The sequence below is a fragment of the Tyto alba genome, unplaced genomic scaffold (genome assembly GCF_018691265.1).
Source record: "Tyto alba isolate M040663 unplaced genomic scaffold, T.alba_DEE_v4.0 Super-Scaffold_2, whole genome shotgun sequence".
Lineage (NCBI taxonomy): Eukaryota > Metazoa > Chordata > Aves > Strigiformes > Tytonidae > Tyto > Tyto alba.
Window position 1 is genome coordinate 19,886,638 of NW_024881282.1, and position 288,358 is coordinate 20,174,995.

General features: G+C 40.0%; 2 protein-coding genes and 2 long non-coding RNA genes across 5 annotated transcripts; 3 read left to right on the forward strand and 1 right to left on the reverse strand.

Annotated features, from left to right (window-relative positions):
- Positions 1 to 1,493: 1,493 nt before the first annotated feature.
- On the reverse strand, positions 1,494 to 154,206 carry MICU2 (mitochondrial calcium uptake 2). The gene is made up of 12 exons (XM_042793258.1): positions 153,800 to 154,206; positions 71,091 to 71,238; positions 45,035 to 45,066; positions 44,845 to 44,920; positions 40,172 to 40,219; positions 35,890 to 35,972; positions 30,394 to 30,456; positions 21,508 to 21,605; positions 12,414 to 12,585; positions 12,020 to 12,128; positions 8,161 to 8,318; positions 1,494 to 7,865 (listed from the first exon to the last, which is right to left on the reverse strand). Exons 1-12 carry the CDS (start codon positions 153,992 to 153,994, stop codon positions 7,761 to 7,763), a joined length of 1,287 nt encoding a protein of 428 aa, XP_042649192.1. The 5' UTR covers positions 153,995 to 154,206; the 3' UTR covers positions 1,494 to 7,760.
- On the forward strand, positions 154,025 to 210,257 carry FGF9 (fibroblast growth factor 9). 2 transcript variants are annotated; one of them, XM_042793259.1, is made up of 3 exons: positions 154,025 to 154,220; positions 190,029 to 190,132; positions 208,835 to 210,257. In XM_042793259.1, the coding sequence occupies exons 1-3, from the start codon at positions 154,025 to 154,027 to the stop codon at positions 209,078 to 209,080; spliced, it is 546 nt and encodes a 181-aa protein (XP_042649193.1). In that variant the 3' UTR covers positions 209,081 to 210,257. The 2 variants fall into 2 exon arrangements, with proteins under 2 accessions (XP_042649193.1, XP_032847014.1); XM_032991123.2 differs by lacking the exon at positions 154,025 to 154,220 and adding an exon at positions 182,178 to 183,463.
- Positions 155,517 to 157,107, forward strand: LOC122153473. Its single transcript, XR_006165373.1, has 3 exons — positions 155,517 to 155,599; positions 156,195 to 156,312; positions 156,401 to 157,107. It is a non-coding gene; the product is annotated as an uncharacterized LOC122153473 (long non-coding RNA).
- LOC122153474 lies at positions 176,360 to 177,779 on the forward strand. The gene is made up of 2 exons (XR_006165374.1): positions 176,360 to 176,857; positions 177,039 to 177,779. It is a non-coding gene; the product is annotated as an uncharacterized LOC122153474 (long non-coding RNA).
- Positions 210,258 to 288,358: the final 78,101 nt, after the last annotated feature.

The following is a 288,358-nucleotide window of genomic DNA, read 5'->3' on the forward strand; positions in this document are numbered from 1 at the left end:
ACAGAAAGCCAGAGACAGCTGCATAAACCTGGGACAGAATGGATGGGTTTCGACCAGCTATTGTCCGGTAATTTTTCTGTGCGATGCTTCCATCCTGACAGGAACTGAAGTGAAACTGAATTAAACAAGGACAGCATCAAGGTTGTGAGGTGGCAGAGAGGAACTGTTCATCCCCAGTTGGCCCCCCCACTGAGGAGTTATGCTGCACGAGGAGCCCCTTGGCTCAGCTGGCAGGAACGAACATCTTCCACTTCTCAAAGCCACCTGGGGTGTCCCTACAAGGACCCCTTGAGAAGAAACCTGCTCCTTGAATAGAAGCCAAGCAGGATGAAAGGAAGCTCTGCTGAAAATCACCGAGCGGCTGTTCGACTTGTTTGTGCAAACTCTGCTGCCTCAGATGTGGGGAGGGACGAGTGATGACACTCGGAGCAGTCAGGGAAGCCAAATAGCACCTGAGGATGCTGTGTGGTGGGAGTGGCGGCTCACCTCACTCGCGTCTGATCCCCTAACTCTCAAATAGCAAAAAAAAAAAAAAGGATCCCCTGTCCATTTCCACATCTCACACCTCCATTTCTGGCTGCCCACGTGCTTTAGCCACAAGAAGAGCTGCATGAGAGAAGTGAAACATTTGCCCTTGCAGCCTCAGCACTGGTTAAGGTCTGTTGCACAGTCTTCCAGATGTTTGTCGGTTTGTTTGCAATAAATAGTTTGTGCAGGTTGGCAGGAACAGGTGGCAAAATTTACTGCACTGTAAATTACTGTATCATCCCCTTGAACTTTTTTTTTTTTTTTTTTTTAATCAGAAATACAGCTATCAACATTTGTCATGCTTCTGGAAAGGTGTCGTAGAGCAAGTCTCTGCAAACACTCCAGTTGTTCAGAGTTTTTGTCTGTACTGTTTAGAACTCAACATCCAAAGCAATTTAATCTCCATTTTCCTTCTGTATTTTTTTTCTTCTCAGAGTGGCTTATCTTAAATTCTGGGAACATGCAATCCCCAGGCAGAAGCATCCCAACAGTTTCTTAGGTGGAGACTGATGCAAAATGATAATTTGTCTCATGAGAAATCTTATTATTTGTTCCTGGTAATATCAGACACATCAATTTTTTGGAGCCTTCATGTTTCTGCTATACACATAAAACCAACTGAAATTTTGTAAGTACTTGCACTTTACATTCCAGTACAGCTCATGTAATCTTGTACACACCAGCTGTGAGTGATTAGTTGCCCTTGTTTGTGTTAGGTCAAATTTCTAAACTGTGAAGATGTGCTTTTGCTCAAACAGCACCCTGAAAAATTTAATTTCAGCCATATCGATTTATTCATTGCTTTCCTAGTGTCCTTTTGTTTAGTGATATTCATGTCTCCTAAATTATAATTTCTTCCAATAGCATTTCAAATAGCTTTGTTTCTTTTAACTTTAGGACCTATTGTTTGCTTAGTCTCATTGTCTTTTGAAATACCCCTTTTTAAAGATAAGTGGCAAAGCATCGCATTTTGATATCCTTTATTTTCAACACTGAATGTAATTGTCTGTCCTGTGACTCAACTACCATTGCTCCAGGAATTACCTTCTGTGCATTATTTAAGAGATGCACACAATGTTTTTAGTAATGTTCATCTATTCTATCAATTTCAAAGCAGATTAAAGCACAGTAAGATGGCACATAATTTTAAAAAATGTGTATCCTGAAAAAAGAAGAAAATTTTAAAACATTTTATTGACAAGTCTTAAACCCAATCATTTTTCTTGGGGGTGATTTAGAGCTACCAGTTGCTCCATGGCATAGTATTAAAACTGACAAATTTCCCCTAATTTGCTCCTTGGATGGTTCCAATTCCAGAGTCTACTTCCTTTAGGTCCAAATTCATAGAAGTTTTAAACCAGCTCCTCTCCGAAAGTTTTCACCCTTCACATAAAACAGCACATCAATTTACCAAAAAATGTCCAAATGCAAGTACTTGTATTTAGGGGCCATTAAAGACGATGAAGAAAGGTGGCATTCACAAAGCACAAGTTTAGTCCAGTGAAGCTCATGTGCCGTGCACCTTTTTGCAGTTCATGGAGAAAGGCCAGGTCCCCCAGAGGATATTTCAGAGCAACAAGCTGGTTTCTGAGATCACGTGAGAAAAAACCCCACACATTTCTCTGTTTTAATTACAACATACCCCTCCCAGCTTTTCAAATCCACGTGTCTGAAATGGGAACAACACAAACTCTGCCTTGTGCTCCTGCAGCCCGCTGCCTTCTGCGTTCCTTCCACCACCTCTGTGGAAAGGCAGGCAGAAGACGAAAGGATGAGCTTCACGTTGGGTACGCGGGTGTGGAAGAACGTGGGTTTTTGCTTTCCAGAGCAGGAGGTGTTCTCTCTAAAACCACAGAGGTGGGCGCGCTGTTAGGCCGCTCGCCGGGGCGGCGGGCGTGCAGGAGCCGCAGCGCGGCTCCCGAGGGTGGCGAGCAGAGCTCTGCGCTAGGGCACTCTGGTTAACGAGCTGAAAACATTATTAACCGTGCCAATACCAGCCTAACGGGAAATCTGTCTCTGCATATGTTGCATAATTTTAATATTATTGAATCAACGAGGAATTGTTTAATCAACAAACCCAGCAGGAAACCTTCAAATAGCAAGAGAAGAGACATGCACTTGTTTGCCCATTGATTTTGTGCATGCTCAAGCCTCTCAGGTTTCCTGTCCTGAATAGGGATTTCCAATTCTTGTTGGGCGACATCTTCAGTTTCTATCAGAGGAGTTTCTGTGGTCAGCTGGGGGGTAACAGTGTGTGTCTACATCCACCAATTCCACCTTCATGCTTCCCTTGTCACCAGCTGCATTACAGAAGCTGTTGCTTGGTCAACTTCAATCTCACTAATAATGACCACAACATCATTTGGACATGTATTTTCTGTCCAGGACTGAAGATTTTTTTCTGCATTGGAGTAGTTTCCTGACCCAGCTGTAACTGTTTTATAGGAAAGATTAAATCTGAAGGCATGAGACATGCTTGCATTCTCGCATGAGAAGAAAACTGTATTTTTAAATTCCTATAGACATTTATTGATTTATTTCTATGCTTAATGGTCCTGGCTTCAGCTGGGATGGAGTTGATTTTCTTCCTGGTAGTACAGTGCTGTGTTTTGGATTTAGTGTGAGAATAAAGTTGGTAACACACTGATGTTTTAGTTGTTGCTGAGTAGCGCTTATCGTAAGTCAAGGACTCTTCAGCTCCCCACGCTCTGCTGGTGAGGAGGTGCACCAGAAGCTGGGAGGGAGCATGGCCAGGACAGCTGACCCGAACTAGCCAAAGAAATATCCCTACCATATTCCGTACCATACAACATCATTCTTAGTATGTAAATGCTGGGGGTGGATTTGGCTGGGCAGTGGATTGCTGATGGGGCATTAGTCAGCCGGTGGCGAGCAACTGCATTGTGCATCATTTGTCTTTTCATGGGTTTTACGTCTCTCTCTTAAGAATTATTTTTAAATTACAATTTCAAATTAATTTTAAAATTACAATTATTATTATTTAAAAATTATTATTATATTTTATTTATTGAACTGTTCTTAACTCATGAGTTTTACTTTCTTGCTGATTCTCTTCCCCATCCCACTGGGAGAGGGGAGGAGTGAGTGAGCAGCTGTGTGGTGCTTAGTTGCTGGCTGGGGCTAAACCACAACATTAAGTCAAAGTATGGTCCGTACCCCTGAATGTTAAAATACTTCCTTTAAATACCTGGGTTTGTCCCCATTCTATCCCTTTATTGGGCAGTGATCCTTTTTTGTTATATGCACTGGACACGTGAAGTGCCCTGAAACCGCAGTCAATGGCCTGGCTTGTGTATCTTATTGTCTCATCTTTGCTTTCTAGAAAGTCAAGTGTAATCTGTAAACTCTTCACAGCCAAGACATGGTCTGACATCTACACCCAGAATCCCATGAGCTTTGAGACACCTTGGAGTCCAGAGACAAAACATTTATAATTCATAAAATTACAAAAACCTTACACGTTCTCCACCAAAAGCTTGAAATTAGGAATGAACATGTTGTTCACCCTTTTAATAATACCTGGTTCAACAGACAAGGCAACACATCCGGATGACACCCGAGTTCAGATCAGGTGCTGGCACGTTTCCAGGACGATCAGTAGCAACCTGTCTGAACCCTGAAAGGAGACAATACACTGTAGGAGATGGACTAAATCAGAGATTTGCTTTTGATACAGCCATATAACATCATGATAAGACTTTTCTTTCTCAGTTCTTATATGCAGGATTATGTACTCCTCATTGCTGCATATTTTGTTAAAACCCACCAACTTGGTTTGACTCCAGAGGGAGTTTTGCTTTTAGAAAGAGGCTTGCACAAATTGAGACACCAAAATTAATTTCTAGGAACAACCAATGAGTTTCTATTAGTTCTAGTATGTCACACTGCCTTTTTGCCTCTGCTTCTTTTAAGAATGAAGAATAAATGTTCTTAAACAATTATCTTAAACTAAACAAATGGAAAGAAATGTAGAAAGTGTTGTTATGGGGACACGACTAAAATTCTGTAAATGAGTTGTATGCTGTAACTGACTTGTACTCACCCTTGTATATTCTTCTGAAATATGCTAAATCAGTTTTTGAGACTTCTGCAGTGTGCAATGTATTCATCTTTATTCCACATAACATTCAGATGCAATGTTGGAGATTTAAAAAAAAAATTAATTTTATTTAGTTTTTCTGTATATCTCTGTTCAGAGGAGAGTTCCTAACATTAAAAAAAGTAATAATTGATAAGTTTAACTGATTGGCAGCTGGCATAAACTTTGAACTAAGTTACATTGAGTAATGCTGATAGACAGGTTGCAAATACCATATAGTTACTAAAAGGAACTAAAACTTCTAATGCTAAAATTATGATGGATTCCTTAAAAGACAAGGTCCATCTACACACTTATGTAAACAGCTCTTTCAATCTATTAAATATGAGAAATTATTTTAAGACTGTTTTGTAAATCCTTTTAGTTAAGACAAATAAAAATAGAGTACAAATTAAACACACAGTCTGATTCTTCAAACCTGATGGACAAGTCCTCCTTGGCCTTCAGAGGAGTTCCTTCCTGGCTGTACTTTCTGGATAACTTCCGCAAATGTTTCGTAACTTTATTTTAATTCCTAGTCAGTCGTTGAATTTGATTTTTTTTACTACAGACACAAAGATCATTTAAAAATAAGCGTATCTGTTTTCTTTTTTCCTCTGAACTTGACACCAAAGCTTTTGCTAAAAAAAAAAAATTTGAAATCCCATTTTTAGTAACTTGCTGCCAAAAGAAGACACTGCTGATTGCACGGACCCAGACACAAATGAGCAATGAGGAATTAAACTTCTAGATACATTAAAGCTAAATGGATTAATTTTTCCAAAAGAAAACCAAACAGCTTGTCGGAAGCAAGTAATTAGTAAACAAAAGAAACCACAAAAGCAATAAAAACCATCATAAGCCTATTAACATTACACAGAATAAAAAGTTAAAGAATAATCTCCATTCCAAAGTAAACATAAAATATCAACAGCAAGTAAAAGGCACCCTTGCATTAAAGCCAGAGCTGCAACAAAGCACACTTTGGGTAAACACACACACACTTCTGTGACTCAGAAGTGCTTTGCTCGTTAGTGTCCTTTTTCTTTTATTATTTGGTGATGCGAAGCTGGCTGCCATGCTTTGATGCCAGCCCCACTGTTCCACTTTTGCTCCCATTAGCTACATCCTAGTCATAGCTCCCATTACCAGAAGCAGCAAGCAACTTCCAAACGCACAAAATAAGCCAGCTATCTAATTTCTTGTTGCCCGCAGAGCAGTGCATGAGTTCAGTTTGAGGGAGGGAGGCTGAGGCATTTACTGCATTGTATTTCATTTGGATTGTTTCCTGGGGGGAAAGGAATCCTTGATGGTCACTGGTGCCTGATCTAGACAGTCTCAGGTCATCCACACAGGCATGCTCTTGTTCTGGTGGGTGACCCTGGGTGCCTGTCCACAGATGACAGGAATACAAGCATTTTCTCTTTAACACAATTTAAATTAAAGCTCTGAGTAAAGGCTGTGAAGGGAAGAGCTGCTTTGCTAGCTTCCCACTCTATCTTCCTAGGAGAGACCACTGCACCGAGGCTCTGTGTGGTAGGACTCTTCAGCACAAGCCTGCCTGATGGCTACCAACATACCAAATACTTTCTCTGTAGTTTCAGTACTCTTTAGGTGGGATCTTTATGGTTTCCTAATGCAGTCTCTCCTGTCCCTCCTCTGAGTGAGGGCTGCTCTGATGTCTATCTATCATGGAAGGCTCTGCTCTTCTCAAGACTCCCTCCCAACAAAACCCAAAGAAATTACAACAAAACACCTCCTGTTGAGCTTATATAGAACTTTGAAAATAATATACCTAATGTCATGCTTAAAAGGGATGGATACTTCCCTCACAGAGTGGTGAGATTTCTTGGTTTTCTTGAGACATTTCCCTAGTCCACCTTCTGAGTCTGTTTTCAGAAACCTGTCTTGAAAGGTTAAGCTTTCACCCCAGCCAAGCCAAGTCAGAGACATCTGAGAGGGGGAAAGAGGAAGAATCTAGAGAGCTTGACAGATAAGTCTATCTCCTATATAGAGTGGCCAACCAGGAAGACTGATCTGGACCTGGACTGCTGGCTCCTAAGGTCGTAAGAAAGAAAAAAAGTGTAACGTGTGCACCTGTGTATACATAGATGCACACTGTGTTATAGCTAAAAAATGTTCATCTATAATTGCTAAATGGCTCTTTTTGATCTGTTCCTTGTTTTACTGTTTAAGATCCTATGTCCAACTTTGCATTTTGGAGTAATAAACATTTATATTTACTTTTTCATCGTACTTACTAATCCTCCAACACTTGCTTATTATAACCTTGAATTCCTGAGATACTGCAGCATTCCCTGTCACAACCTTTAGAAAGATAAAACAACTATTTGTTACACATTCACCTTTTGCAATACAATTAAAGCAAAATAGTTATGACTCAAATTGTAGCCACTATTGTTTATAACAGAATGAGGAATATTGCTTCTCATTTATAATATTTGTTAAAGAGGTCTGAGAGACTCAATGCACATTCATTGATCAATGTACAACTTTTAAGGCCTGTATAAACAGTCTGGTATTTCCAGTTTACTATTATCATCAGGAAGGTAGACAAACCAGACATCCACACAGGATCTGGTGGAATCATCCACCAGGAACTAGCACATGAGCAGTTCACAGTAACGAGGGTATGAACCATATGAATTTTCCTTTTTGATTTAGGATAACTTGATTTGCATGGATTGTGCTAGTGATTTTGCCTTTCGGACCTCTGTCCTTGCCAGAGAAAGAGAACTGCTGTGTTAGTGGCTAACTGAGATGATGTCCACTCTTCCAACAGGATATGATGTTCCCGTGATGTTGCTGCCAGTGGCCACTATTAAATCCTGCGTATCCGGTATGCTACAGCACAGGGTCAGTCCCCACAGAGGAGTAAACAACAGTATTCTCTGGAACAAGAGTACTTCCGTGTGGAAGTCGAAAGTGGTAACAGTTCTGTAAACCAAACTGATTGCACTAGAACAATATAAAATTATTGCATTAGAAACGGGGTCAATTACATTTTAACTATAGTAAAAAAAAAAGGCATTTTTGATTCAGTTGTTATGTAAACAGGACAGACAAACTCCCCTAAATAACAGCATTTATAGTAAAAGAACAATAGACTGCTTTAAAAAGGACTTTTCCCAGCTTGCTTCCACACTTCTTTGGCTCCTTTAATGCTTTCTCTTTTCACACACTTCCAGTAACCTTGAATGCCTTGCTGTTGTGGTACCTGTTAATAAAGTTAAATTATGTTTAGCATTTACACAAAAAAGACTCTTATTCACAGACGATGTAAATGTAATATGTAATATATAATGCAGTGCTGCTGCTTCCATAGTTCACATGCATAATAACAAGTTCTTGGTGGCAGCACTCTTCCTAGATTCATAAACATTAAGGAATATTCAGTTTAAAATATAACTTATTTCTGTTCACTATCTCTACGTGTGTTTCTACAAGCATTAACAAGATAGTTGTAAGCAGTCATCTGTGGTATTTTTAAAAAAATGATGCCAGCTTGTTACCCTCAAACCTCGATGAATTCGGTTCCTCAGGACTCCAAGAAACTCGCCGTGACTGAGGCAGTCATCTCCATCTAGATCAAAAATCTTGAAGATGGTATCCAAAACATTATCCGAGAGCTCTTGTCCTGTTGCTACCTTCACTGCTCTCTTGAACTCAGCTAGTAAAGACATAATGTTACATTATAGGTGACTCTGAACTTGTAAAGAAATTGGAAAGCACATAAATAGCAGGATTCTGTACAATTTCCAATGTCTCATGGATATCCTAACAAGAATTTGGGATGTATGAACCAGTTAACTGTTAGGAGGCCTCAGTTCATGTGTTCTTGAGCTTGCTTCTTCTTTCATAACACTATTAATTGTATGATAAGCTTCTGAAATGCACTACTTAGCAGTAAAAGGGATAATTTTTGCTAGAAATAGTTGCATGCTGAAAAATTATGTACTTTTGGCTGACACCTGTGCATATGGATGATAAGTGTTTGCCTTGCTGTGGTCTCATAAAAAATACTACTATTTTATCTCAAACCAGTTTCGTGCCAATTCATTCTGCAAGAAAACTCTTCTTATCAGAGAACAGTATTTTATGATATGCTACACGTCAACCAACAATCCCCTCAGCAACTCTACAGAAACACAGACCACCATATACTCAACACATTGTTTACAGCACATGGATTTATATACCTGTAGTTCTGTTTTTTAAAGAAGTAGGCTGCCTTCTTTTAAATGATGACTGAAGAGTTTATGAAGATTTATGGCAGAAAAAGCTGTCATACCTCTCTGGAGACCTACTTTCCTCTTCAGCTTTTTGGCTTTCTCTCTTTACACTACCATGGGCATTACAGTAATACCTACTACCCCCACTTTTGGTCTTGTGGTGTAAAGAAGTTGGAGTTTTGACTCAAGGAAGATGAGGAAATGTGGGGTTGCCATAAAACAGCAGATACTAAGAGTGAAATGATTATTGTCTATTATAGCAAGCACAATCACAACACATGAATTGGATGCATTTTTGAAGGCATTGTGGAAATGTGAATTTCAAGCAGGGACTGGAGGTTATTAAAGTATAGCAATACTGTAGATTATTACAGCAAGTTGTCCAACTATATATAGTATATATTACTATATAAATACAGTAATAACATGGCTCTGCTTTCATAAACAAGTGCTGTTTATAAATAGTGCTATAAATATGATTAGTCCTGAAGATTACAAGAGGAAAGGGCACTCCTGACTTAGTTCTCACCTTTGAATAATTCCTGTATAAATCCACTTGATTAATTTATAGTTGGTTTAAATATAATTAAGTTGAAAATCCTTCTGTAAAAGGATATAGCATGATTTGAAAAGGACATGAAATACGGGATGCTTACAATAGAGTCTTAAGTTTGTCTTTAAAAAGGTGTTAACTGTTTCAGCTCTTGAAGCTAAATATAAATCTAGAGATGGCACCGCACTTTTTTGAACAGAACATGAAAGAAAAGGAAAAAGATCTTCCAAAATGGTGGAGCATAATATTCTTAAAGTGCCACCTCATCATAGAGAAAAGATGAGCTGCTAATTTAGAAGGAAAAAAAGTCTAGAATAAAAGGAAGGACTAAAGGACTGTCTTATTTTTAGATAAATATTCATATGCGTGTGAATACACACATGTAGACAAATGCAAACAGCAAGACAAAGAACTTAGTGAGATTCAGGAAAGGACTGGACATGTAACATCTGGAAGTGACCTCAGGAGCTGACTGTTCTTGATCACAGTGTGGTTCAGTGCATAAACAGAGTCACAACTGCCTGTTGGTTAGGAATGAGTTCTTACAAGGAAACACTACCAGAGTCAACACCAACTGCTGGCCTCATCATCCTTTGGCACTTAAAAATGGGATACTTAATAGAGAAGTGAGCTAAACTCTCATATCTTGCTTATGACTACTATTTCACCATTAATTCATCCTCTTTCGTCTCTACTCTTTGTACACCTTGTGCAAATAAAATCTGTCTCCCCCCCAGAAGAAAGATGTTGTCAAACCAGACAGAGGAGGGCCACGAACCCAGCTGGGAACTAGAGCACATGATGGAAGAAGAGAAGCTGAGGGAGCTGGGGGGAACAGAAGTAAAGGGGGGGATCTTTCTGCAGCCTTCAACTGCATTAGAGAAGAGAGCACCATATTTTTCTCAAAGACGCATAGTGGTAAGACACGATCATTGTAAGTTGCAGCAAGGGTTTGACACAGAAAAGTCTTTATGATCAGAGCGGTTAAGCACTAGAACAGCTGCCCAGAGAGGCTGGGGAAACGAAACTCTTCCTGAAGGCTGGACTAACTAGTGATGAAAGTCACAAGTTGTAACTCCTCTGGTTTTGACCTTCTTTGGTTCAAACCCCATCCAAATATTTCTTTCTCAAGAATATTGAATTATCTTCCTGTCTTGTCAGATCTCTCTCACCTTTTTCACATGAGCCCATCAAATATTTATTTCAATCAATGTTAATATCTCATCAAATTTCCTTAGGAACTTCTTACGTTGCTATTTTCAAATGACTTATGAGAGCTGTTCTTTAAGTATAACAAGTAACAACCCCAGGATTATAACAAAAAGCATTTGTATGTCCATGAAACTTTTGTTGCATTACTCCTCTTTCTACTATATGGGAAGGAAACAAATTCCCTCCTCCAAATCTTTATTTTAAAAAACACTTCACTACATGGCTTGTTTTTCATAGCCATGACTGTATAACACTACATAAGCACATGGAGAAGGCAGTATGGGGGGATTAAAACAGAGGAAGATGCTGCAGACCTTACAGAAGAAGAGATTTCTATTGTTTAATTTCCTCAGAAAACTAGTTTCACTATGAGGAAAAAGCATTATTATCACGAACTTCTATTAAAGCATGTATTGTTTCAATAAATTCTTCCTAATCTAGAATTTAGATTGGACTGAGAGCAGCTCTGTAGAGAAGGACTTGGGGGTACTGGTGGATGAAAAACAGGGTATGAGCCAGCAACGTGTGCTCGCAGCCCAGAAAGCCAACCATATCCTGGGCTGTATCAAAAGAAGTTTGGCCAGCAGGTCGAGGTGGGGGATTCTCCCCCTCTGCTCCACTCTGGTGAGACCCAACCTGGAGTACTGCATCCAGCTCTGGGGCCCCCAGCATAAGGAGGACATGGACGCATTAGAACGGGCCTAGAGGAGGGCCACAAAAATTATCTGAGGGATGGAACACTTCTCCAGTGAAGAAAGGCTAGGATAGTTGGAGTTGTTCAGCTAGGAGAGGAGAAGGCTCCGGGCAGACCTTATTGCAGCCTTTCAATATATAAAGGGGGCTTGTAAGAAAGATAGAGACTTTTTACCAAAGACTGTAGTGACAGGACAAGGCAAAATGGTTTCAAACTGGAAGAGAGCAGAGGAGTTAGACTGGACATAAGACAGAAACTTTTTACAATGAGGGTAGTGAGGCACTGGAACAGGTTGCCCAGAGAAGCTGTGGATGCCCCATCATTAGAAGTATTCAAGATCAGGTTGGATGGGGCTTTGAGCGACCTGATCCAGTGAAAGATTTCCCTGCCCATGGAAGCAGGCTTGGAACTAGATGATCTTTAAAGGTCCCTTCCAACCCAAACCATTCTATGATTCCATGGTTTAGTCTGCTGTGAGCAGTCCAGCATATATCGAAGCATTTTGGGAACTTTATATTATTATTTTGTCATTAAATATAATTAATTCAGAATACAGAGCAGTATATTATTTTTGTACTTCACAGTGCTACTTTGGGATACCTTATTTATATTAATTCTGTTAAAAAAAATGCATTTTTTCTTTTGTAAAAAGATACATACAAAAGGTGTGCAGCACTTACCCCGTTTAACAGGACGATTTGCTACAGTAAACATCTGCATGGCAATCGAAAAGTCTTCCAGGTTATTTGTAAACTTGCAAAAAGTCTTGAATTCTTCCAAACTGATATTCTAGAGTATCACAGAGTTCAGATGATATATAATGATTAATACGTTCAAACCCCAGTAAATCTATTTCATTAAATCTGGTGGGACCTAGTGTTTAGGTGCGACTGCCTACTCATTGTCAATATTTGCATTTCTCAGTTGGTAAATTGTTACTGTTCTTATCTGCATAAATTTCAAGGGCTGCAATAAGTCACTTGGAAAGTATTTAAGTTATTAGGTACTTGTATTCAAATGAAAACCTGTACGTACAACTGAGGAAGTGAAACAAAGCATGTTCTGTGTACCAACCTCTCCTGCCTCAATTCTGTCTTTCACATTCTGCCAGTAAATTTCATTGTTTTCCTCATCAGTGAAGTACAGTAACCATTCTGCAAAGTCTTCTTTCCTCATGACGTTCAAACCCTTTGAAAACTTTATGAATTCCATCTCTTGGACTTCTGTTTGCAGATTTTCCATGAATCTAAGTGTAAACAGATATTATCTGACAGTTGATATTTGCATCACTGTATCGCTACTACTACCTTAGCTACTAAATGCAGTAGATACTAACTTTTAATCACAGATACTATCAACATCATTGTTTATAATGTCACTGGTTTAATTTTACCTGTGCATGCCCATTTGTTCCCACGGCTGCATTTCAGTAATGACACCAGTAGGGTGCTCCCTAAGTCTGCATAGATGGCGGCTGCTAAAATAATTTACAGATACACTTGGCATCTAGATTTTACTAATGTTAAAAATGTGCAGATAGTGAGATAAAATAATTGGTAAGGCAGTATTGTGATGAATGAAAAGGAGATGGTAACTAAAGGCCTGACACATGATTTATGAAATTTCATGTTAATAAGAGAGGAATGACAAGGTTGGAAAGTGCCTAGAAAGATGAGGTCCTAATAATCACGAAGGTGAAACAGAAGAGGAAACCTGAAATCATCACTGCAGAAAAAGATGACTGAAAGCCTCAAAGATTCTAACTGCAAAGAGAGGTCTGGCAAATCAGTTCTGCGCTCACTAGAGGGTGGATTAGAGAGGATTACAACTGACACGTACAGAGTTCGGAAGAGCACAGAAAATGATGTTGCAGCTGTTTGGGAAGGTAAGAAGAGCTGTTTGAAAAAGGAAGGGGTGAACATCAAGGGGTTTAGGAGACACCCATTCCTTTAGGAAGAAAAAAATAAAATGGCACAAAATGCAAGCAACTGCCTGCAGGTACAGTGGTAGAACGGTAAGGAGAGTTGTAGCTTTGTTTCCCCAGTTTGGTCTACGTTGCCATTATAATTTCTTTTGGCTAACATTAATTTTGAGAAAGCTAAAGACAATACTGTGTGATCCATTAGGTAATCTCCACTTCAGAAATGAGGCAATCAAAAAACAAGTGATAATTTCAAAATATAAATGAAGACTAAAACCACAGCGATGCTTGCCAAAATGCCTTTAGTACTTTGAAAGAACCCTGCTTTATTAAGTTGCAAAGATTACTGACAGGAGAGAATGAAATACTCCTATATTAGGACAAAGCAATTAGTTGGAGAAGAGGACAGCTAAGGGTCTATGTAGCAAATATCAGCAGAGGCTCATTTGCTCATCAGTGTTTGCATGGCCTCAGTGGGTTTGAATACTTTCCCCTGAAATTACAGCAGTTTAGTCCGCACAGCTATCTTTAGTTCTTTAATGAGATCACTTGGACAATTAGTAGCTCGAAGCTCTGTGAAGTCTATAAGGGGTTAGCTGAAGACTGCTGTTAGAGCATAAGTGCTCTCTTGTATTTTTTCCTCTAATAATTAGAGCTGCACATGCAAATAAAAGGCCAACAAATGCTTCGTGGCTCAAGACATGCAGGTAAATGAAAGCCTGACGGTGGAGGTGATTTTAGGTTTCAGGCTAGAGTTTTATTAGGGTAATATTGAGGAGGGGTATGATATGCTCTCACATTTTATATGGGCATTTTTCTGGCCCAGTAAAGGGGGTTACAAGGCTTCCACAGTATAGTCAAACACTGAGGTATATTCCTCCATAGTCTACCTTAAGACCTGGCTCATTTTCAAGTCCCCCGACTCCCCCTCTCACAAGGGGATGAAACACCAAAGGATCTGTTTGTGCCACCAGCGTGAAGGAGGGGCCCCTTGTCTTACAGACCAGCGAGAGCTGACTTGCACAGCTTGCAAACCACTCTTCAGTTTTCAGACGCAGTTCCTGTCATGGTAACGTGAGGGGCGACTGCTGGCTCTGGCCAGCCCGGCAGCCAGCGTGGGCTGGCAGAAGCAGCCCTGCCACAACCCCGCCAGAGTCCCCTCACATCCAGGGCAGGGAGGCCGAGCTGTGGGGGGGGGAGGATGTCGTGGTCCAGGCACGTTCACCAGGCACGGAGTCTGTCCAGCAGAGGCTGACTAGGGCCATCTGTCTGCGTTTTGGGAGTGGCCATCAAAAGCAAGGAGGAGATGGTATCTGGGATGTGTGGCTTGCGCCTGGCTGGAAGTCACAGCAGAGACCATAAGGGACAGTAACTGCACCTCTAACTGTCATTTCCAACCCATATAATGTCTGGTCTGGGGGAGGACAAGCTGCTGAAAATGAGCTCACTTACAGAAATATACCTAAACCAAGGATGTAGGGAAACAAGACACCATGTGTTTTATCCTCTTGGCTTTTATTCTATGAAAGGTGGACGCATTTTGCAACAGACTTGAGGTCTGTTATTGAAAGTATGAGTTATTTACCTTGGGGAGCTAACTCTCAGTCATTTGCTTCACTGGTCAGTAGCCACAGGTGATGACAAACTACATATTCATCCATCTTTTCTAAACATCGTACTTTCTTAAGCAGAAAACCCTTAGCGATCTGCCTTCTAGCCATACCCAATAAAGGCAGGACAGCTGAAAGACCAAGCATTTCTGTGTACTGAGGAGAGAGTGCATGCCCCATCTAGCCACACACATCAGCCAGCTGAAAGGTGCAGCAAAGCCAAAGAAGAAGGTGAAGGGTTTGTCTGTGGCATTTTTGATGTGTTCTTGCTTCTGCACCCTCTTCTAGTCAGACACCTTATAAAGTGAAATTCCTCCAGACTCATTTTTTTTATTGGTTTTCCCATGGGTTTTCCACTGCCTTTTCTCAGGCCTGGGTTTTTGCCCTCTCCAGTTCTGGGGCAAGGACACTGCACCCTTCCTGTGGCACAAGAGCCATGCATCTTGCTGCACTATGCAGATTAGGAAGGGTTGTGGGAATCACTTATTTAGGTACAAAACCCCCAGATATTTAATTTCAACCTGTAGGCTTGCTCCTGGCAAGCCAGAGTGGGAAGATTTCCTGCCATACCAAATGCTACTTGGAGCAGCAGTTGAATTGTGCAATTTAAAATGTATATGTGATAGTCCCCCATATTATAAAAATTAAAATACTATGAATCATCGCATCAGCATTCTAGGTCACTCTTATTCCCAGATGTGAGAGTTAAAAATCCTAATGAGTTTTTTTTTAAACGAAAGTTATTAAAAGTTATTAAAAATAACTTTCTGGGTAAGAAGTAAAACTTGATACTTAAGTGCCAAGACACCGCTAGGGATACTTGCTTTAGAATCTTCTGGATCACGGTGCGATGAGTTTCAGCTGCAAATTCCTTAAAAATTTCTCCAGATATTAGGAAAAACAAGCATAGGAATGAAATTCCTGCTCTCTCAAAGTCTGTGGGAGTTTGGCTGGGGACTTTGAAGGGAGCCAGAATTCAACTGCGGGAACAGGACTCTGATTGCAGATGTGCTCTACAATTCAAAAATAATTAGACTGGGAATACTCTTATGCTGTAGTAGCTTGAAAATAAAAACAAGCCTTAATTTTCCAAATAACAAAAAGGAAAGGTAAATCATAAATTTATAAGATGGAGAAAAGGCTGGGAACAGACCGTACCTTCTTTAAGATAGTCTGTTTTATCCACAGTCTCTAAAACACCCACGTTGAAGGCCAATGGCCAAATTTGTTATCGTGTTACAACAGCATCCAGAAACCTTATCAGGATTTATCCTTCATTTTGTAATGTGCTCTACTATAGAAAGAGGGAGTCTCTCATGACTTTTTGGCAACTCAGTTTTAATAGAAGTGAAAATGTAATAAAATTAGGGAGACCTCAGGAATGCAGCTATTCCCCCTCTGACCTGAAATGTTGCAATGAAGTGCTTGCGTTGTATTCCTTATGGCACACAAAGTAGCAGAATGAAACACAGTTAGTTAGGCAAAGTTTTCCTTCCTTTAACTCTTGACCTGAACTGAAAGTCTGTGCAGAGCTTTAACACTCTAATACAGAACTGACCAGTTCTTGTTGCACTCATTTATAGGAAGAAAAATTAACAACAAAGATAGTGGTGAATATACGACCCCAGAATTTGTCCTCTGCTTTGGCTCCCCTTTGGACACTGAAGTCCTTTAGAAGACTTAATAACCCTCTCTGCACCAAAAGACTGCAAATCAGCTGCAAGGTTGCCTTTTTGCAATCAAAACAGAATACAGAAAATCTAATAAAGGCTTGACCATTAACCTTTAGAGAACATTTAGATCTATGCTTGTAAGTTCAGTTTTGCAAGCAGTAAGACAGTTAATCAATCTCACCATTTTCAGAACTACAGGCAAACCCTCTTTGATTTACCGTCCTCAGTGTTTCCAAACCAAACAAAAAAATCTTACTCACTCTCATTTATAAGCATTAACCAAGCTATTCCTTTGTTAAGTATATAAAGAAACAGAGATTCTTCTCAACATCATTACTAAACATTTGGGAACTACTCAGATTCAGTTATGATAGGAATATACAAACATGAAGTCAGATTTTGTTTCCGTCTCCACTTCCTCACTGTCTGATCCTGCTTGCACGAGATGTAATCTCTACGTGTGTTAGGGCTCTGTATACATATACGCACACATAGGTACAAGTGTAGGTAGAGAGGCAAATATTCTATTTCTGCAAAGCACTTCCAAATCCCTAGATGAAAATCACTGTAAATGTACAAGCTACAGTCACAGCAAAAGCACTACCGGCTGACGGTGGTACCTGAAAGAGATTCTGCATCCAGGCATTGGCACAAGCACAGAACAGCACCAGACAAATGTCAGCGCTAGCAGGGTGGTTCAGCCTGGATCATTCTGGTTTCTTAAATGAAAGGCTTCAAAGGAAAGGTACCATGGAATTCAAAATACTGAAGGAAAGAAACAGGACAGGTAGGGAAAAGGCATGTTTTGTGTGCGGTTATACAATTTGTGACCTTTAAGCTAAAGCAGAATATAAAAAAGAAACCAAGATTAAAGAATATTTCTGGTGCAAAATTCTATTAACTGATGAGAAGTTTGTTTAGCCATACTGGGAAGTACTTTTTTTGTAAGCCATCCCAGGAAAAAAATACAATAATCGGAAAGTTTTTTGAATATTCTTTCCATACTCCCTGTACTTTTTTTTTTTTTTTTCCTTCAAGGAGATTGTGAGAGATTTAAGCTTGCTTAGGGACAGATTACAGAAAAAAAAAAATCATAGCAGTTGTAAACCGTTTAGGGAGTGAATTACTGTCTCCTCTTTATTTGGGATTAGACATACTTAAACAAGATCAGTAATGGACTTTTTTCAGGGAAAAAAAACAGTGGCTGTCAAGAAGAAATATTTTCTACACCTAGAAAACTGAATAGTTTTCTACTTAGAATAAAAAATAGAACATACAATGTAGCTGAAAATTAAAGCATAAGTGAAACAGTTTTTTGAAGGAAAAGACCAAAAATTATTTATGTCTCAAAAAAGAGAAGAAACTCATGCAAAAGACTAAAAAGCCTGGAATCCCACAGAACTTCTGGTTTCATATGGGTCCTGGTATTAGAAGATGGTATTGTTGTGGAGCTGTAAAACTGAGTGGTGGTTATCTGAAACAGAAAGTTGTTCAGGTCTTCTGAGAAGAAAGTCTTACCTGGTTACAGCTTCTTGTATTAAATCTACCGTTCTTTGTTACATAATTTTAGCTTGCTGCACACTGTTTCATATTTTCTTAAAATGATACAGGAGAATAATGATTCCAGCTGTATTGGACTAGGAGGCAACACCTTTACTAGTGATGTACAGAAACACACTCCAGAATAATTTAAATTTCCAAACTTTCACCAGGGAAACAAGCTGTTGCTTTTGAAGTTGTGAAATATTAAAAATAATTACCATATTGTCCTTAAGTTAAGGACAATACAACTGGCAAGAAATCATGTAGCAGTCTGGGGCTGAACATGTGTTCCTCGAGTCCTACCTTAACATCTCTGAAACCACTTTGTTACTATGGGAAAGACACAGGGTGGTGTGCTTCCTGGGTTGCCTCCACTACTTCCAAGCAGTCCCTGGAGAAGCTGCAGAATGAAGCAGGAGTCTCACCACTGCTGCTCAGCAGAGAATGAGAAGGAGCAGCTTTGGCTGCTGTTTTCACTATGTTCTGTATGAGAGTGAGAAAAGAGCTTGACTGGTGTCACAAAATACGTATGAAAAGTTTACTTCTTTACTTCCACGCTCCCAGCAGCCCAAGAAAGGTTGAGAAGTGATCTGATCCTCTGTTTCATGGTCTCCTATCTTTACGTCTGCTAAAAACAACCCTGAGGATTGTCCTTGTGTGTATCACCTACCTATGATTTCCCAAGAACCATGCACCAGCTGGAGACAGATGGAGCACAGCATGCTTAACCGTTTTCCCTCCCTTTATCAGTGTGCCTCCTGTGCTCGGGGCAGTGGGAAGGCAGGCAGAAGAGCTGGCTTACATCAGCTCCACACTTCCTGAGGAGATGTAGACAGTTTCCATCTTCTGTGCGCCATTTGAATGCAAAGAAAGGAGAGCAGGGCAAATTAATTGCCCTGATATATTGACTGTGGCTGTCTGACAATTTTTAAAAGTTTGGACTGTGGGCTAAACGGGTTGGACATTGCTGGTGTACAGGTAGGTACAGATGGTTGCACACTTAGAAAAAGATTTTTAATGTCAGCCAAACTGAAAAGGAGGAAGCGTGAGGAAAATATATGTAAGTAATGAGGTGAGAACACTCGTCTCAGCTTTTTGAATTCCCATGTAAATACAGTGTGATTTCACAAAGAAAGCATTCCTGCATCTTTTTTTTTTTTCAGTTTCAAGGACTCTACAGCACAGCAATATCTGTGTATTTAACTAATGTGACAAGTTTTAGTGTGTCCTAATCAAACCTAATCATCCCTACTTTCTACTAAGTACTACACTGATCAATGGAAAAGCTTTCTAGGCAAGAACTTGGAAAATGATAAAAGCATTTACCACCATTATTTTCTGCTTTTGACAATGATCTATGTCTGTACAGCTCATCAGTCATCTCTTGTAAAAACAGCGTGGCACTTTGATCAAACAGTCAACAATAGCTTCCTGCATAAGGTAAAATGTTATGAGGGGCCATCAGATAGAAATCACATTTTCTCTGAACAATAGGAACCCAGAAATGATGTGCTTGATTTACTTGCAAATAAAATCATGTGAAAGGTGATATCTTCACAGAGGTTAAAAAGACAGTGATCCTTTTATTCACCTTTCTGTGTGTTAAACAAACTTCACTGTCACATTGCAACTGAGATGGAGTGTCTACGTAGTGATAAAGAGGCACATTCCAGCTCTACGAAACATAACTGCCACTGTTGAAAAATTACCTGCATTAAACCTTACACTTATCCCACAAATTTTAAGAGCAAGATGTGGGAGTTTGATTTTGATTACAGGCCTCTATCTGTGTGGTAGGCAAAGGTCTTTAACCTACGCGTTCTGAATGTACTAGGTACATAGTTTCATCAATGTCATGCCTCATTGGGTCAATGTAGGATTTTATCTAAAACCTGAGGCTTTTCAGTTTATACTTGTATATGCAAACACAACCTTTTACTGGTGCTCTCTGCCTTTTGTTTCATTGAGAGGATCTATGGTATTTATAGATAAAGGAGCGGGAGGCATCTTAAACTTATGTTAGTCACTTAGATTCCAACTGAGGCAAGGTCTTCAAAAGAGAAAGGTTGTTTATTTGAAGACTGGTGTGTGGCAGATCCAATGCAGCTGAACACTTTTTTGTGTTGGAACAATTGCCACTCCTCTTTTCCTACTCTGGCTTTCCCCAGACTTCTACTGATTGCAACAACATTCATTTTTAAGAGGGCTGACACAGATTCTCTGCTTCTGAACATAAACCAAAGTAAAACACATTACCCTAATTTATTTTTGCAGTCTGTAAATGACTGAATATTTTTGTAGAAAAGGTAATATTGATGTAGATAATCTTCTCTTGATGTTGTGCTGCAAGACGTGTGTCAAGACTCACACAGGTGCTTTAGGCACTTAACTTCCATTTATCTCAAAGAAAGACTGTGCATTTGGATTCTGGGCCCAAGTTCACATAGCAAGATGTGTCTGGAGTTCATACTAACAGAAGAAATTTTTCTCCCAAGTAACAGAGTTTTAACTAGTTAAGTTGTGATGCTGTGTAGGTGGTGGTCATCACTACTGATTGAAATAAATGTTGGAAGAAAGAATCTCATCCAATTAAAACGCTAACAGCTGATACCTGGTCAGGTTTTCAAGTCAAAAGCAACCACAGCAGAACTTCATACTCATACATATAGACAAGGATTACATCTTTCTGACATGTACATGATGTATAAACTGAGTAATTCCCTACATCAGTCTTAGAACTTTCTATTAACTTCTGATTTTGCAAAGCTTACAGTGAAGTAGATGGGTATACTGTGCTATGTTTCCAGGAGTAATGGCCACTTGGTATTTCACTGTAATTTCAGTCTGATGTGGTGTTTATCATATGGCTCAATTCTCAGTTCTGACACAAATGCCACGAAGGATCTGCCTAGTCCCATTGCAAAAGTCGTTCAAAGGGTAAAGGAAAAGGCACAGGTAAAGTTTCAACAGAAGCTGGAATTTGAAGCAAGCAGAGAAGTTGCCTGTAGCCTACCAAGACAGCTGTAATGGGGAGGGGGGTGTCTCAGCTCAGAAAAACTTTTTTAATTGATTAGCAGTCACATTTTTGGTGATATGATCAAGAAAAATACTTTTTAATCATATTGTCTTAAGGTATGCCATCACACAGATGCCAAGAGTGGTCGTCTCAACTCTCATGGCCTCCAGGCCCACATCTGGTTTGGAGTTATCATGGTGCTCAACTCTTCCTGGAGCTAAACTAGACTCCAGGAGCTAAACTAGAAATTTAATAATGCAAAATCAGGAATCATGTCCTGCTTCATTACCTGCTTAACTTTCTGAATCAGCTCAGTGTGAGGTCAGATTAATGCCAGTGTTCGTGCAAAGTAGAAGGGGTAGAAACAGGATTGGTTGCTGTTAGGCTTGTCTAGCTGAAAAAATACCTGAAGAACTCAGAATAGTGAAGTTTTTCCTTTCCTTCTTTTCCAAAGAAATGTACCAGCAACATGGTATTAACACCACAGCTTTCCAGTTCTGCTCCCTAAAAAACAAAAAACTGTATGATTAATTATTATTGTATGATTATTAATATATATTCACCACAAATATATAAATATTTATAATTTCACAAGAGACACTTGCAATTTAATTACTGTTCCCAAAACTACCACACAGGACAGCAGAGCTGAATAATTCTTCCACATCAACTGGTAACAGTGCATTATACATTCTGCTTCTAAATAGTCTGTATGAAAGGTAATTACAATTTACAACCACCTTCAGTGTATTTTATTACTAGAACTGAGAAAGCTGCTGGCTAAATCTTTAAAAATCTTTATGAATAGAGGCTTTAAATAAAGTTAACATATTCGTAAAAAAGTTTTTAGTCAGATATTTCTGATTTGTTACAGCCATTTAAAGACATTCATGATAGTCTCAGAAATGAAACTACAAAAATACAAACATTCCTAGTGCTCTATTATAATATGGTCTTCCAGGCTTCTTGCAAATTTTCACTGTTATTGACTTCTATATAATTTTTAAATTTGATGAAGAGATTTATACAGAAAAAGGATGCACATTATTTCAACTCGACAGCATCTCTAACAAGCCTAAAACCACACATAATGCTGGATTTCTGTTCTATTCTTCTTTCAGCACTAGCATACACTGGCATTTCTTTGAACGCAACAAAACACTAAGCAACATGAAGAGAAATTTTTTTTGTAAGTCCAGAGGGATTTCAACAAACTATTCTTATGACATCTAAATAGCCTCTGTGTCTTTTATCTGGTTGAAGAGGTAAGATGAAAGACAAGAGTCTATTCATAAGATTTAATACTAATGGTTATTTAGCTTTCAGCATCATCAATAACAAGTCCCATTAGTCCACTGTGTGTTTCATGCTTACTGCATATGTGACACAGTTATTTTATAGTTAAAGAGGTAACAAGCCTCATTTCTGCTGCAAGCTACAATTCACTAAATGCCACTGATAGGAGTTATGTATGAGTGAACCTGGAAAAAAACTTCTCAAGCCATATGCAAACTGTACTTATTGAACTTTTATCATTTAACTGCAGGCAAAGAATATTTAAATACCCACAAGGTCCATCCTTCTGAAGTTTAAACACTTCAGATTACTGTGAAGACTGATGCATAAACATTGGTATATGCTTTTTTGAAAGCCAAAGTCAAACATTCATGTGTGGTTATTTGAAATTCAAACCCAAACTATTTATGACAGAATGCACAGTTTTAAAAGAAGAAACAGAAAAATCCACATATTTCTTACTGCAGTGAGATTCTAACCTGCTTTTTGTGCTTTTTTTTTTGCTTACATGTTTAAAGAAGACTTGAAAAATGCAAGAAATAAACTTGCTGATGTAATTTTAAAAACTGAACTCATGACTACACAATTTAATGCTTCCAATTCAATTACTCCATATTATCAGCATTGTATTGAAAACAAACTGAAAAATAAGGTTTAAAATAACCTCTTAAAAACTAAGTCTGCAACAGAAAAAGTTTTTTTCTTCTATTCGTGTTTCTCTAGTTATGAGCAAGAAGACATACAAATAATACCTTTCTCATCTTATCTAAGATGACAAAGCCTATTCCTGGATTTATAACAAATATGCACCTACTTGTTGGCTACCCTCTTTATCAGTTGAAATTCCAAAGTGGAATTGGCAGATGTCCAAACACTATGTTAGTGAGAGCTAAATGTATTTTAAAACTACAAACCAGTACATTTTGTTAAAACAGAATATGCAATAGGAGACCACAGAGACTACAGCTTAAGGGTAAAATAAAAAAAAAAATTGCTTTTCCTAGAGTTAATGCTATTAAATTAAAGTACATGTTAGTACATAATTCCTTTTTGTCCACAGAATCATTAGAAGCTTTTGCTGTTGAACTGTATAAATTAGTACCGACATGACAAATCTTTGTTAGAAGATAATGAGAGCTCTATTAATATTTCCAACACCTCACCCTCCTGAGCTTAGGTAAAAGAATAACTTATATTTGGAATGTATGTCTTGGCAACAAGAATGAAATGGTAACGTAATCCTGAGGCTGTAAAAAGGACCAGACTTTTGTATCTTTGAGTCACGGAGCTACTATCTAAATTGAGTGAAAGTTTGTATTCTGGTGTATCTGGTAGCTTCAGCCCTGGGAGGGTGCACCACAGCACCCTTTTGGGCTGTGCACTTTACAGAAAGCTGAGGCACAGAGCAGAGAAAGGATGGTGATGTTCTGAGTCTCATCTTGATACAAGCATGGGATGGGGCAGGCACATATATCTCAACCAGGGAACTCAGACACGTTCCAGGTTCCACTGATTCAAAGAATTCCAAAGACAAAGTTCTGATGCCACACAAGTCTACATGAACTAATGAACATGTGTATACATATTACAAACACGGGCTTATTTCCCTAGAGTAATGTTAACACCTCATACACTTTTCAAAAGCACCATGAACTGCTGAATTATGCAACTATTCCTTTTTAAGCAAGATCAGATAACACAACATTTATTTCCTTATTACATTACGCAGGCTGTTAACATAGAAGTTGATGCTGCACTGAGTCACGGGTACAGACCTACCTAATCCTGTAGCTCCCTATGAAGCTTCTGACATTTAGGACCTGATACTACAACAAGTAGCAACAAGTGCCACTGAGAAGAAACTTATCACACAGTGAGACAGGATTTTCAGAATAATGTACCTAACCAATTTTCAAAACTCATCTGAAATGTTAATAGACTTACTGTCTCTAGATTCTCACCACCTTTCCCTGCAGAGTTTGCCTGAGGCATGACTGGAAAGCATTCATCGTGATTAAAATCTGTAATACGTTCCTTGTTCTCTTACTTGCTTCCTGGGAGATGGTATTTGCTGTGCAATGTCTTCTTTCAATAGAAATTGTAAAAATAATACATATTTTGGATTTAAAATTTTTTTTGGAGTAGAAGGAGAGTGAATAGATGAAGAGTGGGGGCAGAAAAGAGAGGAGGGTCAATGGGAACAGTATCTTAGTTTCTGTTTGCTAGTGATGTCCCAAATCTTTCTGAAGGTAAGACTAAATCTTTGCAAATTTTTATGAGTCCTCTTCTCTGAAATGCTCTTCATTTTTCAGTTGCTGTGTCAGTCAATTCATCATGCCAGGCTTCGATCCCTAAAGGCAATCTGGACTTCAATCTAAGCAGCCTAGCCTCAAACATTGCTCAAGAGCATCAAGCCTTCTGTTATTTTGAGAGTCTCCAAGATGACAGGATATATCCTACAACTCAGTTCTGGGAAGAAGGTTTAAAAGATGTATCCATTATGAAATCAATTCTATCAGGTACAGCCAGTCAAAAGAATTGTAAACAGGCAAGCTAGTGGGACTGGGAGATCCAGATATCCAAAAGCAGTCTCTTTTTTTGTAAAGCCCACACAGCCTCAAGTGGGCTCCAGACTGAAACAACATATCATTTTATAATGAATCTGCTTTAACCATGATGTAAATCCACACTAAAGTTTTTAATGCTTTGCAAGGCATTTTCTTACTAGGTAGGATTCAAGAATACATCAGGTCTGATACAGAAAGGCTAAAATGTGTGTAATTTTTTTCTACAGAGGGTATAACAGAAAATATCTGAGAAGTCATCCAATGGAGCATTTCCTAAACAATAAACAGCTTATAACCAGCATTCTACAACATCCATAATTCCCATTACCAGGGGATTATTTGTTTTTTAATGACAACTAAAGCCATGGAATCATTATGCTGTACCATTAGTGCATTTAGCAAGGAAGAAAAACCCACAATTCTGCATCGGTTCACGAGGAAATACAGAATAAACGGTTTCCAGCCAAGTGGGCTAAAGCTAATTTAGCAGAAGACATTGCAGGAAATACTTTATGTCAGAAATAGGAACAGGTTGAAACTAGTCTTGTGGCCAGTAGGTTGACTGCATCAAGAAGACAGGGAGCGGCACTGTTGCACTGCAAAGCCAGAGGCTGCACGACCACTGCACTGCTGGCTGCTGGGGAAAGCAGCTTCTATGCACAGTTGGGGATGGCCCCTCACAAGAATTCAGGCCCTGCCTCCCTGCTACGCCATACTTTAAAAATATTAATTTCCACCAAAAGTAGAGAATCTGTGACGAGGACCTCCCTCAGGCGGTGTGACGTTCTTTAAAGCACACTCTCTTGATTAATGTGGACTTGGCCTCCAAGGCCGAGCACACCCTTTCTCAGCATGCATAAACCTCCTTGCTCTCGGCGCTCAAACAGACTCAGATGGTGTGTGACCAATTCCCCCAGCCCGGTGACTGAACGCATCTCCTCGGGTAGTCCATGTTCAGGCTGCCATCCCAAGTTTCAGTTATCACAAAATGACAGCTGAGCGTTCTTACGTGCACTATTTCCAGTTTATTCCAATGAATTTTACAAGCAAATGCACTAGATAGCCTTCAGAGATTGTGACCAGATTCTTACTGTTTTGAATCTGATTAGAGCTGTTAGTGCAAGGCCACAGTTGTGTGTCTTCCCTGGCCTGTCAGGATCCCACACTGCTGCCTGGCTTCTCTACGTAACTTAAACTGCTTCAGGGTAGGTTAAACAGCAGAGACTAAAGGGGTAGCCTTGCCTCACACATCTGTGCAATGGAAAGCAATGCTACTTTGACCACAATGGGCTTCCAGATAAATTCCTCATGGTAGAGACTTTCATTATCCAAGCCAAATTTCAACGTACTTGCAGAATAGGTATCTAGAAAGATGTCAGAAAGCATGTTTCTTTGTCTCTCTTGAGATTATAATGTCATCAGATCACATGGAAATATAAAATCATTTCCTTATCCATGAGGTAAACAATGATCCAGCAGTTTTTTAATAACCTAATATTTTGATGCCACATGGCTTGGTTCTTTATGGAGTTTACCCATCTGGAGAGCTTCCTTTAAAGCATGCAGGAACATTGCAGTGCTCCTTGGTTTAAAGTATCTGAAAGCTTTTCAACAGAATTCAACTTTAATCTGCTGATACAAAACATACACATTTATATTGGAGAAGATAGGTCAAGAAAAAATGTGCATTCCGTCTGAAATGAGAGGTGATAAGAATAATGACACACTCTTTTGGAGAGGGTATTAATTTTAGTCTTGGACCAGATTCTTGCAAAATTTGGTGTGCTGCATCCCTGTCACAGAGTATTACTGCACTAGAAGACCACAGATCTCAACCACCATCTTCCTCCCTTCAGTTTAGGCAGTCTTTAGTTATTCTGGGCCCAGGGCTTTGCAGACTTTGAAGCTATGGGTAGAAAACTCTGAACAAATTAGCAATTCTAGGGAGCAGATGAGCAGGTTACGATGGCATGCACAGTCTCTGTGGCTGAGGAGATCCACTACAATGCTGCAATGTTTGAAGGCCCAGCCTTGTGCTGACCAGCTAACTGGTGACGTGTGAATGACTCGTTTCATTCACCCTTCTTAGGACCAAAAAAAACCCCCCAAAATAAAAGAGGTAGACAGGTTAAAACAACCGATACACAATTATTAGGAAAGTTTCCATGTGTGGGTCTAAAAGTATATTGCTTATAGTCAGGCTGAATTTTAGTTCAAAAGTTTTCTGTTTAAAAGAGATTAATAGCTGTGGCCCCAAGTACTAGTTAAATGTTTTAAAAAAACCCCATGTAAATGAGATACTTTGTATGAAAATGTGTTCATTATGGAATCCAGAAGCATATGTTTAATCATTTGGACACGAGACAATGCACGTATTTCCCAACATGAATTCAATTTTAAGAACAAATGTAGAACATTTTGTATTGTCATTCCTTTCCTAACAATAGCTAAAATTAATTTCTCAGTTTAGCTATTACACAAAGCATATTAAATTAGAGATATTGAAACTACTCAATAACTTATTAATCTAAATTGAAGAGCCCAAGAGCAAAGTCCCTGATGTAGACAACTGGGCTGTACAGTAGATGTCTGCAACCATTAGCATTGTTTTCATTACCAGAACACTAATTATCCTTTTCAGGAATTCAGGGCAGTAACACAAAAGCAACTCGTGCTGTTCACTGGGCAACACCTTTTTCAAAATACACCAAATTCTTCTAGCTCATGCACTTTCCTATAACACTCTACACCACTTCCAGGTAAGGGGTTTGCCTCTCCTCTTCCGTGAAGCATGGTCAAATGCTCAGCTGGATGTCTCTCATGAAGCAGAACAGTTCTGCTAGGAAGCCAGATGCAGTATTTCCTTTGGCCTATGAGAAGGTGGGTGAGGTGAAACAGTCACTGCCTCTGTTGACTTCTGCGCCATTTTCTCCAGTCTAGTTAGAAAGAACTAGGTTGCCAATCTTGTAAGTCTCCTTACATCTCTCCTCCACTGTGTGCACACCTGGGCTATGAGCAAAACAGATTACCTGCTCTGCAAAAGCCAGCAAGGAACTTCCCAAACGACTGGTCTGGATAAGGCTAGGCAGTTTTTTTTTTTTATTTTCTTCCACCATCAGTTATAATATTAGAAAAAGAAAATCCCTCTATTGAAATATATTTGTCTGGATAACCATGTCCACTGCAATCCCATTCAAGGTTCATTACTAAGTGGCAAAATTTTGAATTTTAGACGCGTAAGTCAAAGTCTCAGTAAAAAGAGGCAAAGATACAAGCACCCCGGGAACACAGCAAACAAACTGCTTTATCTTTTCTTAATGCAGTATTTCAGTATGTATTAAGTGGTATCTCTGCACAGTAAATGAATGACTGGGACCTCCGTCTACACACTGTACAGGGCACATACCTGGGTATACCTGCTGGTTAAGTAAGGTTGAAGCCTACCATTTAAATCTTATTTTCATAAGTCAGTGACATTTTCCACCTGGTATCAGAGACTGGGATTACTTTGAAAAATCAGCAAACTCTTCTCCAAATTGTGAAAGTGTTGTGGAAATTAAGAACTATCCCAAACTCCAAACTTCTGGTTTTATGCTTTATCTACTTTGCTTGAAAGACATACTATGACTGCCACAATTATTAAAAATAAAGGGTAAAAACATATACAGTGACAACACTGTATAGTCAGATTCACTTCTTATAAAGATAACTTCTTTTGTGAGGGACTGAGACAGGAAAGAAAATAAAAATGAAAAGTGATAATTTGGACTTTGCCAAGTAGAAATATAGAGACCACAAGAATTTCAAGATAGTTGTACTCCCCAAAGCTATTTAATTCTTCTTTTTGAACATACTATAAATCCATTTGTAATCTGCTAAAAAAATTGTATTAAATAATATTTTCTAGTTACAGTAATTTCAGATTTTTCTCAATGAAGAATTCTGAAGACAAAATTTGAAGCAAGACAAAAAATAATATAAAGGCATTCTGGCTGAGGTATTTAATTAGCTCCCAATAAGCTTATGTGTTTATAACTAAATCTGTCCAATTGTATCAAAGTTTCTCTGGAAATTTTATACTACAGCTGTGCATTCATGCAGAATAAAGATCCTTTTTCTTTCACTGTCATAGCAGTTAAGTCTCAATTAAAATAGGTTCTGAGGAGCAGGCAACTGTATTAACCCTAGCTATTTTAATCTGGTGACTGATGAAAAGATTCAAGAAAGGAGACAGTTGTTAGTGAAACAATTTTTAACTGAGCTTTGGGTGCATACTGAGGGAGCAAAACCTTTACACATCAGAAGATAATTTTTGTTTATGCCTAGTAAATATTAAAGGTGTTAGCAATACCGACGCTTCCATTTTTTTCCCAGGCAGGTGAAAAAGAACGTGAGCTGGAACAACTCTTTGTAGAAACTGCTGATGCATGACAGGTTTATAAGGCAGAGCCCTGTATAAATTTCTAATTGAATGCTTCCAACATGAGCAGTTACTGCCTCATGCTAGTTACCCATTTTCAGTTTACAACTGAAAGCAAGTTTGTGGTGAGAAAAATATCCTTCAACTACACCATCCATTTTAAGCACGCAACAAAAGTAGTGCTGCTGATGTATGCAGCACCTTATAGTAATAGATGGAGATGATCCATCTGTACTCTCCCCCCTCCTTCGCCCTGGTTCATCAGCTTCTGAAGTGATGCTCAGGACTTCCCCCTCTCTGTTTTCAGTCTCACTCAATCTCATCCAGGCTACAGAATATCTTGTCTCTGTGCTGACTACAGACTGAAGAAGAGATGGCAAAGACTCAACTTGGGAAGAAGGTATGTTACACTGGCAGGATTCAGAGGAAAACATCCAGAAGAGAGCAGGAATTTACCTGCCCCCTTCGTTGGCAAGATGTATTTGCCATTTGCTAATGGTCTGCAATCCTGTGAAACTTCTAACCCAGTTGGAAGACCATACTCTAAGATTGTTTCCTCTGGTCTGCATTTACATAATTTCTTTCTGGAAGTGGACCTAACCAAAGTAATATTTGCCTTTTTCACCTCAGTGATAGTAATTACATTTCAAACAAACTCAGAATAAGCTGGTTATTACTGCAACAGCAGCATTTAGGTAAGTTTAAGATATCAATTTCTGTTTGGAAAGCCATCTTTTCTCATACAGCAATACAGAGTTTTTTCTGAGTTTTTCATAAATAGAAGAGTTACTCTGAAACAGACGTTACAGAAACTACATAATAGAGTGACTAGAAGTCACAAACATTTTTGTCTCCCCATTAGAAAGTAGTTGACAAATCATGTACTTTTATTTAATTAAAGCACTAATACTGATGCTTATATACTCATCTAAAAACTCTGAAAAATGACAAAGTTAAACGGGAAATATGACGATGTTTTTGCAAAGAAAAATGTATCTCTATTTCATACCCGAAATACTGTTTCTTCTCCAGCTGTTTTCAAATCATCTTCCTTCCCAATGATTCTCTGTAGCTGTATTTGTTAAACCATGAAAAAAACACAGGAAAATTATAAGTTTGGTCTTACAAGAATCTCCTTTTTCAGAAACTTGCATTAATTTCACCTTTTCTTACTTATAAAGTCATTACATTTCTGCAAGTTTTTCTAGTCATGACAAAATATTTGCATACTTAAGGATATTTTGCTATTCACACACTTTTTCCCAGGAATGTCTTATCTACTGTGGTTAATATAGCCAAGCAGAGCATATGAATCTATCTCTTGCAGCCCAGTGCTTACTCTATTTTTAGAAGAGATTTTCTTGCACTAGAAGCTTAGCATTCACTCTGTAAGATGTTGAAACTCAGCGATATAACATCAAGAGTCATTTGGGAAATAAAAATTATCCTGTGATTTTCATGCTGTTCTAGACAGCCTTACATAGTTCTGCTACAGACATGAAAAACATACTTGTTCAAATGAAGTACTATACAACTAACAAAGAAAAATTTAATTAAATAAGCAAATGTATTTTCAGAACTGGCATTAAGCATAATGTGATTTGAGTTTCACCTCCAGCCCACAAATAAATGAATATTGAATGTGTTAGCAAAGAAGATTTTTAGAAGTACAGAAACTTGCATTTAAAAACATAACTTCCACTGTCCCAAGCAGAGTTTTAAGGTAATATAGAAAGCACATTAATTTGCAGCACCTCAGGTGCTCAGGATTGCTCAACTGCAGGGTTTCTTGGGAGGTCAACACTGTCACAAGAGTGAGTGATTTAACATAGCACAGAGTATACCTACCTTTCACAGACATTTGCATGAATCCTCAAAGGGACAGCAAAAATGAAAGAACAAGGGACTTACTACATTTCAGGTAGAGATATGGACTTAGACCAATCACTCTGAATTTGGAGACTTTAGGAAAGATGCTTTTAAAGATCAGGGTTTTTGAAGCTGATGGTTTGCTTCTCAAACATTTCTGAGTGATTCCTCACACTGCCCATTAAAAGGGGGGGAAAAACTCCATGATCAAATTTAATAGCCATTGTTTTGTGGGATTTTCATATCTCCTCCTAGAGCTTTATTTTTTTCTTTTTTTTTTTTGTTATGTTGCTCAGAAGAACAATATGGGCTCATAAGCAGGAAGTTGGAAAAAACCCACTAACTGTTCATATTGCCAAAGGTCTTCCCTCAGCCTTCAAATTTTGACTAATTTACCTATTGTTTTTTTTTACAGCCTCAGTTTTTGAGTTCCTCAGGATATTTACTATTATTATTTTTCAACAGCACGCCTTGATAGTATTTACCAAAATAAATACTGTAAAACAAGGCAATTAAACAGTACTAGTTCTTCCAAGTTTCTCCAAATTCTTTCTATTTTTGATCACTTACAAAACAACTAACTAGTACAGTAAAAGCATTATTAATTTCTTCATAGTGAAACAACAATACAGAGCTCTGGATAAAAACCACAACTGTTCGACCATATTCTCACTGAAAAATTACATTTTTTCTTACCTGATAAATCCATCTTTTGCTCACACACAGGAAACACAACTGGAAATACTTTCCAAACAACAGAAAATACGATTTTTTTTTTCTTTTGGATTTTATTTTTAAATGACTCTTAAAAAAATCTGCAGAGACTACTAAAGAGCACAGACACACAGTATAACTTTTTTTCACAAGTGTTCTGGAAGATTTAGTTTATTGTTTTCATACACTGTATGTAAATCCTTATAGTGCTTGAAACTATTTCCAGTAGTTTGCAATTTTTTCCAGCACAATGCAGAAACTACTCACAGAGGGAGAAGAATTCTGCCCTTGAGAAATGGACTCTAATACTCAATTGCTCCATGTAACATTTATCTGTATTTAATATTTATATCTGCTCATCACTGGAAGATACTAATGGCTAATTCAAAGATAATGAGACCTATTATGCACAACTGATGCCTCCTTACTAAAGACACACTAAGAAGTAATCTTTTCTGAAGAAGACATGAGCTGGCAGAAAGTCTGTCAGTCCTAAAGAAAAAAAAAAAAAGGTGATTTTGCATTCTTCCAGTTGTTTGAGAGAGATTAGTACTTGTGGATGCTCCAGAACTGCAGAGTTCTGTACCAAACCACCACAAATGCTGACAGTGTTGGGTGCTGGTTCATTCAGCCCTAGATGAACCTCTTCAAGACTTCTGTGGTATCTGATGTCCAGGACAAGTGCATAAAGACAATCTATTTAGAAAGTCTAAATCATGAAATCTCTTGCATGTGCCATCAGTCACCCTACCTCCATTCCCAATAGTTTTGAGCTGTCATTAATTTTACTTAGAAATCTTTAATCAGGATGGAGTTAGGGAAATTCCTCACTTGCTGGGATTTTGGGGTCTTTGGTAGCCTCATTCTTAATGGGAGCTCTCAGATTAATATGCATGGGTTATTATGTGCACATGTCTGGAAATCCACCTCACCAAGTCTCATGTGAATCTCTTGGAAGTGTGGAGTTCACAGAAGTATCTTACAGTCCTCACAATGATGCAAATCATATGGCCCTGAGAAACAATTCTTTGCACTCTGGCAGGGACTGACTAAAGTATGGCAACTAATGTCTGTGAACATGCCATTTCTACCACGTCTTCTTCACCCTGGAGTTGAAGGGCAAAGTAACAACTCCTTGCAGATGCCCACCTCAAAATACAGATTGCTGTGATTCTGGGCCCTAATATTTAAATGTCTCCTGTATTGTGAATGTTTACCACTGAAACATGGATGAAACAGAAATTAAAAATAGACTGGCTTGACTACAAAGAGGTAGGGAAGAGAGAGAACAAGGAGGAAAATGTGCACAGAAATAAAAAGGCTATGGAGGACAAGATAAACTATCTTGTTGAAAACATGGAATTGAATTCAACATCTCCTTTTCTGAACATTCATTTATGTTATGACTGATCCATACAGGTCTGATCTATACAGGTCTGAACAGCTTATCTCCATCATGTGCTGAAAGCATTAAGGACTTGGGTTGTACAGTCTGCTTGTCACTCTTCTTTTACTGAATGATTCACTTGACACATCTTGTACTTGTTTATCCAGTAGCATGTGAGAGTTGAGATAAACACAATTCAAAGAATGATGGACACTTTGCAAACAAAAAGGGAAAGTTCTTACCTCAAAGAATTTACAGTCAAGATCAAGAGATAACGTAGACATACATAGATGTCTCATCAGCAGATAACGGATGGGAAGCAGGGAGAAGTGACAAAGCAGGAGAATGAAGTAGCACTGAAATTTCTTTTCCCATCACATCCTGCTTACAGTAACTGCCTCTTAATTACTGTTACTTTGCTATGCTTTTCCACTGCCCTTTTGTTATATATATTTCCTGATATTACTGTCAAATATAGTGTGTAAATAACCATAGAATAGTTCAGATGTAATTTTCTAAGATGCCAGCTGGGACAAAACAAATGACAGATTAGCCACATAACTTACTAATTTATTAGATATACAGCTTTCTATGGTGCACGCAGAACTAGAGTAGAGATTAATGCACACGCATTTTTCCAGATTCTTACAATCCAACAATTTTATTTTTAAAACTAACCTATAAAAATTAAGTTTTACTTCAAAATAGTCACTGCTTGTAAGTGTTAAGTAAACAGTTATGTGAGAAAACTCACCTTTTTATTAGCTTGCGTTCTGTGGGACTTCTTTGAATTTAATGATTCTTGTGAATTGATATAGAAATTTATGTGGTTTTTTTTTTTACCACTTCATATTAATTTATCAATACAGACCATAAAGGAAATGCAAAGTAACAATCTATCTAACTAGAATAATTTTCATTTCATTTGATTGCCTCTACGGTAATCAAACTATTTTTAATGATTTGTATGTTTTCAACTCTACTTTTGATGACTTTCTGTTGTTCATAATGGCTGAGTCAATTAGAATTACCTGAAATGTGCAATGGATATTAAATATATGACATACTGTACATCTCCCCTAGAAAGTTGTGCTGTATTTCTACAAGAATCTTATTTGCTTAAGTGACACAGTATCTGTTTAAAGGAACTACTGCTAACACGTAATTTTTGTGCAGTCATTACAGGCTGAACATGCTCATTTGTGTTCATGGACTTACTTTCCTCTATAACAGACTGGTTTGTAGATGAACAATACAGCCATAACAGATACATTTCAGTAATCAGGGCACTGCTATTCTGATAGTAATTCACTAGGATTGTGCCACTTTTAGTAGGTTAAAAATAAAGGCTTCAGTTAGAATTCAATTTCTTTTAAATCAGCAGAATAATCAACATTTTAACAGAGCAAATTCTTCGAGCTTAAAAGATTTTGTGTAGCAACAAGTGAGTGTAGGGTATCTGCAGGCTCAGTTAGGGGCTTCTGGGAACACTGTCTTGGGAAATGGCCTAATTTCAAGTATTATTTTCAAATACTACCAAGTCTAAAATTATTTTTACAATATTTAAAAATATATTGAAGTACAACTCAACAATTGTAATCTTGCTAAGAGACAATTCACTGAAAAAATGGCTGCCAGTGCAAAACACATGCTAACAGCTACTGTATCATTAATTCAGAGTTTAAGGCCATGAAAGTACACTTAAATACATTTTTGGTCATTTCTCTACTGACAGGTGTATCTTTATAAGTTTTAGATTCTATGGTTCTCTAGAGTTGTTTCATTAATGATCACCTTTAACTTTATCCTAGTGACAGAAAATAATTTGCATTGTAGCAGCCATTTCAGCTTCTTATAAAGTTGTCTTTCTAGTCACCTCCAATACGAATGAAGGATCTGAATTAAGCTGAGGAGCCTAATAAAAATTATATTTGTTAAAGTTGCATTTGACTTTTGACAAGAAGTATGTAGTTAACAGTCTCCTGTTAAATACTTAGAAGTAGAATAATGTATATATTTATGCCTATTCTTCCTTAAAACATCAGAGCATGATTTTCTTAATTTTTTAAGCATCTCTCTCTCTCCCTCATATTTTATACAAAATATGGGAAAGACTGCTATTACTCTCCAAAGTGTGGACTGGTAAAAAACCTGTGAAACAGCAAATAAAATTAATAAAAACCAAGAGAGGGTGGTGAATAAAAAAAGAAAATTCAAAATATTTAGAAAATAAAAGATTTTTCCATATGATTATTTAAATTAGCTCATGGGATTAAGGGACGTACACCAACTCCTACCTTCCCAGTAACAGATTTTTACATACAAGTTAAAGGTAACATTTCTAAAAGTGGATTCAATTAACATAAGTACTTCTATAGTCATGCTTTGGTATTTGCTCCTTTCATATAAAGCATTTTAGTAAGTACGTCATCATAGATTGGACTGAAAAACAGGCCTGAAGATTTTAATGAATCTTCATTTAGCAAATATAACCCATGGAACTACTGAAATGCTTTAAAATTAATATGCACATACCTTAAAGAATTCTTTCTTCTCAACTTGTTCATTGCCATCTGTATCCAACATTTTAAAGGCAATCTGAAATCCAGTCTGGGGTTCTGTAACAAATTGCAAAAGAACTTACGCTAGTCCTTAAATATTTAATGCAAAAGGAATATTGCCTATGGTTCAGTTCTCCATTGTTATGCATGTACATGATATTTCCAGTAAACCATATGTACCTCCTCCAATATAAGCAAACTTTAAAACACCTTTTTACTGTCATTTCAAGGGATAATTAATGCAATGGCAAAGCAAGAAATAACAGCAGTGCCTAAGTACAGCCACCAATGTCCATCTGATTGCAATGACTGTGAAAACATTTTATGTCTTACTGTCCTGGTCTTAGATATTCTCTATAGACGTCTCTGTAATCCCACGTCACTTCTGAAGTCTAGCTCTGCCTTGTCTATTAGAGCTACTTTTCAGGAGAGAAGACTGGAAAGTGCCTTGAGAAACCAATAGTTATTCCCAAACTGTGTGAAAGAGCTATTGTTCTCCCTGCAGGTACTTCTTGCATGCATTACTGTACACCAGTATTTGCAGTCTTCCCTAGCAAACAGACCGATCTTGTAACCGTGGCCAGCTCTCGGCTCCTGCTCCCGCTGTGTTAGCCCCAGGCCTTCTTTTTCTTCCCTTCTCCTTCCTCCCTAAACAATGTACTCAAATGTTACCGAGATGTAATAAACCACTCTTTCTGGCCTTTTTGGACAAAAGCATGTTTTGTATGACTCCCCATCAAGCTGATTTTTTCAGGAATTTTATACAATTTTGCCCTGCATTTCCTTCACCAAGTGGATGTTTCTTTTCAACACAAAAATGTAATGGGTTCTGAATCTTGCAGGCGCTATAAAAACACGGTGTGTTTTGAGCTCCTTCCCACAATTTCCTGATCTTACTTTGCTTACAGGAGGTGGCCTCGCTCATTAGCAAGCCCACACAGGAGCAGCATGCTGCTGAAATGTAGTTACAGTTCACTGCAGTAGCAAGCAGTTATCCCAGCAATTTCTAGAGCAGGTGAATTAACTCCACAACCCAGTCAAGTCAGGCATTAATATGAAAGCCATGGACTTATCGTCTGTAGAATGTATTCATGTTTCCAAGAACAATGTTGGACACACGAGGCTAGTGAAGGAGTATCTCTAAAAAACTCTAATACCATCAGAGTTTTTCCTTTGGAAATATATTCTTCCAGCTCCATCCTGTAAAGTTTTAAGTCTTGCTTTTTTTTTAGAGAATCTTTCTGCAAAGCGAACAAGTTAAAGAAATATCCTGTTCCTTTTAAGTGATAACAAGATGGTTAAAGAAAGTGCTATTTTTACATTTTAGAAATAACTACATCTTCAGCAGCCAGCAAACTTTCTCTGTGGACATCTTCAGTAGCCAGCAAACTTTCTCTGTGGAGCAACCTTGTGATGCAGGGGTATTTAATAAATACCATCGCAATCTGCATAGCAGAGTCTTTCCCCAGCAACTGGGTTGTGATAATCAAAACTGGCTTCCTTTCCATGGAAATGCCACATGCTAAATTTGTAACTAGTACAAAAGCAAGAAGAGCCTATCCTGTAACATATTTAGAGAATAAAAGTAATTGATGTATTTAATAGTAATTCATACCATCTGTGTTGCAATTTTCAGATAAGAGAGCTGTTACTGAAAATATAGGACCTAAAGCTGCTTATACTGTTCAGAGATGACATACTTATCTGATATGATGTAACCCCAAAGGTATGTGTTCGTAAAATAAGCATAGTTCAAAGACTACCTCAGATATATTTGTATTTAATTAGAATCAGGCAAAATTCCAAAATCTGAACAGAAGAGCTTCATCTTGTCTGTGAGTGCAGGTTAGACTTAGGTGCTTCCCCTACAACTATTCCTATGTTGACCAAGCTGTCAACTTGTGTGACTGGCTAATTGAAATGAAGCTTTGAGTAAAGGTGACAACTTCAGTTCCAACACTCCTTCACCAGGTAGGGCTTACCAGAAGCTCCATTAACAAATTGCTGGAAATGAAATTCAATACAGCACTGGAAGAAAAAAGATAGTGAAGATACAAGACACACAGAAAAGGGATGACAGGGCAAAATAAAACCTTTGTTTGCTGCAAAACTGTATTTTCAAGTTCAGTGTTGCTACAGACAGTGCCTTTGTATGACAGGCAGCACGGTCTGGTCAGGAGTGTCCTGGATCCGGGACTCTGGAAATTCAGGTGACTCTTTTCCTGCTTCCCTATTGCTCTGCTGGTGACTCCAAAGAAGTAATTTAGATATTAATGGCTGCTTTAAGAGATCTCACATTAATTCTCACTAGCAAGAGAGTCAGGTTGTGTAACTGGGGGCTGACATGGGATACCTGTTAGGCAAAGATAGAGGCACTAACAGTTGTTGACGCTTGCTTTCAAACTGATCAGCCCTCTGTGTAACCAGAGCAGCAACATTAGCACTGCATTTTTATCCTGCATCAGAAGGTGTCTTTGTTTTTGCAGTTCAATACATTCCTATATAAATTCTGTGAAAAATCATGTCACTTGATTGTCTGGAGAAGTAGAACAACTTGCTCTGATACTGATTCAATTTTCTAATTGTTTCAGCCAATAAATCAGCATGAATTTACTTTCATCTGCCATAGATTTTTAAAGAAATAGAATCTTTGGCATTTATTTCTGCAACTTTAATTAAGGTATTCTCCTGAAGATATAATGTGGCTGTCATTGTTGCCTTTTTTTTAGAGAAAATCTCTCATTTATGTGTTGCAACAAATATTTTAAAATCAGCTTTTTAACAGGGCTAGACTCATATTATTTCTGATTTTAAAAAAACAGTTGAACACATGGTATAACTCATGTTCAAGTCGTGTGTTGCACTAGTCACTACCGGTGAAACAGTTTATTTGTATGTTAAATAGGTTATCTTAATGCATACATACTATTTAATACTGTGTACTAGCTGAAGTTTCCTAAGAGATCACCCTTCATGCCACGTAGTAGGAACTAATGCAGTTCTGCTGAGAAATGATGTAAGTTGAAATAAGTTACCCATACTGTGCGAGAGGTGGGTACCGATGGTCATTATCTGTGAAGGCCGGACAAACTCTCTCCACTCTCTGGAGACCAATGTTATTTTTTTGTACTATACCGTGAGAGGGTGGGATTCTAGAGCAAGGAAAATTTGTCAATTTGTTTAAGCCCCTGCCATGGACCTCACAGCCACAGAAGTGACAAGGCTCAAGCATCTATAATCCATCAGGTAAGAATGACCATTTCCTTCCCTCCTTTCCCCATGCGCTAATACCATGCGATCTAGTATGGCTGGTTTTGTCCCTTGCTTAAAATATGTAAGTCAGTCAAACAAGACTGCATGTGGACTATTTCATGGTCATGCATGTGGACTACTTCACTACTGGTCTATGGGTCTCACTGCATAACGCTCATCGCACACCTCTTATCTCAAATCCTGGTATTTTCCAGCATCACCTACACTTCATCAGAACAGCACAGGGAGGTGGCAAGCATGGCATGGATGAGGAATATGAGTATGGGTGAGGAAACCCGGAATGTCCAAGATCACTTCCATGTGCAATAAAAAATGTCTGCTGTTTTCAAATAAAGCAAGAACCAAACAAAAATTTTTTAAAAAAATGTGTTGGATAGAGAAGGAAGGAGACAAAGAAAGGGGCAGAAATACCTGCTAAATACTTAGAGGAAATAAAAGGAAGAGAGGAAAAAAAAAAAAGATTAAAAAGTCAAACAAAAAGACACTGTGGAATTCTGCTGTTTATGTATATCATCCATTGCATATCTGAAAATATGAATAATAGGCAACAACTTTTCAGACACCACAACAGTTTTTTACACCACTGCATAAGCTAGAATGTTAATGTCACATTGTCCAGAATGACTAAAACTACTATCCAGAAGACAAATTATTTATCTTCCCCCCACTATTCTTCCCCTTACTATGTGGTGCTGTAACCAATGTCTCCCCTCTCTCAAAGTCTCTTGAAAGACTTTTCTGATCCCATGGTGGAAGGATTATCACGATTTTTGAAGTCCTGTTATGGACCAATGATGACACTAGTTGCAATCAATTAAAGTTATATCCATTTATATTAATGCCTTATCACTCCATATACAATAGTTATTTAGATTTTACTATAATGTAGAAATTTAGAAGCTAAAAAATATCAGGAAAAGTTCCTGGAAAGCTGTTAGTAGCTGAGTATTCGCTCACATGTATTTTAAATATATAATACTTACTTGTAAGGATTGTCAGCAAAAATAGGTACTCTGCATAAGATATCAACCCTGAAATGAAAGAGTTAAAAAATGACTTGCAAAAACCCCCCCAAACTTACAGCAAGACTTGAAAGATCAGATCTTATAAATATAAAAAATGTAGTTTAACATAATATTAAATAAGTTATGAAAGTAAGCCATGTTACTATTTAATAAAGTTTTTACTTCTGTTTTTAGTGCTCTGAAGGTAAAATTCCCTATCCAGAGACTCATCAATGTTCATGTCTAATCAAGAAAGTAAGGTTTATTTGGTATTAATAAAAGGCCTACACTAAATCTTTGGATTCTCACTGAAAACATTCAATGTTTATATAAAAGGCAAATAAATTAAATGCGCTTTGTCACATTTAGTACCTGGGAGGAGAACTACTCTAACGTTACCCTGAAGGATCAAAGTCCTCCATCCTTTGGCAGGCTCGTGAAGGCGGAGAATAGCTTCCCTCTAATTCTCAAGGGGAACATGGCAACACGCAAAGCTGCCAAGCTGCTAGATTGTGCTGATAGTTCTGCTGGGCCGCGTGCCAAGAAGAGGCTTCTTTTTTTTCCATTTAAATAGGAACATGTCCTTTCTACAAGGTGAAAGTATTTTCCCCCCCTTTTGAAGGAAAATTCCAGTGTTTTCCTTTGAAATACCACCTTAAGTGAAAAGCCTGAACAAACAAAAAGATGTGATAGTGTCAAAATAGAGCATAGGAGCTAAAGATAGAGAGCACCTAACGAGGGTGGTTAAACAACAGAATCTGAACCATCTGCCCTGCAATAATGTTTGGAAAAAAAAATGTAAAGGGCTTTTTTGTAAATCACTTTTCAAAATAACTGAGCTACTTTCAACTTGTGAACTAAACATTGTATAATGCTGAAGCTGCTTAAAATAATGAAATTCAAACATGCCTATCTATGCAAAGATAAACTGTTTTTTATAATTTATATTTAGTTAATTGATAGATGAAGAATCCACTTAAGCTTCAGTGATAAACAATTAACTTCTGATAAATTACTATGCAGAGCCAACAGCATTTGTATTTGACCTCAGTTACTTAACACTAATTTTTAAGTACCAGAGTTTAGAAATACTAAATCGCTGAACGAGAGTCTGCAAATCTGAGAACAAGTCTTAGCTAAAGACAGGTCTAATGCTGATCTAATGCCAACTCACTCTGGTTCCGTATCTCAGCTTTCCTCTCCACCAAAATAGGGCTATTCACCCTCTTATCCTGCATCTATCATGTATAAATCAGTGTGGAAATAAAAAATACTTTCATCTCAAAGATTTAGTTTTGCTTACAAGTTTTAGGGTTACTGCCATTGCAAAAATGTAAGTTATTAATTGCACTGCTGTAAAACTTGGAATTGTGTTCACAGACAAAGTGTCCAGGATTTCTACAATTTCAAAACCAAATGAACACAGAAAGAACTCTTACCCCATTTTTTAAGCTTACATGCTTAAGTAGAAGACAAGATTAAAAATTGATAGAAGCAAATAGGAGGGGAAAAGAAATCAAGCAAATAGTGTGATGGGCAGTGAAGAAGATTCCTGCTCCCTAATTTTATTTTGTGTGTGACAGCAAAAAAATGTTTAAAGGAAGAATATAAAGGAAGACAAGGACATAACTTTTCAAGTCTACATAGAAAACGCTTCCCAGCCATGGACTGCAATGGTATCAGCATAAAGATCCCTGCCTGAAAATTTAACCAGCAAGTGATGAAGGCGAGCATCGTTGGCTAAAGAGAAGTGGGAGTCTGCCTCTCAGCTGTCTTGAGATGTGCTGCCCAGGGATAGTCTAAGGAAGACCTGAAAGGTGAAGACAAGCAGCTTATGCTACGTAAAATAGAACAATGAGAGCCCAGTGTTGGGATACAAAAGAAGAGATGACACACTCAAAGGAGTCATGTCAGAAAAACATATCTAACAAAGTATTTGAAAGGATATTATTGTAGCAGATTATGCTTGTTAAAGTCAGAGAAAAAAAATAGTTACAATAATTGAGATAAAATGCGAAGTGCCTGGAGAGTTTTAGCTATATGGGTAGACAGAGAACATTGTACCTTATAAAATTTTGCAGAAAGACTCTGCAAAATTTACATAGAGATGGTAGGATGTAAAGCAAAGATCAGTTTAAAGCCAACACCTTGCTTATTGGCTCAACGGAGAAGCATGATGGCTCTATTCACTCAAAATGCAGAGGGCTGGAAAGAAAAGCCTTGTAATAAATGGCAGGGGTGAGATGCAGACTCTGTTTTCATCATCTTATCATAAACTGATTGAAAAATTGCTATATTGAAATAGGTAGAAAGGTAAATATAATAAAAATATGTAAAAAACCTGTCTTGGTGCCTTAAAGCAAACCCACAGCCTGTCTGACATTTTCTGGCAGACTGATTAAACTAAAATAATTTAAGATAAGATTTTTTTAACTTGTGGACTCATTTCCATAAAAATTATACTTCTAATTTTACTGTCCTTTTACTACCTATAGTGAGTGGTGATTTACTTTATCTATAAAGTAAATGAAGTATTATGGTAATTTTACTTTTATTCTACAGCAATCATTACAGTTACTCAAATTGAAAGATGCAATGCAACAAATTTAAAAAAAAAAACAACCTAACAAACAACAAACCCATAGAAAATTATGTTCATGTCTAAGCAAAATTTAAAAGACAAAAGCCTCACATACCGTGGAATGACTCAGCATACTTGCAGCCAAGTATTTGCAATTAGCATTGTCAAAATCTGTCATTTTCTAACACTAAATGAACCTTTCCTATCCCTCCCTGGAAATCTCTACCCTCAAACTTTACAGTAAATGCTGACAGTACAATATTCTTATTGCTGAATAAATCATAAGCATACCCTCAAAATATGTCATGAATTTTAAAAATGCCCACTAGAAGGCAGAATTCCCTAGCGTTACATTTTACAAACTGGACTGATGAGAGTTTTCCTTCTACTTGATATTTAAATAACAATTTGAAGGTAGTTCAAATAATCTCGGTTAAACAGCAGATCAGGTGTAAATTCATTATTGTGGTACTTGTAAAAGCAGTATTTAATACACAAATATTTACATAGTAAAAATTTAGTAATAACACATCTCAAAGCAAAAGCATCAAAGTCACTAAAGAGGCATCACGACCAAAAACTGTAAAAACTCCATGTGTTGTGGAGACATATGGATGACTGCACTGAATGTTCGTGCGTCATCTCAAACTTCAAAGGACAGAATATATGGACCCAGAGTCCTCAGCAAGGGGAGATCAATGCAAAAGATGTCAGGCTGAGCTTATCGCTGAGCCCACTTTTGCCAAGTAGTCAGCTGGGAGAAGTGCAATAAAAGGAGACTGCACTGATTTGCTATGTTTTCACTTTCTGTTGGTGGATTCCCCGTTTCCCAGGAAGAGTGCTTTGGGGATTTGCAGTGTCAACCGCTAGAAAAAGGCTCTAAAAGAGCAGGGATAGAGAAAGAATATCCAAGAATTAAAGACTGGAAATCCTTTAAACCCAATCCCGGGAAAGCACATGATGACTAGTATTTTGAAAAGGTGGAGAATTACTATACTATATCTAGCCTTCCCTAAGATAGGAAAAAATTGTTAAACTTGTTCAGAGATGTTTCAGGGCTGCTGGGGTATGCTGGGTCTTGCAGGAGTGGACTGACAAGCAAGGCACCCAGCCGAAGACCCCTCCATGTCTGCACAAGGATGGAAGAATGAACCGCCCAAAGAAGATGCCATGAGGCTGAAGGGCAGGCGAAACGCTGCAGGCTGAGATTGAGGGCTGCTCTTTTGGCACAAGCTGCCAGCCATACCCCGGGATCTGCTGTGCCTGGAGAGAATGTGGCTTATGCCTGCCAAGGAACTGCAGCAGTGCAAAGGCAGCTTTATTTTCCAGAAACATCCATGGGATAAGAGATTCAGGCTGAACTCTACAATACAGTATGTTTGTCAATAGATGCTGTCAGTCCTCATTAGTTTGGGGACTTCAGTCTTTGTTACTGGTGAAATGGTTAATTACTCATCTATTTGGTTTCCTTGATCCTCTTGTTTGTTTTCTCTCTTCAGTTAATTTATGCTAATGATGTGTTTATTTGGTGTTCTTTAATTTTCTGTTGTTATACAAACAATATCCCAGCTCTCAGAGTTTTCTCTTTATGTAGTCCAATATAAGGTGGAAATGATGGGTGAAAAGAAACCTAAGCACACAGGTGCTGTCAAGAGCCACAGAGGCTGAAATAAGTTCAACTGAACTTGGAATCAGGGATACCACTTTACAAAACTAGATACAAATTTTATTTTTAGTTTTAGTTTCTGTGCATTTAAGTTACAGTGAAACAGCAGCTTATTAACAAGTCTTAAAAGTCCACTTTGTGCTGAAGTCACCCCTTTAGTCCTTTTCTCCAAGTAGCCTTTCTGATTTATTTTATGTCTCCTCCTGCACCTCAGAAGGCTTTCAATTGCCAGCCCTACCTCTTTACTCTCTCTTGCATAACTCAGAGATTTACCATGGAGGCAGCTACCAGCTAGATGGGGATGAAGTCAAATCCATGAAACCTTCTTTAAAAATACATTCAATTAATACCATAGAATAAGATAAAAAGCAAGATGTATTTTTCAGCATCAAAAGTGCTTGTTACCTCTATCACCAAGCTCTCTAAAAAAGGTCGGTCCTGGTTTAGCTTTGGCAACACACAGCAGTGCAGCATCTACCTCCTTTAAAGATACAAACAAGAAAATATAAAGGCAGTTTTCAAAGAGAAGTCTATTTGGTTGGGTAACAGAAAGAATACAAGTTCTTTTGAAGAAGGAAAGGAACATTTTGCTTACCTTTTTTGTCAGTTTCTTGGCTAAGGCTTTACCTATAATAAAAAAAATCATCATCATTCAATAACAAACTGACTTTAAACTTTGATCAGGTTCTGTGGCATTTCTTTAGATTTTTATGGGAAAATGCTAAGTAATATGAAACAGAATATTTTGGAACAGGCAGTTTGTTTCTAATTCCCACAACGACCAAGAAAGGACAACTTTTAAAAATAATATGAGCAGTCTGTTCAAATGTTCTTGCAACCTAGATGAAACCACAGACCACTTTGGTATCTATGACTGACTGACTGGTGTGATTTTGCATACTGTGAGCTACAAATGTAGTACAGACTCCAAAGCAAGATTATACAGTAACAAACAAAGGGGTCTGCATGCACATGTAATAACCCTTCAAGTGCAGACTGAGTACACTGAAGCTAAGAAATACTAGAAAAGAGAAAAAAGAATGAAAATGTTGATGTTCCTATAAAGTAAAATTAACAACTCTGCCTCCTGAAACAGCATCAGATGAAACCTTACAAACTTCTAAGTGCTTATTTGGTTCAAGTCTATACATTCGAATAGGGGAGCCACTGGCAGCAGTACAATAGGTTGCATTCCTGTGTAAATTACCCATTTGAGGAGCTGCGCTGTGTTATCATCAACAGGACCACGGAAATCCTGGGGCCATGGACTGGCAGGAGCTGTGCTCTATCCCTTCTCAGTCTCTCTCCTCAGAATTTCTCCTCCAGGGTTCTTAAAACCCTGTGCCCTTCATTCTTACCACTCTCAGCCCATCGCTCCCTTTCTTCATCACCAGTTCCTCTGGATTACAGCCAGCCATTCCCTCCTATTTATTCACACTCTTTAAGCACAAGCAGAGCTGCTTGCATTTGCTCTGAGGACTGGTGCCCCTGTGTGCAGCAGCCTGCTTTGTTCCATGCTCAGACTCCAAGGCTTGCTCTGCCACTTCGCAGGCATCTTGCATCCAAAGAGTCACCAGCTCGGCACTGCTATTTGGAAATGGACACGATGGAGGCAGCCTGGTGGGCAGCTGTCAACAAACTTCTACCAAGCATTTTCACAGGCCCCTAATTTGGCCAGACAGAGGTGCATTCTCAGAAGAACACTGAATTTCCATAATGCTGGCAAAAGACATGCCCAGCTGCAGGGGGTCTCCACTGGCAGCTTTTGTCTTTGGAGGAGGGAAGCTGCTGGAACATCTCAACCAGCAATAGTTCATTTTTCAGCACAGGCAAAACAGTGCCCTGGCCTCTGCTCCCTGAACTGGCAGTAACAGTTTTGCTGATAAATTCCTCTCTCCATCCCCCTCCCTCAAATCAGCCTAAGGCAGACACCTGGCACATAACATTGCAACCCAAATGTTTAAGTTTGACAAAAGTTATAAGCAACTAAAATTAGGGGTTTAATACTGGAGTGTTGAGTGACCCCAGCAACAGGTGTTGCCTGCACCACCTGTTACTTTGGATGAATACATTTTTGTGCAGTGCATGTACATATATTTACACACATACATAAACCTAGCCAGATAGATACCTTCTAGCTCAAAGGAAGTATGAAATCTTCTACTTTGTCTCATTTGAGATAAAAGAAGACACACTAATAATGCTCTGGGAGAAGAAGCAAAAATCACTACATCCAGCAAGGCTGAGTCCTGAGCAGTGCGACGTAACACCACCGTTTAACACTGTTCACTGACGCAGAGCATTTTAATGAATGGCTATTTAGCAAATTAAGTGATTCAGATCTCGGCTTTGAAATGTCACCACTTCTGTATAGCACATTTCAATGTGGAATTAAACTACAGCAGCTCTTTCGGTTCTGGGAGATCCACATAGTGAGAAACCTTATAGGAGGGAATGAGTCAGGCTGTAGGTCCGTGAAAAAATTAAAGAAAAAAAGGAAAAACCACCCTGCAATGTTTTTCACTTTCAATGATCTTTGTACTGGTTGCCTGAATTGAAGCTAGCCAGAGAGCCTTATCTGGTTAACAGCAGCTCCACTCATTCCATTCTCTAGGTGGCCCCAAGGGCATCACATCTGGGACAGGACCTGCCACCGCAGCAGTGTACCGGGCAGAAGCCTTTTGCCAGCATCCAGCAGTATGATGAAGGGAGATGAGCTGAACTCTGTGAGCTGGAACAGCAAAGACATGAACAATAGATGCAAGGTAAGGAGCAAGCACCAGGAGCTACAGCTGAGACACTAGTTGGCCAAGTCTGTGAGGCTCTACACTTAGTTAAGTCCATGTTTCTCTTCTTCATGTTGTATTCAGCACAGTAACTCTGAAACATTTCAGCTACCCGGTTTTAGGGAACATAATGTCAATGAGAATTACTCTACCTTGATAAAAACTAAGAAAGAGAATGAAAATCTGTTGTAGACATAGATGAGCTGAACTCTGTGAGCTGGAACAGCAAAGACATGAACAATAGATGCAAGGTAAGGAGCAAGCACCAGGAGCTACAGCTGAGACACTAGTTGGCCAAGTCTGTGAGGCTCTACACTTAGTTAAGTCCATGTTTCTCTTCTTCATGTTGTATTCAGCACAGTAACTCTGAAACATTTCAGCTACCCGGTTTTAGGGAACATGTCAATGAGAATTACTCTACCTTGATAAAAACTAAGAAAGAGAATGAAAATCTGTTGTAGACATAGGGACTCTCTTTTCACCAATCAGCAGTCACAACTGCAACTGCCTAGAGCTCACACAAATGGCTGTGGCAGCTGTCAACATCTGCCCTCCTGCATTCAGCTGTGGCCACCCTCCAGAGGATGTTTAAGATGTCCACATGCTGACTGACCTCTTTCAGAGATGAAAAGACCATAACAACAATGATACGGAGGTGCTCGTGCTACCCTTGACTGGGAAATCTTGGCATGGGTGATGGGACTAGGGGAGGAGAGGAAGCCTTTCCTGAGTGGCAGAAGAGGCAGAGAACAGCCACATCACTCCAGGACGTGTCGAGGGACAGAATGAGGTGGGTGAGAGTCGGTCCCTGCCATGACTGACTGCACAACGAAAGAGGAAAAAAGGCAGGAGGGAAAGGGACAGCTTGAGAAATAAGCAATGACATTTCTACTTTTCTATGTAGTAAATACAGCAGAGTAATAAATATGGAGCCTTTTAATAGTGCTCTTTTCAAATAGGCTTCGAAATTAAGATTTAATAACCCAGTCAAATGAAAATGGCATACAGATGTCAGCAAGCATGTGTACCGGTAGGCCAGGAATTTTTTTGAAAAAAAACCCAACAAACTGACATTTGGGACACTACTGTTATTTTTCATATTGCCATTTCTGTAAAGTATTAGAATATGATCTTATAATAATTTAATAATTTAAACTGTAAAATGAGTTTCCTCCAATTATTATTTGAATATTTTCTAAGAATTAAATCCAGTTATATTCTATTGGTACTGTCACCATACAAAATCATCTGTGAAGACTTAAATCTCAGTTTTCACTTAGAAACATTAGCTATTTTTATTGTAGCACTCATAATATTCCTTGAATACTAATTCAGCTCTTGGTACTTATTCTCTCCATTTATTCACTTCCTAACAATGAGATCCCTTTAAACAGCAACAAAGAAAGCTCTGTTAATACCGCACACTACCGTAACAAACGTGCAGCCCTCTGAGGAACTAGGTCTTTTAAGGCCTTGTCTACAATAATTAGGAAAAGAAGGTTAACTCCTCTTTGCAGAAAATGCACTGCAAAGGTATATACAGTTTTCTTAGCCAGCTCAGACACTGAAAAAAAAAAAAAAGCCTCTTCCTTTCTATCAATTAAATCTTGCTGCTGTCATTCCTGACACACAACTACAAATATATCTGGATCTAAGTCTCCCTCTGAGGAATACAGGCAATGGTTATAATTATTAGATCTAATAAGTAAAAGATGCACTCTTCTACAGTTTTATACTTTTATCTTGATAGAGTCTTACTAATGGGCAAATTAATGACATATTAGAAAACTTGTCTGTAGTAGTAACAGTCCTACTTTGGTATCAGAAAAAGAAATTTGGAATTTTTATTGGTTTGAACTTGAATGAATGAGAAGAAAAACAACTTTTTTTTTTTTTCTTCTTCTACAGACCTGCCAAGAATGTGATAGAATTCTGGCTTAAAGGACAGTGAGGATTTTCAAGGGTCTCTACATATTTTATAGATGCTGTCACCTAATTTTCACCATTTATAGTGGATCCATGAAACAACAATGAAGTACAGACACACCTTTCACAGACAAAAAGCCATTTTAGCTTTTTAAGTTGAATGAATACCAAGTCTACTTAGAAGCACGCAAATTCTGTGCTGTTAGCCAAGAAAGTTAGATGACAACTGTAATTAAGAAAACACTGCCAACGTCAGCCTTAATTTGCCCTCGGCAAACCTGGGTATTTTGTCACATACATTTCTAACAACAGAAATGTTTCCATCATCTATCAGTTTTTTTACATTAAGATGTAGAATAGACCCTACATCAATGTTAGGATTAACATTAGGAAAGGGCTGAATTAAACAAGTACTCACTTGCACTCGGTAACACCCATTTACACCTGTACAGCTAAGTAAGGCTTAGGTCTGATAAAAAGATGTTTAGAGCCAAAGAATGAACAAAATCTCTAAGATCAACCATTATAACAACAAAAACCAAATGCCAAAGCAAAAGTAGGGAAGTTATTACTATTTGCAAGAAAACATAATTTTACATTTCTACAAGATTGCTCTATTTTTGCAATATGGAAATGAAAATTAATTTTTGACTCAATCTTTCTTGACAGCCTTAACTTCAAATGAGAACAGTATAAAATAGGTATCTTTTGCTGGGAGGACAACAAACTCCTTTCCCTTTTACCAGCAAGATCACTGAGATGATTTGACCAGGATCTCTTCTTAGCTCCATTTCAGATAGACACTGTGATACACAACTTAAAAAAAAAAAAAAAAAATTCTTCCAGTTGTGTAATATTAGATGGCAATCATTGCTATCTTTGCTGAAGTTTGGCAAGTTCAAAGTCATATTGGAGCACTAAGAAACCATTTGTTTTTTCATTAAAAATTAAGACGAGAATAGCATTAAATGTGTCACAATTCAAACTCTGATTCTGCAAAACGAAGAGTGAAACGAATCTTTTAAGTTGGATAGAATTTCAATGCAGTTGTAATTTGAGGACTAGGGCATTTTAAAAACCAAACCCACTGTGTGCAGCTCATGCTGTGGCCTTTACAGCAAAGCCCACCCTGCAAGCCTTGCCTGCCATGGGAACAAGAATTTGTATTTCTGTTTTACCTGGCTTCCAGCTTTCACACAAGCTGAACTCTGAGAATCCTGCCCCTGTGACCCAGCAAGCTGGGTTAGATAAGAATCATGCATGTTAATTTCCTTGCGGAGATCTCGTTAAAATTTTTGTTTGAATTATCCTAAAATAAAAGATAATTGAGAATCAATAACTTGTATTTCATTCCCAGCTGTCAGATATTTTTTATGATACTTGACAAGTATGTATCTCAACAAGGTGTCCTTTGTTTAATCGCCTTATTTACGTTCCCAGCTCTTTAAAGCTCTTCTATGCATTTATAAAGTACTTACTGCTAATTAAACTAATAATGTAAAAAGCAAAAACTCAAGCCAGTAATTAGTTCTTTAAGGCCTCCTTTTGAAATATCGGTGATACTGGAGATAAATCAAGGATAGCCAAAAAAAATTAAAGCTTTTTGAAAGCATGACAAACCAAGTGGTCAGATTCCTATGATAGCTCCTGGCAAACCAGTATCTGAATAATAAATGAGCATGCTATTTAAATGAATTAAGAATCCACTTCAGCTAGAAAGCTTTTACTGAACTAGTGCACTGCTCCATTGAAAGATAATTGATAAAAGTCATTTCAATCACATGAATTAGTGCACTGAACCACCTGAATTAAAATCCAAGTATGCCCAGTGGAAAAGGCAATTTGCAATAATAGAAGCTTCTGATGTGCTTTACAAAACAAGCTTTGCATCTGTCCTTCTTTATTTAGAGCAATCGTTCCTCTGAGGAAACGTGAAATATACAGTGCTGGGCTGAGGCCAGTGCTGGCAAATCTCCATTTCAGAAGAGCAGTTGCATCAGAGCCACTCAATACCAGAAGGTTTCTCTGTGAGTAAGGCAGCCTGGGGTAAAAAGGGTGGGATGCTGATGCAGGGGGAAAACATCAAAGGATGACACAATCTTTTAGGAAACAAACAGACTGAAAAATTAAGATAAGCCAGTTTTCAAAACCTGTTAAAGAGACCGTGGCACCAAGCCATCAGCAGTGCCAGGACTTCCAAAATAACCACAGGCATCAGGGTAAAAACAGATTTTGTGGTGCTCACTACAAAGCACATGAGCAGCTCAGTCCTCACTGGGACTGTAGCAGGAGTTTGTGGGGATGGCAGGGAGACCAGGGGAACAACTCTTCCTCAGACATTACCCAGGAAAAGTGACTTGCTCCCTGATCTACTCTCTAGTAACATGTCCAAACTGCAGATAGGAAAAGCTGAGAAGAGGTTCAAGCTTCCAAGCTTACCACAAGACCTGCACTGCAATGACATATGGCATACAGAAAGTTATTTCTTGCAAAACAGCAGAAGAGTCTAATAGGCATGTAACAGCAGTCCTTGGTTGTAGAAGGAGCATGTGATGAGAATTAAGACTTCATGTGTAACACACCAGCAGCACGAACCTAAGCAGGGAGCGCCATCGCAGATGAGCTTCTCCCCAGCAGGAGAGGCTGCCAGCCCTCCGGGCTGGTTCTGAGCTCAGGACTAGAGGGAGCATCCAGAGGAAAAACGCGCCATGTGAAATGCAGGTCCTCAAACTTCCAAATAAGCACTTCATGCTTGGTTCCTCTGGCTTCATTTAGATGTCTAAAAATTAGATGCCTATATCTGAGTTAGTGATCTCTGTCATGCTTTGCTGTAACTATGATGGTGTAAGGACGTACGTAGAAAAGGGTTTATAATTAACTTTGAAATCTGCTGCTCCTATTTCAGATCTGAAGAAGAGCTCATATGCCCAAAAGCTTGCCTAATTTTTCCAACTTACAGCAGCTGATCTAATAAAAGGTATTATCCCTGCCGACAAACGTCAACCTGACTAATGACCCTAGGCTCCCTTTATAGTCAAGGGAGAGAAACAGACACAGCAAAAGAGAAATTTATTCCAGGTTGGAATAGGTGTCTGATACAGGCCTTGGACTTACCTGTTTCCTTCCATTAACTTTAAAGAGATGGTACAATTACTTGCTCTGACCTGACATTCAGCTTTTATATATAAAAACTGAGTACATGAATCCTTCCGTATGCAACCAGATAATTCACACCATAACTGCTTTTTGCATTTGTTATATTTGTAATCTGTTCTTTCCAACTTCCTATCTACCAGCCTGATGTTAACAGTGCTAAGGGCAGGTATTCTCTGTGTTATTAAGAACTTAATCAGATACAAGGGCAAAGTGTACTATGGTTCAAGTGGTAGAGCGGCTGCATAATTGAAGCAATAAAATATTATAAAGGACAATTAAGATTACCTGGAAGGAGCTGTATCCATAATACATGTTTCTGAGACCAGAAGGGTGGAGAGTGGCTCCTGCCAACCTACAGAGAACATTATGCAGTTCAGACTTTTTGGATGGATGGCATTTCCTGAATCTGCACAAAACCATGGACCTTCCACAAAGAACAGGCAAGCAAAGCCTGAACTCAAGAAAAATTCATAGTATTAGGCTTGAAATGGTAGTCAGTCTCATCTAGCAAAGAGAACAGCATAAGCTAGACTAAGCCTTCAAGAAGACTCAATTAATGAATGCTGACACTACCCTGAAATAAAAAAGAGATGATTTCTGTAGCATCGCTATGCTTTATGTCATCTCCTCTTGCTAACAAAGACTAGTTTTTTAAACACTTTAGCGTTGGAGCACATGCTAGGTTAAGGTACTAACAACAGATGAAGATAAACTATTATGATAGCCTTGTAGCACTGGAAGTTTAATTCTCTTCCTCTACTAGACAGAGTTAGAAGTTATGATCCATGGCGTAAGGGCTCTGTAATCTACTTTACAGTTAGAGAAGATAACAGAAATAAGAAGAATAAATAAAAGTAGTATAAGAACAACAGTGAAATGACACAGTTAAAAATCTAACTGCATGCACAACGTGAGCAAATTGCATCTTGATTGTAAGCAGAGATAAATTTGGAAATGAATCATCCCACAATCAGAATGAAAGGTCAGCACCTTAACAGCACTAGAAATTGATTCTTACCTCACTGTGTAAGACTTGATTTAAGCTTATGTGATCAATATAAAGCCACCATCATCACTGTAGCAACTATCCCTATGGTACCTCATTAAACCACTTCCTTTACAATTTATATCCTTCTATATATCTGAAGATCTTCCCTACCACGACAAACTGTTACTCTTCACATGTATCTTACAAAATGTAAAAAAAAAAAAAAAAAAAAAAAAAAAAAAAAAATCAGTTAAAGAAAGAATAAGAATATTAAAGGCCATTAATTATTACAAATGGGATTAATCTGCTGGCAAACATAACTGAAGTGCCAGATGAAGAATTCATCCTTTGTGTGGAAATTTATCACTACCATAAAACTACCTTACTAACCCTGGAATATGGAAAAAGAGGGCATGTTTCAGAAAGAACAGTATTTTTCACCTTCTTGCTTTGATGCAATCTGTCTTCTAAGCAGGGACTGCTAATCATATCAAACTGTGTCAAACTATATGAAGTAACTGTATGGTTTATTTATTGCATTTTGATATGTAATGAACACACCAACATGCAAGAGTTACAGACAGCGAGGCCAGAAACAACCATGTGGGTCACCTACCTTGTCCTATTGCTCCCAACAGACTTTTGCTCATGCATTATCTCATCAGTTTGTGTGCACACAAATACATGTTTACACATTCAAAAACCAGTATTAATACTAAGCTGTAGTTTGGGGTTCAAAAGATAATAGCCACATTAACTCAACTGCTTTTTTTATGAAATAGTTTGCTTTTTCTTAAACTTACTCATCCATCTACGAACTTCAGGGTACTGTTGCTATTGTTTATTCCTAGTGGAACTGAACAAGTAAAATGTAATGATATAATTTAAAAATTAAAACTGGAAATACTTTGTGAACAAATTGAAGTTATCAGCATGAAAAATGAAGTGCTGTTACCATAATTCTGTTCAGATGTAGGGCATTTATAGCACTTGTGTCCAAGCAATAAATAGCTGACATATTAGTGCATCAAGACAATTTAAATTACTGCAGTGGGTGAGTAACCAGGAGCACTGACATTTCACATAAATTGAGTGGGTTCTCAAGAGTCCTGTAAATATAAAAAGCTATTTAGATCTAGTTTATATAGTAGCTCACTTTTTTTCCCTGTTTCACCCTATCGCATATCAAAATTATTTACACCATCATTAATGTTTTCTTTTTTGTTAAAACAGTATTTTTCTTTTGAAGATTAATTTACTTGTACTATAGCAACATGCAGTAAAAGTTCTTAGAAATATTGCAAAAAATATTCCAAGAGATGACAGCTGATTGGAAAAGTACAATGGAATTTTGCTAGAAGTATCAATTTGGGAAAGTTTTGTTCATCGTAAACCCAGAAAACCCCAGTCAGACCTTTGGAAGCGGGGAAAGAAGATTAAAAAAAAAAAAAAAAAAAAGAGATGGCTGCTGTCCTGCATTGCTATTGTGAAGTCTGGAAATCTCATCAGTAGGATGCTCAATTTTTATTGCTGCACTATTCTAATGATGGTGGTAATCGTTGTCCCTGTTTTATTCTCCTTCCATCAAATGTCTAGAGTTTCACTCCTTTAGGGCCACTGCCCTACATCCTCCAAAGACTAAACACTTCCTTTCAAACATCTTATTGTTCTTATTTCCTTCCCAGTAGTAAACAATTCTAGAGAATATAGCACAAACAACACCTTTTTGGTGATTGTGAAAGATGGTCTTCAGAGAAGCCTGTGGGAAGTCCGATGAAGTGGGGCTCCCTTGTGGTTAAGGGAAATTGCCTCATCCACAGAAAGTTGGGAGGCAGCTCTTGGAGATCATCATGGTAATTAGAATGTCCTTATCTTCTCATGGTGATAACTGGAAAAAGCTCAAAGCAAGGTCAGTCAGGGCAGGTTGCCCAAGAACATGTCCAGTTGGGTTTTGAATATACTTGCCGATTTTTGTTTCTAGAAGGGCTATGAATACAAGACATCTCTCTAATTTAACACAGTCATCTTACCATCTTCACAATAGCAAAGTATCAGTATAGGTGCTTTTGTAACATGCAGTAACACCAAATGCAAGCTATAGTTGATAGGTTTCATCTGGAGTTTTAGGATTTTCCCCCCTTGCTAGTATCAAAGGCAACAACATTCTTATGCAGTTGAAGACTGTATCCCCAGCATAAGAAAGACACTGACCTACTCAAGCAGATCCAGAGGAGGGCCACAGAGATGATCAGGGGGCTGGAGCACCTCCCTTATGAGGACAGGCTGAGAGACTTGGGGTTGTTCACCCTGGAGAAGAGAAGACTCTGGGGAGATCTTATAGCGGCCTTCCAGTACTTAAAGAGGAATACAGAAAAGATGGGGAGGGACTCTTTATCAGGAAGTGTAATGATAGCACAAGGGGTAATGGTTTTAAACTGAAAGAGGGTAGATTCAGATCAGATATAAGGAAGAAATTCTTTACTGTGAGGGTGGTGAGACACTGGCCCAGGGTGCCCAGAGCAGCTGTGGCTGCCCCCTCCCTGGAAGGGTTCAAGGCCAGGTTGGACGGGGCTTGAGCAACCTGGTCTGGTGGAAGGGGTCCCTGCCCATGGCAGGGGGTTGGAACTGGATGATCTTTAAGGTCCCTTCCAATCCAAACCATTCTATGATTCTGTTACAGAAGAGACAGCATTTTTGTCTTATTTGTCAAGACATGAAAGCACTATGTACTGGTTTTAACAGTGAATTTGGTCATTTTATTCAAAGGAAGCAATTCTGTGTTGGTAATTGCATTAATGAGAGCTCTGTGTTTAAGCTCAATGCCTGTGACGTTTTGTCTTGCTGTCCAGAGCATGGTAAACAACAAAAAAAATCAGAACCTTATTTTGCTTATCTTCCAGAACACAAGCCCCATTCATGAACATGCAATTTACAGTGGCTAGATGTTTGAGGACACTGCTATTGAGTTTACAGAACAGTTAATTTGTAAATTATAACCAGTATAAATTCTGCTTAGGAATGAAAGGATTAGGTGAACACCCACTAGACGGTGTTCAGTAACTGCATGGGGTGACCTGGGCTAGTTACAGCTCTAGCTGCTATTCACCTCTGCTTTGCAGGAGACTTTTTTTTAAACAACAGAAATTTTTGTATGCGAGGACAAAAAGGGATGAAATCACCCTCTTTACTAGAAATTTGGAAATGCTTTAGTAAATTAATTACCACCTGTGTTGAATGTGGATAAGTGGAACTTCCAAAACATATGTTGAATCTAAACAAAAGAAAGTACATGAGACTGCTTTGGATCCACTTGCTAATATTGTATCATTTTACTCAAGATACTTGTAGTTTTGCAGTTGGTGATATCCATCTGCTCCTCATCCTCACAAACTCTCCTGACATCATCCATTGAAAGAAAAGGGTGAATAAACACTCAATAGAGAAATATATCCATTTCGCAATTAGTTTTATTAAAAGGATGAACTGAATTACCAGATGTCTATTCTAGTAAAAGCTAATGCATCACTTTCTTCTTCAGCAGAATTGTATTAATTGCAACTGATCCCCATTAGTGATTAGTGAATCAGCATAAGGTAAAAAAAAAAAAAAGATACGAGTGCTATTTTAGGGGAAGAGACTTTTGGCATAGGTGCAGCACTGTAGCACTTAACTTCAGATATCATAGATTCCTAGAGATTACAAGGATGACTAGTGATAAAGGGAATTGCTATTCAGAGCTGAATTAAGCTGATCCTGTAATGTCAGAATTTCCAGAAGGAACCTTTTCCCTTTATAAGGCTCTGAAGCACCACCTTACATGAAAATTTTAGGAAGGCCATTTTAATGCAGATGAGCCCAGTGATGACATTACTTCTTCCAGCTGCCACCATGAGAAGATAAGGACACTCTAATGACCATGTTTGGGGATCTTCCTACAGAAGACTGCCGACTGCTTTGGGTATTTTACTGATCCTGCACAGACCTACTTCGTTATTTCCGTAACTCTCCAGGTTCAGGCATTATTGCAATCTCTAGCTTTTCTTTCTTCCTTCCTTCTCAGGTTTAATCAGAGTTACTTACAGTGGCTGACTTGCTTTCCTTCAGTTAATGGTCTATGTCATTCTTGCTTTTACTTTTAAATTAACCAGGAGTTTCTTTCTACCTCTAAGATTAGCTCATTCTGTTATTAGCACATACAGAATCTCTGAGCAAACCAGTAACAGCCCCTGCTGAGTCTGACTTGTTTATACATCATTAACATCTGTCATACAGCAATTAACAGATGTTTGGGATGTTTTCCTACAGCAGGGGCTCCAAGAGTATGTAAGTGATAACAGAATGCTCATGTATTTTAAGCTGAGAAAGATTTGTCCTATTTTTGCCACACAAAAAGACTACTGAAGCAACCTAGTATTGGCTAGTTTCTGAGAGTACCAGAGTTGATAAAGTTACATAAACCTAATTTGAAATGCTGTCTTTATTCAGAAGATAAGGTGGTAATGGAAAGAAGAACAGGATCATGAAAAGTCTTTGAACTCCAGTAAGTTCTCAGTGAAAACTAAAGCAATGAGAAATCACAGAAGAGCTTAAAAACAGATGTTAATTGTGCCTTATTGCAGTGGCCAAAATAGTTTGGCTAATTTGCAAGTTAGAAAAAAAATAAATGCTGCCAATATTATGTTTAATAATAAATTACTGACATGTTGTCCATCAACCTTCCCTATTAGTAGAAAAGAAAGTCTTGTTTATCAACTAGAGCGGAGGAGACGTTCTAAGGGGTGAACTTCAGAGACTGAATAAGAGAAGCAAAGGTAAGCTGCCTCTTGCCCCTGTGACTTGAAACTCCCCACCTTCTAAAGAAACAAGTTTGACAGAAGGAAAAAAATATCTCGACAAAGAAGATCAATAGTCTTAAAAACCGGAAGTTATTCTTTTCTAGAATTGCTTTATTTCCCCAGGGAAAAAAGCTTTCTCCTGTGAATTCAAATCATCTGATGAAGCAAACCTCAAAAAGACATTTGGCTTTACTCTGGCTTTAATTTTATATTAAGATCTAAAGAATTCTGATCTTATTAAGCACCAGAGGAAACACTGTGTTAGGTCTGTCAAAACAGAAATAGAACAGAAAGATTAGTTCAGCAAAGATAATGGAGGAGAAAAATCTAAAAGCATAAATACACTTTACATCAAAATTCCCACTAACATTATCTCATTTAACTTGTAGCAGCCTTCAGTATACTGGGCTTCTCTGTCCAGTGCCTCTAAATATCCTTGCATTGTCTCCTTCCTGATGTACTCAGCTTCTCTGACAAAACTAATTGCTCCTCCAAGAGCAAACTTGGTCTGAAAAAATGAACAATTTTTACTGTTCCTGTGCAAAGGCGTACATTACCTGGGGGCATCAAGCCCTTAACCTCCCAAAAGGATGTTCTTTGCCAGATCTCTTTGTCTTAATCACGATTCCATGATTACATTAACACTTTCTTCACCTAAGAACACAGATGATAATTTGCTCTACTGTACTACCCTCAGTCTAGCAGACACATGGAGCTACAAATGAGGACCAAAGAACCTAAGGCGCTGCCAGCTCTTCTGCATGTAGCAACTGTGAGTAAAGCACAGGCTAAACGAGTGTTTTGCTCTAGTGAGCATTGCTTTGTACCATTTTTCTCCTTGACTGAAGCTGCAGTTTGAAAATCCAGATGTTTCAGCAACAGTATTAATTTTAAAAGTTCATGACTTCAACCGTTGTTCCATCCTTTAGGTCACAGTGATTGCTAGTGGATTGTGCTGTGAGGCAGGGAATGAAGCTGGCTTTATAAAAAGAAATCAAATTCAGAAAAGCTTGAAATAAAGCTATCTACGTGAAGCCATGGAACGGACAGCCACACCCAGCCAGAGGAGATAAAAATAAGCCTGGGTTTGCTTAACCTAACATGACCAGTGCTATGTGGTAATATAATTATCTATAATGCATCATGGGGTTAAGATTCAAAAGTAAAAAACCCTGTTTTAGGTAATGGGAAATGCTGGCACAAGAGCAAGTGGGTTTAAACAGTGATTAATTTTAGGTTGGATATCAGAACAGTTTTCAAGCAGCAGAGGAGATGCTGTGTCACTGTTTTCCACTATAAGCAGTGGTTATAAATGATTTTCAATTAAGCATGAAAAATGTATAAAAGATCTGTATTTTAAGTTTTTAAACTGCTAAAATAGGAGCTGACTTTTAGAATACATACGATAAATTTTGACATACTTAGCCATGAAACGCTAGAAACAAGTGATAAGCCATTATGTATCACCCTAATAGAGAATACAAATCCTTAAAAACACATTACAAGATATTACATGTTAACTTAGGTGAGCTGTGGTAATAAATACAAGTGTTCTCACAATGGTATAACTAAGCAGATATCCTTTTTACTCCTTACAACAGTACTGTACATAAAAAATAGGGACTGTCCTCCTGAAATAAGCATTTATTTTAGCTGCACAGAAAAAAGATTGAAATGAAATTTGAATAAAATTTTGAGTAGGCTTTTTACAATTCTCAAAGTGGGTGCAAATGAAAAGCAAACAATAGATGGCTTTCTTTTAGTGAAAGAGTAAAGTAATTTTATGTTGCCCACTGTACTTCTAAATTGAACATACTGGTTTAAAAGCCTCTCTTTTTCAACAGCAGAGACTGCCTTTACCACTGAACACATCACAAAAAACTCTGCTCTTTTCTGCTAAATAGTTGCTCTCTCTCGTCAATTCAAACAAAGCCAGAGAAGCAGATGAAATTTTTGAACATCAGGTTTTATATTTTCTCTCAATAAAGTGACAGCAAAACAGAAGCGAGCTCTCACATTCTCTATCACCAAAAAATCCACAGAGAAGAAATAATTGCTATGTCAGGGTGAGGGTGACTATTCAGAAGTTGTCAGACACAGTAAATAAATACAGTCCCAATGAAAAAGCAGATGTCCATCCACATGAGACGAAATGACTAATTTTAGTATTCTCTATTATAAGAATCTGCTCTGTCAGGCTCACAACTGGATCCAGTCCACAGTTAAGAACAAACACATCTTACTCTTCCCCAGGAAAAACAAAACTGAAAAACATTTGGAGAGGAACAAAAAAGAATAAAAGTCATCTGTTTTCTGGAACTGGCAGTTTCTCCAGTGAGATATGCAACTAACTTAGTGCTTGCCAATACCAATGCAGCAGCAAGACTCCACTGTCCCCATAGTTCCAGCAGTAACAAAGGTATTGCCGCAAAGGACAGGAATTCGAGGCTTGAAAAGAATAGTATTTGGGAAAATGAGCTGTGTCGTACTGAAGACATCAAACGTCAGCTCTTCTGAAAGACAACTGAAATAGTCTGGATAAAGTCAAACAGCAGCTGGCTTGGCTGTGTTTCATATTCGAATTCCATACAAGGAGCTCACTTAAAAATTTTTATTAAGCCAGGTAGGACCACAGCTCTTGGTGAAAAAAGTCACAGGATACTGGCATTTTCTATATACTGATAAGCTAACTAGAAAAAACAAGAATGGCTAATAAGGATGCATTTGGACCTAGTAACAATGCTGAACTACCCTTCACCTAGTAGGAATTTGTAGGAAAACATGGTACCTTTTTGTTAGTTATGGCTGAAAAATCCTTACGCTTTCAGGTGCACATGCCTTTTCCAGGTCTGAGAGGAAAGATGTTTAACTAAGACACAGCCAGCAGAATGACTAGGTGCCTGCCAGCATTATGGGTTGTGGCATGAGGACCAAAGCTCTCTGATGCACTGGACAATGCTGAAAGACTGATTTGGTTACTAAGAGTTCGCTCTTGGCTATATTTTCCTCTTCAGTAACAAGGCTGGTAAACCCAAGAGAGGGCACTGGCATGTAAGCAGGTGGCTCTAACAAGAGAAACCTGTGTGTTTTACACACGGAAAAAAGTCTTTGAGCTCAGTATTTGCTTTTGTTTCACAGTAGATGAGAAAGGCTACTGAGGGAAATCTGTGCTATAACCCACTGCAGGTGCAGGGCTGGGGAGTAAAAAAGAGAGCATAACCCAGGTAGTTTCTCCCATAAGAAATCCAAACAGGGAGCTGTGGAACTTCTCAAAGGTCTCCCTGGAGACCCCAGCCATTTGGCAAGTAAGGACAGCTCCTCTCATCTACCAGAGCACGCTGCACACCTTGCCTGCTGCTATTGCCTAGAAGGAAAGTGACCGATACTTGATGGTTCTACCTTAAATATTTTTAAAAACCCCATAATGTAACATTTCTTATAAGAACATGCAGGGAAAAAAAGAAAATCAGTCTATATTAAGATTACTCAAAAAAGGATAAATCATATGACTAATATAATAAAAATCTAGTGTTGGCCTAGGGAAAAGCACAGAACCATCTGCACCGAAAGAGTTACAAACAACTGAAAATGTGAGGCTAGAATGCATACTAGATTTTGGCAGGAGCCTGACCTGCACTCCTGGCACCTGCTATCATCTACTGAGGGTCTGCCAGATCCCCATCAGTTCTAAATATCTGAATGCAACCCATGGAATTTTAAAAACAGATTGTACTTCTTAGGTACAAACCAATACCTGTCTGTGTTAAGGACATATGTTGCAAGAAATTAAAATAAGCTTAGGAGTGATAAAAATTCATTGAGTCTGATTTTCACGCTACATCTGTGAAGACTTAATTGTCAGTTAAGCAGGATGTTTCAGAACTGATTAAGTTCCACTGAATTTATTAAAAAAAAATAATACTGAAGTAATCTGTCAAAAGTATTCAGAACCCATGGCAGAAAAAATCCCAGAGAGATTTTCTGTGGTATGCTGGCAGTATGTTATAAACATAGTTGAAATAGTATGTGGTGTTCTACAAAAATTAAAATAAATCTTTACAAATAGGAAAAATAGTCAAAGAATGATTGTATGAGTTCTTGAAATTTGCTTATATGTATAAAAAAAAAAAGCGACTTCTCTGTTAAGTGTTTTAAATTTCACAGTAGCATGTCACAAAACTGGAATACTTGACTAAAGTAGAAACTGTTGCAAGGCATCTGAAGTTCTAAGGCAGCTGATGTTTATACAACAAGCAGACTTCTGTTATTAATAACCAGATCTTTCCATTACTTGTACTACAAGTATTCTGTATGCGCACAATATATTTTCATTCGTTTCAAGGAATCTGTTTTCCATTCAGATGCCGTTAAATAACCAATAACTTTCACACTTTAAATAACTAAATCCTTCAAGATGTGTGTTGAGACCACTTGCCTCTTGCTCGCAACTCTGCCGAAGCCTGACCAGTTTTATTATTGGTACTATTTTTGTGCCTAGTTTTAAAAAATTGCTTTCATTCATTGAGAAGTTGCAATGTATCTTCTCATTAACAATAGTTTTTCAGAAAGCTAAAGGGCTAGTAATGTATTTTCAAAGCATAAGATCTTGCCAAAGTTTTTACCTAATCAGTAAGCACTGCAGTCAATTGAGATAAGAACTCTCATTCTGCATCATTCTCCAGCCAGTCAGCAATGCCACAAAGGGAAAACCAAGAATTAATCACAACAAAGCCACAAGCTCACTATAACCTTACTGTTGTCTCATACAGACATAACCACAAAACTAAAAGTGTAATTAATACAGTGTCAGTATAATTTTAAGGATCAGAAATATATCTTCCTATTTGACCTTACAAGGAACATATCCCAGGTACCTTCAAGCACTGTCTTGTAACATGGTTCAAGGCATGAAAATGGAACAGGGGACAAAAGGACACCTCTTCCCTTTTCAATGCTATGCTAAAACCTGCTGCTTCTTGAGTGATTTTGCTCCATGGTTCCCCTTCCTCCAAACATCACTGCTCAGTCCTTCCCTCCTGCTCCCCCATCCGACCGTGCACACTTCCCTGCTGCTGCAGCTGCAGGGGCTACAGTGCTGGAAGCCAGCTCTTGCTCTTGCCTAACACCTCTGCTCTAATTGCAGAACCTTTTGGATCTATTTTTCAAACTCTCAACCTAACAAGTTTTTCTGAAAAAAAAGAGTAAATAAGTCAGTGCAGTGGCCAGTAGTTAATACACCAAAAAAGCAGCCTGACCAACATACTAGACTTGATTGCTGTGGGGTGGAAGACCTCATTTCCCCTTAAGATTTCCATCTTTAATTCTGCTATGTAGTACCTCATGATGCAACTGCTATGAAAATGCATTAGTCTTTATTCTTATTTCACAGTAGAGGTTATGTCTAGACGCAAATACACATTACCAGAATTATAGGAATTCTGCAGTATTTCTACTGTTTCTAGATAAAGAATTATTTCTCTTCAAACCAATCTCATGAAGATCATTGGTGTTGCATCAGACAACCTATGTAACTAAATTACCAGTGTTAACATACATATTATTGCAGAGAAGAAGAAAAAACACCAAGATCTTATTTAGCTTACCTATTTACCAACGGTTCTCTGAGGTACAACATTTTATCCAAAATGATCTAATATTTTATCCAGAATATCAATTTTAATGTTGTATTTGGACACTTCAGGGAAAGTAAAAGGCAAAATATATAGAACATGTTACTTTAAAGACTTTCTCAGGGTTGGGGTAGGATTTTCTAATGCTGTTTGGGTGATGAAGGATAGCTGAAGATGAAAAATTCGCAGTATGGGCTGGTTACAGAAGTAGAAATTTTCAGCAAACTCCGTATCTTTGCTTATGTCTGCAGATCCCTCAACAGGAACATTACTTTCCTTTACTCATATGTTCTGGGTTTGAGTGAGTGGTGGGATTTTTTGGTAGCAGGGGAGGGGGCTATAGGGGTGGTCCCCCTGTGAGAAGCTTCGCAAAGCTCCCCCAGCTCCAAGTCAGCTCCACCTCTGCACCAAAAGTGAGCCAATCAGCTGCGCCTCTGCGATAACGTATTTAAGAAGGGACGTGGTGACGGGCAGTGGGACTGGTGAGGAGGAGTTGTGGCAGCTGCGTGAACACCAAGGTCAGTGGAGGAACGGAGGAAGAAAGGAGGGGGGAAGTGTGCCGGAGCAGAGACCCCTCTGTATCCTGTGGGGAGACGGCAGGGCGGCCCCCCTGCCACCCATGGAGATCTATGGTGGAGCAGACACTGATTTATGGCCTCTGGCTTCCGCCTTACTGATCAAGGTGCTGTGACCGAAGAAGGCCGGGGTCTTGTGGGAAAAGGTAGCCCCGCTGCTGTAATTCAGCGCTGGGAGGATTGCAGCATGCGGGGGTGTCCCACACCGGAGAAGCTCGGGAAGGGCTGCAGCCGTGGGAGGGAATCCAGTTGGAGAAAGTTGGTGACCCACAATGGAGCAGTGTGGGGAATGCTGTAGCCCATGGGAGGGACTCACAATGGAGAAAGTTTGTGGAGGACTGTCTCCTGTGAGGGGGGGACCACGATGGAGCAGGGGGAGCAAGTTCCGGAAGCTCCCCCCACTGAAGATGGAAGCAGTAGCAGCACTGACTGCACCCCCCATTCCCTGCCCCTGCGCCACTGGGGGAGGAGGTAGAGATATCGGGAGCAGAGCTGAGCCTGGGAAGAAGGGAGGGGTGGGGGGAAGGTGTTCTCAAGATGTAGCAATGCTTCTCACTGTCCTACTCTGTTACATGTTGTTAGTGTCTGTAATAAATGTATGTTCTTTTTTTTCTTCCCCTAATGAGTCTGCCTTTTGCTCGTGCCCATAAAGGGGGATTTTTCCCCATCCCAGTCCTATCTCTAACCCCAAGCCTGGCTCTCTGTCCCTTCTTATTGCCGGACGAGAAGGGAGGGAGAGTGGCTGTGTGGTGGTTGGCTGCCGACCAGGCTCAGACCACAAGATCATAACACCAATTTAATAAATGAGTAAACAACAAAGACTAAGAAGCTTTGGCTAGAAATGGCTGATTTTGTTTTATTTTTCTAAAACTCAGATGAGATTCATAAAATGACCTTAAACCATCATGTTGATTCTTTGCCTTTGCTTCACTTTACCTTCCATCTAGCTCTGTGCAAGGCATAATCTCTGTCCTGCATATGCCAGCTTGCAGAGTTCTCTACTATGTTTGGAGGATTTGAGCAACAACATATCAGTGTTAAACATACCAAACACCGAGATAGAGAGAAAATGTTCTGTTTATGAATACATTAGAAATTCAGGAAGATTTAATTCAGTTCCCAGCTGTGCCAATGACTCCACATATAACATTTCAATCCTCACTTTCCACATGGAGCTTCACCACTTACTCAAGCTTAAATCTTAGTCTCTGATTCTGAATCATAGGTTTTAGATCTGACACTCCTGCATGACTCGTATCAGTCTGATTAGTTATTGTATATAAAATGCAGGTCAAAATGAAGACACTTAAGTATAGGCATCTGAACTCTCACTAGAGGTAAAAACTCAAGATTCAGAAACAAAAAGACTGATTCAGCTTGTTCTGAAGTGCTCATCTACTGGCTGGTTCCTCTTGGCTCTTCAAACCCCACTGATCTCCACTAAGGACAATGGAGAACTCCGTTTTCTAGCCATTGCAGCCTTGCACTGTATCCTTTCCTCAGATTCTTTCACAGTCATGACCATGCTCATGCTGTGACAACATGAAGCTACACATCATATCAAACCTGCAAACATACCACAATCTTGAGCCAACCATGTTTTCACAGAAAGCTTAACCAACTCAACTTCTCCCAGCAAACTTACAACACACTGACAATAGGACTCTACTGTGGAAATACTGTCTCTGGCATACAGGTGCCACAGAACACAGGAAAATCTGTTTTACCACAGATAAAGGAGAGGTTTGGGACATGAAGATGTTACAATACATTAAATCTGTACTCAGTATATATAGAAGGATCAAGATCTTTACTGACCATGTATCAAGTATTATCATACAAGCTAGCCTGAGCATTTGCCTTCTCCTTGAAAGAAGGTGGTACTTCTGGAACAGAATAATCTTCTCCAGAAAGATTAACATAAACACAGTCCAGATTTAATGTACTGCAAATTCTTAACTATCTGAAGGATTTTTGTATATGTAGTCTTTCAAAATTTAATACAGGTTTTCTTGTATGTTCTACAGCAACAGCACAGCAGAGGTGATATTTCCATGGAGAAGCTTTAACACAATATTGGCTGTATAATCTGGAATACAAGCCTAAGTATGCACGACTGTTTAAAACACAAGTTTTACCTGAAGCTGCAAGGGTCTTTTAAAAATACTCCTGCATTGCATTGAAAATTCAGTGTAAGCTGAGCTTTATCCTTTTTACACCGGTGATCTTAAAAATGCTAGAATTTCTGATGCAACAGAGCAAATCCATATTATTCTTATTAGATATTACTAGACATTGAGAAGTGCTTATGTCACAATAAGAAAATAACAGAAAACACTTTTTCACTAAATCATCATTGCATCAGATATGACGGTTAACGTGAACATTTTACAGATTACTCTGAAGAACATGGCTAGTTTTGCAATGGTTTGCCATACATCCCCATGGTAACATTGTTTTATCACAGGATTATGTGGTGCATAGCCCGGAATCAAAAAATCCCAACAGTGCATTCAGTATGCACTGTGCTAACAAAACATTGTCATAGGTGTTTTGTACTGGCACAAATGCTGTGCCACACTACCACATCTCATTTACTGTTTGTCACTGTTTATAAGGAGGTGGCTGCTTCCTTCCATAAAATACATAATGGTAATAGAATTAGGCAAATACATATAAAAGCAATCCATTGTGAAACACTGCATTTAAAAGCAAGCAAATTTTTTTTGGATTGTGCGTTTCTTCCTTTATAGAGCTCTTTGCTTTGTCAATACGCAGAACAAAGTAAGTCTGTCAGGAAACTGCATTTGTTATCAGCTCATTCTCCTTAGATGGCAGGACTGTAAATATTTTTCTTCATTATCACCCTGACAGTAAATAACTTTTCAGGTGTGATTTAATCAACAGGAATGCCAAGATTTCACAATTTTTGGCCTACCTGTCGTGGTTTGAGCCTGGTCGGCAACCAACCACCACAGCTGGTCACCCTCCCTTCCCCCTCCCCACCTGGGAATGGGGGAGGGAATTAGAGGGGTGAAGGGAGACGCACCGGCTGAGATAGGAACAGTTTAATAATGGCAATAAAATGAGAACAATGATGACGATAGGAAAAAAAAAAAAAAAAGAAATATATATACAGGCAATGCACAACGTAATTGCTCACCACCCGCTGACCAATCCCCAGACCGTTCCCGGCCAGTGACCCCAAGATACCAAGATCCCGCAATCACAATCCCGGAAGCGAGAGAGAGAGCGAGCCCCTTCCCAACCACCCCTCCTCTATATAGTGAGCATGACATTCCATGATATGGAATATTTCATTGGCCAATTAGGGTCTGGTGCTGTGGCCATGCTCCCTCCCTGCCTCCTGTGTCTTTGCTCACAGGCAAAACATGAGGAGTCGGAGAGTCCTTGAAGTCTCGGTTGCAGCTGAAAACATCAGTGTGCTGTCAGCATTCTTCCCATACCAAACCCAAAGCTAAATCCAAAACACAGCACTCATCTATTCCCTGAAAAGAAATATTAACTCTATTTCAGCCCAAACCAGGACACTACCTTAAAGAAAATGAGTAATAGAGAAACCCATGCACCAGGAAACAAATGAGCAGAACTAGTGAACTAAGGACTATCAAGCAGGGTTCAAGATCACTTGGGTTGGATGACAGTTGATATATTTGCACTACAGTTCATCTGTTTTCTTATCTGGGAAAGTTTTCTATAATAAATCATAATTTATTGCATGTTTTGCAACCTTGTCAAAGGGCACACCTAAGATTTTTGCTTCAGTAATAAATTCTTCCCAACTGTGTACAGGAATTCATTCTACAATCTGGGCATAGCTAAAATATTTTGGTATTTTCTAACATCAGCACATTAGATCTAGCACCAGCAACTGATCTGGTTTACACAGCACCACATTTACTTTATTCTACATTTTATTATGCTTAAAAACTAACAGGAGATTTCAAAGCAATTCTCCAATGGTAATCATCAGTGAGCAAAAAACCCAAGACCATTGGCCAAAGACACCTACTCCCAACCCATAACTGCTTCTCGTCCCCTCTTTTCATTTGCTTTTTTCCCCCTTTGGGAGTGGTTATCTTTGAAGAGGAACAAAGCAACAGAATGTTGTGATCAACCTCAGCAATATTTCTTGGTGTACACAGCTAAATTGCTCGTGAGGCTGATCATATGTTCATGCCTATTACGTATGTAAAAAAAAGACAGAAACCCCAAAACTTTAGAACAGCCCTAAGCCTTTCTATTATTATATACAGCAACCAAGTGGCAAACTCCAAGCAAATATTTATGACGATGAATAGTTACTGCCAGGGTGCTTCACATTTCTCTGAGTTTTCTTTTTTTTTTTTTTTAAATTAGTAATTGATCAAAAATAGGTAGAGAATAAACAAATCATTACAGCTTTAAGTTCAGCATTACAAGACTCACCATTTGTATACAGTATCACATGTTAAAATTGCCTCTCTGTACGTCAGTAAGTGAAGGGCTTTCTAGGATTAGTGGTGGCATGACTGTTTTCCTTTCTAAAACCACTCTTCAGGGTGAAAAGGAATTAATTTTATGATATATACATAAAGTTTCCAAAAATAATTGCTGCTTTGCTATGAAGTTCACCATCTTGACCTACTCCAAATATAGCTGGACAGACACTTGAGATAGGTCTGTTTATTTTCCTAATATGAAACTCTTCTAAATACAATGAACAAACCACTGCCTTTAAAATACTTAAAACACCACATTTCCCTGCTAACAAATGCTGTGTCTGCTTGCAGTTGCAAAAAAATCTAAAATCCCAAGCAATATGACCTGAGAATTGCTTACCACTGTGTTTATGCTACTGGTTAAAGCACCCACACTAGTGATGGTTAAAAAACTGGTTTAGGAGCATTAGATTCAAGTATTAACATTTTTCTATGAATTGTCTATGATGCTATTGTTGTAAGCCTGACCTCAGTTTGAAACACTAAATATGCATTAGTGGAAGGATTTTTTTTTTTGTTCATGTGTTTTTTCTTATAATTATTTTTCTTTTCTGTTTAACGCTGCTTCTTACTCATATTAGCAAAATAACTGAAATTAACTTGGCTGCATGACAAATAAATCTTACTCACATACCACTTCATTAAAAATCTGCACGTGTACTATTATAGTTGGAATAGCCAATTAATATGCATGAACTGCTAAGACTGAAAACCACTTATTTCTCTAACCTTGCTTTCAAAGACAACTGTCTGAAACCCACACCTTCTGAACTGAAAATTTCAGTTTTCACCATCTTTCGGTGCTTCAGGCTAGAAAAGTCAAAAGAAAATCCCTTCTAGGTTAGCTTAATGATCTAAGTTTTTAAGGGGAAAGGGCTCTTTCTGTTAGCCATATATTAAAAAAAAAAAAAGTTATTTTGAGAGTCTACATGACTCTCAAGATCATAAAGTCCTTATAAGGATTTATATTCAGCTTTGTATAATATTAGACATTGTGTCAGCAGTAAAGCCACATACCCTTATCACCTATAGATTTTTGGCAGACACAAGAAAACATCTTTTATTAGATATTCTTGCATCCTATTCTTTGACTACTTGCAGTTCAGTAAACTCTGTTCTGCCCCACATTTCCCACAGGCTTGAATCAAAGTGTGCTCAGGTCTCCTTCTTCCTCCCTGTTTCTCAAGCCTTTCCCACAGTACCCTGAATTCCCTTCTGTATTTCTTGTTAAATACCCCCAAATCACTCGGACATTTGCTGAGAGCTGGGCAGAGTATCCCAGGCTATGAATGCCTTTCGCTAGACAATGTGCTTCCCTGGTCAGTAGGTGCAAACTGCAGCAAACAATGATTAAAGTTGGGATTTCCCCCTCTTTCCCTCAGCAGATGTACTAGCAGAGTATTTGTCCTCTGAGTAACAATCCTCTCTGCAGCTTGGAGAACTTAACCTTTCTAAAGCAAAAAATTATTGGGAAAGCTGTAAAAGCTGTATGTTTTGAGAAAAAGCATATATAATTTTTAAAAATTACTGTAACATGGAAATTACAGAAGACAATGCCAAAACATAAAAAAGAAGCTTAAGGAATGGGGTAGAGTTAATAAGACAAGAAAAACAGGAGGAAAGGAGGACAACCACCTATGCACTTTTTATATGTGTGCTAGTCCTATTTTCTGCTCAGAAAGCATGCTTTTAAAAGTACTTTTTCAAAAAAATGCATACAATTTTGATTTGTTCTTAACTAGGTTTTGTATAAACTAGAGGAGATTTGAAACCAGAAATCTAGAGCTGAGCTCAATGCTTCATTACACTCATTCAAGTGACTCCCATTGATTCCACTTCTAAGAAAAAAGGTCACAGAGTACTTACTGGTGAATTGGACAGCCAGATAATGGTATGAACCAGGAATGGGGTATGAACCAGGGACCAGGAATGGTATGAACACTATTATATCACAGTCCTACTATCTTCTATGGCATGTAAGTGATCGAGGAACTACATACTGCTCAGACATGCAAATTATGTAGAGATGTAACGTCATCATCAAGTCACCAGATTTCTAAATCATCAGTCTCACTGTACTTGTGTAAAGGGTAGTGGTGCCTGTGAGAATCCATATGCACAACATTTATTAGTTGACCTCTGCTGTTTTATGTCAGATAAAGGATTTTACTTCAGTGATTTGCAAGTTACACCTTTAAGGGGACCTGCAAGTTTCCTTTCCTTCACAAATACAATGATGAGAAAACAACTTACGTTCAACTTGATCGAACATTACTGAGAACAAGAAATCTCTTGGTGTCATGTAATATTCTCCTTCATATTCCAGTGATGCAAAATGCATGAAGCGATGCTTCCGAAGAGACAGTCTTTCATCCCTTTCCACATTAATGACATCTTCCTTCTGAAATAGAAAGAAAAATCCATGCAGAAAGATGGTTGCATTTGTAGATCAACTCTGTAATTAGAAGGAATCCTATACTTGATCTTGATTAACCTCAATATTTTGTGGGTAGCCACAACAAGAGACTACCAGGGATTAAAGCTTTTATGGCATATTCTTAATGAATGACATGTTTATATGACATTCAAAGTATTTCTTGGCTTCGCTGAGAGCATGCCTTAACAAAACAGCTGAGCCAAATTAATGGCTTGCTGTCACCGAAGGCTACCCTTGCTTCCTACTCCCCTGCTCTTGGCCATATGGTCCTGCATCTCCTCATTTGCCAGCTCTGAAACCTGTTGGACTCTTGCTGAGCCAAATTCAGCTCAACTAACTCAACAAAAAACTAAACCAACCAAACAGCAAATAGTATTTTGCAAGATTAGTGACTGGCTCAGCAAAGATTGAAATGTGGTCTGCATCTGTGCAAATGATCCGCTCCTGAAGTTAATTATCAAGTTGTGGAGCAAGTCCTAAGATGGGAAAATAATGATGTTCTAGTTTAAGTATGGGCCTATCTTTCAGAGAAGTTAGAAAAATGGGAAAAGCAACGAAAACACCGACAAAAGTGTCAGAGATCGTATCACCATACCCAAAGTTTCAACTAGACAAGTAAACAAAAAACTTACAATTCCTTCTTACTTAAATATTGAGAGACTCATGATCAAAAATCATTCAAGTTGACAACACTCTGACAAGTAGTAACAGCACTTACTGGCAGCAAGAGAGGACCACAGACATGGTGAAACAGAGTTATTCACATTTTAGGATTTCAGAGATAGTAAGTGAAAATAGGACAATGATTCACTGAAATTCAGAACACACTGTGTGCATTTGAACACTGATCACGGAACAATTTTACCACCAATAGCACCACTCAATCTTAGAACTGTTCAAAGATGCAAGAAAGTGAATGAAAAGCAAGAAAATCCAATGCTAAGTACCAAGATCCCAACTAGAACACACCTGAAATGTCAGTAAACAGCAAGATGGATCTGCAGCTAGGCCGGTGCCTGTGGCATTACTCAGTGTGTGGATGCAGATGAGTGGGTACAGACCAGGGCATGGCCTACCAAGGCACTGCATCACACCTTCCAGCAAACAATCACCATTTATTCATGCAGTTTCCAGTTTCTGGATCATTCCTATGGACTGCTTAGAATTTGAGCAGTCCAGTATAGTGCTGCTGTATGCTGCATTTTGCAAATTGCGTTACTCCTGAGACAGGGCAGTGTAAGCAGCGAGGGGCTTACCGGTTGATGTTAAAACCCAGGATCTGCTTTGCTGACTGTGTTCATGGGGTGAACTGCGGGACACAGGCAGGCAGACAGTATGTGAACGGAGGCGGGGGGAAGACTTGCTTGGTTTTGCTGAAGTCAGCACTGGTTATAGTGACACACAAGGTAACAGGCACCCAGTTGCACAGAAGGTTGTTAGGAAAATCGGCAACGTGCACAGATATTTGCAAAAAGCGTAGCAGGTAAAGGGGTGCTTGTGTGTTTGTGTGCACGCATCCTGGGAGTGGGCAAGTTCAGAGGTAGTAGGGCCTGTCTGAACCACTTAAAAGCTGTGATCAGATTTCTGACACTTTAGTTTTAACTTGCTGTTCCTCCAGGATGGAGACTGCTAACTCGGTCTCCTCCGCTGAGTTCGAACAATTGCAGAATCAAGCCCTAGCAGTTACATTGCCTCCACCCAGCTGACAACATGCCAGGACTTCAGTATGAATTGGCAAAGACAGTAGTGGAGCTAGCTGATACAATGAACATACAAGCTATTTTGGGACAATAGCTTCTAGCTCTCAGACAGTGCTCCAGAGTTAAAAAAAAAAACCATTAGGTTTAGTGTCAGGCTTACAAGGTAAAGGAAAGAGATGGAGAACTGATATGGATACAACAGCTCCAAATAATAGGACCCAGCGTGGTCTAAGGGTAACAACCAACTCCTTTGAAGTCAAGCACTCTGGGAACAGTAGGGTGGACCTCAAGCTGCAGCCAATAACCAGTCTATTGAAGAAAGTGGACAATGAGACATCAGAGAAGAGAATGGAGCATCGAACCTCTCTGGGCAACCTGTTCCAGTGCCTCAACACCTGCACAATAAAAAATTTCTTCCTTATATCTAATTCAAATCTACCCTCTTTCAGTTTAAAGCTATTACCCCATATCCTATCATTACATGCCCTTGTAAAGTCCCTCCCCATGTTTCCTGTAGGCCCCCTTTAGGTACTGGAAGGCCGCTATAAGGTCTCCCCAGAGCCTCTTCTTCTCTAGGCTGAACAACCCCAACTCTCTCAGCCTGTCCTCACAGAAGAGGTGCTCCACACCTCTGACCATCTTTGTGATCCTCTGGACTTGCTCAGGTAGGTCCGTGTCCTTCTTTTGTTGAGGGCCCCAGAGCTGGACACAGTACTCCAGGTGGGGTCTCATGAGAGCAGAGTAGAGAGGGACAATCACCTCCTTCAATCTGCTGGTCATGCTTCTTTTGATGCAACAAATGTTGCAGGTATCAAATCAATAGTTCATAGTTGTTGGGTATTAACATGCAACATTCTTATTAAAATCATCTCATAACATGAGCAATTTTTGCTCAACAGCAAATTAAAAAAAAAAAAGGAAAACTGCTTCACGGTTGTCCTTTAACTAAAATTATGGAATGAAAAGCAATCTTCCTGCACAAATATAAAATAAAAACATCTAGACAGGAAGAGCTAATCTTATGTCTTCAAACCAACTGGACTTTCAAGATTTTTAAGTCTTGCAATATTTATCTGAATTCTGTATAAAGCTTAACTTGCTACTGATACCAAAGCACTGAATTGCAGCAATCCACAATTTTAACTGAAATAGGTACAAGTTCACATATTAACTTCGAAGAGTGCCTTGTGTTTTGAAGAGAATGTATTTCCATCAGCATTACAATAATGCATGACTCAAGCCCCTTTCTTTTCATGAAACTAACATCCCTGACTGGCAAAACAGTCTTGGGAACATGGGTCATTTTCTTATGTAAGTCAGCTTCAAATACTAGCACAAATGAGATAAGCAAACCTTATAGACTGAAATGCATCAGCTGTGCCATCCCCTACTTTGTTCTCAAAGCTCTTGCAAAATTCCTGGTGTCTTGTCACTGTATGAGAAGCTCAGCATCTTCTAAAAGCACTCTGACCCCTCGGGACACCAGCACGAGCTACACCAGAGCTCAGCTGCTCACGTGCAACTGCTTACTACTTCTGAACAGTGTATGGCCTTCAGACTGAAAATTCAAAGCACTCTGATGGCAGTAAGACAAAGTATACCAGTTACAAAGCTGACCTTCCATCTTTATGATGATAGGTAGCTTTATTTCTGCTTCCCCTCCATGTTTTAGTGTGGTTACTGTGACAGTCTCCATAGCATACTCCAAGTATGTTAATGTTAAAGGAAAAAAAAAAAAAGTCTGTGCAACAACCAGGAGTGCAGAAGTGTAACATGAAAGCAAATTTTTGCAATTATCACACATCCCATTATTTTGCACTTTAATTTATGGAGGAGCACAAGGCAGAGCTCAGTGAAGGCCCGGAAGAGAAACGTGTACAAACAAAATAAAAAGTCTATCAAAATACTTCAAAAACGCTGAATAACTTTTACCCTCCCTTGACAATTATGAGAATAAAGACTGAAATTTCCCCAAATGGCTTGGCAATCTGCACAAAGCCTTAGAAAAAATTAATCTGAAAGATTTTATTAAAATCGTTTTTACTAGAGAAGCTGAAGGAACCAGGCTTTTTCAATCTGAAGAAGAAAAAGCTTCAGGGGGACCTAATAGCAAGCCACCAGTGCCTACGGGAAAGTTATCAAGGTGACTGAGCTGGGATCTCCATTGGAGCTTCATACAACTCCACCACCAGCTCCTCCATTTAAACATGGTTAATACAAGGTCCCTTTATAATGAGTGGTGGGAATGGCAGTTCTGGAGTGCAGTTACAGGGACTTTTTTTAGTTGTCTGGACAGACAGTTCAGAAGATGCAGGGAGGGATAACAAACCACAAAAAAAGTCGACCTCCCTTCTCACCAAACAAGTTTGCACAATTTTATTGCATGAGAGGATGAACATCTGGGCAAACATAATGAGAGAGTAGAAGCTCAGAGGAGAAGAGGTGGTGGCAGAGGTGTTACATGTTTCAGTCAGACCAGAAAGCATGTAAGGAATATGGAGATTTTTACTGTTCAGAGTGAAGGTGGGTAGTAGGATCAGTGGCCACATACTCAAGTAGCATATCATGATGACATAAGGGCTTTTAATTGTCATCTTTCTCACCGTGCTTTCCAAAACCAATAATACTACTGTTCAAATCGGTTTAATACCAATTAAGAACTTGAACCTGCTACATCTGGCACCAGAAACTAGAAGTTCACAATAAAGTTGAAAAAGTGATGACTCCTCAAGTGTAAGTCATATAATTTATAAGTTGACAAAAGTATTTAATACAATTATTTCTGCAATTTAAATTGAATGTAGCTGGACGCTTGCACTTTAAAGATCAGTACTGATGATCTTATTCTTACTCTTCCTCATTTTTTCCTTAAACACACTGCCAGCATTTAATTAAGCTTTGAGTGACATCTCTCTCAGATTTTGGTCATCACACTTTCATTAGCCACACAGCCAACTATGACCCTCATATTGCCTCAGTTCTCCATTTCACCACACAAACCCACTCTCATAACCTAAAAAACCCAATATGAGCATAATACTTTACTATGATTATTCTCCAAATCAAAACAATGATTTCAGAAGGTGTTCTGGAGCATAATTACCAAACTCTTTGCTTTAACTATATCAATTTTTTCCACCAAATTGTTTGGTGTTTCTGGACTACTATTGCCAGTGATCAAGTCATTTCTGAAACTATGGTTTAGGACACTCCTTAATGCTGAGAAAAGCAGATCTACTGTCTCAGAAAAGGGGACATAGGCATTCTGGAGCAGGTACAGGCCATGACATGTGTCTAAGTGTAGAACACAGACGAGTCTAGAACAGCAGCTTACATAGTCTTTTAAAAGCTGTATTCTCCTCCTCCACTGTTGTTCTACTTCACCAGTACGTATCTCTTCATATCTTCAGCAGGCTGGGATGCCAGACCCACCGAAGACAGTTGGTAAAGCATTGAAATACATCGGAAGAAGCAGAGCTATGGATTTTTGAAAAAAGATTAGAAGCATAACTCTCATTTGCTCTGAGAAGGAATAATTGACTGAATAACTATTCTAATCACTATTCTAAACGTCTAACCACATACTGAATAAAAATTATGTTTTGAAGAAAAGGCTGATTCTATCACCTAAAATTAAGATTGATCCTCTTTTAAAGTACCAATCTAAAGCATGCATAGGGGAGCAAGCTCACTCTCAACAATTCAGTATACCTCCCACTTCAATTAAGTCCTGACTAATTTCCAAGTACTTTTTCCTGAGTCATCCAAGGAGTCCTTCAGATAAAAAAGATCTGACATTCCCGACGTTTCTAAAAACACTGTCAAAGCTCATTTTGCTCATAAAAATGCATGTACAGGACAAAACCCAGAGTTTTCGTTTTTAATTCTATTCCACAAAATGAGTTTCAAGTAAAGACAGGTATACTGTAGGAAACAATTATGTATTTAAGGCAAGACTTCAGATATTAAGATATCTGTAATCTAACACCTCAGCAGTTTCCAACAGTGCAAACTCAAAGCAAGCAGGATACAAAAATTCAAATTTACTGAGAGGCAATGGGTGAAAATAATCTATTACTATTGCCTGCACAAGATTCTTGTAAGCATAATTTTAAATGACTCTGAGATTGACTTGGGCTTATTTTGTCTTTAACAATGCCATATAAAAAGAAATCAAACCACAAAGAGCTATGCTGCATTAACGTTAAGGCTTGGGCTGAAATTCCATCCTTAACTTGTTCTATTGTGTGTGTGTGTACAGCCGGGGCTTCAAACACTGGGTGTTCCCACATGCTCCACAGCACCCCTGCACAACCAAGCGAATTAAGAATGAAGTTTCAGCTTTAACTTGGAATTTAGTTGCCTTTGTGGTTTTATGTCAAGCCTCCAAGGCCAATTTCAGTATGTCCATGGTAAAGCTATGATAGGTGATGGTAAATTAGAATTGAATGACATAAAAAGGGCTCTAGAAAGATGGAAGTTTTTTCCTCTGCAGTCAACATGGCAAGGGATCAGCAGCTGACCAGCCACTGGCGTCTATAAGCATTACCAAAGCCTGTGGTTTCCTTCTTGGCTTCCTGCATGGAGAAATGCCTAAAGGCAACAACATTACTTCTTATAATTAATTTTCAGATTGATATCATGAATCTGTTTATCAGTCTCTCCATTTAGAATGCTAATGAAGAATTCATGGTGTTCAATTTTTGGCTTTGATTTTTTTTGGTACGAAAAATAGCAAGTTTAAGTCAAACAAAAACCTTACACTTACTCTATCTTTGAACTTTTTTAAAAAAAAATATACTAAATAAAAATTAAGGGTTACATAAATAAAACCTTGATAACCCTTACCTGTGATTTTTCTAACACTGCTGATCACTGTGGTGTGACTTTGGTAACACTGCTAAGGAAATTCTGCATCCATTCAAAATATAAGTACTTGTGTACAAACTCAAATATTTGCAGCTGACTAGGACTCAGAAATGATTGAAAATAAAAATATACACTCATCTTTCCCTTCCGTTTGAAATTATGTCTTCCACTTTCGTTCATTTTCTTTTTTCTCCCTTTCCACAGAATTCAGTGTTTTAATGTGCCTGCACCTTTTATACATTTTCCATCTTAACTTTTTCTGATTATAAAATAGTCTAAATTTTCCCAACATAATTTTTCTTTCTTCCGTCTATTCTTTTGCATATAATCAACTTATTTTGCCTCTTTGTATCCTTTCATTGCCTTTCTTTCCTCCTTCATCTATATACCTTCTTCCACTTTCCCTTGGAAAAAAACATTAAGCTATAAAACTTTTTTTTTTTTCCCCTCCCTCCTCTGAAAAGAGGATCAATGCTCTTTTTTTATTCTCTGATATGGAAGACTTAACTTGCTCCACTTCTTTTACCTGCTACAAGGATAACTAAACCAATGTGTGGGATGTAATTAAAATCCACTTGGTGCCAGCAGGCTCTCTGGGAGCCTTAGGTTTAGATCCATTAATTCACACTAGATCTACAGATGGATTTAGCAACTCTATATCAAATTTCTGTAAGACTGATGAAAACTCTGCAGTGAATTTGTGTCATTATTGTATCTCAATTTCAACTCTGTCCAATTTGAAATGATCAACATAACAGAAAATGTAACTTAACCTCAAACCCCACTGCATGTGTTAACATACTCAGCATGCATGCTGAATGCACAGAGGATAACGCTTGAAGCTCAAGGTTTGAAAGTTTCATATGATGCAATCATTGACAGATGAAAAAGGGTTTTGACAAGAAATCCATTTGACAGAAATATGTGACTTACAGAAAGCTCAAGATTGTAATATTTAAGAAAGCTGGTGTAAGTATGTGGAAAAGTAGTTTGTGCTTTCACAATAAAGACTGAGCCATGTATTATGCAGTCTCAATCAAACACACCAGTTACTAAAACAAACATCAAGTTAAAGACATAAGATCAGAAGCAAAATATTCTTATGAAGTGAATTGATCTGTATTACTTCTTTCAATGTTATATTTTTTGACCTTGCAGATCAAACTGCAAGCCTGGACATAAAGTAAGCCAGGAAGGAAGAGGAAAAAAACCACTGATTTCTGTTTGGAAATATGTTGTAAGTATTTGAATGACTGTTTAGCAATGTGAAACTAAATAAACAACTACCTTACTAAAAGCTCTAACTGCCTTGAAATCCCTAACTATGAAACAGATGAAAGATTAAAATACCTTCTCAGGAGCTACTTCTGAGATCGAGAACAGACTGCTAAAAGAAGGGCAAGAGGGGAATGACAATGCAGTAGCCTTATGTCTGGCTACTCTTAACACTGCTGAATATAAATACTCCAAAATTAGATGAAGGCCTCTCTATACGTTAACATGTGCCACTCCCCTTCTTTCTTTCAAATAGCTGCTCAGACAACTCTGATGTACTAGCACTTACTAGTGACGGTTATGTTTAAAGCAGAAGCTGAACAGTTTATTTGCATCTAACTCCCTGGCATTTTTGGTTTTTAATTTTTTTCTCTCACACTTCCTATCTCATTGAGTTCAGATGAAACTGGTGCACACAGAGCAGATCTTCACTGTTACTAGAACCCACATCAAATGTAGAATTAACCCAAATATAAGGAAAATACCAAAACCAGTCTCAGTTTATAAGTTTTTTTTTTAATTTCACTATTCAATTCTAGAAATTCCTGCCTCAGCAGAGCTCATTTTTAAACATAAGCTTAAAAAAAAGTCAGAAACTAACACATTTCCACCAACAAAATATAACAAAACAGATAAGGTGCCCGAGCTCTAACAAGCCAGAGAACCAGATCATTTAACAAACCATATATTTACACCTCAACTTGCAAGTTATCGCCCTGCTTACACATTCCCCTACTGTGGCTGACACACCGCCCGAACGCACTGGTGCAGAAGTTCTAAATACATACGGAGTGGCAGGGGGACCTCATAGACACCTCAAAGGCAACATGCCCAGGAAACATGTTCATACAGCTTTCTGGGAAAACTCATGGCACTGCTATTGTATTTGACAGTCAGTGGACATAAGCGAAAAATGTGTTATATCTACTTCCCAGGGATCTTTTTCAGTCAATCACTGTACATTAAAGTGCAGTTAAAATGTTAAGACACAAGTACATTTATCTTTAAAGGTAAGAAGAGCTAGATATTTTTGTAAGATGTTATTTGCAAATGTGTAAACGATACATGGCACTTTATTTGCCTCCAAAATGCCATAATATCTTTACTTTTGGTTCCCCCTTCTCAATCCAAATGATGTATGGAGGGTGTCTCTCAGCCCACCTTCTCAGGAGCAGCTGGGAGAGGCTCTAAGCCATCTGAACTTCACTAGGATTTTTCAGGTTAATAGTAGTTTACCTCTTACACGTGCTTGTGCTGTAGAAGGAAACCATATGCCCTTTTCAAATAGCTTCTCACTTTGTTGGGCAACTCAGATAGTAGCTCTACTTGCTTTGTTCAGAACTAGGTCAAGAGATAATCGATTTATTACATGGCAGTTCAGTTTAACTGCACACCCTTCAAAACAAGACTATATATGTCTGAGTTTGAGAAGTGCAACTTCAAACTGTGGGAATTTTTGCAGTCCAACTCATGTCAACTGCACAGTCCTATATAATTACCTGATGCTTTACAACTTTAAAAGCTTTTTACTGTCATAGCGCTTGGTCCTGTAACAACTGTACAGACAGGGAAAAAAGTTATCAGGTTTAATAGTAGGCAGTTGAATGCTAGACCAGTTTTTGTTCTGAACCAGAAGACGAATTCTGGACTCACTGCTTATAAGTAGGAATTTAAACAAGAAAATAACTGTTTAACAGTAGATGTAGTAGACTGACCTAAGCACTAGGACCAAAGAGAATGCATGTCCAAAACCAAGACTGGGAGAAGATAAAAAAAAAAGGGAGATTATTTTTCAACAAGTAAAGTAAGCAGTACAGGTCCAAAAGAAAATTAAAGAGATGAAAAGCTGGGGATAAGGGGCTAGATTTGAGGTAGCAGTATGTAAGAACACAGTCAAAAGTTCCATAATAAAACTCCAAAGTGGTTACGTTTCAAATATTATTTTTTAATTAAATAGATGTATTGTGTTAGCATTTAATGTTGTGCAGATTTAAATATGTCCTTGTCCATGTATGAATGAAGATGGCTACCATAATCTGTATAAGGACTGAACAAGAAGTGATAAATACAATGGAATGGGAATTAAGATAGCAGGGAGTTTAGTGATATTGGGAGGAGAAAAGTTTTAAAAAATAATAAAATAGAATAAAATAAATACTAGAAATGTACCAGAATTGGTCTTCCACGCTTTTTAAAACAACTTTAAAGTGCCTCTGTCAATGGTTACATACACTTCCAATAGCTCTGTACACCCTACATTTGCAACAATGTGCCAAACGCATTCCCCAAAAGGCATGAAACCAGCATATTTTACAGACAGTGTATGCACTTCAAGAGAAACACTGTGAAAGAAACTGCCTCCCTGTCATCAGAGAAGACTGTCACTCACATGTTTTTGAAACACATTACAGAATACCAACCTTGTTTAAGCACTATTGTTAACATGTTTGCACGTCCAAAATGTTTTAAACAGTGGCTGAATGCATGGTGCCTTTCATAGAAGTAGATGTAGAACAGCCTTAGATTGCCATATCACTCACTAAAACATGCTGTGTGCCAAATATAATCACGCATTAAAATGCAAATCCTGTTAATTTTTAGCCTAGGTACTTTGGACTTGCCCTTTTTTCATCACAATACTGCGATTGCATTACAAGAAATACACCCTGTACTGCAGCTGCTGACCTGGCTAACAGCACTGATCAAAACCAACAATGCAGTGGCAAAACCTAAGCAGAATCTAAGCAGAACTTAGAACTACTCTACCAAGGGCAAGCACCCCCAAAGCAGAAATATCCTGTGATTTAATCTTCCTGGACTAAGAACGATGTTTTTGTATAGAAGCGTAAATCAAATTCAAAGCAAACCAAACAGGATGCCTACGTAAGGCTTAAGAATGCTTACATTACACTATCAGAAAATGAGAAAAAGATTACAATCCTAAGTATGCAAGCATCATAAATGCTAGCTGTCATCGGTCCCTGTAAATGAGTGCTTCTCTTCAGTCAGCCTGCAAATACTTTAAAATAAACTTGTAGTTGTTATGAGTTTATCCAAATTTCAGTGTCTCCTTTTTTGAAGGCTTTGACATAAGGAAGACCCAGATTGTTCAAAAATGTGGTGAATCTTGGAAGAACGTTCTGCTGGCTGTTGCTCAGCTGAAACAGGAGCCCTGAATTTATTCTTCATGGAAAGCAAGATCTCCTTGGCCACAAGATCTACAAGGTTGTGCTTTAAGGCTCTTGTTTTAATTTTTAACACCTTTTTAACTTAAACACCTATTTAACAGTATCACAGGTCACTGTGCATCATACCAGTTGTACACTGGTGGGATGGCTTTACACAGCATTTGCTGGTAAAGGAATTAGGAATTTTACGGTTTGTGTTTGTTGTTTGATTTTTTTTTGGTGTTTTTTTGTTGTTGATGGTGGTGGTTGGTTGGTTTTTAATTAAAAAAAAAACAAACTCAAACCACAACAAAACAGAAGAGGCATGCCATTACACAAGTGCTTGCTATAAATAATCTGAAATGGAAAAAAAAAAAAATAATCACTGTTTAAAATAAAGAAGAGCCCAAATAGTAGGCAATACTCAAAAAATATTATTCACTTAAGAACAAATATATAAGAATCCTAGATGTGACAGATTGTTGGAAAGAAAGGAAAACTGTCTTCAGAAAATTTCCTTCTGTGATAATGTGAACATTACAGAGCTAACCACATTACTGCTCCCCCCAAAACTCCCCCGTCAACCCCCCTGGAAAGTGTCAAAATAAAGTTTTCTAAGCTCTTCTCCAACCCCTTGTATAACAAAATTTTCCAAGTTAAAGACACATGCAAATGGCAAAATGAAACCAGAGAGTTGGGGGGAAAAGAAAGACTGATATGTTCCAGATTCTTCTGCATAAGCAACCAAACTGAAAACAAAATAAATACTTAGCTGAATCCATCACAATACACACTCTTTACTTTACAGAAAGTCTATCAGATTTTAAACCCCATTATTACCTGTGTTACACCAAGATGTTTTCTCAGTTCTCAGAGAGCCTGGTACTTAAAAAGGTGTCATAAGTGATGGGGAGGTAACTGATTAGGTTGCCATAGAACAGACTACCACCAACAACCCTCCCAAAGCCTTCGACAGCATCTGGGAAGTGTGAAATTCTTCACTTTTAAATACAGTGAACTAACACTATTAGATAAAACTACCACTGTGGTAAATTAATCAGAGAATAACAACATGTAGAAGAAAGAAAACGGAATCTCTTCAAAGCTTTCCTGTCTTTTTTTTTTTTTTAGTTTATTTATTAAAGGTTTAGTTACATAGATGAAAAATGGCTAACAGGTTAAGCTCTTCAGAAGAGTGGTCAGAGTTATGCTCAGAGGATTTAGCAGGTCCCAGGAGGTACCAAAACAAACATCCATATGTCCTGTAAGATTAATACAACAATAACAACAAAGTCATTGTGACTACAAGAAATGTTTATACTGTAATTAAGTTGTAAAATTATATTTATTTCTCCATAAAGCTGCTGACTTTACTTCTAAACAAATGATTTGTTTTCTGTAGGAGTCACTGATCTTGTGACAATGTTATGTGTAAAACCTGAATGTCTTAAAACACAGTATATTTTCCAATGACCAGACGTATTTTTCATAGACTTGCTTATTTTTTTAAACTTTCTACCTATACAGAATTTTTCTTCTAAAGCATTTTAATTTGACACAGAGATTACACATGGAAAGACTGGATGAAGAGAGATAGCTAAGACAGTTCTGCTGTGCCACTTGTTCAGAAAAACAGAAACCACAGTGAAAGTTTAACCTAAAATAAATACCTGATGTTCCCATTTACTGATTAAACATTTTCATCGACATTCTCTTCTAAAACTAAAACATCCACAATAAATTCAAAATACTTGAAATAAGAATTCAGAAATCCAGAATTCTGCTTATTCAAATCAACATATTTACTTTGAACTAAGCACACATTATTTAATCAAAGATTTGTGTAGTATCTTATGTTTTCAATAGATTGCAAAATCCATCACACTCAAAATTGGTAAGAATGATCTTAAAAGTTCCAACACATTGCTGTGTCAATCAGAACTTCTAAAATCAATTTTTGACAGCCTTTAACAGAAAAACCACAGAAAGCTGAAAAGATGAGACAAAGTTAAGACACCAGCAGAAGGTAACAGAAGCTTGAATTCATTAAATTCATTAAATTTATCCACATTTTATTTGAAAAGAGAAAATATCTTGCTATTTCTAAATTGGGCATCAAGGAGATGATTGTCCAGGATATTAAATTTACATCAGAGAAATTACATAGATCCCTTTTACATTCAGTAGTTTCAATAACAGTTATCCTGAAAGTTGAAATTAATTCAGTATGAACCACTGTGAATAAGGTAACACTGACAAATCTTAATTGGAGCCATTACAGAGCATAAAACCAGTGTATTCCTGATTACAGCAGAGTTGTAACAACCCTTCATTTTTTACTAGTGTTTATAAATTCCATCATCTAATTTTGAACTTTCCCTCTATAATGCAAGTTTAAGTATGTTTTCTCAATACTCCCTTCAACGTCCATCACTGCTGCACCTTCAGCATGACTGCAAGGTCACAATGCAGCACTACAATTTTCTTCCCTGCAGCATCTGAATCTAGCAAAAACCTGTACCTGGTAGGTCATCCATTTCTTTGTGCTACATTCCTCTCTACCACAGATAAAGTTGTTTTTAGTCATTCTGGCTGCACCTTAAATGGCGTTTGTAGAGGTTGTAGTACCATTTAAGCAGGTCATCAAGCATCTGCTGATTTTCTTTTTCAAGACCTCAGTAGTTATCAGCATTGCTTCATTTATCAAAGCTGCCATGTTCTTGGAAGCAGACTGTGCTTATTAGCACAAACATTACATTTCTTTGGGAGGTCCAGAACTCCATCTGATACAACTCTCCTCCCCCTCTTCAAAGTTTTTAAGATTATCTTTACTTCAGACTTCTTTTGTGAAATAGTTTGACTACAGCATTTAATTCAAGAAGGATGGAATTGTGTAAAACCCAGACTGAGTCAAATTTAATGCTGCATTTGTCCAACATTTTTTCTCTTAATAAAAAAATAATTTCTTGGACATCCTAAGACCTCAGGCATGCCTACATTTTTCAAAGATATACTGACTATTTGTAAATGTTTACAGTAGTAACTAAAAATAAGTTAGTTTTCCCTGCTCTGCTGGAGAAGGTTCACTAGCCACCACTATAATTTAATGACTTGAAAACACTAATTGATGGCTTAGTTTCTAGCTAGTACTTACCATCATCCACAAAACCCAGATTCATTCTGGATCTGTAGCACTGAAGCCAGTAATGAGATGGGTAGAAACTAGCTCCAGGGTTGTTCTCACTGTACTTAGGAAATACCTTGTTAATTTTGAAAGACAATGAAAGAGAAATGCACATTTCTAGGTCTCCACTGGATCTAGGGCATGGGCTCAGTCAAGTTCAAACTCTCCTTGCCATCACCTGAATTTAGGCAGATGACCGCTGGGGAACATCTGCAGTGAAGAAAAGGGTCCCAGGGTACCCCTTACTGAAGACACACAGGGTTGCATAAACTCCATTGTTAGCCTGAATGTCATCATGTCTTAATATTTTTACTGCTCATGTAAAATAGAGCAAAAGAGAAGTGAGCCCCAATAAAAGTTGGTAAACTCAGCAATATGCAGATTTTTTTTAATGGGTCAATCTTTGGAGGATCTATATGACATTAAAGCATATTCCATTATAAAATATTCATTTAAAGTAGTTGCACAGATACCCTGCTTCTAAATGCAAAAAAATGCCTTATCACCTTTTTGTCCAAGGCTCTGTAGTGGTCCATAGCCTTGACTTGCCAGTCGGGATATTTCAATTTTGTGACCTGTTAGCAGATATACAGATTTCAGAAGCACTTCTTCTACTCAGAAGAACAAACTAATGCACACATACACTGTAAGACTTAAGCTCATGCTTGGAACTGAACTCACACATATGTCTATCTCTATCTTGCAAGTATTTAAAAAACATTTAAATGTCTTCCTGAATTTGGTCAGAGATGGTCTCAGAAGAATGGAGGAATGACTGCACTGGGTCAGATTAAAGGTTCACCTCATCCAACATCCTTTGTCCTTCCTTATGGTCTGTGGCTGCAAGGTTAGAGCATCTGAATGAGTCAGATATTGTACTTAAAATCCAATAGCAGTGTGTCTGCATCAATTTAAGTATTGGCCATAAGCAAATGCTTAGGAAGGAATAAAAATATTCTCTCAGTATTAATCTATTTTGAGCTCAGGGACATCCTGAGCTGGATGTGGTTTCTATGTATTTAACAACCCCTTGTTATATCACTCTCTGGCACTTACCCAACATCTCCTTGAATACATGCAAACTTCTAGTGACTTTAATGACTTTTGGCACTGAGTTTCACACATCTATTGCCTATTGTGAAGAACTGCACAATGGATAATAGACCCTGGAAATGTCAAGTTCATGTCAAATTATATGCTAGTTTTGTGACTGAGGCAATCTTAAATGTAGTTGATTATTTCTCTCCCCAGGATAGATGCCTAACACTGAAGTTTTTCAGCCTCACAGTAGAGGTGAAAAAACTCCATAAGAACAGTTTCCATATCACTTCACAAACTATACTAAATAATAAGACGATATCATCACAATCTTGTTCATTAATGACCTATCCAGGGACAAAAAACTTAACTTACAGGAGAAAATGTTATTTCTTTATTCCACTAACCAGTCCTTTAAAAATCCTCTTTTACAGGCCACTTCTTAAGTCCTTTCTTATCCATTTTAATAAACATTACTTAATAGCTCTGCACACTGCCAAAATCCATTATCTTAAGCTGTAAATTGATAGCTGGAAAAAAATGCTTTAACTTCAGGCTGAATAAAAGCATTGTGCTTGCTATATATTTTGTTTTCTGCAAAACTGCAGCTGCACATTTCAAATTAAACTATACATGGTTTTACTCAAACCTGATCTATTTTCTTACACTTCATTGATCTCAGTGATTCAGCTAGAGCAGTTTTATGATTGCCAAACTGTTTTTAAAGTAACATCTGAAGCCCCTCATACCTGAGTCTAATGGTTATGTATGCCACTCTTCTCTAGCTCTTGGAAACAATCTGAAGTGACGTTATCAAAAGTGAATCAAAAGTAATATGGTTGAAAAACTGGTTTTCTTTCATTTAATTAGTAATAGATTAACATTTTAAAAGACATTTTTGGGTTAGATTAATTCTGGAATTCAAACACTAATTGGGAGGGGTATTAATAACAGAATACATTTTTGGTATCTTATCTGGAGAGCTCCTTAGCAGGAGACTGTTTCTTCCAACTGATTCCACAGTGACTTAAAGACCAGGTTCCTCAGGTATCTAAAGGTATGTAAATGTAGATGAGTAAAGTAGCATGAATCTCCCACACAGTACCACTCTATGTCAAACTTCTGCAAAGCTTTGACTACACTGTGAGGTATCAGGACACACTCACCAGGGTAATTATATCTACAGGAGCAGTCCTAATTCAGTGTTGTGCCTGCAACAGCATGAAGATGTTCCCAGAGGGGCTCAAGACTGCATACAGAAAATTGTTGGCCAGAGATGGTTTTAAGTGTAGATTGAGTAGTGCCAAACAACACAGGTATGGCCTTTTGGATGGACCTTCCTCAGGACTAAGCAGGGAAGAAGCGGAGCTTGCCACCTCTTGGTCATCAAGATTTCTGAAAGCAAGGACCCATTTGCAAGGACACAGAAGGCAGAGGAGATCTGTGTACAAGTACCTTTGTTTTGTCTCCCCTATATGCTTGAATTTTCTCTGTTTATAGCTTTTATTGAAATAAAGTCAGGTTTTTCTTTTGTGGAGAGATGTTGTAGAAAGTTCCCTCTCAGACCATGCTTGACTTGCTGTCCCATCATTACATACCATTAAAGACACTGAATTATTAAAAAAATGTGTCACTGGCTTGACTTTGCTTCTGGCAAGTCACAAAGTTTTTAATGACTTACTTTAAAGTGATTCTACCTGTATTTAGAAATTCATATTTTAAAAGTCACTAGTTTAAAAAATGAGAGGAAAAAATGTAATAGGAATTTGGTTTATATTAACTTTATCCTCAATCCTAAAATGAAAAATTTGTGTGTATGAAACTACTGTAAATACGATCTGGTTGCCGAGACTGTCTTAATATGCAACACCAAATTTTTCCCATTAACAAACTAATCTGCTGACAGCTCCTGGTCAGATGACTAAAAGCAGATTTCTGACATGGCAGAGAAACAACACTAGGAAGCAAACTGCTCAGCCTATGGGAAAGTTAAAATCAGCTTTTTACTGCAGAAGTGACACCTTGCTTATGATACAGATGACAATGTCACAAAGAGCCTTCTTCATGACATATACAAAGTCTATGTCTGTGTCAGCATTAAGCACAGAAAGGCAATATATTTGGGTTATCTTTGAGCATTACACTGGCAGTGTAGGCCATCACACAAATGCCCTAAGCCCTCTTCTAACCAGTATTTTCACTAGTGACTTGGATGACAGAAATAGAAAGGGAAATAAAACTGAAGTAATAAGTACATCTGGAAACCATGATTTATAAGGAAAAGCTGAAGAGAGGCCTTTATACTGCAGATAGCAAGGTTGCTATTTAATTTTTAAGTCCTTCCAGTTCTGTTTCTGTATGCTGTCAGGAGCCACCTAAATCTGCCTTGCCATAAGCAAATTGGTGTCTGTGCCTATGCCACTCCACCCCAGCCAACGTGAGCGAAGAGGCACTGTCACACCCCAGCAGTCAGAGCAGCACCTGGTCACGTTTTTGCTGACACACAGCAGGACTTGCATAGATGAAGCAGCTCTGTAACCCCACAAGATCTCTTTTAACATGCACACAGATACTGCTGCTACATGTCAGCAGTATGTGCATGGTAGGCTCTTTGGTGGTCTGGATGTCAGTGGGAGCTGAGAAGGAAGAGTCAGCTGCCTTTCACAGAAGTAAGATACTATCTGATGCTCAGGGACTTGCTTTAGTGAGAGGCTACCTTCCAACTTGCACTGAATTACTGTTCAGAGTTAGCAGCAGCAGCACTACTGCCATTCACACTGGTTTCATTTTGCTGTCTACAAAGCTCCTGGGCTTCATAACTCCTTCACTTCTCCCCTTCTGAGCTCCTCCACTCCCTTAATAACGTGTATGTAATGTATATGGAATTTGAGTGCCTGCCTCAGAGGTAGTCTATTCCAGTCTTATGAGTATCTACCTAGAAAGTAGAATCACAACATCAAATAATGAGTGCTGGTCTCTGTTCTGTACCTCCACAGAAGCCTTGAGAGAGAAATGACAACAGCACATTGAACACAAGGACTACAGCAGAACTGTCCTCATCACTGCAGGTGTGTGACAACAGAGAAGCAGCTGGGAACAAATACTCCAAAATTTCCAAAGCAGAGTATCAAAATGGAAAAGGTTCCCAGAAGAAGTTAACAATTTACACCAAGTTTGACAAGTTACTTTCTCAAACATCAATCCAGTGACCCACTGCATGTGGTTTAGATCCAAACATGCAGATAGCTGAGTTCAAATCCGTGGGACAATTTTCTCCACAGAACTGAAGTCTATGGAGTTATCCCTTACATTATTCACATGGTGTCTTACTGCTCCTGCAACAGCTAGCTAGGCATTAAGAAAAAAAAAAAAAAAAAAACTAAAACAAACAAACAAACAAAAAAACAACAGAAAAACCCCAAACAAGAAAGATGAGCATCCCACTCAGTCAAGTGATGAATACTGAAAAAAATAGGAAGTTCTCTTACTTAAAATAGTTTAATTGCTTTAGTGTATTTTCTCACCTTAACTATAACTTTACCACTTACATAAACTATGCTTCGCTTTTTCTCTCCTAATTTTTTTTAATAGAAGAACGAAGGTTGACAAAACAGCAAACGCTCTAAAACACATTTCCAAACCTGTGGCATACTGTATAAGTGCATCATTATCCTGAAATGGCATTACAGACGCACTAGACAGTCAGCACAACTTCTAGTTACAGGACTCTGAAATACAGAAAAGCACAGGCAGAACGAACACGTTATTCCTAATACGCAGCATGAATAATTTGGGTGCTCCCCAATGTACTTAAAAACACTTTTAGCAGACAGAGAAGCATAATTCATAGATACAAACGGTGCACCCCCCGCCTCAGTTACAAGCTGTAATAAGTCTGAAAACTGTGGTCATCCAAGTCGCGAACCTTCAAGAGGGGAGGGAAGGGAAAACAGCTTAACGTGCCTGACTTCGAATTTAAAAACTCACAGATTTATCACTGTTTGTCATTCCCTTTAATTCTCTTTCAGAAATCTACAGAATTTATGTATACTCTGTATACCAACAGCCCTTCTGAAATAATTCATTCCAGATCCTTATCACTCTTACTATGCAGTTCTAAGTTGTCCATTTCTATTTCCCCATTTTTAAGATTACTCCTAATTTTTGATCTTGTACAGAGACAAGGATATATGTCTGTTTTAGTAGATCATCTTCCCTAATCTTTACACATAAAAAAATTATCTTTCTTACTGTTCCCAGACAATATCTTCCTTGTGTGGCATGGTGACCAATACTATATATAGTATTCCAGATGGAGCCTCACACTCCTGTAACTGTATCGCCTCTTATTTTGTATTTTATCCCTTTGATACAACGTAGTAACTTACTTTCTTGCAGCTGTGCACAAGCCTCATGGTTTCAATGATTTTTCCACAATAACCTTCAAATCCTTTTCCTAGTCAGCATGCTGAATGATTGTTCCATTGCAGCACACACTGTGTTTCCTTTGGTTTCTTGCTCCCAGACTAATTATTTTACATTTTTCCACAGTGAACCGCATTTGGCAGCTGTTGGCCCAGTCATCTAAACAGTTCTAAATCCTTTTATATCCGATTGTATTGTTCCTAATTCACTGCTCTGAATTTTACTACAAAAAAAAAGGTGGTGGGGAGGATAAATCTCTGCGCACAAATATACATTACTTATATGAGGGCCATATGAATGTGATCAGTATAATTTATCATATGGTTTTGCAATCTATCAGGCAGCTTTGCCCACCTTACTTGCATTTTTCCAATAAGCCATCTCTGCTGGGACTACTTCGAACACTCCACACTTCTGAGCAGCTTCATACAGCTGCCATGAAAAAAAACTGCCATAAAAAACCCCTTTTATTTTCCCAAATGTAATCCTGCCACTTCAAATCACACTTACCTGAAGTTCAATATTCAGTCTTGAATAGTCAGTAATACTCTGTCTGGGATCTGTGACAGGTTCATGGCTTCATGTGAACGCTTGAGGACTGAGGTGGGAACTAGGGGTTCACCAAACATCCACAAACTCTACCTATTTGAGTATACTGCCAACAGCTGTTTCCAGATTCTAGTTGCAAGAAAACTATCAGAATTTAAAATAGCAACACTGTGTGTTGTAAGGCAATTCTTAGTAATATTTAAACGATTTTACTTTTCCTTCCTAATTATATTACTGATGTAATGTTAAAGGAGTCTCTGCTCATCTCACACCAGCAGTAAGTCAGGACATTGACCAACTCAGCATGTGTATGTGGGGAGGGCAGATAGATCATATAAATTGCTGGCACTCATACAGCCTTGTCTTTCCATACATTTTCTAAAGAAAGTCCTAAATTGCCCCTTCCTCATGGATTTTTAAACTCTGAAATCTTGATGCAGAATTATGCGTTGCATTAGTGCAACAAATATTTCCATTTCAAAGCTTGTGGAATTACAACTCATAGTTAAAATGATGCTCTACCACTTTCTACCTCAAGGGGCAAGTCTACTGAACTCACCCAGTAGCTGAAAGCCTCCAGCATCACTAGATAATTACCCTTTTCTTCCAGCATGAAAGAAAAAAGCTGAAGCACCTGCCACTTACTCTTCAGGCCATCAAGTCAGGCAATATTTCCCAGTGCTGGAGCACCTGTTTTCATCTGTGCTACCAGCTCAGGGAATGCTTTAACAGAACTTGCATGATTTCTTCCATCCAATCCCCATTCCTTGCCATTGATTCCTCTTTCATAAAACAGTATCACTGTGGTAGTGTTACACTTGAGATGATCAAAGATGTGTTTTAAAGAACCATAAATGATATGTCTGCAATGCCATTCCTGTGGCATTACAAGAAAATGATTTTAAAAGAACAAATACTAGTTAAAACTAAAACCTGATATAAACTTGTACTGTTTTCCTGACAAAAATGGTGTGGGATATGAATTAGCTTTGAAGACTGAATGCCGTGGAGCATCAGTATTTGGCAACATACTAGTTCTACCTACACTACAGAAATGCTGCAGAATAGTAATCATCAACTCCCAAATTAAATGCACTGTGCATTTTATTTATAGAAATTTGAAATGGCAGCCTGTGCTTAAACAGACTGAAAATAAAATGACTTTAAGGTTTTTACTTTAATTATTACTTCTGACTTCTGCCAAAAATCCATTATGGCTACAGAATCTGAGCGGTCTGACTATAATTCTTGTCAGTTGTTTGATATTTGATGAAGCAGTTTTCTTCTGCATCTTTTTTAATTTCAAGTAGGTTTTGGTTAGGTGGTTTTTTTTTTTTTTTTTTTTTTTTTTTTAAACACAGGAATATATGAGTCAACACTTCAGTGTTTTATCAGAAACCACTAAGTGTAAGTTATCTCCAAACAGGAGAAGTCTAACTATCTTTTATAATAGAGAGCACCAATGAACAGAGAAGCTGACTGGTTAACATCTCCTTTTCACTCCCTCTCAGTTTACAAACTGCAAAGACCATTCCTCTGGCAGGGGCACTGAAGTGTTACATTACTGCCACTTTTTAAATTACTTATGGTGTTAAATAAAAGTGCAAGAATTCCCCAAAAGGAGTTGAAAGCCATACTGAGGCAGAAGCCTCACTAGAGAAAGACAGATATAAATTAATTTCTCAGAAAACTAAGTATAAGGAAAGGAGGTAGAGCCAGTAATTTCTGACAACTGCAGCAAACAGGGAGAAGTTAGTTTGAGATTAGATTAAATTTCTCTTTGGATGTCAAACAACATTTAAGCATGGTACATCCTGGATGATGGACAGGTCATTAGCTCAAAGCCCCCAGAACGCTGTTCACAGATCACTGTCTACACGCCTGTGATAAATTCCCAGATCCAGTCTAAAAAGTGAGAACTTGGATAGACTCCTCCTGGCTTCAGTAGAGAAAGATGGGTGTCTCTCTCTCCTCATAGTATTTGGACACCTAAAATTTGATTTATCCTCTGAAAAATCTATGTCTGATTTAACTCCTTCCTAATCAGATATAGTAAGAAATTAGATAGAGCACAGAAGTTGGCAATAATTATCATGTGTACCCTAGAGCTCACATAGAATCACAGAATGGTTTGGGTTGGAAGAGACCTTAAAGATCATCTAGTTCCAAGCCCCTGGAATAACTCCAACTGCCTGGAAAAGGCAGGAAATCTTTGTCAAGGAAAATAAAAATCTCAAGCACTACCACTTTCTTGCCGTAACTCAGGAGAAAGACTAGACAACAGCTGATTCCCAGGTCACAGCAATCACAGCAGTTGTAGCTCTGCAGGCAGGGAAGAAAACTGGAATGCCTATTCCAAGCTGCTCCCACATTAAAAACTAGTTTTGCTTTTCTTTATGGAAGTGTGAATTAAGGATGTGTCCGAGGAGCAAGCACTGCTTAATTATGCATAAGTTTGGTCAAAAAACAAAGGAATTACATCAGGAGTTAACATTATCCTCTGCTTTTCTAATCCCGAAGTTAGAAAAAAATACCAGAAAATCCTGCACTAACTCCTACATTCATTATCCACAGAAAAATACAGTTTTGATTTTTCTGAAAGTTGTTTTGCTTTGGGTTTGGGTTGTTTTTTTTTTTTTGTTTTTGTTTTTTTTTAACTATTATTTTCAAGGCCATATACATGCTATGTTTTCTAAAAGTCTAAAATAAATATATGAAAAATTGTATGTTGACCACTACGATTATTTTGCTTATAATGAAATAGTAGGTAATTCGCTTTTTTGTAATTCAGATGCTTGGTCATAAATATATCCTATCACTGACTAAAAAGCTGCCTTCATTTTTATTATTTTACATCATTCATCTGGAACTCAGAGTAAATACAACTCTATCATGGCCATGAGCTGCAACTCCAAGCAATGTGCTAGATGACTAAATGTTTCATTTTTGACTGCAAAGCTGGAAGTGTGAACATGAGCCATTAACACCACTGTAAAAATGCATCTCAGCAGAATACACTGATGATGGCTGTCCTTCCAAACTTGAAGATGTCAGTGGATTGACACAATTACAGCCTGCCATTGCACAGCAAATCACTGCGTCCTGCTGAGTACTACCACCCCAGAGGCCTGGGCAGTGAAAGGAAGAGATCCCCACTGGCAGAGGGGTGGTACCACCGCTCACTGTTCAACAGGACTTATCCCTGTCTTAGCTGTAGTAGGAACCATACAAACTGCAGACACTGGGTAGCACCCAGTGTTTCACACTGAGATTTTGTAACTATGAGCAACGTAGCTGTACAGATTTCAAGCTTCACATATGACTGATTTAAGGGACTTTTTTTTCAGGTCCAGCTATTGAGTGAGAATGATCCAATGGTGTCTGCAAATGCAGTGACAACATTCTGCTGTTACATCTATGTCACTACCAAAATAGAGGCATTTACAGCTTATCTGGTAAAGAATCAACTGCTTTAAATAGGATGGCTGTTGAAAGCAAAGAAAAAAAAAGTCTTTGAAACACCTCACTTAGCAGGACACTCTAGAAGTATACCAAACTTCAAAGCATACTTACTACTCGAGTGTGCTTTCATTGGAGAACATGTATTAGAGTTCTCCATAATGGTTACTGAATACTGTATTTTTCTTGCTTTTTAGCTTATCTTTGATAATGACAATGCATTTTCAAATTTGAAAATCTGACAGACTGAGCATAGTGCAGAAAGCATGGCTTCCTCCAAAGTCCCAAGGAACAAAGCTAAGATTGACACGCTCGTGTTTAAACTGCTTTCTGTAGCCAATTAATGTCTTATAATGGGTGAAAAACTGGAGAGGAACTCCTTTGTTTAGCATAACATGTTGAAAGTACATCTCTGTCTTAAAAACCCAAAATCCCACAAAGAACCAAAGGAGCACAGTTACATAAGATCAGGAGTGTGGGGGGAGATAAATCCCCATTCCACCTTCAGAAGCATTTTTACCAAAAGGAGAAAAAGAAGAAAAATTTAATAGTGGAGAGAAATAAAAAAATTAGGAACATACAGGATTGGAAAGGACCTCTGAGATCATGAAGTCTAGACCTGTGCTTATCTTTTTCATGAACTACTAGGTGCACCTGAAGAAAAAATAAAAATGGACAACATGGGGTGAGTTTACATGTGTTCAAAGCACAATTATCTTGTATGATTAAGCCTAGGGCTCCAGGGGACTTTGTAACAAAAAATCATCTGAGTCATTACAGGACTTGCACTCTCTCTAGTTGCTTTGATCAGCAACCACATAGTTATCACCCACACTTACATTTTCAGCATTCAGCACTTCATTTAAATGCCTAAAAGAGACCAAGCATTCCTGCAGATTTATGCTTTCAGAAAATCTAGAAAAATGAAAGATAAGCAGAACACTGCTTATGTTTATATTTGGAGACTTTCTTCACAGTCATAGGAGATAGAAATGAATGCTATAGAGTTTCTGCATTATCTATGGAAAAGGTGCTTTGACTCTGCAACAAATTGCTACTTAAAATGTAATAAACATTTCACTATTTAAACACATTAACAAATCGTGACACTATAGCTTTCAAACTGTATTTCAAAGAACTTTATCTGGAAGAGTAAACAATACTTCACAAATTCTAATTATATCACTACTTGAAAATAAATCTCAGATAACCCTCACAATATATGATGTAAGAAGTGACTAGGGTAAAGGAAACCTGCCAAGGAGGAAAAAAAGATCAGCTACCAAAAGTGGTATCAGGGGACGTTTTCAGAAGGAGATGTACTACAATAAGATTCTTTTCATCTACATACAACTTATGGCAGTGCTAGGGAGTGAGATGTTTAACAGAAAATGGTGAGCTGTATATTCAAAATTTGTTGGCGTCAAGGTAGAATGTTTAAATGCTGAATTAACTCAATTTACTCAACATACTACTCAGCCCTTGAGTACAGCAGAAGTGGTAGATGGACCATTTGAAGCACATAGCCAAAGTTTTTTTCACACTGGCAGTTACCACCCATCAACAAATCAGGGTAAGTAGAGGTGCATGAGTTCGTAATTCTGGGTCTGGAGGGTAGGATGCTGATGGGATAAAGTAACAAGTCCCTGCTGCAGATGCCCACAGAGCAGTACAAAGCCAGACACTCCTCCTAAGGCCACTGGTATCTTAGTTTCCAATGGTATGAATTTTGGGAACCCTTCATGTAGTGGAATATATATTATAAGACACTGGCAGGTCATTGCTTGAATATTTTAATGCAGCAGAAAGGAAAGCAAACATTTCTCATATGTTGCAACAAAGGAAATTTCACTCTGTGATAGGAAAGGTAACAGCAGACGGTTTGTGATAGATATGATCAAAAGCACGAACGCTGAGAATGTGAAAATCAATTTTGCTGAGTTTTGCATATAGTATTTTGGGAGTGGACATACAATATGTCAGACAGCTATTTCAGCTTTTCTATACTGAAGTGATTCTGCTACATCATCAGTCATATATTATGTTTCTCTAAGAACAGTTTCTTTATTAAATTGTTGTTCAACTAAAGCAGAAAATCATAAATCTTATTTTAGCAAAGAGTTAAGTCTTTAATGACAAAACTGGCAATACAGTTAAAATGCCCAAAGTCTGAAATAAAAAAGCACAATCTGGAAATAAATTTGAAGCTAATCCCTTCTCTGAGCATCTGTTAGCTAGAAGAGCTGGGATCCTGCCTCAAAAGGTGGTCTGCTCTGGAAAGGCAAGAAGATCAAAGTCCCTTTTGTCCCAATTACACCTGATGGCTATCATGATGCTACAGCGTGTTCAAGGAAAACTTCAAAGCAGTCTTAAGTGCTCTTACTCTTTTTTTCTAATAAATTTAACAAAACTCATTGTGTTAGTAGTTTTGATTACCTCTGGATTTCTCTGTGAATACAAATGAAACAGTTTCATGTTACACATTATCTGCACAAGCCTTTACAATGCCCAGACCCTGCACTATGATGATTTTTTTCTTTATCCATCTTCCTGCTTAGGAAATGAAGGGAGCTATCCTGTCACCTGACTTTTCCAAGCAAGGTTTCTAAAGCTTTATCTCAACTTCCCTATTACAGAACATAATATCTGTGTAATATTTTGAAATCTCAGAATTCAACACACACTGCTGAGTTTTTAAAAGAGCCCATAGAGTTGAGGTGCCTCAGTTTTCATTTTTAGTTGCAGACATTCAAACTAACAAACTCAACAGTTGTGTCCTGGATTGGCAAAGTACACAAGTCAAAATGCAAAGAATTTAATCTGAAATTACTACTTGATTTTATTTCTTTAACATGAAAGCAAGAATATAACCAATTCCAACATAATAATCTTATAGAAATGTACCCACCGTGTTCAAACTGAAACAGATATTTAGCTCATTAGTAGAAAAATAGCTGGAGAGAAAATTTAAGAGGGATTAAAAACCCTGGATAAGTAGTGGGATGAGAAGAAAACAGCCCATTAAACAACAACATAGCTTAATCAGCGCTAGAAAAGCGTATTACATGGATATTCCTAATGTAACTAGATGGACTGATAATATGACATCAGACTGAAATAATGTTTGGTATAACAATTTACATATCTTTCATTTATCACAAAATAATTTAGGAAAATCAGTTTTGAATACAGAAATACTGTTTCTGTTGCTAAAATGATTCAAGCTTTTGTGGCTTTCTTGTGAAACACAATTTCCTTCCACTCTGAGAGGAAGTTAAAGTTGAACTCAGCTGAGGCCAGTTCATTGTCATTTACCCTGAAGGAGCTGAAATTTCTGGTCACTTCAAGTGGAAAGTCATTTCTGTTAACTATGGAAAAGTTGCTGCACCTTTTTTTGACATACTAGAAAAACAGTAACATACTGTGTTGGGATACTAAAAAGTCCCCTTAAGAGAAAGGAAAATAAATTTATATGTGTCTGTTATATTGAACACAAAATCTCTTTTTATATGTCCTATATATTAAATATTATATTGAAAAATTAAAATATATCTTTCTGGATTAATTTAGTTTCCATTACTAACGTTACAAAAAAGCCAGCATGTTTTAGCAGCTTCTAAGGGCCCAGTCACCAACTGTGAATTACTCTTCAAACGACTGTATAGCTTGACTAATTAAAATCTGAATGATTTTAAAAAGCTATCAAACCAGCCTACTATCCTGCCTGAAATATTAATTTTTTTAAAAATTCAAGTAAGATTGAACTTCATACATAGTGGCACAGTAAAGAAGGCATTCCTTGCAGACAAGAATTTGGTTTTGAGCAGCACACTTCCATGAGTCCCATGGAAATGTGGAAACTGGCCTGTGCAGGTGAACAGTGAGAGCTCACCCCACTTTTCTCATGCCAGTGGTTTCAGCTGTGGCAGAACAGCAGATTTTTATATGCACTGCAGGCCTCACTTGGATTGTTCTCCTGTCCTGTGAGAGGAAACCAGCAGTTCCCAGTCTACTAGCAGTTCTCAGTTGATGCAGGCAAATACTGTGTATCAGAAACACTGTAATGTATTTTTAGTATTTTATTAATTCCATTCCTCCCAAGCAATTAGTTGTCCAATCGGCTCTCTCATTTATAATTGAAGGTCTCATGGCATTTGCTGTTTCTCCTAAATTTGTGAACAGGCATATAAAAAGTTATTCTTGTAACCATCCCAGGATGTTTTGTTTATAAAACAAGGAGGGAGGAAACCTCCCAGGGACTGATTGAGCCAGGCTTTAATCCATTAGTAAGAGATACCATAAGAAGTGAAAAGGTCCCTCCTCCTGCACGCTTAAGGCTTTCCAAATCCCAGATGAGAGTTAGGCGGGAGATGGTCTTGCCTGGACACAGGCAATGAGGATGGGCAGAAGCGTGAGGCTAACTGCCCAAGGTGGGGGGAGAGGGGCTCTGCACTGAATGGGGCTCAGTAGAAGAGGAGCCAGAGAAGCAGCCCACCTCACAGGCACAGTGCCTCCCCTGAACGAACTCAACACATTTTTAGTCTCCTGCAAGAGGGAAAAAAAAAAAAAACAAACTACTGAAAAATTAGTTCTGGTGGATACACACCAGTGTCCCTGCCTCTGAAGAATATAGAAAGCTAAGTTGAGTGAAGAATAATAGCTATTTTTCACTAGGAAAGGAAAACTGCCAGGCAGATAAAGACCCAGCTTGGAAAATTAAAAAAATAAAAATCAGACTCATGTGCCTGACAGATACCACTGTGTATGTTTGTCAGTACTGAAAACCACAGTATTGTTTCAAATAAAGAACTCCAAGTGATTCACATCCTTTCATCCCTTCCTTGCAAATACCTGGGAACTGGTAAGACTACTTTCACATACAACCACTTTTTATGAGAATAATATGCTGTGCTTTAGCAGAATAAAAACTTACTAAACTACAAAATCTGCCCATTAATCACACTGCATATGTGATGTATTCTTTTGTAAAACAGAGAAAAAAATATTCTGCTTGCCATCAACAGTAAAGTGAATTTCCACACTGATGAATCAGCTCCCACCTTCAATACTGAAAGCTGGCTTTCTGAATGCTTGATAGCAAGTATTTAATTTAAATATTAAAGTGTAAACTTGACACTGCATTAGCTTGAAAAAGAAAGCAGGTCTACTTTAATGAAGCAGTAAACTTCTAGAAATTTAAAATCTCTAAGAATCAGGACAAAATATACCTCACCACAGCAGAAGTCATTTCATAATTTGACATTTCAGAACAACACCTTGTAAGAAGGGAACTCAAACTTCCTACAAACATAGCATCTCACTTAAAACGAACCAAAAAAGGACACTTGTTAAAGTCAAGTTTCTTTAAGTAGATTTGTGATTTAGTTCATCTTAGCAGGAGTTGTCTAAAGACCAGAAGTCAACTGTGTAAGCCCACACAACTGGCTCTCTAAAGACAAATTTCAGTACAGGAAAAAACCATTGAGCTGTCTTTGTAATTCACTCAAATTACTAATGGGATATTGTCGCTTCCATTATTTTCAGTACCCTACAGCAACATAGTTACTTTCAAAGGAAGTTTACTTAATTATTCTGAGTTACATTGCAAGTTAAAAACATAGAAGATCCCTCCCTTAGGAGTATTTAAGACATCAAAGCACATTTTCAAACATACTATTTTTGCACAGATGTAAAGAAACTGCATGTCACAGATCATCTCTTTTTCTCAGAAACATGGTTCTCCAGCGCAGACCCATCAACTGGTGAACAAACTGAAACAGCAGCCTTTGTTTTAGGACAATGAAGGTGTGTGAGATTTCTTTCTGTGGCTGAGACAAGGAGAATTGGTTTTAACCTAAAATATAAAATGTCCAAAATGCATGCTATAAAAGCCTTTTACTCAGCCTAACATTTATGTCTGTATCATGTTTTATTTTAAAATAAAATTGTGTCAGTGAAGTCCTTTGATCCTTCTGTTATTAAGAGTTAAACTTTTGGGCTGATGCCTTGCATACATTTCAAGCATGTTATGACTACTGTGCTGTTTAACTACACAGGGATTATATGGGAATTATTACAGGAAGTTTGATCTTTAAAGGAAAAGCAAAAACTCAATCACCTTTGTAGAATTGATTTTTAAGGTTCAGGTGGATTTCTTTTCCTTAAACAATTTTCAACATACTGATCTTGACTTAGATTCACAGAAATGATCTATAAAAACAAACTTTTATTAAAGTGAGGTAAGACTGAGGTATGGTGAAAACTGCAGTATAGACTTTTGTACCAAACCAAACATTTATGAAACACAACTAAAGGGAATGCCAGTGTACAAATTTGTAGAATTAACTATTTTACATTTCAGCTTATAGTCGCAATTACACTCGAAAATAAGTATTTTGTTTTGTTTATGATGGAATAGCAGATGCAACACACTATTTAAAGAAATATGTATTCTGATTTTACAGCCTGTTGACAGTTCACTTTATGCTACCAGGTTGTAAAAGTTAGTGGAAGGAACATGAATGCTATATATATATGTTATATATATAGCTATATATGATGCTATATTTTTTTTTTCACATTTAAGACAATATTAGCCTAAATGTGATCTGTAATAATAATAAAAAAGGAAATAATAATTTAAAAAACGGACAAGTGTAAATTCACCAATAACAAGGCTCCTCAAAAACAAATTCTTGTATACCACAGTCCCAAATTATGGAGGACTGGTTTATTGTAAATTTTTTTTTGCAACCATTGGTCAGTTACTCCATCCACTCCATTAACATATTGTAAGAATGATGGGATTATGTAAAAAGAACCCTTGGCCCCAGCTAGAGATTAAGTAGTCATGTCACACTCTTTCTATTCTGCCACCTTGAAAACTATTTCAAAGCCATTCTAAATCCATGCTAGGGTTTTAAACACAGAGTGCTTTCAAAAGCCATCTGCAAAAGAAAGCATGCTAGAAATAAGCCAGCTAGCTATTTTAAAAATTTCTGTGATTATTAATCTTTAGACGCTCACAAAAGGCTTCAGAAAAGCTCAACTCGAACAGCTATTTACAAAGTAATTAAAAAAAAAAAATCAATACTTAATCTAAAGCCATAAGCATGAATCCAATTTGATAGCTGGAAAAAAAGTAAAATATCAGTTAACAGTGTTCACCTGTTCTGAGCTTCACAGTTATCAATATTTAAATTTTTACTAGAGGTTACTTCATGCCTGAAACTAAACAATAGCAGAATCAGTGCCCATAATCTTGTTCAATACTGATTAATTGGAAAGCAATCCTAGAAGTACGAGAAGGTTTGCAACTTGAGCTAACTTTCCCTGGATAGACAGGAAACAAAATGTGGATCTTCAGAGTTAGCAAGAAAGGAAATACACTAAAGATATTTCAAACAAGAACACAGTATGCAACTGATGGGAAATGCATTGCAGTTTATTAATATTTTTTTCTTTGTAATTTCAGATTTTAATAAAATGAACTGCTACACAGCTTTCCACCAGCAGAGCTCAGAAAATCAGGCGTCACTTTATGATTTCCACTGCACTAGTACATGAGTGCAACTCATGAGGTAGGAGTTGCCAAAGACTTACTGCCAAGCAGTTGTCCTCTTTTATTATCACATATGCAAAAGCCATTTTCCACACACCCTAAAGGCACAGAAATCAGTAGCCCAATCAAAGATTAACAATTGTCATCTTCTTCAAACCACAGACCCCAGAACAAACCTGCAATATGCCACTTCTTGATGGACGACCTCAAGAATGGCTAAGTAACAGCACTAGCAAAATTACACAATCACCAGAACACGCAAAATTACTTTCTCCATCATCTGAATCAAAACCACAAACTTCCTCATTGATTTCTACTGCAAAGACATCAACCTCCTGCCTCCACCAAATCACCCTCTGATACAATCCTGCTCTAAGGTCAGCTTCCTAGGCACCACAATAGACAGGCAAAATGTAACACCTTGCTACCACAAGCAAAGAGCCCGCAGCCCAACGCACTTGCCTACATAAAACCATCACTTCTGCTCTCAGTAGAGCCACTCATACCCTAACCAGCTCGAGGATAAGCTTTGCCCAACAAAAGTACTCCCAGCAGGAAAAGATCTTGTCTTCAAACAGGACACAAGACACCGTGCAGTAACCTCCGGCTATACATGAAGATTTCTGCCTCACATCCTTCCTGCAAACGTGTCCCTGCCTGTCAAACTGCCCCATGCTGGAAACAATACAAGGCAAAAAGCGTCAGAGAAGAACCAATACATACTTGGAAAAGGGTGTATAACGGAAGGTATGTTTTCCAAACCTCATTCTTATGATTTCTTCAGACTTACCTAACTCATTATCGGTAGCAAATCTCCAGTGGTTTGTGGAATGGAGCAAGACCTTGCAAGAATTAACCATCCTTGTTGCTGTCTCCACAATAATCACTGCAAATGCCTCCCAATAAAAACTCATAGTTTGCATTTCCTATATGAGTACACATCAGATGCAAAAAATTATTTAATGGAGACCATAAATAAAACCACCAACTAATGTAGAGCAAAATGAACTTGCACAAATGAAAACAGAAACAGAGAGTTGTCAGCAGGCCATTTCTCAAAACAAAAAAACCCAAATCAGAACCCCTCTGTCTCTGACCTTTCAGTCTTAACTTTCAAATAAGACTTACAAAATATTTCCAGAAGGCGAGCTTGCAAACTAAAATTTATAGTTTTACTACACAGTAAATAGAACAATGTTGATATCAACACTGGTCTTATGACTCTTACAGTCCTCCACACACGTATGCTTGTGTTACCCATAGGTGTAACTCACTGTTTGCTTCTCTGATCAAAGCTGGCCAATAACACTTACCCTGTCAACATGTCCCTCTGCCCTGCAGGTACCAACCATCCTTTTATCTTAATTTGTCTAACTGATATTTTAATGTTACATTCAGAGCAACTGCTCTTCAGTCACCCTCTGTTTTCATCAGATCTGAGGAATTCCTTATATGATCAAGATGGCTCATGAAAAAGTCGACAAACCACAGCTATAACATAAGCGAATGCACCTATAAGTACCTACTATCATTGATAAAATGATATTTAGGAAGAAAAATGGTAAAATCCTCTCATCCTTCTGCATGTGTCAACAGAAAAAATGATTGTCAGTTGTGTTAACCATGTAAGATGGGAACATCACTGTAATGAAGAATCTCCATATCCCTGGCACAGAATATGCTCCTCTGCTCATGAGACAAGTAATCCTAAAGACAATTAAATCTATCTACAGTCAGGATGAAAAAGCAACAAATGAGGCTCCCAAAAGTCTTCTTTTAGTGTAGCAGGCCTAACCTACAACTTTTGCCTTAGGGACAAGGAGAATCAACAACTTAATGGAGTTGGTCACAAATCTTTAACTGGAAGGACCAAATGAAAGACTGAACACAGCTAACAACAGAACAAAGGATTTGTAAGTATAGTGTTTAACAACTGGAATCTGTCTTCTCATTTGATTTGAACACTTAGATTCTCTTATGCAGGCATCTGATCATAGCCTGAAATTGTCTTTTGTCTAAAACAGTGTAATAACACATGGAAAATGCAGGTTTGTAGTGTGATGCTACAATAAAAAGCATTAAGCTGCCAGAACTAGAAACAGAATGTAATTATCATAACAAAGTACTCTTCAAAGAAAAATGTGCTTTTTAATAGACTGGTTACTTTTGGGAGATATAAATCATACCCCCAAAAGGAAGCAAAGATACACAACCAACTAGAAGGTATTCTTAATTATGTCTTAATGTGAAGTGGCCTTTGTTCCTAAATACTGGTTTTATCACACAATTATTTTCATATCAATGATGTATTAACATTTTTGTCAAAACAGGATAGGTGGACAAGGTACGAAGCAATAAAAAGCTACATATTTAATGGCTGTTCTGTAAGCAAAGGTTAAGTTGCAGAGCTTGGAAAAGTCTCAGAGTTTGAGATGCCTTGCTCAGTACTATCTGCAAAGTGAGTCGCCATCAGTGGCAGGCTACTGCCTGCAGCCCACTTGGTGAGGTCTGTCCAGGACAGGCAAGGTGGACACTTCTCTGTCACTAACGAATTACCATGTCCCTCCACACTTTTTTAGTTAATGCTTGAGCTACTCTTTGTCTAATATGTCTTCAACTATCATGGTATACTGATGATGCACAAAGTACCATTCTGCCACTAATCTTAACTAATTCAATACACAGCTCAGTCCCAACCTCTGATAGCCACTCCTGGATGCCTACCCATCTTCTTACAGGTGAAATGACTCAGACCCAGCTCCTTCTCTTTTTACATGAATTCTACTCCATACTTCCTTCTTTGCACTGTTGTTATCAATTTCATTGTTCAAATTTTCAAACAAGAAGTCATACTCTAGATCCATTTTTCATGTGATGCAACTACCTTTGCTACTTCATTTTTTTCTTTCTACATTGATACACTTTAGAGAGGACTTTATCCTTTAACATTCAGAGCTGCCCAACTTCTCCCTAGGAAAATGACAACTAAGATCAAGAATTGTGCTGGAAGTTTTGTTTAGTGTCATCTTCTCAACTGCTCAGCATTTTGTTTTCTTTTTTTAAAAAAGCCCACCTCAATTAATTCAATCTTTGCCCTCAATTTCTAGTAAGTGGACTACTTCACTTTTCTACTCACTACATTTCATACTGTACCTGTTATTTATCCTTCTAGTGGCATGATTTTTAAACAGTGTTTGAACATTAATGCCACAAAATCAAGGACTCAAAAAACTGCCCAAATTGTAACTACTAGTTCAGTGTCATCATTTGAGCTGAGAAGTCAACTGAGCACCACATAGCTACTCACTCCCCGCTTCCTGCCCAGGAATAAAAAGGGGAAAATAAGCCAGGTTTAGGATTCAATAAAGGACCAGGACAGGCAAATCACCCATTATGGTCACAGGCAAAAGGCAGACTTGTTAGCGGAAGGGAAAAAAGAACATACATTTATTACAGACACTAAGAACAACACTTAACCAAGTAGGACAGTGAAAAGTGTTACCACATCTTGAGAACACCTTCCCCCCACCCCTCCTCGGGCTCAGCTCTGCTCCCCATATCTCTACCTCCTCCCCCCAGTGGCACAGGGGCAGGGAATGGGGAGGGCAGCCAGTGCTGCTGCTTCTTCCATCTTTGATGGGGGGAAGATTCTGGAACTTGTTCCCCCTGCTCCATCATGGTCCCCCTGTTACAGGAGACAGTCCTCCACAAACTTTCTCTGATGTGAGTCCCTCTCACAGGCTGTAGTGTTTCCCTAGCTGTTCCGCTATGGGACATCAACTTTCTCTGACTTGAGTCCCTCCCATGGTCTGCAGCCCTTCCTGAGCTGCTCCAGCATAGGCACACCCCTGCATGCTGCAATCCTCCCAGCGCCGAACTACAACAGCAGGGGCTTCTTTTTCCAAGGCTCTGACCTTCTTTGGGCACAGCCACCTTAAATGGCCATATGAGGCCCCTCATAGGCTGTAAATCAAGTGTCTGCTCCACCACAGACCTTCATGGGTGGCAGGGGGGGCTGCCCTGCCATCTCACCACAGGATACAGGGGGGTCTCTGCTCCAGCACATCTCCTCCCTCCTTTCTTCCTCCATTCCTCCACTGACCTTGGTGTTCAAGCAGCTACCACAACTCCTCTTCACAAGTCCAACTCTTCTTCACCAGTTCCCTTCTTAAATATGCTATTGTAGAGGTGCAGCTGATTGGGTTGGCCTTGGTGCAGAGGTGGGGCTGACTTGGAGCTGAGGGAGCTTCAAGAAGCTTCTCACAGGGGGCCAACAGTGCAGTCCCCTCCCCTCTACCAAAAAAAAACCCACCACTCACTCAAACCCAGGACATTCAGTCATAACTTAGCCCTCCTTCTTACGTATATAATGTAGTGATATGGACATTCAAGCTTCTTTCAATTGTTTCAGCAATCTAAAAAACACAAAACTCTCCCAGTTCTCTTACATAGCACCATCTTTACTCTGTAACTACACTGATTTATCACCATACCATGTGCCTCCACTGTTTGAGCTGAGAAAGTAATTGGCAGATTCAACAAGATCTTATCTTGATTGACCTAGGGGAATAAAACCCCTCACCTCATATTTTACAGACAGCAAAGGAACATCCAAAGACCAGGCTTCCCAGAACCCAGACTCAGCAGACGCTGTCCTTCCCCAGTTACTGCCCCATCCCCACTGCCAAGTCCCTCAGCTGTTCAGTTTCTCCTTTACCAACCCTGCAGCTACCACCTCAGCACCTGGTTTTATCCATCTCCTGATCTGAGTCTGCCCCATTCCTGCCTCCTGCACCTAAGACACTTCCCTGAAAGTGCCTGTTTCATCTTCACTGAACAGTTTCAGAAAAATACAGCCTAAGGCTGACTACTAGCACAGAGAATTTCAGAGTGAGCAGTTACGTTTTGACACTTGTGAACAACTGGAAACAGGCTTGTAAAGAAAAAGGTTGCATAACCTTACGAATCAGCAAGGTCACTGGAGTTACCTGGAAACTGTAAGCATCTGCGACTTCAGAAGCCCACTTACTCTTATGTTGCCCCATACAAGTATTGGGGCACAACTGTTGCCCCAGCTCCTAAAAGCACACATATAAGCGTATATATGTATCTGTGTGCATGTAGATACATAAATAAAATTTCAATGTTTATCTGTCCTCTGTCCAAACTAAATATTTATTGGCAAAATATGTCAAATATTTTACCACATTGTATCAGAACACCAGGGTTTAACCATGGAGGCACTAAAAGTGCATCCATTCCCATTTCTATTGGGTGTGATATAAAGCAAAATCATTACATCACCAGTAAACAGTTATCAGCAGATGAGGACACAATGCTTTCACAAACTAACTTGCTTCAGCAAAACATGGTTTTGTGGGGAAACACTACTTTATAGTGGAGATGTGCGAACATTATGGTGAATATTTCAAGATGTGGTAAGAGTTGTCCACATGGACCCGTCCTCTAGTGTCTGCCAACTTACGACTTAAGTGGCTGTAACAATCTCCTTCACAGATCCCCAAAGAGCACTGTAAGTATAATGACTTTGAAGTCCAAACAACACTGTCTTAGCTACCTTACTTGATTAGTTGATAGTACAACAATTATTGCTAACAGCTGTTTTACAAAATAATTACCAAAGAAGGGTCTTTTGCAGCAATACAGAATATGCAATAGCTCATCACTGCCACAGGGTGTCACAAGTTTAATAATGTTTAACAGAATTAAAAGTGTTGCAAGTGAAGATGACAGGGAGAGTCCAATTACAGCTTGACACAGGCTATTACCTTAGTTACCTCAACAGCAGCTGTGAAATTTGTTATAAATTTTAATGATCAACAGCAGCTACAAGCAAGACTGGGAGGCAGTGAAATTACCACATTTTGCAATATGTGTCCCCACTTGAATCAGTTACTTCTAATAAAAGACTCTAAATATCTTGCTCCTAACTGAGCTTTTTCTCCTGTTGAATCTGGAACATGTTACCATTAAATATAAAAAGATGCGCATCTTCAGAATAACCACTATTTCTTACTTCCAAAGGTCAAAAGTAAATGAATAACTAAATTATGTACTCCACAAATTATTAATACTTCTGCCAGTTGTTACTTTTGCAAAGCAATCATCATTGGTTTCAATACTTGACCTTTCTTAGACTACATACATTTCATCTGGTGTGTGTAGACACACACACAGACAGACACTACTACACAGAATCACAGAATGGTTTGGGTTGGAAGGGACCTTAAAGATCATCTAAGTCCAACCCCCTTGCCATGTTACATGTGTACTGCATTTTACATATGTACATATACACATACATACATACAACACACACAAAGACAGAGGGGGAACATTCAATACAGGCTATCATTTTATCAGTTTAAAATCTGAAGTAATAGTATGATTCATCCATACTTCAAATTATTATAATTTTTCAAGTTTCTTGTAAATGTACTCTCAATAACATGTCAACCCTCCATCTCATTTCTCCAAGCAATTCAGCAGGACCATTTGCCCATGTCAAGCTTCAGCTCCCTAAATTTTCAGAGAAGGATTTAAATGTCAAAGAGGCTGAAGATGGGTATTAAATTATTCCGTCTTCACTCAGTAAGTTATTTTGTACTCAGCTCTGTAAATATTGACGTTTGATGATGATAATTTAGTTGAGAAGTGTTGAGGGCAGCAGTTTATAGGAATACCACACACTTCACCAGGTTTCCATTTCTACTTTTTAACCTAGTGCTACAGATTGTGAAGAGAACATAAGACAATAAAGTCAGACATCTTTGACCCTACATCTCCAACCTAACAGACCATGTTTTTATTGGATTCAGGAATAGAGGTAAGAGTAGTACTCAGTAGATCACGGCAGATCAGAACATTTAAACACATGCAAGTCTCTTTCCATTTGACAAAACACTTAAATCTGTGCTCAGCTTTACAGACATACTCAGTTTAAACAGAGTTTAAGCAAACAGAGATTAAGCTTAATTTGAAGATCTCTTTTTCAAGTAAGTCTTTTAGCCTGCTTTCTTAGCTGAGTTGTTTCACCACACCTGAAAATTATGTATAAAAATTACGTGCTGTGTATACATGCAGATTGGTCTCTCAAAATGATATAGCCCAGAGAAATTCCTAGGCCATTTTTGCATTTTCCCCATATTCTGCATTCCAAGGTTAGGTCAGGGAGCATGATTTCCTGACTCGACTTTCTGCTGGTTTATATTTGATATTCAAAGTGAATGCAGGACATTTTCATTTTGTCCCACCTGCCTTCTTCCACTTTTTGCTATCCAGTCTCTGCTCAGTTTTTCTCTTTAGTAAAACAGGCAAAGCTCATGTAATCAGAAAACTCAGATGAATTCAGTGGATTTATCCTGATTATACAGAGAATCTACTTCATTTTTATTAATGTATAAAAAAATTACAAGTCCAACTGATCTTGAAGTAGTACTCTGAGACTACTAAGCACCAGCCTTAGCTACAACATACACATTTGGACAAGCAGTGATGCTTTTATTTTAATATATATGCACACACATACATAGATACACACTATTAAGGGAAGAAAGAAAAATAATCCTAATAGTTTTAAAAAATGAACAAATGGTAAATTAATTGTGGATTTTTAAATAAATACAGTAAGCCTCTTTGAATTAAGGAGGTTGGGTTTTTTTGCTTATACAGTCTATGATTAAACTATTCAATTCTATACTGTAAACCTGTTTTTTCATTAATGGCAAAAATATGGAAGTAAGGAACTGTAAGATTTTTCATAGCTGTCTGCCATAGGCTTTTGTTGCTCTATGAGAGCTTTCTGCTGATGAGGCAAGCTATTTTACTTTGTGGAGCTACAAAGAACGTCTCTTCCCTTGGTGCAGTTTTGAACAAGCCAGTGATGCAATCAGACTTGTGTCACTAAGTTTTTCTTATAAAACACATAAAGGTTTCCTTTTTTTGTTTAAAACAGATTTAGGACAAGTATTGCACTTTCATGGAACAAGAAAAACACTTGTTACCACACAGTAAAAAAACTCTTCTACTTTTCACCATTAGGACTAAGAAAAGTAACACAGCTCCCTGAAAGCTGAGAATACGTAAAAAAGCTATGTGAAACACAGACAAATTTCATGTCTCCAGTGTCAGAGATGCTGCCTCTATCTTTTTTGCTTTAGTTCTCCAGGGAGGGTTGGAAAATGATGACAGGAAAATGCTGCAACAAAACTGTTTGCAGCATGGTCAGAAGAGAATAGATTCTCTCTTCCCTAACAATAAATCCTCTCTTTCCCCAAATCATAACCCTAATCAAAATATTGGACTGACAGCTTTCACAAAGAAGGAAGAACAGATGCACAATAATGGATTTCTAATCTCCTAGGAAGCACAACACAGCTGAAGAAAGCCAAAAATAGCACGTCAGGCCATTGAGGTATCACCAGAGATGGTTATTGTTCACATTTACAGCAATCTTTCCCCCAATTCTGTAAAAGACTGAGGTTAATGGAAAACAAGCAATGGCCTATTAAATTAAAAATAACTAAGTGAGAAAGGATTTAGCGACTTTCATGGACAATACAAAAGCATAATTTGGTGAAATTTATTTTTCTTCCCTCAAATTTAGACTTCTCAAAGAGACTTTATTTTCTATAATGTTTCTAAATTTGTCTGAGTTTGGAGTGTCAAAAATTAGAGCCTCATCAAAAAGCTTGTATAACATGAACCATCTGCAGGCAGACATGGGAAGGCATATATTGGCCTTTTATTCTTTCCTTCACTGAGAACTGCCACTTTTCCATGAAGATAAGAATGCAATGACACCATTGTAATTTTCTAATTAACATTATGGCATCTAAAGCTTTTAATAATCAAGCTGATATAGGAATTCTCAGAGAAAGGAAATAATTGCAACATCTACAGTGCATGATAAATGGTAATATGAACATAAGCTTACTTCAAATCAGCAGAAAAGCTTTGGCATTCACTTAAAAAGAAAGTATAATAAATTGAAGAGCCCTCTCAATTCATTAGTTCATGCAAACAAAATATGTTAAATTAAGATTGTGTATTAACTGTTCTTCTGAATTCAACATTTATTTCAAACTGGAACAACATCCATGAACCAGCACAAGTAACGCAATAATTGTTTACATGATATTTTAATAGAGAAAGCCAAGGTATTAACAGTCTTTTCTGACAGTAAGGATTTAATGCAGCTCCTTTTAAGAACTATTTTTTTTTTTCCGATAAAATAAAGGCATAAATAAGAAATCCCTCACAAATAAACCACTGAAGAGATTTCAACTCCTCACCCCAAAGCATTCTTGCTCGAGTCAGACAGCATTTTACAGGGAAGATACAGAGCTTCCCTTTGAGTAAAAAGGAAAGAATGCCAATAATTAGCCACCCAGGAGGCATTTGTTTCACAATATTTTTGTTACTCCATGGCTTCCATTGTGATAGGATTTGTGAAGACTTACGAGCAGGCTTGGAATATAGCTTCTAATTCAACAATGCTGGTTTGCCATAAGTAACCCTCATTTGTTTGTCAGAAATCATCACGGTCATTACGTTTTCCTTGACACTTTCAATGGCCACAGAAAAGCTAGGACTTTATTTGTTGTACACTCCAGAAATTTGAGCTAAAACCAACAGCAATTATATAATGCTGTTTTCACTTCCATTAAAAGGGACAAAATTTATTATAGATTTAAAAAGCAGTATAGAATACTTATGACCTACTTAATACTGGCTAATTCTGAAAGCTGATATTGAAAAGACCTAAATATCATAACATTGGATGCAAAAATCTCATAAGAACTCATCAGGATTCTATCCAAAGACACTGGAAAATACAAATTACAGAATTACAGGAATAGGTGAAATGACAGAGATGAATAGAGGGGCTTTCTTTCTGGAATGCTGAAAACAATTTTCTCATAACCAAAACAAATAAAAGGTTCTCTTAGAGGATTGTTATCAGTATGTTTTTTACTGTATTCAGGGTCACAGTCTGGAAACAGAAAACGCTAACATCAAAGCATGAGAAGGCCAACTTATAGCCCACTGAAAAAACATGGTACAATTTTCATACAAAAGTTTATGTTTCTGAAACAGGACAGGCTTTTTACTTAAACAAAGAAAACCTAGCCCTTTTGTTAACATTCTCTACAGGAAAGGCAAAGACAGAGCAGGTAAGAACCACACCGACCTATCCCCAGTTAAGGTAGGTGCTTCCTCCATGGCAGGCATATTACTGGGGCAATGCGAAAACGCCATGGGAAGTTTCTTGCCTTTTTTCTCAGCAGGTTTCAATGTGGAAGCATCAACAGATACATACATGTGTGTCTGTATATATATAATATTTTTTTTTAAGTTTATTGATTTTGCTGACTTGTCTATATAGTACTCAATCACTTCAGTATATGAATGTTCAGAAATAAAATCACATCGTGGTTTTGCAAAGTTTCACTTCAAATCTCTCATTTTATTAAAAAAATTAAACACATTTTGGAAGAATCCTTCACATAACCCAAAATTCACCATTATATTTGCTAGATAGTTTCAAAAATGTTTATCTGTCTCAGAACAAGGATTTTGATTTTTTTTTTTTTAAATCAGTACACTTAAGAAAAACTAAACTACATCTCAACTGTAAAACTCCATACCTAGCACTTTAAGAGGATCAAATGCATCCTTACTCAAACAAACTCTGACTGCACTTTCTCTGCTACTTAATCTGGAATGCAAATGCACCTCTAGCATTACAGAAAAGAAGATAAATTGAAAAAAACAAACAAACAAACAAAAAAAAACCTAACAACAAAAAACAACCCACGTGAAATTATCCTAACAAAAATTTGAATTTAATCCGTTAACACTAAATTTTACTCATCAAATCCATGGCTATCTGAAGTAGGAAAAATAAGTTACTACTGAGTCACAATTAGTAAGTCAACGACACTTTTGTAGCTACTGCTAGTCCCCTCAAGCACACACCTTCCATTCCTGGGCTTAAAAAAATTAAGGCTTCCCTGTCACAGAATAACTTAATTCCTTACACTGGGCAAGGGACTGCAGTCTCCATTTATTTGATATGATGAGCTAAGCAGGTCTGATTTATAGCAATCATCATCTTTTGGAAGGAACTGATTTGCTATGACAATTGCAGCCACTGACCTAACCACACTCTGAAAGTACCATTTAGAACAAAAGTAATTATCATTTGGAACAGAAGTACTTTAAGGAACACAAATCTGCCTTCCATCATTTCTGGATGATAACATCCCCATACATTCTAAAATAAAGATGTTATTATACTTTAAACAAAGGTAAGGCTTTGACATCCATCAAATTAATGACTCAAAAAGAACAGACCACCAAAAAAGACACAAAGAACTCCAGAACTGATATAGACTCCAGAGAACAAGTAGGAAGAATTATTCTCCTATCTACAAATGTAACATAAATACAGTTAAATATTTGAAAAAGGATAATTTATCTATTTTTCTAGTCTTAATCTATATACACTTCTTTTAATCATTATATATATATAATAAAATCTTAGTAACGACAAAGCTAAATTAATCTTACATTAAAAAAAAAAAAAAAAAACACAACAAAAAACAAACAAACCATGAACTTAAGGCTCTAAGCAAAACTACAAATCCACACACAGGGAGTCCAATTCTCCCTTCATCTTAAGGCATCTTCCCAGTTCTCAATAAGTAGCAGCAACTCAGAGTAGGAAGACAATGGAAAGAATCAGTTTTAATAGAGTACATTACTATCATACTGTGTACATACCAATTTAGGAAGGAATCACACAAAAATTTCACAGTTGTCAAATACCAGCACTTCAGTTGTATATACTAGCATTTTTTCCAAACAGCAGAAGTCATAATAAAGTATCCTTTTAAATTCCCAGTCCACACCCTCATTTTTTTCAAGAAAGCAACTTTTAATACAAAATTAATTATGCTTTAATTTGAAATGGTTCCACCCAAAACCAAGCAAAAAAGTTCTATTTTATATATATTGGAGTTACAGATAAATCTCACAAACTCATTTATCCCAAATTGACAAAAAATTAAAAAAAAAAAAAAAAAAAAAAGAATTTTCAGTAAGACTACTTGGAAGCCCCAAATAAATTATTAGTCATTCCTCCAAAGTCATACAGACCTGATGGCTTTGACCTGAAGAGCTGCGGAGCAACTATGGCTGGCTAGGACACTTCTGTCCTTCTACAAACCAGATCATCTCAACACAAAGGTGGCAGCTGGCATGACCGCAGGGGTCACGGCTTGGCTGAGGCTCAGACGAGATCCAAGTACTGCCTGCCTCATACCCCTTCCCCTGTTGGCTGGTGTGGGAGATGGTTCAGGTGAACATTGAACCTGGCTTGGGATAGTCCAGAGAGAGCAAGAATCTCAGTTCTGACAGATTTGCAAAGTTGAGAGTCATGAAAAGTTTAATTGACTGGGGGGAAAGGGGAAGCAGAAGACGAAAGCAAGTAACAATCAGAAACACAGATGGAAAGTCTGACCCTAAGCTAGGGTACACTTTTACAACTACTGAATGTGGGCTTAAGAAAACTTACAATTGATTTTGTTAACTAAACATGAGTTGTCATCTAGTTAGGAGCGAACAGTGCCAACAGTTGTGGAATTGTGATAATTTTCAACAAGCACCGGCACTTCAAGAACAGCAACAACTGTGAGCACACATTTGGGCTCAAGAAACAGATTTAAACAAGTCTATCTGGGAAAGTTTAACTCACAGTGTTAGCAGGAGAAAAGACAATGAGCTGAGCCATTTGAAGCATGGCTCTACTATTTGACTCATGTGAGAAGTATATATCACATCTTTTCATTCCACTAGAGTTAGAAAATACAGCTTAAAAGCCGGAGATAAAACTTAAAAGTGGATCTCAGTAGGGGGAAGAAAAGAGGAAAACAAAAAGCCTTTAAGTAACCAAACAGCATGAACCACAGTTACAGAACTTTCCTGGAGATCAGAATTTTCTAACTTTTGAGATTATGTAAGAAATACTTGGCAATATGTCACTAACAATATCACATTTATCAGAAAAGATAAACCCCAAAATGATCAGATCACATTTAAAAGACAAAGCGGTTTTACAGGTAAGGTAGAAAAATGTGCATCTTTGGCACCTGTTGAACATGCACTGCATACAGGGTTTTCTAAATTTTCTTAAAGTTTTAAGGCTGCAGAAATGCTGTGGTGATGTGGAAAACCAGTTTAAAACCTATCTACAAGCATCTACTTTTATAACTACTAAATCACTGGACCGTTACTGAATTTGTATTGAAAGTTCTGCTCTTGTCACATCCTACAGGGGTTTGGAATTCTAATGAATCTCACCCAATCTTGACAGAAGAGCTGAAGTTACTTCAGTAGCATCTTATTCATATACTATGACTTTTCACTTAAATCTTCTGAACATATTTTGAAGTATTGACAGCATGGGCAGAAGTTGAAATAATACTGTTTGATGATTTGCTTTTTAAAAAAATTTATTTAAATAATATCCCACGTAGGCTTCCAGAAATTTTAGCCAATCTTTTTAGATTACCAAAACGTGACCTCTGAAATGAAATACCTACATAACTAGTTTTATAACAAGAAGATTATTCCTTTAACAGCAGGAGAAGCTAGAGACTTGCCAAAACCTTTTCACCAACATAACCACAGCAGTTCTGGAGCAGGGTATGAAACCAGGAGGAAGAGAGGCATACAAAACAGTGTCAGGAGCGACACTGGGGTGGGAGGAAGGAATCCCTCACTCTTCAATGAGCAGACCCCCAGAAGGGAAACTGCAGCTCCCCTGGCCCAAACAGAAAGGAAATGTCTGAATCAGAGAGTCCGCTTCCCCACCAGGGAGTTTGTCCTTCAAGGTAGAATTCAGGAAGAAGGCTTCATGAACTGGAAAGACAACTGGAAAGAAAGGAGTATATTTATGCATTGCCATAGAAGCACACACCCTTTCGAGGATGTGCCAGAAGACAGAAGGATACCCACAGGAGGGGGAGGACCACCTCGTGCCGTCAGCGAACACTGACATGCAACCATGCTGCAGCATTCACAGAAATCATCTGAGAACTTCTGAACATATCAGACTTGAACTTAAAATAAAAAAAGGAGACAAGACACTGAAAAGAAAGTAATAATATATTTAGGTCAAGATAAAAAGGAATCACACTAATTTTTCATTTTGTTTCACATGGTTTCATGCATGGGAAAAATATAAGCTTTGGCAAGTGGCTTTGCACTGCTGGAGCAGTCAATTCTTGCACTGCATATCATGGGTTTACAACCATAAACATGTAACGCAGCTAACCAAAAGGTGCTCTCTGAGGGTATTTCACATCCCACCAAATGACAGCTGTGAATTTCACATCAGAGAGATTAAAACCACACATTAGTATCAAACCTTGTGGTAATTTCATAAAGACACAGAGAATTTAGCATGTCTAAAAATACAGTAATTATTTCTAAACAGGAAAGTTTAAAAACCAATACCTGAAGAGGTATATAGCTAGTAGTAAAATCTGAACTTTTCCCTGAATCAATAGACTTACTCAGTTTATTTGCAACATGGAAAGAAAAAATTTCTTTTAAATTTTCACAGTGCATGGCAGAAACAGATGGTTGTACAATAGGTTTCAGCACTGAAAATTTGATGTCTCATGCAGATATCATATAACAAAGACAGGAATCAAATTATTTTATTAATAGCAATTTGCTCTACAAGAGTTTAAAATATGGATGAGAGCCAATTATGCAGCTGCTAGACAGAACAACTCATTAAATAATTTAATTAATTATTAATTTTCTAGTTTTGATGTAATTTACTTGTATGACATAAGTCTGTGATTTATATTCAAGGTAGAAACTTATTTTGTGTTTCAGTTGTATTTCATTAAAATTATTACTTTGTTTCTAGCTGAAAGTGTTTTATAAACACTCAGCTTATGAGTATTTTCAAGTATCAGGAAGGGCAAATGCACTATAGTGCTCATATAAGAGGGGGATCAATATGCATGATGCTTTCAAATACTTCTTGAAAAAAAAAAAAAAAGAAAACTAGGGAGGTTTTAACTGGGATGTGCCTGTATTGCAATTCTATTATACAGGGACAAGAAAACATAAGACAACCTCTCATTCATGCAGGACAAATAGCTGTGCCAAAAGCACAAATTATACCTAATTACAGGGTATAACTCTGTCATCTTTCTTTTTATAACCTAGCCGTTTACACACTTTGATTTTTGACTTCCATTTGGGTTTATTAACATCAAAGCTTTGTCATTACTTATCTGTTTCTACAGACTTTTTTACCTGAGGCAGTAAATAAAAACTTCTTTGCATTTCAGCTTTTCGGATGCAAGGAAGGTTTAGTCTACATTGTTCTTATGATGTTTCATGCTTATTAAACTTTCGTATGTTGTTGTAAAGTTTATTGCCCTTGGCATACTAATCTTAAATGTACTATAATTAAACCTACTCTCATTGCATATAAGTGCACTAGCACTATCCTATGATAAATTTTATGCTTACTGTAAAGGCTATTTTTCATGTAATTACACTGTCTTGCATAAAAGTGTAATGGACAATTTAGTCTAATGCATTGTTTAGCTTTTTGTCAAACATAGAACAGCAATGAATTTTTAATTAAGCTATATGGGCCTTCTTCTGTATATACAGATTACAGCAAAAAACCACATAGATGACCATCCTTGGAGAAATGGAGTGGGTCAAAGAGGGCTGAAACAATCTTCACAGTCATGTTGAAGAGATCCCTCTCAAATTCAAATCAGAGAAAGGTGAGGGACAGACTTCTGCCTGAAAGCAATGATTATACAAACACAAATATATTGTCTAAAACTAATCTGAAGATATCAACTGATAGAACTCAAATTCCTACTAGAGTATTAAAAGGATATTTCAAAATAAAATGTCTCTTGAATCTCATATATTATGTTTGAATCAAGAGAAAAGTTTTATCCATTTGACTGGCCAATATGAATAAGAATCTTCCAGAAAGAAAGAAGATTTCTACAGTTTGGAGAAGATTTTTTTGTTTTCTTAACAATATTTATTCTTGATAAGCCCATGCTAGCAATTATTCACCTCTTCATTACCTTGCACATAAATTAAAACAGTTTGATAAACTATATTTTGGGGAGGACATCAATATTAAGATGACTGCACTCTCTCCTTGACTCCTCTCTCCCCTTTGACAAATGATACATTTATCCTTTCCAGTCTTCCAGCCTTTAATCCATCCTGCACCATTTTTCAAAGATAAGACTGCTATTAGACGACTTAGGAGGTGATCTGGTTCACTTGAGTAGCAAATGTTGGCAGCACTACCCCCAGACGAGTTAATATGGCTTTATCCCTGCCTCCTTCTCATATTTCCTACCTAGGCATCAACAGGAAAAAAATCTCAAGAAAGGCAATTTGGAAGCCAGAATTCTCCAAGGAGCAGTCTATTTGCCTTTGTACCCCTAATAAAACCACTGTAAAAATACTGCATTAGACGGGAGTCGTCAAAACATGGTTATTTCCTTGAGTTTTGTCGTGTCTCTCACCTGCACTGATACTCTTAATGACTTTTTTCCACTTAAGTATCTTCTGAAAATCATGAACTGGTGAGGTAAATCCAACAGGATTACAACCATCTGCACCATTTTTCCCACTTAAGTTCCAGCATTAGGAGTATACAGCCAGGTAGCAGAAGAATTCGGATACAGACAATTCTGGAAGAAGCATATCGAGATCTGAACGATGCTTCTGCTTTGAAGGTGCTAATACATATAAAGACATTCTGCCTTTTCTATCACGTCTTACTGTGTTTTTCTAATTGAAAATTGAGACAAAAAATTTGACTTCTGTTTCAGCAGTGTTTTATTTCAACATCATAAATATCTAACACCAGTCTTTTCATTGTCCTCAGACCGAAAGAGCTTTAAATACTTTTAATAAAGCTTAATTTGCTTGACTTCTAGCATGTCTCACTATCCTCTCTGACCTTCTATGTAGTCAAGCTCCCGCTCTAGTCTTCTGGTTTTTGATGTGCTTATACTTTCCCTTACATTTGGAGTCCTTCCCTGGAAATTTCTCTTTCTTGTTTGGTATTAAAATTCCAACTATTTTCTGTGCTCCCTCTATGAGTGAGCTCCTATGCTCTTAAATCATTGCTTTATTTAATTTCTCAAAGTTTGTGTTTGATTGTGAAACTAAATTAAACCAAAATGCTAATGCATTTTTAAATTTTATTATTTTCCATTCAAACTTGGTTTTACATCTTTATATAGTTAGTCAAGCTTCTACAATATCCTCCCTGAGCGAGATCTAGTCTACAATTAGCATATTCCTCTGCAGGCGCACAGTTATGCTGTGAAAAAACGTGGCAGCTGTGACACCCAGGAACACACAGGCTTTACCATTATTATTAGGATTTGTTTGCCAGTTTATAATTGGGGAAAAATTATTCTATGGTGATTTATGTTAGTATCTTTTTCTTGGAGAGATATTTCCATCCAAATCCAAATCAAATCCTGAAGGTCTCAAACACACTTTCTAATGTTATAGGTGATGATCTGAGTTATTACTATGATCAGGAGAACAAAGAATGCATTGAGAAATACATTAAAGAAATTTGGCTTCCTTGGCCTAGCAAAATGAAAGCTAAAAGAAATGAAATTCTTCCATATAAAAATATGATGAAGTAGTGAGGGAAAGGTATCAATTATTAAGAAGAATGATTATAGTTTTTAAAAATGTTAATGTGAGGGCAAAACACTGTCCAGAAATAAATGTAGCTTATAAATGAGATGGTCTCAAATAACATGAAATTCTGGAACAGTTTTCCAATTAAAAGATTAGAGAAACAAATGCTACAAACCGTAATGAGTTAAAATGGAAGTTGAGCAATTTGTGACTTGAAATACATAGGATACACTTACCCACTACAGAAGGGGTTTAGATTTGAGGTCCCAAGGGATCCAGCTTATAGGTTTCTAAACATCTACTGATCTTTCCAAATTGTTTTACTTTTTCTGCTGTTTCCTGTTGCACTCCCAAGTTTGTGCCTCATACACAAAAGATAAATTCACTGTGTACCATTAGCATCTCATCTCTACCGATCCAGTAGTTCTAGTTTTATTTTCTTGACCCCATGCTTTGGCCTATGGATATTTCAGGTCTCTATTTTGAAACTGATCTAGTGCCCTTTCATTAAGATAACAGACATCCACTCTACAAACAGATTTTTCAGCTAACGGAGTCTACTTTACTTCTCTCTTTTCCACTCTTTACACTGGTGTTTTATCACCAGTGATACGCGCTGATGTAGTCAATTTTGCCTGAAGCAATATGGGGAATGCTCACACAGTCTGGCTGTGGGGAGAGTAATCGCCAGCTGATGAATAGTAAAAAAAAATATTAGAGGTGGTCACGTTTCCAACAAGCTTAGAACAGAATACGGAAGAGAAAGTTTGTCCACAAAGTAAATCTTACCTATCAGTTCTGTATTTTCCTTGCTTTCTGCCATTTTTGTCCTACTCTTATCTCTTACTTTACAGCTATATTCTCATTTGTTTTACTTCTTTGTCCATGGTACAAAAACCAGGCAAAGAAATTTCTGTCATTCTCTCGAGCGTTCAACTTCTTCCTTGCTCTTACTTTACATTGGACCTTCTGTCCCAGAATCCACAAACAATTTGCCTCAGGCATTTAGTTGGGACACATCCACGGAAGAGTCATCTTCATCCAACTGCTTTCCAATAACTGAAGAGCCTCAAATCTTCACCATCACCACCAAAGACTTCCTCATTTTGTTGCACCTTTACCTTCCTTCTCTAAGATGTAGAAGGAAGATAGAAAGTCACCAGAACATCTGCCTCTGATCATCGTCCACAACTTGCACTAGACTTGCTTCATCACTTCAGCAGAAATTTGGCAGTGTCATCTGTCACCACAAAAGGTAACAGAGAGATTTCCACCCCCCACACATAGTACAATTCTTTTTTTCATCTTGTGTCCACATATACTATTCTTATTCTGCACAAACACTACATCTTTCTGATTTTAAGCTTCAAATCCATTCACTTCTTCAAAGTTTACTGGCCAGGATCTGACATTTTGATTCAGGGCTTATGATAGATATTCTGCTGAACATTATAAATTTAAGATTTTCTGCCAATAAGAATTGGCAGAAATATCCTGACTAGGAGTATGGATATCACGTTGCCTTCATACATGAGCTCATGAAACCATAAACACTTGAGTTTAATTTTGGAACTCATTAAAAAAAAAAAAGCAGATAAGTTTCAAAGATGTGCTACAACAATGATTCAATCTTGTAAACATGTCTAGAGCTGAATCTATTTCTCCCATCTAAAAAGATCAGAGAGTGACTTAATTTAGTATTGTTCTTACCCAGAAAAATAATAAAGTTTCTTTGTTTTGACATGTATAATCTACAGGTATAATAAGACAAAACAAGAAGATACAGGTTTCAGACTGGGGACAGAGCATAAACAACAACAGTAAACAGCTGAACTGATGATATCTGTAAGAGCTTTCTCAGGCTCTACAACAAGCAAGTAAAAAACGACAAGGTGTTTAAAATGGCAATATATAACTTGCTCTGCTCTTTCATGCCTTGCAGAAATAATTTAAGACAGGTAACACTGGAAAAGATCATCACTGGAGCTGGTTAAAGTGCTAAGACTCCTATAAATATAGAAAGCTAATGCACACTAGCTGCCCAGGACCGGGAGTATGAAACATCAAGCTTCATGCACATGAGCTTGTCCTGTAGATAATGCTGATGTCAGATGGACTATGGACAGGCAGCCTAAATGCTGAACACACACACAGCTGGAACCACAACACGCAGCTGCCGTAAGCCAGGAACTACCTTCCCTGGGAGTATGCCCCTCTCGCTCTTACAAACACTGCACGAGGGATTTTTTTGTGATAAAAATCACTGTTATTTTTGAGGATTTAACTACAGCTAGATGCTCTGTGTGTGTGTGTGTGTGTATACATGCACACTTACACCAAGAGCTATATACAAACAGCTGTACACAGCATTCTGTTAACTGGCAAATAATAGCACTGGCATAAACAAGCAACTTATGAAGTACATAGTGTTAAGGGGGTTTTTTGTGTGTGGTTTTTTTTTTCCTCGATATGATGGCAAATCAAAAAACCTGATATTTAAAAATATCTACCTGCCTTCTAACTACCCCTTGAAACAGAGTAGTAAAATTGTATTAAAAATAAAAATTGTAGAATAAAGTGCAGAAAGAGAGATGTTATATTGATACTATTTCTTTACAACTGACATTTGTCAAAACACCACTTGAATTTTAAATGGCCTCTATATATATTGCTGATGTATACATAGACAAGCAAACGGCATAATTTTTTTCACCCTTTTGTTCAAGGGAACCAGCAATTTCTTACTCCCAGACAATTTGTGTTTGAGAATATTTCAAACTTAGAACAGCAACATAACTCCAAACATCACCAAACACACAAGCCCACATAAACCACTAACCTGAGGATCTTACTGTATAGTTTATCTCTATTGTCTTTTCCACTTCACTGTAGGACCAGGCAAGTAATATATTTTAACTGCTACAAAACTACTATAACCTTACATCCCAAACTGTAGACTTACATGTAAATTTTGCCAAAGATATATACACTAAAAATAGCAAACGTGCAAGAAAATATATTTGAACCACTACTTTTGTTGAGTCATCTGTTCAGAAGAGATGAGTGTCTCAAAAACAACCACAGTAGCGACAGCAGACTAAAAGTACTTAAGGACCATAAAATATTAAATGAAAACACTAAACTGTATTTTCTTTCTTTGACTAACACCTATTAATGTTATCCACCCTAATTTGATTAAACCATTGTCACTGTTGAGAGGGAACTGCTGGAGCATGGAAATAATGACAGCAATTACAATTCCAAAAGCTATAAAGAAAGGCAGTAAATCAGACCAAACAACACTAGAAATAGAAGACAAGGGGAAAAAATAGAAGTCACTGAGCAACAAAATATGAGAACGGATCTTCAGAAATGTTAGGGAAATGTTCAGAAATATAAGGGGGAAATTAATTAATTAGACATCCAAAGTAGTATGAGTAATAGGAATAAATGAACAGTAAGATTCTGTATAGATAGAAATCCAGTAGAGAAATACATGAACACTGATACACATTTTTCCATCAAAATTTTAAACACAGAAGTTTTAAATTATAAATAAAAAAAAATGCAACTGCAACAAAACATTGTATGGTACAAGAGGGATACCAGAAACAGAATCTGTAGGTAGTGGGTGGCATTCATGGTTAAAGAATGTGACTAGAGATGTAAATATCAGAAATTTCACAGGTCATAACCCTTACCAGCAATGTAAATTCAGCCAGCTTCTTCAAATCAGATAATTCTGGCAAAAAGTAAGCTCCACACCAGACTTCAATAATGACAAGGGAGTTTGAGACACACGAATTTTCTAATTCCAGCCCCCAAGTAGGGCCAACTGCAACATCAAGCAAAAAAAAAAAAAAGGTTTCAAACAGCTGAAACCAAATGTAAATAAGCTCAACGTAAATTAACCAAGGAGGATGGATGGAAGTCATGCATAAAACCAGACAGAAATAAAAAAGAGCAAAGAAAATGTAATGCTAAGTGATCTGAAAGAACAAAGAGAAGGTTCACTAGTGGTCACCAATAATACAAATTGCTAAACAATGTGTTCAAGGTCTGATTTTAACTAAAAAAAATAATACAGGTAGAAAATGCAATTCTGTTGCTTACTCCTCTATTTAAACAAAATAGAGAAGCAATACATTATGAAAGTTGTACGCTACCAACTAATCAGGATCCACAAAAGCACACTACTCTCACAAACTGACCAGAATTACTGCAGCACAGACATGCACACCTCAAGAGCTGATTGCTTGACAGTAAGCTGTGATTCCTTTCCCCACTTCTGATCAAAAGAGCCCTTACTTAAAACAAAACAATCATTCCAAGACACACCTGGTTTCGAAGAGTTTCAGGTTTTATTCACCAACAAACTACAGCACAGTATCAGTGGCCTCATAGCTTTGACATTCAACAAAATGGGACAAGCAACAGCCTGCCTTTAAATACCACTGACAAGGGAAAAAGGGAAATCCAGGGAAAAAAGGGAAATCCGGGGAAATTAAATGGAAGAATATGCACAGTCCTAGAGATGTAAATTAGAGTGTATTTCCTTCCCTTCACAAGTTATGCCTTGGAAAGTGACTTATAATAAGCAAATGCCAGACCAAGGAGAGCCACTGAAAGGGGAAACACGAGCAGTGCAAAAAGCATGCTTCAGGACACAGAAAAGACATTTTACAAAATAAAATAAAGAGAATGCATGTGCTGAAAAAATAAAAAAATATTAATTCAAAGTACTAAGATTGCTGGGTACTGAAGTAATGACAGGTAAGTTTGTAGATTGGTCTGCAGACAATGTTAGACAAGTTCTTTCAGTAGAAAAGCTGTTTAAATGTAAGGATTTGTTTCATTAATATAATAATTTTCTAGCATACTGGTGGCCCTAATTCCTAGAAGTTGGGGTTTTTTGTTGTTTTATTTTGTTTGGTTGGTTTTTTAGTATAGGTGGTGACAAACTGGGGAAAAGAGGAAATTTGAACAACAGAGTATCATTCCTAACATTAGAGAACATGAATTTCTTAAGAAAATAAGAAAAATTGCTCACAGAAATTTATGGACAAAGACCATCCATTCGACAACATGAAATCATTCCTGACACCAACATAAGAACATTACACTCAACAGAGAAAGCTCAAATTCTAAGACATCCTTAAGAATATATTACCTAATGCCCAGGACAGCTTGACAGACTAAATCACTACACCAAGTGTAGTGTGCTCACTGCTGACCCTTTTCCCAAGACCCCTTGGATGCGGGAAGGCAGCAGATCATGGGCCACATACAATTTCTAACTAGGAATAGAATTTATAATATGCCCCTGTCCACCTGACAACACAAAAATGGTAATTTTTGCTTTCCCTACAAATGCAGGTGTATTAGCAAGGCTGCAGCGTAGCTGAGAAAGCTTAGTGTTTAGGTTTGGTTAACTCAACTTTAACAAAGGACTAGGTGAACTGTGCTGTACTGCAGGTAAATGAATTCCTTCATGGCTTTGACATCTTTAACAAATTTAAGTATTATTTGAGCATTTCTGTTGAAATTACAATAGAAAGTCAGCATAATACTTATGCTCTTAGAAATTACCGGAATCCTGGTAGCATAGAGCCTAACTGAAGCCTATTACCTGCTTTTAAAAAGAGAATATGTTGGCCACTGTGCTTCTGACATTCATGGCTGGAGCCAAAATCGGCAACTGCCATGTACAGCTTACAGACGGACAAAGGATCCTTTAACCCATATAAAGAAAGAAAAAAGTTTTTCAGCACAGTATATGGTACTCCCCAATTCCAATGCAGCAACTAAAGACAATTCAAACTTCCCCTAAGCGTATCTTTTGCTGAAGGTTCTCAGCAGGACCAAACAGTCATGCTGTGGTGATAAACATGCTACTGATTCTGAGCCACCAGTGAGCCAGTTTAAATTTGCTTCTGCATCTCATGATTAGTCTGCAATTTTGGGATCACAATGTAGACCAACCTCAAAAAAATCTATAATTTTCTCTGTGTTGTGTAAAGAACACAAGAACTGACCTTGTCTTGCAATGGCAACGTGCCTTATTTCTTGCTCTAAGAAAACTGTTGAAGATAGGATGAAATGACTAAGCACCTCATTATGTTCAACAAACCTGTATGGAAGAAGTATATTCACAAACAGAAAGGAATGCTGCATAAATATGTACTGTTGCATATTTCTGCAATAATTTCTGCTAGATTTTAGAAAGTTTTCTGTATTCACAATATCACTAGTTATTACAAATAGGATTCATTATGAAAGATAACATTCCTGTTGCAAAGAAGCTTTTAATTTAACTTTATACTTGTTAATTATACACTTGAGATACTTGGCTCTGTATTCAATTGCAAATACAGAATTTGGATAAAACATTAAAGTCCCTTTCTAGCTTCTGCTTTGACTTGTACCCAAAACATCAGAAAGAAGTAGCTTTCTTGGATACCAAATGCTCAAAACCAGTAGGAGATTGTTCATGACATAACCAACTGTTAAAGGCTGTCATTTTATGCTGCAGACACTGTAAGTTTTTGCATTCAAGTGAAATCTAGAGATGTTCATTGAAAAGAAAAAAACCCAAACCAACCCTGAAAGTCAGAAAATCCTGAGCCAAAGATAGTTTCTCCTTGGGCTGCCAAACCTCAAGTGGCTAGCATACTAGAAAAAGTGCCATATACACTTGTCCAATTCCCCTGTTCTTCCTTGGCTGAACCTGTATGGCTGTTCTCAAGCTTTGGAGAAATGCATCACTTCTTAACTGTGAAATCAGAAACATGAGGGAGTACAGTTAGCAGAGCACAAATTTAAAAAGCTTTGATACATTTTAGCTATATAAGTCACTTTCTTAAAATTATCAACAATCAAAATATGTCTTACAGAGAATTTCAGGTGTTAGACTTTTGTTAAGGCAACCAAGAACAATAGTAAAACTCATCTTACTTTCTTATTTCAAGTTCAAGAAAAGAGGGCTACAATCTAGTGCTACTACAATCAGAGGTTAAGAGAGCCTGTTCAGGAGGCTTCATCACATAGTAACAAATTCCAACTGAAAATATGTTTGAAGATACAACGGAGGAAATAATACTGCCTCTACAAGTTAAGAACAGCTCAGACATAGCAAGTTTTCACTAACAGTCTGGATAAAGTTTCTATATTAAATGAAAGATTAAACATTATGTTATTTTCCACAACAAATAAAGGTAGGGCTCCTGTATATTTGACGTCTCCAAGTTACTTACTGAGATCTAATGATATTTTTCATCTCTCCATTTATGCTTACACTTTTGCAAGTCTGGAAGTGCCTGAAAGGAATTGTTTTTACCTATGCATATTTTCTGTTAAGATTTTGTTTTCACATCTGTATTCGTAACTCTCTTCCTAAATCTGTTTTCTGAATAGCTGGGACATTTAACGCTGAAATAATGACTACCTGTGGATTCCATAATTCTAAATGTTATTACTCTGCATCAAGACAGACAAGTTGCAAAAACCAAACCCCAAAACCACAGGACCAGATACAGTTCAACACCACTATCAGATTGTACATCTTGAACAGCATTCTAGCCCAAGTACTGTGGAATGGGAACACCACCAAACTGCAACAGCAGCCCAAAACATTCTTATGTCCAGTACCCATTTATTTCAGGAATAAAAATGTTGAAAGAATGTTAGAATTACCATGTCAACCAGCTCAAAGTTAAAGGGGCCAAAAATTCAACATTAACGCAAGAGCCATAAAATCCCACTGTGTACCTCCACCATATTTGTTACATTTATATATATGCATTAAAAAAAAATAAAAAAAAAAAATCTGGCTAGAACCTCTGTGTTTCAATTTATGCCCACTGTGTCTTGTCCTCTCCACCATTCACCATTGCAAAGAACCTGGTCCTGTCTTCTTGTTGACCTCCTCCTAGGGACTGGAAGGATGCTATTAGGCTCTCTTGAAAGTGCCTCTTCTCCAGGTTTACCAAGCCCAGATCCCTCAGCCTCTCTTCACTCAACAAGTGTTCCAGCCCTTAACCATCTTGGTGGCTCTCCACTGAACTCACTCCAGCTTGTTGATGCCTTTCCTGTACTGCAGAGTCCAAGAATGGAAGTGGTGTTCTAGATATGGTCTACAGAATGCCAATTTAAAGGGGACGATCCTCTTCCTTCCCTCAATCTACTGTTAATACAGCCTAGGATACTGAATCTTCTTTGAGTCAGGGCACGCTGCTAATTTACGTTCAGGTTGCTGTCCACAAAAACCCTTAGACCCCTTTCCACAGAGCTGCTCCTCGGACATTATTGCTGCACGGAATTCTTCTTTTGCAGGTGTAGACCTTTTAATTTCTTTCTAGAATTTCATGAGGTTCCTGTTGTCCCATTCCTTCAGCCTATCTAGGTCTCACCAAATAGCAGCTTTGTGTATCAACTTGTTTCCCTCAATTTGGTGTTGTCTACAAACTTGACAAGTGAACCCTGATACCTCCTCTGGTTCACTGGTAAGGATATTAAACAGGACAGACCTCTACAGTACTCTACTTTCACTGGCCTCCAGGTCAAGTATGACTCGCTAAACACCACCCTCTGAGGCTGATCATGCAACCATTTTTTCACTCATCCTGTCCACTCATCCAGAATGTAGTATCCTAACTTGGAGGCAAGAATATTGTGAGAGACAGTGCTGAACACCTCACAAAAATTTTAAGTAAATGGCTCCCACTGTTCTTCCCTTGTCCACAAACCCACAGGAAAGCCAAGAAGTCCGGAAGCACAGCATCTTCCAAGCATAAAATTAGGAGCTGTACTATAAGCCATGGGACCAAGAGTTAACATAATAGTACACACTAATGAAAACTGCAGAAGTTATGAAAGCAGAAAAACAACTACAATTACTACTCAGTAAACCTCTCACTATTAGATATGTAAACATGACACAACTGCAAGAACTGTAGAATTTAGACACCATAAATTATTCATTCTGCAAGCTGTCACAAAAAGTAGAAACAACTTTTGATACAGGAGCAAACAGTTCAAAAGCCAGCTACACCTTGAATCAAAGAACCACTAATAGTAACTGTAATATATTCATATTAAATCTCTCTGAAATGACAAAATAAAAATCTTAAATTCCATTCTTATAAATTTCACAAAAGTAAGCTACATGGAAAGAAAGATGCTACTTAAAAGGAGCACCTTGAAGTGTAAATGCTTGCACATGACAGGGATCATCTGCAAAATGCTTAGGAGCTCATGGTAAATACACACCACTTACTAAAAACAAGCAAGAAAAAATAACAAAAAAGCCCCAGAAAGGCCAGCCTGATTAAAAACTACACTGGAGAAGGCTATTTTAGGTAGAAAAGCATATTTTTAAAAGTGGATGTTGCTCGTAAACAGTGAAAATGGAGTGGGGGCTGACTTCCCAGAAACTTTAGCTCACTACAGAAGAGCTGATAAAAGTTGCCAAACAGTCTTTCTCCAGAGGGGTTCAATAGAGAAAGCATTTTAAGCACTCAGCAGCAAAAGATAATCTAGATAAAGCCATTAACAACAAGTTGTCAGGATCACACAGTATTTACCCAAAATTTCAAAGTAAAATATGAAGCCAATTATCTAACAACTGTGGTATTGCTTAAAACTACACTATAAGACAGCAGAGTCGAGTATTGTATCATTTAAACAAAAAATTAGCATTCCGGGAACAGTCAGGGAATCTTGCTACAGATAAGTCAGGCCCGCACCAAAGCAAACAGCTTAAACTACAATAAAACCAGCAATACTAAGCATATGGATAAATACCTGGGAAGAGTGAACAAATTTTGCAGAGGGAAGTCATTACTAGTAGAAGCTGAAAGATTGGTAAGCAGCTGCATAAGGCTGATTTTAGTGACAGAACAGATTTGAGTTCTCAAGAGGTTTGGACAAGTTACATAACAAAAGGTAAGGAATCTTCTAAACAAACTGTGCTAACACAGGACAAACAGGAAGGTCCTCCCAGAATTAAATAACTCGCTTAAACAAAGCAAAGCAAGAATGGAAATATACAGTTTTTCATGTGAGTGATTTTGCCAGTAGAATTCCTAAAGGAACAATGTGGTTCAGCACATCAAAGATCTAGAAAACTACTTAAAAAAAAAGTAAAAAGTCTTATAATCAGAAAATAAATCTGACCAAAAGGTATAAATGACTGAAGGATAAAATTCCACATGAATGCAGAAGAAAGCACATCGAAAATTAAATTATACATGATGAATGACATCAATTCTGTTACTAGTTGGGAGGCAGGAATGGAATCACCATACATGGTTCTCTGAATATATCAGCTAAAATCCCAATAGCGATCAAAGACAAATCTAAGGCTAGGATCATCAGAAAATGATGAAAGAATAATAAAAAAGGAGGAAATCACTGTGCCACTAGTGTACCCACACTTTTGAATACTGTACATAATTCTCATAATTATTCTTCAACATCTTAGAAATGTGAACACAGATTAATTTTCCACAGCAGCTAGATAAAATGATATCTTTATTGCTACACAGCAGGGCACTAGTCTCTTGCAAAGGTAGACTTCTAGTAAATAGGTGTCAACAAGTCCATGCATGACTGAAGTCAAATTACAAATAGAAAGGAACAGGTTTTTGAACTTAACGCCAGCAAAATATCATGTATCTAATCCATGAAAGAATTACAGACCTCAAGACTGCTATTATTTTATTATCCATACCATTTACTTTTTGGTCTGTGTCACAGCTTTGTTTGAACTTACTCATCAATGGTACTTACCATTGCTACTTTACCAATAACAAGTCTCTACATATACACAGTGGAAAATATTTTTTTATCTATGCATTTTATTACATCTGCAAAAATTATAAAAATCTAGAAATGCTACTAGCAAAATTAAATAAGCCATTACTAGCAAGCAACTTGGTTAAATCCTCTGAAATCTCAACATCTAGTTTTCAGAGTTGCTCATCAAGTGCAGGTCTTTTTTGTCAATGAGAAAGGATCTGAATGACTAGAACTGTTTGCTTAGAGTAAAACTAGGACTAAAAGCCCTTGTATTAAAAAACAAACAGTAAAGCAAACCCAACCCAACCAACACACAACATAAACACTAACTTGCTCGCCCTTCCCCCCAATTCCACAACACAAACAGAACCCCTATTTCATATTGCATGCTCTGCATAAGAAAAGTCTTGCTCACTCCCAAGCACACAGAACACAACATGACAGCATCGATGCTTCTGCTTTTCCTTTGGAATGACACATAGCACAATTTCAAGTGTCTTTCTGCCATATCAGATTAAATCATTGTAATTTTACTCATAATTAAAATTAAACCACCTATATATTAACCTTTATTTAAATTATTTAAGCTACTGACAGCTTAAGAAAACAATCTACACAGTTATTTAAAGGTACTGAAAAAGACATGTGCTACAGTGAAAATTAATCTTTTAATAAAAGCATCACTATACAATTTCTTGTCTAACATAGTAAGTGGTATTTGATCAAGGAACACCAGGGAATCACAGTATTAATGATACAACACAGATATTGATATAAGATATATATTGATTCTTCCATATTTAATCATAGCACAATTTTTTTTTCCCCATGTCCCCCATTTTCTCCAGTGGTTTTGCACGGATGAGGAACAGGCTTAGAAAAATTACAAATCACTTTACAGATTCCAATTAAATTCATTAACTGCTGCTAGGAGAGTGAAGTAGAACAAGTGATCACAAACAATGTAGGTTTGGAGTTTTATTTAAATACACACAAACCTGACAAGAATCACTGTACTTTCATAAATAATTTTATAAGTGATGTCTAGAAAGACTGCAATTATTTATGACTTCATGTGAAAAACTAGGAAATAGAATTTCATATCTGATCTGAAAAAACAATCAAATTATTAACATGAAAACCCAGATCAAGAAGAATCAAGAGTGCTGTGTTAATCACCCTGGGCACCACATTATTCACAAATTCCATGTTCCATACATTTAAATATGGACTCCAAGTAAAGAAAAATCACATGCAAAAGATTTGAAGAAAGTATGACATGAAAGATTAATGATAAGTAATGAAGACTATGTGAACGGTCTGTGAATGGCTTGGCATAACATGGGATTAATGTGTCAGAGAACAGTATCTTCTCTCACAACTGCTACATGCCATCACATCATATAACAATGCTAATAAAATGTTAGTAATCATCAAGCCTTATCCTTTTTAAGGTGCAGGCATCAAGTACAGACACATATGGATGAAATAACTCAAGAAAAGCAAGAACTTTTAGTTTATCCCTGAAGTAACAACATGAATGACAGTAAAAACTCACCAATATTTTTAGGAGCATGACAATACTTAAAAAAAAATGAAAAAAAAACCACCACCCTGGTGATTTACTTCACTTATACATAGAAATTCAAAGCATTCTACAAATGAAGCAACTTGTTAGGCACAGGAAAGAGGTATCCCCAAATGGACATTCAAGGCCCTGCCATACTCAGTGGTATTCAAGGAGCATAATTGCCTTATAACCAAAAGCACCTCATTCAGACAGGTAGCACAAAACTTGCTTCTCAGGTGAAACACCAGCAAGAGTGACAGCTCCTACTACACAACGTTGGCCATTACTAAGCTGGGTCATAGTTTTGTTTCCTCTTTGACTGGAAGAAAGTATAGAAGGAAAAGCAATTAGCTGGGCTGAGCAGTAGCCTGAGCAATTTACTGATAAAACACCAATTCTTATGGACTCTACCCAGGCTTTAGATAAAATAGTCATTTTGATTACAATCTGTATGTATAAAAGCATCTGAAAGCATCATTTAAATAAAGTTTAGCCCAGTTCTTTCACTGTAGTTTTGTTGTCTGGCATCTCTAACCCTACAGGTCACATGTCAATTAAGCAACCACTTATTAAATCCATTTGTCTTCAAGTAATCCTCAATCAAGTTTTTCTAGGCTATTATTTTTTCCACTTCAAAAGATTTAACACTAGAGATCAGAAACTTTGGGATGCCACTCCCACATCTGTTAGCAATGTCCATTTTTTACAATGATTTAGAAGATCAGAAAGGAACTTCCCAAGTACAGTTATGACTTTGGAGGAATATCAAACTACAGAAAATTAGGTACAATGTGCACACTTAAAATAACTGTTGTGCTTCCAGTTTTTCTCAGGTATGACTGTTAGCAACTTAGTTCAATTCAAACATCAGCAGAGTCTGCCAGACATGACTGATGCAAGCATTTGATGTGCCAGTTAAGGGGCTTTTTTCCACCCTTGTGAGGAACTGGTTTTGGTACAAAACTGAACTCAAAAGTCCATCTCTTTTTCCTTCCCCTTCTCCCCACCAATACACATTAAAGGGTGAAATATTTATGTCTTATAGAACCAAGCAAATCCAATCACAAAATAAAATGACAATTTCAGAGGTTTTAAAATAAGCAATACCAAATGAGTTTTTTTGAACCTCTAGTGTATCTGCATAGAGAAAATAGTAAAATTATTAATCCAGGCTTGATTTCAATGAAGTGTCAAGTCAAATGGAGCCTACAAAGAAATTACAGCAATATTCTTCTATATCCTGTTCATGAAATAAAACCAATTTGGCATTTTAATTAGGAAAAACCTTTAAAGAAAGCTTTAAAAGTTGATACTAGGCAATGCAAATTACAATCCTTGTAATTTTATTCATTAATTATTCTAAACCTGTTAATTACCCCCATAAGTAATGTTATGTCTAAATATTAATTCCCTAAAAGAAAATGGCTTCAAGCTAGTCATTAAGGTTTCTACTGAGGGAAGTCTAAGCTCTCTTTAATACGGTACCTAAAAAACCCTAACGCATTACAGAAAGCAACTAAACAGAATGTGTATAATTACTTTCACTGTCAACAGAAAGTAACTCTTAAAAAATAACATTCTTTTTCAATTAATATTTTGTATTTTCATTATTTAACATTTTGCACCTATTTACTAAGATAGATAAGTGCTCATTTCACTCTATCATTCTATTAATTCTGTCATAAAATAAGTTTGAAGGTTATGATTCTGTATACTGTCCAACCTATAAATCACATAATGCTATATTTTATCTGGTACATCAATATCTGTAGAAATTAGATGCAAGAATTTTTAAAAAGTTAATTGCTTCGGTTACTACATGGACAATGTGAAGCACGTATTTTGGCTCTTTAAAATGATATTAAGCTATACTACTTTATGTAGAAAGAAAACAATTCCATTTTCTCTAACTCACTTCTCAGTTATTTTTTAGTTTTGGAATAGGATAATGCTCTTCATTCTTCCTCAAATAAATGCTTCCTTTAAATCAAAATGCACAAAGAGAGGCTGGAAGTTCAAAGTCAAAAGAAGGTAGCTTGAGGATGCTCTGTAGGGGCAAGAGGAAGGCAACATAAAAGCCAACTGAAGAAAGAATTAGAAAATTCTTACATGGGAAGAGAGAACAGTAGGTCTGAAGTTCCAGTGTGCCATTTTCCCACTCTACACTATACAAGAGCACCAACATAAGATTCAGATATTTATTTTCTTATCTTTATTTTGCTAGGATTATGGAATGAATAGATAAGAGTTGAGAAAGAGATGACAAGCTATTTTTCAGTGTTACATTTTTCTTCCTTTCAATCTAAACACTACTGCCTTTGGTTTACCTTCATATTAACTTCTCTTTAGATACCTAACACTCTAGATGTTTAGGAAAGCTCATTAAAAGTTACCAGAAAAGTATAGTTAAACAGCCGGCACAGAATAGCTCAACTACAGTAACAAAAAATGTCTACTAGCAGAACCAGAGGAACTTGCCAAAAATGAAGCATGACTCTCTCCTGTTTGCACAACAGACTAGTTTAAGGCATATTTTATACTATTTCACATGACTATTGCTGAGTTACATCTATTTGTTCTTAGAAAACTTCATCTTCTCAAGTGCTTATGGCTCCCCATATTTAATAGAGCTTAATGTCAGTTCTCCTAAATGTGTGAAACATGAACAGGGTTACACAAGGGCTCTAACCAAGAAACACAGTGTTCATCAAAATACTATATTTAAAAGAAGTCTCTTCAGTGTTAGGGTGAGGAGCTATAACCATCACCAGGGTATAAGCTGGCAGCAGCTGTGAACAGCTATTTAGGTCCCACACGTAAATAGCTTTGTTCCAGAAGCATGCAGAATGTTAAATGACAGCATCAAATTAAACACAAGTTTTTTAGACCTTGGCTTCTTTTCGAGCAAGGCTGTGGGACTGGAGGAGGACAGACATCAGTGCACTACATTCCCAGTGCTAGAGAAGGAAAATGCCATCCCTTCCTATATGCTTTCTCCAGTGTTTCTAGTTCTTTGCCTCCACAACTATAAACAATATTACACAGCACTTGAAGTAGGAAGATTTTCTAAGGCAGAAGTGAAAGACAAATCAAACAGTTTCATTTAACAAGCCTAGCTTGTAACACTATATCTTTGAATAAGGATTAATTGCTATCAACACATCAGAAAAACAAGCTATTTTAAAAACAGAGTTTGGCCAACAGGCTCTTAAAAGATGAATATAAACACTCATGCTAGAAATACAGGTCATTTTATATTTTCAAGGCACAGCATCTCAATGAAGTGCAGGCCACAGTTACCTTGGGCATATTAGTATCTTTAGATTAATCTCAGCCCAGCTTGACATTAAATATTTATCTGAAAATTCTTGTTACAAAAGAGCTTTTCAGTAACAATGAAAAGTAATCATAGCTGTTAGCACAAAAAGTTGATATTAAAAGCTGTAATATTATAAACATTTATATTTCACTAAGTGTTTTCATAACATTTCTTTTTTATAAAATGGTTGCACACAATCAAACATACAAAGCTACAGTCTATACATTCAGGCTCACTGGTCATTTTGTAAAACAAGTGGTCAAATAATCCTGGTAGTCAAAGACAACCTTGGAGGAATTAATTTCACAAAATGGCATGTGCTTGTCATCAGGAGATCTGAGGTAACCCATCCCCCTGTGCACAGGAAGGAGCAAGAGGCTAACCCTGCAAATATTTCTGAATGTCTTTGAAGTTTCTACTATAGGAGACATATCAGGGAGTCGTACGTCTAATTCATCTTGCTTTTAAATGGCCAAGAAAACAGGAATGATGTTTCTCAAAGGTTGGAGGATGTAAACTTCCATCTTGGACACCTTTATGGAGCGAGTTTTACTGCAGCGGTTGATTATTTGTTTTTGAAATATACAGGTGCTTTCCACTGACGAAGAATTCCTTTTCCCTTTTGTTCTTCCTCTTTGTGGTCACAAAAAAGTGGATCATACAGTTTTTTCTTCCAGTGTTGCTATAAGGTAACAAACAGCTGTAGTATCAGAGTAAGTTGCTAATATGACAGAGAGGTTAAAAGGAAATACCACCACCACTTAATTTTGCATGCTAACATTAACAGCACTTAAAAATTAAGAAACAGAGATTAAAAGCCCATATTACAACCAGAAATTTAGAGCAGAAACAAGATTCTAACACCCTATTCAAATTAACAGCAAGCTGAAAGATAGTGCCTACATAGTAGATTCACATGGAGCTACCCATGTTTAAGCATTCAGAAGTCAAACACTGCCCTGAATTGAAAAAGTGACTACCAAGAAGTTGCACCAGTAATGGAACCGGCTAAGCTGTATGCCCGGCCCCCGGCAGAGTGGACCGCAGGGAAGATGAATTACGCAGAGGGCTCAGCATGCTTGGGGAAGGGATTGCACTTAATGCCCCGGAATGTGCCTGGGCAGAACGCCCGTGTCCGGCACCGCTGGCTGGAATCCAAGCAGATCCATTACCTCCCCTTTATACATCAGCTTACCACATGCCTCGCTGACACCACAGATATGCCTTTCCTCCTCCCCTTTATTTTTAACTTTTGTATCTGTAACACAACTGAGATACATACTTCAAGCTATACCATTAAGGAGGATTCTGAACCCAGTTTAGCACTTGGTAAATTATTGTGTTCTCTTTCCAACTCTAATCCAATACTGTCTTTAAAGCGGGCAAATTAAACTACTGATACAGTTCACTCAGATGCTTACATGAGTTACACTGAACCAACTGTACTTTGAATACCAAGTTATCTGTGCTTAAACCTTTTAAATGCTCCATAAAAACAATTATTTTGACTCTAAGCCTCAGAAAATACTTAGTCCTTCTTCAGGAAGCTCTTAGTAATCGGAGAGGACAAAGAAAATCTGATGATACACTTCCTTTCAAAACTGACTTGTTTCCTCTTCAGTTGTATTTGCTGTACCCACTTATATCCAGATCTGGCTGAGAAATAACATACCTTTGAAATTCTGTGCCTCTCTTTGACTCTAAAAGAATCATATTTTTTTGTCACAGATATCACAGATAAAAAATACCATAAGGATCTAAATATTTTTACTGAAAAAAAAAAAAAAAAAACAACAAACCAAAACACAAAGACAACTCTCCAGAAAGCTTTTTCTTTTTATAAATTGTCATTAATGTAAGACTGGTTTTAAATCCTGAAGTATCTAAAATGGCAGGAAAAGGCAACCACATTTTCAGTACATATGAGAATTTTTTTTTGCTGTTGTCCAACTTAAAGAAGAATGATTATCCTAGAACACCTAATAAGTTGGTTGGTAAGACACCTGTGATATGAAAGATGCAGACTGAGCTTTGTGTTGTGCTCTATCTGGGTCATGGATTTGAGCCTACATATTTCATATCCCAACCTTCAGACTCTCCTTATTCTGAAAAATTACCTCTCCTCTCTCTTCTTGTCTTAGGCAGCAGCAATCTTCCTAATTCTGTCAAACAGACATATTCCTATGTTGTAGACTACAATAACTTGCTTTGTTTTCAGAGGGAAAAAAAAATAATTGGAAAAAATCTCTGCCAGTTCTCCAGCAAACTTACTACTACAGGAAAGTCTGAAGCTTTCTGTACTCAAATGCAGATGCCCAAGGTTTCCCATGATAGTTATCATTATGCACAAGTGCAGCCTTGTTACTTTTAACACAAGGCTGCTAAAATTCCACGCCAAACTTGGCATTATGAACATAGCTATTCCTATGTTGATGGTAAGGAGAAGAACTGGAGAAAAATTAATTGCAACACTATATCCCCACAAAAAAAAATGAGTGAGAGCTTTTACTACCCCAGCAAAACTCAACCCAGAATTCATGGTTCAGGTAACATATACTTTTATCTGTTTTGCTGCAACACATGAGAACCCTGTCATTAACAGTGATCTCAACATACAAGACACCGTATGAAAACAAAGACACAAATATAAACCAAATTTATATTTGCTAGGTAAATTATTTCCATGTAATGAAACTTTCTCCCCCCCTCCCTTTTTTTTAAAAAACTTACAAATTTCTGCAGTTTATTTCATGTGGGAAGTGATCCTTTCCCCCAACATCTGGAGGTACATGAAGGTCACTAGCCCTCAACTAATCAAGAAAATAAGCCATACGGAGCAAACTTATAGTATAAGGAAAGGAGGTAGGATATGAAGTGGATAACCAACTAGGAATTCCACAAGGTGAAAGCAGTCATCAGTTTTTACAGCCCTTTTCCTATTATTAAAGGCTTGTTTTTCACCATGCTAAGTAGTGTAACTTGGCACCTCAATAAAGTTTCTCACCTCAAGATTTAACCAGTGTCACCAAAGAACTCATCAACACCCTCGCTACTCTTGATTCTCAAGTCAAAGGTAGATAAAGTGTATATATACACTGATCCTGCCACTTAGTTTCATCATGAATACTTGCAGAGCATTCAATATCATTAAAGTCACATTTATTGTTCATAATACTGAGAAAGTATCTCAGCTTTCACTGAAAAACTTCTAGCCCTTACAATTCAGAAGTTTCAAGCCTGGATGTTCAAAACCAATAAAAAGAATCCACATGACCTTAAATAAAAACTTTGGATTTTCAGCCAGTTCAATTTTAAGGCTTGATTTATGATTTCTGAATACTTATAACCACTATATCACCCTATCATGAAGTTCAACTTAGTCTCTTGTCAAAACATTGTTTTACCATTAACAGGTAGGTAAACTGCCTATAAATACATATAACAGCAATTTAATTTCTTCGAACATCATATATTTCATGGACAATTATTTTATGTATAATGGAAAATTAGTTACGCTATTATATACTTACTGCATAAAAGAGCATTTTTTGAGACAACTACAATAATACAGGGTGCTTTCTGCAGTGTCTTATGCATACATCAGTTCCAAAAATACAGTAGAGTAAACCCTGGAAGACAGCAGATCCACTTTCTCCTCCCCTACTTCCCCTACTATAAAAGTATTATATAAAATAGAAAGATTGCAGGATCAAAACTGAATGAATAAAGGACGTTTTTACTGCAAAGGCAGAAGAACTGCTTTTATTAACTGCCTATAGGAGAAGTTTCTCACATTCAACCAAGTATCTCAATATGAAAAATTATTCAGCTGATGTATGTGCACTGAGTGTTGCTATCATGTTAACTTCAAATCCTTATCAAACTACTAACGGACTCTGATCTTTGCAAAGTATGGCCTCTAGGACCAATATCCTATCCACTACCAAAAGCACATCACTGTGGTGTCGTGGCTACCTCAACATAACCTGATCATCATCAGTAACTCATTATCTGTCTATTCAAAGTTTACTGATGGAGAAGACACCTTCTACAGCTTGGTGTGGTGACCGAAAGCTTGTGTAATCTTCTCAGTTATAGTAACTGGTCTAATAAAGGATATCGGCTCTATCAGCTTTGTTTTGCCCAGTGTATTCAGAAGGACACTAAATGGGCTAGAAGTGTCTCTCAAGTATTCAGCGATGAGAAACTTGACAATCTCTGGCTCTGAAGTATCAAAATAACATCCCAGATATGACCTCCAGGATGACAAGGAACACTGTATGCATTAAGTATAACCCATTTCAAAGAGCTGCAAGCAACTTTTAAATACACTTGCAGTGGTCCAGTCAGATCAACTGGGTATTTCTGATGGCCAGAAGCAGATGTACTAACATGAATTTATAGAGGTGATATGCTATCACACACTCTGCTGAACCATACGGAAGGGTCCAATTCCATCATATTAACACCACATTCAGAATTTAATCGCTACACAGCCTGGCCCAGAGCCACTGTGCCTACATCACATCACTCACCACCTTCTAACTCTGTATTCAATGCTGAGCCCAGGCCAGCCCCTCTGCTTTAGCAATGGAGGGAGCAGAAGCAAGCATGGATTCCTGCTGGCAAGCGGCAGTGCAGAGCGGTCCCACACGTGGAGTCTGCTGGTCCTGGAAGTGATGGAGGGACAGGGACCTAAGCCACAGGCTACGCAGAGGAGAGAGCACCCAGCACCCTCTGCACAACTTCACCCTGCAGCGTCTGCCCTGAGGAAGGAGTTCTGCAAGGAAGACTCCCAAACCCCCATAAAGGTCTAATTAACAAGCAATTAGGGGAGGAGGAAGCAAGAAATATGCCCCATTACGCCCACAACTACAGGTATCTTACAAATCCTTCTCACAAAGGATTCATCCATGTGATGACGCTCAGGATAATCATTCCCTGCTTGCTGTCAGTAGGAGTACTCTGCCATACTGGAAGTGGTACCTGCTACCGCTGCCACAGAGTACAAACGTACAGTGCAAAGAAAAAGCTAGCTGTAGTGGAACACTATATACTGCTTTAAGAGTTTTACCTAAGAATCTGTCTATAAATCACTATTTCTGACAATGCATCTTGATCGCACTTCTGTCATTTCAAGAAGCAGCACTGTCCAGGGATCTCTTCATCAAAAATTCTAAAATGAGGTACCCACAAGAAACATTCAGTACACAGATGGCATATTGAGAGATAAAAGTGCATTTTTTTTTTCAGAGGTTTTCACTTAAAGAATCCGGTATTTATTGCTATACAAAGTCTGCTCAATTAACACATGCAACATTTCTGGTGTGCCTAAATCTTTAGATTTTTCTTTATATTTTTCATTTTTGAGGCTTAAGACAAGTAAGAACATAAACCTTAAAATTAGAGAATAACAATGCAACACCACTTGGCAATATGACACTATCACTTTTCCAAATTTAACAGCAGCTGGGAAAAAAGTATGTCAGTAATTTCCTACAATGTTTTTTTGGGAGATTGAGTAGGAACATTCCAAACAACAGGCATATTCAGAATAAGAGAAAACACTCTATTCTAGGGAAAATATTTTATACACTTTACACTATTGTCCGTGATGGTTCTGCAGCTAAGCTGAAAATGTAAAGTTTTAACAGATTTTTAAAAAAATCCTGGAACAGAAGTGTGCCTTTAGTTTCTGTTTTCTATGTTCAGTCATTCCCACAGGTCACAGCCTAAATGCTGTTACTTATGTCTTTTACATCTTCAGTACTATTTTTCAAGAAAGTTGCTTGAGAGAGCTCAAGAAAGACAAGCACAAATTTCCTTACAGAAGTGCTTAACTATAGTCACACATGAAAATTTGAACAATTTTTTTTCCCAGAAGGACAAATACTGCAGCAGTAACAGACATACATGCAATAACCAACAAGCTATAAAAAAAAACTCCAGCTCTGATGTAATATAGAAATCTACTTTGAGCAGCAAATTAAAATACACATTTTAACTGTATAACACAAAACAGAGCATGTTTAGCTATTATAAATTAGTATTATTAATCCCAACATATTTTAAGATTTTGCTGAGAAGCTTCCATGTGGGAAAGTCTGCCTACATCCAATTTAAATGAAATGAGTTTGCAGAGCGTAAAAAAAAATTGTCACTTAAGAAAAAAATAGCAGCATGTATTGCCAGATAATTTCTTGTAGGATTGGAAGAAAATAATTTCAGAGAAAATAAATCACAGCACAAGAAGAACATCTGCACATTGTAGAGCTCATCCAACTGAGCTCAAACAAATGGAACCTGCATATTGTTTAAGTAGCTCTATTTCCGTCACAGTTGGTTCTCACGTGTTTATAAACATCCCTGGCCTAACAACAGGTTTTTTGTAGAATCAGAATATGAAGACTACATTTCTCTGACTGCAAACTTCCTAAAACATGTCCACTTTCTAAGTAGCTGCTGTAACTGCACCATTAAAACAAAAAACAAACAAACAAAAACATCTTCCTCTAAATTACTTTAGTGACACAAAAATTTCAGGAAGATAAACCAATCTTGCAATTGTCTGAAGCACTAAAAAAATATTTGATCTATGCACGTTAATACTAAAACTCTTTAATAAAAACAAACAAAACAAAAAAAAAAAAGAAAAAAAATAACTCCCTGCTCTGTTCTACTGTGGACACAACTCACTGCAAAAAGTAGAAAAGCTAATCCTACATGGATACGGATCTCTTGAAGAACAGTTATACATTAAGAACCAGAAGCCCAACTAATGTGAAAAACTAATTCAAGTATCAATTCTCCTCATTTGTTCCCTACTGAAAAGTACAGATTTTACATTAATGCTTTGCATATAAAACCATCTAAATTGCTCTGGGAAACCCTGGTTATAAATTGATGCATGTTTTGTATTGATTATTTTTTGTCTTTTGGAGACTAAAATGTTTATTCCTGTTTTTTCATATCTTCAGCAGAAGCCTATCATTTTTTACTTAGTCCCAAATAGAGCAGTGATGCTACTGTATTCCCTTACATCTAAAGCCCTCATGAGTATTTTTCAGTACAAAAGGGAGCCAGATGTTTTACCAATCAGCTTTACTGCATTCCTAAGTAAAGACCATATTCTAATACCTTCCCCTCAGGCAAATGAGTAAGAGGAAAACATTTCATTTTGTGGCAATTCCAGACTACGGAGACCACTGTCACTTTGCATTTAAACAATTTAAGGTTATAAAGGTAAAAAGCAGCATCTTAGCCTCCATGCCAAGTATCATTTGATTTTGCATTTCCTTAAAAAACACCAAATTAGCAGACAAGTCCACAGTTGCTTCAGAAACAAGCCTAGAGAGAATTGGTACAAAAGCTGTCCTGCAGCCCCAAACAGATTCTTCTGTCAGTGATGACATTAAGCTCTGGTGTCTCCTAATTTTCAAACATTTATAAAAGGAGAAGCAGACTGTCAATACGTAACTATGGTCAGTATGTAACTGTTAAGACTTTTGTACTGAAAAATAAAGTTAATTTTGGCAGCTTTGTGAGAGAAAAGTCTATTACCAAGTCTGTTTCACCACGGTGAGCAATACAACAGCACAGAGCTTCCCACTTTTCTCCTTGGCAAGATTTCACATCAGCGTGCGCACAGTCAAGTTCAAGGGTGGCACAAAGCTGTCTGCCTTCTACAGGGCCACCAGAAGGAGCCTTTGGTGGTACTTCAGGAAGAATCCATCCTTTAAATTCTGGGTTTATCTGATAATGTAGATTAGAAAACTTCAAAATAAATCCCATAACTCAATTATTAGCACAGTATTATTTTTCATTACTGCATTCACACAGTTTGTATTTCAAATATTTTTTATACATATGCATACTATTATATGCTTATCTGTATACAGTATAAGTTTATATTATAAATATTTATGTATATAGCTTAATATGCAGTTCAATATATTTTATTTTAATATTGCATTATAATTTGTTAATAGATTATTAATGGAGTATGTCCAATAATAGGTATTATCAATGAAAATGCCTACTTTTAAAAAAAGAAAGATTAAGAAAAAAATGATTTCTGGATACACTGATTTCCTTCATTTCATGTAAATTTTTCATCTATGCTAAAGTTGATCTCTACAGTTTTTGGAGGCAGATGAAGGAGTTTGCTGATTTGGCAAAGGAGGCAGGAAAGGTATCAGTGCTGATAAGATAGTATTTATTAGCCACATCTGCTATAACTGCTTTTTATAGACTCCATCAGTGCAAGACAGTCACTCTTGAAATTTCTCCTACCTACCCTGAAAGGGACACAAACCTTGAAGAATTGCTTTAAATCCTGTTTGGTGTTTAAAGTTGACAAGGCTCCCTTCTCTTGTCTTTCAGTTCACAGGGTAATAAAACCTTCAGGGGTAGCAGTAAAGAGGTACAGTATTCTGAATAGTAAAGAGACATGTATTCTGAATGAGCATTTGACAGTTTTATTTGTCATTTATCTTTGATTATTATTTTAGCTAGTGTCTTTCTGAAATATTCAAACAAAATTTAGCCTTGTTACATTTAGTAACCTTATTATAAGAACCATAGTAAAAAGAAATTGAGACAACATTACAATGTACCAAAATTTAGTGACCTGAAAGTACCCAATGCCGAAATCAAGAGATGGAATAAATAGCCCTAATACTACTGTTATAGCTATCAACAGTGAAGTCTATATAAATTTATCCACAGCACCAATTAAACTAGATACTGAGTTATTTCTTCTTTTTCTGGCTACCTCATGTTTCCAAGATGTTGACCTGCTCATGAAGAGTAACCATATTTAGCTAGCCACAGTCTTTATACAAAGGTCTGCAAGGAAGTATAATACAGAGCTCTCACACTAATCCAGCAAACACGTGTGAAAACTGGCACAAAACAGCATCAACTGGAGAATAGATGCTACTGCTTGTACACAACAGATAATTTCTTACAAAAAAAAAAAGGCAACTTATCACTATGTTCCAAATTTTTCCAAAAAAAAACCCACAACACACCTTCCATCTAAGAAAGCAGATTAAAAAACCCTAAATAGTATAATGTCTATTTTGAAACCATGTTTACTGGAGGAAGAATCTTGTATCCCCAGTAAATAAATATTTGTTTCTTCTCTGGCATCTTTGTTAAAAACCAGGATATTACTTTGTGCAATCCTTTCCGTTCAAACAAGTATTTTTTTTTATTTTCAGGAAAGCTATTTTCTTATCTGTTTATGTTTGTCTGCTAACATAAACAGCTAAAGACTCTCAAACACTGACCTTTTATTTCACTGCAATTAAAACAGTAGCTAAAAACACAACAAAACCATGCAGCTTAACTCACCCCATCTGTCCACATGCATCAAAGTGCCTAGAAAGAATGTTAGTTAGATTTTATTTAATCACTTAAGTCATATAGCAAGAGCGTATTCAAGTAAAAGGTGACAGATCAGATGAAAGATAGTTAAATTTTAACCTCGACCCCTAAGATTACATTTGACATCATGTTGTTTTAGTATCAATGAAGACACCTGCACAAAGAATCTCTGTGCACACAGAGAACAGAATAAATGTAAATATTTTCAAAGCCAAAACTCCAGGATATAAATATCTCACATTCAAAAAGCTGAAAAGGATACTGTATATTTAAAGTTGAGAAACAAATGCACATCCATAAGTAATATTTAAGTCTATAATTACTTATAACATCATGGTCCTACAGATTCCATACTCTCTATACCACATTCTATTTTAGGCACACAGCATGACAATGTCTGTATGTTACTAATGCTGAGAATGATATTTGCGATATATTTAATATCTCAGTTATTGATTTAGACTGCTTAGTGGATACCCGATACATACAGTATTTCCATAACACAGTGAAATACAGAATTAAACAAGAGGTAGCTAAGGTTACCCTGGTTGGCTGCACAAGAGGAACAGTTTCAGAAAGACTGAAGTATATTTAAGGAAAAGAAAAAAAGATTAGGGTAGGCTGAGCTGGCAGCCTAATTCCAAAGAGCTCTTCTTGCCAGGGAGATTCATATTTATTGAGGCTTAAAAACTGGAAGAATATGTTTTTTGAACACATACTATTTTCATAATATTTTGGGACTATTAACTGAAACTCATTCATTCTAGATGAATTAGGAGGCAACAATGTTATTAAGGCATTTAAATGCACAGAACCAAATCAACTATACTGTAGTACTTCAGTTTACTTGTATGTGCATGGCAAAGAAAAAACTTAATAGGAATATATTCACACAATACAGCAGAGACAGAAGGCATCTGCATGAATTGGGTTAAACTGTCTCTTATGTAGCCATAGACTATTGATATCTCAGTCACTTAATAAAAAATTGACTGCTCATTTGCTGTTCAAAAATAGGAAGCATTTAATGCATTTGCTTACAAAGCTGACTGGCTTGTCATGATCTAAGACAACATTTTTTTGTAATATCTATCAAGACAATAAATATAGCAGTAAAGATACAGCAGGAAGTAAACCACAAAGCTGGCAGAGGGTTGCTACCACATGGTGACAAGAGCACTGCCCACAGCTCACAGCATCTCAGTAACAAGCCTCTCCAGTGCTGGGCACCGCCATAAAAAACATCCTGGGTTCAAAGCACCTTGAATCAAAGTGGGCCCCGCCAAAGGCTGCCAGTTTTGCACATTCTTCAGTGGGAAGATTTAAAGGCACAATCTTGCAGGTGGTCCAAGGGCCCAACCTGAAGATGCAGTAGGGAATCCTCTAACACCTTTCCAACCAAGCTACAACCAGAACTGAAACCTAAGGCTGTGCAGGGGACCACTGCCTGGCTCCGTGTGCTGCGTCCCAGTCCACTCTGTACGGCATAATACCTTGTAATGTAGAGAGAACAACAGTCAGCGGCAAATAAGATGCAAAAAAATGGAAGGACATCATTTTAAGGAAGGGACAAGGTAAAGCGGGAAAGAGATTTTTTTAAAAAAGCAGTAAGAAAATACAATCCTTACTTAAAGATGCTCCAACCCACAACAGCAATGGTAATTCTAATGATTTCTACATGGCCTTGTTTTACTGTATAGATTTTAAGCATTAATGATGTGACCATGTGGTCAGGTTTGTACCAGCTGAATCCAAATATGAGGCTTCTCTGAGGCCTGCATGCTATCACCAAGTAGCATGTTAGATGCAGATTAAAAACATTTGCATTAAGTTTCAAAAGTCTGTTAAAGCATTATGCTGCAGACTTATTTTATACATGGTTAATTTTACTTTGTGAGCATCCTAGTAATCTATTATATGCATTGCTACATTTGCATTCTCAATTAATTTCTAATAGAATAAAGACTCAAAGATAAACAGTTTAAAAGACTACTTAGGACACAATCTATTCTAGGATTTTTGATTCAACAAAAGCAGGCAATTTTTTTCTTTTTATGACAATGTAAGCACAAGAATCTTCCTGTATATTTCTCAAATTAGACTGCACATATTCTTTCTGGTTCTATTTTAGAACTACATTCCTCCCTCCAGGCAATTCCATACATCATTACAAATCCTTATGCAATTTTATCCCGGGTTCTATATTTATCAAGACACCTCATCTTAATAGCAATGTACTTCCCTCATTATGAACCAGGCTTTTAAAACAGATTGCAAAGAAACCCCCACAAAATTATCATTCTAACAAGATATGCCAATGGCTCATTATTTAAAGCATTTACACATAACTTATAGATTAAACAATGGTTCCTACAAAGAAATGCACTACCTTTTTTCTATTTGATGACCGAATTCAAATGTCACATACACTTTGTATCTGCCAAGAAAAAGAGCCCTTCACATGCAGTCATTATGCACAGTTTACCTACCTAAATAACATCATTTATTAAAAAAAAAAAATCCAAAATATACTGAGTGAGAAAGTATGGGCTAGTAGTAGAGTAAGTCACAAAGCGGTCTTGGATACAAAGGTTATGTAAAAATCCCATCAAAATCCCAGAGCTCCACAGTTCTTCCTTTCACCGCTCTGAAGAAAGGACTTCAAATGATTTAAGCAAAATGCTGCTTTTGACATGCAAGAAACTGATTATACCTGTTATGGAAGCATGTGTATTTTACACATGTTTATGTCAGAAGTCACCAATCAAGGAAAAATACACTAACCTGGTAACATGCTTAGAGTAGACATTATTTTGCAAATCCTCTATTGATTTGGGTTGGAAATTTTACCTGAGTAAAAACCACGCACAAGGTATCAGAAAGTGTCTAAACCAGCTACATCTATCTCAGTCATCAACTACATCAGCAGTGATCTCTTTGGAAACACAGTGCACATCTCAAAGTGTCACCAAGAAACACAGATAAGCCTTCAGAACTTTTCAAACTGTTTTTATCAGCTTCCAAGTCTGGGAGCCCAGAGATTTCTACTAAACCTCTGACAAACTTAAGAGGTACATTTAATTTAAGCACACTCCCTAGATTACCCTATGAACTGTGGCACTGAGTTCTCCATAGCCCTAGGATTTGTAAAGATATCCTCCAGTATATTATTTTGCCTTTTCCACAGTAGCAGAACCAAAGGGGTCTTTTCTGAACAAAGTGGTGTTTGGGGAATCCTTTACAGTATTCTGGTTTCTTTAGACAGTATAAGGCAATAGTTCTAAAGTAATTTTTTGTGGTGGTTATACATGTAGCCCTGGAAAACTCACCTAAACTCTAGTTTTAATCATTAGAAGTATTTTACTCTCAGTTGCTTGGAATAACAGTTTTCATATCATTGTGACACAAAGTCACCCCTACCATGTACGGCTATCTTTACTTCTCTTGAGAATCGTTAACCTTGGAAAATGGTGAAATATTCAACACAGCTTAAAGTGAAATGAAAAATTTAACACAACCCAAAAGAGGACTGTTTTAATAAACACATTTTAAATAAAGTAAGAATTTCAGAAATATCAGACATTAAAAAAATGAAAATTGCACATATGGTCTGTTAACCATTATTATAAGCATTATTTTAGTATTTTCCGTATGATTAAATGCAACATATGTATTTGTTTAAGATCTTCAGGACAGGAATAGAGTCTCTTCTTATCTGGAAGAATTATAGCACATTGCTGATGCAACACAAGGATTAGTAGAAAAGGTAAGATAAAGAGAACCAATTAGACTACCATGATGTAGCAGAAAGTATTAACAAGAACAGACAAAAAAAAATACTGGTAGTAAATTGTGTTTTCCTCCTTACTTCAGGTAAGCAGTATCAAATATTTAAGTACCAACTAATGCTCTCACAACACTAGAGAAAGAATGCTGAAACAAAATCACATTTATCAGCAAACAGACAAGACTGCACACATACACTTCATATATGTGCTAGTAACAACTCCAGTCAGTCTCATTTGGAAAACAGTGACCTAGACTCAACACAAAACATGACACTCTGCAGGGATGGCAACTTTTCAAGGGAGAATCAAATTATATTCTTCCTTCTGAAGCTAGTGACTAAACACATCCATAAAAAACTCAGCAGGGGCAGGAGAAGCTGCCTCTGGCTGCCTGATGCTTCTCAGAGTTTTCTTAGCATTTGCAGCTCATGCACATATGAGATCAATGCTGTGGTCCCTTGGCAAATTCCAAATTTAGTTGGAGTGGGGAGGCAGGAGTCATTGCCTCACAAAATTCTACAGCCTCCCAATGTGTACCACTCCAAATTCACGTGCACGCTCTTTGGCAATAGCGTACTCGAGTCTTGACCCTGATAAAGGCAACCTAACTGACTGCAAAGCTGACTCGCGATAAACAGCACACTTTAACCAGAGAATTCCAACAGCTTTAGGCCATACAGGGCCACTTTAGTATTGCAAACTGCAAGCTCTGAGATGATTAAGACACAGTAGACAATACTGCAAATCTGATCAAGGTTACAAACCATATACCATTATGTCATTTGAATTACACTACTAAAGAAGCAAAGCAGCCTGTTTAGTGTCACTGCAGTGTGTACGTTTTTGATCCAGCTGTATTGGTTAGGATAGCAGAAGAAATACTTTTAGTGAAATTCAGCATAAATCCTCGTTCTAAGTAACACTGGTAGAGTGAAAGCTCTTACTGCCCCTCCCCTCCTTTCTTTTTCCCCCCTTTATGAAACCTGACTAGCTAATTTCATTTAGATCTAGTTTTCCCTAGCACAGGCTATATCTGGTCTAGGATACTGTCAGTGTAGCTTCACTGGTAAATAACAAGTGCAGGAAGAACTAAAACCTGGTATCTACAACAAATGTCAGAAAGACTATGTTAATTTTTCTATAAAAATCTTTATACAGTAGAGATTTACAATCAGCAAATGAAGATAGAGAATTAAAATAACTGCATAAATCACTTACTGAAGCTATATTCAGACAGTTAGTATGAAAGATTACACCTGATGTAATCTTACACTAAATATAGCAAGTTTTATTATTAATATGCTACCCACTTAGTGTAAGCTGTCAGAACAGCTAAGTGGCAGTGAAAATGCAAAATGCTGATTAAAACTGGTCCAAAAAAAGTTTTAAAAAACTCTCAAACAGAAATTTTATTACTAGAATAAACAACAATTATATTAGAACACAGTAAACAAACATAAGCCACTACAAAATAAACCAGACACTGTCCACACAACTCACAAAAGGAAAACAGATTAATTGACCCTGCAGGACCTTTGATTCTGCAAAGACTTGTAGACTGGTTGGCTTTCATTCACTCTGAGCAAAAGTCAGAAGTGTCAACAACCAATATAAGCAGCACTAAATCCACTGCAGCAGCATGTGAGGACTGGAATTAAATAAAGATTTAAGAAACTAAGCATCAAAGGTATCACTCTTTGATTTTAAAATAAAGAAAAGCTTTAGAAGGAAAAAAAAAGAAATACCAAATTTATAGAACTTTAGCTTCTATGTGTTTTTTGACAGCTTCAACAGTAGACTGCATCTCTGAAGTTGTCTAGAACGATGTATAGCTGAAAAATTTCTGACTAGTTTGATAAAGACTAGTTTTATTGAGACTCATGGAAAATCTAAATAGTTCTCAGCTTCAACTACTTAAACTAAATGAATGGCAAGTATTTACAAAGAAGAATTTGATTCTACAACAAAGCTATTAATGGTTGTTACATCCCACTTAGGACAAGAATAAGAACTTACCCAGTGGCTCAAATTATGCTTACACCAGAGTCCTGTACATATATGAAATTGGTCTTAACAACAGGACTTTGTAAACATAATTCGATGCTGCTGAAAACCACCACATACCTAAACATAAAATCCTATTCTGCTGGCTCTCTACAGTATGGAGATACATTGTCACTTTGTCAGCTTCACTCTGTCAACTATTTTAAATAATTGCCACCCATTTTGCAGCAATCCATTCTTATGCTTCAATAGTAAAGACTATATTACCATGGAAAAATGGGAAGCACTGTAGCATAACCTCACTGCATTCTCAAGAGCAAATTCTAGGCCTGGTTGATGAAGCAAAAGTATAAACATTTCCACTACATACTCCTTCAATACCACAATGATAATGAGAATTATGCTGTTTAATTTCAAATAGTTGCCTTAACCTACAATATTTCACATACCTATGATGCAAACACTTCCACTACATAACATACTGAAAGATAAACAAACAGTTCAGAATTGTTCACCAGCACAATCTCAACCAATGATGCTTAATATCAGTTATAATGAAAAGGAATAATAACAGAAAGTAAAGTTATCCACTGCTAGAATGTGAAAAGCACCTCCGTTTAACAGGACTGCACAAAGTCTGAACTGAAAAAAGATTGCTTCAAAACATAAACTAAAGGTGGTGTACTTGTTTCAAAACCATTTTGCTTTTATTTCCTATTTCTGTCAGTAAGAAGCCACAAGTAGCATCTGAACTGCTTAAAAGACTCACAGCACGCTACTTTGTCTCTATTTCTCTATCACTCATAGCTTTTACAATCCAGTTCCACTTTCCGTTTATTGGACTTAATGCTATGCTCTGCATGGCCAGTTCTTAGCTAGTTTTAAAAAGCTCAATACCTTAATTGCAACAACATAGCGTACAAGACATAGGGAGAACTTTTGTCTGTAACTATGATAGCATCTCTAACAGTAGTTATACTGGAAAAATTAGAAGTTTAAATTGAATTAACAACCTAGCATTTGCAGAGCTCAGCAATCTACTGTCTCCAAAAATGAATCAATTAAATATGCTGTAGACTTTTGGAATTCCCCCAGAGAATTAAAGTGGTCTTATAGGACTGTCCATGGGTTACTTGGAAGCTACTCCATGAGCACATCAGCACCAGAACTGGATCGCTTCACTCAAGACCCTTTAAAAGTGATTACTTCCTGCATTTAACATATTTTATATATACCTACATACACATCTACTTACACGAGAGTTCCATACATTTATGAAATTGGTCTCGACAGGACTTTTTAAACATAGTGCAATGCTGCTGAAAAATGTCACATAACTAAATGTAAAAGCATATTCTGTTGGCTCTTTACAACAAGGAGGTATGTTTCCAGTAGGATTCCTAGTGGAATAATGGACACCTTCCTCACTAGGAACTGTATAGAGAAAACCAAAATTTTAACACGTTTGTCCAAAGAATCAGGACCAACAGTTAATCTATTTAGAAACAAGCTTATTTTAAAAAAATTGGAGTTTCCTAAGAAGATGCAACTTCAAAATTCTCCACAATTAAAACTGCAATATAAAAAAAAAAAAAAAAAATTAAAATTGTTCTTTGTTCTTGACTCAAGAATAAGGGTTGCTATTTATCTGCCTGCAGTTCAGCCTGTTCAGTGTCTGTTAAGAGACAGGACATCAAAGCACACAAACTGTTGAATATTTCCAAAATTTCCTACACGTAAGTAGAAGAATGGTATTGCAAGCCTATACTGACCTCTTGCCTACATCCCACCTAAACCCGCTGGCCTAAAAACCATTCAAATCATCCAGTCTTGAAATACCTAACCAGTTTGAACTGACAGTAACTTCTTCTCTGAAAGAATGGCAAAAAGTTCACTAGCTCCATGAAGAGAATAAAGTTGGGAAGCATAACTGTATCTGGAAACTTGCAAAGATTATTTTGTAAACAATGACTCTCTGTTCTTGAACATAACCTTCTGAGTGTGCACTGATGCTCCAAAGCAACCTACATTTTAACATTCATAGGACACATTTTGAACATACTAAGAGGAAATCTTCCTGTTACGTGTGATGCATTTCAGACGAAGCACGAAAAAGCACTGCTTTCATGCAATATTCTTTTGTAAGTGGAAAAAAGGTGCACAACTGTGTAATAGAACCTGATGTGTAGACCAGGTATCATGGAAAGAAGGCAAGCTCTGGAAGTTATCAGCAAAACCAGGAGCTCAGGACAGGTCGTGTGCTTGTGCAAACCACGCGGGTTCATCAGATTGCACGACCAGGGCTGTCAAGCGAACGAGGGAAACGCTCACTGCGAAGGCAACCCCTGCCTCCTTCCGCTGAAGAAGACGGCAAAGCTCCCGTCGCTGAGGTGAGGCAGGCTCAGCTGAAGCGACACAGCGCTGATCCCGGCCGCTGCCGCGGGGGCCGGGACCGCGCGTTACCTGCGGGCCCGCCCGGGCGAGGGGGGCTCCCGCCGCCGGGTCCCGCCTCACGGCGCCGAGGCACACGAAGTCCGCGTACCACGGTCCCCGGCCCGCTCTTCCGCGCCCGCCCCCGGAGCCCGGCGCCAGGCCCCGGCTCCCCCCCGCGGCCCGCCCGGCCCTGCCGGCGAGGCCGCCGGAGCGGGGATGCTGCTGCCGCTGCCTTACCTGAGCCAGCACCGTCGGGAACAGGCCCGGCCGCCCGCTGTAGCACGCCGCCACGGAGCATCCCCCAACCAGGACAGCGGCGGCCACCCTCCAGCCAGGCGGGCGCCGCTGGCTCCAAGGAGCCCGCAGCCCGGCGAGCCGCCCCCTCAGCGGAGCGCGGCCTCCCACCGCCAGCGCCGCTCTCCACGCCGCCATCTTCCCGGAAGCCGCCGTGGCGCCGCCGACATGGAACCGGCCCCTCCGCCGCCGCCCGGCGCCGCGGGGCGCATGCGTGGCGCCGGGCCCCGGGCAGTGGGGCGGCCCGCAGCCCGCTCGGACGGGGGGGGGGCGGGCTCTGTCCCGCCGCCCCCGGTTCCGTTCCCGCTCCGCCAGCGGACGGGGAGCTGCCCGCAAAGCCGGAGGGGACGGAGCTGTCAGAGAGGTAACGCAAGCAGAGGTGCGCAGGGTCTCACAGCACTGACCGGCGCCGCAGGGCCGCCTTCCCGTTTTGGTAAACGTGCCTGGCTCCCGGCCCCTTCACCCCGGACCGGGTAGTCCCCTCAGGGGTGAGGGGAGGCGGTAGGGCCCCCGCTTCAAGCGTTTCGCTGAAAACGGCTCCAATGGAGGGGCCGGTCGACGGGCAGAGGCCCTGCGCGGCCGGTCCGGGCCCGGGCCCGGGCCCCTGGGGGCTGTAGCTGTCCCTGCCCCTCCGGGAAGGGGAGAGGGCCTGGCCGGGGCCGGGCTGGCCCGGCGGATTCCTGGTGGAGGTGGAAGGCGGTGGCAGGGGTCAGGCGTTTTGTTTGTGTCAGGGGAAGGAGCACCGAAGGCCTTGCCAGTGCCGTAGGGAGCGAAAAGTGGCAACGCACGTAACGGGCCGAGGGTGCCCCTTGCCCTCTCCGTGTGTCTCTCAGGGAGCTCAGCTTCACGCTGGTCACTGATGCGACTCTTCCAGAACCGTAAAACACTGCCGAGTACATCGAGAGCAATGGGTCACAGACTGGGTTTGAAACCCTGCGAGAAGCCCAGTGTGACAGAGCGAGACAGGTTTGGTGAGCTTGCGCTAGCAGGGCTGACCTGGCACTGTGTGCTCTGCCGTTAGGGTTTTCTAAGTGTTGGAGATGTCATGAATGGATGTGTTGCTCTGCATATGTTTCAGAGGAGAAACAACAAAAGCATGAATAAGTTTAAAATATCCCTTTCAAGGGCAGAGTAAAGCTTCTCATGAAATACATGACAGAAGATAGTGTTTACAGAAACTGTCATGGCAGACATGATGACTGGAAAGCATGACAGATTGACTTGACCAGCAGTAATCCCATGTATCAAAGACAGCTATTCTCTGTGAATGCTTCAAAGTGCATTTTTGTCCACTTCTGTAGTTTTAACAAAGTTCTCTAAGTCTCAATTACATTGAGTTGCTCACACTTAAACATTAGTTAGTTGATCACGTTCAAACATTGGGCCATCAGTGAATTAATCATACTGTCACATGAAGTCGAGAGGAAACTACATGTCACTTGTAGGTTGGCAGTGCCAGTATCCATGTTTTCAGAGGAGTTTGTCTAGTGGCTTCATGTGAATGTGGGAAAAGACTGGGGAGAGAACTGCTTCATGCAATTTCCCATTACTTAAGTCTTTGGTTAAAGGCCTTCAGAAAGTACTCGGTCCATTTTAGCAAACTATCTTTCATCTCTTTCTGATACGACAGCCAGTACTGTGTTGTCAACATTACAGATGCTGTGGTAAAGGCTCTGAAACATGGGTGTGCCTTTTTGCCCCCTATCCACTGAAAAACGGTGATCATCCATCAGTGCCACTAAAGTAATTTTAGTTCACTTTCCTTCCCTGACCTGAATTCAGAGTCAGGAATTCAGTTTCATAGATGGTAATTTCAGTCATCTAACTAATGGCATCTCAGAATTTATCCAGCCTTCCATTAGCGTGTGTTGTTCACTGAGTGTCATTCTGTGAAGTGTTTGGGACATCTTCAGGAATGTGTCACCTGAGTCCTTAGCATGATACAAACCCTTCAAAAACACCTCTGGGGAACACAAATGACTGCTCATTGCAAAATCACCCAAGAGTGCAACATGCAGGGTGAATGGTTTCCATCTCCACAGACTAATGTACATTGCAAAATCTTTTTCCTATCCTCAGAGACCTAGAAAATAACCCACACAGGAAAATCTTTTCTAATCCCTAGATACTGTAAAATGTAGCAACAGAATCCTATCATCATATAAAAACACACACTGCAAAATTCCACTTCTGCTGTAGAAATGTAAAACTTGCAGCAAATTCCTGTCCCCTATTCCTACTTCCCTCTAGACAGACAAAATATTTTCCATCCCAGTCTTCTAGTTTGACACAGAATATCTGCACAAACACATCAAGAATACTTTCCTTTCTGTGTCAGCCAATAACAAGCACTTCATGAATGCTGGCAACACCCCAGCAGCACTATAAAGGATGGCTGAGAGATTTGAATTCTGAATGCCAGATCCCTTGATGTTGAACACACGACCACAACACAGGTAGGCAGGTTTAGTTCACCACCGTGCCAGGCATTTTCAGTTTTTCTTTGAGTAAGAACAAATAAGTAGGTCATTTATCTTTCCTCAGATGACATTCTTGACTGGAACAGATAAAATTGCAATGTGAATGAAGAACTATTCTCATATGACTGCAAGCACGCAATGCTGGTGGGGAAGTTAAGTGTCCTTAGCCACCTGTTCTTTCTCTGTAGTAAACTCACCCTGTGTGTTCAATGTGCAGGAGTGCAAAGCTACCACTGCACTAATGTGGCTCACATCTGTAACCGGGCTGGTATATTTGTGGGTGCTAGACCACATGCCTGAGTAGCTAGAAGACCGTTAGCTGTGAAGACATAGTCCTGTTTCACATCATGCAGTATCACTGCAGTGTAGTTTATGAGAGAAAGCAAAGTGCCGTAACCTATAGAAATGACATGGACAGTCTGGTAAATACAACTACTATCCCCTGTGGCACTAAAATGTTAGTTCAGAGGCTTACTTTCTCATCCTGCTCAGTTTGCTCATCCTTGTCTCTTGTAAGCAGAAATCATTGCATTTAGCAAGTTGGCATACCTGTTTTTTAACAGGTGCTTTCTACATGTTGACTTCAGAGATGTTTGCATTGCTGAAAATTTGCAAAAGCAAATGAAAAGTCTAGTAAAATATTTTCTTAAATATTTAAGTATGTAGTTTTCCTGTAAGATTTTACGTTTCACTGAATTGTTGCATAACAATATTTAAATGCAGTCATTTCTTCTTAGGCATAATGAACATAATGTGAAGTTAAATCAAAAGACAAAAACACACTACCATGAAACAAAACCCTTGTGACTTCTGTGATTCTTAGGAAATCATGTTTGCCAGAAACTTAATTTCTTCCAAGTTTTGTACAAAGTCAAAAGCAAAACCTAAAAATACCAAGTAAACCTACAGCTCTGCATGCTTTAAGGTCTGCTTCCATGCCTCCATGTCTTTTAAGAGCGTTAGGCCAAGTTTCAGCAGGGATTCACTCTCTGCTAGAACTCCAATCCCCTCAAGAGCATTAGGCTTAGTGCCAGCATTCATTTACTCTTGTAACAGCTTAAATTAACTGCTGTTACATTCAATCTAAACCCTTTCTTACTAGTTTCCATAGACTAAGAGTTGAGAGATGGATTCAGTCATGCAGTCTGAGGGCCACCCATCATGCTCGCCTGTCTTTCCAGACTTCAAATGCTGTGTAATCTGGATTGGCGAAGGCTATGACCAGCCATTTGTGAATCAAGGGAGGGGCTGGCAAGCCACCTTTTATATACATGACCCCATTTCACAAGAAATAGTATGGGGGTCGTCTGACTTACTTACTGTATATATATTTGACAGTAAGCTCCAACCGAAAATAAGCTTTTAGTAGACCAGGCATTGTGCTAACAATATTTCAGATACTTTCCTGGAGGAGCTGAACAGACAAGCTAATCAAAAGACAGGAAATATCACTGCTCAGTTTTGTAGATGAAGAACGGGGCCACAGATTCACTTCTGCCCGAAGTCAGACAGAAGACTGAAACAGAAGGTCTCCCAAAGCCAGGCCTTCTTTAGCCCCTTCAGAATTACATTGGTCCTCTTAAGAGTATCACTTGCATTTTACTTCAGTGGATGTGAGAGCAGTCTGTCTTCTTGTGATTACAAGGATATACTGGGAAGGAGATAAGGATGTAAGCACAAGGAAGACAAGTTTTGTTAAAAGCAATAAAATAATTCTAGTGCACTTTGGAAACTACAGGGTGATTGGGTAAAACTGGACAGTCAAAGTTGGCTGGCTGATGCTTTGATCTCTGTCCAGAGTCTCAGAGGTCCTGTACCGCGGTTGTTTATGGTAAAGGTTGGGAGTTGACTTCAGGGACTTCCAAAGCTGCTTTGTATGCTAGAGGGACTATTATTTATAGAATTATAGAATAGTTTGGGTTGGAAGTGACCTTTAAAGGTCATCTAGTCCAACCCTCCTGCAATGAGCAGGGACGTCTTCAACTAGATCAGGTTGCTCAGAGCCCTGTCCAACCTGACCCGGAATGTTTCTGTAATTTCTACCTATCGATCCTCCACAAGAAAAAAAAAAACAAGCAACAAACAGTTGAGAGATCAGTTTCAAGGAAGCTGAAGTACCTTCCTCTGATGAAGAAGCCTTAAGATGACAATATGCTGTTAGTTTACAGAAAGTCCAGTTATTTTATAGGTTTTAGAGATGATGGAAATGGAACTAATTACCAGACAGTCAACAACATCCACTAGTAAGACTGAAATGTGAACATTTTGTGGCTAGATAAAACTGTTCAGCTCATAAATAACCAGCAATCTTTGCATTTAGGAGCTAGGCCGTAAATACAGCTTATCTTAAAATATTTTCAACTTATTGAAGATACTTGAAAGCTTATCGTGATAGAGTCCATTTAAAAGGAAAAGAATTAAAATTTATCTAAGATATGTGTCCCCAAATACCTCTCATAGCATTAATCTATATTGACCTTTTTAACACACTAATTGTCTTCCTACACTGTTCCTATGTAGTTAGCTGAAAAACACCTTGCTGCCATATGTAACAAGTTCCCTCACACTTCAGAAGAATTACTTTTTTAAGTCAAGTTGAAAAATCAGAGAAAAAAGTTGAAAGCAGAATCCTTATTTTTAAAATAATGCATTTGAGAATTGAAGATACTAGTAATATAATTGGAAAGATTTTAAAATACAGTTTTGAAGTTGGCAGTGACATTTTGGGGGTAAATATTCATAAAAGAAATGGTATGCAGACTGTTGAAATACTGCTTTTATGTGAATAAAAAAGTGCAGGTCAAAACTGATACTTTCTTGTGAAGGAACATGTATTTTTTTTTTTAAATTTGAAAAGTATATTCGTTATGGCTTTCCAAGTTAGGCTGTAGGTCTCAACTCCATGATGAGTTACATATATTATGTCTAATTTTAAGCATTTTGAAAAGTTCTGTGGTCTGAAGCAAGACTATTCCTGCTGCATAAAATTAACTGTGTACATAAATCTTTGAAGACTGGGATCTTTCTTGCTGTTAGATGAGAACTGTGGTTCAGCTGCTCTTTTATCTTTTAATGATAAGATCCCGTGGCACTTTTGCAACAATAATAGAGGTCCCTTGAAAACATTTTAAGTAATGGAATTACAGTATGTGCTTTAGTGGTTAATACTTTCCTCGTGGTTCCAGCTAAATAAGTTGTACTTCATTTTTTTTCCCCTTCCAAACATTCTTCTGTAGTGTTGCTAGCACTGATTAAAAAGATAGACCCATATCTAAGAGAAATCCTATCATTTGGACTTTTTACCTGTATCTTTATATACATACATATACATATATATATACACATTTATATATGTATTTTCCCTATAATATATTAATCGTAGGATTTCCTGAAATCTTATTACCAGTGATTCCCATGTCAACATAAAATTTTATTGTGGGGACTTTACTATATTTCAGGAAGCATTTCTTCTCTTTTCTTTCATTCTCTGAAATCAGTGTGAGCACTGCCATCAATTTTAATTATACCAGTATTTCACCCTAACTTTTATAGGAAGAGTTGGCAGCAATAACTATAGTTAAGGTTGCCTAACACTTTCCACTGTATAGATTCCGTACTTAAAAAGAGAGAAGGGTAGAAATTGTACATAAGGGTACAATAAAACAAGTCAAGATTAGCAAAGTTAATTTTATCTGTGTTACTTGAAAAACCAGAAGAATTTATTAGGGACTCAGACTCTATATTTTTAAATGCAATGTGACTGATATAATTTTAAATAATTATTGTTATGTAGTTCAAAAAATACAATAAAGATGGCAAAGACATTACTTCACAGTATTACTAAAGAAACAATTATAGAATTATCAGTATTTTAACCTGTAAAATAGTTTTAAAATATATGTTTTCTGGAAATGCTGGAGTAGAAGCAGCATCATATGCCTTCTTTCTTGTTTCTTTTCCCAGACTGCTGTCTAAAGCTACTATTAATAACACTTTGTAGTAGTACTGTGATTTATTAATGAAAGTTATCTTAAATTGTAACATCTTTAATAATGCTGAAGATGGTGAAGTGTATATAATTATTTCTTTGAAAAAGAAAGGAATTATAAAACTCTAAATTACTGTTTTCTGTAATGTATTCCATTATTTTAAGTAGTGTTTACTTCTTTTGCTCAGGATACTATTTATGATCTTTGATTGCACCTATTTTTATATCAGCAGGGGAGGCGGGCATGATTATTTTCCACATATGTGTATTTAGTAACTAAAATCAGTATAGGGTCTGATCTAAGCTAATAGCGCGAGTGTGTGGGATACCTTTGCTATAAAAGGTTCTGCGATCCTTTCATAAAAAATTTGAAAGTCCTAATACAAAGTTCATTGTGGTCAGCAGAGTCTGTTTCCATTGATGTCTACATTTGGCTTTTAGAGAGTTGAAAAATAGCTATACTATTTGTGTAAATATTGTGGGCAGCCTTGGTATATTTGCTGGTGAGGGGTTCCTTAGCCTGTAGCTACATCAAAAGGGACTGTTGGAGCCACTCACAAAGGCATAGTAATAATGGCACTAATGAAAATCCCTGAAGAAACTGTGGACAAAGCTGCTCTCTTTGGGGAACAGTCAGCACTTGGCACCATTCAGGCAGTAGCTGTTGGCTGAGTACACCCAGAGGGGACTTCCAGTCCATTACAGGACCCTATTCTAGAAAAGGGAAGGGTCTTGAGGGAACTTGAAGGAGTTGGTACTCTGCAACATTTGAATTGGCATGTGTCCAAGGAGGCAGAAGCTATGTCAAGAGCAAAAAGTCAAGATACACAGACTGGCTGATGTTCACAAGGCTTAGGGAGTCTCCTGTTCACATGGCTTTCACAGTGTTTATGGGTCTCATGTTCCTGCAGCTCAGGTGTAGCCTCTCTGTATCTGATTTGTAATGGAGAGGTTTAGTTGGAGTGGCCCAGAGCACAACCAGGACACCTGTATGGTGCTGGTTCTGGTCCTTGAACTCTCTTTCTCTCCTATGTAGCACAAAATATGTACCCCTACAGTATTATTCAGGATCCACAGCAAATCACCGGTAACTTAATTTCTGAGGAAAGAGACTAAACCATGTGTAACAGAGGTTTGTGCAGAATGGAAAGGGTACATTAGACATAGCTAAGATTCATCCAACTGAAAATAAATGTCTACAGGTAGGTGTCTGCACCTGAACTAATCACCTTATGCTCTTGTTATAGTCAATGGGGAGAAGTATGCATCTCTACATCATAATTCGTTTCATCCTAAAATAAATGTTTAAAGCGGCTCAGATGAATCTCAACCAAAGAAATACCCATTTCAGTCTTTCTGGCTGTAAGATTATTTATTTATTTTTTGTTTAGTTCAGCTGTAAATATCTACACTGTAAGCTGCTTTTATTTACTGTGTATGGTTGCTGCAGAGAGTCTTAAAAAGGAAGTCTTGTATATCTGCATATCAAACTTGCTGGGCGCATGCACTGTCACAGTTGGCAACAAGGGAAATAGTCAGACACAGCTGGATTGTGGGCTGCCACCCTGATGACAGATGTTGTTACTTCACAGTGCAGCTGAGGGAAGAATTGTTGTTGCATTACAGAAGTTGTGATACCCTTCCTACCTGAGTACTAACTTTTTTCTAGGCTTATGAACATCTGTATTTGGGAACACTGGAATTTACTTCTCCTTTGTGTCTTGACTTGCATGAAAAATACGCATATCTTCTGTCAGTTCAGACATCGCTGCCATCACCAGCTGTAGGGAGGTCTCGGAGATTGCTCATAGAAGTAGATAGTCTGGTGTTCCAGAGGCTACCTGCCTACTTGCCTGTGGTAGTTGAAGGCGCTTAAGAATGCTAGGCTTACCGTGCTAAGCTGCCCCTAAATTTAGCTGGGTGGGGCTCTGTGAGTAGGGAGAGGCTGACTGATGAAAGCAAGCTGTTTATTGTTCTCCACAGCAGCAAGAGAGACTGCCATTTTGACTCAGAGGACCTGAGGTCAGTCTAGAGCCTTCCACTCCATAAGACCTGAGAAGTTCCAGGAAGCTGTGGCAGCACTGGAGGACTGAGGACCAGCAGAGCCTATAGGTAACCTGCTGGAAACCAGGGTCTGCTGGAAACCAGGCCCATGGTGTGACCTTACCCTAAATCTACCCATGACAGCTGTCTTTTACACCTGATAACATCCTGGCACCCAAAAGAGCCCACTACTCTTACCAGACCTGTATGGGTGAAATGGAAGGCAAATTTGAGGAATATATATTATATTTTTATTTTTAATAAATTGCAGGTTATCATTTGCTGTTACAGACCAAGCAGGATCTAAATGACTTACTACCCATGCAATCTGTGTCTGTTCTCTTCTCCTCCTTTTAGTCTACTCTGCTCCTTAACCTCTTTTTATACAGTCTCTATTTTATTATGAATCATTTTGTGTGTATTCAGCAACTAGGTTTACTTGCTGATCACCAGAAACTCAACTACCACTGGTAGCTGGGTGAGTGGCAGAGTCCCTGCAGGGAGAGCAACAGGGAACTCCATTGATTTGAAGTGTTGGGGGACCTCATCAAGAACTAGGTATTACAGCATCTGTGGAGGGTTACTAGAGGTTGATTGCTGCCTTTTGGTATCATGAAGAGCAGTAGGCTGAAATGACTTGTCTAAGATCTTAAAGCAAGGCAGTGACAGAGCTGGAAATGATCCCTGGGGGCAACAGCTATTTGTAACAGATTTTCTGCAAGTATTGCATTATTTGGATGGTTTCTAGTTGATTATTGCAAATTTTTTAAAAATAAATTTTCTGCATTACTGAACTTTGGGGGTCCACATTTGATTTTAAATCCAAGGACACCTGTGTCTGTCATGCTACTGCTCATCCATAGTCTTACATCTACCTTACATGTAATTTTTAAATTTTCCTAGATACAACTCCACTGATTCTAGTTTGTCGTAATTTATATTCTGAAAAGGCAAGACAGATTATTGTCCAATAAAAGCAAGTAACAAGAAGATGTAAGAAAGCAATGGCTAAAGCATGGTGGGAGTGTCTACCATTAACTTTATGCCTTATTTAGTGCACTTTATTCTAGTTCATTTATATCTAAATGACACCAGTTAAAAGTCCCTTATATTCCCTAAAACTCTGAGACAATCTCTAAGATTTTAATTTGCTTGAAATCACTGGCAAAACTATTCTGGACTTCAGTCCAGAACTTGTCTTTCATCTTTCTACGTACACTTGATGGCCTAAAACTTAACCCATCTTATTCATCATCTTTGTCCCTTAGCCTTAGAAAGAGCTTAGCCAGAACAAATGGTGAGTGTCCAGCAGAAGTAGTTTTAGATTCCAGGAAGATATTCTCTCCTTTCTGCAAAAACTGCCATCCTTGGTTATGATCTGAATCATGTTTTGACCCCAAACTAGAAAACCCCAGATCATTACATAGTAGCATTAAAAAAAAATGACTAGGTTGCAATTGCCTCTTAAGGATTTTGTTAAATATTTTAATTAGTTAGCCTTTCGTTTGATATCTTACTTTTTTCAAAGCTGTAAACTTGTTTAGTAGCCGGCATACCACATATCTGATTAGTTTGGATGTCCAGATGTAATAAATACTCTGGATATCATGCAGACGAGGCAAAGTTTCTAACACTTCTCAAATATCAGATAGTCTTCAAAATTCAGAAGAAAGGCTACTGTTGTGTAGGTATTTTACAAAATAATTTTTAAGAAAGAGAAGCTAGTTGAGTATGACAGATACATTCACGTTTCTTCCATCTACCTTCTCAAGTAATTCAGGAACTAGCCAAGCATTGAATTGTTTCCATGTATTTCAGGTATCTTTGAAAACTCATGGAGGACAGAGGAGATAGTAGAGAACTGAAAAAGGGGGACATAATAACTTTTAGAAGAAGACATAACCCAAGTTAGCCAGCTAGCCTAACTTTCACCCTGGAAGTATTAAAAAAGCAGTTTCTGAAGGCCTAGAACATAGTAAGGTGGTAAAACCTTGCTGGCATGCCTGTGTCAAGAACATATCATGTCAACCCAAACTAATTTTCTTCACTATCTTGCGTAGTAGATACAGGTGAAGCAGGAAAAATTGCTTACGTAGATTCTAGTAAGGCTTCTGACTCTGTTCCCTATAGTTTTTTATAAGTAACTAAAGAAGTATGGTCTAGATGAAATCACTAGAAGGTAGAGATAGATGAGGGCAACTCATCAAAAAATACTGTGTTGGAAAAGTGGTTATTGGTGACTTACAGTCAATTTGAGGTGGCATTTCGTGTAGGCTTTAGAAATTTGGGGACAGTTCTCTTCAATGTGATGGGACAAGTGACTAGACTATTTGCTTACAAATTTCAGCATTTATGTCAAGCTGGAAGAAGTTGGAAATACACTGGAAAAATGGATCAGAATGGTAAAATGATCCTCTCAAGTTGCAGATATGGCTTAAAATCAACAAATGCAATAAATACAGGTTCTTACAATGATGAAGGAGGAATCAATTGCACAAAAACGAGACAGACAAAAAAACCCCTCCACAGGTGGGACAGCAAGACTGCAAAGATGACTGCATAGGTCTGAAGAAACTTACAAACTAAATAAGATCCATAAATGCAATCATGTGACCTAAAGCCAGTTCTCATATATGATAGGTACTTTCAGGGAGATAGAAAGATTGAATCCTCCCCTACAAATGATAGAAAAGCTCAGGTTGGAAGAGACCTTGGAAGATCATCTGGTCCAACCTTTCGTAGGAAAGGAAGCCCAGATGATATGCTGTCCTGAAGCCTGAACTGGTTTACCATATCCAGTTTGGGACAGTAGTTTAGTCTAGACAGTGGAAAATACAGGAGGGAAGTGCTGACATCTCCCAGTATGGAAAAGACCTTTCTAAGAAGAATAGTGATCAGTTGTTCTTCAGTGGCTGTTTAGAGAAAAGCAAGAAGAATCATCTTAATTGCCAGGTTAGAAAAATCCTTTTCATTATGAACATAGGGAAGCACTGGAACAAGCTGTGTAGATGGGCTGCAGAACACCTTTCCTGGGAAATATTTTTCTGGACAAATTAAGTAACTGTCTCCTGGGACTGTTCTTTACATATATCATCGTGCCCCAGTGCTGTAGTTGAGAAAGCGGTCTCTTGAGATCCCTCCAGCCCTAAATTTCTGTGATTCTATGAAATCTGTACAAAGATGTGCAAATTATACAAAATGGATCTTTAAAGATTTCTTCCCCTAAGAAAATGGAATGAGAAATTTCTGGATGATAAGAGTGTAGCCCTTAGTTTAATTTCTTATATTAAATCTTGAAGTATGAAGATTTTAATATTTTTTTGTTGTTGTTGCTAGATAGTTAGGTTTTTTTAATCTCAAGCTTTCTTTCTAAATGGCATAAACAAAAAGTTGCTCCCCCTAGATATGCTGTAAGTAATTCCAGGAAGTCCATAAACAGAAGTGATGCAGCTTGGTTCAGGTGGTTGAGTTCTGGGCCAAAGGGCAAGGATGCCATTACTTGTACTTTACATTTCCACTGGTTTCTCCGAGGCCTTGAATGTGTCATTAAAGTCATCTGCTCTGCCTTCTATGAATCCTGGAGTTATAATATTGATGCTGTATGGTCATATAGGTAATAATATTATGTGTTAGGTTTATGCATACAAAGTGAGGGTGTACTGTCAGCCACATCTTTTGTTCTAGCAAATCAGAAAAATGGTAAGATGTTTACTCACAAAAGGTATCTTGCCTGGTTTTTTTCATACTTGATATTACAGCTGGCAGTTATGAAAGTAGAAAATAATGCAATTTTTGTACAGAAAAACCGAGATTTTGCAAAAGAAAATTTAATGTAATTTGGAACACTTTGTAATCTTCAGAATCGGCCACATTTTCCTGCCACCCAAATTATTTTAAATTGTAAGTAGTTTTGCAAAGCTGTAAGCATTATTTTCTCAGCTTACCCAAATTTTTTTCTCAAGACTATGATGAATCACAGGATCTTTTATTAATATGGTTATAAGAGCATTAAAGCTGTCAGGTATAATTTGCAGCTTTTTCTGCTTTAGATTCAGCACTCTTTCTGAAAAGAAGCTGATTTAATAACTAGGGAATCTAAGATACAATCAAATTTATTATATTTTCCAGACTTGAATTTCAGATGAGATACCATTAAAATGTACTTGAAGAGGAAAGAGCAGAACTGTTAGTGGGCATTGAATTAGCATCCTGAAAAATGTCTAATAATATTGTGATCAAGAGTGTTACTATGATGAGAGAAGGAGGAAGAGGAATTCTGTTTGTCTGTATCTTTTACATATTGTGCAAACTGAGATGAAGGCTAGATCCTCAGTCCAAAGCTTCAGCTGAGAGGAGTGTCATCTTTTTAGATTTTCCCGTGACTTACAGTATGCCTTTATAACATAGCACTGCAATTCTGCCTACAAATCTCTAAATTATTGCTAAGGGAAGTAGATGCTGTTGTTTATGTGCATATATGAGTGCTTGTCACTGTACCCTGAGTACCAGATGTAATCCCATGAGTTCTGCATCCACAGAATTTCTGCTGAATTCTGGGTGAGATTTGTGCTTGGAAGGCTTCTGGATCAAGGTTTTCATGTCAATAAAAGGCCTGTTCAAAAACAGACAAACAGAAAGAACAACAGAAAGCAGTCTTTGCCTTTTCCTGTTGCTGATACTAGTCTCCTCTGAGTCTCAATCCCCCAAACCCCCTTAACCATGTCTGTGACACAGATCATATTTTATTTACATATATACATTAAGATGGCCTGTTATTTTGGGAGCACGTTAGTTGCATTTGTATTGTGGACATTTTTAATTCCCAAAAGTTCTGCCAGCTTTTGTTTACACTATTTGAGCTTAAGCAGAGGTTTTGTTTTTTTCCAAGGACTTCTACTGACTTTCAGATATTTAAAATCTGAAGTTGTGTTTCTCTTTGATTCATTGTCTGTGGAAGAATGTTGGCTTTACTAAAAATGGCAAAGGGGTTAAACAAAAATAAAAGAGCAGTACTCCAGAGAACCAGGATATCATAAAACATTCCTTTCCTGAAGGTACGTTGCCACCTAGCAAACACTGAGACTAATGGTCACATAAATAGAAAAAAGAAAATTCAAAAGGCCTGTGAAATTTTGCTTGATTTTGAAAAGCTTAATTGAAGAAAGAGCTTGAGGTTTAAGCATTCCTACTGAGCTCTTTGCACAAAGGGGATTGTCTCTCTATGGATGTGGCACATCGTCAGCAGGACAGAAAAAGTCAGCTGTTCACCTGGCTCTGCTGTAGCTCTAACCCTCCACAGCTGAGAATGTTCACATCAGGAAGGGGAGGGGGAGGATGATATATTAACTCCTTCTGGCATTTCAGAAGATGTGTATGCCACAATGCAGAGCCTTTGGTGCTGAAGGTAGCTTTAACAAAGAGGTTATGGCACATGGGCTATAGCTAGTACAAAGATACAGGGTCTTGCTCTAGAATGCCATATTCTTCTAGTCTCTCTTTTACACATACAGTTCTTTGAGGAATCTCACTGTTTGAAGATGACAAATTTGACAAGAAAAATGAAAGAGGATCAGACTGTTACACAAGAACTAAATGAACTTTTAGTAGAAGGGTAGGAACAAGATGAAATGTCATAATACATTGCAAGGTCACTGGGTATTATTATTAAGGGCAAAACACTGGAATTTCTGCTCTAAATGCTTAGTGATTAAGAGCTTGAGGACTCCATACATGAATGAGTATTTCTTGCTCCAGTTATCAAACAGCCACACCAAAGCATGACTAAGATGAAAGGCAAGGCTGCAGTGGAATGTGGAGCTGGTGAGATAGCTCCATAGTGAGAGCAGAACTGGAGATGAAATCAAAGATGACTGAATTGATTGCACCTTCCTGAAAAGGTAAAGAAGCAGAGAAGGTTAAGAACCATCCAATAATTATAAGAAATCAGAGAGAAAAAACAAAACCTAGATGACAAGATGTGAAAACAGCTCACATGACATTGCAATCTCATAGCTTATGCTGTCAGCAAAAAGAGATTGGATGAATTTCTGCAGACTCAACAGTAATTGCCATGCGGCAGCATTTAGTACTATTGAAATTCTGGAACTGATGGGAACCAACTAGGCTGTAGTGACTGGGAACAGATGTCCTCAGAAGATCATGAGACAGCATTCTGCAATGTGAGAGAAATCCTTGCCTGTCAGTCTAAACTGATGGTTTGTTTTGTGGACTGGGACGTGTATCTCTCATGAGATAGGCATTTTAGCTTTTCCCTTCTTTTGTGTCAGTAGATACCCAGTCTGGTCCTCAGTGAAGCTGGAACAGTCTTTTTTTGTAAATGAAGCCAAATGGATATTAATTCTTCAGCAGTTACATATGTTCTAAATATCAGCATTAGGACTAGCCGGGGTGCCTTCGTTTGTGAATATATTCAGTGAGTGTGATGTCAGGAACAGTTCCTTTCCAGCTCAGCGTGAATTCATGGTTTGTCATGATCTAGGCATAACTGACCTTGAGTTGAGCTGTGTATATTCCCCCTTGGAGTAAGACTGGTTAAGCTCATGCAGTTCTATACCATCAGGCAGTTGCAACTGAAGCTGCTCGTGTGAAGCTTACATCAGGAGGTTTGAGGTTGCTGTCTAATATTTGCCCAGTGGACAGAAGTAGGATTTGAATTTGCAGCCTGCCGAGAGTGGCTAAGGTTCTGAGGGTCAAAGCACCCACATTCAGCCCTAGTCAGGAAGAATCCCTGAACATGCAATAGCTGTGAGCTTTATGCCCATGCTGCCCATCTAAAGTAACAGGGGAGGAGGCACACTGCTCTGTGTTTAGTAGGGAAAGGAGTAAAGACTGTGATCTCTGTGCTTAAATACTGTTCAAAAGTTGCAAAAAAATGTCTTTTTACAATCTACTCAAAAGTAGTTTCTCTAAGGACTACTCTTGAAAGGAATGGCTAGTAAGGTCAGGCAGGAAGGCCAGTTGCAGGCAGAATTTAGTATTAAACTGAAGTTCTTTGTCTTGTGGTTCGTATTGCGTACAGGCTTGCAGTTGTCTTGTTGCCTGCACCAGCTTTTCTTCTGAGTTAGCTTAAGAAGAACTATGTGAATAAAAAGGTACCATGAATAAAAAAGTACCATGCCTTCTTGTCAGCTCACGTTTGTTCTCATAACCTGGCAGGACTACCCTGCTGACTACCCAGTTACTCTAGCAAAGATCATAGCTGTATATCCTATGAAATAGGAAACGCTTAGTGATTTCTGTATATTGTATGAAATAGGAAACCTTTAGTGATTGAGACTTGGTTGACACAATTTTCAGAAGGGCTAAGGAGGTATGAAGTGATGTAAAGCAAGTATTTTAAATTTTCACATGTGAAAAAAATGCCACATATAAATGGAAGTGTAATCTCACTACAGAAAGATAAGGCCAGGAATTTCAAGCAGGAGGAGCTTAAAATCAGCCACTGAAATCCTTATGGTTTCTTAGGACATACGTAAGTAAATAGTTAAAGACACTGAAGAGTCACAACAACCCCATGCAATGCTACAGGCTTGGGGAAGAGTGGCTGGAAAGCTGCCCGGCAGAAAAGGACCTGGGGGTGTTGGTCAACAGCCGACTGAATATGAGCCAGCAGTGTGCCCAGGTGGCCGAGAAGGCCAATAGCATCCTGGCTTGTATCAGAAATAGTGTGGCCACCAGGATTAGGGAAGGGATTGTCCCTCTGTACTTGGCACTGGTGAGGCTGCACCTCGAATCCTGTGTTTGGTTTTGGGCCCCTCACTACAAGAAAGACATTGAGGTGCTGGAGCATGTCCAAAGAGGGGCAGCAAAGTTGGTGAAGGGTCTGGAGAAAAAGTCCTGTGAGGAGCAGCTGAGGGAACTGGGGTTATTTAGTCTGGAGAAAAGGAGGCTCAGGGGAGACCTTATTGCTCTCTACAGTGACCTGAAAGGACGTAGCGAGGTGGGTATCAGTCTCTTCTGCCAAGTAACAAGCGATAGGACAAGAGGAAATGGCCTAAAGTTGCACCAGGGAAGGTTTAGATTGGATATTAGGAAAAATTTCTTCACTGAAAAGGTTTTCAAGCATTGGAATAGGCTGCCCAGGGAAGTGGCTGAGTCACCACCCCTGGGGGTATTTACAAGATGTGTAGATATGTTGCTTAGGGACATGGTTTAGTGGTGAACTTGGCAGTGCTAGGTTAATGGTTGAACTTGACGGTCTTAAAGGTCTTTTCCAACTGAAGTGATTCTGTGATTGTATGAAGAGATCTTAATGGACCTAATTTTCTGTATGTACTTTCTAAAGTTCATTTACTGAGCACTCATATGAGGCATCTTCAGAGTTTTTGAATGTAATTGCCCCAAAAGAGACACCAAAGAGCAGTTCTGAGAATCTCAGCCTTTCAGTCTTAATTTAGGCTCTGTTTTTTGAGTATTTGGCATTGGCTTTATAAAATGCATAGTTTCAGATCATTTCAATAATGAAAGTTATTTGATTCTCTGTTCCTGAAAAGACTCCACTTGTAAAACATCCTTATAAATGACCAACTCTTTTCAAGCCTATTAGCAGTATACTGTTGTTTTTCAAGTGTGGCATTTGTGTATCTTACAGTTTTATTTTTACCTTTCAGAAATGCTAAGAAAAAAGCTTCATTCTCACTGTTAATAGACAACTCTAATGCCTCAACTTTTGAATAGCTTTGGAATGCAATAAATATTAAATATTTGATAGACTGTGTTATACAGTCTTTGCTTACACCCAAGGGAAATTACAAATATAATAATAGCTACAAGATTCACTCTTGTTGTCTGAATACTGTACAAAGATGTTTAAAATGACTAGACAAAAAATTATGAAAGCAGCATATGACTCAAATTATAAATAAAATATGGGGACTACTGGACCAAAATCTGCATGCGGGAAAAATGTAGTGACAATCAAATCTACAGAGAGGATTATTCAAGAACACTTACTGAGGACTCAGTCCTCGCACTTTTACAGTTGAGAGTCAAGTATTTTAAGCAGCTGGACTGCAAACAGTCTTTCCAGAAATTCAGAGTGACACTGTAAATGTTTAAGTAGTTCTTAGTTCTTTTACTAATTTCCCTGTGCTTGGTGTACCCGGGCTTTGCTTTCATCTACCCATCTATGGTGACTTCCACAGTTTTCCATAATTATGGAAGCTGTGGCCAAGAATGTCCCACAGATTCTGAGGGTCTGCAATGAAGAACTGTAAGAGGGTTTTTTACCTGATGAAATAAAAGACCCATATGTGCTTATGTCAATTGTTAGAGCTCCGGCAAGGGGGTGGAGGTGTGACAGTTTACCTAAACTGAGAGTCTGCTCCAGTTTTTTGTAGGAATAGGGTTTGCAGAGTCATCACCATTACCCCACTGAAAGACACAACCAGAAAACTCTAAAGAAGGGAGCAAGCTTACAAGCTCTGTATATCGGAGCTCTCCTTAGCAGCCCTCAGTAGGGCAGCAAAACCAGACTCCCAGATACAGAGCTGAAACGATCAGATTATTACAAGAATACAAGGTATGAATTCCAGAAAGTTCAAGCAAATTCCTTCTGCTTGTTCATATCAAGATTTATACAAATAGCCTAACACGTGGCTTGGCAAGATAATTTTCCTTCAGTTTTGCCATGTGTTTCTTCACAAACCTGTCCCCCATTAAAAAAAAAGCAGGATACCTAATAATAGAGGTCTGCATGATGTCTCAATATTTGCATGCATTGTTCTGTTGGCTGCAGTGCTACTGCAGTAAGGGCAAGGTAGTCAGAGCCAATTTGTCCATATCTGCAGAAGTGAGTTCTCAGTGCTTGGTTGTGCTATAAAGCCAGTCCCTGAGAACCCCTGATGGTAATTGTAATTCTCCTCCTCAAACCTACAGCAATGTTTAAAGCGGAGGCAGCGCAGGAACCTCCTGAACAGTTTCTTCCCCTGTTGCCTGTCAGTGATTTCACTGCAATGCCTAGAAAAGGCAAAGCAGTTCAGACTGCATCTATTTCTGGTATGAAATCCTAGTTGTGGATTCCCAGTGCTGATGTGTTTTTAAGACCCTCTGATGAATTTCTAAGCTCTCTTGGAATAACAGCTGCTGGGAGGGGACTGGAATCCCCATGGTGGATTTCAAGTTTGCAGACTTTGATGAAATCTCTAAACAACAGGGTGGGAAAGATTTTTTTTTTTTTTTTCAATCAAGAGCAGCTATGCAGGCAGAGAAGCAAACTTGTCAGTAAAGAGCTTTCCATGTCCTTGTCTCATTTTTCTGAGAAATGAAGGGTAGTATGTGGAAATCTAGCATGAATTTTGAGGGGTGGGGGCAGAGGAGTAGAGGTTTTTGTGTTCAGCTCATCTGTAGGGAGGTATCCCACATGGGGATAAAGATACAGCCTGGTACTCAGAGGTGTGTTGGTGACCCTCATAAAAGCAGTGCCTTAAGAGCCAGAGAGAGGTGGGGAGATTCCCACTGAGGACTGTGTAGTAGTGCAGAACTACTGTTGGCTTCTTTTTCCTTTTCTTTAAAGCCTATTTTTCACATATTTTAAACCTAGAAGAGACCACTGTTGTCATTGGCTAACTCCCTGTGTAACATCAAACATAGGTTGCAGCTGTGCACGGCAAAGATCTGCAGGAGAAAAAGCTTATCTGAAACAGCTTAGTAGTTGCTAGGTCACAGGCATTTCCAATTCTTTACCAGCACATGGGATAATATATAAAATACTTCTGGTGGCTCGCAACAGCATGTGAAAAGATTACACTGATGGCAATTTGTACTGTGCAGTCCCTTCTCTCCTGCTTTGCCTTGTCAGTGTAGCAGTTCACTAACAGTAGGCAGTGTTAGGACTATAGTCTAGCCACTGATGAAAGAGCACTGAATGCCTTAAGATGGTGAATACCATCAAACGTGAAAACTGTAACCAGTGTCATTTAATGGCATGGGATATTGCTGCTGTCTGAGGATCAGCACTCCATCATGTTAATGTCTTGACCGCCATTTAATTTTCCACTAGGGTCAAAGTTAAATATTTTTAATTGCACACAGCATTAGCACAGTTAGCCAAGCAATCAGGGCTTGAAATAAGTTTGTGATACAGTCTCCATGGTTAAAACTACCTTCACCAGAACTATATAACGGTCAACACCTGGATGCTTTTCTGGTACACTACAAGATCCATTATATGAAAGGTCTACTGCTTGCTGTATCTGTGAAGATGGTCACACTGCAGATGTTGTTAAGGAATTTAGCATTGATTAGTTCCACAAAATATTTGACATACTCTACACAAAACTTAGGTTCCTTGGCCAGTTCCTGGAGATGTGACCTGACAGTGAGCAAATGAAAGCATGTCCCTGGGATTCTTCTGGCTAAAATGATTTTGATAATCTGCCTCATGTGAGCCGCAGATAACACATCACATAAGCATGCTCACTGAGCCCGTTTTCTATCATCACTTAGTTTAGCTTGATATTGCCTAAATTTCCAGTAACTTTTACAATGTTTATTGCCTCCTCAAGGGAAAGTAAGACCCTTGCACCTCCTGGGTGCCTGGTGAGAGGCTACACAGACCAGGACTCTTCAGTTTGGAGAGGAAAAGGCTGAGAGCAAAGAGTAATGTTTACAAAATCATGAAGGGAATGTATCAGGTGAATGAGGAACTATTATTCACCTGTTACTCAACAGTTACAGCACAATGATTTGGAGGTATTCAATTAAACTAATAGGAGATTGGTTTGAAACTGGTAGAAGAAAGTTCTTTTTTACACAGAGAGTAATGAACTTCCAGAATTTGTTGTCATAGGAGACTATGGAGGCAGGGTCAAAGCAGGGTTAGGCAAATTCAGGGACAGGAGGCCTATAAGCAGATATTAAAGGTAGTACGCAGGCTAGTACCTTCTAATATCCCTAATCCAGTGATTGTGGTTGTTAGGGGAAAACAAGGGGATCAGACTGCACAAAGTGGCCAGGAAGACATGTACTCGCTAGATGGTATTTCTCGCTGCCACTGTCATAGAGAAGATAGTGGCATAGCTGTACCCGGTCTGCTATATCCATGTTCTTGTGTTCTTACATTAGCTGGAGAATCAGACAGGTCAGACACTGTCTCTCAAACCCAAAAGATAGCGTGCATTTTCCAAGACCTTCCACTCTCTCCAAAATGTAAAGCATTCATTCTCATACTTTTGCCCACTTCCTTTATAAACTGCTTCATATTGGCCAAACAGAAATAGCTTAAATAGAAGATGTCAGTCCTCTGTGGTGAATGGTTTAGTAATCTTACAGTTCCTCAGCTCCCCACAACTATGGACTTCTCCAGAGTAACCCCTTTCCTCCCTGTACAAGGGGGAAGGGTTTCCAGTCTTACTGTAAAAGCAGGAAGTTTAGGAGAAACAAGCTGAGATTCTAGTCAGGGATGCTTTTGTCTTGGCCAGTCAAAAGAAACATTAGTACGTACCCAGGCTAATAATTTGAAGAAAATGGTTATATTATTTTCTGTCCCTTCACATCACTGCATCAGAGTGTAGTTACCTACTGTTGAGTTATTGGTGAAACAGCAGCAGAATGATTAAGGAAATCAAGAGGCAAAACCACGCAAAATATGTTAGTTATCAGCAAAGTAATTGAATAGCGTTTAAGCAAATGAAACAGACACAGGCATGCAAAATATTACAAAGGATTATAATAACGGTAGCAGAGAGTGGAGGTTTCCAAGTGATTACATTCCAAGTCACCCGACTACATTCAGTACCGGCAAACAGAGGACTTTTCATCACTACCCTACTTCAAGGAACCACAACAAGAGGGGACAGTCACCCCAGAGGTACCAGGGTTTCCCAAAGAATGGGAAATTATAAATGAGAGTGTGGGGAGGAAGGCTTCAGAGAGGGAGAAAACAAACTCAAATTCTGAACTCTCTTAGATGGCTAACAAGCTGTATTTCATAAAAGGGAAAACTTTTAAGCCTGTTGTGGTTCAGTGGTTACAACAGCAGGCAGAGCAAAAATGCAATATATAATACTGAAAATAATTTTAAGAATGGGGAGGGAATAAAAGTATAAAACTGATTTGCAAAATGGGGAAAAGTGATAAAGCCAAGCTGAAGACTACAGGAAGAAAGTCACGGACTGGTTTAAAAAGAAATGCAGATTTCCTAAAATGTATTTGTAAAGCAGGAATTCCTGGTGACGGTGTAAGATCTTTTGTTAGATGGAGATAGTACATCTAAAATGATGTGGGGAAGGACAAAGGTTTTACTGATTTGGATCTGGGAAGGAAGAAGATGATGGAGATGGCAACACTGAAATATTTTCTAATTCATTAGCAAAAAAGGAGAATTTTTAGTAAACACAGGCTAGACAACTGAAAGAACTCGTCTTCCCATGGTACGCCAGAACACCCCACATGAGCGTGGATGACCTCCCTTCCCCCAGCGCAGCCTCCAGCTCCACTTCCATCCCCACTCAGCCACGGGCTCACTGCAGAGCTGCCGCCGGGTGCCCGCGCGCCAGGGCCGTGCCCGGGGCACCCTTGTCCTCAGCGACTGCTCCTGTCCTCAGCAGCAGCGAGCGCCCAGTGTCTGCCCAGCAACTGGGGGTGCGTAGCCCCGCGCTCCCCTCGGGGCCCATCCATTGCTCGGCCAGCTCTGGTCTTAGCAAGGGGGGCCGTGGTCGGCCACCGTGACCCGCTGAGGGGATCGCACCCGTCAAAAACGAGCGGTCCCCTCCGACTGCCCCGTCGTGGCCTGGTTCATCAGCAGTTTGTGCTGCTCGCTGGGGCCGCGGCGCTTGGGTCCCTCTCCCCGCCGCTGGCTGAGCGGTGGTGGCGGTGGCGCCTTGCCCTTCACGCTTCCCTCCTCTTGCTGGCTGTCCCATCCCCCGCAGCACAACCGCCCGTCCGCCCGGGGACCGGCACGCCGGGGGCTGGCTCCTGCCCCCGCCCGCTCGCCGGAGGGGGGTGGCTGGGCTGGCCCAGCAGGGGCTCCCGCGTCGCACGGGGAGCGCTGGCCCGGGGTGGCGGGGGGGGGGGGGGGGGGTGGCACGGCGGGGCCGCCCCGCTGGCTTTGCCCGCTAGAGGGCAAGAGAGCCCCGCACAAGCGCGGCGGGGCGGCTGCCCCTGCCCCGCAGCCCGCCGAGCCCAGCCGCGCACGGCCGCGGGGGGCTCCGGACACGCGGGGAGCGGCACGGCACGGCACGGCACGGCACGGCCCGCAGCCGGGCGAGGAGCCCCCCGCGGAGGGGCCTCCTGGAGCCGGCGGGGGGCCTGAGGCCTTCTGCTGGGCACCGGGAGGCGCGGGAGGAAAGGTGCTAGATGGCCACGGTGCCGTGGATGGAGAGGCAATCGCTTCCACGGGGAAAGCGAGCGAGGCCTTCGGTTGTTCCAGTAAAGCGGGCGTGGGGCCGTCACGGAGCTGGCACAGACCACCTTCTCCATCAGGGTGAAGGCTCACCGGGCTGCCGCGCCTGCCCCAGCGCAGGCAGAGGGGTAAGTGGGGGCACGCACCCACCTCCTGGGCACGGGCCGAGGGGCACCTTCTCCCTGCCCCGGGGAGGTGATGATGAGCTGGTTGCTGTCTGCATCTCCAGTTTAGCACTCTTAAGTAGCGTCCAGCAGATGTTCTGGGTATATGCCTTGGTTGGTGTATAAATGCCACCTCATCTTGCAGATAGTGAACTATCTACAAAGGAAGTATTATCAAGCAAAGGAAGAACCTCAGGGACACCCTGCAGCCTGCTGCCAAACCCTGCTGAGCCTGCAGTTGCAAATGAGCACCAACAGTATGGGAGCATGAAGAAGGCAGAAACCTCTTTGATTAAACACCGCGCATGCTTGGGCAGGGAAGGTGCACAAGGCAAAGGGTGGGCAGTGGCAGACCCGTTCTCACAGCGAGCACTCCTGTGAGCCCTGCCACACAAATCGCCTGCCAGGCGGAGGCCCCTGTGAGCGCCTGCACACATGGCAACGCTGATTTCTTCCCCTTTTCTCCTTCTAATCAATGGCACTTTGGCTCTTGAGCTGGAGGGACTTGCAACATCATGGACGATCGGTTCATTACTAAAACCAGCAGATACAAGCCATGTACAAATACATGCATCAGATAAATTTTTAAACATATTTGGCAGCTTGCACACTTACATCACCCTATCTACCTTCAAGTATCACCAACACGGACATGCATTCCTAAAGACTGTATCAACACCTGTGTGAATGCACTCGACTGTATCTGACCCACAACAGCATTATTACTTTTGTACTTAAATTAAGATATCTTAAAACATGTAGCCTGCTAACTCCCTCCCTAGGATGGTCACAAAGATCATATTCTGCCAGTGCTTATTTAACAGAGATTCACTAATTTCTATATGCGGCAAAACACCATAATGCCATAATAAATTCATGTCAGATATCTTGCTGTGGCTGCGTATCGCACGGTGACACTGATACTGGCGTTTTCTTGGAGTTTTCCATCTAAACTACATGTTTTACACTCCTTTGGTCTGAAAATTTGGTGAACTGGGAAACTTGCCCTTTTGTGTTTTCTTCTGGGATTTTTATAGGTCATTTTTTGGGTCATAAATACTGCTATTTTTTCCACAGTTTCTGAAGTGAGAAAGCAAATACATTCCTCTAGCTCAAGTTTTCTAAACTTGTAGGCACTTCTGTGTTAATCCAGTTAACCTGAATCACATGGCTAATAGGTTCTCACAAATATTTTATTTATTTCCAGGGAATCTAATGTTTCATAATCATCACTTTCAGTAACTTTTTGTTGCTGAGATGACATGAGCTTTCTTTGGAGGATTAATCTGTGCAGCTGTATTAATAGTTTAATGCCCTCACCGGCCATTCTGGGGAAATGCTGAATCATATGGATAGCGCAGCAGGTGGGATCCGTCCAGTCCTATCTAGACCTCTGCCATGTAGAAGTCTACATCTAATATAGGCTCCCTTCATACAGGAGGAAGAATTAAGCATCTTTAGAGCATGAGTCATGTCATCCTAAAGTAGACGCCTAGGATAGGGCAGATGATTTGTGCCCTAAAATTGCTCCTATTTCTCTGTGTTGAAAAACAAGTGGTTTAGATCTTGATGTCTCCATTCTAGCAGCCTCAAGTGAGGTGAGATGAATTAATACTCTTATCATACCTAGGTTTATATCATGCTTCAAAGTACCCTAAAAATTCTTACTTGTAAAGAAAACTGAAAAGATCATTGCTTTTTGTGTTATTCTTGATTTACAAAAAAGCAACTTTTAAAAGTTTGCTGACAAGACATTTTAGTAAAAATGGCAAATGCCATGTGTTTCACAGGAAAGTTGTAGCACCTCTCTTTTTAATAATCTAAGTCTTCCAGTTCTCCATCTGCAAGGTTGGGAAATAGATTAGTTAGATACACTGTAGCTCCAGAATAGGATCCTGTACTTTTGGTGAAATTATGTAATCTGGGGAATGAAAAAAAAATTTTTTTCTTATGGCAGGCTGATTTATTTTTTTAAATGACACACAAAAATCGATATGTGAAAAGTTCATGTAAAGCTGAACTGCTGAAAAGCAGAGTACAGGTAAAACAGCTTTTTTTTAAAAAAAAAAAAAAAAAAGTCATAATGTCTAAACCTTGCCAGAGGTGTCACATCAGTGTGGTACGTGGTACGTGTGAGGAGAATGTGTGCCAGGAACTCCTCAGGAAATGCAGGATCCTTCTGACCAGCTCTGCTCGCAGGAGTTAAAATCCTGCATAAAGCTGATGAGTAAGCTCTTGATGACTCACTGTGTCAGATGCAGTCTTTAATTCCAGGAGGGTATAAGGGAAGTGGGTGTGAATCTCGAGTAGAGGGGAGCTCGGAGTAGGGATGTTCCTGCCTCAGTGTCTTGGGGATAAAAGTGTAGGTTTTTAATACAGCCCCAGCTATCAGTAAAGCCAAACTTCTGTAAGGAGTAAGTTTGACATTACACATCACACAGATTTTATGTGAAGCAGGGTTGGAACACCACCTACTCACAGATGGGTATAATTTTGGGGATGTCCTGCATAATTCATGTGTGGCTTTGATACTTATGAGTAATTCAGACATCAAAGCATCAACTTAGATAACACTTTTATAACGCTAAACTTCCTATAGCAAATAATCTGTGGGCTTTAATTTAAATTGCTTTTTTTTAAAAAAAAAAAAAAAAAGGCAAATACACCAATACTTTCTTCTTTACTTTCAGATATTTTTCGTAAGGTATGCTGGTATGAAGTATAAGATAGAAAATACTGAAGCCTGCACTAGAGAAAAAATTAAAATTCAGTATAATACTCCTCACTGGGACTAGAAATGTAAATTTTAAAGCACTGGAAAGGAGCCGGGAGCCTCTTTCCCAGTTGTTTCTAGACTGGGAGCACACCAGATATCAGGCCCTTCAGTCACTCTGTAATATTCCCTCTGCTTTGCCAGTGGCACAAACCTTCATTTTTCAACAGTCCAGTTTCCTAACAAGCAATTTTATGTTCTCATCCGAGTTAGCCATTACTCATGGAAAAACCTTCCCATTAATAGCCATAAAGCTCCTTCATTGTTCTCCTTCAAATCTCCTTAAAACTTCCTTCTGACACCAAACACTTGTCATTGGCCAGGCCTGTTGCTTTTTATTCTCAAGGCTGCTTTTCCCTTATCCTTCCCCCATGGGTCTGTAGTATACACCTGTTGTCTTTCATCATGGGTTAAGATCATAAGCTCTTTGGGCATAGACCATCTCTCTTATTACATGTGTCTACAGTATCCGACACAATGGGACTGTGAGCCCTAAGCGGGGCCTCTGGGTACTGCCATGATCCAGTTGATAAAGAATAATGATTTTTGACATGGTGAGTCCTGCAGTTTTTCCCAAGTCATTCTGCAGTTGTTCACGCTGATATAACCGGTGTATGTGTGTAAGCAGTGTCCTTATATGCAATATAAAGGGTAAATGCTATGGAAATCTTTACTGGAGAGCACTGACTTTCCTGCTTTAGTGTTTGGGGGGGGCGGGGGGGGCTCGTCTACTCTTGCACAGCAAAATGCGTGGACTAACATGCAGCAACTGGGTTTTTTCGTGGGTTTGTACAGAACCAGCATCATGGGACCCTGCTCTGGAGCTTCTGCATCCCGTCCTTCAAATAGCAATAGGGACCAGTGGAATCAAATGAAAGGGAGGTGTCTCACGCGCCACTGGCACGGAGCGTATCGGTTCCCTAAAGGTCTGTGGGGATTCAGGACACAGCCTTTCCCTGCTGCAGCTTCCCTGCTGGACATGGAAACTAGAAGCCTCTTTCCCTCCTCTCAAGTGTTAAGTCACAGTGGCAAGTGGGGGGAGATGCAGAAAGGCTGCACCAGTCAGAGCTGGGCTGCTGGCTTTTGTGGTGGGGAAGGCAAGGAGAGCTGCTCCCTCCACTGCACGCCCACCGAGCAGGAAGACATGCAGAGAGTCGATTATTTTTAATTAACCCCCTTGCAAAATTCTCCTTGTCCAGAGCTCTGCTTCCAGCCTCCACCAGTGACCTTCCTGGGCCCTGCCACCTCAGCGATGCACATCATCATTCACACCATGCAATCTCTCCCCCAGCCCCCAAGATATTAAGTTTCTTCTCCTTTTCTCCTTGCCTCTCTCTCTCTCTCTCTCTCTCTCTCCCCACCACCCCCAAAGGAGCCTGTCTTCAGGTTTTGCACTGAATTCGAGGGGCTGCCAGAGCCATCCTCTCCTTCACACCAGCCTGTCCGCATCGTGCGCGGTCCTTGAGCTCTGCTCAAGCAACCCTGCTGCAAAGGCAGGAGACCTTGCTGTCCCTTTGCTACTTAACGCAGCTATATCAAAGCGGTAAAACCACAGTAACACCAGTCCTCGGCATCATAAGAAGAAACAGAAATCGTCCCCCCCCCTTGCCGGCTCTCTCCTGGTGGTTTTAAATAACTTTTGTGGGGTTTTCTGTTTTTTTGTTTGTTTTTTTTGTTTTGTTTTGTTTTTTTGAGAGGAGGGGGGAGAGCACGTACTTAGCATCGGCACCCTCTCCCCCCCCCATGCCACCTCCTGCCTGCCTCTCCTTCCCCTCTGCCGCGCTCTTAAAAACTTGGGCCGAGGGCGGGCGCGGGGAGCCGCGCTTGGCCCCCGGAGCGCCCCGGGCGGCGGCGGGGCCCCGGCGCTGCCCAGTCCCCACGGCGGCACCCCCGAAACGGCACCCCCAAACCCCTTCCCCTGCACCCGCCTGCGGCCCGGCCACCCCCGCAGGGGCAGAGCGGGAGGGCTGCGGGCTGCCGGGGCGGGGGGGGGGGGGGGGGGCGGAGTGAAGAAGGGGAAAAAAATGCGGCGTGGGCGATAACCACACACACACGCCCCCCCCCCCCCCCCACACACACACCCACCACACCCCCCCCCCCGCCTCAGCTCCCAAAGTTCCCGCGACCCCGCCGGTTTGCCTCCCGGAGCTGAGTTGTAACCCCGCCTGGGACAGCGGCAGCCGGTTACCTGAGGCGCGGGCCGGGGCCGGGGCCGGGGCCGGGGCCGCGCTGCGGGGCGGCCGCGCCTCCGCCTCCCCTGCGGCGGGGCCGGGGCCGGGGCCGGGGCCGGGGCCGGGGCCGGGGCCGGGGCCGGGGCCGGGCTCGGTTGGCAAGGCGCTGCCCGCCCTGCTCCCCCCGCCAATGTCAAGGGGGACTCGGGCTATGCGGGCATCTCCCGAGGAGCCCGCTTCCCGCAGCGGGCGGGATCGGTATATTTAGCATCGCGCCGCTTTTTTTTTTTTTTTTTTTTTTTCCTCCCCCAAAGTTTCGCCCACTTATTTATTTATTTGCCTGCGTGCGCCGCGCTGCCGCAGAGCAGTAAGAGCCGCTCCGCGCCGTGCCTAGCGCTGGAAGCGGCTCTGTATTGCAGCAGGTAGGGCTGAGCGCTAGGACCTCGGAGAATCCTTCCAGCAGCAATCAGGACTACCTTAAACCCAGCCCAATGCCTCTTCCTGCGCCACTCTGCGTGCTGGATGGAGATCCACAGTCAAGAGCTGCAGCTCAGTGCTGGAGTACAACATTTCACAGGGAGCCCTGCAGAAGCAACACCTGTTTCGAGCCAGCCAAGAACGACACAAGCACTTGTGTGTTGCTGCTTTGCTTGTGGATCGTCAATAATCCTAAACCAGTGGACATCTGCTGAGCCTCCTGAGAATTCTGGATAATAGATTTGGACGTCAAAAGTTTTTTTTTCTTTTTTCTTTTTTCCTTTTTTTTTTTTTTTTTTTTTTGGATTTATCTCAGCCAACAACGTGAGATTTCCCCCCTCCCCCTTTGCGGGATTCATGCTGATGTATGCAGTCTGTTATAGAGTAAAAACAGCGCATGCCTTTCTGGAGTCAGAATCCATAAATCCTGACGTAGCCTGTGCATCTTAAAAAAAAAAAAAATCCCTATAACGCCTAGGTATTTAAGTTGCTATGGTCATTCTTATCTTAAACCAAATGGAGAAACTACGGATTTTTTTCTTTATTACAGTTGGATGGGCTGAAGACCGTATTGCTTGCTAAGAGCTGGGGATATATGCATTTATATAGATATACACATCTATATGTTTATAAATATGTCAGTGTGTGAGTATAAAGTGGTGGTTTCTTAGACTAACTGGTTTGACCTTGAACCTGTACAAGTCAAAACAGAATATTACTTTTATTTAATCATTTAATGGATTGAAGAAAGAACATTTTCTCTGTAACTGCGCTAGGGAGGGGAGAGGAGTGGAATATACCTAATCTTATATCTCCTGGGTTTGGCACCATCATTACTGTTTATTCTTATTCTCTAAAAGCAGAATCTTCTGATGGCTCCCTTAGGTGAAGTTGGGAACTATTTCGGTGTGCAGGATGCAGTACCCTTTGGGAATGTGCCCGTTTTGCCGGTGGATAGTCCGGTTTTGTTAAGTGACCACCTGGGTCAGTCTGAGGCAGGTGGGCTACCCAGGGGGCCTGCGGTCACGGACTTGGACCATTTAAAGGGGATCCTCAGGCGGAGGCAGCTATACTGCAGGACTGGATTTCATTTAGAAATCTTCCCCAATGGTACTATCCAGGGAACCAGGCAAGACCACAGCAGATTTGGTAGGTATTATCCTTAACCCTTTAGTGGTCATGTGATGAAATAATGGGGCAGAACTGCGGGCGGGGGGATGGCGGGGGGTGCGAGGCGGGCGGGGAGGGGGGTTTGCGCTGATGGCTGATCCGCCGAGGTTGGGGGGGTGGGGGGGGAGGAAATGAACGTGTCCGGGATTGCAGCTGTACACAAGCGGCACCACCGCAGCGGAGCAGGAGCCCTCGCCGGAGCCGCGCCGGGTGCTCGGTAGCGATGTTTGTGTAGCCCCAAGTTCTGCCTAAGAGCAGACGTGTACTGGGAGGTGGTGGTGGCGGTGGTGGAATTTTTGCCCAGGACGTTTCTGCTGAATGATTTGATTTCGCGAGTTTAAAGGGGTTTTAATCATTAACCACGACAATTTAAAATTCACCGAGTTTCCTGAAGGGAGTGGTCGTCGTCCTGTACGCAAATTACCGAGGGCTTTTCTTTCGTTTTTCTCTGCCGAATTACCTGCCCTGCTAACTGCCAGAATTGCAAAGCCAAGCCTATTTCGCTTCTCGGCGAGGATTCCCCGGCGGCTCCCGCCGCTCCGCAGCGGGGCTCGCCGCCCGCCCGAGCGCGGCCCCGCCGCCCCGGGCAGGAGCGGGGAGCGCAGGCGGGGGCCGCGCTCCCCCGGCCCCGCCGGGCAGCCCCCACCCAAACCCTGCCTCTCCCGGGCTGTGTGGCGTGTCAGGCTGGCAGGGGCTGGGAAAGAGCCGTCCCCTGGATCTCATTTCCAGGGGACGCTGTTTGTGACTCAGCAGTGAGGGCTGGAGGGCTCATGGCTTCGGCCGCCCCTCCGAGCCCCTGCGTGCTCACATCCACGCATCCACACGCGGGTCGAGTGGGCCTGGGAGCTTCTTTGCCGCCGGGGAGACTATTAAAGGCCCGGCAGATTGCGTGGACGAAAGTAACTACAACAGCCTGGATGAGCTGATTCTTTGGGGTTTTTTTAAGGAGGGGTGAGGAAAATACGCCAGGTCAGCTCGCCACGCTCCCAGCTGTTGGAAGGAGTTAACTTGTGAGTGAACCAACCTGACAGCACTTAAATTCGGTCGTAAAAACAAAGTCCTGCGGTGATCCCCCCCCCCCCCCCCCCGTATTTTAATGCCAGATGTTGAACGATATCTAAACTGTGTTTTATTGCTTTGTGAAGCTGTTTAGGTAACACCGGTGTTGTAGGAGATGATCTCCAAAGGGCGCAGAAGGGAAGGGGCGGGGGGGGGGGGCGGGGGGGGAGGGAAGGGTTGAGGCTCGCATGGTCGCAGGTTTATCCTCCATCCCTCGCCAGCCGCTGCTCCCTGACACTCTCACGCCGCTTCCAGGCTCTTCCTCCCTCCCACGCCGCCCGGGGTCCCCGCGGGTGGGCGGTAGTGGTGGGGGGAGCGTCGCGGCTCTCCCGGGGGGCGCAACCTCCACGCTTGCCGGCGAGAAAAAGTGGGGAAAGCGTTTTAGGCACCCGCGCAGAGCGGGGAATGGGGGGCGGTTTGCATCCAAGGCATTTTCCTTGACACAGGCGGACGCCCAGCATCGCTGCTGCCCCGCAGCCGCAGGTTTCCCCCGCCCCCCGCGGGAGGCGGGCGCGGCGCGGAGCGCGGTACGCGGGGCGCGGAGCGGAGCGGAGCGGAGCCGGCGGCAGGTGTAGGGCGGCCCCGGCGCGGCGCGCACCGGCAGCCGGGGCGGCGGGGGGCCCGCACCCCCCCGAGGGGCCGCCAGCTGGTCCCTTCGCAAGGCGGCGGTGACCACGTTATCCGCGGCGTCTATTTTTAAAAATGGCTTTCCAGCCGCAGTTGTAGGAAGCTGACAATTCCGAGGGGCAGCTCTTCCAGCGCCTTGGCTTTAAATAGATTTTTTTTTTTTTTTTTCCCCCCCCTACCTCTCGGTTTGATCGCGCTCTCCTCCCCGGGATGCAGCCGTGTGATAACTCTTCGCCCATGGAGTGCGTCGGTGATGCCCCTGCTCGGACCGCGGCCGGGCAGACCGGGCACGGCAAAGCCATGGGATGCGTTGGGGCTCCCGGCTTATTTAGGGGCGGGGAGGGGACCTCGGTGGTTTTGTATCCGTGCCGTGACATTGCTGTTGTGTTTGCCGGGAGGTCACCGAATAGATTATGCTATTTGGGTTTCGGTGATTGTAAAGTCTTCTGATGATCCTGGGAAGGTCTGCATCCCGACTCGGGGGAGAGCGGGCTAACTTGGTCTCCCCTGAGCGTGTGCGGGAAACCTGCACGTGTGGATGTGGGGGCACGAGTCAGAAGGAAGTTTTCCTTCAGGAATAAGGAGGACAAAGAGAAAACCCCGGGGGCTGCGCGTAAACTCCTCTCTGGGCTCTGCCCTGTGGGAATCCCCCTCCTCGCACACACACACGCACACACACATTCTCACACACCTCTGGAGAGACATCAGATAAGAGTAATTCTTTGTGATGCTATGTTGGATGTGTGCCTATTGCATACAATAAACCGAGCCATATTGTGTGTCTATACTCGCCCGCTTCTGGGAGCCCTGGCATTTCGCAATTGCTGCAGCAAGATGTCCATCTCTAAAAGAAAAGCTCCCCGGGAGAACCCGGCTCGGTCCCCCCCGTAATGCGATCTCAGGTGATCAAAGCTTTATCTCTCCCGGGTCACAAAAGAAATTTTTTTGATGCAGTCTCCTTTAGTCTAGGGCATTTGCTAGACAGTAGAGTCATTGTAAATTCAGGAACTCTGTAACAGCGGAGAGGCGTGCCTCTGTGCGTCAGCACAAGTACTGCATGCACAGCATTAAAAAAATAGGAGCATGCAGGAAAAAAAAAAAAAAAAAAAAAAAAAAAGAAGAAAAAGCAGCTTGTCAGCAGGTGACCTCCGCTCCCCGGGACCTGCTGCTACAAGGAACCGCTGCGTTCATCATCTGCGGGAGCCGCGCAGCCGCCCGCCCTCCCGCCGCTCCGCCTCGCCCTGCCCGCTCCGGCTCCCGGCCGGCCGGGGCGGGCGCGGGGGGCGGCTGCGGCCGGGGGGGGGGGGGGGGCCCTGCGGCCGCCCGCCCCTGCTGCTGCTGGAGGCGGGGGGGGGGGGGGGGGGGGCCGGGACTGCTTCCCCCCACCCCCCGTGCTGTCTCCGGGGAGAGCCGGCAGACCCGGGCGGGAGCGGGGGGGGGGGGGGTGTGTGTGGGGGGGTGGTGATGCATGCGGAGTGCTCTGGCCCCCGGCAGTGGAAATTAGGGGGGCAGGTTTTAGGGGAAGAGAAGGGCCCTGCAGTCTTCCCCGCTATTGAATGTTGCCGAAAGGAGGGGGGGATGCGGGGGGGTGGGGGGAAAGGAGGGGAGGGGGGCAAGTGCGCTGTAAGAGCCTGAACCTGAAGCAGGGCCCTGCTGCCTCCGGGGGGGCTGGAGCTGTCTGCGCTCCCGTCTCTTAATTGGCATCACGGGGCGGCGGGGGGGGGGGGGGGGGGGGGGGAGCGGGCGGAGCGGTGACAGCTGCGACAGGCGGGCCGCATCCCGCGGAGCGCTCCGCGCAGCCCCGCGGGGGGCAGGGGGACGCCGGGGAAGCCCCTGCCCTCGCCCCATCGCCGACCCACCCGCGCCCGCCCAGCCGCTTCTCAGCCACGAAGGGCTCTGCTTTCCTCGGCCCTTCTGCGCTTCCCTGGGTGAACGGTCGGTTTGTACGGGCACGGCAGCGACCTGCGCCCAGCCCGCGGCTCCTCCGCCGCTTCCCTGCTCTCTGCTTCGTACAGGGAAGTGCCTGGCGGAGATGCTTTGCTTCCCGGCTTCGTTGATGGTGTGTGAGGGTGATAAGTGGAAGCTCAACTGCTTCAATCCAGCAATACAAAGAGAGCCTATACATAGCCGAAGACAAAAATGTACAAAGAGCAGAACAGCAACAACAGAAAGATGCGTAGTTGCAGAGATGCTCATTGTTTCAAGCCAAGGCAAATGCTCCTGTCGGTCTTTTCTCCACCAGAGCTAACCTAGAGGAAAGTTAAAATTCCACGTTGTGTGAATGACCCACCTCCTCTCTCCTGTCAGCCTGGCAGGAGGGCAGGACAGGCCTTCAGGGTCAGGCTGTGTCCTGCTGCCATTCAGCATGGTCCACGTTGGATCACGCAGAATAAGGTGCATGAAGGCTGGATGTGGACATGTAAGGAATAACTTTCCCCAAAACTTTCTTCCTAACCTCCTTGTGGAGCAGTGGGTCTTTGCCTTGAACCGGTTTCTTTAACAAAAACGCTCGGTGTCTGACAAGAATATATTCAGTGTCCCATGTACCGAGACAGTTATTCTCTCTCCTTTTCTTCTCTTCCCCATTTTTAGCTATAAATAGGTTTCTAGCTTTTAAAGTTTGGAGGTGTCCTGATTTTTGTTTGGTCCAGCCTCATTTGGAAGAGGAATATCTATTTTAATATCTGGTTCAGGTCCTAAGTACTATCTGTGTATTATAGAAACTATACAGTGAAAATATTCACAGGAGTGTTAGGCCAAATCATGCAACCCTTAAACTGGCAAGACTTGTATAAGACTGCATGCTTGGCCCCTCTTGAAGGGCTTAACAGCATGGCACATAAAACTTGGCTTTTGAATATTTCAGATGAAGAAGCCTGTATTCTGATGTCAAATATGTGGATGCTCTTTGCCAAGTACCTTAAATTCATCTGCACTTACAATAGGATGTCACAGAGCTTTTTTATTCTTTTGTCACACTGAGCAGCATGCACCCAAATATTTGAAGTGTGGATAGCAATTAAAGTCTACATTTATACTGATGTGAAAGATGCCAGACTTACTAACTTAACTATAGTATGGTACAATACACACTTAACATAAGGTTTAACCTCAGTTACAATTGCTTGGTAATATGTATCAGCTAATACAATAGTTTGGTAAAAGCTTTACAGAAAGAGCCTTAGTAAGAAATCTGGAAGTACTGCACGTCCAGATATAAAGGGAATGTTTAAATTGTTTCAATGGATCGATTGTATCTGAGATACCAGATAAACAGCATGCTACCACTTTTTATTACTTCAAAAAACCCCCAATCCGTAATTGCTAAATATTTCTTCCCAGTGTTTTTTAGTTGTGCATATGTAGAGAATAATTTAAGATGCCTATGTCTTAAAACAGGGTTATCAAAACAATAAGACTATGGTGTTTGTAGTACTGAATAATATATAAGGTAATGATCAATAGTCCCTTACAGGGAATACATTTCATCTTTACATTAGCTTGGCTATAAATTTTCCCTATTGGCCTCAACTTGTGCTGTGTTAGATTTATGTGATTCATGCCTGTTATTGATTAGTGCACGACTATTTCGTGGGAGATGCCAAATTAATTGTTCAAAAAATCCATGAAAGTGCTTTTTTATTGGCCACATGAGGCTCAACACATACTATACTGTTATTTTATTATTCCATGTAAATATAGTTTCCAATAAGCTTTAAAAATAGTTACATGGTGTGCTTAGACATGAAAATTCACGAGATATATTGAAAATGCTACTCTGTGCTTTATTTTGTGGCTCAGAAAGTAGTGTAATGCAGCAATGTGCTTCTGAACATTGCTAGATAACTCCTGTGATCATTACAGTCTTACACGAGCTCTCCCAAATAGGAAGCAATTTCCATTTTTTCCACAAGATTTCTATCTTTATGCAAGGTTTAGCTGGTAGCTTCCTCATTGAAGAGGTAAGCAATTTGCAGGGAAGGCTGCCAAAAAAACCCCCAAGCCCCCAGAACCAGATGAGCTGCTATTTGATACAGATACTTGCTGTATCTCACACATGGATGCTGAACCTAGGAGCTTTGCAGAAGCAATGCCCCCTTCTCTGCAAAGTGTTCTCATTTCTAGTGCACAAATGTCGGTGTGAGCTTGCTGTTACGTGCACAGGAAGACTTAATCATGTATACACTATTACTTAGGTTTAGAATATTTTAATTTTTGAATTTGAGATGAGTAAAAGATAACACACCAGAGAGAATGGTTACTATATAGACAGAAATGTGTGAGACTGGACTATATTAAGGATGTTAATTTCTCAAGCCTCTGGAAGATCATACTGTGAGTAAATATTTCCCCATATTCCTGATTCATTCATGCCTGGAAGTAGATCTTTTGGTTCCACATGTAATGTTTTTATCTCAAAATTTGAATTCAAATGTATGTTTTCAGAATTTATTTTGTAAGAGACTTCATAGGTTCTTTAATACTGCTAATTTTGGCAATCTAAAGACTTGGTGTTTTTTTCTTTGAATGTATTATTTGTTGTGCAAATCAGAATATGTCTGAGCTTTAAAGCTGTGTTTAGAAATTATGAGAAAGATTGAGAGTAATCTTTTAATTTGGTATATTAATGCTGCCTGCAATGCATCACTAGCTGACAGTCAAAGGACTTCACTTTTCAAGTATTGTACTCTAAGATATATTCATTTGCTCTTCATCTTTGCCCAAACAACTCTGAAAATGGGAAAACACTTTTGAAAATAGCTGCTTGTCACTCAGGGATCAGTCACATCTGAAAAAAAAAAAAATCTTTCAATGGAAACAATATGTACATTGTTCGTTTTTTCCCTTCATTTTATAGGTATACTGGAATTTATCAGTATAGCAGTGGGCTTGGTCAGCATCCGAGGAGTCGACAGTGGACTCTACCTTGGAATGAATGAGAAAGGGGAACTGTACGGCTCGGTAAGTTCCCACCAGCCTTGGGCAGTCACGACCCTTACATTCTGAGGGAAAAATACTTGCTAGCTCCTACAAGTCCCCGTTGCACTGGGTGCCGTATGAGCACTGTTTCTGCTCTCAATATCTTGCAGTTTAATTCAAAACAAGACCCCGTGAGTGGTATGATGAACGGGAGAGGGAAAAGGTGACAAAATCAGGACTGAGTAATAGTGCGGATGGACCTCAATTTAGGTACAAGCAATGGAGGCTGATGGCCAGAGCTGATCACTGAAGACTAAAGGATGTGCTGTAAGATTTATAAATGTGTTCTTTCAGTAGAGACCTAAACTGAGACAAAGTCACTGCCTTTTGTGCTTAGGCAGACAGCTTTCTAGGAATTGACAAAAGAAAGCAGAGGGGGAAGGTAAAGGGTGGCCTATGTGGGTGAAAAAATGAGAAAAAAGGAGTGGATAAAAGTTAAAAAAAGTATAGGAATGAAGGAAAGAGGCTTGGTGGTCTTGTCCTGAAAGTTCAGCTGGTGTTCCCTGAAGGTGGGCATCAGGAGTGAGTAACAGGTGCGAGGGAGGAGTACAACTTGATCTTTCAGATGTGGGAGTTAGGCTGCAAACCAGCCTCTGTGTGTGTGTGTGCTCATGACATGACCCTTACCTGGGAATACTTGAGACATCTGATGTATGCTGGGGTTCACACCCTGGGTAGGTCGTGGTCAGGGAGAATCTGAAATTGAGCGGGTAATTCCCCAAAGAGTAGAAGGCGACCTCTTCCAGCAGTAAAGTATCAACCTCGAAAGCTGACAAGAACTAGAGAAGCAGTTGTATTTGAGGAAGAGGGTGGCAGGTTCGAAGGACAAGCAAATGTCTAAAGTGAGGGGAGGCAGGGGGTCATTAGAAGCACAGAGGAGAAGGTGACAATGCTTAACTGACCATGTAAATGTTGCAAAGGAAGACTAAAAAAGGAGTTAAAGTGATAGTGGCTTTGGGTGTAGCTGAAAATACCTGTGTCAGAGGGGAGTAATGGTAACTGGGAAAAAGGTGTGGAGGAGAACTGAGTGGGACATCAGTGAGAGAGAGAAGAAACATGAGAAGATGGTGATGAGAGGGCAGGTGAAAACAGAAGGAGGAAGAGGGAAGTCCAGCTTCCATTTATGTGGTCCATGGAGGAGTGTGAGGAAACAAGACCACGAGGGTCCAGCAGAAGTGTTTTTATAGGGGTGTCCAAGTTCATCGATTCCTTTCTAGTAATATTTTGTGTGAGAGAGGAAAGGTAGAGAGGGGAAGAGGACTGTTTTCTGAGTGAAGATCAGGCTAGGGAAGGAAGCCAGAAGGTACAGATCATGACAGTGCATGTAGGGGATGGAAAAAGAGGTGGTAGATTGAGGGGCAAGGCTCAGATGGAGAATGTGTGGACATTGGAGAAGGGGAGATGCAGAGATGTTGAGAACCAGTGAATGGGAAAGGCCAAGAAAAGGCATTTAGCATCAATGGTAATATGGAGGAGAAAAATGTTGGGAGGATGAAGAGGAAGAGAGAAAGGGAATGGATGCAATTACGGATGTAAACAAGTTGCCTGTGAGGAGTAAGTTGTAAGTCACAATCCTTGTGCAGCTGATGAATGGGATAAAGAACTGTCAAAGTCATGAGTACTCTTATGGTTCAGTTAGGCAGCAGAAAGGCAGAACAACAACAGTAATATGAATCAGTAATGCTGATAATCATCAGTGAGAGTAATCATTTAAACAGATAAACATAGTGAATCAGTTACTCTACACTTCAGATATTCAGAAAAAGAAAATGTTATTGATAGAGCTTAAATGAATAGACTTGGGAAAGCAAATGTTACATCACTTTTCCACGCAGTTTGTTTTGTGTTTGCAATATGTTTGACTGTCAGAGTGAGTTACTCAAAACATTCTTTGCTGAAAAAATATGCACAAGAAATTCTTTGTAAATTACTAAACTCACTGTGTTAATAAAATAGTTTTTCTGTGAACAGCAGTTCTAAAGGAGCCTGCTTTCCTAGGGGTTTGTGTCTCACAGTCCAATACATGGGACTCCCTGACCTTCTGTTCCTGAAGTCACACAAATTTCTCAGCCTTCTGTATTTCTTGCATGGAGAAAGAGACAGTGTTAGCTGTCCGTGCTCACCAGATCGTCAGTCTGCAGGGATTACCTAGCTCACCACTCCCAAGTGGGACGTGCAAGTGATTTCTCTTCTTTACCCTGCTTCTGATTACTTGCAAAACTGATAGGAACTTAATTTTATTGAAGACCTTTGCCTCCTGACTGAAACTGGTTGAAAAGCTAAGGAAGGACAGACAGGCAGGCAGGCAGATGGATGTACAATATAATTGGATAACCTTTTTTCCCTAAGAAATGACACTAAAAATATGAAGCTATTCATAATGGAGAACTGGCAACCTAAAGGGCCAGAATGCAAAGTTCAGGTTAAAATTTGATGGATGATATGGCTTATTGTCAGCCTCCAGAACTGGGACATACTAAAGAGTGATGGTAATTGAATTACATTACTTCCAATGAAATATAACCTCTAATGGCTACTCAGTGTGATGATGCTTTAAAGCCTTGTCAACACTAGCAATCCTAGTGCCTATATTTCAGCAACTGTCAGCTCTCATAGAAACACTGAGATAAGCAGGACTCAGAGCAGATTTTCATATAGAATTGGCTGGACATTTTTAAGTGACAGTGTTTTGCTTTTGGTCAAAAAAAAATGCAGTTAATTGAAAATGAAGTTCTCTGATGGGAATAAATATTGCAGTTTGAACTAGAAGCAAGGCACTATTCAGCATAGAATTATCTTTCTGCAGAGAGAAAAGATCAGTTTAACTGAAATTAGTTTTGAGACTGATAGGTAATAGGCTGAGGTTCACGTTTTTCACCTAAATTAAGCAGAGCAGTCACCTGAGTTGAACTGTTCTGTGGCACCAGCAAGCTGGCCTTGTGCTGGAAGGTGGGTCCCTCTGTATTGGTTTCTTCACAAAGGGCAGTGAACGGCACCAGCTTTGCCATGGAGTGGGTACACTTGCAAGACTGTGAGTGTGTTTTCTAAGGTGGGAAAACTGTTTACCACTCACAAGTGAATAGCAACCTAAGAAATACCTGGTCCTGCTCTACATCAGCATTGTGGATCTGCGCAGATGTGTTTCTGCAGGTATTTAGTGCTGCAGCACTTGAAACTGCTGGAACAGGTGCCCTGTGTCTACGACATGACACAATATTTATATTCAAATTACTGCATGAAAAATATATTAGGTGTGAACCAAAGCAGTGACCTAGAAGACTTCTATCCTTCTATATTTGTGTTTGAAACATTTGGCACAGGAAGATTTTTCCCAGCATATTTGTGGTGCCACTGGAGATGGGACATATGGCGAAGCAGAGCAGCCAGAATGGGTGGTTGCTGCCAATTTTCATGAAAGGCAACAGTAAAGACAGTTTCAGCATATCTCGATCCAGACATGTTCCTCTTGGCCTTCTCAAAGTACTTCTTTCCTCCTATATTAGCTGCCTGACAAGCTCTTCCCAACTTGCCACCGTTACAGAGGGCAGTTCCTACTGCATCTTCTGGTTAAAAGAGCACAGTGACTCTCATGCTGCTCTCAGGTAGCAACATACAACATAGAGTGGCTGTTCTCAAGTTCCTCCTCATTCCATGGATTTAGCCAGGGAAAACTGAAGATATATGTATGTGCTACTGCCGAGAAGCCAGTGATATCTATGCAGCGATGACTCGGAGGCTGGTTGGTGTCAGCAGCTTTCCCTCCTGTCTCAGTCTGTTCCTGCTCTCCCTTTACCTTGCCTTCCCCTTGCAGCTGCAGCTATGACTCATCATGTTTCACATGCTGTGAAACTACTGTGCTTGTCACTGAAGAGGAGGAAAAATCCAAACTACAGATAGGACCTGAAGGGTGTTAAGACGAGACATGAAGACCTTTTTCCTTCCCGAGTGCCAAACGGCTCTTGCCAACACCTCTAGCAAGACTGTTAGCAAATTTTTCTTAGCTGTGCTCCTCAGTGCCACGCCATGGACTGAGGGAGATCTTTCTGATCAGTCCCATGACCTTCATACCTTCCCCAGCTGTTCCCACCCTCACACTGCCCTGCACCGCTGCCCTTGGGAATATCAGCAGTTGGCACCCACGTGGCAGGCAGTGGTGAGCACCCACACCATGGGGTGCCCGTTGTTCGCACTTCAGGCTGTCCTCGGAGGCAGTCCTGTGCTACCTCGAGCACAGCAGGACCATGGGACACCCTCGCCTCAGCTGCCCTCACTGTCCCAGGCTCTCCCACAGTAGAGAGCTGTGCTACATCCCACTGCTGGCATCCCTGCCCACCGATCTCCCGTGGATGCAGACCTGCCCCATCCCTCTTCTCAGACTAGATATAAGGAAGAAATTTTTTATGATGAGGGTGGTAAAACTCTGGGCAGGTCACATAGAGAAGCTGTAGATGTCCCATCCCTGGTAACATTCAAGGTCAGATGGGATGGGGCTTTGAACAATGTGATTTAGTTGAAGATGTCCCTGCTTATTGCAGGGGTGGTTGGACTAGATGATCTTCAAAGGTCCCTTCCAACCCGAAACATTCAATGATTCTGTGAAATACTGGTGTCTCCATGGCTTCTTGTGTCCTTGGCAGGTGGCAAAACGCAGCTCAGGTTAGATGTTCAGGAGGAAAACTGGGGGTTGAAAGTCCAGCTGGAGCAGCTACGAGGGGAGCTGTGCAGGAGGGAGAAGGAAGGCAGGAGGGGAGATGGCAGAGTTGGTGCGGAAGGGGAAGAGGGCTAAGAGTGCTTGGAAGGAGAGAGGAAGATAGAGAGAGAGAGGCTTCATGTGCCCACAGAGCATCTGGGACAGAGCCGAAGAGCCCAGATCTGGAGCCAGGAAGGGAGACTCCTCACCTCTGGGTTTCAGGCTTACAGGGTGTGCGCAGCAAAGTGAGATTTAGGACTGCTTATAACAAGGTAATAAATTGCTGTCTTTCAAAAATTAGCTGAAAACTTGTTTGTCTCAATGTTTTGGGGACACTAAACCTGCTTTTTGTTCCTAAAACTACTGGGGAGAGGGTGGAGGAGGGGAGAGAGAGGGAGGGAGGGAGAGTACTGTCCTTGAAGAAACATGTTTTCCCAGTAAGTGTGTGGGGAGGTGACGATATGCCTCTTTATTGTACCAGCAAGGCTGCACCTGCAGTGTTTTTTGCTTTTGTTTGGGTGCCCACAGTCCTGGGAGGACTATGCAGCCACAAAGATGGGTGAAAAGAATTTTTTTTTTGACCAATAGCAGACAATTTTTCATAGTTTTGCAAAACTGAAAATTGCTTGGTCTAGGTAAGGAATTATTTTGCTGCTTTCTAAAAATATCTTTTATGCTCCCATGCAAATAAGGGAAGGGAATTGTTCAGCCCTTCAAATGGTAGGTCAAGGTGCATGGAAACAAAGTGAAGAAAAAAACAGGTTGAAGGTGCATGTCGGGAACAGCATTTGGGCCAGGTATACAGCCACTACAGATATCTAAGAATAGGACAAATAAATAAACTACCCTGCAGTGTGAATAATAATTCACACTTTCCTGTTAGTGTTAAACACCTCCAATCTAGATCAATTCCATATGCTTCAGATTGATTTTTTTTTGGTTTTGTTTTGTTTTTTTTTTAATAATGTAGATTATCTGTCTGCCAGTGTACATGCAGGCGCTTGTGGCTGAGGTGAGTCTGGAAACAGGACAGCTGCAACACACAACAATTTTTGGAGGGACAATTACATGCAATTTCCCTGAGTGAAGGCACAGACTTCCAGGCTGAGAGTGGTGAAATCCCAGGAGGGATAATGGCTATGGCAGCAGGTTTAACGCCCTTCTGTTTGTGTGTAAAATAATAAAGTGCCTTTTGGTAAATGGTACAAATGGTGGAGAGGCAGAGGGTGAGTTGTGAGGAGTGGCCAGGTTTTCTGCATGAGCAACATTGCTCAGGAAATCTGTCACTCCCATGATCAAAAACCCGATGGTGTCCTTTAGCAGTAACAGTGACTCGTGTCTTCCCTAGTAAATCCGTTTAAAGCATAAGAGTTGCAAGAAGCAGGCCTGTAGCTAATTTGAAAAGGCAGACTTTCAGATCTGAAGAGGACCAGTTCAAAGGGGTCCTTAGGAAACTTGAAACATTGTCAGAGATGCAGAAACCCTGTGGAAACAGTATCCCAGCAAGGGTGAAACTGCCAGAAAGGATTTGGAGACTAATAGGCTGTGGGAGCTTGGCAGAGGGTTTGGGAGGAATGGGAGAAGGGCGGTTTGCAGAAAAGCACGTGTCTTAGAGGTGTGGAAGCACAGGGATAAAATGGAAATTGATGTAATAAAGCTGCCTGTGGCCCTGAAACATATACTGAAATATAAGGCAGAAACTTTTAAAGCTATATAAATGAAAAGGGAACAGGAGTCTTTACAAACATGGTGTATTCAGGTGGGAGTGTGAATGCAGTATAGACTGAACGTGGCTGTTAACTGGGCTAGCCAGTATTTCTGATAGACTCCTCAGGGTGGTGACGTGTGGCTGGGGGATTCCCTGTCGTGTGGTGAACAAAGGGAGCGGGGGCAGGTGGCACCACTGCTAAAAGAAGTGGCTAATTTCCCTACAGCCATCCACCCCTTCCCTTTTGCTGGCACAGGTGTTTCTGTTGCTGCCCAGTGGATCGAAGCAGGGAATTGGAAAATGACCTGACCAAGCAGAAGGGCTGTCTTCAGCCACAGTGGTTCCCTCCCAGGTCACTGCAAGATGTGGTGCAAAGGTGGGAGCAAGCCCCGGCGAGGGAGGGTTTGCTTCTCTCTGAGGCAATGCAGGTGTTTTCCAGCTTTGAGTGTTTGCGGACCTCTGGCTGTGTGGTCTGTGTTCGGCTGGGGGCATAACCTGGGAAGCTGGAGGGCTATCAGTCTGACTCGGGGCGTAGGAACATGCTTTTAAATTAAAGAGTAGGGGAGGACCTGGAAGTATGTGCAAGGTGAGTTTACTGAAGCTGGATAAATAGTTTCAGGCAAATCTAGTATTTTATTTTTGTTAGGAATTTCTTTTTCTAGAAATGGGAAATATGATTGTGCTAATCTGCAGGTCTGTGTTAGATATGACCTACAGAAGGACACGTTTGCTACAGTGGGTAAAATGTGTGTTAGTAAAAGACTTGGATGATAGAAGGTGAAAAAACTGAAGAGAAGACAGCACTGGGGAGTATAGAACAGTATCAGACTGCAGTGAAGCTATTAGTGGAGTTTTTATGGATTCGTTCTTGGGCTGGTTTCATTTCCTGTTTTTATTAGGGACATTAAACATCTTGTCATAAAAAAGTAGTAGTGTGTTACTGAAATTGTTGTGAAGTTGGGAAGTATTTTCAGCACAGAAGGCAGCCTCACAGAAGGGACTTGGTGACCTAAAATGCCCAGAATGCTTGAATGTTTGCACATGGGGCTCAAGGAGAGCTCTGCTGGTGCCACTGCATATGGCACTGGTAGGATACAGTCTAAATGCAAAGTGCAGTCCGTCATCTGTGTTAAAGAAGATGTGTGGAAACTGAAATACGTGCAGAAAGGTTTTACTGGGTTGATCAGAGGATTGAAAAGACTATCAAATTATAGTGTCGATCTTGGCTTATTTAGCCTGCAGAATGAAAACTGACAGTGTACGCTCTTGATCTTTGTAAATACATTGAGGTTAAACATCAAGGAGAGTAAAAAAGTCCTTGAGGTAGAGGGCAAGAATGAATTGGTTTGAATGGGTCACAGGAGAGCTTAGGCTGGATAATATGGAAATTTCAGGTCATGAGGAATGAGATTTTGAGCTGACTTGAGGAATTTTTTCAGAGAGGTGGGAGATGAAGCATAAATGCTTTCTCTCTGCACTGTATGGTAGGAAACAGCTTTGTAATTGTGGACATTTTCTTTGTGGAAGTTGTAGGCCTGAGAAAAGCCCCAAAACTGTAGTTACATGGGGAGATTTGTCTACAACCTCATCTACTTCACCTTTGCAGTTAACCTTTCTTTGAATTTGGATGGGCAGCCTTGCTGAAAGCTGGGTACTGTTAACTGGTGTTCCTCACAGGTACTGGTGTTGGGGATGAGAGAAACTGCAACCCACTCAGCAAGGTATGAAGGACTCTAGAAAAGAGAGGTCTTTTGACATGCAGGTACTGGTGTAGCAAAAATTGATAGGTGAATCCATATGCTTAACACAGGTAATATGGGAGAAAGCTCTGCAAGAAACTGCAGCTATTGTTGTTCTTGTTAATCCAAGGCTTCAGTCTGTTTTTTAAATTAGAATTTCACAGATTGCAGCACCTGTCACTGAAGAGAGACACCTGCTAATAGTGTCCTGTGGGATAGGTACTACAGTTTACCTCAGGCCTTTGATATTCCTCAGAGGGCTTCTTTCCAGATGCTTACTAGATCTGAGGATAATTTTATACAAGAGAAAACCTGCAGTGATCTTCTTACCTTGATCTGCAATTCTGTGCTGCACTTGGATTCTCTCTCCGTGCCTAGGACAGGAAGGTATTAGATTATCTCCTACATAAAAGATATATATGCGTGTGTGTGTGTGTATAAAGATAAGATTTGATAAAGCAAGATCCTACTTGAACCTTAATTTAATGATTTGCTTCCCCCTAATTAAAGATGTTTAGAATTTTGTATTTTTACAAAAATGTGAGATTAGAGGTGCTGCTTGAGGAGGCAGTCAAGGTGATCTAACACCTTGCAGAAACCCCCTTCCAGAAAGTGCAGTCCTGGTTCCCTGCCTCTGCTGTGTGCTCCTGTTTCCTTCCTTGCTCTGACAGCAGCACACATCCGACCTGTCAGGAGGCTAATTTAGAATCTAAAGCCACAGAAGAAAGCTTGCTTTTTTTTTTTTTTTTTTTTTTGTAGGGTTTCTTCTCTGCCAGTTTTGCTCCCTGAACTGGCTTGTTGCCTGTTTGGGCAAGCACTAGTGCTCAGTGGGGGCATCAGCTGCAATGTGGGATGGGAGAGGGGTTGAGTACAGTGCTGCCAACAGCAGGTAGTTGTTGAAGTGGCATAACTGCATTGCAAACCCAAATCCTACCCAGCGAGGGAGTGCGGGACATGTTTAGATTGAATGTCTTCAGATTCATTTCTTTGCAGTTGTGTGGCTCCCCAGTCACTGCAGCCCTGAACATTTCTGGAGCTAGCTGTGTTAATGATATAGAGGTGTGAAAAGGTTCTGTGTCTTCAGTTGATCTGAGAATACTATGTTGAAGTGACATGCTAAAAGAGCATCATCAGCAGTGACATATTGAGATATGCTTGGGGATTGTTTGCTGCATCAGATAAAGATCTGATGTGCTCTGTTTCTGACTCAGGAGCCAGTGGGATGTGAACGTGGCACTCTTTCCCACTTTACCATTCATCATTTTCAAAGACAGAGTAGAAAAAGTCTGCCCTGCGGGGACTTCATTAGGGATTTTGTCTAGGCTGAGATTTGCTTTGCCGTTTGAATGTGCTCAGGCTGATTTGGTGATGTGCAGTATGCAGTTCATTTGGTTGCATTCAAAAAGCTTAAGAAATAAAGCTTGTTACAGTGCAAATCCATTATTCCCCCCTTTATAAAGCCCCTTGGCTTCTTTTTCATTCCCTTTATAAAGGCAGACTTCTTCTGTTACTTTTGATTTGAAGATCAGATTTTATATTCGTGTTCCATGACTGCCGCTGCGGAAAAACTTGGCTTCTGGTGTGGATGCTGCATGCTTTTGAGGTCTGGCCCAGGCTGTACATCTTTAATCTGCTAAACTTTACTCTTCAAATTTAACACAATTGTGAAGGCAACTGTGACTCAGGAGAAATTTTGACTTGATTCTATTATGGTTGAAATGCCATTGACTTCAATGTAATCAGGATTAGACCTGCTCCTGTAAAACCACCAATTAATTTTATGGTTATGTCAGCAGACCCTGATCAAGATAAGAGTTCTACTGTATTCATAATTTTAGAAACCTATATCTAGACAGAGTTCCTGCCCATGAGAGTCTGCAATCTAAAGACAGTCTTTTAACACGTGAATTTTTATTGCTTTTGCATAGCAAGGGGGATTTTGGCCCGATGATGCCTTTGTTAGGACAGCATCTAGTGTATAATCTGGACTCAGAACAGGAAACTTATTGGGTTAGACTTCACAAAAATCCTTTGTGTAATTTTAGAATATACAAATGTAGAATTTAAACAAAATAATCAGTTTTTTTGTTTGTTAGGTTGTTTTTTTTTTTTTCTTTATACTTTAAAAATTTGAATTCTTTGGAAAGTCCATGTGCTGCTGGTACCTGGTAGACCATGTACCTGGTCTTTGAGTTCTTCAATCACCAGTTCTGCTGAAGTTGTTATTATATATCTTTTTTTTTTTTTTTTTTTTTTTTTTTTTCCGACAGATTGACAACTTCTTTCATCAAAGTTGAAATTAACTGCATGGCTAAAGTTTGACCCATTGAAAGATAGGTCCACTGATGTGCCTGTGTGTGTGAGGAGTAGGGGGCTCGCAGAGGAGCAGAGCCACTTGACTTCCTCTGGTGTTTCCCAGAGGCTGGGTCAGCTCTGTCGCTGAGAACATAAATCAGGGCATAGCAACACCAAAGTTATGTGGATTTTCTTAGGGAAATATTTTTTGTCCTACTCAGAAAGTGAGATACTAAAAATTGTGTATCTAGATCCATGCCTTTATAGTGCGATTGCCTCTGGGAAACGAAATGGGAGAAGTGTCCAAAGAGTCATCTCTGGAGAGACTACTTATGAGAAATGTTTGCCAACGGAGGAGCACTGCTGTCTAAAAGGGCAAACCTGACATATTTTCTTCAGCAGCAGCTCTTTGAAATGCTGGCCTTCTTTTGTGTCCAGAAAAGGTGGGAAATTAAAAGGCCTCATTTTTAAACAACTTAAACTCTGTATGGAATTGAGTCCTGCTGGATCAAGATCTTAAAGCACTAATCCTTTGCTGTACTGCCCACCAAAGCACTGTAGATTTTAAAATCTCTCTGGGAAATTTATTGGTTTCCAAGACTCCAGTGGTTGTTTGGAATTTTGGTGAGGAGGACTGGATCTTTCCAAAATGCAGTAGTCTGTGATGCTTTGTTTATTTGATGACCCCCATCCAGAATGACAATGTGGTCAGTAATGTGCCTGTCCTCTCAGCTAGTACCGAACAGGTAATTTTACATAAAATCAACAACAAGATATAGAGACAGGCTTTTGTTCATCAATCCTTGACCAAATCATCTTGCTGAAAGAATATAACATGGAGTACTTCTATAGCATACGTTTTTATCACTAGATATGTATTCTAATTATTCGGTCCTCATGGCAAAGTATTTTATGAAGGACCCTGAGCATTCTGCTGTTTTTATTATGATATCTTGTAGTTGAGGGATAAGGTGCTTCTCTAATGATGGATAAATCCAGTTTGGGGGTTGATCACTGAGTGTAGCGACTCATGCAGGTTAAGTACTTTTTATCATCCACTTTACAATGTCTTTCAGCATGTGAGTTTAGCTGCTCTTGCAAAAGGCAGCACTTCTGCTGAAGGAGGGCTATCTTTCCTTTAACCCGGAGTTCTGTGCTTAGAGAACAAAGTAAACAATACTGTAAACAAAGTCAAAAATACTGACAAAACACTTTGATGCTATACTCCATCTTAGTTGTATTAAGCATGTTTTATTTAAAAATCTCTGTTCAGTTAAAAGCTTAACTAGTATTTCAGGCTGAAGAGAGTGTGTGTAGCTGTAGGATAATAGCTCTGGTTTGACATACACGTTGTCTTTTGATAGAAGAGAATTTGTAGAGTGGGGAGCTGGGGTAGGTCAAGTTACAGCTTTCAGTAAATCTGAGCGTGCCTGAAATGGTTCTTTTAGTTCTTAAAATATTTGTTGCCTTTTTATCATTGCATGCCTGATCCAAGTTCCTTTTAAGCTGATGGGAACTTTTCTCCTGTCTTCTTTAAAAATTGGCTCTGGCCCCCATATCAGATTGCATACCACCTTGCTTTCTGATTCTTGGAAGGGTTCAGCCAAGCGTTATGAATTAGATGCTTAGATAACATTGATGACTGCAGTTCTTGATTGTGCCAGGGAAACCAAAAATAAAATAGAGGTCAGAAGCGTGACTAGTAAGTGGCACAGCGTGGGCCTAATCCTGCTGGTGCAGAAGGGAGGGGAACACACCTGCTTGTTTGTTTGTTTTTTAAGAGTTGACTGTCCCGGTCCTGCTCCGTTGTGGTGTGAAGAAGGAAGCTCTTCAGCTGTGAGAGAAATGATGCTGTGACAGCTTATGAAGCCCGAGGCCTGTCCCTGGAGCTTTGTCATGACTTCTAACAGCAGCAAGAGCAGACCCTGGGTGTTTAGGTGAAAATGAGTTTTCATCTAATGCACTTGGCTGGGCAGATCTAAACGAAACCTTCATGGACATAAGCATGGCTGCTGGTAGGCAGTCTGTGCTGGCAGATGCGAACTCAGGCACAGTGGGGTTGCTCTTCCTATAATGTCCAGGGAGGGCATGCTTAAAGCTTGACAGATGCTGCAAACTTGAAATCTCAAAGGGGTGGATATCAGTAAAACCAAGAGCTGTGGATTTGGCAGTGTCAAAAAGGGATGGAGGCCTAATTGGCATCTCATCCTCCTGCAGCTCATGTCAGAAGACCTCTGTAAACAACCCCGGGATAGCGTAGTGCTGGATCCCAGTCTTGTCCCTCCAGAGGAGGTCCATGTTGGTTTGGAGAGCAAAGGAGTGGGAAAAGAGGGGCAAAGGGACAAAGGGAAAAAACAGTGAAATCCCTGCTGCACTGACAGTCTTCTGGGATTTTATTGTTGATGCTGAAGCCTACTTGCTTTGTTCAAGGAGCTCTGCTTTTCTGTTTCCTTCATCAGGATGTGGAAGCACCACGGTCTCTGTGTCTGTGCAGCTGTTGTGGCTTTTGATGATAACACTCCCAAGGGGACCAGGTTCTACCAGGTCTTGGGAACTTCACAAGCTTTTTGTATGAAAGATATTAATCTTTAAGCATGCTCATAACTGTTCCATGGCAGCAGTACAGAACAGTCACACTTTTTTTTTTTTCTATAAGTGGGGATTTATGTATATTAAAAACTTTATACAAATTAACTAGAAGTTTAGGAGGAGAAACTAATGAATACTTCATCTCTGTGAACATACAAAGTGACCTCACGTAGGGAGAATGCAATTGCCCAACTGTGTTTTTGCTAGGACACCTTGCCTAATTTCCCCCATCTTCTAAAAAGTGCCATGAAATATGAAATGAGTGTGAGTGGCAGCATGGGTGCCTGGCTATTTGCTTGGTCTCTTTTCTGGCCCTGCAGGGTTTCCTGCTGTCATTTTTGAAGTGCTTGTGGAGAAGCACTGACACAAACACAAAAAAAGAGTCAGCTACTCCTTGTGGCAGACTTTTTTTTTTCTTCTGTTTTAAAATGTTCTGTCAAATTATTAAACAAAGCATTCTGAAAAAAGCACTACTTGGGGAAACCGTTCAAAGAAAGCTCTGTGATATTCACCAAGTCAGACACTCGATGTGCAGGGCTTGCCTTGCGCTGCTGTCTAATTGGGAAAGTAAAATGGTGCTGCTCGGACACGGATTTTTGCCTTCTTGTTGTGGCTGGAGGTTGTCTGCCCAGCCAGAGACTGACAGGCTTAGCATGGGACGACACCACAGCAAATGCTAAACTGCACCTTTATTTATGACAGCTCTGTATGAGTGTTAATTATTAGCTGAACGTGGTATGTTCTAGAGGCTGTTTGCATTACAGCATGGGAAGGGCCAACTGCGTGTAAAATGTGTGTTTGTAGGCAGAACAGCAAAGAAAACCACTCTGGAAGAGAATAGCAGTTTTTTGTTGTTGTTTCTCTTCACTAAGTATGCAGTTTTTATTAATATCATAGAGACCTAATGAGGGGTTTGCATGAACTTACTTAGGAGACTATATATTTAAACGTGATTTTATTAAGATAGGGTGGATTAACACAGAGATAACTTGCAGCAGGTATGTAGGAAGTGCTGACTGCATCAGATACACTTCTTGTTAATAGTTGTTTGGACTTCTGGATTAGGTGTTTTCTTAAGTGCCTCTATTTAATCAGTGTAGCAGTTTGCAAAAGGGAAAACTGTACGTGGCATAGAACAGAATAGTTTGCTAGACATAAAATGTATTGGTTGTGATTTTAGGGCTGATGGTCTGAAGAGGTTTCCTTTTGTCAAGTTACAAAATAAATTGGAGTTTTATCTCTCTAAGGTTATTTAAAAGAAAAAAAAGAATACAGATGTGTTTTATATAGGACCCTGCACTGTGTTTTCAACTACTAAAGAGCACAAATGTCTTAACATTCTTTGGAGTCATAAAACCAGTCTCTGGGCAATCTACATGTTTTGCTTATTTCCACTTATTTCCAATTAGCTGCTTCACAGAGATTTCTATTTTTAAACAAGTTGACAAATCTTACATTGTGATGGCTATAACTATGTACTTTATAAATTTAAAATCTCACTTTTAATTGATCTATCTGGAAATAGGATGACATAATTATTTTTATTCCTGGTTACATGGTGGAAAATGTAGGAAGGGAAAGGGATTCTGGGCTTGCTAACACTGACAAGGCATTAGCAGACTTCTGAATTAAATCCGCCCTTGTTATACGTGCATCTTTGCACAGTTCAATTATTTGAACATTCCAAGTTAAATAACAGGTTAAAAAAATCCCAGATAAAGCATGGAAATGTAGTAAAATGCGAATCAATCGCTCTGTAGTGGAATACTCTATGAACAGTCCTCATAGAAAACATGTGATATGTGGTACAACATCTGATTTATATAATTTTGTGGTCACCTCCTTATTTGGCCCCTGAATTAAATGATTTGATCAAAGCAGGCAGCCTCCCCTTTCACAGGAATGCAGGTTACTTTCCATAGCTGTTTCAGTTGGGTATGTTTGGTATTTGTGTCAGCCTTCGACAAAGATATGTATCGATGTTAAGTATGGTGCAAGGAAATATTGGCACTGGAAAAATGATAGAGAATCCAGTTGCTAGAATGAAAGTATGCAAAAATTGCTGTGTTCTAGGACTAAATCTCATTTTTCAACTGTGTGTACAATGACTTTCTAAAAGTCATAGCCACAAGGGGAAATGCAAGCCAGTTGTGATCAGGAAACACCGTTTCCTTCCCATACTGGGAGAGTTGGCTTTCAGCAAGGCTTTCACATCTGAAGGTGGTGAGGCAAGAAGGTGCATGTTGGCAGGATGGACCAGCCTCACCCATGTATTATGCTCATTTCTGGCTTGAATAAGGGCATGTGTGCTCAAAACATGAGTGTAACCTAGTGTTAAGTATTGTTGTGGTAGTATATGGTTTAGTGGTGATTTGGCAGTGTTAGGTGAACACTTGGACTCACTGATCTTAAAGGTCTTTTCCAACCTAAATGATTCTGTGACTCTACACAGATGACTATCCTAGTGGATGTTGGTTTCTGTCTGTTGTGGTATTACATGAGCCGTTATTGTAAGGATCTCTCAGGGCATGGGAAGAAGGTTATGCTGGGATTTTGGTCCCCACATTATTTACAGAGCCTGATCCGAAGTCACTGACACTGCTTAACTCCAGTGGTCTTTGATAACACCCACAATTTCTATGTGTCCTAGAAGGAAATGGTTTGATGAATTTATAAATAAATTATTTCACTTATCTGAAAGTGTGATTGTTAGTATCCCTACATATCTGAACCTGCATCCTGATTGTTCTGTTAAGTTCATGTTGAAGTATTTTCCTACTGTCTATACATGAATTTCTGAGAATTTCGATGAAGGACAAAAGAGATGTAGTCGTGTTGTAAGTGGATGAAAAGTTAAACCAGGATAAGCTTGTAAAATAAAGATTGAATTTGTAAGCTTGAAATCTATTGAACTCATCCAGAGCACAGTACAACACAAAACCTCTTATTCAAGGTCTGCTAGTTAAGTGTACCACAGCACTGTCATGATCCATCAAACCTGCCAGATAAAGAGGCTATTTTAAAATTTCCCCTTCAGGGCATGGGGAAGTACTGTTCTTGCAAAGATAGAAATTTATGAGGATGCTAAAAAAAATGCAGATTAAGTGAATAATTAATGAATTCAAGACAGGACTGAAATATCTTCCTAAAATGTTGCTATTTTTAGCAGGGAATGCTTCTGCAGTCCTTGTCATGTGATCCTATTGCCTTCTGAGAGCAGAAAAACAATTTGAATTAGTTTCTCTTTCCCCATGGACCTATAGGCCCAGCATATAATACCCTTTAGCATCTGCTTCTGCCTTAAAGCAAATAAAGTGATTTTAAACCTCATGCGAAATAAAACACTAATGAAAGCTGTACTTAAAAGACAATCTTTATAGCAGCTGAGTAGTTTTTACAATAGTTTGTACACTGAGGCTGTACAAGGGGGCTACTGCAATGTGTGTGACTTGCAGCTGCTGCTGGCGTCCAGTAATATTCATTGCTGCTGCAGTTTCTAGTTGTCAAAAGACATAGAGGCAGTTATCAATAAGAGGTTGCAGGATCTGATCAAGGATCTAATAAAAACAGATTAGTGCTGTTTTTCCCTATAACCAGTACAGAGTGTTGCTATGTTTGAGCTACTTCTCACATTAAAAATGTTACAGTCAGAAATGCCTCTAAAATAAATTGTTATATAGAGCCGGCTTGCGCACGGGCTCACATTTCCGCACGCACTGCTCAGATGGACCCGCAGGGAGAGAAGTCTCCTGGTTGAACCGCAGGAGAGGGTGCGAAGGATGGGACTGGTGTCTTCTTGTCCACCACAGGCTTCTCCCGAGACTGTGCAGGCCACAGCCACCTGGGTCACACAAGGACGTGGCTGCTGCTGTAGTGAACACTCAAGTGTTTAACATCCAAAACATGGCCCTGTTGGAGATTTCTCCTTCCTGAGGGGTGATGAGGTTCCCAGTGACCATCAAAAAGAGAAAGTCAAGAGCTGCTTACTTGCCGCCTTTCTTGCCTGCTGGAGTTTCCACAGGTTAAATTTAGAAGAAACCTCCAAATCCCAAACACTTAGGCACTGAGGAGGACCCTGGTTTTGCATCCCAGTACCCAGTTTGTAGTGGGGTGCAGGGGTGCTGTCTTCCTCTCCCCACTTTGCAGAGGGGTTGCTCTCCCCACGGTTCCTGGGTGACTCCTGTAAGGTGTGTAGGGCTCCTTGGACCTGGCTGGGACCCCAGTCCCCAACCCTGGTGGGCTGCAGAGCTCTGCCCTGGGAGCAGCGTGCTTGCCATGAAAAGCAGCAGCAAAACATCTGGGCTGAAGCACGTTGCTTTGGGAAAGGGTTGTGAGCTGAGTCCCAAGTAGCAGAGGTGGCCCCAAACGTGCCTGCGGCCCCAGGGCAAGCTGTGAGCTTCAGTGATGGTGGGTTTGGGGAAGCTCCTGGATTAAGCCACAGATGATGGCTTCTTGGGGGAACTGGAACTTGAGCTGTGGCTCTTTTGTTGTGTTCAGGCACATATTTATGTCTTATAGGTGCCATAAATGCTTTGCTGCATCTGGGCCTTGGTCTCTATTTTTCCTTCTCTGTGTACCTAAAAGGACTGCTTTAAGATTTAATGTCTTTAAAACACATGCACAGAAGTCTGTGTTGTGTGGAGCTTTCTAATAATTAGAAATTGATCCTTGATGGATCGCTTTGGTTGATGTGAGTGCTATTCAAGTGAGAATGCTTGTTAAGAAAAAATGTATTAATTTACCATTATTATGTTTTTTTGTGCCAGCTGAAAAGGCTATTTCCAGGCTCACCCATGCTAGAACTCCACCACCTTTTTTCCAGTCTTCTTGCTCAGACACTTGTGTGTGTCCTTCCTAAAATGAATCTGGTTATCAAGTGGCTGCTTTTTAAGCAAACCCCATCTATTTAGACCAAAAGGATGTAGAGGGCTACACACAGACTGAATAAGTAGGTGAACTGGAAGGAGTGAGAGACAGTGGCAGGGGCATCTGATGAATGGTTGGTATCTTCAGAGGGTCCTGTCAGTAGGACAGGACACAAGGACAACCCTAGTGAAGCAAGCCTGGAGGAGTTCCCTCGCCTAACTTCATCTCAGCCCATGGGGTTTGTGCTCCTGTTTGAAGCCCTCTTGGGTTGTGGTTACATGAAACAACTAATAAACCAAACAAAGGGTACTAAATTGTACCCTTTTAAAATTAATGAAATGCATCAAGTTCTCCATGCAGTGAAAGGACATAGAGATATTAAGGCCCTAAATTGTATTGCAGCCCTGCAAACCAGTTCCAGTCTTCTTTATTTACATCTGTTTGTTCGAATGCCTGCACTCAGGATTGAAGCAATTATAACATCTTGTGAGATGTTTGGGAATAATCAGAAATTAAAATATCTGTTTTCAGTTTTGTTGTTGCTGTTTTGATTTGGGCAACAAGGCTTTTAAAGAATAATTTTTTCTTCACATAAAGTTATCTACCCTTGTGACTGCTTAATGAAATATCCAGCGATACAGCTTTACTTAGCTAAAAGTGGGACTATTGAAATGGTTCATTTTGCAAATTGAGCAAAGACGTACTGATTTCAAGCTGTAAAAATAGTAATTCTTTTTAAAATAGCTTATTTTTGTGGCTATCTATCTCCTTACTGCTTTTTTCTTTTCTTTTCATAGGAAAAATTAACCCAGGAGTGTGTATTCAGAGAGCAGTTTGAAGAAAACTGGTATAACACATATTCTTCAAATCTATATAAACACGTGGACACTGGAAGACGATACTACGTTGCGTTAAATAAAGATGGGACTCCAAGAGAAGGGACTAGGACTAAACGGCATCAAAAATTTACACATTTTTTACCTAGACCAGTGGACCCTGAGAAAGTACCGGAACTATATAAGGATATTTTAAGCCAAAGTTGACAAAGACAATTCCTTCACTTGAGCCCTTAAAAAGTAACCACTATAAAGGTTTCATGCGGTGGGTTCTTATTGATTAGCTGTGTCATCACATCAGCTCCACTGTTGCCAAACTTTGTCGCATGCATAATGTATGATGGAGGCTTGGATGGAACATGCTGATTTTGTTCTGCACTTAAAGGTTTGTCCTCCTGGAGGAGAGCCTATGCCCACTCGCTTGATTTAGTACGAGAGGGAGCGCGAGAGAGTGAGTGCGAGAGAGAGAGAGAGAGAAAGGGAGAGGATGAATGGGAGTGAGAGCGCGCGAGAGAGGAGCCAAGGGGAGGAGGAGGAGGAGGAAGGCCTGATGCATGCTGGGGAATAGACACGCTTTTAAATTTTTGATCAGTTGTACTTCGTCATATATCAGCATAGCTGCCATACTTCGATTCATCAGGATTTTTGGCTGGTGGCCTGCTCAAGTGTACGCTGCATTTACAAAGGCATGGAGGGTGCAGTCTTACTTAAACAAGAGACTTTTCAGTTAATCGCTCTCTGGGTCTCACCCCACTGAGTTTAAAGCAAAGACCTCTTAGTAAAAAAATAAAAATAAAAAGTTAAATTTATTTATAGAAATTCCAAAGGCAACATTTTATTTATTTTATATATTTATTTATTATATAGAGTTTATTTTTAATGAAATATGTACAGGCCAGATAGGCATTTTGGAAGCTTTAGGCTCTGTAAGCATTAAAATGGCAAAGGCCACTATGAACCTGTGGTAAATTCATGCAAGTAAATATAAAGGTGCATGGATAAAAAAAAAATAATAAAAAGGTAATAATAATAAAAATAAAAAATTCTAGTGACCCTCATGTACTAAAGGCGACAATCTCTTTTGTGCCCATATTATTGTACAAGTATGCACACCACTCATGACACTGAGTCCTCACTCTTCTGACTGCTTGTTTCATAGCTTACCCCCAGAGGATTAAAGAGAAAACTGGGTCTTCAACTTTTTTTATGTGTCTGTAATATTTCCTCTCTGGTAAAGTGACTTCTTACATTGTTGTAAACTTCACAGCTGTGGAAAATATAGGGGTTGGAATATATTCTACTTGTTAAAATCTATTGCAGATTATACCAAAGCTAAATGATAAATATGCCTTTTTTTTTTTTTTTTTCCTAAAGCAGAATGCCAGAAACAACATAAGTAATACCAACAATTGTACTAATTTTAAGATTCCACAAATAGCACATAACGGTTTCAGAGGGCAAGAACCAGGTTAACAGGATCACTCTTGTAAACATGTTTATTTGTGCACTTGACTATCTACTATGAAATTATACAAGTTCCATAGGGGTCATTGTAACATCTTTTATGGAAAATTGCTTTCAGTGTGAACTGTCATAATACATGATATTAGCACCCTTCCTAAAGTAAAACTTGCAAAATGAAACTAATAAATCTCTATCAATAATGACAATGAGGGGGACAGTATTAGACTTGTTGTTTTTTTTTTTTTTTTTTCTTAAAGTATGTTCAAATACTGATGAACCGTAAGTGAGCTGACAGTATGTAATATTTAAGGGATGGTAGCATTTTATGTTAAGCACACAAATGCGTTGACTAGCAGTTACCATTTGGGAATTAACCCTTAGGAAGAGGCCTTTTTTTCCCAGTACCCTGATGGAAAAAAAAAAAAAAAAAAAAAAAAGAGCGAGAGGAATCACATAAGGTCTGTATGACAAATGCATTTTGTAGTTGTTGTATCCCTTAGGATTTGAATCCGGTGCCATCATGTTGAGTGTAACCTTTGCCATTGGATCTGTCGGGAACGTGGCTGGTCCTGACACCCCTGGCTGTCTGCGGAGGCACGGAGTCTGACTGCAGATGTACTTTCAAGGAACTATACATGAGTTTGTAGCCTACTTGTAATTAAGTAATTTTTGCTCTAAGGCACTCTTGTCCATGTGATATATATTATTTGAAACATAATTCTGTTCTGGAGTAACCTTTGGCTTGGTGTCCTGAATGAACGCGACCTTTCTGCACTCGGTAGGAGGGGCCACGTTTCAGCCAGTGATATCAGTAATCTTAAATTAAATGTGGCATTTTATTATAATTGTTTATGAATGATAAAGATACGTAAATTACTTTAGTTGATTTGTAGGATACAGTTAGACATACTTGTCTAGGGACTGTTATTGCCTGGGAATTTACAGCCTTCAACTGCAGACCACAAGTTTGTTTTTAACCCTTTGGTGCTGCTGAGACCTGCAGGCAGTTTGGCAGCTGTGAGTCAACTGGGTGCTGAATCATTTGTCCAGGCAGTGCAAAGCTGTGCTGGACCATAGGAGAAGAAAGAGAGCTTCTGGGGAGGACTAGGGTTCATTGCTCAGCGTCAGACAGATCAATCCTACCACAAGGAAGGGAGGTTACAACTCTGCTTTTTCAGTAAATCTGACATACACCAGGAAATTAATTGCAAAGGTTAAAAATATTATGAGTTGAGGCCACAATACTAGGCCATGGTTTGAGTCTTAATGTTAAATTGACTTGGTTTTTTAGTCATAGGCAAATCATTACTACTAGTTAACATGTTTTATTTAATTTATTTTTTTTTTTTGTATTTTTCTAAAGAAAGGATTAAACCCAACAAAAATGTTATGAGTTTATGGCAGTCCATATAAATAAACTGTAACCGATTTACTCGAATAACCCATAATGGTGTGTAAATACTGACTTTATGTAAATATAGAAACATGTAATTTAACATAGGCATTATTGCGAGACTGGATGGTCCAGGAGCTGGCAGTTTGCCACTCCCTGCAGGTTCACTGGGTCAAATTCAGCCTGTTTCGAGTAGTGAACAACAGATTCTGTTCAGTCACTTGTGTAAAATGAGTTTTTTCTGTTTGTTTTCTGGCGGGGGATGGGCAAAACCATCATCACCTGGGTGTTGCTTAGCTCCTTTGCCAAAGTGTGAAGGGGTATGGATGCCTTCCCGTTCCGTATGTGATCCTGCTAAAACAGGGCTGGAGAGAGCTGACATGGCAAAGCGGAGAGGCTCGTGGTGCTGCTCCTCCTGTGCTGTGGAGAAACAGAAGTCTTCATTTTCTAGTGCTGTCCATCTGGCACCTTTCTTGAGCACTAAAATTCACTTGAAGAAAAATCTGAGGGAAAAACAAAAGAACAATTGGTGTTATATACTTGATATTCTGTAATGGTGTGTAAATACATACAGAATTCTGTAATTTGTATAAATACATTGCTATAGAATTTTGAAAATTGGTATTATTTGCTTGATGTCCCTTCAGAGCATTTCCTTATAACTATGCAGATATGTAATAATGGGATTGCAAAAATATGTCCTTTCTTATTTCTAGAAAGGGTGTGAGAAAATTTCAGGAAGACCAAAACCATCAATATTTTCTATGTCTTATGGCTAAATTGGAAAAAAAGCAGTGGGATATCTTTGTGGCAAGAAATGCATTAGCATTTCACCTGAAGCAGACCTCTTAGGGCAAGCAGCATTGGCAGAAAGGTGATGGAGAGCCAGAGCAATGTTATTTTATGGGCCGGTTTTGAGCTGCGTCTGGTAACGTGTCAGGCAGCACTCCCGAGCTTAAGTAGAGTGGATGAATCCTATCAGAGCTGGGCAGCGCAGAGAGTGGAACGAGAAAAATCAGAGAAAATTGTCTTAAACTGTCACCAATCAGTGCAGAACTTAAACTACCCTCCAACCAGAAGTAAAAAAGGATGCCTTTCATAAGTGACTGGGTATAACATGTGGAGGGTGGAGATGGGACTCTCTGGTGTAAAAAGTCAAGAATTGCTACTGTTCCCCTGGAAAAAGATAAATGTGTGTTTAGTAAATTTACAAATAGGAGGAAGTTGAAGAGACTGCTTCCAAGGCAGTCTCTAAGTTTCTTTAGAGACAGAATATGGCAGGAGGTAAGAGTAGATGCATCTGCATCATGAATTTCAGAGTCCCTTGCATCATCACCTTAGCTTATACTCTGCTCTGCATACCCTTCTATCAAGTAAAGAAACAAATATAAGGTTCATCTTTGCTACCTGTGATTATAGGAGTAGAAATAGATGGGCAGTGAGCCATGCTGAATACCTTTTTGTATGAACTCCTGTCCCAGCTAGTGATTTCTCACAGGGTCTCTGTGGGGTACATTAGCAAACATTGAGACAGCAATATAGCCAGGCTCCTTAAAACTGCAGTTTGTTTTGCAGAAATGCGAATTTCTGGATTCTTTGAAATTTGGATGAAATCTTGGAAACTCAGACCCTGCTTCTTTAACTGTGTTTGTATAGTCAATTGTATTTGTAGGTAGGGAATCTGGGAGAAGAAGTAACCAACAATATCGTCCTCAATATTTTTTTTCCACATGATGTATCATTTACTGACCTGAGAATAGAAACCAGAAGACTTCTGTTTCCCAGACTTGTATCTCTGTTCTTAAAACTGTTAGATCTCTCCATGGATTGCTCACAGGTCAGTTCTGTTCTGCCTTGGTGTTATCTTTCACCTTACCATAACACTACAATGTGGTTTTGCCATCTGGCCTCTAAGTAAGTACCAGTACTATAACCTCATCTCCTCTTGTCAAGAAGCTGGAACAGCCTGTCCTAGAGTTTGTTGCTGAACAGTTTGGCGTTGTGAAAGTGAGCAGGGCATGGCTAATCAGCATCTTAACTTCAGGATTTACAAAATGTATCAATCAAGGATAAGGAGGACAATTAGTGACTATAAACAAAAGAATGCTATTGTGCAAGGTGTATTGTCAGCTCAGTCGAGTGAAATTTGAAAGCAGAAAATGTTTCTTGATGTTCAGGAAATTTAAAATGAGAATAATAATCAAGTTCCACCTGCAAAGGAGTTTATAAAGCCCAGTCTTATTGTCTTTTTCCCCAGTGGTTATATATCTTTAATAGCTTGTGTGCATTTTCTTCTACCTAATGATATTGGAAAAGACTCTTATTTTTCATTCATTATTTCTGAAGTCCAGCTGCCTTTGTATAATTTCTCAGAGTTATTCTGGTCTGAATCATGGGGCAGGAAAGTTGTCATGTGATTCTGGGTTAGGACAGAGGATCACATGCATTAAAAAGATGCCGCTGTTATGCTCAGAGTATCTGGTAGAGTCCATAGGTTGACGTCGTCTTATTGTAGCTATCACAAGGAAAGCTACAACATTATTTGTGCCTTAATATATTGTACATTGTTTTTAATATAGATGAGATATTTTCAAATGATCTTCAAGTCATGTTGGCTTTATTAAGCTCTCATCTGTCTCTTGAACACATGCTCATAAATATCCTGTCATGGAGAGCAGTGTATAAAGTAAGTTTTATCTCCATATTGCTTAGTGATACAGAGGGGTTTCACCTAATAGTAAGAAAAAAGGAAAAAATGCCCTTTTTCTTTAGGTTGAGGGAAATTATTTTTGTGTGCAGTACTCACAAGTAGCAACTACAACACAGCCAAAAGAATACTGGAATTAGACTGAACTGTCAGCATGTTTCTCACATTTCTGTTTTCTTGAGAAATCACAGACCATCAAATTATGGTGATATGCAAAATATGCCCTGTAGATTTTTTTTTGCCATGTCCAGAGGCCCTGTATTTATGTATATCTTACTGTTGGAGGCACTAAGTCTAGGTGAAAAGAGCATTTATGTAATGTAACTCATTCATTTTATTGACAACCTTCCCTCTCCCCCTGCACAGTGTAGCTTTAGTTAAAATTATTATTATTTCTACTATTGTTGAGAGAGTAGATTTAAACACTGAAATAGTATCTTGAAATATTTCCTACAGCTGTGCTCTTGAATGTGTATTTCTTTTATATTTCTTATGTAATGTAATTTTGATTGTTTTTTAGAGACCTTTACACTTGTTATGAACATCCTACACACATTGATTTAGTTACAGCCAAATTATGCACCTCTGTCTTCTTTGGTTAAGATAATTTTCTCTTTCTGGTCCTCTTATGTCTTGGCAGGCAAGGCAGTAACTTCTCAGCTAGGACCCTTCATTTCTCTTTTCTCTTTTTCCTGCCACAATCAGTCTTTTTATTCATGGACTGTAGTTAGTTTCACAAAACTTCACAAAGTACCAGCATCCAAGACTGTGTGTCCCATCCTATCTTTATTCCAGGGAAGGAAAAGACTTGCTGGTAATGATCCTCTGTGCTTTTTCATCCTTGAGAGATTGTTTGATTTGACTCCAGATGGAATCAGTGCCCATATCTTCCTCTTCAGAGCAGTGTGAGTCTTTATCTCCCTTGTGTTCCTAGTAGGATCATTAGAAGGTTGTTCCATATGTAATGTCATTTTATTCAGATGTGGCATACATATCCATTTCCTTTTCTTCTTCCACAGAGTGTTCTGCATAAGCCTTTGTTTATTATCCATTAAGATCAGTTAATATCTAAAGTCCATTGTAGACATCACCTTATTAACTTGAAATCTCTTCATCAGCCGTTTTGTATTACTTCATGTTTGCAACTCATTTAATCATGATGATGTGACGTGTGTGTTAAAGATAGAAAGTTGTCAGTCACTTTTGTTGTAAGACGTGAACTGTTCCCTGAAGAATGAAAGTCACGTACACGTACCCAGTTCCAGTAAGCATATTTTCCTCACTGGCTCCAGTCCACCTCACTGTCCTTCAGAGGAAAGCAGTTCTTTTGGTCTCCCCAATGTGCATGGAAATTTCTCCCAAATGGTCTGCTCTCCTGTATTACCTCTATTCCTTTTAATAAAAAACCCCCTCTTCCAACCGTTTTTTCTTTAGCTGCTTCTTCCTATCACTTTAATCTTCCTAATATAATTTTGTGGTATTTAGGTGTTGAGGCAGATACTGTCAATGAAACCTGTGTTTTGTAATTGTTATGATGGGGTCCAATGTACTCTCATTTCTAATGAAGCCAGTCTTTATCCAGTTAAAAAAATACTGGAAGAAACAGTGAAGGAATAGAAAACTATGTGCTGTTACCCCTTATCTCAAGTGGGTTTGAAGGAGAGCTAATGCAAACTTGCTCATGCTAAGGTCCTTCTTAAGAGATTTCCATACTCTTAACTTTCTGGGGTTCTGTAATGTCCCATTATTTTTCCAAGTGATATTATCTTCCATACAAGCAAAAGCTTTTATTTCAATGTCAATGAAGTTCATGCAAAATGAACTCTTTGAATGCTCTGCTAAGAGGTTGTTCTTATACACTGCCATGGCCACTGACAATTTCTGTTTCTCGAGATCAGCCTGCTCTTTTCCAAGCTGAGTATCTCCTGCTTGTTTCAACCTCTGTAACAGTGTGCCTGCCAGGCTGCTGCTCGACGTAGAAAGGAAGATGATGTCTCTTGGTTTATGGTACTGCACAAGGAGTTTCCTCAGGAAAAGACCACCTTCCTCATTCCAAGACCACATGAAGGAGTTCATACTTAGCTTCAGTAGAACTTGCACCTCTTATCTTCCCCACCTCGGCCCATATTCCACACTCTTAATTAATGTTTCTATTTTTATGACCTTATTATCTATCTGAAAATTGCACTGCTGCTGTATGCCAGAAGACTGTTCTGAACAAACTGGTGTTTTCCTCCTGGACTGTCTTCGTAGTGGTACATACAAACACAGGTACACTGCATCTTCTCCCAAGGATGGCTAGAAACATCTCATAGCCTTCCTTCTCTTTAGGACCAACAGGCCTGCTTGGGTAGATTCAGGTAGAATAGTCCGTCCTAAGAGTATCCCAACTCTCCTGCAACATTGTCATGGAAAACAGTCAGAGTTCTTGTCTCAGTTGTCAGTAACTCTCTTTGCTATATAAACCTGGTGGCTGTGATGTTAAAAAAAAAAAATAGGTAAACAACAGGCTTGAGAGTACATGCGAACCAGTTTATTTCCAGTTCCTCTCTTGCATTACTCAAATAACAAATTAAAAATCAGCCAAGAAACTCTTGAGCTGAAATTTTGAATTGAAAGCTGTGTTCCTTGTAGTCATAGTTTCAGTTGTGATAATAGTCAGGTAACTGCTCTACAGCTTATGAAACAATGTGCAGCTGAATGCCCATTTCTTTCTTGATGGAAAATGTGATTTGTTCGCAGAAATATATTCTTGGAGACCATATTCAGCTGTTACGTGGGTATGCAGAGCCTCTAATGCACAGTAAAAGTGCTTACTACCCACCTGCTGCAGATGCCCGTTAAACCTTCCCCTCAGCTGCCTGTCGCCCAGCTGCAGGGTTGAACTTCCACTGGGGCAAAGCGCTTGCTCGGACAGGCTGAGGCGCAGGGAAGGTCTCTCTGAAACAGGGGAAGCCATGTCCCCATGGAGAGGAGAGAGAGGCAGCAAAGAGAGAAGTGGAGGAAACAAGGTTCATCTAAGAAGGGGTACAAGGAAGGTCTTGTGTTTTGCCAGGAGAAAGTTAGCACAGGCTGGAAGCAGGGACAGAGACATACATAACACAGAAATACAAATGTTTCTGTTTCTTCTCCCTGCTTTGCCTGTGTGCTGCCCCTTTTCAGCCAAGCACACCCTCTCTTCTTCACTTTCCAGATGTCATGAGTTGTAGCTGAAGTAACTGGTGTTTCTTAGCAGCTTTAGCAGATCATGCATTGCACACTTTTAATGAGTGACCTATCTCAAGGGTTAGTTCCATAATTCAAGGGGCACTAAAAAGATCGGGACCATAGAAGAGGGTTTGGTATGCAAGCAGACCTGCCTTGCTGGGGCTAGGGGTCCATTCCTCCCTACACTGAGGTCTGTAACAGCCTCGCAGTTGAGGTGAGCAGAGCCTGGTCTGCTGAGGTGTGTACTGGGCTGTGGTTGTGACTACAAAGGTGCCTGCTGAGCAGGGGCCATGCCTGGCATCAGGAGACCTCTGTCCTCCTTTGCAAAATCCCCATGAGGCCACTGGCAGCTACTGAAGGTGCAGGCAATTTATTCTTAATTAATCTCCACATAAATGAGTTTAGAGCTAAGCCCTGGCTTGGAGGAAATGAAAACCTGTATGATCAGTATAACGCAACTAAGGAATCCGGCTTAACAGTAAGAGAAGGTAGGATAGTCTTGAACTTTTCCTTTCTTCCATAGTGCTGCTTGTCACAAACATGAATCAGTGGTTTTTGTAGAGGTGGTCCTCTTCCTAGGGTCATGCTCATTGACTGCGTGGTCTCCAACAGCTGGTTAAGATGTATTATTGGAGTTATAGCCTTCTGTAGAAATAAGTACATAGCATGAAAACAACATTGTGAACATCACATCGGGTGAAAACATGAAAATAAAATACAGTTAGCTCTAGATCAGCCTGAAACAAAAATCAAGTATCTGAAGCAGGACATCTTGGTAACCTCAGGCTTCTTCCCCCACTGCTGTCCCCAGGACCTGGTGTTTGTCTCTGTGGGCAGCAGCAGGCAGCAGGCAGGGTGCACAGTGACCCGTGGGGCACCCTCCCTGCCACCCCTCCCGGTGTGCTGGGGGCAAGGACTGGTACAGGAGGGATGCAGTGGCCCTCTGCCTCGGAGGTAGCAAGGACCAGCTCTCCCAGCCTCCATGCACTCAAGCAGTGGCACTGGTGGGCATTTTAATGCTGGTATCAATCCCTGAGCTCTCTCTCAGGAAAAGCTCTCTGGATTTCAGAATTAACATCAAGTTTAAAAATGGGGGCTTCTCCTAGAGTTGAGATTTGATTAAGATATATGGGAAGATTTATGTCCCAGTGTTATTTTTTCAAGCTATAAGACTTGTCCCTGGATCAATGAGTTTTTTCCTTTTTCCTTTGTATTTTACCCTTCCTAGTAAACCAGCCAAACAGCAGCTTTCCACAAACTGACTCTGACTCTTCTGCTTCCCACTCTCAAGCTGAAAATTTGTGTCTGCATGTGGACAAGGTTTTAATCATGTCCATAAGGCTAATGCCTAAATTAGGGCCTTTAAAGGCTAACAGAAATCCGTTGCAGTGTAGTAGTTCTAGGAACAAGGCAGGAGATGTGAGGTTAAGGAAAAAAGCTGGCACTTTGACTTGCTTCTGCCTCCCAAAAGGGGAGAAAGAGTCCCTTTATAATCTCTCCAAACACTGACCATCAAGTATGTCAGTGTCTTATTACTTGAGGTGGTAACTGACTATTGAGCTGTAAGCAAAATGCTTCTGCAATCATCTGTTCCTTCTCAGAGGTGTTTGTTATGAAGCTGGGAAATATCAGAAGCACAAAGCTTGTCACCTGTTATGTTTTATAGAAGATCCAGACAATGACTTCACCTTTATTAAATTGATCCTCCTTCCCAAAGCAAACAAAGAAACTACCTTTAGACCTTAGCTGAAAGCTTGCATTTTCTGATATTGTTTCCTCAGTAGAAGCTTACAGCTTACATTGATCTTGTGGTACTTGCTACCCCTCTGTTCACCTCTTGTAAGAGTAGGTAATTCATCTGTTGAACCTTATGTTGCTACCCATGCTCTTACCATGAAGCTTAATGCTGTTGTTCCTGCCCTGGCTAGAAGGTGTGAGTGAAAGGTGTATGTTCTCTGTGACGCAGGCAAAGTTGTTGCTCATCCACACAGAACGGCTCCTGTTGAGAGGCACAAGAACCTTCTTCTTCCCTTTCCCCAACATCCAGAGAAAGCCTGGGCCAAGAGTCTGACATTTAAACTGGTGGAAATGCAAACTCACTTTAGTGAGGTAACAGCAGGATAAATCAGACTCAAAGACTGAGATTGGCTCAGTGTCGTCTACACAGCTGGGCTGAACTGGCAGTGTTTTATCAGCTCACCTGCAGCCATTCTTGGGAAGCAAAGTCACAGCGCAGCCACCAAAGTGCCTCACATGTGCCTCACATTTGTAAATAGCAGATTGTCACCCTGCCTAAACAGGCTATGGCTCTCTCTGTAGAAATAGAGCTGAAAGGCCCCTGATATCTAATAGGGAACATTAGTTTTGATAGCAATCTTCAGTATATCAGACTATGAGATTTTGGGCTGAACTTGACCCTGAATTGCTTTGAAAATCACGGGCAACCACATGCAATTGCCTGCTTCATTTTATTCGGAGGAGGAAGGATTGCACTAGTCATTGGTTCTGGGAAGACATGGATGGGGGATCTCCAAAAAACATGAAAACACACAGGTAGTTCCTACTTTGTGACTAGTGAGTTATACGGGAATTTTGGAAATAATGTGCAAAGACCAAATCCTTGCATGGGGACTGGAGCAGTAGTTGATGAGCTAACACCCGAATGCATATTGTAAATTTGGGAGGCAGCTGTTTAAAATTGCAACCACACAGATTGTATTTGACTATATGCTTGATAAAAACGTGAAAAAACATTGTATGCTTAATGAAATCATAGCAGAATATTGGATTTCTGAAGCTAAACAAAATGAATCTAAAAAATTCACCCCAAACTGAGATATTGAAATAAAGAAGCACTGGAAAGAGTTACTGACCTTTCAAAGTTTTGGCTTTGAAGTTTTTCCTAATCTTTTTGGAGCACTGAAACTCTCGTAAGATCTGTAAAAACCAGCTTGCTTTCTCCCGAAGTCTCTAAGTCATTGGAAAATTGACTTAAACAGCAACCAGTAAGATAAGTAGATACTTAGCAAGCAGAGGCAGAAGGATCTAGATGGCAGTGGCTGTGCCGTTCAGAATCTTCCGATTCAGCTCAGTAAGTAGCTATTTTATTTACACAGTCTTGGAAGTCCCCTAGCTGCTTCTTGATTTATTTTCTGCTCCCATCTTGGCTCAGGTCTCATCATCCTGTCCTTCAGGTAGCTGTAGGATGCTCATCTGCCCTTGCAGGTAATTTGTTGTATGTTGCATATATTATATATATGTTATATATATGCATATATATGCATATGCATATATGTTGTATGCTGTACCTATCTTGGTAACTCTCCAGTTTAGACCTTCTCTGGTTTCTTACTATTCCCCTTGAACTGTATGCATGTGGTACAAAACTGGGCACAGCATTTCCCGTTTTTTATGCACTGCAGACACGCCTTGCCTCTTTTATTAAAAATAAAGAGGCTCCAATGAGCCAAGTCCCTTTCATACTACGAGATGCAGTTATTAAACTCTCATCCTCTTCCTTATCCCTGCTTCAAAGTATTAGAGCATTATATCCAGTTACTTAAGCATATCAAAATGTGGAGATCTGCTACAAGTGCTTGGTTGACAGGACTAAATCTCTGTGCTCGCTGCAGAGCATGGTGCAGCAGAATGTGTTCTCCTCGGTTCCTTCAGAGCAAAGTGACCTTCAGTAGCAAAATCCTTTATCTGACAAAAAAGATTCATTTAGAATGTTGATTAATCTGCAGCTAGCAGGCTTCATTTTTATTTGTGATCATGACAACACATATTTGAGGAGAAGCAGTAGAAAAAGTATCCATACCGTGGAAACTGGACCAGGGGAATTTTAGGGGAATTTCTCCCATTTTGTTTCACATGCCTTGGTTTTACTGGAGTTTTTGAACTGCCAGTTTTTGGACTGACCTGTCTGAATTGCATGAAAAGATAGCTGAAAAGCAAAGTACAGAGACACAGATCAAAAGATAATTTCCCTTCATATGACATTTATTGCTTTAGTGCTACAGAAGCTTGCTCACTCCATATTGTAGCTAGCGGGGAGGCAGTAGCTGTGAGCCCGGTCACCTGGCACTGGGATGGGCAACACTACTGCTCTCATTGCCTGTTGGTGTGAAATGGGCTGAGTCTTGAGGCTAAAACACAAAGTGGTCCCCAACACACAGCCCCTCTGGACCAGCTGTGCCTGAGGGGCTGGAGGAGCACAGAGGAAGGTCTGGCAGCTCCTGTGGTGGGGGTGCGGTTGGGACATCTCAGGGGCATTGGAAAAGGTCCCACAGGCTTGGAGATAGGCTTCAGCTCAGCTCCTGCTTAGGGCACCCTTTTCTTGTCCTTTTTGCCACCAAAAAATACCTACAGAGGCTGATGATTTGGTCCTGGAAGTCAAACGTTATGACAGCTGCCATGCACAACACTGGGTCTTGTCTAATGAGCCAGGTTTGATTTTCTTTGACTGCTGCTGCAGTGAGTAAGCAAAAGAGGAGCTCCTGACCCTGAGAAAGACCAGCAGCATGAGTCAGGATTCAGCTAAGCAAGTTCCCTGCTGTTAGGTAGTTGCCATTCTGTAAGCTCAGCTTCCTCTCCTGCTGGGACAGAAAAAGGCAAATTAAGAAAACTGTACAGTTCTGCTGCTGTAGACACAGTGCATTTTGAGCATTTCTCATCCTGCTCAAAGAAATTTTTCTCTTCTCTAATTCCTGATGTCCTAAGACAGATAGAGAAAGATACTCAATGGGCAGCACTGCTCGTGACTGGGTACGGCTTATCAAGCAACTTGAACGAGCTCAGCTGCTGTTTAGTTTTGTTGATTAGGCCAGGGTCTCTCATAATTTTCTGTCTCAGACAGCAGTGACCACCCGACCAGGCTTTAGCAAATAAAATACCACAAATACATTCTGAAAAATGTGAACATAATACTCATGAAGGACTATTAATGTGTACAGAAACTATGCAGGCTGCAAATACACCTTCGTCCTGACCTGCAACATTCCTCTTACTTTAGTCCTAATGTAGACAGCCAATTATGGTTTTGTGATATAGATTATGGGTGAGCGCCTGTTGCTGTTTGTGCCAATCAGAGTTTTGCTGCTGGCTTCGGCAGGGTTTGAGTTTCTTGGTTTTGTATCTAAAAAAAGGGAAGCTGTACAAGTTACTCTGCCAAGTAATTTAATCATAAATATACACAAAAGTCACTGTTATTCCAAACTGGTGCATATTTTTTTTTGAACTTGACACACTGTATCTTAAAACATGTGCCACAGATGTGAAAAAACCCACACTTCTTAGGACATTGTACAACAACTAGGATTAATTCTTACTCAATTTTTTAACATTTGAAACCCTCTAAGATGAATAGAATCTATCTCAGAGGCATAAGAGTCCTCATTTGCTAGCAGTAGAAGAACAATTGTAACCAGAATCTTCAGTTAGAATACTTCATCTCAGCTAACCAGCTCAAGAGGAGAGTCCTGTGTGGAAAATATATTTTGGATATGTAACATTTGAACAATATTTAAGTTAGACATTTTCAGTAAGACTGGAGTCTGAGCTTGTGGAAGGCCATGCATGTTACTCTCATTTTACATACCTTTTTCTTCCACGGGGGACAAACCAAGATGGAGAAATTCAAAGAGGGATTTTGGGAGCTCCTGCAACCCACAAGGAGGTCTAAAGGACTGAGTCACAAAATGTTGAATTGTTTTGTCATTCTTATTATGGCAGACCAGAAAGAGCAAATCTGTGAGTTACTGTCTGGTGCAACATTATTTTAAAACTGGAGGAAATAGGAGGTGGCATTTCCCCCTCACAGGCTGAATAGTTACGTTAAAGTGGTAACCATCTCATGTTAAGGTGGGAACCCTTTGATGCCATTTCAGTTGCAAAAAAAGAAAATGCAGGGGATCTGCACGTCTGGAGTCTAAGTTACATGAAGGGCTCAGTGCTACAAACAGTTCATTCCTTGTAGCTCCATACTGGGTTTGATTTATCTTATATTTTCCATTTGACAGTATTTTTCTACTTCTTGTTAGCATAGGTATGATATTTCCCGTATGGGATTATCAAGTTTTACCCCTGTTCACCTGCAGCCTCCAGCTAGATGTACAGAAAGATGGACATCTGGGGTAAGATTTCCCCCTGCCTCATCCTGATATGAATCATCCTGCACCCAGTGCTCACAACACTGTGCGATGCGTTCCAGGGGAAGAGTAGCATTGTGACTTTCCTGGAGCTGTTCACCCTTTAGTTGTCTGACCTTTCCAACGCAAATGTTCCACCTCAAGTATCTGTCCCCAAACCACCAGTCATGCTTACACTTTCGGGAGAAGTGGCCGCAGGTCGCTGTTTCTAAGAACACTGCACTTGCAAATTCCTGGAACACTTTTGCTCTGTGTAAGTAAGATGGGAACGTTGTTTTGCTAGACAGAGTATGTGAATGACAACCCGGTGCCCATCTACTCAAGTCCTCTGGAATGTGAATAGGTTTCCAGCATGGAGCTGAATACTTCTGTTTATTAACTTAGTGGAAACCACTTGGCAAAGGAACATGTTCAAATCATGATGCAGACATTTGAATTAATACAAAGCACTCTCGCTGGCTGGGGATCCAGATGCTGAAAGGACCCTTGAAACCAAACCATTTTTTGATGTTTTTGTTTGTTTGTGTGTGTGGTTTTTTTTTGGTTTTTTTTTTTTTTTTTTTTCCAAGTTTGTTCACTAGAAAAGGTTCTAGAAAGTCAGTGCTGCAGATTTTTCCTTCCTGCTCTGTCACAACTGATCCTGAAAGTTATCTGTCCTGATGTACCAAAATATTTCTAGCCCAAGTAGGTTATGCAGTGCTGAGCCTCAAAATGCAGGAGATACCTAATTAATCAAAACAATTTCTCAACATTTTTGCCATGTTCAATTGTGTCAAGTATCAACAATTTCCTGTAATTTAGAGAGATGAATATTCAGAAAGCTACTATGTTTCCTCTCTCTCCAAGCCTAAGAAGCTTCGCTGAGACCATGTTGCAGGCAGAACCTGTCTGCGCAAATGGTCACCGCTGAAGAGCAGGCATGGCAAGAGCTTTCATCTTCAGCCTCCTTTCAGGTTCACAGTGAACTATGTTCTTGTGCTTGGCTGGCATAGGGACACACAAAAGGACAAATTAGAACCTTTCTAATTTAGGTCTTGTGAACTGTTAATTTTTATAATGTTAAAATTCAGCACCATGTAAAATCTATTTTAATGTATTGCCTTCCTTTGTTAGGAGCGTACACTTTAAACTAGAACTACTCCCAGCTCTCTTAATGCTATCAGCCTCCATTCTCAGTTTAACCCAGCTTCAGCTGCCACAGCAACTATTGGAGCTGATGACTGACCATGACACTTCTAGTTCTCAGAGTTTCAGAGTGCAGACTTGAACACATATTGAGAGCTGAAGCTTGGAGGGGAAAGTATGGTGACGTTGGAGCAGCATGAGGGTAAAATCTAGTGGTTCATGAACTCCTGGCCAAAGTGAATCCATTTTCTCCCTTAAAGGAAAAGAATTTCATTTTGCATCAACATGCTTATAGCTGATCAGAGATCTTCAAGGTTTCTTAAGAGCTGAATTTTTTGCTTTAAATTTCAAACAAAAGTTCATGTAATTCCATAAGTTTTTAGGTAATCAATAGAATTTTATATGTGAGCTTCAGTATTATGAATCACGGTCTCTCAGAAAGCTGAGGTTTTTTATGAAATTCAACTACAAAGACATGTTACAGATGGATTTTTTTTTTTTTTTTAAATAGATCTAAAAATAACTTCATACTCAAATGAATTGTTTTTATTATAATTTGAAAAAGAGAAGCCCAGCATAGGAATGACATTTTGGTGGAGCTGGTCAGATGAGATTAAAGTTTCAGAACTAAGGGTAAGAAAATTATCTGCTCCTTCTTCTCACTGTCTTACTCTCTGGATGCATGAGACTAGGGAATTGGAATAAAATGACAAACCCGTCAATCTGCAGGGTGTCCTATACTTGACATTGGTTAAGGCTGAAGAAGGTTATCTGCAGTGCTGAATGAACCAAGTGGGATAATGAAGGGTATGAACGTCTGAGCATTTTACATCCTGCTTTTCTCCACAAATGCATTTTCGAATAACTTTGGGGAGAGCCAAGGGTTGTCTGTGTGGCCAAGCATGTCAGAAGCTACTGCAGCGGCTTATAGGCATTTTTTCTAAGTGTTTCTAAGCAGCAACATAAAGGAACAAGTCAAGAAATTGTCTTGGGGGAGAATGGAGTATAAGTCTCTCTGCCGCTGGTGTCAGGTGTGGGTTTGGACAACCCCTGTGGCTAAGAGGGGCTCAGCTGAGCAACCCCTGTGCTGCTGCTCCTCTTCTTTGGAAGCATTTTCCCCTATCTCCCCAGCACTCTTTCATAAATAATTACAGAAAGGAAACTAAGATGAGTATGTGCTTCTGCAGCCTCAGCTCAGCCTGGTGTTATACATCATTCCTTTCTTGCTTATGTGCTGAACTGTCAGTGTAAGCAGTAGGTTGTTTTTATATTTAGAAAGTAATGTATTAGCTGAGTGGCAGTTCGTCTGGCACGTGGTTTGCTATCTTTGTCCAGCTTTGTGTAATTTAATTTTAGGAGGCAGCAATTTCCACCTTCAAAAGAACATCTCGCCAACATTTCCTCCAATTCCCATTTGTTAGAGGCTTTTATTGAAGAAAAGGTTCCTGCTTGTGCACAGCTTGCCCAGTACAAGCTTCCTTCATTGCCTCTAAAAAACTCAGATTGACTCCAGGGGAGCTGACACAGCATTCGGCTGTACCCAGCCGTGGCAACGCTGTCCCCTTTGCCATAAATACTGAAGGACTGAGAACTTCATTAGAGCTCCAGTAAATGCAGCCAAGAGCCATCAGGAAAATGGAGGCGAGCAATACAATACAGATAGTATTTTTTGAATTGATAACCTGGGAGAAGCCTCATTGCTCCCGGTGGGTGTAACAAGGTACGGTTCAAGCTTAACACGAGAACGAAATGGCTTTTGCCTTACAGATTGCTAAAGAGCACTCTGACAAAGATAGCTTAATGTCCCTGTTGGGCTGGTGGGAAGGGGCTGCCCAGAAAGCCGACAGTGGGCAAACCAGTGTGGTGGCAGCTCACTGTATGGGACAAGGGATGGAAACCAGAGGGAATCGAGTGGGGAAGGGGACAAGGGCTGCAGGTGAGCAGGGAAGCTTTTGAAGGACCGGGGCAAGACACACTTTGGGGTGCTTTGGGGAATGGGGTAATCACTGGGTCAGCGAGCAAAGAAACCACCTCCTGAGGTTTGAGTCCTGCTGGGTTCAGGGCAGCAGGGCTTTATGTACAGTATTACAGCAAAAAATAAAATAAATCCTTGTCTGCGTCATTCTCTTCCCAGTGGAAACAACATGTAGGACACTGAATTTTGGCTACTTACTCAAGTTACAAAAAGTCTGGGTACTAAAGAACAGTGGGGGGAAAGGGGATATTCATAGATGGCAAAGTCTTTAGAAATGGGGTGTGAAGCAGAAATAATTGGTGAAACTGCAGGAGAGGAAGGGGACTTTTTCCCAGTAACTGTTAACCATAAAGTAAAATTGAAAATTATCCCTGTATCTTTTGTATACAGAGGAGGGCTGGGAACAAGCTAGTGGCAGAGGTTATTCCAGTTAGGCAATTTTCAAGCCAGAGAAACAATTATTGTGGAGATATTTATAAGTCTGTAACAAGAAATGGTGTTCATAAGATAACCAATCCAGTCTTCATTCAGAGCATAATAATTTCCAAAATTAAATATGTGTCCTGTCACAGTTAGAGTCGAACTGGCACCATCATCACAGAGAATGATGGTGTTTTGGAAATAACATTCTCACATGCATGTGTGTGTAGGTCCTGAGGATGTGGGCTTCGAGACAGCTCCGTCCACTGTGCTGGGCGTTGTAGAGAAGACAGCAGTGGGGTCTGCACTCTGCCAGACCTGGGTGGGTTTCCCCACGCAGCAGCAAAGCACAGCAGCGAGCTGCAGTGCAGCACGGAGAGGCTGCACCATCCAGGGAGGGAGCAAGCACAGGGAATAACGCAGCCCTGAGTGACCTGGCTGACTTACCTCAGCGTGCCTGGCACCTATCTCATTTTGGCCCTGTGAGGGGAATTTTTGCCCATACTGTGGGGAGTTAAAATACTGCCATCTTGATGTGCTGACTGTGCCGAGCCTGCTGTGGGGGGTGAGATGCTGCAAGCCAGGCTGGACCGCTAGCACTTCCCAGAAAGGTGGTAGCTGACAGCAGGAAGCAGTGCCAAGTGTTTTTTCTCAGCCTTTAATAAAACTGTGAGATTCCTTTTACAGCTGTGCAGTCCTGGAGAAGCTGGAGGCTTGCATGGATTTACACGATGGCAGAGTTTGTCCCATGGTGTATAGGAGGGGGAACTGTTAGCATTCTTGTACAAAGAATATGACCAGAGACAGCTGGCAACCTATTTCTGGTACTCACCACTTCAGTTTCTCAGATGACATCTGAGAGCACCTACCAGCATTTAATTCTCATTAGTACATTCTCAACAATTTTTGCAGTTTGCATGATGTGCGAATTCTGCGCTTCTTTTCCTTTGCTATGCTTTAGGGAAAAAACCATCATAGAAGACACTCATCCAACTGTTTTCTTGAGCCATGTAATTCCCATTGCTGTGTGCTTTGGTTTGCACACAGCCATCACTGCCTTTAAATAGACAGTGTAAAGATTACTCCACCCTCCCCTTCCTTTGTTTCTCTGCTCTAAACATAAAGAAGTGAGGAATGAGCCAAAAACTGCCTCTTATGCCACAGTATATAAAGGATTTGTGGCAGCAGTCAATAAACTAAAAAACCTTGAATGCTATGATTTGAAGTAGTATAATGAGGGATGTCTGGAGTTTACCAATATATGATGCAGGGGAAAAAATAGGAGGAGATGGCTCACGTTGTCTGCTTTAGGCTATGTCAGGCTTCAAACTGAAGTGCAATTCAGTCTGCTTCAGGCAGGTACCTCCAGGGCATGCCTGATGTGAGATGGAGACCCTTTCTGGAGAACAGCCCTGCCTTGGAGAAAAGGATGGAGGCAGCAGTCTGTCAGCTTTCAGAGGAGGAGGAGGGGAGGGGAGACTGAGCTAATGGATGATATCCCTGGTGGTTTCTGTCTCCAGTGAGATGGAAGAAGGCAGCCTGTCCTGGCAATGAAAGGTCATATAACTGTGTTGGGGAGGAAGAAATGGAAAGTCCCCCAGATCGAGGGGGAGGATAATGTCCAGGTGGGTGGTGAACAACTGTGAGCTAGATGGAGGCAGCTATCTAAAAAGGGACCGAATGTGTATCTATTTAGTGCATAAAGGCTATCTGGCTTTCAGAAATGATCAGTTTTTCTCTCCATCTTTTGCTGTTCTTTGTGAGGACTGCTTTCTCTGCTTCTGCTTCTTCCATTTTACGCTTTCACTTTAGACTTTCCCTAAACTCAGCTTTAAACTTGGAAAATAGAGAGGAAGAATTAATTTCAATTCAAGTGTGAGCTTGTAAGCAAAAGAGAACTTGTGCAAATCTGTTAAATCTCCAGCTCTAGTCAGAGTTTTCCATTTTTCAGCAGTTTCCTATACTGAGCCTGCCTTGAGGCTGAAGTCCTCTCATCTTGGGAACAAAGATGGGAACAAATGGGACAGTATCACACATTCGTCCTACCTTGAAGAGGGACCCCTGCTAGCATGACCCTTCGTAAGGTAAAGATATATATTTCTATCAAACAGTACAGTGAGTTTATTAGAATATGGTGAATATTTTTGGTTTCTGACTAAAAAGAAGAAAGGAGATGAGTTTTTCTTACAGCAGAGATGCAGTAAGGAAGTAATCTCCATTCTGGTTGGTATTAAAATTATTTTAAAAACATAAAAAGTTACTCTGCTACATGGCAAGAAGAAAAGCAAACTGACCTCATGTCTATCAAGTTTTCCTCCTACTTCTGTCCTCCAAGGTCGACCATCTCTGCAAAGGAGACCCAGCCTACGCTGTAGGAGTGGAAGGTGTTTTTAGACCTTTCCTGGCAAGTACGTGCCCCTTTGCAGCAGCTTTGGGTATCCCAGAGCTGCCCGGTAATGCTGCAGCACCAAACAGGGCTGATGGCCGAGGACTTCAGAGCTGTGTGCGGGGACCCTTGGCCTCCCTGTGGGCCTCACGTCGCGTGGTGGGGGGGTTCTTGTGTATCCTCTGGCATCCATGACAGGGATCTGGGGCTGCTGTGCAAGGCGGCTGCCTCAGCCTTCTCTCCCACAGGCATGCTTTCCCCACCCGCTCCTGGACTCCTCTGTGTGGGAGTGTGTTTGGGGGAAATTCCCAGGCTCCGAAACAGCATTGCAAAACTCTTCACACTGCAACTAAAGCAGTGCTAGTTTCCTCTTTCCCTATTTTTCAGCAAAAAAAGAAAGATAAGCGGTGAAGCCCACCTCACACAGCAGGCAGCAGGAGCAGCACCCATCCAGGGGTCGATGCTTAGAGGCTGCCGTGCCCACAGCAGTGCAGCACCTGGTGCTGGGGAGCTCTGTGAGGGGACTGCTGCTGTTCTCTGCCCTGGCAGGAGGATGGGGATGAGGGATCTGAGGGCAGGTTGGGATGCCCAGGCAGGATGTGGATGGGAGCAAGGGGCCCAAGGAGGCAAACTGGGAGCTGCTGCTGCAGGAGTAGCAGGGCTGTGGCACAGCTTGGTGCTGGCAGGAGCCAAACCAGAGGCTGGACACCAAGAACACCAGTGGGACCCTTGTCTTCAGAGCCTTCCTCTGGGCTGTTCTGAGGGCCAGGTTACACACTGTGTTGGTCTTTTGTCAGGGATTTCTACAGCGCAGGATAACAACCTCTTTATTTCTGATCTCTAGAAGATTTGTGGGTGGCTTGGAAAGCAGCGACGATGGGGGCCAGAGCAGAGGGGTCAGAGGGATTTCACCAGTTGCCTTAGGATATGTTGCTGTATGACACCCGATCCAGGCCCCTTAAAGGGCTTTGTGCACAGCTGGGCTCTCCCCAGTGGCTCGTCCCCCCTCCCCAAGCTTGTCCTCCCCTCTTTGAGACGTGCCTTTGCTGGAAACCACTGTGTGCTGCTCGGAGGGGAAAAGTAGAGTCCATGTCCCAGGGTGAGCCTGGTGCCATGTGTGCTGAATTCTTCATGTTGGAGAAGGAGACCTGACACAAAGCCATTCAGGGATGTCAGTGTTGCTTGCATGACAAGGCTCTGCAATGCATTTCTGCGTTATTTACACCCACCCTGTGTTTAAGCTCCAGACTGCATATGTACTATGTACAATGTGTATCTTCTCCTGGTTTGGAGTGCAACCACATAGAGTTATTTTTGCACAATCTCCGTCGAGATGCAAACCAAGCTCCCATTTTTGAGCTGAGAGAGTACAGAATGGGCAATCCCAGCTTCTGCAGAGGGAGAGAAGGGCAGTGAGCTCTCGCACCAGGCTTGCAGAGGAGGGGGCAGAAGCCTTGATGTTCAGAGGTTTTGGAGTTATTCTGGGGGAAAAAAAAAAAAACCAAACCAGAAAGTGTACAGTAGGAGTAATCCCAAACCAGGAGGGAGGTGAACCGCCTGACCCCAGCAGGTGCTTTCTGTCCAGCTTTCATGGAAGGAGGGTGGTGGTGTGCTTAGAGCAACAGTAATTAAGACTCTGAGGACAAGTTAGGAAAACAACCCCTGGGTTTAATAAGGCTGGACTGCCCGGCTGCCCACGGGGCAGTGTCCCCTCCTGAAATTCCCTGTTGGGCCATGGCAAGGGTGCCAGCCGTCGAGAGGCAGCTGCTTCAGTGACAGGGGCTGGTGTGCTCTGGTGATGCCTCAGACCTCCTCTACACCCTCAGAGCAGCCCGGAGCCTTTAAACCTGTCCCCTCAGGTGTGCTCCTGAACTGGAACACCACCTTACCTTCCCCTCCCAGCCCAGAAGGGCTACCTTCCTGTGAACAAATTTTCCATCTTTCCCACAGCAAGTAGAAATCCTGGGTTCAAACAAGGCTTGAGTAAAGCTCAAATTCAAAAGAAAAAAGCAGAAAAGTAGCTTGTAAGTTTGTAATGATACAACACAGTATCGCAGAACCAAACCCATCCTACCCCTGTTTGAACTCTGTAAACGGCCCCCCCCACCCCTTCCTGCGACCTGCTCCGTATCTAATCTCACTATATTGCACAAGGTGTTTGCTAACATCCAAAGTATCTTTTACTGTTCTGAATACTCTTATCAAAATCTTGGAGGCAGCTTGGTGTAAGCAGTAAGTCTTGTTAGGCAAACAAACACTTTTTCACATTAAGTTGTACTTAACAGCTGACCAAAAATTCACCATCTCCTATTAATAAAATGCTGAGCTGGAACCATCTCAGGCTTTTTGAGCACACCTTCTGAATATTTACATCTGGAGAGTACACAGTGTTTACAAGAACTCATGTTTATTTATCCAAGAACACTTTCACAGAACAGCTTCTTTATGACTAGCTGTACATTTTCCTTTGCCAGTTTATTGACCTTTAGCAATGCATGGCTATTTGTTTGGTAAAAACGATAGTGCTAATCATAACTTGCCACGTGTAATACATTTTGGTAACTACTTTCCTATTTTTAAAAAAAGATTTTGGGTGGCAGAAAGCCCCCCTGGGCACTGGGAGGAGGGTTTGAATCCAGCACAGCTCAGTAGTAAGCAAATATCATTGCTATCTGATGACACTTGCTAAGTGGCTGGAGGAAAATGAGTTCATGCTGGGAGCTCACTTGTTAGCACATCCCCGACGATCCTGTTGGCACTTTCAAGCTCTCCTGATAGTTTCTATCCCTGGGCCGATGGGGGCTGTCCAGGCGGGTGCCCCTCTGCTCGGGTGCCCTGCCAGGCGCTGCCAGTGCAGGGCAGGTCGGGAGGCAGGCGCGTGGCTGCTGCCTCTTCCCTGGTTAATGGGACAGCTTTCAACCCCCCTGCTGCCTACTCCGGCATTTCCTTAGAACTAAGTATATTTATCCAAGAGCACTTCCGCAGAAAAGCTCCTTTATGCTTTGCAATATATTTTCCCTGCCAGCATCCTGACCTTTAGCACTCATCCGCAGGTTTACCTCAAAAAAGTTCATTTCAGCAGAGTCCCTCTCGAGCCGCGCAGAGGCCAGCGGGCACCAACCTGGGGATGGTGCTGATTGCCAAGGACCACCGTGTGCAGAGCTGGGCTTCCAAGAAATGTATCTGGCTGCGTCAGGTGTCGCTGGTATTCCAGCTCTGCAAGTACCTGGCTAAGCAAAGCCGAACTGATCAGAAACGAGGGAAGGCAGGAGTGAGGGAGGAAGACACATCAGCAGATTGTAGATGCTGATTGATTCCCTCTCTTCAAGTTGCAAGGCCAGAGGGTCTTTAATTCAGCCCTTGGTATGAATTGAGATTACCTGCAAGTTTGAATTAATTAAAGAAGAATTCATGCAGCATTTCTTTCCTTAGAGAAAAGGCTATTTACCTGTGCAGGAAGAGATTTGAGATTTCCGAATTTCTGTTTCATTATTTTATAGTTTTGTATTAAGTAACACAGGAGCAGAAACTGAATCTAGCTTTTGATGCTGCCAAGGGCACTAAGCCCAGGTTGCAGAGTTGTAACAGCACTTCTCCAGCCCAAGGAATAATTAGACCATGTAGGTTGGAAAATCGTATTTCAGATGTCTGCACATCGAGTACTCACTGTGCCACTGGTAGTAGCTGTAAATTCAAGATGGGACCTGAGGATGGGAGCACTGTGCGTGAAGACCCCAAGCACCAGGTTCACAGTGAAAAAAGGGAAAGTGAAAACTGGTTGGGACTGTGAAGGAGGAATGACTGAGGGTCAACAGAGAGGACCAAGAATGAAAATCTGCAAGGGTAGATGAGAAGTGGAAGAAACAGCATGAGATAAAGAACTACTTGATTTTCCTTTTTCAAATGGAAAGGAAGCCATGTAGAAAAATACACTAAAAAACATAATTAAAGTTGCAGAATTGAGAAATGGAAAGACGAAACCTGGTAGAACAATGCATTCACATGATAAATATCTTAATGGCATGGGCAGTTAATCATTGGGAAGGCTCATGAAGGAGATGTAGCAGAATGCATCACTTGAAGGCTTTAAATCAAGACTAGAAACCTTATAACAATGTCTGTGGTCTCCCTAGGGAGATATTGCTCTTGACTGAGGAACCATCCGAGCATGTTCTTTGGTGAGCTTTATGCAGGGAGTCCAGCTAGACGTACAGTGCACTAGAGCCAGGACTGCTCCGGCACAGTCTAGTACTGCCATACACTGACCTGGCCACACTAATCCCTGAGCTGGACTTCGCCTCTGCCTCTGGCAGATCCTTGGGCTCGCTGAGGGGAAAGGATGTGAAAAGAGCAGAAGCCGCAGTGAGTGCTGGAAAGGCAGCGATGGAGTAGAGACAACCTGGGGTCCTGGCTAGACTTTCTGCTGAGTCTGCTCCATTGGTTTGTGCAGTCAGGACTTATTTCTGAATTGTCAAGCACAAGGCACTCTGACCAGAGAGCCCTTGTCCCTGCAGAGGAGGAGCAGTTGTTTGGGACCTACATGCGGGCAGAGGGTACCAAGATGATGTCAATAAGCCACTGCAGGAGCCAAAAGATATAAATGTCATCCAGCTATTAGTGAAAGAAGGTAAGAAAGCTGCACTTCTCTGTAGCCTATTTTCCCTGAAGCTTTTATCCATAAATTATAAAAATAATACTTTTATTTTCTAAAGCTCTGAGGTCCGAGATCAGTATTTGCAGTTCTTCATTTAGGAGTTCCTGAGCAAAACCAGTGAGCCATTAGGTACATGTCTACTCTGTGCCTGTTGTTCCTAACTACTAAAAATTTAATTTTGGTGAGGGAACAGCCCTGGACTTGAGGCCTCCAGGGGTATGCAGAGCTGGGGGGTAGATGTTCGTTGAGCTGGGACAATCACAACAGTCCAGCCTGACTTCTCACCCTCAGAAAATCTCCAAAGTGCAAAGCAACCTAGCAAGTTCACTGGGAGTTGATGGTATTCACTGCCTCCCAGGTCTGGGCTGTCAAAGAATGATTTTAATAGCACATTAAGTATGAGATACTGGAACGTGATCAAGACCTAACACAAGGAAGTAGCCTTTAATTAACAAGTTCCACATGCTATGTATGAAAAGTAACAGCCATTATAATTTACTAGAATTAAGTTACATATCAAAAAACCTCCAATGTTGAGTTTAGCTCTTTTAATTTAAAATAAACATTTCTACATTGAGGTGGCACAAAAGAAAATTTGCTTAAGTTTAATTTTTGTACTACTAAAAAGTATTTAACAGCTTAGAATACATGCTTTACTTCACACCATACAAATGCTGAAAATTGGATTAATTGTACTGCTTTCAGCAATTGTGCTGGCATAAACCATTAATAATTTAGACTCACATGATTTGTTTTGTTTAATTTATTTCCAAAAAATTATTTTTACTGCAGAATGCTAAAGAAATATGCAACCAAACATTTATATTTATATGGTGAGCTTCAGCCAGTAAAAACCTTAGTTAGAAGGGAATTAGCTGTGTTCGGACCCTGAAATTCTAGAGAGTTTTATCAAAAGCAGCCATATGTAACCAGAAGCTCAAAGAAGTAGTTTGGTTTCATTTTGCTGAAGTTTTTGAGCTAGCATGCATTATACCATTGCTGCGATAAATACAAGAGAGGTGAAGTCATGTTTAATTTCATCCTCGTGGTACTGTTGTCTCCCAACTCTCCCTAGCTTTAGCATGTCATTCTATTAGGCAAGGAGATACCTTTTAATGCTCCTAGTGTCATAGTGCTCTGCTGCTGCTGCTGAAGGACTGGAATTAGCTGAGTTGGTTTAGTGGATCAGATAATAGGATGCACATATTTCAAAGTCTACTTCACAAATTAGGTCACAATCTGTGGTTTCATAGATTTTTCAGCAGCTTTTAAATGTTGCACAAAAACTTCTTAAGAATTTGTATTTAAAATAAAATACCCCAGAATGAAGCTGTATGGAGGGAGGAAGGAATAGACAGGACCATAGGGGACTTCTAAAATCACCGAATCCAGTCTTCACTACCGCAGGCAACCACATCACAGGGTCCCCTTCAAAAGGGATTCTTAAGTCTTCAGAAAGCATTCTCTGCTCTGCAAGGCCTTTGATATCGAATACAGCCTAATTGTATAGCACGTGCATTCCTGATTAAAAAGAGAGGGAGAAAACTGAAAAGAAATACAAGTAAAGTCCTCACTGACTGAAGTTAATATTTACCGAATAGCAGAAACCATCATTCCACCCGCTAAAACGTGATTCATCAGAGCTTGCGCTGTTGCCCCGGACAGCCAAAGGCAGGAGCTGCTTTGCAGACTCGTGCTGTGCACAGATGACCAGGCACCATCCCTGGAGCACAGCCGCGCTGCCCACACGCTTGCGGTGGGAGGTTGTGGTTCAGCCTCCTGCCTGCTGCTGTACCGCCCATCCCCAGACCTCCCAAACCACCACGAGACCCATAATGCCATCAGATGCAAGTAAATACTGTCATGTTTTGACTGGGATTATGAAGCTCTTGATTTAGTTTTCAAGTTTTTCTCTGTAACCAGCAGGGCCCCAGACTCTTTGCTTTATGAAAGTGAGGGCTGAAGCTCTACTGCATAAAAACTACTCCGGGTGTCAGGAGGTAAATCTTACTCCAAGTAGGCCAGGAAAGCCCACGGGCTTCCTGGCACACCAGGCAGCTCCCTGTGGGCAGAGAGGTTCTTGCATATGATTTTGCTCACAATGTTTTGTACCCCCACGGCAGCACAGACTTAACATATATTCTGCTTGCACGTCCCTGCTGCAGGGTCGGTAGCACTTGCGCAAGCCTCAGCACACAGGTGACAGGAGGATGTGCTGATTAACATCTTGTTTTCTACAAGGCAAGCTGCCTTTCTGCAGGCCTAGCTCCCTGTCTTTGACGTATGCTCTGCTGATCACGCGTTTGAACGCTGGACACTTCACGTTTTCCTAACTCCTGCTCCTCCCCGGGCACATTTCCAGAGCCCCACAAACACGGCAGCAGATGCCTCTGGGTCCCTCCCCGCCTGCCCAAGCAGGGGCCCCCACATTAGTTAGGGGGTTCACTGATATCTGAGGTTCCCACCGCCTGCGCGGCAAGGTTTTCAGGATTAGTATGAGGCTTAGCAATTTCATTTTCTACTCTCGGAATCATGCTCTGAAACCTCTTGTGTCTGTACCCTGCACACTCGTGCAAGCCCATCCGTGCTGCCCCGCGCCTCCCGCGCCGGCCGTCCCTTGGCTCTCCCCTCGCTCCCTTCCACCGCTGGTGGTCGGGCCCGCCTCGCTGCCGTGCCAGCTGTCTGGATTAATTGCTCTCTCTCTCTTTCCACCTCACCAACTCCCCATCTGTTTTTCAGCTATAGCTGAAATCCCTTTTGATCTGATCCCGAATCACTGACTTCTACAGGAGCCTGCGCAGACCGTTTCTGGGAGCAGGTCCCTCCCTCCCTCCCACTCCCCAGCTCCCCATGCTGTTAGCCTGCAGTGCTTACTGCTGCATACTGAATTTCTCCTTGCCAGGGGCTGGATCCTGCAGTGTTGTGGGAACCATGGCCTTCATCCTTAAGAGTGCATATGTAGCTCTATTTTTGGAGGGGCTATTAATCTGGTTGAAGTCAAGACTGGGCTTAGGGTTTTTCTGGAGATCATCCAGAACGTGTAGCACAATGCAGGATTGAACATTTCTATCCTAAACTGTTCTATAGGCATGCTGCCATGCATAGTATAGCCAAGCACATAGGGATCATTGATCCTCTCATTTCGTTTAAAAGGCATCTTATTCACCCTAGCAGTTATTTAATGCCATTATCTGTTTATCCTATTTAGTTAACTTAATGCACCACTATTCAGACAACATATTTGGATTGAAGACAGAGATCATCATGTTAACTGAAACTGCAACATGGTTCAGTTCTTGTGTAGACATGAGAATGTAACTGTGTGATCAGAAACCATTACTGCTGGTGACACTTTTGTATCCCAAACACTGGCAAAAAAATTATACATAAGAACAATCTTCACAGCTTGATTTGTCTTCTGGATCTTGAAAAGTAGTAACACAAAATGTCCCGTACACCCAACATTTCTCAAGACTAAGGCAGTCTTTTTCACCCATGGTTGAAGTGATTAACCAGCATATTTATGAACAGTTTTGTTGTGCACTTTCCAAATGTGTACTTCAAAGTGTCTGTTTTCTTGGTGTTATGATAGATAAAACAGGTACATGAGATACATCTACTTCCACAAACATGAATGCAAAGAGCCAGAGTACATACACTGCAATTACAGGATAAGCAGAGAGACGTTAATGTAAACTGTTACTGAGGAATATGTGTTTGGGCAATTGAGTTGCCCTTTTTATGTGCGGGAGCCAAGCAGAGAAAAGGATCAAGGCAGAGTTTGCAGGTGAGAACAGAAATCTGCAAAACAGAAAAGCAGTATCTGGGAATTATCTGAAACACCTAATCCATATCAGAAATTACTGTACCCATCTTTTTTAATAGGCTGATAAATGGAACACAATAGATTATACCAGCAAGGAAATCAGTATCTTTGGTGAAGATTTGTAAATTTATAGAAAAAGAGAACAAATGGTAATCATCATGATGTAAACCAAAGGAGAAAGCTGAGCTTCAGGGACTACCATTAAGCGTGTTTTTAAGGTTTGATCTTGTAAAGCACTGAATAGCCTCAGCTCCCACTGAAATCAATGGAATTTGAATGTCTTCTGCAAAAAAATTGAGTCAGCAGGATTGGGTGATTTATTGTATTCAATATACTGGAGGTGTTTTTGTGACATCAGAGGAAAGTTCTAGAAAGATCTGAAAAGAAGATCAAAATCCTATGAGAGAAAAAAAGTAAGATGTGACATTTGAGCAATGCGAGACTTAAAGGGAGAAGAAGAAAGAGGGTGAGTTACCAGACGTGGTTAAATGTGGGCTTGCAGGAACCACGCTGTGAGGTCTCTTGGATTCCTCCCCATCCTGGTAAAGAGCAGAAAAGGGACAGATATGCAGTGACGATGTCCCCAGTAGCTGGGCAGGTGCCTGTCTCTGGTCCCTAGAGCAAGCTCTGCTCCCTGCTTCTGCCCAGGAAGATGTGCAGATGCCGTGTGTCTGCACAAGGTCGAGTGTTTGCAGCAAGTCTCACCTGAAAAAAGACAGATAAATGAATTTTAGCAAAGCCAGAAGCAGTCCCCAGTGCTTTACATTACTCTCTGTGGCCCCTGATTGTATCTAGTTTCACATTTGACTATTTCACCAGGCATAAGGTGGCACTGAGAGGAAAAAAAGAAGGAACTTGCAGTGATGTGCTCATGTAGGGACCCAGAGGCAAACGGATGCAAGGCCCTGCTGGGGTGCCTGAAAGCCTTTCAGACTTGGCCCTTCTCTGTGCCATCTTCACCTGTCCTCTGCACTTCATCATTGTCATCAGATGACACACAGCTGCATCTCATTGAGACACCTAAACCATCTGGGTACACTCTCCCCACGTTCCCACCTTACAGTCCTTAACAGGATCAAGATCCCAACCTAGGCATATAACCTCAGGCTTGTATGTGCTCAGCTTCTTTTGCCAGCCCTGAGGGCCTAAAGCACTTCTGTCCTCCTCTTTGTGGAGGTTTTTCCATGGGTGGAAAGCATCCATCCTCCACTCGGCTGCTGCTACCATGATGTCTGGTGGAAGCCTGCTCTTGTCTTTTAAGTAACTTCTCTTCATTCCTCTTTGGCATCAGAAAGCTCAAGCCATTACAAAATTACTTTTTCCCTGTAAGGCATTGCTAGAAAGGCAGAAGGGTGAAAAGAGACCCTTCCCCTCACAGCTGTGTTGGACTGGCTGGATTTGGCCTCAGCTGCCCCAGCCACAGGTGTTTCCTTTCTGTGTCCCCTCCCGCCTCACAGTCCCCTCAGCCCATCCAGCCTCTGCTCTTGGAGCTTCTCACAGGAAAGGACAGAGAAAATAGAAGGTTTACAAAAGAAACACTGGGCTGGCCCCAGGGAGAAAACAAGGCTAGGACTTCTGCTGCTATTGGTGGTTGCTGAGCAGTCATGCTGGGAGTTCTTGGAGATTTTCTGGCTGGGGGGCAAAACACCTTCGCCCTCTGATATACACAGAGCGCTCAGCCACTTGAAGTGTCTCAAGACTCCTAAGGGTCAGGCAGATCCAAGCTGAATCCAAATAAGCTGATAGGTACAGAAGTACTGAGTCTGGGATCTGGGAAGCAGTGTAGCTTGGCTGGCACGAGGCTACTGCTTGTTGATGACTCCTGTCCCTCCACAAGAATCATTAACTTGGCTAAAAAGCTGGGCTGACCAAATTATCCTGGAGAGATCTGTGCAGCTTGCTGACACACCTTGCCTGTGCTGGTCTGCTTGCCCTACATCCCAGGTGGAACTGAGCTCAAGGGTGGAGGATATAAGCCTGGGACCAACAAGCATTTCTGCACCTGGCTTGCAGCTCTGAGTCCTTGTTTCAAGAGCTATATACTGTATGACTTGAGATCTCTGCAAGAAGCTATGTAGGTAACTGACACTGCTGCTCTTCAGCTACCCTGCCTGCACCATTACAAGAATTACACTATTTAGCAGGAGCCACAGCATGAAATGACTTGGAGAAGTTATCCACAGAGGAACAGGCAAGTATACGTGTATGCTTGCATATAAGATAGTCAGATATATCTTGGAAGAAACAGGAAAATGAAGAATGCAAAGCGAAGCCATACCTGGAATTCATTGGGCTATCTGCAAAAGTACTTAAGGGGGCCTCCTTTGGGTTAATTCTTTCATGGGTCGCCAGAGAAAATTATAGTCTGGTTGAGTTATTTCATTCACATTAATCTTTCTGCAGCAATCACCACCTTCTTCTTCATAATCTTTAGATTAAGACTTGTATTAATTATTTATACAGCTCCATCCATGTATGTGGATGTTTTACAAAGCAAATAAAATGAGTCCTTGTTCACAGTAGAGTGTATAATTTAGCACAGGCAGAGGCAAAACAGGCAAAAAATTCAGGTGTGGAAGAGGCAATGGAGAATGAACTAAGATAGGAAGGACTTGCAGAGGAGGTTGTTTTTCGAGAAGAAAACCAGTGATATTCAGTGTCCTGGGAGGACTGTTCTGCTGGGAAGTGGAGCTGGAAAGGATGAGCAAGACTGGGTTCTTTGGAAGTGGGTGGGGATGGTGGGGTGTGAGGCAGAAGGAGCAAAGTCCTGAGCGAAGACAAGAGGTGGCAGGAGGAAATGGCTGGGTTGTCCAGGATCTCTGGGGTGACTGAGACAAGAAACATGATGAAGAACAAAATAGCTGGGAGAGGAACAGATGAAGAATTTAAGTCCAGTTGAGTTTCAGTGTTTTAAATCTCTAGCTCTTTTGTGGGATCTCTGTCTTTTCTGTTTATCAACTGAAGACCACAGTGGTCTGGCCATGGGGCTGCTTAAAACTTATTTCAGGTAAGTGAAGGAATAACAGCCACACAGACACAGGAAGATGGGCTGTCATCCTTGTGTCATTGTTCACAGCTTGTGCTGTTAAATGAGTCCAAAGTTCAACCTTTACTCTTGGACTTTTGCTGGATTTCCCATGGGCTGTGCATTTGAGGGTACGGCCTTTGCTCCTGGACCTTGCTCCTACCTCTCTGCCCCTTCCTGAGCTGGTGCTTCCCACTGGAACAGCCATTTGGCAGGAGGAGAAAGGCATAGCACATACCAATGGCTCATTTCTGCTCATCTCATCTATATCTGAGTATGGTTCATGATGCCCACCAAGAGAGCAGGGCAGTTCAAAATGCAGATCATTTCTGGAACCCAGAAACCACCTCTAAAAACTCCCTTCTTAGTGTGGGAAAAGTTGGAGCAATTTTGCATTGTCTCAAGGTTAGTACAAGCAGCTCCTCTGCCCCCCATGCTGAGATGCAGCCTGCAGCATAAAACTCTTCCTCCTTGGGCCCTTGTGACCTGCAGCCATTCAAACTAGCCCAAGTAGAGCTGTCATAAAAGCTGCTGTCACTGTGTGTGCATCTGGAGAGTAATGGGGACCTGGGGACAGCCACCTCAGGAGGGTCTGCGAGGCCTCCCCCCAGCCAGCACACTCTCGCATGGGAATGGGCTGTTTGTGGCTTTTGGGTGCCTGCTCAAAGAGATGCTCACACTGCAGCGTGAAAAGAAAACTACCAGAGATCAGATATCTTCGCTGGGAAATGATCTTATCCCATGAAGTTCTGAGATTTAAAAGAAGTTCCAGTTTGACATATCCTCACAATATATTGCTGCTTTCCTTGGGAAAAGCACAGAAATAGAGCTCTCCTGGATCTCATGGTTGTCACTGGACTCACTCTTGAGGAGGAAAACTGATGCTCAAACTTCTGCTCTAGACTGAGCCAAACCTTTTTTCCCCTCCTAACTGGCTGCTTTGAATACCAACATGTTGCAAGGGCTCTTTCTATTTCTTTGTTCCTGTATTTCATCTAAGGCTTCAGAGCACCTTTCTGAGTAAACTTTAATCAGAACAGGTAAGTTTCCATGAAAACTGGTGAATTTGCTGAATAACTGTTTTCCAATAAAGAACTTCCTAGTTGAAAAATTATCCGTCAAATCTCTGATTAAGTACCTGAGAGGGACTGCCTTTACATACCTGTACTGCCCTCTGGTCTATCTCTTGTGAGAGAGTTCTGCAGCCCCTCTCTCCACAGACCTCTCATGTTTATAAAAGAAGAACATTTATTTATTTATATCTTGCTGCTTCTTTCTATCAACCCTTGCCCTCCATGTGCAGTTCCCATGGTACAAGTATCCTGTAAAACATTCAGCTGTTGCGTCAGGGTTACTCTGAGCTCGAAGTCTGTCTGCAAGGACCAGCACACCCTGGCACTCCCTTCCTTACACAAGGATCTGGTTAGGTCCCAGGCGTGCTGGAGCTCTGTCTGACCTGCTTTCCCATGGCTTCATCCCTAACCTGCTTTGTGAGCAGTGGTGCACAGCCTGGCCACACTAGACAGCCCAGGGGTCTGCAATGGCGAGTGAGGGTGGTGGGACCCTGCCTCAGGCAGAGCTTTTGGTTCAGGCTTCCTGGAAGCCTTCACTATGAAAGAGTGCACCAGAACTATGGAAAGGGCTCTTAAAATCCAGGGTGGTTTGAACAGGAATGGTAACATGTAAATTTTTAAAAATAAAGCTTAAGTATCTGTCGGGTGAGACAAAGTAAGAAATAAGATGTTTATGAACTGGTCTTCCTCTGCATGCTGAGTTTCTGCAGGTAGGCCTTCTTCAGGCTTGGCTGCATACCACCAGCTTGGTGACTTTTGGAGGTGCTGTGATACCATACAGACTGTCCGTGTCATGACAGTGAGTCTCATTCATCCATTCATCCATCCACCATCCATCTCTGGTGGGTTCCTGCTCCGTGCTTCTTGCAGCACTCTCCCAAGCATGGCTTTGCAAAGTGCCAGCACATGGGGAACACTAATTCGTGGCTCTCCTGGTCTCCTGGCTGCCTCATCCTGTACTTTCCCCTCCTTTTGCCATGTGCTTGTGCTCCTGGGAAGGCACAGGGTCCCCTCCTTTACCTGAGCCCCACACAATGTCCAAGGTAAAGAGCTGCCTTGCTTCTCCCACCCAGCTACAGCTTCTTTTAAAAGAAGTAAAGTAAAACAGCTACACGTAAAATCCATTGCAGCTAACAAAATAAAATGCCCATAGATTTACATGACTGTATTCTTGATAATGATAGAGATATGTGTTGGCAGATATGCTTAGCAGCACAGACTTTGTGGTTGGATATCCTTGTGGTGACTCCTGGAAAACTCTTACAGACCCAGGATTGCCACCAGCATGTGAGACATAAGACACAGGGTCTCTTAGTCATATTTGCATCTACATTAAAGCAGTTTACTGAGGCTTCTTTATAAAAGTTCACAATACTTTTGAAATAATTTACCTCTCAAAGCAAGTGTTTTGCCCTAAGGACAGCTTTTCCTGCTCGCTCTTCTCTGTCTTTTTTCCCTTCTCTCTAAATACAGACTGAAACTGAAACAAATGGCAACAGCAACAATAATAAAATGCAAAAATCTTTGCCGATTTCCTGGAATAACCTCACACAGCCCCTCCATATCACTGGAATGGCATGGGAGAAGGATAGGGAACACTCTCGCCTAATTAATTTTTCTTCTGTAGATGTTTTGTGAAAAATTACATTATTTTACACAGGTGAATTCAGCCTCGCTTCCTGGGTTTCTCAGTGCCACTTCTCTCTTTGCATGACACTGGTGCGTCTCTGTTACATATAAGAAGGCTGCTGTACAAGTGTTGAATGAGTCAGCCAAGAAAAAGAGATGTCCTGTCCTCAGTTAACTGCTATAAAATATTTTTCAAGATAAAAAACAAATTGATTTTTATCCATGTTGCTGTGGATATAAAGTCAGGTCTCCCATCAATGGGTTTGAATTTAGTAGTTTACTAGGTAAGTTGGCTATGTATTTTAGCTTTTAATTATTTATTTACCCTACAGTTCTTTAACCAAAGATACTTTCCATAGCAGCCTTCTATGTCACGTTACTGGTAATATACAGCGACTTAAAGTAACACATACCTACGCACAAATCATGGGGTGTGTGGGCTTGACATTGTTTTAAAGGTCATCTCTATTTACCACTGAACATATTTTCCTGCTTATTTAATAATGACATTTTTGGACAACAACATGTAAAGTATTTCCATGTCATAGTCAATAAACAGCTTTTCTAATTAAAAAGGTGAGGAAGGTTTATATTTGGTGGAGAAGGGAAATAATGGATACAAGACACAGCTGCTGGTATTTGGATACTACTTTGTGAGTGTAATATAATACTAACTACTCAGACATAAATCCCATGCACTCAGCAGTCCACTAGGCAACTGTTTGCCTCATGTCCATATTTTAATTTTTCTTGGAAGTGTGTGCACACGGGGAACCTGGTCACTCAACAGCTGGATTATGGCATCAGTGTTTTTTAAATTCTTTCAATTTATCCCCTGTTTAATGGCAATTCATGTGCTTTTCTGATGAGCACTGTCCCATCACTTCTTGACCACTTCTAGTTGTCCCTGTCTGGTTTATGTACATGAGAATGGGCTGGGATCCAGTAAAATATTTAAGCATGTGCTTAACTCTGAGTACCTGATAAAGGAGAGGGCTTGGGAAGTACTGACACAAACACTCCTCTAAGTGCCCGTCAGTTATGTCTGAGAGCTCTTCGACTGAACGAGCTGCAAAGATGAGAGGAAGAACTGACGTTGTGATAGACAGAGTCTATCACAGAGGATCCTGAAGAAAGAAGCACAAGCAGGAAGCAGCTCATCCCCAGGGCAGCAGTTAGCCATATTCTGGAAGTGTTGAGCCACTGATGCAGCTACAGTGCCCACTATAAATGCTGGTGCCCATGTTTCTCACAGCTGGAGACAAGACCTTCCACACAGTTCCCACCCTTTTTAAGGAGAAGGTCTCTCCTGTGCCCGAGATGCCTCCCAGCATCATGTCAGTAGTGAATTTCATTAACGTGCTCCTCCCTTCTGTGCTGAGGCCATCCTTGGCCCTGCTGCACATAGATATCTCCCAAAAGCAGCTCTTGCAAAACTCCGTTCCTCATCTCCCTTGGATCTGCAGCTTCCTTGACCTGCATAACCCACTGACACCTCCATAAGCCTCTTCTCTACCCATCTCAAGGGTTTTGTGCTCATCCCCATCTGCATAGCATCTCCAGTGTGGCAATACAGCAAGTGCCTCTGTGGAAACTGGGCAGAAGAAATACAATACATTTTATTTGTGCAGTCTATCACTAAATAATAATTAAATTTGTGATTTGGTACATGATTTGCTTTCACTACTTTTTAAATGCCTGTTGTATTAATTTGTTTCTCCCAATGTTATTGATGGAGTCCATTCAATAAAACTGTGAAATGATTTTTCTCTCATTTTAACTGCTGTCAGTACTCCCACTTGAAATAAATAATGGTTAGATCCCGAAGAAACCTATTAAAAGAAAACAAACATCTATGTCAGGTCTCATCCACTGTGACTAGTCTGAGAGAAGCTGACTGCATTCACTCAGCTGGTCAATTTAAGTTGCTTCATAACATTTTCCATTGAAAAATATAATTGTGTTGTATCGAGGGCATCCGATAAATGTCACCTATCAAGTTCTTCTCTGTTTACAGATGTTCTGTGATTTTCGCTCAGTTTTATGCAATTTAAATTAGTATTGGAACTAGTTAGACTAAAACGCTTTAAAAGCAAATAAAGAGAATACTTTCCACATGAACACTTTCTATGCTTTCTTCAGTCTTTTAATACAGAAAAACTGGACAATTTGTAACAACTTTGCTGATGACATGGACAGTGGGATTGAGTGCACCCTCAGCAAGTTTGCGGACAACACCAAACTGTGTGGTGCGGTCAACACACTAGAGGGAAGGGATGCCACGCAGAGGGACCTGGACAGGCTGGAGAGGTGGGCCTGTGCAAACCTCATGAAGTTCAACAAGGCCAAGTGCAAGGTCCTGCACGTGGGTTGGGGCAATCCCAAGCACAAATACAGGCTGGGTGAGGAGTGGATTGAAAGCATCCCTGTGGAGAAGGACTTGGGGATATTAGTGGATAGAAAACTGACTGAGATAGCTGTGTGTGCTTGCAGCCCAGAAAGCCAACCAGATCCTTGGCTACATCAAGAGAAACGTGACCAGCAGGTCGAGGGAGGTGATTATCTCCCTCTACGCTGCTCTTGTGACACCCCACCTGGAGTACTGTGTTCAGCTCTGGGGCCCCAACATAAGAAGGACATAAACCTGCTCGAGCAGGTCCAGAGGAGGCCAAAAAGATGACCAGGGGGCTGGAGAACCTATCCTATGAGGACAGGCTGAAAGAGTTGGGGTTGTTCAGCCTTGAGAAGAGAAGGCTCCGGGGAAACCTTATAGCGGCCTTCCAGTACTTAAAGGAGGCTAGAGGAAAGATGGGGAAGGACTCTTCATCAGGGAGTGTACTGATAGGATAAGAAGTAACAGTTTAAACTGAAAGAAAGTAGATTTAGATTAGATAGAAAGGATTCTTTACTGTGAGGGTGGTGAGACACTGGCACGGTTTGCCCAGAGAAGCTGTGGCTGCCCCCTCCCTGGAAGGGTTCAAAGCCAGGTTGGACGGGGCTTTGAGCAATGTGGTCTAGTGGGAGGTGTCCCTGCCCATGGCAGGAACTAGATGGTCTTGAAGGTCCCTTCCAACCCAAACCATTCTATGATTCAATGAAATAAGACTCAGAAAGAACTGTATATTAAAACTGGAATTTTACTCTTGAAGAGAACGTTGTTTGACAATGGTTACACAGATTTTCCTTCCAAACCCTTTAATTTAAAACATGTTTCATTACATTTACTGTATTGCAGTGATTTAATAAAGTATGACTTTAATTTTAATATCCATCAAAATATAAAACTTTTAATATAGAAGAACTCCTTTAATCCCACTAAAGAAAAGCACTGGAACAAATTCTTTGCCAGAAATACAGATACTCTCAAACAACATCTCTGAAACAGTACTGGAAATTTTGTCATTAACCATTCTGAGTTATAATAAGGTGAGTCTGAACTCTGTCTGTTTTCAAGGGCCTAAATATAGTGAATTTTATAAGCAAAAGATTCTTTTTACTATCACTGAATATTCTATAGCTGAGGGATTATTTTCTAAGAGAATTGGATACTTTTTACAACCTTTCCTGTCTCCTCAGTCTTTTGAGGTGTTCTGTGACCTGACTCTTCCTTCTACATCATAAGTGACTTAATTTCCCAGTGCTGCAATAGGCAAGGGTAAAGCAGGCCCTGTATACACAGGATTTATGTCCCCAGTGTACGGCAGTGCTATGTAAAGTTTCCCATGTAGCTCTGTAGACGTCCCCTGTGTAAACATACTTGGCATCAGTAAAATAATTGAAAGGTGTTATATAAATCTAACCTTATCTAATTCATTTGGGGAAAGTACATAAGATGATGTGTGTATTACCAGGGACCATATAACGTTATTGCAACCGAATTCCCACATTTGTCTTTGTTGTGATTACTTTTCTTTTGCTTTCCCCCTACAGTAATCTGTATATCTTCACTCAGAGATTTGTGTATTAACATAGATTAGCATCTTTCAGGGCAAGAATCTCTCAGGCATTTTAAGCAGCATACACGAGTGTTTGAGGTTATATACATCGTAAATAATGAAATTAGGATGCACAGATTTCATAATACTCAGACTATCTGAATGTTTTGTCAGATCAAAAGTTTTATCAAACAGTCAAACTAAAGTTTTAATAAAAATTCCACACGTGGGTCTGGATATGTTTTTTTATGAATAAGATTTGAGGTTCTTATGACAACAATGATTAAAGGACATAATATCTCAGCAGTGTTTCCTTTTCCAGACTTGGACGAATCACAGTAGGATAGACAAGAATGATTTTCTCATTCTGTAATTCTGATACAAGTCATTACTACAGCAGGTTGAGTGAGATTTCTCCTTTCTCAAGGGTAAGACTGCACAAACACAAAACAGACTTTTTTCCCCAGAATCCTTTTGCACAGCTGTCAGGAGCCAGTCCTATGGAGGGTGAGGCACTGTCTGCTGAACAACTCTGCAGTCCTTTCCTTGGAAGGGCTTGCAGTTGTGTCATATTGGTGAAAAACAACAAAAAAAACAACACACCCACCCAACTGAAAAAACACCCCACAAAAACAGCCACAGAACCCAAACAGATAGTTTTGAATTTGTTCCAAGAGCCCATGTCCCTCCTAAATTTGCTGTGCTGCTTTGGAACAAAGTCACAAAATATGCTTCATCTCTCTGGCAGCCAGCACTTCAAGGAATTATCCCACACCCGTTGGGTCAGACTTGGCTTTCTGAACCCCAGGTAACCAAAGGACCTCCATAGACACTGGAACAGCTACATTGGAGGTGAAATTCAGAGATGAGACAGGTTCAGAAAGCACTTGTACAACATTTTCTCTGCTTTCCCAGCAAGCAGGCTACCTGCCAAGAGCTCCTTCGAGAAGTCCCTCCTGGCCTGTAATGCTGGTGTGCCTGGTGGTGTAGGGTGCAAGGATCGGGCCCCTCGTTCTGTTGGGTTGATCTCACTGAGAGGGGAGAGTCACCTGGGCGCAATCTGATCCCTGGAGTGGGATTAGGACACACGTCTGCAGATGCACCTGAGCTCCACCCATAAAACTGACACCTGAATCCTGTTTTTACTGACAAACACATAGCTTTAGAGAAAGGTGGGTGGAGAGGGCAAGAAAAGCACGTTCACGAAGTTGTGTAAGCTCATTCTGAGCACAGCTTGATAGTTGCAATATCAATTATGCTCCTCAGCTTCCAAGAAACAGCTGACCACAAGGATGAAACTCGTGTGGGAGGAAGAGGGAGCATGCTTGGCATCTGGCCTCAGACACAGGAATCGCTGCCACAGGAGGACAGGTTAGTAACAAGCTGGCCTTATTTGGAGCACAGTGTAAGATTTCCCAGCTTCAGCCTCAGTTTCTTTCGTGATAATGACTCTCAGAGGGGAGAAAGGAGGGGACAATAGTGAGATTTTACTCTCTGTACAACTTTCACGTTTATAAGGTACTTGGTTGCAGTGATGACAGGGATATAATTGTTTTCTCCTATAGATCTAGGAGACTTGTACTTGTGACTTGCATATTCCCTTGTATTAAGCTAACCTGGGTATATAGTGCTAGATACCTATATTCTCAAAGGATATTGTCCCCATGAGAGCCACAGTAACTCTGGGGGAAGAGCAGATTATTTCCCTTTTTTTTTGGTAGTATTTTAGGATGATCTAGAAATAATAAAAATATTTAACAATACTGTAGTGTTATGGTTTCACAAAGAGGAACATTAAACTTGGGGTATGTTGGAGGAAACATTATGTCAAGAAGAGTTTTATGGCTGTTTGAATATGTTTATGAATATAAAGACTGATTTTTTTTTTTTATTCCCTTGGGCCTTTACACGCTGCTGATATAGAAAGAACAGTCATCAGTCATTTTTAGCTGCTGCTCTCATAAGTAGGAACCAATAAAACATTTTAGGTCGAACACATACATGTTATGTTTAGAACAACCACCCACTATGTACCATATGCTGTCACACTCTCTTCACAGAATGAAAAAGACTGAGTTTCCCCACTTGTTTTTAAGGTGTTTCTCTTTAATATTTTCCCCACTGTACTTAATTTATTCTAGAATTTACAATGACAGATGCAATTTTTTTTTCCTAAAGTAGACTGAAATGCGGGTACTGGGTGTTTCATGGTCATGGTATTGTAATGCTTCTGGCTTTATATTACCTATTTCATGAAGAAAGTTTACTGAAATGGACCACGCTCTGCAACTAAGTTGAAAATCTAGTAAAAACTACCTCATTATGGCATGTGAATGAACTAAAGAGTACCTGAGTGTCTGGGGCCTGATTCAGCAGAGCACTTTTGCAGTCTTTCAGGATAGCTTCTATTTTTTTTCAAGACTCTGCATGCTTGCAATGTTTTACAGAACATACTGTTGCAAGATTGGGCCAAGATGCTCAGGACTTTACAGAACTGATAGTTAAAGAAATAATATGAGATTTTTTATGACATGGTCTCATCTATGGGTTATTTTGTAATAGCTAATACTTTCCATAAAGCTAAAACAGTGTTGAGGTCTAGGAAAGAGCAGCACATGGGCCATATCTCAGGCTGTGTATAGCTTCAAGTCTGGAGGGGTGTGGGGGGGTGAACTGCCCTAACTAAGGCTCCTAAGGTTCCCCTAGGAGCAAGGAAACTGCTGGGTTCATCTAGCAGGGTTTTTCTGCCAACACAGCACCCGCAGGAGGGTTAATCCCTGGCTTGGGTGTGCTCTGAAGGTGCAAGGGTGAACTGAAGTTAAAATTGACCCACAGTCCTGGCAAGTGTGGCAGGAATGGAATTCCCAGGAGGCACATGGTGGAGGGGATCAGACCGCACGTGGCCCTGTGCTAACACAGTTGTTTAGAGGTTCATAAACCTTCTTTCCTGAGTCTAAGAGGGCAGTTGGGTATACATGTTTTCACTGAAACACACTAATGTGCAGAATACTTTTGAGATGAGATGGACTTTTTCTTTCTCCAAGACACCTTCTGTATTTCTAACCTGCATCTTTAAAATGGAACGGGTAAGTATGAGGTACCCCCAGGCAATAGGGGGACTGCCTGGTTACCTGACATTTTTCCCATTTTATTCTTTGCCACACTGTCTTTTTCTACCCATCTTATGCTCCTGCACTTTTTGCTTTGAATATTTTCAGACCCCGTGCATATACATGATCAGAACAATACAGATTTAGCCCGTGTCCTCAGAAAGTGGGTTAAACCACAGACTAGCATACGGCTGCTTGCTGTGCGCTGCTAGGAGAACAAAGTGGAGGACACAATGTGACTTCAGCTTATGGAGAAAGCAGTCATACTGTGCATATGCAGCCGATTATTTTTTGAAACAGAACTAGCCTCATGGAAAATTCTATTTATTGCTAAGCTTCCATAAAAGTTACCATAATTATAGAACAATTAGGCAGCAGGATCTATGGGTCAGGATCTGTATCAACCCTGAGGAGCATCTAACAGGCTCTGAGATACTATAAGCAACAACACCCAGCCTCATCGGACTGTCTGGTGAGTCTACGTCATGCTCCCATGCTCATCGAATCAGCTAGATATGTCAAGAGAATAATATGAATAGCTGAGCAGTAAATCAGATGATTGTGAAGATGATTGCCTAGTTGTAAAATGTGATTTTTCTGAGATGGTGGTTTTGGGAGAGCCTTTCAATTGGGTGTTTGTATTACTGGATCAGTTTAGTTCATACTGGTGCAGCACTTTATTTGCAAGTGAGTAGATGGTGTGATGATTGTGATCTGTCATTCTTCAGGGCCTGGAAATACAGTCCCTGTCATAATGGCAAAGGACACAATTTACCCATATGGCATATTTACTCTGCTGATGGTTGTACACCTGTAATCATGAAAGAGCTTTCCCAGATCTATTCTCCACCTGTTCACCACCCCCTTCTTGCCTAGATCCCTCCTAAAATGCCACCCTTCCCACATTGCCTACCAGAAGGGAGTATATTTACCAAACAAACCATCTTACCATGGAGCCATCATGCTGGTAACACACCTTAATTAACTGTGATCATATTTTGGTAATCTTTGGCTTTCCTTGCCTCATCAGCTGAATTGTTTATCAATGTCACCAATTGCCTCAAGTGTAAAACTGAGGAATAAATACAGTGAGACAAGGATCAAATAATTTCTGATTCTTTGGTAAAGCTTTCTCCTGAGCTCACAAAAAAAACCCCAAACTCATCATTCTTTTGCAGAGGAAGATGCTTATAACTTTTAAAACATTGGTAGAGGAGGGAAACCTAGGGATGGAAGGACTTCAGTGTCATCCAATGTGGCACTGCTGGGTCTAGGAGTAAATACAGCTCTCTTTCCTTAGTTCAGAGTTGCTGAACCCATGGCTCCTTCACTAACAGCTGCTTGGGAACCAGCAGAGCCTCAGGATCCAGTTTTTCAAAATGACCTAATAATGTATTTCCATTTTGCAATTCATCCATGAATATTTAAAGAAGCCCCTAGCAACGCATTTTCAACAGTGGCTATGTCAAACTGTTGTGGTATTAAGCTCTTTGCTGAGTTTCCTAGAGATTCAAGTGGAGCACATAAGTGTTATATGTGAATTCTTAATAAGCATTAAAGAATGACTTATTCCTAGTGTTACCACTGCTCCTTACACAGGCTTACTGCAAAGTGTGTGCTCTAGTTTTGTTATACTGCCAGTGTCCATCACAGACCATTTTCAGGAGAAGTGGCATGCAGGAGGTGGCAGAAAGGAGTCTCACTTGTGGATATTTGGAAAACTACTGTTCATTTTATGGAGTCTGAGGTGAATAATATCCCTGTGAAATCAGAGCAGGCAGCTATCAGGCTGCACAATTGTTGTTCATGATCACTGTCCTTAAGCACTAGAATATTCATATGCAAAAGCAAAAGAGCCCTGTGTGGGGCCTTACAGCCATCAACAAGAGTTGAACACCTGGCAAATAAATACACAAACTGTGTGCACGCATGTGGAAGCTGGGAATCATACTTTTATCGAGAAGGTGAGGAAAGGGGGAAAAAAAATCTAGGTTGATAAATGAAAATAAGAGAGAACACAAGGACAAAGATTTATGGAGTATAGACTTTCCAGCTCCAGGCACAATGCACGTTTGTTCAAAAACAACAAATCTGCAGAGTGGTTCGAAAATGTAAAGCACAATATAAATGCTAAGGGATATTTGTCCCAATGATTTATACTTATATAACATTCCCTTCCAATTAAATTTACAGCCATTTAGCTGTACCTATATTTTTGATCTGTTAGTTTTGTAAAAGTAATGCACTCAGTCCCATTAAGGAGAAATGAACCAGATAAGCAAGCTCCTGGATAGGAGCACAGTCGGGCAATTCTGCAAAGTCTGTGTTCAGACAATCTCCTCTTTCTCCTGCCCCTTGGGTTTATGCTTTATTCTCCCAAGATTCACAGGTGAATGGGAATATCGAGGGGAGAAAAAAAATTTGCTGGCATTGGTGCAAGAATAGTTTGGAGCTCATCAGACAATCTATGCATATTTTCACAAATATTTTTAGTGGGGTGGTGGGGTGGGGGGGGTGGGTGTTGAGAAAAGTACATAATTTAGACCTGCAAAGAGGCATGTTTAACTTGCACTCTACTCTGGCCACTTACATGGAACTTTACTCCCCTCCACTCTCTAAACACAGATAATTGCCATGGCAACCACTGTATTTCAAGACTCTTACACATATACTCACACCTTTCTTAAAGAAACACAGAGCACAACAATGTGGGATCAACACAGTAAATCACTGGGCTGTTTTTTATTTGTTGTTAGCTAACTGTCATGATTTACAGAAGAACTGGAGACTTTCAACCCGTATCAGTTTCAGGCCAAAACCAGAAGATGTTTAGACAGACACTTTGACATCTTTACTAAAAAAATTGGATATTGTTTGGTAACTCTGGGCAAAGGAATGACTGATGATCTCTCTGGTGCATGGTGAAAAGATTCCTGAGCTAAGGAAGGAGATTAAGGGCCTAATACTGAAAACCAATGAGCCATCTTTAGGATTAGACACTAATTTATCAGAGCAAGGAGCTGTGACATTCAAGGAACAACCTGGTAACACAGTGAAATTTCAACGTTGCTGGGCTCATAGGGTAAATGTGCCAGATGAATATCTGCAGCTCTATCAATACTTGCTATTTTCAAGTTTTTATTCCAGTAGCCCTACTGAAATACAGACCCTGTCTGTTCGGTGCTGCGCGAACACATGGCAAGAAAAAAAAAATCTCTGCCTCTAATCTTAATGATACGAGCTGCTCAGAAAAAAACCCCTGCCCGTCACACCTGGGGCGTGCGAAGAGCAGGGAGAAGGAGAGGTGCCGGGGTACGAGGTGGGAGCAGAGCCGGCGTGCCAGCTCCAGCCCCGTCTCTGCCCTGTGCTGCCTCTCCCCAAAGGTTTCCTTGTTGACTCTGAGTGTCTGACACGCGTCCAGGAAAGTGGCACCTGTAGGAAGGTGCCAGGCCTTTGCCCGGAGGGCAGCCTGCAGCGTGGAGGCATAAAACAGGGTTGTTTTTTTTCCTCCGGTTATCTTTGATAGGTGAATCAGGAAGTAAAAAGGATAAATGGTTTGTTTGGGAGCAGAACGAACTTTATGTTTTTATACGTGTTAATGATCTTAATCTCAGTGTTTGCAGTCTGGACTTCTATCTCAGTTTGTTCTTACATACTTTATGAAGCATTACTCGATGTCATTTTGAAGGTGTGAGCTTTCAAGGAAGGAAGGTCTGAGATATTTGAAAGAAGCGGTGTCTTACACAGGCTTGACTGGCTAAAGTACAATTAAGCTCTGAATTCTGAAGTATCCCTATAAATCAAAATAGCACCCCTTCTCCCTACCTTTAAAAAAATTCTCTGTCTGGGAGTAGGGATATTAATTTGCCTAGATGACATGTTGATTGTGTCTTGTTCTTGGGAGATTCTTTTCTTCTACCTCTGAGATGCAGCTCATCCCCCTTCGGCCTTTGGTATTTGTAATAAATTTCAGGAGTCTGCTCTGATCCTGTCCCTGAACTGGAAGTGTTTGCAGCAACTTCTGTCTGCTGTATGAAGTATTTGCATGAAATAATAAAAAGTTTTCCCTCCCTCCCTGGAGTGTTTGATCATACGGGAATCCAGCTGACACAGAAGCGTTCCCTTTTCTGCAGATCTGGAGAACCCTGTTTAATTTGAACACACCCATAAGCATTGAAGAGCTGGTCACATTAAACTGGATATGGAATTAGGGATTTTTCTTTCAAACATTCCCTGGAATCTGCTCATTCACTAGTGATACTGTAAAACAAGGTTGCCTTGATCATGTAGAAATCTTGTACCTCATTTTCTGAAAACTGATGCTAAACTTTTTCTATTCAGTCGCCTCATAGTCCTTCACAAAAGAGGAAAGATGAGTGACTGTTCATTAAAAACAGAAGTACAGAAAATGCAACTGTCTGAATTTATACTGGAATTTAGACCTTGCTGATTTATGGTGATTTTATTTATTTTTTTGCTAGAGAACTCCACAGAATTCTACCATGATTGCCATTATCCAAATGGTATTACTGGTGCATGTTGTAGCATTTGAAGTCAGTTTTGGAAGACACTACAAACTTTATAGTGTCGTGAGAGTTATTTCTTGAGGGGACACATCATCAGGGTGTGAATTTTGTTTATTGTTAGGCAAACAAAAGTGCAAATCAGTTGTTCTATTATCTAGTTAATTTTCCTGCTGTGATTTAGTTGGGTGGCCATACCAAAGAGCAATGTTAAGACAGAGTGGTCACTATCTGCTCTTCTTCCACTGCTGCTGAGGAGAAGAAACAGGCCACACTGGAAATGTCAGTGTCTGCTGTGATGGGCTGGAGTTTTCTGCAGGGGATTTTAGCTAAGCAAATCTTTCCACTGGCTGATTGGTTATTGCACATCTCTTCAGATCAGATCTGAATTTGGCTTCCAAGAATAAAAGATGGTGCTGGATTTTGCTTGTCAGAATACTCATCTGGAGGTTGCTGCTCCCCAGAAAAGGGTTCCAAATGCTGCAGCTCCCCTGCACTGCCCTCCTGACCTTCCCTGTCTGGAGGGACAATCTTGGGGATCTCCCTCTTCTATCTCACCGCCACTCCCCCACAGAGCTGAAGAAACCTAATTTGTTTTTGAAGCTTTTCCAGTTTTGGCTGAAGTTGACCAGTGACTTCAGCAGTTATCAGGGGAACCTGACACTGCAATCACATATGCTTGATTTTCTTAAAAAAACAGGATAAATATCTTGCAGTTTGTTACTGCTGGGGTCAAACAATGGCTAAACTGTCCACCAGTTGTAACTAGTTGGCAGATTATTTACGGGTCATCCGTTACAGGGAGGCACAATGGAGCATGGTCACTCTCAGGCAGAATATTGAAGCTACCACAGCAAATATCTGTTTTCTGGGAATTTTCCACCCCACTGTGGTCTTCATAAGGGCTCTGCTGTAAACCCAGAAAGTAGGCTTTATCCTTGGCTTTATAACTCAGCTTGCACTAGCAAGAAAGAAGTACAGGAGGTAAAAGATTCAATCCCAGTCCTTTGTCCAAAGAAGGACAGTTCTATGGTTAGAGCTTGGGAAGGATGTGATCATAAGTAAATCTTCTAGTGCCACATTTTATTTTTTTCTGAAAATCATGAGATTTTGAAAGGATGCATGAATCTGATGATTCTTAGTGTCATATGTTAGAACTCATATTTAAGAAAGAGGCAAAATGTAAATAGCTGTATGGATATATAGCATGGATGTTTAAATGCCTTATTTATATTTATGAAACAGGAATGGTATGTGTGCTCTACAGGCAAGAATAAAACTCAATTGCTGAGCTTTTTATGATTTAATGCTAGACTAGGTCACAGGATTGCAAAATAATGCAGAAACATACGCTATTTGAGAAACATTTGCGTAGAAACGTAAAGTACTAGAGAGACATATGTGCTGATATACAATTCATAATAATGGATAAGCCTTATACCAAGCAGGACAGTTTTATTTGAAGTTCCATCATTTACTTTGCAGGGTGTTTTCAAAGATTTATATGGCATATTTGGGAAAAAAAAAAAAGTATGTTTATTTACATGGACAATATGTCTGTTTAGAGTGTGTTAAGCAGTATTTTTCACAACATTTTAGCACCGATACTTCAGCCAGAACCTTAGCCAATTTGTGACTAGAGGAGGGACAAGGAAAGGTAGTGGTAAAACAAAAATTACTTTAGCAAGCTGACAAACACTGTGGTTTGTCAGCCACTGAAAAATATGAACAGGCTAGTCTAGGACAATTTGTTTACATTTTAGTTTAGGAAGGAGTATGCTATAAATATACTGCAAGTACTGTGAAGTCATAAAGTTTTCTATATTATTGAATGGCTATCTCTAAATAGTTGGTAAAGCATAAATTTGATTAAACAATGAGTGAGTAACTAGCAAGGTTTAAATGTAGCACTATGGGACTGAATGGGGTCATTCAGTACTGTTTCTTTGCTAGTCTCCTTCAGCACTGGCCTTCATCTTGAAACCTGTTAGATCTTTTTGCACCATGGTTGTAAACCCAAATGGCTCTGATAGTACACTTTTTTATTTTCAGACTTTATGAAGCCAATTTCTGTCTTTTTGTTCCTGGTGAAATTAATCACCTGGGTCAGACAGTGCTGGTTATCCTCTGTTCCGGATCTGGATTCACCTCATGTATTTTCACACATCCAAGGTGTTCAGTCTTGACTATCCTTATACTCAAAGATGAGAAAGAGAAGAAAGAAACCTCCAGAAGCCATTGCATTAGGCTTGTATTAGACACTATTATAGGCTGAGATTAATGGCTTTCTGGATTTCTCTTCACTGTATGTAAAGGAGCCATGGATGACTTGTTCATACTGAAATACTTAACTTTTTGATGCCTAATCTAGGGTGGAGGAATATTTCCTTGTGACAGTATGCAATACTCAAAACATGTTCTCCTAGGCTTTTAACAATAGCACCGATAGTTTCCTAAGTGTAGTAGAAATGGCCCTTGGTACATTTCAAGTTTGCATTACCTTTGTCTTAGTTGCATTACATTGACAACACATCCTGTGGATAGTTAAAACATTCAAGATGTTCTCCTCACATTTTGAACTGATGTGCTCCCAGTTTATTGCATAAATCTCGTTTATAAAACCTTAGGTACAGAGTATGCCATTTGTTACCATTAAGTGTTATCCTGTTTCAATTGCTTCACTCCTTAAGGTCATCTAGTTCTTCCTGTTTATTCAGATTCTCCTCCCTAATAGAATGCTTTCCAAATTTCTGTTATCAGAAAATTTCATTAGCAAGCCAACATTTTTGTGGCAAGGTACTTCCCCACTTGTTGGTTCCTTGTGCACCTTACAATTCTTGTATTAATCTCCACTTATTCCAGATTAATTTTACAAAGAAAGATGATATCTCCCACATAAATTTAATTTTTTAATTTAATCTCTTAGAACAAGAGTTCTTTTGAATCTGGTATGATACTTTCAGTAACCTTTTATCCCATCATCCATTTAGCTCCATGCCTTTAATTATTCCTTCATACATTTTGTTTTGAAGTTGTGCATGGTGTTGAGTTCAAACTATCAGGTTCCAAACGGCTAGATTATTCATTTTCCCTTCACGTGAAGGACTGTGCTTTCTACTTTCTTGGACTTTTTGGTATGGTGGATTTCCCAGAATCCCATGCTGTGTGTGCATTTTAGTGCTCCAGTTTTCACAGCAGAGTGAAAACGTTAGCAGAAGACAGATTGTCAGGTTCTCCACCTGCCCACTCCTAACTGAATAACAAGGGGAGTTTTCAGTGCTTGGAACTGTGTCTTGTGGACACCACCACTTTGATAACCACATGCATCTTCCCGTTTGATCATGGAGCAGATCTGCACTGTCAGCTGCACTGAAAAGAAGGCAAGATACTCAGATAGTTCTTGGAAATATACAGATTATCTTGACTTTGTCCTCTCAATGCAGAACCAACTACTTCCTTCTCTCTCCTCTACTGTAGAAATAAATTCTTTTTAGCTATTTACTTTCAATCCCTTTTCAAGGTCAAACTCAGCTCGCACTTTGACAATCCCTTTGTTATTCTAAGAGCTTTTGGCTTTCTGTACCTCCTTTTCACTCTTCTTGCTCCTGGTATCCTAATGTGATTATTCAATTTTTTTACCCTTTTTTTTTTTTTTTTAACTTGCTGGGATGCAACTTCTAGAGAGACCTCCCATTTGCTCTGTTATTTATGGATGATGCAAATCTCTGTGATGATCATACACCCCCTTTCCTCTTGAGTGTAGTTAGTATCCCCAACTTGGCTCCTCAGAATCCTCCTGATGCCTCACAGTCTCCATCAGCAGGTGAAGCACGCCCTAATGAGGGTAGGCACCCCAGCTCTGGCATTTAGCATTACTGCCTTTTACCATCTCTGTCACTGGGGTCTCACCCCTCCTCCAGTCCTACCAAAATGTGAAGCAGTGGATGGTATACTCAAGCGTTCACTAGTCCTTTAGGCTCAAAGCCAGCATTTCTTCAGCTGTCTTATTATCAACATACCTAAACAGCCACATCTGCTCTTATAACCCTTCACTTCTTTGTTGGGCTGATCTCTCCTCCCCAAACCTTACCTGCTTGTAACCACCTCCTCCATGCAGTGGCCTCATTGTGTCTCAGGCTTTTTCTCTGTATGTGACTTCTCTCAGTTTGTGGCTTGGGACCTATCTCAAGGCAGTCTGCCAGCCCTCTGCCCATGCCTCTGTCTGTCCACACACCAACTTTTCCTAAGGGCATCCTTTAGACACAACCTGAAAATAGCTGGCCCATTTATTAAAACTTTATGGGCTGATGAGTTGTGAGGTCCATCTTTCTTCCCTCCTAAACTGCCACACTTGAATTGCTGACCTGCTTTCAAACTTCCACTGTATGCAAATCAGAGTTGCCTCATGATAACTACTTTTCAAGCTCTTCTGTAGGCCCAAAATGTAATCAGCTGTGGCTGGTGGAATGACTCTTTGGTGAAGAAATCCCTCCACTGTTCACCTGAGAAGATCTGAGTCCTCCAGGTGATAGGAACATTTGTTCTTCGGTCTGCACCTGAAGACTGAAGTCTTGACTTCAGCTTCATAACACACTTCTGACATTCTCTCCCCTTACAATCATAATGTTGTGTGTGGCTGCTGGCACACCACTGCTCTTTGGATCCATTCTCTTAGAACCTTAAGGGTTTTTCCTTGCAAGCAGTCCTCAGTCACATGCTTCTGGTTCTTGCCCATGTTGTGTTACATCTCAGGTTTTATGTCACTTTTCTTACCTTTATCTTCTCTTCCCTCTCTTATAGACTTCTTTCTGCTGGGGTTTCTGGGCCTGGCGGTCTCCAGTGTTTCTTCAACTGAGACAGGGCACATTTTCTTTAATCCTTCCACACCCGTCTTCTCTTTCTTCCTGTTATGCCTTTGTTTTTCCTGTAAAACTAGAGTTTGGTGTGGTGGTTTTTTTTTTTTGTTTGTTTCTTGGTTGTTTTTTTTTTTTTTTTAAGTGTTTTTTTTTTCTCTTTGTTACCTCAGTCGCTTCCTTGCCCTAGTCTTCAAGATCATGTGCTTTTATGCTCATCTTTCTCATTTAACAACCTGGCCTACGGGACCTTAGGTCTGAAAACTTTCAGAAAATATTTAACTGTCTATGAAGACTCCTTTCTTCTGTTCTGTGTTTTCAGCCAAAAGAAAACAGTTGCAAAGCCTGCATCCACCAGCAGCTCAGCCCAGCTCCAACAAGTCATGTAGGGCCAGTCATGAACAACCTCTGCAGCAAAGTGCCCTGTGGATGGCTATGACTTCCACCAACTGCCCATTTGAAATTACTTCTGTGACTGGGAATGCCCCATCTGACAGGCCATGATCTGCTACACAAAGATGTCATTAACAGCATCCCATGTGTCACTTCTTGCAGCCCTACCCAGGACCCCATTTCATCCTCCCAGGGCCATCAGTTCCTGCCCCAGCAACACCACAGCAGTGCTGGTCTCCAGTCCTGACCCCAACACAGACCTCAGACCTGCTACGTAGGCTGCCAGTCTCCTGGATGGGATGTTGAAGACTTGTCTTCAGCCTGTCTCTGGCCCCATCTCCTTTTGCTCCTGACTGGACTGTCAGGACATCACTGATTGTGGCTGGGGTCTGTTGATGGACCCTATTGCCAGCCTGCAGCTCTGCCTCCTGTGTTCACACTTGTGGGGCTGCACACTACCAGTGAGAGCACAGGTGAGGAGGAAGGCTTCAGTCACAGTCCTCTCAGTGGCATGGTAGGGTGGCACTGCTGATTTGACAAGACACAGAGTTGTGATTTTTCCTCTTCCATCTCTTGAGCTCTCCAGAGGGAGCCCAAATATTCATGTGAATTTTTTTTTTTTTTTTTTTGCTTAACTTTGGGAAAGGATTTCCAGGTTTTGAGTACCTCATTCTTGTTCATCACTAGTTCTTGGTCAGTTTCTTTTGACGCCTCATTGCATAAAGGTAAGAGGCAGGAGAGGAACCCATCAGTCTGGAACCTGGCAGTCATATGTAAGCTTGCGTGTGACCAGGAGTCATATCCAACTTCAGTGTGACAACAGTAGGACCAGGTCCCACCACCTCTAGTCCTTTCCCTGGCCTTTTTGGGCTCTGCTAGATGCAGAAGAATTGACCTGTCTGGCTATGTTAGGCTCTTTAGTACTAATCATGATCATAAGTCTGGCCTGGTAGCCAGAGGACAGGACTAGTTTTCAGGTGACATGAGTTCTGGTCCATGATCTACCCTAATGACCTCTCCATGTCTTACTTTTCCCATCTGTAAGGTTACTAAAGTGTAAGGTTACCAAATCCTTCGTAAGGCACATTGAGACTGAAATGCACTTTGATTTCATTAGGTTATGCATCCAGACGTCTTTGTGATTTCACTTTGGAACTAAGCTTTGAAGCCTCAGGTCTGGTGTAGCAGTGCAGAAGCAGTGTTACAGTGTCAGAGAGCTGAGGGTACCGCTTCAAAGGGGAGGATGGCCATCCCATCCAAAAGGCAAGAGTTCATCTCCTCACTGCCCCACGCTCTTCACCATCCACTCCTGACTTTCACCTCGAACTGGCTCTACCTCCTGTAAGACCCCTCCAGTTCAAGTCACTAAACCAACCCCCAAAACTGGCCCGTGGGAGACAAGACTAAGAGTGGGGGGAGGAGGCAGAGGAGGTGGGGTGATAAACCACATCCTTTTGGACATTTTACTATTTGTGCTGTCTCCACGTTAAGTGCATCATGATGGAAACCGAACTTGCTGGATCAGATTCAGCCCCAGTGAAGCTTTTTTTTTTTTTTTCTTTCCCCCAAATGTTTCTATCTCATTATTAGTGTTTTAAGCAGCTATGACATGGTGTCTTTCATAACATACTAATTTCAAGATGTATTAATATATGTATTATAATTTGAAGTCCATAATATAATTTCTCTAAACAATTGCACAAAAAGAGTTCCTCAAAGAGGCTGTCTGTTGTAAAAGAATCTGGAAATGTTTATTTTTATTACTGCTGATTTTCTGGTTTATGGGTGGTTTTTTGTATTTAATGTTACAAATCCACATGGTTTTCAATAAATAGTGGTGTAGTCAGTGTGATTATGACATCAGTGTAAAAAGAGGGAATTAGAATTGCTTAAGGGAATAAAATAGTTTAGTTTGTACTTTATTTGTGTGTTGTGTTTCAGTTAACATACATTATACTCAAATACTTAAGAGTTGGAAGAAATGCTCCTTTGTGAAAAATCAGTACCTGCGTTTTATCTGTGGTCTCCTAGCCATTCCTCTGGGCCTTCAAGGTCCTCCACAAAAAAGTCAAGTGAGATAAATGTCAGAAGCTGGATAGGTTTTGTTAGATGTTAGGTAATGAACAAGGAAGAAAAGTATTTCAGGATAGCTAAATAAAATAAAACTCTCCCAGGGCTTCTTCAAACAAGAACCAGTTGTGATGTCGTGAACTGACTTTACTGGAGGATGGAACAATTTGAGAATCTCAGCTGTGAAAGGCATTTCTAATTTACACAGATATATTCAATAACAGAACAATGAACACAGAAGAATATAGGCTAGGTAAACTGCATGAAAGTGCTTTTTTTTTTTTCTTTTTTTTTTTTTTTTTTAAAACTACTGGACTTTTTCAATATAAAAGGTTTACTCCAAGGTGTAATTTCTTTAAAGTAATGAACATGTATTGAAATTTGTCCTTCATCTTTTGACCAATGTCCCATTATGGTTACCAGATCTAAATATAGTACTTGCCTACAGTCAGGGAACATAGTAATTTTACAGGTTTTTATATATTTTCATTCTACTTATCCAATTTGTTTCACCCTTTTCAGGCTTCTGACACCCACATTGTCAGCCATGAAGCTTTGCACACATTTTTCTATAAAGAGGTAAAATCCAGAAAAGTTACAGTCTACGTTCACTAAATTGCACAGATGTCAAATCTTTTTCTGGCAGTTATAAATTCACCATTTTGGAGTCTGGCAGCTTAATTAATGTGTGTACTTATATTATTTTATACATGGAATTATTTTCACTTTTATCCAGTACTTGGTATGCAATTAGGATTTTCATAAATCTGTAAAACTTATGAGGCAAGATTTATGTGTCTATATAGCCTCACATTATTGAGTGTTTGGAAATCTTAGCAGTAAAGTGAATCTTCTGAAAACTCAGCTGATAAGACTTCAAAAAGTTGGAAAGATTTTCAATCTGGTTAAAAAAAATTCCAGAAATTTAGTAAATCAAGAGTACATGGTAACTTGTTTAAAGTGAGATCTGTCTGCCTCTGTTATCATTACTATTTCCTGAGAGACAGTTTATGGAAGGTGGTTTTATGATACATTCCTGAAACACCTCCAGATTTCAAATATGCAATATAAACCACCTTATGAAAACTGCATAACTGGCCCTTGATTTATAAATAGTACCACACCTACTTTGGCTGTACAAAATTTTTAAGTCCTAATGTAGTCAGTTAGTAATAAAAACAAATCTTAACACAGAAAGATTTGCTAAAGAACCAAATCATCAAGGGACAGGAAACCACCTTCTAGATTAAAGCATGTTGCCTATTCCTAAGGTAACGGATGGAAGAACTTAACATATTAACAAGAATGGTTGGAAAAAAACCAAGAAAAATGTTTCTTACCAAGGCATGTTGTGAACATTTTCCTTAAAATTTTGTGCTTAAAAGGAGAAGATATTTGCAGTGTTCGACAATAAAAGTATTGATGGTTTATTAGCACCAAATTAAATAGTTTCAGTAAAGAATGGCCCTCTTTGATTCATGTAATCACAAATATTTTTGTGCATGCAGCCTGAATTGTGGAACCCTGGGACTATCTTCCACAGAACAAGAGATTTTCAATCAATGTTCTGCAAATACTTTTTGTTTGAGAGTTACTGAAAATACCACACAAAGTTTTTCAGGACAATCCACTTTATCACGTAGTAACTGGCTACTCCCTCAAAATGGCAGTCTAACTGCACTTCAACCGTGGAGAAAAAAATAGACTGATTTCTCCAAGATGTGCTTGTTGCATTTCCCGAACCTATTTTTTTTTTTTCTGGTTTCTTGAACTCCATTGCTTTCATATTTGAACTCTTGATATTTTTAATTTCATTTATGACATGCTGGGCTTTTTGTGGATCTACTGTTATATCGGTAAAAGAATGCACTGAATATCTTTTTATGAGTCCAAGTTCCCAAGATGCTCAGCAAATTAGAGACAGTTATGCTTAGACAGCCCCAAGAGGTGCAGGTTTGACATGCAGTTCTTCTTCCATCTGTAGGAAATCCAAGTCTGTAATGCTTACAAAAGATGCTGTATTTTATTTCCTTATTTTCCACTAGTACTTTCATAGAAATTTCACTTGAATCAGATCAGTAAACACAGGCCAGTGGTTTTGAAGAAAGTAGTCAAAAGGACAAATTTTCATCCCTTGCAGATTATCTGACCTTTCAGTGCATAAATATTGTTGAACATCTGGCCCTATCACACACTATGCCAGTCAGTATGCATTTGTTCTTGGTACTAGCCTTCTCCTCCTTTGAAGCAGTGGACTTGTCTCTCTTATCTTGTTCAATTCTGCTGAATGGATGGACTTAATTTTCCTGTGAATATATAAATGAAAACAGAAATAAATGAAAATAAATGCGAGTTCACACTCAGGTCTCTGAGTGTCCTACTGGGCATGCCTGCACTGCACTCAGAGGGCTCCAGAACCATGATAAAATCCCAGGGTCATCTGTAAATATTTACTTATATTTTATTCTTTTCTTCAACACTGCTGTACTTCTGAGTACAGACTGAAAAGGATCCAAGATATGTCCCTGACTAAAATGTGGTAAAACTGAAGAAAGTCCACCCTGCCTTGGCAGTTCAGGTACTTCTGGTGGGGATGGATCTCACCTGAGTGTAGCTGTCTAGGAGCTGGATGTCTGAAGTAAGCCAGTGCTTTAGGATCTGCCTACAGTCAATAGAAAAAGATAGACACTTCCCAGTTCTTCACATCTAATTTAGGCTGTGGTTCCCGGAGAGGGAGTGAATGTTTTAACAGCTTATTGTTGCTGAAAGGGTAAGGTCCCTCCTTCCTCCACCCTCCTCTATCACTCCTGGTTGTCTTTTTGCTATTTACTTTGTGCTGGCTCATCAGGCCCTTCTGTGAACTTATTTTACCAGCTACCCTGGTGGAAAAGCATTTGAGTAAAACAAGGGAAGGGAGAGGAGTGCAAACAGAGAGGAACAGCAAAATGCCCTCTTTTTAGTGGAAATTAAATGTTATGCTGGATCAGCTGCCCATGAAATTGTTGCCTAACATTTCTGCTGGGCTCAGAAATGGGATCATCTCTGGAATCAAAGAGAGTGTTTTGGTGAGAGGGACTGTCTCAGGTCTAACTTTTTGAGCATTCAGCTTTGATCAGAAAAATGATGAAATGGATTTCATGGCATATTATATGATTGTAACTCAGATATTTCTAATTCAAAATCTTCCCAGTTTGTGAAGAGACAAGCTCTCTCTGCTCTCTCTGACAATCAGATCTACAAACTCAACAAGGGGGAGTGAAAGCTAAACTAGTCCTGTTGTTTTGCACCTCTCAGCCCCAGGACAAAAGTTACTCAGGCAAAACTCTCCTTTTAGATACTTGGGTTATGTCACCCCATTGTCTTCAGTCTGTACTTCTATCTCTCTATTCTGTGTAGGAGTTAGTGCTTGGCTTCGTAATGTTGTTAATGATGTATAGCTATCTTACTGATATGACCTCTGCAGTGATAAAAGAAATAAAACATAGAAAAAACTTCCCATTACCACTAATAGAAGAAGAGATGTCTCTAAATACATGCATGGGGAAGATAAACAGAGTGAAAAGATGCTGATTTTAGAGTCATTTCTTGGAGTAGAATTGTGCTTTAGTGCATTTCCCTCCATACCACAAAGTTTAAAATAGAGAATTCATGGGAATCCAAAGGAAAAGTTTCTAACATGGCTAAGGAGCACAAATACCAACAAGGTAGCCTTGCCTACAAAATAATTTCTGCATTTTGTATCAATGGTGAGAGATCAAAGATGCAACTTTTTCTGCCTCATGATTTATGCATGTACACAATAACAGGTTTTCCAATCTTGATTCTGTCAGCTTCAGATAGATATTTGAAAATAAACATTTTTAATTTTTATGTCTTTCCTATTCCTTTTGTTACACTTGGAGATCTGGAAGAGCAATACAACTTTTTAGCACTGGAGAAGCTAGTAAATTGCTTACCCATGCCTATTCACTTACCAGTTCAAAAAATGGATGCAGGAAAAGAAGATAAAAAATAGTTATGGGTATACCAGACCTATTTGAGTAAGACTTTCAAATCAGACTGTTGTGATGCAATAGTGATTAAGCAGGGAATAATATTTTTTTGGAGTTCACTGCATGTATTAGTTGCATAAGCAGGAATGCTGTATCTTTCAGTGGAAGAACAAATATTGAACTACTTAGCTCTTTTGAGAAGCCCATTCTTTGACAGTTGATGTCTTCTAATAAACCCTTGATGATTCTAATATCGTTCACATGAGTTGTACAGTGAACAAGGAGATGTAAGCACAAAAGCGATGTGGTGGGGAAATGAGCTGGTGCATCACGGCTGCACTCCACATATTTTACAGCAGTACATCAGCACTTTTTTTCCACTTGTTTTCTAGATGAGTAGGTTGTTCTGACTGTTTTCAGTCCCCAGATGACCTCCAAACCTTTTAAGAATGGGATGAAATGTTTATGCTGAAGTTCATTTGTGTTGATCTAATGTAATGATATGGTAATCATAGGTATGTTCAGCTACAGAGTTGGCTTGGGTCTGAGCTCTGGCAGGAGCCCAAGTTCATCTCCTGCCCACGCTGCGTGGGTGTGTGCCTGTGTGCAAGTGCAGATTTTGGGCCAGAGCAGGGTCCTGCTGCTCCTTGTCATAGATACAAGGCAGGTATGATGTGTACAGCCCTGTACTTTCCACAAAGTATGGGACTTTATAATGGGCTGCCCTTACAACCCATGAGTTAAGAGGAATGTTCTCTCCTATAGGTTTGGGTTTGAGAGGGGGAAAAAATAACCTCCTAAGGTGCTAAAAAGTCATCTGAACCAGAACATAACATGGCATTCATGTCACCATAGGTAAACTGACTGGGATTAAGAGATGATTGAACTAAAGACAATAAGTATCATTTGTATTTATGCATAGGGGATTTAGAAGCCCAGTTCCCTATTTAGTATGATTTAAGGATTAAGGAGCGCAAGCATCTTGGTTGATACAACTAAGCCCAAGTTCAGAGGAGGTGCTCTACGGTGCTGCAGTCTTTGCTATGTGAAAGGGAAAGGTATGGTGTTCCTGGCAGAGTCCAACATTATCTGACCAGTTTCTTTTAGATATTCCACACTTGGAGGGTGTAATGTTTAATATCAAATTAGTTATTTGAAGATAGTTGATGTTACATGGGATTTCTGATTTAGCAGTGTGATACAAAATGTACTGTAAACAGTTCTAATGTCACATTAACAAAACATAGTAATTGCAATACATAGTTCAGTCATGATACCAATGTGATTCCCATTACTGGTCTCTATAATACACTCACTGTGTTAGCTGCATCAGGAGAAGTTCAGATTGGACATTAGGAAAAAGTTCTTCACTGAGAGAGTGTCAATCCCTGGAACAGGCTCCCCAGGGAAGTGGTCATGACACCAAGCCTGTCAAAGTTCAAGGAGTGCCTGGACAATGCTCTTAGTCATAGGGTTCCGTTTTAGGTAGTTCTGCAAGGAGCAGGGAGTTAGACTTGATGGTCTTTATGGGTCCCTTCCAGCTTGAGGTATACTATGATTCTGTGATTCTGTGACTCACTGTCACAACTGTGGGCATCCCCAGTTGATGGCAAGGAATGAGTGTGTTGAAGCCAGTTCAAGCCCATTGTTTTCTTTGAAATTCCTTTGTTAATTGTTTAGTTTTTATACTCTGTATTGGGCTCACTCCCCCCATACTGGTCTGGATAACTCAGGGAGACATTTACACCACCATCTGATCCACTCAGCTGTTGATAGCTATTTATCTAAAGCAAAGGTCCCCTCTGGTTCCCTTTGTGTTGAGATAAAGTCATCTGTTTTGTATTATTCTCTGAGCTTCATGGGCACATTGTCCTTGCCCATTTCTTCTGAACCTTATTCCACTCTAGGGTTTTATTGGTCAGTCACACCTCCCAGTTCTCAAATGAATCCCCAGTAAAAAAAAAAGAAAAAAAGTTACAAATATTGAGTACCAAATCCACTTTTCTGAATCCACTTTTCACAAATCTTCATTCTCCTGAATTTCTCAGGCTGTGACTGTGCTCAGAGCAAGCTTCTGGGCCTGAGGATATCTGGCACCAAAGGGCAGGTGCAGATGTGGTTCTGCTTTCTTCTCTACACCTGGAGAACTGCTTTCTTGCTCTCTCCTGGGAATAGTCCCTGACTCACATTCACTACCAAACTTCAGGCACTTTTGGCGACAGTTAGGTGGCATGTGCTGAATCCATATCAGAAACCATGCTAACAGTTTAGCAGGTTGGACAACTGAATTGTGGTACCCAAGGACATGCCTTTGACCCATTTAGTTACTGACGTAGATGCCCTGATAGGCTTACAAAGGTTTTTAAATGCCCTGGGGAATCAGTGAGAAATATGTTGCTGAATATCTTCAGACATATCTGAGCTTGGGACAATTCTGATTTCCAGCTGCACCCCGATCCTACACTAAGGCAGCCCTACAAGGACACAGCCCTACTGTTTCTTCCCATTTTCCTTGTATCTTGTTTTTTCACAGACAGGAACATAAGCAAGTGCCTCAGAGACAAAGAGCTCCTTGCTCCAGCAGGTCCCTGGTCTAAGTGACCAGGAGGTGGCCTGGTACAGGGCACAGCCACAATGGCAGCTGAATGGGGTTGCAGTCTGCATAGATTTGGCCTTTAGAGAGGTTTGAGTGAACACAGACAAGAAAATGGGAATGAAATTATCTAAACCTTTTAATCTCTATTGTTTTCTTTGACTTCAAGAAAGTAAAAAATGTTTTTCTAACATTCACAGGTGGTCTTATTTTACATATAGGTCTATCAAAATAAAAAAGACACCACACTAAAGATTTCAGAGGATGGCATCATGTGGACAATATTTATTAAATTAGAGACAGAATAATTGTTCTCTGTTACTGTCCATTGTATATAATTAATGCAATAAGAATGCTAACTAGTAAGTGAAGGAGTTTTGTTTGACAACATGCTGTATCACCTCTTTCCAGACTAAATAAAATGATGTCAGTTGGGCTAGCTGAAGCTACTTTGCTGTGTTATATTTTCTTGCATGATTCTTTCTTGTTAGTGATGAAAGTGCAACATTGCAGTAACATTTCCTTTTCCCATTACTGTCACATAAAGACAATATGCTAGAAAAAATGCTAATGGACCCGTTTTAACACCATCTCTGTGTAAGATAGAAATATGGTGCCTGCCTGTTCACACTCACTTGTAATGTGTATAGGAAAAAGAACAGCTCATATTTTTAGGTTTATGAAAAAAAAAATTAGAGATATTGCACATGAGGACATGCCCAGTATTCTTTTACAGTCTGGAAGGGGGTCTCTGTACCCATGTATATTAAAGTGTGCACCTGCCTTCAATAAGCTGACATCAGGATAGCAACTGAACTGTATGCCAAATTTACCTTGTAAAGCAAGTGTAAAAAGAGCAGACTTTTGCTCTGAAAAAAAAAAAAAAGTAAGTATTATTAAAGGAAAAACGTGGTTGAGCGGTTTTAGTTGAGATCTGGGAGAAGAAAGTGTTTGAGTGAGGCCAGTGGAACAATGGAAGAAAGAAACCAATAACTGACCAGAATCATAATGGACTTTTAAAATTTCTTATTCTGGAAAACCACAGAAAATGTTTCTGGGCAGCTCAGCTTGTCATGGGCTTTTGTGCCGATCCTTCCAGTTTTTCAGATATGCCTTCTCTGCTGGAGTGACTATCCATGTTTGAGAGGAGGACTACATCCATCTTGCACCTGCTTTTTGGGGCTGCCTTTTGGGCTGCTCTGCCTTGCATGCTTACAGGGAGCAGAGGTGCAGGGAGTCTGAGGATGGCCATCAAGATTGCTATTCCAGCAGGGACCACAGCCCTGATTGTCGTTTTCACTGTACATCCATTGCTGTCATAATTTCCACTATGACAACTGAGAGAATAATTTGGTTTTACATGATCCTGTAGAAGTAATCTTCAGAAAAATCAATTAGTAACTCTGAACTTTGACAGAAAGAAAAAAACACTGGAGGCTGTTCAGCAGACTTTGATGCACTACAGGCTATTTTATTCCTTGCTTGGAGCTTGTCAGCCACCCTATGTAGAGATGCACGTAGCAAATGAGCTACCAGTAAAGGTCATAATCCTCTTGCAATGAGCAACATGGACTGTGTGAGGGAGATGAACAGAGCACAAAGTGGTCCTGCTATGAGTTATCCATGGGAGGTGGAAGAAAATGTCACCAAGTAGTTGCAAGCTGTGGGGGTTACATGTTCATTTGTGTTTTTCACGCTGCAGTGTTAGTTTGTAGGTCCGATGTTTCTGTAGCTTGCAGGAGCTGATGAGTGAAGGGGGGAGAAAAGGGGGGCAGGGAAATAGGGGACTTTCAGGGAGTCAGGGCTCAGAGAGAGTGTTTGGGGTTCATGTGGCCAAATGTTGCTGTCTAAATCTGAGCCTTGATTATCTTTCTGGGTGAGAGAGAAACATATCGGTCTGATTTTAGATGTTTTACATATGAAACAAGTATCTTTCTGTCAGTGCCTGTGCTTCTCCCATGACTGTGGCAGGTGCGACTGGCTGAGATGGAGACACCCACACCATGATAGCAGATGAATACAGCCACATCTGGCCTATTACCTTTTTTATAGAGTATGTGATGGCTTTGCACATTTCAGAACTGCTGTGGATGTGCAACATAAAGAACATGAGGATCCTTGGGTCATCTCTGGGTTCATACCAAACTAGTGGACAAGAGCAGAGTCCTGATGTCTTGGAGCTGAGCTTGATTACACAAAACAACCTCAGTTACAAGAGAACAGTGCTATATATTGAATCGTGCTGTGTGTGATCTCTTCATCTGCTCTCAGGATTAGAGGGTTGTTATTAAAGTTGATTTCAAGTGGAATAATCCAGTGTCCATTATGCTAAACATTTAAGTGAACACAACAGTCTTCTGAAATTTGGGGATGCAGACCCCAGAGACTAATTTCTGTGATCCTGAGGCTAGATGCTGCTTATAACTATAAATCCAGAAAATATAAATGGGAACTCTGTTCTGCTGAATTTATGGAGTGACCTTCTCTGCCTGCTGCTCTCTCTCCCTTGGTGTAATCAAGTGGGATAATCAGTGTGCAAGCTCAGAAGACCTGTCATCCACACTGCCTGACCCTCTATTTGCACAAGCTCCAGTAGGATAAAGGTAACTGTGGAAAGTAGAGGAGCCCTTCAGTACTCTTAAATTCTGTTGTGACTAAGCAGTTTGTCAGCAGAGGCGGATGGTCTATGTCCCAGGGCCTCTGAGATTCACTGGAGAATGTGGGTTGCTGGAGTCAGTGGTGTCTCCTTGGATTACCCCAGAAGTCTTCCTTCAGCCTCTTGTGATTTTGTTTTCAGACATCTGATCCAATTTTTGTCTTCTGTTGGCTCCACAAAAGATTTAAATACTACTTTTGAAAACTTCTGTCTTCTGACATGTATCCAGAGCATACATTACCAGTATGAACAGAGAAGGAGCTGTGCCTTTCAGACCAAAGTAAGTTCCTGTTGCAAGAGCACATTTTGATATAGATTCTGCTCTTTTGGAAGCTGGTGAAATGATTATAAAAGGAGAAGGAAATTGATTTTGAATTTTTCATTACAAGAAAACAACCCTATTAACACTTGGATGGTTTAAACATTTGTGGTAGCTCAGTTTATGGTGCATTTTTGGATGGTTTAAACCTGCTTTTATATTGAGAGACCCCAGTTTCATCTGGGGCAGTTTTGGAGTGACAGGTGCCTGGGAGCCCTGTGGTTGTAGGATGGTGAGCACCCATGGGAAAGGGAGCACTGGGGGGTCTGCAGTGGGGGTCAGGATGGCTCTCCTCAGCCCAGCCAGGGACCAGCAGGGACTATCAGCACAAGTTGTGAGCTGGAGAGTGCTGTGGCTCAAAATCTGAAAAGCTGCCCTCTGGGTGCATGTAGTAAGTCATGGCTTACAGTCTGTGTGCAGAAACATCGTGTACTTTAATCCTGACTCCAGCTCTGATTCTTGCTGCAGCTTTGGGTAAGTAAACTGCATGGGTCAAGGTAGGAAAGGATTCAAAAGCACTGTCTTTTCTCCCATTGAATACAGTGGTCAACCTTCGAGGCTTGCTGAGCCTTATGGCCCCTGCCTCAGTTTCTCTGTAGAAAAGAGTTCAATTTATGAACTGAGTGACTCCTGTGAAAAGTGCTGTGTAAATGATGAGCACTATTAGAGCAACTTTCCCATCCCTGCTGAAGTCCACATGTGAGTTTGCTTTTGGTTTCAGTGCAGTCAGACTTACACCAGTGTGCTTTTGTGCTTACAAATGAGAGGAACTGAAGAAGTATGTACTTTTTTGGGCTGAAGCTTTGTAAGCGCTGGAAGAACAACCTCACAGCATCACTCAGTGGAAATTACATATCTTCTAATGGAAGAGTAAAATTGCAGTTAAACTCTGCTGTCGTTAGCTCCAGTATCCTAGATGCAGTGGCAGAGTAGTAGAGCAGTGATATGGATGAGAGTCACAGAATGGTTCATATGTTAGGAAAAAAGGTTGCAAAGTAATAAAAAGTTTGCAAGCTTTGAAAAGTACCTGAATTTTTTGCTCTGTATTGTTTTACTTGCTTTCAAATGGTCTTTTCCATTGTAAAGCATGTTTCAGAGAATAGTGGCCAGACTCCAGGTTCTAAAACTGATGATATCAGATCTTCAAAGCTTCCAGATCAGAAACATAAAGATATACATAAAGGGTTCATTTCAATGAGAGCTTATTCATTATTTTCAAAGCAAAGAAACTTTTTTTCCTCCTACAAAAAATTCTCTTTCATTAAAATGTTTATACTGTAGTGTGTATATGAGGGGCTGTCCTTTGAACACATTTCTTGTGGCCTACAGCATAGAAGAATTAAACTGGCATTTAACCAGTAGATTAAATGTGGGCAGGACCCCTCTGTAATGTGTAATGGTAGATAAGCAGGTGGATGCAAGATAAGAATTAATATCTGTCTGCTATAAGAATAACAAGTAATATTTGCCTGGAAGAGTTCACTGAAGACTTAAGAAGGACAACAAATGGCCTAAGCATTGTCCCCTCCCTTACCTCTGCCTTCCCCAAATCAATGTTGTACTTCATGTAGAAGGAACACAATATTTCATATCTAAAAATCTGAAATAATCTTGAAAATATGTTATTTAGGAAAGATTAACTATCACCTCTCTCAATGTATATTTTGTACAAACTGAAAATAAGAATGTATGTAATTACTACATGTGAGTAACTATAAACAGAATATTAATACTACTGCAATCAACAATAATGAATTAATTGTGCCTGGGAATTTCTCTCAGGAGTCATCCTGCTAGAAACTGTGTGAACAAAGAGAAGAAAAGGCAGCTTCACCCCAGAGAACTCATTGCATGTTAGACAGGAATGGAGCAAGGAGGTGAGAGGGAAATGGTATAGCAGTGAGCACTGACCATGGAGCCATCACTCTCATGGTGCATCAGGCAACTGGCTGCCTTCCTTCACGAAGGCTGAGTACCAGATAGGTGTTCATGGGCCCTGCAGGTGATGCTTTGCATTACATAGTTTGTTTTTCAGACTTCTTTTGGAAAGGGTTGAGAAAGTCAGTAAAGATGTTACTCTTCCTTGAACAAGGGAGTCCATAAGGTTGTCTACATGGTATATGGATATACCAGAGAAAAAATTGCCAAGTTTTTAACAAAACAAGAAATCAGCAAATTATCAGTCAGGCAAGATCAGACACTCACTCACAGATAAGGCAGAAAATATCAATTCCATGTAGTTACTGTCAAATGCTGGTACAAAAACTCAGGCAGTGGGGTTGGAACAGCTGTCAACAAGTCAGTTAGTCCGTGCCCTTGCTCAAAGCCAGCACCAATTCACTTAAATTTTTCTTATAAATACTTGTCCAACAAGTTGAATAATTCCAGTGGTAGAATGGCATAACCTTTCAAAGGAATCTGCTGTAGTTATCAACAATCCGCAACATCAGATTTTTTTTCAGAATTTCCTCTGCAGAAATTTATGATGTCTCATGTTCTCCCTCAGATAAAATAGCACCAATTCTTCTACTTTTGTGGACAGGTCTCTGATCATAATCTATCCAAAAGCTCATGTTTTCCTTGAAAAATGGTGCCCCAAACTGGACACAAACTCAGACTCTGCCCAATGCCTTTCCAGTGTCAAGAAGGGTGAGAGAACAACTTCAGATGCCTTGGAGTGATCCCTTCTGCCAGTATGTCCAGAATGATGTCTGGGTTTTGGCAGAAATCCGGTGTAGTGACTCATGGTCCACTTTTGCTTTCCTATAACCATGCTTTCCTTTCATTCTCTATTTGTACTTATATAATTGGTTATTTCTACCTACCTATAAAACTTTGTAATTGTCCTTATTTAATCACATCCTGATATTTTGCAATCTGTACTGAGCTTCTGAGAAAATAATTCTGGACCCTAATTGAGCTTGCAGCTCTTTGCAACTGTTGTTACCTGCAACTAATCGAGATACGCATTATACATGTTCATATAGCAATGTATCTGCATCTCTCTTGTGTATATATGTATATAGCAATATATGTTTACTCCATCATCCAAGTCATTCAGTATAGTACTGGACCATATTCAATACACCTTTTTTTTTGACAGTGAACCACTGAAAATTGCTCTGTATCTGGTTCTGCATTTGGTTGTGAACTATAACTTTTACAGTAGAGTACATCTGAGTTTACTTATGAGAATGTCATATTAGGCAGTGTCAAAAGCTTTACTAATGTCAACCTATATGTTAAGTAATATTAAGCTATATGACATTTACTATTTGTCTTCTTTCCCTACGCTCCTTCCCGCATCTGCAAAACAGGTTTGCCCATTTTTGCAGGAAATTAGATTAGTTTTGCAGGGTTGGAAGTTTACAAATACATGTCTGCTGTTACCACTTTCTCTCTCTCTCTTCTTTTTTTTCACTTTTTTTCTTTCTTTGGTGTGTTCTTAGGAAATTATTTGTTCCATTACTGTAATGGGACTTAAAAGCTGAACTGGCCTATTATTTCCAAGCTGCTCTTTTGCATCTGTTTGAAAAATAAGGACTGTGCTTGCCCTTTTCCAGTCACCTGGAACATCATCAGTTCTCTACAGCTTTCCAAAGATAACTGATAATGTCTCAGAAATCGTATGAACCAGTTTTCCAGACATCTTTTGGTGACTTTCACAGGGCCCATTGATTTACAAGTTACCTAAGTATTTTTCATTCCTTATTTTAGCCATTTTCTTTTAACCTTTGTGAATTGTAGTTCTGACAGTTGCCACTTTAGTGACAACATAAAGCAAAAAGGTATGAAATACTTATCTTTTCTTGGCATCATCTGTTGAATGCTTTCCTTCTCTGCTGATCCACCTTTTCCAAGGTCTTCCTCTTATATTAAGGTACATATGATTTCCTGTTATTTCTCATGTTTCTTGTTTTCACATTCAAATCTATCAAACACGTCTTCCTGCAAACCACAAATTTACTTATATTGTTATGAGCTGTGATATGTTTGTGGATTCTAGATTACATTGCTATGTTCCCTCATCTGTAATTAATATTACTTTGATGTGTACCTGTTTCAGATGGTACCAAAAGCAAATTGTCAGTAGTTGAGCTCTTTCATACCTGAGCTGATTGCTAAAGTTTTGGGTTATGGTGCAACTTGGTGTATGTTGGGCCTTTGGGAAATGTAAGTTCTTTTGCTGTATTTAGATAACCATTGCCTCATCTTTCTACGTAACGTCTGTCTTTACTAAAACCACATCCTCTGGTTGTTGCTCATGTTACAACTAAACAAGGATTTGGTGCCATTTGCACTTTCCTGTTTAGAAATACTTTTTAACATCTTGCTCTCTTCAGGACTTCTTTCTGCTACTGGAGGATTTTCACTTCATGGATCTGCTTTCCTCTACTTTTTTTCTGGGTTATCTGTCAGATTGATGCTGTACAGTGTGTGCTCCCTCCCTTGCTCCCTGCGTGCTGCTTTCTGACGAGGTGTCCCTGCATCGCTGCAGTAACCTGCAATGACAGCTCCTCTCATCGGGAGAGACCTGACATTTTGTACCTCCTGGCCCTTCTGACCTTGGCAGTTGTAAAGACTTGACTGGGTGTCTTGGACTATTCCTTGACAGTCTAGTTTAGTGGCATCGTTAGCAATCAAAAAGATTGCTCTGCATGTTCAGAGGCTGCTACTTCAGCACATCTGGACTCAGTGCATTACGTGAACCTCCGGGAAACTCAAATTCTGTGTCAGTGAGTCGGCAGGTGAGTTTTGAAATTGCAGTAGGGTCATCTGATATGAGAATCCTTGTCTTTAGGGTGAGATTTATGAGACAAATGCAATATTGCAGAAAGCTTTCTAAGATTTAATACAGTAAGAGACACCTGGGTAACATGTCTTAGCATTTATGACCTCTGAATATATAAAACTTAGTGGCCTCTTCTTAAAGAAAAGCGGTTTCACATTTTACACCAGAGGTGTTTGGCATGGCATTAATTTTCTTCTTTATGCAAGGAAGACATTGTGCTAATAGCTGTACAGTGAAAGCTGGGGTGGCTGCTGTGTGGCATCCTGGGCGATGAACTGAGGGAGCAAAATGTGACATGGAAAGCTGCAAAGAAAACAGGGAGGTGGGAAGTGAAGAGGGGGAGAGGATGAATTGTCCTAGAAAATCTGTTTTTTCTTTTTAAAGACATATACACAATATCCATGTCCACCAGCGGCATGGAAATAGTGAGTAAGCAAGGCAAAGGAGTTCTACAGGGGCTGAGGAAATACTACATTTATAGGGAAAAGAAAGCATAAAATTTTCCAATTTGCCTTTAAAGAAAGAATTTGTCTATAAACTATGAAAGGTACAGCTCACCAGATGTTTTGTAACAATTGGTAATATATTAAAAAGTAAGCTACTGTTTTAGTCTTTGAAATAAGAAATAAAATGACTTCTGATTGTTTCTGATGTGCAACAGCATCAACATATGTTTTCAATGAATAGGAAATAATGGGCTCTGCAGTTTTACTGAAATTGTTACTTTGTTGCAAATTTCAAAGACATTTGTTGCCCTGTTCATGAAATATTTGTATTTCTCCTTATGTCAAAGGCACAGTATTAAGTCTTTGTCCTGCTTTCCCCATTCAACAGGATTTACATGGTGTAAATGAAAGGCGAATTTGTCTTCTTGTGGCTCTCCTGCTATTTTTTTTCACTTGACCCAAAAGCTAAAAAGTAGCATTGAATCAAGCAAATCCTGTGAAAAGTTCTGTATAAAGAAAGCACTGCAGACCACCTACAGTGTGACACTTAGTGAGATGAAAGGATATTAACTTAGGAGCGCCTTGTGCTTTCAACAGAAATCTTGTTCCTTGTATTACAAACAAAGATAACGAACACAATTTAATTACGCTCTAATAGTAGTCGAAATGTATATGTCTTTTGGCATAATGCAATTTTTGTTTAGAAAATAAAGTATCTGCACATAGCCTACAATTTTGCTGGAATTCCCTCCTGTGGGAAAAATGTTACCAAGGGGCTGTTGTCTTATGCATATTTGCACATACTATTTATGTTAACAAGCCTGGGATTTTTTTTTCTCTTTTGAATTGAAATGAGGTTCAAGGGGTTATTTTATTCCTTTCTCCTTTATTTTAAGACTCTTAGTATCACAATGTCAAGGCTACTCACTTGCTAGAATATGTTTGTGGCTGCTAGCATTCAAATAACAAGGAGTTGACAGAAAAAGAGCCATTTTAATTATTTTTGCTCTTAAATTATAGAAAAAATACATAAAAGCTTCAAAAAATGAGGAAATATTCCAGCTAAAGGCAAGAGTGAGGTTAGCGGTATCCCTTTAATCTTCGCAGAGTCTCAAACATTTATGTATACCACAGAATTAGCTATACATGGATATATTTGCATGAAACTGTAATGTATGAAACCCACTTAAAGAATGTCACACAAATGCAGTGAAGTATCTCCTGCCAGTTGCTGTCTAAAGTTTTTATGCTGAGGCATAACCTGCTGGGCTGCACTGGGGTAAATGAGAGCAATTTGCTGAATGTTCCAATGTGCTTCCTATTTTTATATAACAAACAACAGTTATATAAGGGTATTTTTGTCTGAAGAGAGACTTAGGAAGAGCACTTCTGGCTCGGTAAATATTTACATTTTAATACCTAAAGGATTTTACAAGTTGGAATAAATTAACAAAACAATTTTCTTAGTAGTAATGTTCATTTTAATGCAAATATTTGCAAAATCATCAAGCCAATCTTCTTTCTTTAAGGGTTTTTCAGCATGATAAAGCTGGGTTTATCAGTGATGATCCTAACGCCAACACCAATCTCACAGTGGCATTGCACTGGTTTGTTTAATCGTTTGTTACATACTTTGGACTTTGGAATTAATTTGCTTAGCCAAAGTTCCCCTTGTGGAAAAATCCTGCAGACATTAGTAAGTAGTAATCACCTCTATATACTTGTAAAAATAATTTTAGAATGTTGGCATCTTTGCATAAGATTAAATGCTTAAACACTGTCATACAAAGAATGTATTTCCCTATTGCTACGGTCTCTGGATTTTGGGTGTTTTAAAGTCTTTACAGTTATACAAATATGATTATGGCTAGGAAGAAATGTTCTCTTTGGTGTTCTGCTTTATAACTTCTTACAATAAGACTAACTGTACCTGCCTCTGATGTATTTACTACTGCCTCTCTTCAGACTGTGGCTGCTGGGTTAGATACATGGCAGGATCAGCCACCTACCCAACCCAGGGTTAAATGGAGGTTCCTATGTTTCCAGTAGAAGCTCATTAAATTTCTGTACTATCCTGTCACATAAAATTAATACATCATGAGGCTTCCCTGCGCCAGAGTTCACAATTTACTCGCAGATTTGCTGAGTTTGTATATTCAAGTATAAATACTTTCCCCATATAGCACCTTGGGAGTTTACCAAAGGGTAATGTCTCTTGGTGTCTTAGCTGACTTTCAGGAATTACATGCTTTGCATATGAAAAGGGAGAGGAGAGCAACTGGAGGGCTCTGTAAAGTCTGATCTAACTGCATTAGTATTAATTGGGTTTTGAGGTGCAGCTCATGCAGTATGGAATATTTTGCTTGCAGCCTTTGAAAATTAGCCACCACTTAATCTTCACTATGGGACAGAGAACCATTTAGATTTTAACCATTTGGTACCTTATCTCACATAAATACCTTTCTCTTGTGGTTCTTACCAAAAAAATGTAAAACAAAATACACTGAGCTATGAATCAGTGGGAATCCAGAGTCTGTGGAAAGTGGCTGAGAATGGAACTCACATTACCTGTTGTAAATGTTAGCAATTTCAAATATAAGCCTTATTTCTACAAATGAAACGTTTACAAACTGACTTGGATATCCAATTAGTTATTAATGGCTTGTGTTAATAAACTATTTGGACATTGTTACCCAGCACTAATGCACTCAACACTAGACAGCTGAGTATTGGTTGACCATATCAACTGATTCTCTTCTGCAGCCAGACAGGATGATGGCAACATTTCAAACTGTAGCATAACAAGTAGCATGGCTCTCAAAACATGTCATCCTGTAGCTGAACAGATCGTGCTCCTTATACAGCATCGTGTTCAGCAAGGTGACATGTAAACAAGGAGGAACTTGAGTAGTTGTGGATGGTTAATATTATAGATGTACAGAAACAGGTAAGTAAACATGTTATGATCTTCAAAGATTTTGGCTCATTCCTTTTTGCATTATTTGAGCAAGTCTTTCTGGGACAGTTAACAAAATAGCATATCAATCTTATTAACGAAACTACCAAGAAAATTCACTTACACTAATATGAAGTACAGAAGAAGGTCCTTTTATATGGAATTTTAGAGACTGCATTTTTTAAAAGCTTTTGATCATGCAGTGAAGCTACGTAGGGTATTCTTTCATTAGCCGGAGCAGAATAACACCTATAATACAGGGCTTTGTCTCTACTGATGTACAAGGCTTACAGGGACTGTTCGAGCTAAACAGCATGAGCTGTTGCTCTGGAGCTGCAAACAGTAGCTGGGGGACTGAAAGCTCATGTCCTTCGTGTCCAGTTCACTGAGGTGGCCTTCAGGCACCCCTTGGGAGGTGTCTGAGTGTCTCCCACCTGGAGCCCCTCCAGCCACCTGCCTGCACCACGTTGTAGTGAGGGAGGTGAATGACAAAGATGCAGGATAGAAGTGGGCAGGTGCTGCCAAAGGTGTATGTGCTAAAGGGGGCTGCTGGGGGGCAAACCTTAGGGGCCCTCAGGGAGTTTGTTATTCCCTAGTGGGACACAGCACATTGAGGTGTTAGATAACCGTCTTTCCTGTTTGTGCTGTGGCTGTACCTGCTCTCCCTGGGTTGTGCCTCCGCAGATTGAGCACGGAGCAGGACCTGCAGGGTGTACCTGCTGGGGGTTACATCGATTAATGCCTTCTCAGGGTCTGTAAGAAAACATTTCCAAAACTTCTTCCCGAAATGAGTCAGAGCTGATAGGAAATGGCTTGCTGTGCTGGGAGCTGCCAATGAACTGGAGCATGAATAGGTGCATTCCCCTGCCCTGGGGAGAAGGTGCACATCATGTTAACATGTCCTTCTTTACTGCAGAAGTCCAAATGGGTAAGAGTTTATACCTCTATGGGAATTTAGCTATTCTCACAAGAAATTAAAAGAAAATAACACACATGGCAGCACACGATTTTTTGATGTCTGTTCTCCCATGGTCCCATCTTTATGTAAGTTTAGGATACGAAATGGCTATTTTTACTGACTGGTAGGAGAATCGAGCCCCTCTCCAGCAGACAACCACCTGCTAACAGGTGTGGTGTGTATCTTGCAAGTATTGCTCAACTTGTATGAGGACATTTTCATGAAAGCTTGATCATAGTTTCTCAGTTTAATAGTTACCTACCCTTTCCTACCTGGAAACAAAATTACCGGTTTGTAATAATTTAGATACCAGTCTTTATAAATGCTTATGTAAGTACCTTAATCACCACACTCTCCTAGTGAACAGTGTATCAGCTGCTAAGAGAAAATTAGGTTGATGAATTAATTTTATTTTGTGCTTTCACCTGTCCAGCCCTGATCAGGCTGCCTAGTGACAGTGATGGAGTCTGGACACTGCCGTCACCCCTTGGGAGGGAGGTGTGTGTGCCTCCCCCCCAGCCACAGCTCTGACTCTCTCTCACCCACATCCCTGTTGAGGACTTTGTCCCACATCCCCAGCTCTGTTCCTTTCCTCATTTTCTCATCCTCCCAGCTCCAAGGCTATAAGCATTACTGTTAATTCCTAGGCTCTTTCCAAATAAGAAGGTGATATTTTTTAAAAGAAAACATGTCAATAATAAATGGTAGTGACCTAATGTCATTTTTCACGTGCTTTTATCTTCCCACTGGCAATGCTGGCTCTTTTATTCTCCTTTCTCCCCTGGTTGCACCTTGGTCTGGGTATCCTTGATGCAGAAGGATTTTCATGATGGTCTATGCTTAGTTTCTCTCACAGCGGAAGTGAAGTGGATCTAAGTTATCTTCTCCCTGTGCACTTAATTTTCCAGCTTTTGCTCTCTTTCCTGTGATGCTATTATTGCTTTATTTGTTTGAAGGCATTTGATTTCCTGGAAGAACATTTTCCCACCTAAATTTTTCATAAGAAGTTATGAACTGTCTGTTAAGGTAACCATGCATACATTCATCCAAGGAATTGTGCTTTCAATTATAATGATAAAAACTAGATATAATGAAGTGATACTGATAAAGTCATCTAATGGTGATGGAAGATACTAGTCTAAGGCTTGCTTCATGAAGCCATACAAACATATGGGCTTATTTTATTAAGGATCTGCAGAGTGAAATGCAAATATATTTTTCAGGGAGGTTTGGATCACAACTGCATTGAGAAGTCACAGTGAATGAAGTCCAACCTAGAGGGAGTGGAGTATGGAGCAGTTCATAGACTTGCAGTAGGGTTTAATTTTAGGGGTTGCTGTCAGGTTTTAGAGAGTAACATACAATTAAAAGTCATTGGAAGCTGAGTTTTTAACTCTTTCCTGTGCATTGTCAGCCACCTGGGAATGCCTTGGGCATCCACAGAAACCGTGGAGAACAAAATGGAGAGCTCTGTCCCTCACCCGAGGGCAGGGTCTGCCCTATTCCTAGAAAACATACGTCCAGTCTCCTTCCAGATACTTCAGTGGGGGAGATCCCAGACCCTTGTACAGGACAGTCTGTTCCTTGACTTAAACAACTTTCTCACTAGAAAGAACTTCCCAGCCTTTTATCTGAATTTCATTGACTTTTCTTTCATATTTTTCCATGCTGGACAAGAAAATCAATATATTTTCTTCTTCTTCACAATTACCTTTTTGTTTAGAAGATGGTTATTAGATCTCCCTCCAGACTTCTTCCTAAACAGCCCAATTTCCTTCAGCTGTCCTTCATAGACCATGTGCCTCTGGGGATTTTCATTGCTTTCCTCTGAGGTCTTTCCACTGCTCCATGTTTTCCTTGAACTTTATGGCTGAGAACTATACAGAACATTCCCACTTAGGTTTACTGAGGACTGCAGGAAAATTAAGGTTTTACACATAACTCGACAGTGTGTTTCATTGTATTTATTTATTTTTTTTTTTAATATCAGCATGATACTGTTCACTAGTGTTCACCTTGTGAGCTGCTGTAGGCTGCAGATATTCTTCTGGGGAACTTTTGCTATTACTCCTTAACTCTCTAACTTTGTACCTTCTGGGTCTGCATCTTATTCTTTCAAGACTACGTTTTCCCTATTTTTCAAGATACTTTTGAATGTTTGTCTTTTAACAGGTGTGCAGCCTCTGACAGTTTGATAGAATCTGCAAACTCACACATTATACTGAGTTGCCCATATCTCTCATGAAAATATGGAGCACTACCAGACCTTGCTGTAGGATGTGCTTTCATTTTGATAGAGCACTATGGAAAACTGCTTTCTGAAGGTAGCATTTCCAATAAAACTTTCATATATCTTACAATAGCTTCCTCTAGTGTATTCCCAGTTTGCTTGAGATCATCCCCTGAAGAAGTTGCAAAGCCTTCACTAATAGCAAGGTGTGTGGCAACTGCTTCTTATTCCCAACCGTGAGCCCTGTCACCCTCTCACAACTCATGGAATACAGGCATTAAATACAGGTAGCCATAGTTTTCCAAAGGTCAATGTTGATACTAGCTAATGCACTGGTGGCCTCCAGCATGAGCTGGGCATTCTTTAATTACTCAGAAAATCCCTAGACAGGGAAATCGGGAAGGCTGATGTTGAAATCCTTCCAAATTACTAGTTTAAGTTTGTATCTGGCACCATGCGGGTGCTGTGGGCAGCCCACCACACAACCCTGAATGTATGCAGACCGTTTGTATTGATGGCTATAACTAATTTTAGCTTGAAAAAACAAACAGCCTATCTGTGGTTTTATTCAAAAATTGTAGTGGAATTCAATTATGAATGCCTGCTCAGAGCCATTTAAATCAGAAGTTGCTGTTTTTGAGAGATATAAAAATGGAGGTGAACATTAGGGCCTGTAAAAGGCAAAAAACAGTTTGTACTTACTTGAAAGAATAACAAAACAAAAAATCCTGGAGAGACTAGTGAGGAGGTGAAGTTAAAACTTCTTTAACAATCTGCAAAGTGTTGTAATCACTTAATACAACTGCAATAACTTCTTATAGTAATAATCATACTTGTATCATTTCTATTTTTGTACGGCAGTGGAACACCATTTTGCAGTGTAAGTGAAGATGTTGACAAATATCTGTATATGCTGATAACTGTCCTTTTTGGCTGAAAATTCTCTGCATGATTTTGGACCTGAAGCATTTTTTTTCTAGTTTGTGTATGATTTATACAGAAGTTTTGGTTATAAGGAAGCAAAAAAGAATCCTTTTCTGCTGTGAAATGACAAGTTTGATTTTCAAAAGTGTCAAGCAGTCAGAAATCCCACTGAAGTCAGTAGAAGCTGCAGGTGCTGAACACTTGAAATAAAGTTGTTTCTTTTTCATGTGCATAACCAAAATGACAACACTACAAGCTGAAACTTTCCTTGTAACTAGTCTCTAAGGAAGATTAGTCTGAATGCTGCTTTTCCAGCTAAATAAGTGAGACGACTATGGTGTGCATCAGTTGAATTTCATTCCCATGTACTCGCAAGCACACCATAGGTTGCAAGGCAAGCCCTGTCCCCCGTGCTGAGGGTGTGCATGCATTTTCCTCTTCTGAGCACTCAGGGCTGCAGTTTTCCTAAGGAATATGTTTTGGCCAATGACTCTTCAAACCTGCAAGCTTGGGTTGGCTGCTATTGACTTATGATTCAACTGCCCATTCCACACCCCCACACCTATTTTCTGAGCTGGAACATTTTGCTGGGAGAAGGGAACTGTCTGCCTGGTGCTAACAACTAATGACTCTGATGCAGTGGTGCTTGTGTAGTGACATCAGCCAAGCCTGAATAAGTTATTTCACAGCTCTGCTCTGTGTAGTGTACACTGCTATAGCCACCCTGAGCATCTGCATTTGCTCAGTGATTTGTTACATCACTAAACAACTCGAACATGGTGCTTGTGTGTACCTATAGGAGCAGGGCAGGCATGTCATGACATAGCCTTCAGATGGGCCCCTGTGCAGGTCCTCTTCATTGTGTACGCTATGATGGTGCTTGCGAGACCTTGCCGTGGCACTGCACGTAGGAGGGGCTGACCACTGCCCAAATGGACCTGCTGCTGGGCGAACAAGGCAAGCAGAGGGCAGAAGAAAAAAAAGCAGAGTTTGATTCAAGCACAGTGTTACTTGTTGGGTGTGTGAGCTGCAGGGTGACAAGATGCTAATGGGAAACTGCAGGCTGTGTTGTGCTCACCCCTTCTCCTTGTGAACCTCCTCATGTGTTATCCTGATGTTATGTCTAGGAACCAGAGCACAGGGAAACGAGGTGATTTATCTGATGTCACAGAAAAAGCCTGTAGCAAAGACAGGAACTGAATTCAGCTCTCCTGGTCTCCTATTACCTGTATCTCAAAACCTCTCTTCTGCTTTCAGTGTACTTGGCCTTTCCTGTGTGTCAACCCACATCATGGTACAAATGCTATACAATTACAGTCACGCAACTCTTATTTTTGGCTGGCTGACCATTTTGGCTTGAGAAAGGCTTGGACTGGAAGGAGTTAAAGGAATCTAATGATCTTTCTATTAGCTCAGTTCATTTGCTTCTGCATTTGTTCTCACAGGATATCAGGAGAAATTAAAAAAGCCCCATATTATTACTCAGAAATGTTTGGAGGTGCAGGGCTATATAGCCAAAACATATCACCAGGCACCTCAGGGGCATATCTCACTGTCTCAAGGAGATGTAGTCTCAATAGAAGCAACAGGTCTATTCCACTTGCATTTTTCTAAAGTGTCTGCTGTTAACAAGAAGCTTCACTGAAATCAGTGGGAATTTTTAATAAAAGATGAGAGACAAGCTGTCTTTCTCTTTACAATATGATTAATGCACAGAGCCAGCTTCTGCATCTCCAAATGGCCATGGCTGACCTCCCTCATCACGCAGAGATCAGCACAATACATCTCTGACCTCAGAAGGGGTGAAGCCAAGTAGAGGAAAGAACAACCCAGGGGAAAGCAGAAGCTATTTATATCAGACGAAGGAACACATGCAATTCCATATGAGGCAGCTTATAGGTAAAGCCTTTCAAATATTCCACTCCAGGGTACTTACATTTATGAGTATGAACACAGTAAACATAAAGTGCTATTTTATGTTCCCAATCTGAAAAATGACAGTCTTTCCGTGATTATAGAATGTTATTGCCACTAAAGGGACTTCTTGTTTTGCAAGTCACTTCTGCAAAACAAACACAATAGAGAAATCTTTGGTTTGCTGCGTGGTAGGTGAGTCAATGTTATCTTCAAAATTGAATAAACAAGGCTTTATTTTTAGATATTAAAAATGTAGCACAATAAAACCAGTATTTTACAGATATGTTTTGGTTTATTCTCCTTTTGAAATATGTTCAATTTTACCTAATATATCTTTATAATTATAATTTCTTTATTTCTGTGTGGCTTAACATAAAAATCAGAACAAAATCTTAAGAATATTTTTAGTGTCTGGTTATCTCCTTGTTGTGCTTTAACTCCAGCCAGCAGCTAAGCCCCTCACTCACTCCTCCCCCCTCTCAGTGGTCTGGAGAGGAGAATTGGAAAAAAAAAAAATAAAACTCATAGGTTGAGATAAGTACAGTTTAATAACTAAAATAAAATAATAACAATATCAATAATAAAATATAATAATAATGAAGAGAAATAAAATTTTAAAAAGAGAGAAATAAACCCCAAGAAAATGCAAGTGATGCACAACCACCTGCTGACCGATGCCCAAGCAGCAATCCACCCCCCAACCAACTCCCCCCAGTTATATACTGAGCGTGACATTCTATGGTATCAAATATCCCTTTGGATAGTTTGTGTCCTGGCTATGCTCCTTCCCAGCTTCTTGTACACCTGCTTGCTGGCAGAGCATGGGAAATGAAAAAATCCTTAACTTAGGATAAGCGCTACTTAGCAACAATTAAAACATCAGTATGTTATCAACATTATTCTCACACTAAATCCAAACCACAGCACTGTACCATCTACTAGGAAGAAAATTAACTCTATCCCAGACAAAACCAGGACAGCCTCAAAAGCTTGAACAATGGTTTTTGACTTCTTTGTGATTTTTGGGTGAGTTTACTAGTTCTTATTTAGGTTAAGCTATGAATACACATTTGTCGTTTCCAGTTTGGCTTACAGGAGTACATACAATTAGCAGCTATCTCAGTACAGGAGTTACGAAGGTACAGCTGAACAGAATACAGCTCAAGAATTACCTTGTGTAAAAGAACTCCTGTACTTTGCCAGTAGGCTTACAAGCTAGGGTGGGAACTATGCAGATGTTTTTATTGACACCTTTCTGTATTCATCATATGACTGTCATGTGCCTTTTTCATCTTCAGAATGCTTCCAAAGAATAATATCAGCAGCCTTTAATCTTATCAGTGTGTTAGGTGACTGCAGCATCACCTTCTTCCACACAAAGATAAAAATAATAGTTCCTTTCCCTTGGGGAATAATGTGTTTTTCTTGCCATGTTTTACAATTCTAATGTCTTTTACTGCTTTCTTTTGTTTCAGGAGCTGTGAATATGCATTGCCTACTTTCCATCTTCTATTGTAGCACCCAAGTGTCAAAGTATGCGATATAAAGTGGGTGAAATTCAACCCCCTTCAAAAAGTGCAAAGGAAGCAGGTCAGAACAGGATCTTGAGATCCATGAGGGGTGAATGGAGGTGTCTGGGACAGTGAGAGAGTAGAGATAAAGGAAAGAAAAAGGGTGAGGAGGAAATATTACAGATATGTTTTGTTTTTAGGATGGTCTTTATAAATATTTACCATCAGTTATTACACTAGATAGCATATCTGAGTCCTTGTGCATGTAAAAAAT

Bases quoted from the DNA above. Each gene is read 5' to 3' on its own strand.
- FGF9 (XM_032991123.2), top strand. From the start codon at position 183,187: ATGGCTCCCTTAGGTGAAGTTGGGAACTATTTCGGTGTGCAGGATGCA. The intron at 183,464-190,028 runs GTAGGTATTATC...TTCATTTTATAG, and splicing joins GCAAGACCACAGCAGATTTG to GTATACTGGAATTTATCAGT. The intron at 190,133-208,834 runs GTAAGTTCCCAC...TTCTTTTCATAG, and splicing joins AAGGGGAACTGTACGGCTCG to GAAAAATTAACCCAGGAGTG.
- MICU2 (XM_042793258.1), bottom strand. From the start codon at position 153,994: ATGGCGGCGTGGAGAGCGGCGCTGGCGGTGGGAGGCCGCGCTCCGCTG. The intron at 35,973-40,171 runs GTAAGTATTATA...AATTTGTTACAG, and splicing joins TTTGCTGACAATCCTTACAA to AACCCCAGACTGGATTTCAG. The intron at 12,129-12,413 runs GTTGGTACACAG...GTGATACTCTAG, and splicing joins ACAGAATTGAGGCAGGAGAG to AATATCAGTTTGGAAGAATT.